We start from the raw sequence: 288,358 nt of genomic DNA, 5'->3' as shown, positions 1-288,358 counted from the left end.
GCCCTACAAAGTGGATAGCATCTCCATTTTGGAGGAGAATCCTGAGGCTTAGAAATATGAAACTACTTTCCCAAGGTCACAGTCAGGGAGTGGCAGGTTCTGGCTGATTCTACAGTCCAGGTCCTTCACGTGGCCCTCTTTTTATTCTGCAGGCTTTGGTACCTTGTGGGACACACTTAAAAGGCCAAGGAGTCCCCGGGTTTGGGGCGGTGTGGGGTAGATACAGCCCTGTTGGCTGCTGCTTTGTCTTGGGGCTGGAGATGGGGTGGATTAGGGCAGGAGACAGCAAAAGGGAAAACTAGCAAAACTAGAGATTTGCTAGTTAATGATGTTTTCTTGCAATTTTTTTTTTGGTGGGGGGGGGGGCACAAAAAACATGTCTTGTGGCTCTTGTACTCAGAAGGCTGGAGGTAAGAGTTTGCTGGCTCTTGGCCAGGTGTGGTGGCTCACATGTATAATCCCAGCACTTTGGGAGGCCAAGGTAGGTGGATCACTTGAGGCCAGGAATTTGAGAAAAGCCTGGCCAACATGGCAAAACCCCATCTTTACTAAAATTACAAAAAATAGCCAGGCATGGTGGTACACGCCTGTAGTCCCAGCTACTTGGGAAGCTGAGGCATGAGAATTGCTCTAACCCAGGAGGTGGAGGCTGCAGTGAGCTGAGATCGTGCCATTGCACTCCAGCCTGGGCAATAAAGTGACTCTGCCAAAAAAAAAAAAGTTCCCTGGCCCTCAATTTCCCTGAGGCTTCTTTGGAGAGAAGTGAGACTTACTCTCTGTCCCTTTAATAGTGAAATGTCTTGGTGTGTTGGTCCCAGACTACCGTAGAAGTCTGAATAACTTCTCCACAGTTTCTTCCTTACTAGGTCAGTAACTCTGAATGGGCTTTCAGAGTTATTCTGAAAGATCACCACTAGGAGATGCACAAGATTCAAAGAAGTTAGAAAGAGCAGTGCTTGGTGATTTTTCTTTCACGTTTATCTGAGCTTTGCAGGTTTCTTTTGTTCTAAATTCATTGAGAATTGAGGGGGAAAATGTCAGTTTCTCAGATCCTATTAATTCTCCGAAGTGAAAAAAATCTACACTTGCCCGTAGTCACATCTAGTGAAACAGGCTGAAGGAACTGACAAACCAGATGCCATGTGTTAAGGATAATAATATGCATAGCGCCTGATTCCTTTCAGGGAGATGTCAACACTGTTTTGTCACTTTGGTAGAGGACAGTGATGATGGCAGTGCAAATGGTTAACATTTATTGTGATTTCACTTCGCACCAGGCACCGTGCTAATGCCTTTACGTTCTCTTACCACATTTAACCCTCCTGTACACTGTCTCAATTCATGGACACAACAGTTTTGTTACCCTCATTTTGCAGAAGAGGAAATTGAAGCATAGGGAGGTCGAGAAACTTATCCAAGGTTACCCACCTAGGAAGCAGCTGAGCTGCCATTTAGACTCAAGTTCTCTGGCTCCAGAGCTGCTCACTTAACCAGTTAAGTATTCTGCTTCCTGGTTTTTATCCCAATGTGACAGATGAGGAGCCATTTGATAGAGGTCAGAGTAGGTAAGGAATTTGTTCTGGTTCTCAGCTGATTAGGGAAGAAGCTTAGACTAGGTGTTCCTTCTCCTGGTCAAGAGCGTTTCCCTTCTTTGTCTTGTAGGCGCAGTGTCTGCTAGAGGCCACAAGAAAGAAAGAGGAAAGGTGGGGGCTCATTGGTGGGGCTGAGTCAAGGGGATAAGGGGATCTCAGCACAGAGGAAACAGTGGAAGGTTGCTGGGTGGCGGATTCTGCTACCACTGGGCCCTTGTGGGCTGCAGCCACCTTAACCCTGGCTTAGATCATGGGCTGATTGGATATGGCCTATCTCTGGATGCTGGGTAGAATAAGCTGAAGTGGATGGAGCAGCTTGAACAAAAACACTCTGCAACCCTCTTTGAGTCTTCCTGGCTTTGGAACTCCCTGGTTAGCTCTGTCAACATGGGGTGGCAGCCATCCCTTCCTGGAGGGGAGAGGTGCTTTGAGGTCCTTTCTTCCATCTTTGCTTAGCTCCATGACAGTGTTGGAACACAAAGCTGAATGATCTTACAATCTTTTCCTGTGCTTGTATGGATGTATGGGTTTGCTTTTTTTTTTTTCCCCTCTAGTCCAGATTTCTATCGCTTAGACACTTGTCTTCAAGAGAGGCTCACAGTTGTCACTCATGCAACCTTTATACTTATTCACACCCCACTCTATTCTGCTGATCATCAGCAGCTTCCTTTTCTTGGAGACTTCACCCTTGCAATGATCCAGGACTTCAAAGCTTGGCATGGCAGTGGAGGCCTTCTCCTGCTGTGGGTTAAGACACTGTCCCCAGGAGTCCCTTTGTACAATACACAGTGCTGAACGACATGGAAGGATGGCACAGTTACCTCTCCAGAAGAGAGTGAGGCACCAGACCAGCTAGTTGAAATCCTTGGAAATTATGGATGAATGAATGTAATAGAATGTGATTTGATAGAGTGGAGAGGGTGGTTCTGGGAGGTGGAGGGGAACACTTCCCAGCATTGCTATCCAAATGACATACTATAAATCAGGGGCCTCCAATCCTTGGACCATGAAATGATACTGATCTGTGGCCTGTTAGGAACTGGGCCACACAGCAGGAGGTGAGTGGCAGGTGAGTGAGGATTACCACCTGAGCTCCACTTCCTGTCAGATCAGTGGCGGCATTAGATTCTCACAGGAGGGGGAACCTTATCGTGAACTGCGCATGCAAGGGACCTAGATTGTGTGCTCTGTATGAGAATCCAATGCCTGATGATCTGAGATGGAACAGTTTCATCCCAAAACCATACCCACCCTCCCTTTGTGGAAAAATTGTCTTCTACAAAACCAGTCCCTGGGGCCGAAAAGGTTGGGGACCACTGCTATAAATGATGAATGAGAAAACCAGGCTTTAAGTCTTTCCCTCTCTCCCTTCCTTCTTTCTTCCTTTGTTTTTTTTTTTTTTTTCTTTTTCTGTTTTCTGACGGGCTTGTGAGCCCACAGGTATGTGCTTCAGTGGCAGTCAACAGTTTTGCTGATTTCTTATTGTAACCTAGGCTAAAAAAATATTGGACAGTGAGTTGATAGTTGACAGCTGATTAAAAGTAATGGCAAAGACTGCAATTAATTTTGCACCAACCTAATAGAATTCTAATAAAGCTGGCTTAACTGGTGAGTATAAACTTTGCTGATGCTAGTTTCCTCTTCTAAAAATTAGAGATTTGGATAAGAAGAGTTTTTGGAAGTTTTGAGAGTCTCATTCATTCTAATATTTTATTTTTGGGAAAAAATGGGGATTTCAAACTGGTATTTTGAGCAAGACAATGATACAAATCTTTAAAAACACGATGTGGATAAGGGTGTTGGGGTGGGTTCTTAGTCTCCAGGGTTGTTACGGATGCAAAGAGTGAGACCCTTGCCAAGGCCACCTATGTGGTGTGACCCACCATACAGTTTTTAAATGGTATCCACATAGAATACTCTTTAGGTTTGCGTGGTTATTGCACAAAGCTGACCATTGATAGCCTGCCGGGGTTTGCTTGTGTGTCTTAAACACTCTTAAGACAAATAAATTGTCCAGTGGTCTATATTTGGTGCTCTTTTTTTTTCATCCCTGTGTACAGAGCTGAACTGAGCTGGCTGCTTGCTCTTGGTCCAAATATAATGGCCCAATTGTCCCCTTATGTCAGAGGGTCGGGCTATGGAGCACACCCAGCGCCCTGTGGGAACCCACAGAAGGGAGGTGGCTATTTGGACATATAGTCTGTAGTGGAGACAAGTTAACGACCCTGCCTGGGGCATTCCAGAGTTTATTTAATGATAAAACTGGCCCCAGATTCTCCACTGGGGCTTGTAAGCCCTGTGCAGCACACGATGGGGTGAGAATGCAGTTAAACACACATCCTAAAGGCATTTTAGCTTGTGAGGAAATGGTAAATCCCCTCTGTGATTTGAAAATACCATTTAAAAAATTGTGCCAAGAGTTTTTTTTTCTTCCCTAACCCAGCTCTTATAAAGCAGAAAAACAGAATGGTAATTTAATCTATGACTATATGTGTCAAAGCAACTGATTGAAGAGTAGAAAGAATTCATCACTAGTGTCATGTTAATAAAAAAAATGCAGTTATCTGATTGAATTATCTGTACATATACTATTCTGAATCCAGTCAAATTGATTCATATTGATGTGGTCTAAATGTGCCATTGGCCTGAAACTCACAGTCAGTAAATTGGATATGAAAGTCTTTAATAAAGCAATAAGCATTCCCCAGATATCAGCTTCTTAACATTATGACTCTGGCAGGTACTGAGTTTCTACTTTTGTTGGAGTTGGTGACAAACCTGAGTCAAGGTGTTGCCAAGGGAATGGGTCATTGCTAGGAGGACGTCTCTGAGCCTGAGGATAGACTCCTGGGGTGTCAATAGCATGGGTGACAGGGACATTGAGAAGAATGGGAATGTCAACTTCTGAAGACAGGACCACCACTAACACCTTGCCTTGATGGGCCTTTCATTCCAAACCTAGTGGGTTTTGCAGATGTTCTCTCATTAACTGATTTGTTAAGCTACTTAAGGAGGGTCTGGGAAGGAAGGAAGGTGGGGGTCACAGGCTCTTGATATGCATTGTATTTTCTGTTCCTTTGGTCCGACCAGGACAGGAGTGATAGTGAATGAGTGCTGAGAGAGAGCACCTTTTGGGAATGGTTGAGAAAAGCAGTGGATTTTGCTCTCCCCGTGGATTCTTCCCTCTCCTAGACATGTGCAAAAACACATGTAGGCTGGACGAATCCCAGGGGGTTTTTCAGAGGGGAGACTCACTCTAAGAGGGAAGACAGTATTGGTCCAGCCAGGAAGACTTGTGTTAAATGTACATATGGGGACTTAACTATTTAAAAATGTGGAGGCTGGCCATGGTCAATCATGCCTGTAATCCCAGCACTTTCGGAGGCTGAGGTGGGAAGATCTCCTGAGTCCAGAAGTTTGAGACCAGCCTGGGCAATGTAGTAATAACCCATCTCTACAAAATAAATAAATTAAATAAATAAATAAATAAAAAATAAAAAAAATTAATAAATACAAACATTAGCCAGGTGTGATGGCATGCCACTGTAGTCCCAGCTACTCAGGAGGCTGAAGTGGGAGAACTGCTTGAGCTCAGAGGTCGAGGTTGCAGTGAGGTAGGATTGTGTCACTGCATTTCAACCTGGGTGACAGAGTGAGACTATGTCTCTAAAATAATAAATTTTAAAAATGTGGAGATTGGTTTGAAAACATAGATTTTACTTTGAAGCTAGGGAGGAATAATGCAAAGGCGCTAATGACGCGGATATAGCTCCGGGCAAATGATGCAGCAAGGCAGGACGATCCAATAAAAGCAGGGTTAGTACAGGAAGTAGAGAGATCCATGGAAAGAATGGACAAGAAAAAGATGAGTCAAGAAAGAACAACACAAACACTGAGCCCTAATGTAAACTATGGGCTTTAGTTAATAATAATACATCAATATTGGCTCATCAGTTATAAGAGATGGACTACACTAATCTAAGAAGTTAAGGATTGGAGAAACTGGGAAGCCAGATTCAGGAGATATATGGAAACTCTGTACTTTCTGCTCAAGTTTTCTGTAAGCCTAAAACTGCCTCCCTGAAATAAAGTTTATTAATTTAAAAAAATTAAAAAAATAGGTGAGAGAATGTTGTGGGAAGGCTGAGCAAAGAGCTCTAGTCCTAAAGCTAACCCTCTAGTTGAATTAAAGGTAGAAAGAAAAAGAGAGAAATTTCAGAATGCATTGAAGAGAGAGTAGGACCTACCCTTAAAGTAAGGGGAAAAATTGCAACATGTCAGAATTTCCTCTGGATGAAGGAAGGTGGGAGTGCCACAATGTCAGTGTACTTAGAGATGAGAACTTGAACATGGCATGGGGAAGGACCGTAATACTCCGTAATGAGATGGGAGCTAAACCCAGGGAGAAGACTAAGGGGTAGGCGTGGGAAGGTCCAGTTAATAGCAATAATGACACTAATAACCATCACTCATAATAAGCAGTTACTCTATCAGGCATTGTGCCAAATAAACTGTTTACAGGCATTATTTTATTTACTCTTCATAACAACCACTATAGCAAGCACCAATTTTTTTATTTTTATTTTATTTTATTATTCTTTAAGTTTTAGGGTACATGTGCACAATATGCAGGTTAGTTACATATGTATACATGTGCCATGTTGGTGTGCTGCACCCATTAACTCGTCATTTAGCATTAGGTATATCTCCAAATCCTATCCCTCCCCCCTCCCCCCACCTCACAACAGTCCCCGGAGTGTGATGTTCCCTTTCCTGTGTCCATGTGTTCTCATTGTTCAGTTCCCACCTATGAGTGAGAACATGCAGTGTTTGGTTTTTTGTCCTTGAGATAGTTTGCTGAGAATGATGGTTTCCAGTTTCATCCATGTCCCTACAAAGGACATGAACTCATCGTTTTTTATGGCTGCATAGTATTCCATGGTGTATATGTGCCACATTTTCTTAATCCAGTCTATCGTTGTTGGACATTTGGGTTGGTTCCAAGTCTTTGCTATTGGGAATAGTGCCGCAATAAACATATGTGTGCATGTGTCTTTATAGCAGCATGATTTATAATCCTTTGGGTATATACCCAGTAATGGGATGGCTGGGTCAAATAGTATTTCTAATTCTAGATCCCAGAGGAATCGCCACACTGACTTCCACAATGGTTGAACTAGTTTACAGTCCCACCAACAGTGTAAAAGTGTTCCTATTTCTCCACATCCTCTCCAGCACCTGTTGTTTTCTGACTTTTTAATGATTGCCATTCTAACTGGTGTGAGATGGTATCTCATTGTGGTTTTGATTTGCATTTCTCTGATGGCCAGTGATGACGAGCATTTTTTCATGTGTCTCTTGGCTGCATAAATGTCTTCTTTTGAGAAGTGTCTGTTTATATCCTTCGCCCACTTTTTGATGGGGTTGTTTGTTTTTTTCTTGTAAATTTGTTTGAGTTCATTGTAGATTCTGGATATTAGCCCTTTGTCAGATGAGTAGGTTGCGAAAATTTTCTCCCATTCTGTAGGTTGCCTGTTCACTCTGATGGTAGTTTCTTTTGCTGTGCAGAAGCTCTTTAGTTTAATTAAATCCCATTTGTCAATTTTGTCTTTTGTTGCCATTGCTTTTGGTGTTTTAGACATGAAGTCCTTGCCCATGCCTATGTCCTGAATGGTATTGCCTAGGTTTTCTTCTAGGGTTTTTATGGTTTTAGGTCTAACATGTGAGTCTTTAATCCATCTTGAATTAATTTTTGTATAAGGCGTAAGGAAGGGATCCAGTTTCAGCTTTCTACATATGGCTAGCCAGTTTTCCCAGCACCATTTATTAAATAGGGAATCCTTTCCTCATTGAGCAAGCACCGATTTTATCTCCACTTCTGAGATGAAGAAGCTGAGACTCAGGGAGGTTAAGTAACTCGTCCAGGGTCACACAGTTCACAAGTGTCAGGGCCAGGATTTGTAATCAAAATGGCTAATGCCATAGGCTGGCGCTTAACCATTGATCTTTATTCCTTGGGAGTTGCTCTCTGAATAATTTCTTGCTTCAGAAATAGTACTTTAAAACTCTTGGTTAAGATGACTAAATGTCATGCAGTTTTATTGTAAATATTTTGCCTCTGTTTCTACCACACCACACATCCCCTTGCTCTATACAAACTTGTACAATGACATTTGTTTGCTGGACTGGAGAGAAACAGAGGCAGAGCTGTGCTTTCAGAGAAGGCCCTGAGTCAGAGAAAGGCAGGGACAATGACTTTCTTTTTTTTTCCCTTTAGTAAAAAATTAATCCCTGTTTATTGTAACTAATTTAGAAATGGTAAGCACAAAGAAAATGCACACGGTTATTTTGCCTAATTTTAAAGGGGGAACAAGAATCCTTCTGAGAGCTACGTGCAGGTCAGTGTAGTGCGACAGATTTACTGAGCAATGCCATGTGTTAGACACCACACCAGGCTCTGGGGAGGGAAAAGATAAATCAGACCCGATCCCTATTCTAAATCACGGCATATGAGAAAACAAAGAGCCCCACCTTGTATGATAAATAAATTTGAAACTCTGTTCAGTACACACATTCCATCCAGACCACATCACCTCTGACTCCAGAGAACTCCCAAGGCTGGAGGTAATGCCTCTTCTAGAACAGGGGTCCCCAAGCCCTGGGCTGTGGACTGGTACTGATCAGTTTCCTGTTAGGAACTGGGCTACACAGCATTACCACCTGAGCTCTGCTTCCAGTCAGATCAGCTATGGCATTCGATTCTCAGAAGCAGAAATCCTATTGTGAACTGTCCATGTGACGGATCTGAGTTGTGTGCTCCTTAGGAGAATCCAACTAATGCCTGATGGTCTGAGGTGGAACAGTTTCATCTGGAAATCATCCTTCCACCCCACAACCCCCAGGCCGCCATCCGTGGTTTTGTCTTCCACAAAACCGGTCCCTGATGCCAAAAAGTTTGGGGACCACTGCTCTGGGAGACATTGTAATGATGAATCTCAGCTGCTGAGTCTTCAGTCTGAGCCAATATCCCGTTGGTGTTAACACGCTGTGTGAAGATGGCCCAGATGAGGAAATCAAAGCTGCATGTGAAACCAAACCCACACACGCTCCCAGCAACACGCAAAGCTTTCACCACATTCATGGCTGCCTCCAGTCTTGGTGAGACATGGAGAAAGCAAACATTAGCCAGGTGTGATGGCATGTGCCTGTAGTCCCAGCTACTCAGGAGGCTGAAGTGGGAGAATTGCTTCGGTTCAGGGGGTTGAGGTTGCAGTGAGCTAGGATTGTGTCACTGCATTCCAGCCTGGGTGACAGAGTGAGACTCTGTCTCTAAAATAATAAATAAATTAAAAAAAATGTGGAGATTGGTTTGAAAACATAGATTTTACTTTGAAGCTAGCAAGGAATTATGAATTTTACTTTATGAACTTTACTTTGAAGCTAGGGAGGATAGATAAATTGAATCTATCAATTACTTATAGATTCAACAATTAACTCTGACCCCAGAGACCCTGCTATGTGCCAGATATGAGGGTATCAGGCTGGGTCCCTGGGAACCAACAAGACTTGGCTCACCCAGCTGTGGAATTCCCAGATGAGCTGGGCTTGGCTTATCTCCTGTGCCGTTTACAGAGGCCCAAGTGCATTACCATAGACCCGTAGTGACTCAAGGAGTAGTGTACTTCACGAACTTTGAAAGTATAAAAGTAACTCCTCCTTCAGAGTTCACAGGTACCTCTGACTGGGCAGATTGGCTATGGGCAATGTATGATAATGCACTCAGCTGCCCGCCATGTGGATATGCACACAAGAAGACAATGTAGGTACACTGGATATGCATATTGGAAGACTTAGGTGGTTGCTAACTTCTCCCAAGTACCCACCTACAATTTTGGGTGTGCCGTTCATCTTGAATAATCCATTGGTTCACTCATTTAGCAAATATTATGTACCCAGTATGTGTCAGGCCCAGTTCTAGTAAATGGAGATAATAGCAATGAGCAAACATTTAAGGCCTGTTACTGAAATGCCAGGGATTTGGTCTCAGTTCTGTTGCTTGCTGCACAGAATGCCAGCCAGGGAGAATGGGAGATAAAATCTCAAATCCGTCTTCCTGACCCACTAAACTTGGGGGTGTTTATATAGCAGGGAAGGTGGGAAAAACAGGAATTGGGGAGGGGTAAGGGAGCAAAAATGATAGATGAGGGGTCTGGTGCCTCATCTGGATGTGGTGATCTTTTAAGTTTTAGTTCCTTGCCTGAGGGTTGGCTTCCAGAGGCAGGAACTCGGGTAAGACAAATGTAAGTTTCCAGTTTTAAGACCAGGGAGGGTCAATTTCAATGTTTATTCAAAAAACTGTAAATATTAGTTCTACGGGACAATTGGGCCGATTTCACCATCATGGAGCTTGCCTTCGTATGTGTGTGCATTTGTGTATGTAAGACAATAAATAAATTTAAAAAACAATAAATAAATGAATAAAATGTGTAGTATGTCAGATGATAAGGGTGATGGAGGAAATTAAGAGCAAGAGAGGAAGAGGACTGCTGGGACTTGGGAAAAAGTTACGATTTTCGGAGCACTCCTGGCAGAGAAAAGAGTGAAGTGCAAAGGCCTTGAGACAAGGCATATTTAGCACGTTCAAGAAACATCCAGGAGGGCACTGCCTAGGGGCAGAGTGGGGCAGGGGAGAGGGGGCAGTGGAGGGAGAGGAGGTCAGCGGTGATGCAAGGCCAGATTGGCCTTAGCTTTTGTTCTGAAGGAGAAAGGGAGCAACCACAGGTTTGGTCAGGGGAAAGGCATGATCTGACTTTTGTTTTAAGAGTATAATTCTTGCTGCTCCACTGAGAAAAGACTCTAGCAGGACGAGGTATGAAGTAAGGAGATCAATTAGAGGCTATTGCAACAGCCGGGATGATAGATGACGATGGCTGGGGCTAAGGTGATATCAGTGGTGTTATTGGCGTTGAATCCGTATCCATATGGGCCTGCAGCAATCTCAGTTCTTGCCTCCTGAGCAGAAAGAATTGGACTGAGCAGCATAAGGCAGAAGGAGAGACTGAGGCAAGTTTTAGAGCAGGAGTGAAAGTTTATTAAAAAGCTTTAGAACAGGAATGAAAGGAAGTAAAGTACACTTGGAAGAGGGTCAAGTGGGCGACTTGAGTGATCAAGTGCACGGTTTGACCTTCTGACTTGGGATTTTGTACATTGGCATACTTCTGGGGTCTTGCGTTACTTCTCCCCTGATTCTTCCCTTGGGGTGGGCTGTCCGCACGTGCAATGGCCTACTAGCGCTTGGGGGAGGAGTGTGTGCAGTGTGTTTACCAGAGTTGTATGCGTGCTCACTTAAGGCATTCTTCCTTTACCAGTCTAGCATTCCTAGAGGAAGGTCATATAACAGTTAAACTCCGCCATTTTGCCTCTTAATGCGCATGCTGTAGCCCATTCGCCCAACCCCTGAGATCATATTGGGAAGCTGCTAACCAGTTTCAGGTGTTTTCTATCTACTAGGAGCCTGCCTTTCCCTCGCACTGGCTGTGACCAATTATTATTTTAGAGAGACCCTTAATAACTGCCTGACCATCACCTGATGGTCCTGGTGTGTGTGTTGGGGGAGCCCTCTCCTGCCCCACTCATGCCTGACTAGCTACCTACTGTCACAGTGGAGGTGGTGACAATTGAATTCTGGCTGGGCGCAGTGGCTCACGCCTGTAATCCCAGCACTTTGGGAGGCCAAGGAGGGCAGATCACAAGGTCAGGAGTTCAAGACCAGCCTGGCCAACATGGTGAAACTAAAAATACAAAAATTAGCTGGGCATGGTGGTGCGCACCTGTAATCCCAGCTACTCGGGATGCTGAGGCAGGAGAATTGCTTGAACTGAGACCCAGGAGGCGGAGGTTGCAGTGAGCTGAGATTGTGCTGTTGCACTCCAGGCTGGGGTACAGAGCGAGACTCCATCTCAAAAAAAAAAAGTTGAATTATGGATGCATGTCATTAAGTAGTGTCAAAGGGATTTCACAAGAGATTGGATGCAGGATATTACAGAAAGAGAGGAGTCCAGCATCTGAGCTACAGGAAGGGTGCAGTTGCCGTTAACTGAGATGGGGAAGAATGGGGAGGAACAGATTTGAGGGCAAGTATCAGAAGCTTAGTTTAAGACATGTAAGTTTGAGATGGTTATTAGACATCCAAGTGGAGATGGCTATTTATACAAGCCTGGAATTCAGGGGACAGGTCTGGGCTAGAGATAAATTACGCTTTGCCAGCGATAGGGGCTATTTACAGTCACCAACTTGGGTGAGATCACCGAGGCAGTGAGTGTAAAGAGAGAGAAGAGGCCAGAGCAGGGTGCTGGGCTCTCTCTTCACTGCAGTCAATGGAGGCATGTGAGTGGATATATACGTATATAGGTATATGTGTAGTTGTTCACAGGAGTAAGTCCAGCTTTTATTATCTACTTGAAAGAATGGATATTTCAGCACATAATGTCAGAATTGGCTGGGACATTAGAGATCATTTCAAGTGGGATCACCTTGTTTTAGAGCTGAGAAAAGAAGAGAAAGGAATTGTTTCCTGCAGATGAGCTGCTTTGTGGCTCCTAGCTGTAGAAGGGTGTGTATGTGTGTGTGTGTTTGTGTGTGTGTGTTGTGGTAGAGATGGAGGTGCTACTCACACATTGGGTGCCATTTCTCATTTACTAAGCCAACAAGTGTCCCTGCCTTTTCTCAGATGTGGACCTTTCCAGAGCCATAGGATCTGAAGATGGAGGTTAGAATGGAGCTGAGATGTAATCAAACCATACAATTTGTTTTCATCCCTTCTCCTCCTTCCTTTGAGCTTCTAGTGCTCTTAGTTTCAATTCAAGTTTCCCTTCAGGGATTAGATCTTATATCTTAAACACTCTAGTGTGAAATTATTGTATTTTCTATGTCGGCTCTCCCAATGAGTATTTGCACTTGAGGCCTTATATCTTCCATAGTAGGATGAAAGGCTTTGTGATGGTGGGGCTGCAGTGAGAGTGGGGGAGGTAGAGCTGTAAAAAGCAGTCAGCTCATGATCTTCCCCCATGCTTCTCTGAAATATAGAAGGCACAGAAGCATGAGAATTGGGGGTCTTCTTAAGCACAGCCTGAACCAGACTACAGAGATTCTGGGGACCCAGGACTGGAAGGTGGGAGCTTGAGTCAAGAAAAACAATGATAACACTTGTGATCAAGACTACATATTTTTAATATACATGAACGCATTTAAACTTTGTAACAGTCCATGGAAGAAGGCACATTATCTTTATTTTACAGATAGGGACATTGCGGTTCCGAAGACAAGTAACTAAAAGGAGAAGCAGCAGGCTTTGAACATTGGTCTCTAAGACTTCAAAGCCACACTGAAGAACAGTTTTAAAGGGATTAAATCTACTAGATACCATGGAAATTAGGAGCACGGGCTTTGGAAACAAAATAATTGATTTTAAATCCTGGATCTGCCATTTACTAGCTGTGAAACCTTGTTCAAATTGTATAAACTTGAACCTGTGTTTCCTGGGAAGGATTGCTGAGAAGATTAAATGAAGTAATGTATTTTAAAGACACAGCACAGTGCCTGGTGAATTATTGTGATTAATTAATGGTAAAAATTACTCAGGTTCTAGCTGCTGAGAGGCTGGCATGCAACACTATAGACACACTATAGTTGAGAGGTGGCATCTGTTGTGACTGATTGTCTCATGCTGTACCAGTTGTTGAATATTCTGACTGTCTCTCCTGATCTGGGGGACCAGGGAACACTCCTAAATCCATATAGGGCAGGTCATAAGAGCTGAAAGCCCAACCAACTGCTGAGGGCAGGGGATTCAGAGTTAGAGTGAGACCAGCAGTAAGAGGATGCCATGCCAAGGCAAAGATCAGGACACTATCCAATCTGTATGCCACAATGGGTATGTAAACCAAAAATAAATTCTAAGACCCTCATCCATCTGAATGAACCCATCCTCTTGGCAAAGGGCATTCCAAAATTAACCAGAAAAACTGGTCCAGGCCATGATGAGAAGTGGAGCTCAGACATGCCTCATTATACCCTCCTCCCTTTTGGAATTACTGTTAGTCATAGAACAGACTCTTTAAGTCTGATAAGAAACATTTACCATCTATTCTTTCTAAAACCTGGTCTCTAGAGGCTTCACCAGCATGAGAAAACCTTAGTCTCTAGTACTTGTTATCTTAACCCAGACATTCCTTTCTAAGTCTTTAGACAATAACTCTTTAAACCAATTGCCAATCAGAAAGTCTTTGAATCTTTGACCTGGAAGCCCCCACTTTTAGTTGTCCTACCTTTCCAGACTGAACCAATGTACATTCTACATGTCTGGGTTGATATCCTATGTCTCTCTGAAATGTATAAAACCAAGTTGTGGCCCAACCACCTTGGGCATATGTTCTCAGGTCTCCTGAGGGCTCTATCATAGGCCATTGTTCACTCATATTTGGCTCAGAATAAATGTCTTCAAATATTTCATGAAGTTTGACTCTTTTCATCAACAGGTGCTTGGACTATAACAACCTGGAGGGTTCTTCAAGTCAGGCTTCTTGAATTTGGCCAGGGCTATGTCTATTTTTCAAGCATGAAATGAGACTGAATCCAGAGGTGCACCAGAGATAAAGAAGGTGCATCTGGATGAGTTAGAAGGCGCATCTGGATGAGTTAGAGGGCTGAAGGCATGGGAGTACAGGCCACCTCTACCTCCTGTTTCTGACTATTGGTCAGCACTGAGGGTGAAATGTTCATCCAGGAGCCCACATAACACATCTAGAGATTAAGGAGCCCAGGGTCCTCAATATTCCTCAAATATGGAACATTGGTATGTTTATTTATTTATTTATTTATTTTTGAGACAGGGTCTCACTCTGTCACCCAGACTGGAGTGCAGTGGCATGATCTCAGCTCACTGCAACCTCTGCCTCCCAGGCTCAAGCAATTCTCCTGCTTCAGCCTCCTGAGTATCTGGGATTACAGGCGTGTACCACTACCGCCCAGCTAATTTTTGTATTTTTTAGTGGAGATGGAGTTTCACCATGTTGGCTAGGCTGGTCTTGAACCCCTGACCTCAAATGATCCACCCGCCTCAGCATCCTATGTTGATTATTTTAAACTGAAGTTCACTGAAGGTCAGCAGATGCTGGAAGACGCTTTACTCTGATAAATCTTATCTACCTTAAGACTTGAGCCACCAGAGAGAACACCATTGCCTTCCACCCTCTCCCTTAAATCTCATTTTCTATACCAGAACAGAAGACTGAGGAATGTAATCACACCTGGATGGACTTTTTCACAAGATAATGTTTCCCTCTCCTGTGCATTCAAATTCCAAAAAGAATCATTTACAAACCATCATCTGGTCTTTGGTTACATTTACAGCACCCCTACTTCCCTCTTCCCAATAAAGAAGGTATTTACGTGTCAACCATCTGATCTTTCTTTGAGTTTTCTTTTTTTTTTTAAATTTGTTTCTTAACATTAACAAATTTATTAGCTCTTCTCATATTAACCTGTCTTTTGCTATAGGGGTATCAGCTGTGACCCTTATGATGGGGAGGAAAAAGATCACTCCCTTTTTGTCCCTATAATAGCAAGAAATTAGAGCAAAGAACATTGAATTTATTAAGGAGCATGTCCTTCGGGCTATATCACTGTCAATCTCTATAACAAACACGGGTTCTTTACAAGAAAATGAACCCTGTCCTCTTTGTCAGGGTTCTCTTAATGTTAGTGAATCCACTTAAATTTTTTTTTTTATTTGCATAGGTTATGGGGAACAGGTGGTGTTTGGTTACATGAGTAAGTTATTTAGTGGTGATTTGTGAGATTTTGGTGCACCCATCACCCGAGCAGTATACACTGCACCCTATTTGTAGTCTTTTATCCCTCACCCTTTTCCCACCCTTTCCCCCTGAGTTCCCAAAGTCCATCGTGTCATTCTTATGCCTTTGCATCCTCATAGCTTAGCTCCCACTTATGAGTGAGAACGTATGATGTTTGGTTTTCCACTCCTGAGCTACTTCACTTAGACTAATAGTCTCCAATCTCATCCAGGTCACTGCAAATGCCATTAATTCATTCCTTTTTATGGCTGAGTAGTATTCCATTATATATATACACCACAGTTTCTTTATCCACTCGTTGATTGATGGGCATTTGGGTTGGTTCCATGTTTTTGCTATCGCGAATTGTGCTGCTATAAACATGCGTGTGGAAGTATCTTTTTTTGTATAATGACTTCTTTTCCTCTGGATAGATCCCAAGAAGTGGGATCGCTGGATCAAATGGTAGTTCTACTTTTAATTCTTTAAGGAATCTCCACACTGTTTTCCATAGTGGTTGTACTAGTTTACATTTCCACCAGCAGTGTAGAAGTGTTCCCTGTTCACTGCATCCACTCCAACATTTAATATTTTTTGATTTTTTTGATTATGGCCATTCTTGCAGGAGTAAGGTATCCTATTGTGGTTTTGATTTGCATTTCCCTGATCATTAGTGATGTTGACCATTTTTTCATATGTTTATTGGCCATTTGTATATCTTCTTTTGAGAATTGTCTATTCATGTCTTTAGCCCACTTTTTGATGGGATTGTTTGTTTTTATCTTGCTGATTTGTTTGAGTTTGTTGTAGATTCTGGATATTAGTCCTTTGTCAGATGTATAGATTGTCAAGATTTTCTCCCAATTGTGTTGTCTTTTTACTCTGCTGACTCTTCCTTTTGCCATGCAAAAGCTCTTTAGTTTAATTAAGTCCTAGCTATTTATCTTTGTTTTTATTGCATTTGCTTTTGGGTTCTTGGTCATGAAATCCTTGTGTAATCCAATGTCCAGAGGGGTTTTTCCAATGTTATTATCTTCCAGAAATTTTATAGTTTCAGGTCTTAGATTTAAGTCCTTGATCCATCTTTTTTTTCTTTTTTATTTATTTATTTATTTATTTTTGATGGAGTTTTGCTCTTATTGCCCAGGCTGGAGTGCAATGGTGTAATCTCAGCTCACTGCAGCCTTCACCTCCTGGGTTCAAGTGAGTCTCCTGCCTCAGCTTCCCGACTAGCTGGGATTACAGGCTCCCGCTACCATGCCCAGCTAACTTTTTTTTTATTTTTAGTAGAGACAGGGTTTTGCCATGTTGGCCAGGCTGGTCTCAAGTTCCTGGCCTCAGATGATCCGCCTGCCTTGGCCTCCCAAAGTGCTGGGATTACAGGCGTGAGCCACTGTGCCCAGCCCCCTTGATCCATCTTGAGTTGATTTTTATATAAGGTGAGAGATGAGGATCCAGTTTCATTCTCCTGCATGTGGCTACCCAGTTATCCCAGCACCATTTGTTGAAAAGGGTGTCCTTTCTCCACTTGATGTTTTTGTTTGCTTTGTCAAAGATCAGTTATTTAGGTTTATTTCTGGGTACTCTATTCTGTTCTATTGGTCTATGTGCCTATTTTTATACAAGTATCATGCTGTTTTGGTGACTATGGCCTTATGTATAGGTTGAAATCAGGTACTGTGATGCCTCCAGATTTGTTCTTTTTGCTTAGTCTTGCTTTGGCTATGCAGGCTCTTCTTTAGTTCCACATGAACTTTAGGATTGGTTTTTCTAATTCTGTGAAGAATGATGGTGGTACTTTGATGGGAATTGCATTGAATTTGTAGGTTGCTTTTGGCAGTATTGTCATTTTCACAATATTGATTCTGCCCAGGCAAGAGCATGGAATGTATTTCCATTTGTTTATGTCATCTATGATTTCTTTCAGTAGTATTTTTCAGCTTTTCTTGTAGAGGTCTTCTACCTCCTTGATTACGCATATTCATAAGTATTTTTTTTTTTGCATCTATTGTAAAAGGGGTTGAGTTCTTGATTTTATTCTCAGCTTGGTCACTGTTGGTGTATAGAAAAGCTACTAATTTGTGTACATTAATTTTGTATCTGGAAACTTTGCTGAATTCTTTTATCAGTTCTAGGAGCTTTCTGGAGGAGTCTTTAGGGTTTTCTGGGTAAACAATTATATCATCAGCAAACAGCAATGGTTTGACTGCCTCTTTACTGATTTGGCTGCCCTTTATTTCCTTCTCTTGTCTGATTGCTCTGGATAGGACTTCCAGTACTATGTTGAAGTGGAGTGGTGAGAGTGGGCATCCTTGTCTTGTTCCAGTTCTCAGAGGGAATGCTTTCAACAGTTCTCCATTATGTTGGCTGTGGGTTTCTCATAAATAGCTTTTATTATGCTGAGGTATGTACTTTGTAGGCCGATTTTGCTGAGAGTTTTAATCATAAAGGGATGAATTTTTTTCTGCATCTATTGAGAGGATCATGTGATTTTTGTTTTTAATTCTGTTTATGTGGTGTATCACATTTATTGACTTGTGTATGTTAAAACATCCCTGCATCCCTGGTTTGAAACTCACTTGATCATGGTGGATTATCTTTTTGATATGTTGTTGGATTCGGTTAGCTAGTATTTTAAGGATTTTAGCATTTATGTTCATCAGGGATATCGGTCTGTAGTTTTCTTTTTTGGTTATATCTTTCCCTGGTTTTGGTATTAGGGTGATACTGGCTTCATAGAATGATTTAGGGAGGGTTCCCTCTTTCTCTATCTTGTGGAATAGTGTCAATAGGATTGGTACCAATTCTTCTTGGAATGTCTGGTAGAATTTTGCTGTGTATCTGTCTGGTCCTGGGCTTTTTTTGTTGGTAATTTTTAAATTACCATTTCAATCTCACTGCTTGTTATTGGTCTGTTCAGGGTATCTAATTTTCCTGATTTAAGCTCGGAGGATTATATCTTTCCAGGAATATATCCATCTCTTCTAGGTTTTCTAGTTTACGTGTGTAAAGGTATTCACAGTAGCCTTGAATGATCTTTTGTATTTCTGTGGTGTCAGTTGTAATATCCCCTGTTTCATTTCTAATTGAGCTTATTTGATTTTCTCTATTCTTTTCTTGGTTAATCTTGCGAATGGTCTATCAATTTTATTTATCTTTTCAAAGAACCAGCTTTTTGTTTTATTTATCTTTTGTATTTTTTTTTTTTTCAATTTCATTTAGTTCTGCTCTGATCTTGGTTATTTCCTTTCTTCTGCTGGGTTTGGGTTTGGTTTGTTCTTATTTCTCTAGTTCTTTGACTTGTGACCTTAGATTGTCTGTGCTCTTTCAGACTTTTCAGTGTAGGCATTTAGGGCTATGAACTTTCCTCTTAGCATAGCACTGCCTTTGCTATATTCCAGAGGTTTTGATAGGTTATGTCACTATTGTCGTTCAGTTTGAAGAATTGTTTAATTTCCATCTTGATTTCATTTTTGACCCAATACTCGTTCAGGAGCAGGTTATTTAATTTCCATTGTATATGCATGGTTTTAAAGGTTCCTTTTGGAGTTGATTTCCAGTTTTATTCCACTGTGGTCTGAGAGAGTGCTTGATATAATTTCAATTTTCTTAAATTTATTGAGGCTCGTTTTCTGGCCTATCATATGGTCAGTCTTGGAGAAAGTTACATGAACTGTTGAATAGAATGTGTATTCTGCAGTTGTTGGAATGTTCTGTATATATCTGTTAAGTCCATTTGTTGCAGGGTATAGTTTAAATCTAGTGTTTCTTTGTTGACTTTCTGCCTTGATGATCTGTCTAGTGCTGTCAGTGGAGTATTGAAGTCCCCCACCATTATTGTGTTACTGTCTATCTCATTTCTTAGGTCTATTAGTAATTGTTTTATAAATTTGGGACCTCCAGTGTTAGGCACATATATGTTTAGGATTGTGATATTTTCCTGTTGGACATGCCTTTTGTCATTTCATAATGTCCTTCTTTGTCTTTTTTACTGCTGTTGCTTTAAAGTTTGTTTTGTCTGATAAGAATAGCTATTCCTGCTTGCTTTTGGTGTCCATTTGCATGAAATGTCTTTTTCTACCCCATTACCTTAAGTTTATGTAAGTCCTTATGCATTAGGTAAGTCCCTTGAAGGCAGCAGATAGTCGTTTGGTGAATTCTTATCCATTCTGCAATTGTGTATCTTTTAAGTGGAGCATTTAGGTCACTTATATTCAATGTTAGTATTGAGATGTGAGGTACCATTCTATTCATCATGCTGTTTGTTGCCTGTATACCTTGACTTTTTGTTTTTGTTTTTTAAATTGTATTTTTGTTTTGTAGGTCCTGTGAGATTTATGCTTTAAAGAGGTTCTGATTTGATGTGTTTCCAGTATTTGTTTCAAGACTTAGAGCTCCTTTTAGCAGTTCTTGTAGTGGTAGCTTGGTAGTGGTGAATTCTCTCAGCACTTGTTTTTGGAAAAAGACTGTATCTTTCCTTTATATACGAAGCTTAGTTTTGCTGGATACAAAATTCTTTGCTGATAATTGTTTTGTTTGAGGAGGCTGAAGATAGGGCCCCAATCCCTTCTAGCTTATAGTGTTTCTGCTGAGAAATCTACTGTTAATATGGTAGGTTTTCCTTTTTAGGTTACCTGGTGCTTTTGTCTCACAGCTCTGAAGATTCTTTCCTTATTAACTAATTAGAGCCTATTAACTTTAGATAACCTGATGACAATGTGCCTAGGCAGTGATCTTTTTGTGATGAATTTCCCAGGTGTTCTTTGTGCTTCTTGTATTTGGATATCTAGGTCTCTAGCAAGGCTGGGGAAGTTTTCCTTGATTGTTCCCCCAAATATTTTTCCAAGCTTTTAGAATTGTCTTCTTCCTCAGGAACATTGATTATTCTTAGGATTGGTCATTTAACATAATCCCAGACTTCTTGGAGGCTTTGTTTATATTTTCTTATTCTTTTTTCTTTGTCTTTGTTGGGTTGGGTTAATTTGAAGACCTTGTCTTCAAATTCTGAGTTTGTTTCTTCTACTTGTTTGATTCTATTGCTGAGACTTTCCATAGCATTTTGCATTTCTGTAAGTGTGTTCGTTGTTTCCTGAAGTTTTGATTGTTTTTTTATTTATGCTATTTATTTCATTGAATATTTCTCCCTTCACTTCTTGTATCATTTTTTTGATTTCCTTACATTGGACTTCACCTTTCTCTGGTGCCTCCCTGATTAGCTTAATAACCAGTCTCCTGAATTCCTTTTCAGGTAAATCAGGGATTTCTTCTTGGGTTGGATCAATTTCTGGTAAGCTAGTGTGACTTTTGGGGGTGTTAAAGAACACTGCTTAGTCATATTACCAGAGTTAGTTTTCTAGTTCCCTCTCATTTGGGTAGCTGTATCAGAGGAAAGGTCCAGAGCTGAAGGCTGTTGTTCAGATTCTTTTGTCCCACGAGGTGTTCTCTTGATGTAATACTCTCCCCCTTTTCCTGTGGATACGGCTTCCTGAGAGTCAAGCTGTAGTGATTATTCTCTCTTCTGGATCTAGCCACCCAGCAAGTCTACCAGGCTCTAGGCTGGTACTGGGGGTTGTCTGCACACAGTCCTGTGATGTGAACCATCTGTGGGTCTCTCAGCTGTGGATATCAGCACAGTATTTGGGGTGTCTCCCGGGTCTGGCAGGTGCAATCTGCTTCCTTCAGATGGTATGTGGGTCCTCTTGGGTTTCCTGATTTATTCCTGCAGTCATTCTGGAGCAAAAATTCACGATGTGAGCCTCCACGTGCTGCTCTGTCTGTCCCAGTTGGAGCTGCAATCTAGTCCTGCCTCCATCTGCCATGATCCCTTCTGCCTCTAACCCCTGTCCTGAGGGAATGTGTGACTCCACTTTGGTTCTGACTAGTTTTACGTCACCTCGACAAGTTCATATTTGTATGCTGGAGGTATTCTGTCTGGGTAACTGGCATTGGCCATTAAGAATCAGAGCTCCCTTTCTCTTGGGAAGGAGACCTGCTGAGAAATTAACTCTATACAGGAAACTCCTGCTGTTATCAAATATAATGTTGGGCAAAATGTAATAACCATTTAAAAATTACTTTTAGACTCGATAACATTTGAGAGCTAACCTATACTCTTTCCTGAGAGTCATGGAAGATTTAATCAGTTTATTTGCTACCCATCTCTTACAGTAAATTATCAGTGGTCAAGATTCATAGTCAAATATCCACATAGTATCAAAACAAGTAGAGTAGACAAAAAGCCACATAAAAGCTCCATGAAAGGGAAGGGAATTGTAGGCTAGAGGAATCTGGAGGGTTCAGGAAAGACATGCGTCTTTTTAAATGTTTATTTTATATTTTTACATTTTAATTTTATATTTTTTATATGGAACACTTCACAAATTTGTGCATCATCGTTGTGCAAGGCCATGCTAATCGCTGTATCATTCCAATTTTAGTGTACGTGCTGCTGAAGCATAATGAAGCACATTATGGGTAGAATTTTTTTACTGATTCTGAGAAACCCACAAAAAAATCCTCTAAAAATTCATTCACTTCTTAGCAATTTATTTTGAAAAATGCATATTAACAAGAAAATGAATTAGATATTTCTTGTTTAAACTAATTAGCTATCTTTTATGATGAATCTTTAAATAGAAAATTATCCCAGCACTTTGGGAGGCTGAGGTGGGTGGATCATTTGAGCCTAGGAGTTTGAGACCAGCCTGGGCAACATGGCGAAACACTGTCTCTACAAAAAAAAAAAATACAAAAAAAGAAAAAAGAAAAAATTAGCCAGGCATGGTTGTGCACACCTGTAGTCCCAGCTATTTGGGAGGCTGAGATGGGAGGATTGGTCATACCTTGGAGATAGAGGCTGTAGTGAGCCGTGATTGCACCACTGCACTCCAGCCTGGGCAACAGAGCAAGACCCTGTCTCAAAAAAAAAAAAAAAAAGAAAAGAAAATATTCACCTCACATTTTAAACAGAAGCTTTAAAAGTGTGAGCCATTAATTTATTTCTGACTTTCACTTACAGGATTTCAGGAAAAGAGAACTTTGCTTGATGTATTTTTCTATATAGCATTAGTTCAGGAATAAAAATGGCTTTTGACCTTTTTACTGGTCTCTTTAGAATTTCTGGCTCAGAAATTTTTCATGAGGAATTTATTTCCCCAATTTTATCAATCAGTTGTAAAACAAAAATATTTAAGTAGTGAAAGAGTTCCTGAACCCAGTAAACCCATCATGCTGATAGTGCTATGACCACGACATCGGAGTTCAATATATCAAAACTGTTGCAACACAAAGTGAATTTTATCCTCTGGAAAGCTCACATCTGGTTTATTTTGAGCTTACTAAGATTTCAAACATTCTGGTGAAGTCAATTGCAATCTCCTTTATTTATTTGCTAAGTGTACATGCTCTGTGTTTGTCTTTGTGGTTGTCGTTAGTGCTAAGACTCATAGTTTATCCCTCAGCCGACATCACTGGAAGCTTTAGTTCTTTTTCTTTGGGGTAAGTCAATAGCTGAGTGCACATTTGCAATGTTAATGGACAAAACACACCAATTAAGAGGGAGGAATGGTCAGAATGGGTAAAAGTTGCTAGACCCAACTACATATGACTAGGAGAGAAATGTAGAGATACAGATAGCTTGAAAATAAATTGATGGAACAAATTATGTTAAAAAATAGCAATATGAAGGCTGAAGTAGGCTAAATTAACATCAGAGAAAACAGACTTGAAGAAAAAGAGTATTGCCAGAGATAAAAAGGAATGACAAAAATTATTAATTCTTCAGAAGACAAAACAAACATAAATGTGTATGGGCCTAAAACAGAGCCTCAAAATATATGAAACAAAAATGACAGAATTAGAGGGAAAAAATTCCAGAATTTTAGTGGAATATTTTTATTCACTGTTTCTCAGGATTTGAGAGGACAACTAGCCAAAAATCAGTGTAAGACAGAGGATTCGAACACATTATCAACTGTCTTGATCTAAGTAATAATTATGGATGGCTCATTCAACCACTGAAAAATGAATACCTTTTTGTGTAATACACATTTGTTTTAGTGAATATGGTATGTTCACCAATGTACAACATATTTTGGGCCATAAAATAAACCTTAATATAGTTACCAGATTGTAATAGTATAGACTGTGTTCTCTGATCACAATGAAATTAATTAGAAACCAACATCATTAATATTTAGGTAAATCCCAAATATTTGGCAATTAAAAAGCATTTTAAAATATTGATAGGCCAAAGGAGAAGACACACATAAATTATATTTTTAACTCAATGATGGTAAAAATATTTCAAAATTTGTGGGATTTAGCTGAAGAGATGCTTAGGGAGAAGTTTGTAGCTTAAATGCCTATTTAGAACAGAACAAAGAAAAGTGATGTAAGGTACCACCTCAGGACACTAGAAAAAGAAGAGCAAAGTAAATCCGAAGTAATTGGAAGGAAGGAAATCATAAAGACAAGAGAAAATATCACTAAAACAGACACAAATGAAAAAGGACATAAATCAGCAATATTGGGAAAAAAGAAGGCTTATCACTACAGATCCTACAGAAATTAAAATAACAGATAATATTGTGAGCAAATGTATGCCAAAAATGAGAAAACGTTGATGAAATAGACAACTTTCTAGAAAAATACAACTAAAATTGATGTAGGATGAAACAGAAAATCTGAATAGCCTTCTGTCTAATAATGAGACTGGTCTGGGCAACATGGCAAAACCCCATCTGTATCAGTCAATTTTCATGCTGCTGATAAAGACATACCTGAGTCCGGGAAGAAAAACAGGTTTAATCGACTTACAGTTCCACATGGGTGGGGAAGCCTCACAATCATGGCAGAAGGCAAAAGGCACTTCTTACATGGCAGCGGCAAGAAAGAACGAGAGAGAAGCAAAAGCGGAAACCCCTTATAAAACCATCAGCTCTCATGAGACTTATTCACTACAGTATGGGGGAAACTGCCTCCATGATTCAATTGTCTCCCACCAGTTCCCTCCCACAACACGTGGGAATTATGGGAGTACAGTTCAAGATGAGATCTGTGTGGGGACACAGAGCCAAATGATATCACCATCGCTACAAAAAATACAAAACTTGGCTGGGTGTGGTGGTGTGCATCTGTAGTCCCAGTTACTCAGGAGGCTGCGGTAGGAGGATCCCTTGAGCCCAGGAGGTTGAGGTTGCAGTGAAACATGATTGTGCCACTGCACTCCAGCCTGGGTGACAGAGTGAGACATTGTCTCAAAGAAAAAAAAAAAATTGAAAAGCTTAGTCTCAAATTTACACAGAATGCAAATGACCTAAGATAGCCAAGAAATTTTTAAAAAGAACCAAGTTCAAGAACTTACATTACTTGGCTTTATAACTTACCATAAAGTTAGAGTAATTAAGACTGTAATATTTGTGAAAAGATAGGCATACAGATCAATGCAAGTAATATAGATCAATAGAAGAGAGAATAGAGTTCATAAATAATTTCATATGTATTATATACGTACATACATGTGTTCAATTGATTTTCAACAAATGGTGCTAGAATAACGAGGTATTCACATGAAAAAAGAAAACAGCCTGTATCTTACTCTGTACAGAAAGTTAACACAAAATTAATTATAAACTTAAATATAATAGCCAATATTATAAAAATTTTAAAAGAAAACATGGGAGAAAATTTTGTAGCTTTGTGTGGTTATCTTAGATATGACACATTAGGCACAAACCACAAAAGAAAAAAGATAAATTGAATTTTATTAAAATTTAAAACTTCTTATCCAGAGACACCATTAAGAATATAAAAAGGTAAGCCACAGAATAGGGAAAAATATTTGTAATGCATATATCTGATGCCTATAAAGGACTCAATTTCAGAAAATATACAGAATTCTTCTTATAACTAATGAGACACACAACTCAGTTTTAAAAATGGGCAAAAGATTTGCACATATAAATGTAAATGTTTCTATTTTGGAAGAGTGTGGCAGTTTCTTTAAAAATTAAACACATGCTTAATACACAAACCAGAATACCTCTTCTAGGTATTCACTAAAGAAGATTGAAAACTTATATCCACAAAAATATTTGTACACAAATGTTTTTAGTATAATTATTCATGATAGCCCAAAGCTGCAAATAACCCAAATGTCCATCAATATTTGCTGAAATGACAAATAAAATCTGATTATATATCAGTATAATGAAAAATTACTCAGTAATTAAAATGAAAGAACCACTGACAGATGTAGTAACATGCAAGGATTTCAAAAACCATTATGTTGAGTGAAAGAAACCAGACACGAAAGAGTGCATACTGCATGATTCCATCTATATCAAATTCTAGAAAACGCAAACAAATCTATAGTGATGAAAAGTACATTAGTGGAGGCTGAGTCTGAGGTGGAGGAAACAAATAATCTTTTGGGAGGTGATGGAAATGTTTAGTATTTTGATTGTAGTGGTGTTTTCATGTGTGTTGTCAAAAGTCATCAATCTTACATTTTAGAAGATGCAGTTTGTTATATTTTCATTATGCTTCAACAAGGCTAATTTAAAAAAGAACTTCTTAAAAGCAAGAAAAAAGGTATTGACAAGAAGTATAAATGGTATTTTAATTAATTTATAAAAGAGTAAATGGATGAGTCTTTGTAATGGCCTTTTAAATAATAATTCAATTCCACTTACTACCATTCATACTACAAAGTACTGTGTTGCAACAGTCTATTAAAGTAATGAATCACCATTTCTGCCAATATTATAATAGAAACCTCAGCATTAATTTAAAAACTCTAGTATTAAAAAATGTTGACAATTATAACCAGTTGACTTTCTGTATATTTGGGATAAAGGTTAAAAACCCTGCAATGGATTATTTGCTGAGAAATGTTTGTAAATAGTTGAAAATCTTCTCTTAAAAAGAAAAGAAAAGAAAATCTTCTCTTTTATGTGTTTTAAAAACAAAACATAAAATCATCAATATAAATTCTTTAATTTTTATTTATTTTTATTTTTATTATACTTTAAGTTTTAGTGTACATGTGCACAACGTGCAGGTTTGTTACACATGCCATGTGCCATGTTGGTGTGCTGCCCCCTTTAACTCATCATTTACATTAGGTATATCTCCTAATGCTATCCCTCCCCCCCTCCCCCCACCCCACAACAGGCTCCAGTGTGTGATGTTCCCCTTCTTGTGTCCAAGTGTTCTCATTGTTTAATTCCCACCTATGAGTGAGAACATGTGGTGTTTGTTTTTTTGTTCTTGTGATAGTTGCTGAGAACGATGGTTTCCAGCTTCATCCATGTCCCTACAAAGGACATGAACTCATCATTTTTTATGGCTGCATAGTATTCCATGGTGTATATGTGCCACATTTTCTTAATCCAGTCTATCATTGTTTGACATTTGGGTTGGTTCCAAGTCTTTGCTATTGTGAATAGTGCCGCAATAAACATACGTGTGCATGTGTCTTTATAGCAGCATGATTTATAATTCTTTGGGTATATACCCAGTAATGGGATGACTGGGTCAAATGGTGTTTCTAATTCTTTAATTTTTAAAAAACCTAAAATATAAGACTCTTAAATGTTGAGTCACAATTGTGTGTGTATGTGTGTGTGTGTGTGTGTGTGTGTGTGTGTGTGTGTTTATGCCGGGACACATAGTTAAATTTAGTCAATAGTTTCATAAAGACTTAGACTCTAATTCACACATGATATATCTCATTAAAAAAATGGATTTGCTGGGAAATCATATGTTATGTAGTTAAAATAAATTAAGCATTTAATGTTATTTGTTAAGTAGTGAACAGATGGATGTTTTCTTTCATTGAAAATATTAAATATGGTAATAAAATAATTTATTTAATACAACTTCAGTAATAAGCTGTTCTAAATGAAATATGTGTAATAAATAATTTGGTTGGCCTTTGTTCCTGGTTCCTGGGAGGTAACCTCTAAACCTCTGGGATTTCCTGAGTGACAAGTGCGTCTTTCTTATTCATGGTGTGTCCCTCAGATCACAACTAGTAGTTTATGCTAATGAGGTGACTCAAGATGGGAGCATGCCACTCCAGAAAGACCAACCACATGATTAGAGGGGGTTGGGGCTTTCAGCCACCTGATATCAGTCCAACTCCATATCAGTCCAGCTTCTAGGGAGGGAGGAGTTTGGATATTGAGTCACATGGACAATGGTTCACCAATCATGCTTATGTAATGAAACCTCAATAAAAACTCTGGACATGGAAGTGTGAGTAAGATTCTTTGATTCGCATGATTCTTTTTCTTCTTCTTTTTTTTCTGAGATGAGGTCTCACTCTGTCACCTGGGCTAGTGTGCAGTGGCATGATCTCTGTTCACTGCAACCTCTGCCTCCTGGGTTCAAGCGAACCTTCCACCTCAGCCTTCCAAATAGCTGCAACTACAGGCATGCATCACCATGCCCGGCTAACTTTTTTATTTTTGTAGAGAAGGGGTTTCATCATGTTGCCCAGGCTGCTCTTAAACTCCTGAGCTCAAGTGATTTGCCTGCCTCAACCTCCCAAAGTGCTGGGATTGCAGGTGTGAGCCACCATGCCCAGCCGGCGTTACTCTTTGGTTTTTGTAACTCTTTGATGCCAGGAGAGTAATACATCTTTGAGGATGACAGAAACTTCCTACACTTATCCCTCCACATCTCTTCCTCTGGCTGGTTCTAGTTTGTCTCATTTTGCTATAATAAAACTATAAACATTGCACTTCCTGAATTCAGTGCATCATTCTAGTGAATTATTTAAACCTGAAGGAGTCTGTGGAGATACTCAAAATTGTAGCCAGCTGGTCTGAAATGATTGTGGCCATGGGGATCCCCCAACTTGAGACTGGTGTCTTAAATGAGGGCAGTCTTGTGGAGGATTGTGCCCTAAGACTTTGCAATTTAGAATACTCATTGCGAATGTCTCAGTTTAAAATCTTTAACATAAAGTATAAAAATCATAAAATGATTATTATTTTTTTTCTTTTTTTTGTTATACTTTAAGTTTTAGGGTACATGTGCACATTGTGCAGGTTAGTTACATATATATACATGTGCCATGCTGGTGTGCTGCACCCACTAACTCGTCATCTAGCATTAGGTATATCTCCCAATGCTATCCCTCCCCCCTCCCCCCACCCCACCACAGTCCCCAGAGTGTGATATTCCCCTTCCTGTGTCCATGTGATCTCATTGTTCAGTTCCCACCTATGAGTGAGAATATGCGGTGTTTGGTTTTTTGTCCTTGAGATAGTTTGCTGAGAATGATGGTTTCCAGTTTCATCCATGTCCCTACAAAGGACATGAACTCATCATTTTTTATGGCTGCATAGTATTCCATGGTGTATATGTGCCACATTTTCTTAATCCAGTCTATCATTGTTGGACATTTGGGTTGGTTCCAAGTCTTTGCTATTGTGAATAATGCCACAATAAACATACGTGTGCATGTATCTTTATAGCAGCATGATTTATAGTCATTTGGGTATGTACCCAGTAATGGGATGGCTGGGTCAAATGGTATTTCTAGTTGTAGATCCCTGAGGAATCGCCACACTGACTTCCACAATGGTTGAACTAGTTTACGGTCCCACCAACAGTGTAAAAGTGTTCCTATTTATCCACATCCTCTCCAGCACCTGTTGTTTCCTGACTTTTTAATGATTGCCATTCTAACTGGTGTGAGATGGTATCTCATTGTGGTTTTGATTTGCATTTCTCTGATGGCTAGTGATGATGAGCATTTTTTCATGTGTTTTTTGGCTGCATAAATGTCTTCTTTTGAGAAGTGTCTGTTCATGTCCTTTGCCCACTTTTTGATGGGGTTGTTTGTTTTTTTCTTGTAAATTTGTTTGAGTTCATTGTAGATTCTGGATATTAGCCCTTTGTCAGATGAGTAGGTTGCGAAAATTTTCTCCCATTTTGTAGGTTGCCTGTTCACTCTGATGGTAGTTTCTTTTGCTGTGCAGAAGCTCTTTAGTTTAATTAGATCCCATTTGTCAATTTTGTCTTTTGTTGCCATTGCTTTTGGTGTTTTGGACGTGAAGTCCTTGCCCATGCCTATGTCCTGAATGGTAATGCCTAGGTTTTCTTCTAGGGTTTTTATGGTTTTAGGTCTAACGTTTAAATCTTTAATCCATCTTGAATTGATTTTTGTATAAGGTGTAAGGAAGGGATCCAGTTTCAGCTTTCTACATATGGCTAGCCAGTTTTCCCAGCACCATTTATTAAATAGGGAATCCTTTCCCCATTGCTTGTTTTTCTCAGGTTTGTCAAAGATCAGATAGTTGTAGGTAAGCGGCGTTATTTCTGAGGGCTCTGTTCTGTTCCATTGATCTATATCTCTGTTTTGGTACCAGTACCATGCTGTGTTGGTTACTGTAGCCTTGTAGTATAGTTTGAAGTCAGGTAGTGTGATGCCTCCAGCTTTGTTCTTTTGGCTTAGGATTGACTTGGTGATGTGGGCTCTTTTTTGGTTCCATATGAACTTTAAAGTAGTTTTTTCCAATTCTGTGAAGAAAGATATTGGTAGCTTGATGGGGATGGCATTGAATCTGTAAATTACCTTGGGCAGTATGGCCATTTTCACGATATTGATTCTTCCTACCCATGAGCATAGAATGTTCTTCCATTTTTTGTATCCTCTTTTATTTCCTTGAGCAGTGGTTTGTAGTTCTCCTTGAAGAGGTCCTTCACATCCCTTGTAAGTTGGATTCCTAGGTATTTTATTCTCTTTGAAGCAATTGTGAATGGGAGTTCACTCATGATTTGGCTCTCTGTTTGTCTGTTGTTGGTGTATAAGAATGCTTGTGATTTTTGCACATTGATTTTGTATCCTGAGACTTTGCTGAAGTTGCTTATCAGCTTAAGGAGATTTTGGGCTGAGACAATGGGGTTTTCTAGATATACAATCATGTCGTCTGCAAACAGGGACAATTTGACTTCCTCTTTTCCTAAGTGAATACCCTTTATTTCCTTCTCCTGCCTAATTGCCCTGGCCAGAACTTCCAACACTATGTTGAATAGGAGTGGTGAGAGAGGGCATTCCTGTCTTGTGCCAGTTTTCAAAGGGAATGCTTCCAGTTTTTGCCCATTCAGTATGATATTGGCTGTGGGTTTGTCATAGATAGCTCTTATTATTTTGAAATACATCCCATCAGTACCTAATTTATTGAGAGTTTTTAGCATGAAGGGTTGTTGAATTTTGTCAAAGGCTTTTTCTGCATCTATTGAGATAATCATGTGGTTTTTGTCTTTGGCTCTGTTTATATGCTGGATTACATTTATTGATTTGCGTATATTGAACCAGCCTTGCATCCCAGGGATGAAGCCCACTTGATCATGGTGGATAAGCTTTTTGATGTGCTGCTGGATTCGGTTTGCCAGTATTTTATTGAGGATTTTTGCATCAATGTTCATCAAGGATATTGGTCTAAAATTCTCTTTTTTGGTTGTGTCTCTGCCTGGCTTTGGTATCAGAATGATGCTGGCCTCATAAAATGAGTTAGGGAGGAATCCCTCTTTTTCTATTGATTGGAATAATTTCAGAAGGAATGGTACTAGTTCTTCCTTGTACCTCTGGTAGAATTCGGCTGTGAATCCATCTGGTCCTGGACTCTTTTTGGTTGGTAAACTATTGATTATTGCCACAATTTCAGCTCCTGTTATTGGTCTATTCAGAGATTCAACTTCTTCCTGGTTTAGTCTTGGGAGAGTGTATGTGTCGAGGAATGTATCCATTTCTTCTAGATTTTCTAGTTTATTTGCATAGAGGTGTTTGTAGTATTCTCTGATGGTAGTTTGTATTTCTGTGGGATCGGTGGTGATATCCCCTTTATCATTTTTTATTGTGTCTATTTGATTCTTCTCTCTTTTTTTCTTTATTAGTCTTGCTAGCGGTCTATCAATTTTGTTGATCCTTTCAAAAAACCAGCTCCCGGATTCATTGATTTTTTGAAGGGTTTTTTGTGTCTCTATCTGTTTCAGTTCTGCTCTGATTTTAGTTATTTCTTGCCTTCTGCTAGCTTTTGAATGTGTTTGCTCTTGCTTGTCTAGTTCTTTTAATTGTGATGTTAGGGTGTCAATTTTGGATCTTTCCTGCTTTCTCTTGTGGGCATTTAGTGCTATAAATTTCCCTCTACACACTGCTTTGAATGCATCCCAGAGATTCTGGTATGTTGTGTCTTTGTTCTTGGTGGTTTCAAAGAACATCTTTATTTCTGCCTTCATCTCGTTATGTACCCAGTAGTCATTCAGGAGCAGGTTGTTCAGTTTCCATGTAGTTGAGTGGCTTTGAGTGAGATTCTTAATCCTGAGTTCTAGTTTGATTGCACTGTGGTCTGAGAGATAGTTTGTTATAATTTCTGTTCTTTTACATTTGCTGAGGAGGGCTTTACTTCCAACTATGTGGTCAATTTTGGAATAGGTGTGGTGTGGTGCTGAAAAAAATGTATATTCTGTTGATTTGGGGTGTAGAGTTCTGTAGATGTCCATTAGGTCTGCTTGGTGCAGAGCTGAGTTCAGTTCCTGGGTATCCTTGTTGACTTTCTGTCTCGTTGATCTGTCTAATGTTGACAGTGGGGTGTTAAAGTCTCCCATTATTAATGTTTGGGAGTCTAAGTCTCTTTGTAGGTCACTCAGGACTTGCTTTATGAATCTGGGTGCTCCTGTATTGGGTGCATATATATTTAGGATAGTTAGCTCTTCTTGTTGAATTGATCCCTTTACCATTATGTAATGGCCTTCTTTGTCTCTTTTGATCTTTGTTGGTTTAAAGTCTGTTTTATCAGAGACTGGGATTGCAACCCCTGCCTTTTTTTGTTTTCCATTTGCTTGGTAGATCTTCCTCCATCCTTTTATTTTGAGCCTATGTGTGTCTCTGCACGTGAGATGGGTTTCCTGAATACAGCACACTGATGGGTCTTGACTCTTTATCCAATTTGCCAGTCTGTGTCTTTTAATTGGAGAATTTAGTCCATTTACATTTAAAGTTAATATTGTTATGTGTGAATTTGATCCTGTCATTATGATGTTAGCTGGTGATTTTGCTCGTTAGTTGATGCAGTTTCTTCCTAGTCTCGATGGTCTTTACGTTTTGGCATGATTTTGCAGTGGCTGGTACTGGTTGTTCCTTTCCATGTTTAGCGCTTCCTTCAGGAGCTCTTTTAGGGCAGCCCTGGTGGTGACAAAATCTCTCAGCATTTGCTTGTTTGTAAAGTATTTTATTTCTCCTTCACTTATGAAGCTTAGTTTGGCTGGATATGATATTCTGGGTTGAAAATTCTTTTCTTTAAGAATGTTGAATATTGGCCCCCACTCTCTTCTGGCTTGTAGGGTTTCTGCCAAGAGATCCGCTGTTAGTCTGATGGGCTTCCCTTTGAGGGTAACCTGACCTTTCTCTCTGGCTGCCCTTAACATTTTTTCCTTCATTTCAACTTTGGTGAATCTGACAATTATGTGTCTTGGAGTTGCTCTTCTCGAGGAGTATCTTTGTGGCGTTCTCTGTATTTCCTGAATCTGAACGTTGGCCTGCCTTGCTAGATTGGGGAAGTTCTCCTGGATAATATCCTGCAGAGTGTTTTCCAACTTGGTTCCATTCTCCCCATCACTTTCAGGTACACCAATCAGACGTAGATTTGGTCTTTTCACATAGTCCCATATTTCTTGGAGGCTTTGCTCATTTCTTTTTATTCTTTTTTCTCTAAACTTCCCTTCTCGCTTCATTTCATTCATTTCATCTTCCATTGCTGATACCCTTTCTTCCAGTTGATCGCATCGGCTCCTGAGGCTTCTGCATTCTTCACGTAGTTCTCGAGCCTTGGTTTTCAGCTCCATCAGCTCCTTTAAGCACTTCTCTGTATTGATTATTCTAGTTATACATTCTTCTAAATTTTTTTCAAAGTTTTCAACTTCTTTGCCTTTGGTTTGAATGTCCTCCCGTAGCTCAGAGTAATTTGATCATCTGAAGCCTTCTTCTCTCAGCTCGTCAAAGTCATTCTCCATCCAGCTTTGTTCCGTTGCTGGTGAGGAACTGCGTTCCTTTGGAGGAGAGGCACTCTGCGTTTTAGAGTTTCCAGTTTTTCTGTTCTGTTTTTTCTCCATCTTTGTGGTTTTATCTACTTTTGGTCTTTGATGATGGTGATGTACAGATGGGTTTTCAGTGTGGATGTCCTTTCTGTTAGTTTTTATTCTAACAGACAGGACCCTCAGCTGCAGGTCTGTTGGAGTACCCTGCCGTGTGAGGTGTCAGTGTGCCCCTGCTGGGGGGTGCCTCCCAGTTAGGCTGATCGGGGGTCGGGGGTCAGGGGTCAGGGACCCACTTGAGGAGGCAGTCTGCCGGTTCTCAGATCTCCAGCTGCGTGCTGGGAGAACCACTGCTCTCTTCAAAGCTGTCAGACAGGGACATTTAAGTCTGCAGAGGTTACTGCTGTCTTTTTGTTTGTCTGTGCCCTGCCCCCAGAGGTGGAGCATACAGAGGCATGCAGGCCTCTTTGAGCTGTGGTGGGCTCCACCCAGTTCGAGCTTCCTGGCTGCTTTGTTTACCTAAGCAAGCCTGGGCAATGGGGGGCGCCCCTCCTCCAGCCTTGCTGCCGCCTTGCAGTTTGATCTCAGACTGCTGTGCTAGCAATCAGTGAGATTCCGTGGGCATAGGACCCTCCGATCCAGGTGTGGGATATAGTCTCGTGGTGCGCCATTTTTTAAGCAGGTCTGAAAAGCGCAATATTCGGGTGGGAGTGACCCGATTTTACAGGTGCGTCGTCACCCCTTTCTTTGACTCGGAAAGGGAACTCCCTGACCCCTTGCGCTTCCCAGGTGAGGCAATACCTCGCCCTGCTTCGGCTCGCCCACGGTGTACGCACCCATTGGCCTGCGCCCACTGTCTGGCACTCCCTAGTGAGATGAACCCGGTACCTCAGATGGAAATGCAGAAATCACCCGTCTTCTGCGTCGCTCACGCTGGGAGCTGTAGACCGGAGCTGTTCCTATTCGGCCATCTTGGCTCCTCCCCCCCCATAAAATGATTTTTGAAAATTCTTGGGGTGGGAGATCTCTTAGTAATGTACTGTGAAAAGGGTTTAAAAGTGAAAAACTTTGTGCAATGGGCAAGTGTAACCACCACTTAGGGAAGAGCAGATTCTCAGCAATGTAACCCAAATGTGCAGCTACAGCATCTAGATGGCTGTTTTTTGGTAGACATTCATATTATTTCATGACTGTGCTGACCATTTGCTATTTTAGCTTATTTCTCCCTTCTTTTTTTGTAGTAGACTCTGATTTGTGTTTAGAATTTGCCCCTCTGCACTTTCCAAGCCTCCCATCCCATATATACTTCTGTTTCTTGAGCAGAAGACTACAACCAACTTTAAATCCAGTAATTATTTTGGTTTAAGCCCAATCAGCACATTTATTTCCTTTATCCACAGTGGTTGACTTATGTGGCCCATTTTGGTTCAATGAGCTATGGAGAGATATTTTCTAAGGGTTTCCGGGAAAGAGATTTTCTTGAAATTGCAAAAAGCCTGTCTGACAAGACACTCACTTTCTGCTGGATATTAGGGAGAAAATATGTAGTTACAGAAACCCTTGGTAGCCATCTTCCAAACACAAGATAAAACCTTAAGATGAAGAAGACGCTGCAGACGGCAGTTTGTGGTATCAATGTTGAACAGCTTATTTGAGCCAGCCCTGAGGCTTATATGTCCTCTGAAATTTTCATGTACATGGGTAAATGCATTCCCTTTACTGTTCCAGTCAGTTTGGATCAGTGCTTTCTGATTCTTGTATCCAATACCGTTCTGAGACAGTAACTTTAATAAGAAATATGAGGATGGTTTTGATAGGGAGTAAAAATCAAGTGTAAAATAACATTCTTACAAGAGAAAAAAGGTGTGGTGCATTGGATCTATGTGTTGGTTTAGGCACATTTGACCACCTCTGGCCTTCTTCTAAATCCCTTGAAATAAAAGAAAATATATTTGTCAAAACTAGACCCACTACTTTCATGGAAAACAAGAAAGAGCAACATCAACATATCAGAAATGGTGGGAAATTTCCTGGATGATGGAAAGTAATGGGATTGACCTGATAAGGGTTGAAAAAAACACACAGAGAAAACAGCTAGGTAGATAAGAGCAGATTCTGAGAAATTTCAAGGGAACAAAGAACAGAAAGGGTCATGTGACAATAGATGGGCCATTGGTACTGAACAGGGGCCAGTTAGGTTCATAAACCCTCTCACACTGAGCCACAGGTCACAGAGATGAGGGGTGGGTGAGTGTCCAGGTGAAGACACCAAGATTTGCACACTAGACAGTCAACTGCTGCCTCAGCAGGGTTTCTGGTTAGGAAGTGGAAGCTTCTAGAGAGCACACTGTCAGCCCCCCTCAATTCACACCATTTGGGGTGGGAGTGAGGAAAGACCTTTGTAACTGCAAAGCTAACTAAATAAAGCTTCCCAGGTCTTCATTCATAGAAATAAATGGGAATTCTTAAAGCTTCCCAGGTCTTCATTCACAGAGATAAGTGGGAATAAATCTTCCCAGGTCTTCATTCATAGAGATAAGTGGGAATTCTAAGAATCTCAGATGCCATGTAGAAAACCAGTAGCTAGAAAGAGAAGGATCAAGCTGAATGAACAGATCACTGGACCACAGAAAGAGAATATTGACAACAAAAAAGGTTACAAAAGAAGTTTATTTTCTGTCTTTGGATATAAACAACAACATTCAAAGAATCTATTCATAAAATAAGAATTGGCAGCTATAAAAAAGTAACTCAGAGTACAGAAGGGTTTTTGAAAATAAAAAATATGATTGTCAAAATAAAAAAGTCTAATGGAAAGAATAAGTAATGGAATGAACTGAACTCAAGACTGCAATAGTGATAGGACTAAGAATAGGATTAGGTAGGCAGGAGGGATTTTTCATTTTATTCTATATTTTTCTATGTTGTTTGAATTTTTTTAAAGTAGTTGAGTAAAAAAGAAAAATTTAAAAATGGAATCGACTCAATAATTCTACTTTTGATAACTACTTTTTAACATTAATTCTAAGGAAATCAACCCATATGCAGACAAAAATATATGTGCCACATATTTAATACATCTTTCATATTTATAATGCCAAAACATTGCAAATAATCTAAATATTAAACAGAAAAGTGACAATAAATTATTGAGTACACATGTTATAGTACTTTATGCTACCATTAAAAATCATGTTTCAAAAAATATATCTAAATGTGAGGAAAACATACAAGATATATTAAGTGATAAAACAGAATCAAAACTATACTTCGTATATTCAAAATAGAAAGTATGTAGAACCAAGTATTCATTGTGATTATCTCTGAATGATAATGGTTTTTACTTCTGTATTGTATAAACTGTTTAAAATCTATCACTAATTTACTTAGAAAATGCTCCTAGGAAAGAAAAAGGAAAGACTGTGATAGCAAGCAGAACATAGATGGAGTCCACATGGTCCCTTTCTGTATCTCTCTCGCTGAGGTGTATATTTCACTGAGTCGGTGAATCAGGCTGGAGAGAAACTCTAGATGAAGATTCAATTGCTTTCTGGAACAGAAGGTGTGCCTACTGTTTTGTAGTTTTGCTGATTTTGTTTTGTTTTCATTCAGAACAACATTGACATGAACCCACTCAAATAAATCATATTTATTTTAACCAACTGGTGTGGTGGGAACAAAATCTTTATATATTCATGTATGGCATGACACATACAACCCCTACACACAAATACACACCCCCAAATCTACTCATGTGTTTCTTGGCCAAAAACTCTTGGGAGGTGTTATGCTTTTTTCCCAGTTTTTTAGCCTATATCTGGCAGATTGAAAAAGTATGAGTATGTACGTACAAGAGAATTTTGCAAAAATATGGCAATCTTTCTTTGCTCTAAATTTATAAAATTTTAATGAATTTGTGCCTTCTTACATTCTAGGTATTTTCAGGAATTAAAGGAGATTATCCATTTATTAAAGAGGCATTTTATGTGTTTTTTAAATGAGTTACTATTTGATGTTTGCAATGCCCTGGCAACACATAGGCATTGTACTATTTCCCGCCCAAAGTTACTTGATTAGAATAATAATATTGTTTTTCCTCATAGTAGCTGTCTTCTGTCATTCTTCTTTGTAATCAATAACTAGATCACAGTAGAGAAAAAATGCTTTGAAACAGAACATTGATTTGGAACCTGTTTTTAATGTGAGAATTCAGGGTCATTTAACACAGCTAGGCAGTTTTATTTTCTTTGTAAATCCATTTGATAAATTGCCACTTTATGCTTAAATAGAGAAGCTTTTGTCCACTCTTCTTTGGTTTTTATGAAATCAGTTTAATGTAGTGAAAAAAAATCAGGGGCTTTGGGTTCATACGGGCTTCAGCTGGAATTCTAGCTGTACTGTTTCCAAACTGCATGATTTGCGGAAGGTTACTTTTCTGAGTCTCAATTTATTTATCTGTACAATCAGAATAATATCAAGGATGAAGGGAATGACATTTGTAAAAGAAAATGACAAACTAGTATAGAGCTTGAATCTGAGTTGGTTAAATGTTTCTAATAATGTATACTATGCTATAACCATTGTTGTTTTCCTGTACTAGGGGCTTAGTATTCCTCTGGACTGAATTAGAAGCCAGGAGGCTTAGAGTCCAGCCTAAGTTTGGCTGTTACCTGGCTGACATGATCCTGAGCCTGTTCATCCTCATCTGTAACATGAGGAGGTTAGAGGAGATGACTAAGGCTTCTTCCAGCTCTGAATGGGGATTTTGAGTAAAAATCTTACTTCGCACCGTCAGACGTGTGGCAGGTGTTATGGCCATGTCAGAGCTGAGACTGGGTTGGAATTAGCAACGCCCTCCTTAAAGAGTCTCTGTGTTTGAGGCTGATCAGTCTTCTGTCCTAGGAAGCTGGCAGAGTGCAGGGGCTGGGGGAGGCACTTTTTTTTCAGAAGTAATTTATAAGTTGATACATAATAATTATACATATTTATGGGGGTACATATGATATTTTGATACATATATACCATGTGTAATGACCAAGTCAGGGTGATTAGGATATTTGTCACCTCGAACATTTACTATTTCTTTGTGCTAGGGACACTCCAAATCTTCTAGCTATTTCAAAATATACAATAATAGTCACCCTACTGTGCTATTGAGCTCTAGAACATATTCCTTTTATTTAATTGTATTTTTGTACCCATTAACTAACCTGTTTTCATCTCACCCTCTCTCCTACCCTTCCCAGCCCCTGGTATTTATCATTCTACTCCCTACCTCCATGAGATCAACTTTTTTTTAGCTTTAACGTATGAGTGAAAACACCTGATATTTGTCTTTCTGTGCCTGCCTTATTTTACTTAACATAATGACCTTCAGTTCTATCCATGTTATTGCAAATGACAGGAGTTCATTCTTTTTTAGGTGGCTGAATAATATTCAGTTGTATACATATACCATGTTTTATTTATCCATTTATTCATTGATGGACACAGGTTGGTTTTGTTTCTTAGCTATCGTGAATAGTGCTGTAATAAACATAGAAGGCAGATATGTCTTCCATATCTTGATCTCCTTTCTTTTGGATAGATACCTGGCAGTGGGATGGCTGGAAAATATGGTAGACCTGTTTTTAATTTCTTGAGGAACCTTTGTACCGTGTTCCATAATGGCTGTACTAATTTGCAATCCCACCAATCAGGTACGAGCATTCCCTTTCTCTACATCCTTGCCAGCACTTGTTATTTTCTGTCTTTTTCATAATAGCTATTTTAACTGCAATGAGATGACATCTCATTGTGGTTTTGATTTGCCTTCTCCTGTGAGTAGTGATGTTGAGCATTTGCTCATATATATCTGTTGGGTATTTGTATGTCTTCTTTTGAGAAATGTCTATTCAGATCATTTGCTCATTTTAAAATCGGATTATTTTGGGTTTTTTTTTTGCAACTGAATTTTTCTTAACATCTCAACTATCAGGGAATGAGACTTAACCAAATTTTCTGCTTTGCTTGGAGCCCAAGAGTCTTGTGGGAAAAACAAGAGAACTCTGTCCATTTTTGGAATTTTAATATGTACTGCACTTTCTGAGGTACTTGTGGGGCGGTGGGGTGGGGGGGGGGTGGGAGGGTGGTGGGGGGGTCTAAAGGAAGCCAGAATGAAGACAGAGACAAAACATTTATTTTAAAAAAAATCTCTTTTTGTGAGGAAGAATTTTGGCAGGTTGAGCCGAACTGAGCAGCAGGGGCTAAATATTAGAGTTCAGATAGGACGTGAGGCTGTGCTTATCAACCCAACATGGCCTTTAGTCCCCAAATCCCCTTGCACAACCACCAGGCCCCCTTCCCAGCTCTGCAATGCCTGCCCACTCTATCCACTCTATGGGGAATGGGGCTGTGTACAGAGGAGAGAACCAGAGGGGTTCAGCAGCTCTGCTGTGGCAGGCTCTTCTGCAGGAGTTCTGATGAGAGGCAGCAGGTGTTGTCCAACTGGCTAGAGACGGAGAGCAGCCGAGCTGCATAGCTTAGAGGAGAGTACTTGGCCTGGAGGGGTTAGTGGCCTGTGGGTGATGGAGTAAAAATGGTCAACAGGGCAGGGAGCAGAAGGCAGGTGGAGACCATATCGTATATGTGACAATCTCCACCTTTCTTTATGACTTCTAGGGGAATTGATCCAAAGACCCACCAACTGGTGGACATTTGGGTTACAGCCCTGAAAATTCTTTGACCTGGTTGGGAAAGGAAATTCAAAAAGGTACTGGACTTGCAGCTAATAAGTAGGTGTGTGGGTATGGGTGGAGGAGGATGCCAGGGCTGGGGGTGGTTTTGTATTGACTATTTAGATCTGGGATCTTATTTGTAACCTCTCTATACTTATTGGCTACTCTCACTTGGAATGTACTGGTTGTCCCCAGTATTTAGAATCATGACTTGCTGCTGTTACCTTATAGTTTAGCTTGTCTTATGGCAAGTGCTTGATGCCTGCTGTGTGCAAAAGCCTGCACTAAGTGCTGTGGAGGACGTTGTCCTGCTACTCACTGTCCACACAGTCTGGCCTCATGATCCTTCCTCTTCATGAGGAAAAGTGCTTCCTCCATCCTTGGATATTTCTCTGCAGATAACACAAGTGGTAGACTAGAACATTTCCAAAATATTATTTTTTATGGTAAAATATCATTTTATATGAGAAAAGTTAAAATTTTCATTTTAACTTTTATATGAGAAAATATAAAATATCATTTTATATGAGAAAAGAAAACACTTCCTCTCAGAGATCATCACTGTCAATTTGATATAAATTCTTAGAGTCTCCTTTTAATGCATATTTATCTTTCAACAAACATTGAGTCAATTGCATTTACAAAATGAATCACTCTGTATATATGGTTTTGGAACTTACTTTTTCATGCAACGATACATTGTGAATAGTTTTCCAAGGATAGACAGAAAATCATTCCTCAGCTGGGTCTTGCAAATGACCTGGAGCTTTTATTTTTGTGGATGCTCTCTTTAATTAAAACTTGAGTTCCTTCCATCCCTAAATTTGCATATTCCAAGAAGCCCATTTGTTAAAAATTATGAACGGAAGGATTGAAAGAAGAGAAATCTTTCTTTCCATTTAAGAACCACATAAAAATGCTCTGAATGTATATTTGACATTATCATCTGCTTCACAGATTTCTTTGGCTGGTATCCATTTAAATTGTTTTACTCTGTGCCACATGGGCTCTGTGAAGCTATCAGCTGGTCTTCACTGGGGAGATGTGGCAGAAGAGAACTGAGAGGTGGTAGAAGGTGGGAGTGGGGGGCAAGGAGAATCATTGAGAGTAACCAACACTTGTTCCTGATCCAGGGCCTGGGGTTCACGGAAATGTCAGCATCACTCTAGTGAGGACTCATGCACTGAGAAGATTTTCTTTGGAGGCAAATTTGCCTTTATCTTCAAACCAAACAAAATCGAAATGGCCAAATGCAGGCTTTTCTTTTCTGGGGGCAATGTTTTCTGCAGAATATTAATAGGCATTAGGAACAAAAAAAGGGTTCTGTGGTAAAGCAAATTTGGAAAATGCTGTATTTTACATAAACCTGTTTCTTCAATGCAGGACTTCTCAAATACTTTAGCATGCTAATATGCACTCTGACCAAGAGAAGGAATCTATCAACTTTCCCCAAACTCACACACTCTCATTCTTTTGATTTTGAGTATCTGTATATTAACAACTTTGGAAAATGCCAGTCCTGGAAGTATAGTCTTCTATTGATACTGAAGTCAGGAAAAACAAAAGTGGTTCCGTTTTGTATTTAGGGTTGAGATGTTAGCCTGTAACTTGTCCTTCTTGGGGGTACTTCAGTCAAAAGCTACCTTCTAATGGGAGGTGGGTGTGACAGAAGTCGTTCTTGGGGATTTTAAGTAACAAATGCTAAGCTGAAATGCTTTTCCGAGAAATCTTTGAGCAGAGCTGGTTCTTTCCTTAGACTGCTTACAAAGTTTGCAAAATAACAGGTGTTGGCTGAGAGATGAAAAGTGTGTTTATAGGTCTCAGTATTTTCCTTCTTATATCCCTCAAACCTTTCACCTTTATAAGGGCTGTCATCCTGGAATGAGACCCAGGCAGCCTTCCTTCCTAGACGCCAGCTGAAGCATCTCTAGTTGCCATCCACGCCCCGCCTCCCCTTCTTGGAGCTGGTGATTTACTGCTGTAGTCTGAACGTTGGAGAATGTTCTTAATGAGCCTTACGACTGGGGGCTGTGCTTGGAGCTGCTTCTAACCACAACTATTCTTAGTAAAAAAAAAAAAAAAAAAAAAAAAAAAAAATTACCAGAAAACTAAGACCCCAGAAGAGGACCTCTGATGGGATGGTGGGTGTTTGAAAAAAAGAGGCAGTGTAGCATTCCTGGTTATCCATAAATTAAAACAAACAAGGGCATATCACATCCAACTGTAGTCAATTGCTCCTGTAAGAGAAGGAGTGTAATTCAAAGAGGTTTATGTATTTTGGCGGAGGATGGAGTGTGTGTGGGAGTTTGAAAGCATAGAATAACATGACCAGGAACTAGCTCCAGTGGCTGGGCAGCTCGTGCTTGCTCACTGCATCCGGCTAATGTACCTGGAGCCAATCTTTTTTTGCCTCCTTTATCCCTATTTGATCTCTTCCATGTCTGAGGCACCAAGGGGTATTGGAAGAAAGGCTGCATGTTTCTGAGATAACATCTTATGTTTTCACAATTAGGAACCATTTTAAAGCATAGTTGAATATTGTACTCTTACTCTCTCTCTCTTTTTTTTTTTTTTTTTTTGGACAGGGTCTCACTCTTGACCAGGCTAGAGGGCTGCGACACGATCATAGCTCTCCGCAGCCTCAAACTCCTAAGCTCAGGCAATCCTCCTCAGTAGTTGGGTCTACAGGTGCATGCCACTGTGCTTGGCTATTTATTTTTTGTAGAGATGCTATGTTGTCCAGGCTAGTCTCAAACTCTTCAGCTCAAGTAATCCTCCTGCCTTGACCTCCCACAGTGTTGAGGTCATACATGTGAGCCATGGTGCCTAGTTCTATCTTATTCTTATACCAAGCCTGTGAGCAAACATGGGATTTATCTCCAATATATATATATAAGACAGTAAAACATAGAGACGTTAAGATCTTATGCCTGAAATTATAAAGCAAGTTAATGGCAGAGCCAGAGGGGACTTGGCTTTCCAGTTAGGGGGCCCAGGCTTTTCTAATCTAGGACTCTCTGGGTTGCTACACTAACTTCCTGTGCTTTAACATTTCAAATGAAAAAGGACTGAGTTTTGGTCACAATGATCCACTCACTACAAGTTGAATCAAAATCATTAAATGTGTTTATTAGAACACTTTTTTTGAGTCACCTTTCAGCTGCAGGGCTTAGTTTAGGATTGTGAAAATAAATGAAGACCCCTCAAATTAGAACAAGCAAAGGCTACTTACACATAACTCGCTCTCACGAGGGAGTCAGTCACCATCACTCATATTTGGCAGAGACTCCAAGGCAGGCAGAGGAGCAGGAAAGTTTCATGGTAGAACAAGGAGAAGACCTTAAGTACACCTTGATGAGGCTATTAGCATGGGGAAGTTAGAGGTGGGCTAACTGAAGTGGGCATCCCATGTGATTAGTTAAGGGTGCTTATTTGGTTTTCTCCAGCTGGTCCTAAATTGGAAGTGGGAACAAAAATGAGGGAAGCAGTGAGTATCAAGTGTCGAGTCCTGGCCCTTTTGGATCAATTGCTATAGGGATTATTGTCTGGCTTTCTGGAGTGGTTACTACAAAGAGTAGGTTGGCTTCCTGCACTGGTTGCTGCAGGTTATGGGTTACAGTTTTGTTGTTGTTGTGGTGGTTGCTTTTTGAGACACAGTCCCACTCTGTTGCCCAGGCTGGAGTGCAGTGGCTCGATCTCGGCTCATTGCAACCTCTGCCACCCTGGTTGAAGGGATTCTTCTGTCTCAGCCTCCTGAGTAGCTGGGATTACAGGCTCCTGCCACCTTGCCTGGCTAATTTTTGTATTTTTAGTAGACGTGGGGTTTTACCATCTTGGCCAGGCTGATCTTGAACTCCTGACCTCGTGATCCACCTGCCTCGGCCTTCCAAAGTGCTGGGATTACAGGCGTGAGCCACTGCGCCGGTCTACGGTTTTATTTATATATATATTCTAGCCATTGTCCCTTTGTATATTCAGCTTCTCAGGATTGAGAGGGAGTGAAGGAATAGGGAGGGGATCTGGGAAGTGCATGGAAGTGAGGGTTCTGGCACCACCTGGGGGTTAACACTTTGCCCCTACTTTTTTGGTCAGGCACTGTTGGCGGTTATCAGGAGATAGAAGGGGTTGAGAACTACTCCTGTAGTCTTAATATCCTCTCTCTTGCTTAATTTCATTTCATTTGACATTATTAGTTTCTGTTGTTTGACTTTTTTTTTTTTTCCAAAGCGATGCGGTCTTGTTATGTTGCCCAGGCTAGTCTCCAACTCCTAGGCTCAAGCTACCCTCCCGCCTTAGCCTCACAAGTAACTGGGGCTACAGGCGCATACCACCATGTCTGACTGAGAATGACTTTAATGCAGTAGACTATTGCTTATCATTTCCAAAGCAGTGAACTTTCAGATGCTATTAGCAAATGTGGACCGAGACCTCTGCCACCTGGTCCTGGATACGCTGGGTATTTCTCAATTCTGGTTCCTTGAAGAGATTCTACTTTGCAGGAATTGGAGAAGGTTTCTAAAAGGAAGGGACATAAGAAAGAAATTTTGAAGAATGGATAGCTTTTGGGGCAAATTAAAAATGTGCTGGAAAGTGGAAAAGGCAGAAAAATAGGAGCAGTATGGGCAAGTGTATGAAGTAGAAATATGTGTTCACAGAATGGCAGATAGCCTGGTATAGGAATGCGATTGGTTTGGGGTGAGACTGGAGGGACCTTGAATGTCATTCCTAGGAGCTTGGGTTTTATATGTGTTGGAAGCCTTAATGTTTTGAATAGGATCTGAAATCCAGCCCATTTCTACAAAATACAAAAAAATTTAGCCGGGTATGGTGGCGCACCTGTAGTCCCAACTACTCAGGAGGTTGAAGCGAGAGAGAGTTGATTGTGCCCAGGAGTTTGAGGCTGCAGGGAGCCGTGAACACACCACTGCATTCCAGCCTGGGTAACACAGCAAGACCCTGTCTCCAAAAAGAAAAAAAAAAAAAAAAGATCAAAGTTGCATATTTAGGACGATTACCATGGCAAAAGAGTGTATGTTGACTTTGAAGAACAAGACGAGGTTGCAAGTGGTGGAAACTGATCTTAACTGCTTTCCATAATGAATAAGTAAGTTTTAACAGAAATTAACACGTCTTTTGAAAGGCAGCTGTCAATATACTTCCAATTGAATGTTTTGGGGACATCCAGCTTTCAAATGGGTATAAATCATGAACCCACCCCAGATCCCACATGGAAATTCTGAAGCTATTCCTCAGGCTCAGCTGTGAGCCTGGGTGGAGGCATCAGTAGTCAATTTTAAAATGTTGCTGATAACAGGAAAGGCTAAGGGGGAGGAGCTATGAGGAGTGAAGGCAGGAAGTACAGGGAGCCAAGAAAGACAACTTGGTTTGTGTGGCAAATGGTAGCAGGGTATAGAATAAATGATTATACGGCAAAACAAGAGGAGAAACTTCAAATTATTCTGTTATAACGTGTCCTCACAAACCTTGGATTCTTTCTTTTTTTTTTTTTTTGTGATGGAGTCTCACTGTTGTCATCCAGTCTGGAGTGCAATGGTGCAATCCCAGCTCACTGCAACCTCCACCTCCTGGGTTCAAGCCATTCTTCTGCCTCAGCCTCCCGTGTAGCTGGGACTACAGATGCGCGCCACCACGCCCTGCTAACTTTTGTATCTTTTTTTTTTTTTTTTAGTAGAGATGGGGTTTTGCCATGTTGGCCAGGCTGGTCTCGAACTCCTAACCTCAGGTGATCCGCCCACCTTGGCCTCCCAAAGGGCTGTGATTACAGGCTTGAGCCACTGCACCCGGCCTAAATTCTTATTTAAAAAAATTTTAAATTATGTCAAAATTTGACTAAATCTGTATTGACCAAAAATCTAGCTTTTTGGAACAAATGCTTAATATTAGATTATTTACTTGTAAATGTTCTAAAAGGCTTCAAATAAGTGCATAATCTTTGACGTGATGCATGAATTAATCTTACTGAAACAATCAGATGAGTTTTCAAAGAAGTGTACATGAAGATGCTTATTATTTATAATGGTGAAAAAATGGACACAGCAGGAAAATAATTAAATACATTATGATATGTTTAAGCAATGGCATGCAATGCAGCCTTTAAGATGATATGACTATATGTTGACTTGGAAAGACATCCATGGCATGCTAAGTTTTTTTTTTTTTTTATACTTTAAGTTTTAGGGTACATGTGCACAATGTGTAGGTTAGTTACATATGTATACATGTGCCATGCTAGTGTGCTGCACCCATTAACTTGTCATTTAGCATTAGGTATATCTCCTAATGCTATCCCTCCCCCCTCCCCGCACCCCACAACAGTCCTCAGAGTGTGATGTTCCCCTTCCTGTGTCCATGTGTTCTCATTCATGGCATGCTAAGTTTTAAAGAAAGGAGGTATCCAAACTTTGGATATAATATGTTCCCATTTTTGTACTTTAAGTATGTAAATATTCTTATATATAAACATCTGGAAGGCTACATAGCAAATGCTAACAGTGGTTTGATCTAAGCTATTTGACACAGGCTTCTCTATTTTCTTCTTTAAATTTCCCCTTATTTTCTGAAAAAAAAAGTTTTTGCCATGAGAAAATAGAAATTCATTTTACAAGTTTACTTCTGTTAAAAGAAATAAAGTGGTTAATTCTCTTGCAATATCTTTGGAATAAAAAGAGTGTTTCCTCTTTAATAAACATATCTACATATTTATAAATATACAAATATTTGTAAATTATATAAGTGTATATGTAGTATATGTGCATTTGGGTTCCAGTGGCTAAATATACATGTCTATTTATATAAAGGCTATATATGCATAGTCTAGGAAACCTAGAAAATATGCTTTTTTGATGTGGTCAAATTTTCTTTTGTAAAAAGATTAAGTGACTCTGCATAATGGTGTGTTTTTTCCCTTAGAAATTATAGTCCTTTCCAGGTGGGAAAAATCACTGCCTCAGCTCTGGATCTTTCAACCAAGGCTTGGAGAGTGGTTGCATAGCAACTACTGTTGGCATAAATGACCAGCCTTGGTTCTCTGGGGGATGATATTGACTTGCACAATAAGATGATGCATTCAGATACTTTGCCAGCTATAATAGGATAAAAGAGCTAGGACCTTTTAGGAGCCATTTGAAAAAAGACTTGGTAAAATGGAGAGCTTCAGTTTGTTCCATTGGAAATGATGAATCGAATACAGGACAGCTTTGAACAATGAAATTCAACAATGCAAATTCCTCAAGAAAGGAATCATTTCCCTTCTTTTCATCAACATTCATTAAGTTCCTACCAGGTACCAAGCTCTGTACTAGTTGCTAGGGATATAGTAATGATAACAAGCAGTCTCTACCATTTGGGAGCTTACAGGACAGTAGGAACAACACAAAAGCTAATAACTCTAATACCTGATGCCAAGCGATCAAAGTATATGGGAGGATGTTATGGGACACAGAGAAAGCATATCCAGTGCTACCTTGGGATTGTTCAATAAGCCTTTCTTGAGCAGTGACTGTGTGTTTTGACATGGGGCTACAAAGATGAATGAGACTTGGCGCCTGGCCATAAGGATTTAAAACTTGACAGAAGAGACATATAAACAATTCAATCTAATACAATGTGGTAAATGCTCAGCTAGCAGAGGGATTAAAGTATGAGAGCACAGAGGTGGAGATTAATGAATGATTTAATGCCTACTTAATACTCTATTGTTTGCAAAACCCTTAAACATACGTGATCTCATTTGATGTTTATGAACAGGTAGGATTTATCTCTCTCTTATTGATGAAGAAACTCAGGCTCAAAGATGTTGTGATTTGTCTAAGGTTGGTGTCATAGTCTGCTTGAACTGTTGTGATAAAATAAGACAGACTGGGTTACTTAAACAATAAAAATGTATTTTTTTTACAGTTCTGGAGGCCAAAAGTCCCAGATCAAGGTCATATGGAGCTGGTTCCAGGTAAGGGTTCTCTTCCTGGCTTGCAGATGGCTACCTTCTGTCTGTGTCCTCACATGGTGGAGAAGGAGAGAGAGTGAGCAAGCTCTCTAGTATCTCTTCTTATAGGGACATTAATCCTATGTGACCAGAGCCCCACCTTTTTGATCTTATTTAACTTTACTTCCAGGGAGGCCCCATGTCCAAATAGAGCCATGCTGAGAGGTTAGGGCTTCAAAATAGGAATTTTTGGGGAACACAGACACTCAACGCATAAGAGTTGGGCTATGTACTTGGGGCTTCGGCCAATAAATCGTGTGTGTGTGTGTGTGTGTGTGTGCTTGTGTGCTTGTGTATTTCCTTCACCATATTAGATCTATGAGGTATTTTCTCCCAGTGTGATGAATCTGTGACTCCCTCTTAACACTGAAGACATAAACAGGTCTGACATTTTGGGTCTCTGGCTACTCTTCCTTTCCCAGCTTATCTTTAGGACTTGCTGACATGCAATCCTTTCTACAGTGCTCTCCTTGGGCTTATGCACAGTCCATCCGTACCCATTTAGGTCTTGTCACTTGGAATCTTCAGTTGTAAGGAGATCATGACCTGGAAGCTAGTTCTGTTTAAAAAGAATTGGGTGCCTGGGGCAGGTCCCCATTGCCCTATCCAGGATGAGACTGCAGCCTGCTCCAGGACCATTTAGAGAAGTAGGAAGGAGGTGGTAGAGGTAGCCAAGGCGGCAGCCAGGACTTACAGGGCTGGGAAGGGTATTTTGCCCAACAGCAGCAGCTGCTGTTACATGTTGGGCTTCCTGTCTTCTTACCCTCCCAATCAAGGAGCACAGCAAATGCTTCTTCCTGCCTGTGTGGGGCTGATGTGCCCACTTCCTGGCTTCCTCCAGCCTTGTGATCTTCAATCTTTGCTGCACATTCAAATTACTAGGGGGACATTTAAATACTATTAATGCTCACCTTATCCCCAGAGATTCTGATTTAACTGGAGTGGGACTTAGGGTCTCTAGTTTTTGAAAGCTCCTCAGGCGATCTCAACATGTTGCCAGGATGAAAATTGGACACATTCCCTCTGCCCCGTTTTCAAGGAGGTGGGGCATATGCTGTGATTCCCAGGCTTCTACAGCCTCATCCAATTTGATTCTCTCAAGACCTGTGGGATAGAAGGTATCATGACCTTAGAGATGAAAGCCTGAGACTGCATTTGGCCTCTGAGTTGGGAGGGGTCTGTTAGTAGGCAGAAGGTTTAGGTAGAAACAAAGGCCAGACTTGCTATAAGGAAATCAGGAAGGAATGATATTGTTTTCTTGCTTTTTAAGGCAGACAGGATTTCATTCATTTGTTCATTGAACAATATTTATTGAACAGCTCCTCCATGCCAAGTGCTGCACCAGGGGATGGGTTAAGAGGTAGCCCTTGACACGTGACACCCTCTGGGGCTCAGCCTTGGGTAGCGATTCTTTGGAGAAGTGTGCATTGTCAGAGCATTGTGGAACTGGAAAAGACACTGCCAGGGACAGTTTTCTTCACCTACGTGACTTATATACTGAAAGAATGAAACTAATTTGTTCTTCCATTTAAAATTAAGCCTAGTCAGAATTTGTAATCTTGCTGGGATGTAAGTTTACAAGCCATAGCAAGGGATAATTATGGCAAATTTGAACTATGGCTTGATGACCAGGAAGAGAGAACATATCGTGCTAGACCCACGAATTCCACTGATGGCTCTGACACCCACGAAGTCCATCCATCTCTGTGCAGGGACATTCCACTAAACAAAGCCAATTGATATCTCACATTCTGAAGATTTTTCAAATATTATTACTAAGGCATTTTCCCTTGTTTTGTTTTAATTCAAGTGGGTTTTTATTTGAGACTTAGAGGTCATAAATTTTATATCCTCAGGCTCGATTTAAAACCTGGCCACAACAGATAGTAAACAGCGGTCTCATTTTCTTGTAACAATAGTTCATGACATTGTGGTAAGAAACTACACTTGGCAGCTGAACATAACAAAAAACGCATGGTCTTTGGAGTTGAACTGGCCCAAATACGAATCCTGTTCTGTCATTTACTTTGTTGGGATCCAGGGCAAGTTACTTAAGCATTTTAAGCCTCTGTTTCATTTTTTAAATGGGTATAGCAATGTGAAAGAGTATATATATGCCTTAAACAATGGATAGTATGTAATTGGCTTTTGAAAAGTATTCCTTTCTCCATTTGTAATGACATGACACATGGCACATCTCAGGACCCTGGTTTAAGGAGATGTGAAGCACATAGAAGGTCTTAGTTGAAATTTTGCATTGGAAAAGGAGATCTTATAATCTCCACCATGAATTATAAATATCTAAAGAAGAGAAACAGTGTGTTTCTTATGCTTGCAAATTGCCTTTAATCTTGTATGCTTGTGAATAGTTGAATGGCAGGCAGACACAACGGCTTTACGTTCAAGTGACAAGACAAACAATAATACCTGTCAATAGAGACTTACCTCTGTGCCATACACTTTACATATCTTATTATTATTTTTTAAAGACAGAGTCTTGCTCTGTTGCCCAGGCTGGAGTGCAGTGACATGTTCACAGCTCACTGCAGTCCTGACCTCCTGGTCTCAAGCAATCCTCCCACCTCAGCCTTCTGAGTAGCTGGAACCACAGGCAAGCGCCACCACGCCCAGCTGATTTATTTTTATTTTTGTAGAGATGAGGTGTCACTATGTTGCCCAGGCTGGTCTCAAATTCCTGGGCTCAAGTGATCCTCCTGCCTCAGCCTCCCAAAGTGCTATTTTATCCTCATAATAACTTTTAAGAGAGGTGTTATCTCTATTTGCAAATAAGGAAACTAAACAGTAGTCAGGTTAATTGTCTTTCCCAAAGTTACACAACCAGTGGTAGAGGTGGGATTTTAAGCCAAAAATTGTCAGTAAATCATTGGAGATGGTGGCTATCATATTAAGAAGTCTATTTCTTGACTAAGCTCAGTCATGAGATTAGCATTCCAGTACCAACATGCTGGACACTTGCTGAATAGATGAACACATAGAATCAGTGCCTGCAAGCAGGGTGTGCCTAGTTATCCAGCAGGATGATTTCCTGGATGAGGGTTCGAGCCAAGTGAATGGGTTAATGGCCCCTAACAAACCCAGGGCCCTTGGGTCAGTGGCATCTACAATGCAATGATTACATGCTAATAATTTCAGTATTTGCATTATAGTTCAGGAAATAGAAGAACAAGTCTTTTCTTATTGCTTTGCCTTTGTTGGACATTTTGGTTGAGTACAATTTTTCCTTATCACCTTCTGAATACTTTCTGAAATACTTTCAACTGCAATTCGACTTTCAGTCTTTGCAAGTGTATCCATTGGGTGATATGTATGGTGTTATGACATTTATGTTCTAATGACACATAAGGGCTTCCAGATTTGTAGTAAGTCTAGAATTCATCTTCAGTGACTACACTGAGCAAAAACAGAATATGCACTTTGTAATGATAAAAATTCTTAGTAATGGTTCTGTAATTAGCCTAATGATTTCAACAACTGATCTTTAATATGCATGAGCTTAATTCCTGTTAAGAGCAGAAATCTCAGATTCCTCTCAAGGTCTCCCTTCATACTTATCTTCAATAATTTAATAAATGTGTATGAGTCTATAGTTGCTCATGTTTTCTCCATTTATATGCATTTATCTGGGTCAACATGTGGTTAGAGTGATGACATACAAAGGAAATTCAGGCCTCTTGTCTCAGAGCCAGAGGCCTGTATAAACATTCCTGTGTCTGAGATTTGGGGGTTGGAGAAGGTCTCTGGACCTGTCCCCTCAAAATGTCAGGAGCTTACTGCATCTCCCAAAAGGATAGTGTCTAGAAAATGTAGAGTTTGTTGATAAAAAATACATAGTGATCATTACATTGACATTTGAAGTATCTGGTTCTTTTCAGATTAGGCAGATGATAGTAAAAGGTCATTGGTGGTGTTGATGAAGGAGAGAGTGGTTGATGAGTAGGATATTAATAATGGCCCTTTACTGAGGCAAGCAAACAGAACCCAACAGACAATATATGGGCAAATACTGTTAAAAACACGGCAACACAGAAACTCACAGGGCTCCACAGAAATACAAGCAAAAACAACTCCAGACCTCTTGGCTTAACATAATTCCAGAAAAGACCCAGTAAGGGTCTGGATAAAGTGTCCATGGCCAAGAGGAACTGAAAAAGTCAGATTCCAGGGGTCCTCACATTTCTGGTTTCCCATTAGATTTTATCTCCCATCTCAAGCAGTAGGATCTGGCAAGAGGGATACAAAAGACTCTGCAATTCAACTTTCAGAAGAGCTGGGGGAAGAAGCAAGGCCATGCCTCTCTGTTAGTAATCCTCTGTGCTTTAGACCACAGTGTGAGAATTTGGAGGCGAGAGGGCAAAAGGAGGTTGCAGCAGGAATCTTGGCCTGGGATCAGTTTGAGGGAGTTTTGCATAAAGGTATTTACTTTGGGAAGATAATATTAGCTCAATTATTTCCCATGGAAACTGGAAAATAAACTCCCACTTTAAACTAAACACATGCACATACTTAGTTTCTGTTTGCACTCTTTCCCTGACTAGTGAGTGAGAAAGGTCTGTGCGTGTGTCTGTGTGTGTGTGTGTGTGAGAGTGTGTATGCTTCTTTGTGGCCCTATTTTTGCTTTGCTTCAACTTATTTCGTCATTTCATGCTTGCTGCCTAGCAGACATGGATGGGTGGATTTTGATCAGAGTTAAAGGCAGTTTGCCCACTATCTGCCATGGTGGGACTTACGCCTGCCAGTCGGTAGGCCTCCCTGAAGTTCATCTTGTCTTGTCAAAATGCTTATGCATCAAGATTGATGTGTTTTGAGTAGGAATTATTTTTCAAAGCCTTGTTTGGGCCAGTTCTGGTCTGGTGCCATGTCTTACATAATGTATATCATGAATCTTCACTGAGAAAGAAACAAGCCTGTGTTTCTGAAGTGTCCTTCAGCTTAGGTTTGCCCATACACTTTTGGTAAAATTCCTTTTCCAGGAGCCTCAGAGTGAGTCCAGGATACAGAAAAAGAGGAGTGTATCATGCTTGTGGGTTTAACAGTTTATCTGTCACCACCTCCTCCCCACCCCATGAAAAGGCCAAGCTGTCTCACTGGGGATAATTTAATGCCACTCTTCTAGGATAACAGAGAGTCTCTTAATGCATGTATTTAGTCAGTCTTTGAAGTAAAGGAAGGTGTGTCGATTTCTGTGTAGAAGCGGTGTGCCCAAAGGAGTGGAGTGGTTCTACTCCTCCTCCTTCACCTCCTCCTTCCATTGATTTTGAGCACTGCATAAAGCATGGTATTATTGAGGATGTTGCTGGGGATGTTGTTCCATTTATTTTTACTACATATCAAATCACTCCATAGTTTTTGTAGGTTAGAAATTTGTGAAGGGCTGTGATGAGTGGTTCTGGAAGGGTGTGTCTTCTGCAGGAACCTATAGGAGCTTGGGTCTGGCTGGGCATCTCTCTCTCTCTCCATGTAGTCTCAGGGTATCTCCATGTGATCTTTCCATTTGGGATAATTTGGGCTTCCTCACAACATGGTGGCTTTGGGGAGGTAGACTGTTAAATGATAAATCAGGGCTTCAGTGCTAGTGCACCAGTGAACTAGGGGGAGGCATCAACTTTCCTAACAGCCTTGGAAATCATGTAGTATTACGTCTGTTGCATTCTGTTGGTTGTAAGCAAGTCAGTGTACTCAGAGATAAGGAAAATGGATACTGACCCTGCTTTTTGATGGGAGGAGTATCAAGGTAATATTGTAGAATAGCATGTGCCATCTTTGGGGGATACAATTTGTCATAGGAATAGCCCTATTCAAGAAAAAATAATCACAGTAAAGGCAGTCCAACTGGAAATAGTCCTTTCGGGAAGTTCTGTGATCTCAAAATGTTGCATGCCAGTTTGAATGGTAAAATATACACTGACCTTTATGTGAAATCATTTTTTTTTTACTTTAAAATGTTATATTGTGGTATACTTTACATTCAATAAAATGAACACATCTCAAATATACAGTTTAATAAATTTTGGTAAATGTGTGCACTCATGTGACAACCACCCCAGTCAAAACACAGAATACTTCATCACCCCCAAAATTCCCTTGTGCTCTTATGGAGTAAACCCTTGCTGTCTTTGGTCTCAGGCAATTTCTGTGTTGTTTTCTGTTACTATTGATCAATTTTACCTGTTTTAGATTTTCACGGAATCTGACAGCATATACTCTTTTGTCGGCATAATAGTTTTGAGATTCACTCATTTTGTTGTATGTAATGTAAATCAACATTATTTCTGAGTAATATGCCATAGAATAAATATACTGTAATTTGTTTATCCATTCTCCAGTTGATAGACATTTGGGTTGTTTATTGTTTTTGGCTATTATGAATAAAGCTAGTATGAATATTCATGTACAAATGCTTATGTAGACATACCCTTTCATTTCTCCTGGATTAATACTAAGGAGTGGAATTGCTGGGCCATATGGGAAATTTATGTTGAACTTTATGAGAAATTATCATTCTGTTTTCCACAGTGGTTGTTCCATTTTACATTCTCACCAACAACATAAGAAAGTTTCTGTAACTTTACATCCTCACTGTACTTGGGTATGTCAGTCTTCAATTTTAGATAATCCAGTGTGTAGTGGTTTAAATATACATTTTCATGATGATCAAGATGTTGAGCATATTTTCATTCATTTATTAGACATTTATATTTCTCCTTTTGTAAACTATCTGTTCAAATCTTCTGCCCATTAAGCATTTTAAAACATATTTTTCCTGTTGGATTATAGTTCTTTAAATAGTCTCATTACAAGACCTTCAGTAGGTATGTATATGGTGAATATTTTTTTTTCCCAGTCTGTGGATTGCCTGTTTATTCTTTTATGATATCTTTGGACTAGAAGTCATTAATTTTGATAATGTTTCATTTATACTTTTTCATTTTATGGTTTGTTCTTTTTATCTGTTATGTCTAAAAAAATCTTTCCTACCCCATAGTCACAAAGATTTTCTTCTGCATATTTTTCTAGAAGTCTTACAGTTTTAGCTTCAATTTCTATGATCAATTTTTGCTTATAGTGTGAGGTAAGGGTCAAGGTTTATTTGTTAAAATATGGGATCTGGTTTTTCAAGAACTGTGTTGAAAACACTGTCCTTTACTTATTGAATTATCTCGACATCCTTTTTAAAAATCAATTTACCATTGGGTAGTTATATTTTTTGACTGCCTATTGTGTTCCATTTATTTATATGTCTATCCTTATGTAAATATCACACTGTCTCCATTTCTATAGCTTTATAGAAAGTCTCAAATTCCTTTCTAAAATTGCTTTTACCAATCTTGGTTCTTTGCATTATATCAGCATAAATTTCAAAAACACCCTGTCAATTTCTTTTAAAAAGCTTCCTGGGATTTTTATTAGAATTCCATTGAATCTATAGATCACTTCAGGGAAATTTATCGATTTATAATGTTGAATCTTTTGATTCATGAACATGGTATATCTCTTCCTTTATTTAGGATTTTAAAAATTTATCTCTTACACAGTTTTTTTAGATTTATGCTTATTTTATGTTTTGATCCTATTGTAAATAACATTTTTTAAGTTTCATTTTGAAATTATTCATTGTGCTAGTATACAGAGGTAAAAATGGTTTTTATATTAATCCTGTATCTTGCAACCTTGCTGTATTCATCCATTAGTTGTAATAGTTTTTATTATGGATTCTTTAGGGGTTTCAATATGTACAATCATGTCATCTGTGAATAAAGGAAGTTTCATATTTTCCTTTCTAATCTGTATGCTTTTTATTGTCTTTTTCTTGCCTTATTGTATTGGTCAGGACCTCCAATACAACTTTGAATGGAAGCGATAAGAGCATGCATCCTTGCCTTCTTTCTAATATTAGAGGGAAAACATTCAATCTGACATTAAGTGTGATGTTAGCTGTAGATTTTTTTTTTGGTAGATGCCTTTTATTGGGTTGAGGAAATTCCCTTTTACTCTTAGTTTGCTGAGGGATTTAAAAATAATTATGCCTCGTTTTTGAATTTCCCAGTGCTTTTTATGTATCTATGGGAATGGTTATAGAGTTTTTCTGGTTGATTCTATTGATATAGTGTATTGCATTAATTATTCTCTAATGGCAAACCAACGTGCATTCCTGAGACAACTCCCATTTGGTCATGATGTATTATCTTGTTGCAGTGTCTATCAATGGAGTGTCTATCTTGAGGTCGCAGTAAAGATATTGGCTAGGATTGAAGTTATCTGAAGCTTTGTCTGGTTGAAAGTTTCTGCTTCTAGGAAACTTCTTGCTAAAAGTCACATGACTGTGTTTGGCAGCAGATCTTTCTTTACCGATGAACCTGTTTTCTCAATGTGACAGCTAGATTCCCCCAGAGTGAGTGATTGGGTATGTTGTCAGGGAGGGAGGAGAGAAGAGAAAAACAGCCAGAGTGAGAGTGAGAGAGACTGAAAGAGACTTTTATTTTTCTGTTTTCTATTTCATTGACTTCTGCTTTTATTATTTTCTTCCTTGTATTCATTTAGTGCTCACTTTTGGTCTTCTTTTTTAGCTTCTTGAGTAGGAATATTAGATTGTTGATTTTTAAAATGTATTCTTTGTCATGTAAGCATTTAAGAGTACAGATTTCTCTTTAAGCCTGCTTGAGTTGCATCTTATACATTCTGATGTGCTGGGTATTTGCCATCATTTAAAATACTTAAAAGTTTCTCTTGAAATTTCTTCTTTGGTGTATGGCTTATGGACTATTTAAAAGTGTTTTTACTTAATTTCAAAAAAGTAAGGATCCTGCAGTTATATTTTTGTTATCCATTTCTAATTTATTTCCATTGTGATAAGTGAATATCCTATGCATAATTTCAATTTTAAAAATGTATTTCTACCTCTTTTATGACCCAGCATAGGTCTACCACAGTGAATGTTTTATTTGTACTTGAAAAGAATGTGTATTTGTCCATGTTACATGTAGTGTTTTAAAAATATCAATTAAGTCATTTTGGTTGGTTGAGTTTTCCATGTCTTCTGTATCTTTACTGATTTTTTAAAAATCTACTTGTTCTATTAGTTACTGGTAGAGGAGTGTTGAAATTTTCATTTCTCTGTTGGTTTGTTTATTTTTCCCTTCTGTTCTATCAGTTTTTCTTCATGTATCTTGAAGTCCTATAATTGAATGAATACACATTTAGGATTGTTATGTCTTCAGGAATATTTATCCTTTTTATCAATAAGAGACTATATCTCTTTCTGTCTGTTAATCTTTCTTATCTTGATAGGTACTTTATTCAAACTTTATATACTCTCCAACTTTTTATGATTAGTGTCCAAATGGTATGTATTTTTCTATCCTTTTATAACAGTTATCTTCTCTGTTTCAAAATGTTTGAAGTGCATTTCTCCCAGACAGTATATAATGGGTCTTGTTTTTTGAAAATCTGACAATCTCTGTGAGTGTTTTTTTTGTGTGACAATTTCTGTTCAAATTATAGTGCTTAGGCTGTTTGTGGTTAATGTAGTATCAGTATGCTTAAATTTAAGTTTATCATCTTGCTACTTACTTTCTATTTATTGCATACTTCATTTTCTCAGTTTTTCTCTTTTCCTGATTTATTTTGTATTGAGTATTTTAGCATTTTGTTTTATTTCTAATATTGGCTAATCTTTATACTTTTTAATTCATGGTTATTATAGTGTTTAAAATATGCATCTTAAGTCATCACAGTCTACCTTCAAGTAACATACTACCATTTCATGTATAATATAAGAATATTAACATTATACAATTCCATTTCTCTGCTCTCATTCTTTGTGCTATTATCATACCTTTTACTTATGCATGAATTATAAATTTCATAATACATTGTTCTAATTTTTGTTTTAAGCCATAATTATGTTTTAAATAAGCTTAAAATGAAAAAAATTCTTTTGTATTTGTTGCTCACATACTTGCCATTTCTGGAGCTCTTTGTTACTGTTGAAGATCTGAGGTTTCATCTGTTATTTTCCTTCAGCTTGAAGAACTTCCTTTTACACTTATTGTAGTACAGGTTAGATGACCATGAATTATCCCAGCTTTTGTTTATGTGAAAATGTCTCCATTTTGTTTTTATTTTTAACAATATATTTGATGGATATAAAAGTCTAGGTTTACTTTTTGTCCCCTTTTGGTACTTTAAAACATATCATTCAATTATCTTTTGGCTGACTTTTTTCTGATAAGAAGTCATTGGTTTTCTCACCTTTGTTTTTTTTGTAACAAATATGTTTCCCCCTGCCTTTGGCTACTTTTTCTCTCTATTTCTAGTTTTCAGCAATTTTAATATGGTGTGCCCTAATGTGTTTTTCTTTGTGTTAATACTATGTGAGTTGTATTAATACTCTTGGATCTGTAGGTTTATGCTTTTTATAAAAATTTGAAAAATTTAGCCATTATTTCATGTTTCTATTCCTATGTCTTTGAGTTCACTGATCCTCTCTTTTCCAGTGTATACACTGCTATTGATCTCAGTCAACAAAATTTTCACTTCAGATGTTATGCTTTTTAGCTCCGTAAGTTTCATTTGGTTCTCTTTTATGTCTTCAATTTATCTATTTCTTTTAAATCTTTGAAAATATGTAAATATCACTTTAAAAATCTTTGTCTGTGAATTGTCATCTGTGTCATTTCTGTGTATGTTTCTATTGACTGATCTTTCTCTTCTGGCCACAGGTCCCGTTTTACTGCTTTTTTTCAGGGTTACTCTTTTTTGATAGGATACTGGCCATTGTAAATATCACTTTGCGTTGAGTAGACTTTGGAATCTTCTTTTACAGATATTTGGATTTTATTTTGGCAGACGGTTTAGCTACTTTTAGACCAACTTGATTCTTTTGAGGTTTGTTTTTAGCACTGGTCTGCAATAGCCTCAGTCTAGCCCTAATACTTCTGGGATCTTTTCTGAGTGCCCTGCTTGTTCTGAGATTTCTACACCACAATTAGTAAGAACTTGGATGACTCCCAGGCTTGTTTGAGTTATGGGAATTGTTCAGCTTACAGCTCCATGTTAGTTCTTTCACTCATAGTTTCTTTTTTTTTTTGCCTGGTTTCGTGGTGTCTTACCACATATATGCAGAACAGGGTATGTTGCTGAAGACTCAAGGGACCACCTATGCAGCTTTCTGAAGCTCTTTCTTTGTGTGATTTTCTTCCCTTTGGAACTCTGCCTTGCAAATTCCAGCTGCCCAAGCCTCTTCTAACTCCAATATTGTATCTTTAACTCCATGAGATTTATGTGGGCTCCACTTTTCTTTTCATTAATTAATTAATTTATTCTTGAGACAGAGTCTTGCTCTGTCACCCAGGCTGGAGCGCAGTGGTACAATTTCGGCTCACCATAACCTCCGCCTCCTGGGTTCAAACAATTCTCCTGCCTCAGCCTCCCAAGTAGCTGGAACTACAGGTGCGTGCCACCATGCCCAGCTAATTTTTATATTTTTAGTAGAGACAGGGTTTCACCATATTAGCCAGGCTAGTCTTGAACTCCTGACTTCGGGTGACCCACCTGCCTCTGCCTCCCAAAGTGCTGGGATTACAGGCATGAGCCGCCGTGCCTGGCTGGGTGCTTTTAAATGCTCTAGTCTCCGGGTAGAAAGCTGGGACAGTTTTAGGGCTTACCTTGTTTGTTTCCTTTCCTTTGGGGATCAATTTCTGTGCAGTCTGCAGCTTATGTTTGAAAAGAGTTGTTTCATAAATGCTTTCCTTTTGAAAAAATAGTTTATAGTGGGCAAGTAAGTCTAGTACCAGTTACTGTATCATATACTGTGACTAAAAGTTATAAAATCACATTTTAAGTCAAAGTGGAACAATCTTTTTTCATTACTCTTTGTAGGCATATATAATTTTATCTGATGACTGGTTAACTGAAAAAAAAAATCCCTTTAGTACAATACTGAGAAATTAAGAATTTCCAGTAAGAGAACTAGACTCTTAGAGTTGAGTTAATTTGATGTGTCTTTTGCCCATTGGACAGGGCTCCAAAATGATTTGGGAGAGAACTTGGCTGTAGTCTCTCTTAACAAATATCAAAGTATCCTTCATTTTCTCACTCACTCTACTTTTGTCTACAGAAAGTGAATTCAAAAAAGCTGGAGAGGAGACGCATCAGGTCAGAAGGGATTTGCTGCTCTGAACTGCCAGTTACACTGCACAAAAGTATGTCACATACCTTTTTGCAGAGCCACTAGTGCGGCATACAAAGAAAGGGTTCTTATTGCTATCTTGGCTGCCGTTGTGGTTTTATGTTCCCATGGTTTGGAAGCCATGACTTAGAAAGAGCCATGGTACCTGGCTGACAAACCAGCCGACATAAATGTGCTAACCATTTTCTGGCAGGTGGCCTGGTCTGCTAGCTGGCTTCTGAGAAATGATACACATGGAGGCCTCACAGACAGATCACCACTATCTCCAGCCTCTGAAAGTTCTGGAATCTGAATCTGGAATGAGTTTATTGCCCTCTATTTTCACTGGAAATAGACCAAAGAAACTGCCAAATGCTCTTTCTGTGTCAAACATCCAACGTACAATGCGACTGTGTTTGTTAAGGCATTGGGTTCTTCAAATGGCTGAGCCTAGGAAGAGTTAAATCAGTCTGTCTGTCTATCTGTCTATCCATCCATCCATCCATCCATCATGTATCTACCTATCTAAATATACATGCTATAGCTGTATATATTATATTTCTAGTTTACATGTTGTTTTAATACATAGATGAAACTAATGCAGGCTAGTTTCTCAATCCCTCATCTGCAGTAAAAGAATAATATTAATTTGTACTGCATAGGATAGGGAGATACAATAAATTTATATGTGTAAATAACTTAATACCTAGTACATAGTGCCTTAGCTCAATACATCTTCACTACTGTTATTATTGTTTTACATTATAGATGGAAGGTAGTGCTTCTTGGTTACTCCAAGACTTATTCTATAGAGTATGCTTGAGCTTGGCTCCTCTATGGCCCTGTTTCAGCTTTTTGGTGATGTTAATCTATATGCTCTTTTTAACATATACTTTAGGAAACACATTCCCTGCCCTGCCCTGCCCTCCCTTCCCTCCCCTCCCCTTCTCTTCCTGTCATCCGCTTTCCTTCCCTTCTTTCTTTCTTCTTTCAATGGATAGAGTCTTTCTAATAAGAATAGTCCTATTAGACAGACTATAAATAATGATATTCATAGATTTATTTGGTTATGACCTTGGCTTTGGATCTACTTCAGTGTTGGGCTTTATCTGCCAAAACCAAGAAGAGAACTGAGATAAGAAAATTCAAGTTAAATTGTGGTAATTCATAGATGTTGTGTGAAGAAGCAGACTTTTCATTTTTCAGGCATGGTTCTCCTGTCTGAGACTTGGATTTGGGTGTGACAGACAAGAATGTAATTTTAAAGTATTAAGATAGCAGTACAATTCGCAATTGCAAAAATGTGGAACCAACCCAAATGCCCATCAATCAAGTGGATAGAGAAACTGTGATATATATATATATATATGATGGAATACTACTCTGCCATAAAAAAGGAATGAATTAATAACATTTGCAGCAACCTGGATGAGATTGGAGACTATTATTCTAAGTGAAGTAACTAAGGAATGGAAAACCAAACGCAGTATGTTGTCACTTAAGTGGGAGCTAAGCTATGAGGATGCAAAGGCATAAGAATGACACAACAATGGACTTTAGGGACTCAGGGGGAAAGTGTGGGAAGGGGGGGTGTGGGATAAAAGACTACAAATAGGGTTCAGTGTATACTGCTTGGGTGATGAGTGCACCAAAATCTCACAAATCACCACTAAAGAACTTACTCATGTAACCAAACACCACCTGTTCCCCAATAACCTATGGAAATTAAAAATTAAGAAAAAAAATAAAGTACTAACAGTCTAGTTATAGAATGTTAAAAGGTATCGTAGATGCCACCAGGCCTGTTTTAAACAGAAAGACACTGAGAAACATACCACAATCTGTGCTGATAGTTTGCCTATTGACTCTCAGCCCCAAGACCACAATTGTATACTCTGCTCTGTGGTGCTAGGTTTAGAGCTCCGCCAATCACATATTCCAGACTGTTTTTGCCAGATGACTTCCTACTGGGTTCTGCTAATTTCTGTCATTGGAAGAAGACTGGAAGGTAGGAGCTTCCTTCCTATTTCTCGTTGGTCTTGTCAGTGAAAGTTTACTCTTCTCTTTGTCTTCTTTTAGCATTGCCAGAACTAGCTTCATCTTACCCGCTCAGGGATATTGTTGGGAGCCAGGTGTTCATTCTTTCTCAGGTATCTGAGCCCCAGCTCAATGGGGTGGGTCCTCTGAGATTCTGAGATTCTATCAGCAGCTGGGAAGTACTGTACTATCTCCTCAGAGGGCTAAGCCCTAGGTTAGCGGATATCCCTCTTTTGAGCTTCTAGGTTTTGATAATCCCAACCACTTGTCTTTTATTTACCTAGTCCTAAGGGTTGTAGATTCTTATCTCTGGGTTATTTTAATGCTTTCCTTTTGTTCTTTCATTTTTCTAACTCCTGTGAAAACAATTTCCTATACAGTAGTCCTCCCTTATCCATGGTTTCGCTTTCTGTGGTTTCAGTTATCCATGGTCAGCTGTGGTCTGAAAATATTAAATGGAAATTCCAGAAATAAACAACTCACACATTTTAAAGTGTGCACCATTCTCAGTAGTGTGATGAAATGTGTGCTATCCCTCTGGGTCCCACTCTGGACTGCCTGGGACGGGAATCATCCCTTTGTCCGGCATATCCACACTGGAGATGCTACCTTCCTGTTAGTCACTTAGCAGCTTTAGATTGAAAAAACATAGTATACATACGGTTCAGTCCTATTTGCTGTTTCACGTCTCCACTGGGGGTCTTGGAACACACGCCCATGGATGAGGGGAGATTACTGTATTAAATCTTTTTAATTTAAATATTTGGTATAATTCTTTCTTCCCTTCCCTTCCTTTCCCTTCCCTTCCTTTCCCTTCCCTTCCCTTCCCTTCCCTTCCCTTCTCTTTCCTTCCCTTCCTCTCTTCTCTCTTCCTCTTTCCTTCCCTTCTTTCTTTCTTCTTTCAATGGATAGAATTTTTCTAATAAGAATAGTCCTATTGGACAGACGATACATGATGATATTTGCGGATTGATTTGGTTATGACCTTGGCTTTGAATGCAACCCTGGGCTCCTTTCCAAAGGAAAAATGGGATACTCTTAGTCCATGGTATGCAGTGGCATAATAATTAAATTATCAACTATGGTCACTTAGGATAAAGTTTCTGTTAAATTTCCTGATAAATTAAGTTTCTTGGGGTACCAAATGACTACTGCATCTGACTCTTATGTAGAGTTAATGGCTACAAGGACTGTGGCATGAGATGGCTTTTTTTTTTTTTGTCTGTACTGGAGGAATAGTAAAAAGAAAATAACAAGTTTGGGGTTTTAAATTCTCAGCTTAAGTGTCAGTCAGAAAGTCAGAGAACTTCTGTGGTTACCCTATAAAAGACCATTATATTTCCTGTAGCTGTGGAATAAATATCACTGAAAGCCAAACTCCAAATCTGTGTGGATTGCAGAATTATAATCTAAACTGAAATCACAGACTCACCAAATTCTTATGTGTAAGTTAGAGAACTGATTGGGAAGAAGTGGGACCTTGATATTTGAAATGAGGGCATTCTGAAGGGACTCAGAAAAATCCAAAAATTTAAAACTTTGCAAGCATCCCTAAACTTTCCTTGTTAGTAGAACAAGCTTCTTCTTCCATATCTGAGGTTAATCTCTTCCTTGGTTGAAAACTCTTAATTTCATCTTATGCTGTTGTCTTGTGAGAGTGTTTTATTCTCCTACCTCCGTCAAGACCCATTCTTCATTGCCTCAAGGCTTGTATGTCAAGTCAGATATCCTCAGGTACAGGAAAGAAATAGCATAGACTCCCAGAGAATTGCATGGTTTACTTAACAGCAAACATCTGAGTAGTACGGAGTATTGTGAGAATAAATTCTAAGTGTATTAGACCAAGGAGAATAGAATATAATATGAGGTCAGCCTGAATTTATTGATATGGGTGCACTTAACAGAGATTCTGGATTTACTGTGTCAGCATAACTAACTGGAGGTGGTCCTGACAGTTTGGTTAGTTGACTGAAACTTGGGCTAAATGATGGCCTACATTCCGAGGCTGAGATGTCACAACTTCTGTGGCATAATGTAGAGTATGAGTCAACAAATTATGGTCCATGGGTCAAGTCTGTGAGCTAGGAACAGTTTTCATAATTTAAAGAAGAAAGAGGAGAGAAGGAGGAAGAGGAAGAGAAGGAGAAAGGAGACAGAAAGCCTATATGGTCCACAAAGCCTAAAATATGTAGTCTCTGGACATTTACAGAAACAGTTTGAGGACCTTTTGTATAGAGAAAGAAATCCAAAGGTTTAGGGGTGGGTATAAATAATGGAATAGATTTATCCTGTGCAAACTCTCCTTTTCTCTATGTCTTCCAAGTGTGTTTACAGCCATGGCTCAGGCTCATGTGTGCTCAGGCCGAGCATCATTGGGGAGAAGGTGTCTCTTCTCCTGCCTCACTGTTTGCACTGAAGGGAGAATAATGACATTCAGAGAGTCCTCCTTGTCTTATCTCTGTTCCCCTCTGGTACCCCTTGGGAGAGTTAAAAAACAAAACAAAACAATGAGCCTTTGAGTAAGGACAGATTATCTGTTGGTTTTTTTCTTCCTTTAATTAAGGTGGTTTCCTGAGAAGCTAAGGGAAGAGAAGACTTAGACATTACTAGAACCCATTCCTCAAGACACTGTATTCAGACAGAGGTAAAGTATCTGTGCATAACTCCACATACCTCCTTAATCGATACTGTGGCTGATAAGGTGATTGCTGATTAGGTGTTTCGCTTTCATAGTTACCACAAATTCTTTTTTGGGGAGAAATTCTTTTCTTTTTCCAGCTTACCTTTTCCAACTCACATGCTTTTAAAAGCAATGTTTGCAGTTTCTGCCACTCCAATGTCAACGAGAATTTATTTTAAAATGTGTATGAACTGGCAGCTTCTCAGAAAAAAAAAGCATTGTTTTGGGAATGAAGTCATCTGTTTGGAGAGCAAAGCCTCAAGTATCATGCAAGGGGCGGAAACCCAGTGCCCTCTGCCTGCTCAACCCTTTGGCACACACAGCCATTGTCAAAACCTGTTTCCAGAGCAACTGAATTCTCTCTTGAAATTACTTGGCAGTTGACAACCTCCTCTCCCTAAGGGTCTGGAGTAACTCCTTTCAAGGGTCTTATTTTAATGTAGCTTGTCCCTGATGGAGACCAAGATCATTGCCAGCTGAAGAATTTACCAGTACTTTCAAGTTGGCTCACCTGATAAATTTTTATAGTAGAGATCAAGGTGTGTGTTTGGGATTTGGACTCTATTTGATGTCTTCATCGTCTTAGAAACATGTACGTCCTAAAGTCAAAACAATAGCTGGCTTTTTGGGTTATCTGCAGGATAATATTGTATCTGGGTACACAATGTTGGCAGTCTTTGAGAGGTATTGCTCCCATGCATTTTTCCAAACTGTGTGTGGAGTAAATAGCCATTCAGTATTACAGACTCTGTTTTCTGACCATGGCACAGCGGGGTCTGGGGAAAGGAGAAGACTGGGCCTTCCTTTGACTTTGTAAGTCTTTGCTTTAAAAAAAATCATCTAAAAAAACTCAATAAAAGCTTAATTTAAAAACGGATGTCCAGGATGAATTGCTAGATCAAAACTAACAAAAGTGGAATTTAATATAAGTGTAAAAATCCTGTGATTAAGTTAAAAAATCAGCTTCCTAAATAACTACCAGGTGGGGAAGTTCTTGATTTTACAGTCACAGTGAATCTTTTTCTATTAAGGGAGGCCAACTTGCATGACTTCTTCAACCAGCCCCCCAGAAAAACCTCTCCTGGGCCATGTGCAAACAAAGAATAATTTAAATCTCATTAGAGAAAAAAAGATTAAACAGAACTCTTCATTGTTGAATGGTATCCATTAATTAAGGGCAAAAGAGTAAAAGCATTTTAACTATACAGCTGAACTAACAGAATTTGATATTTAGGCTATTAAACCTAAAATCCAGGTCAATCATTGAAAATAAAATTGGACACATATAGAAAGTAAAAACATAACTGAGAAAATACAAATGGATACACAGAGAAAAGGAGAAGGCATTGGGGTCCCATGCACAATCTTCCTGAGCTAAGTATGTTGGGGAAATGTAGGTCCCTTGATTAAACCCAGGTTGGTTTTGGCATTTCTGGGGGACCAAAGAGGGAAATGGGTTCCATTAAGTTACTTGATGATGGCTGCAGCCAATCAAAAGTAAGGCCCATTAGAAAGGCCCTGCATAGCTCATGTAGGACAGGCCTTTCACATGCCATGGTGCATTACACTTTCAAGGCACCTTCACTTTCATGATCTCTTTTGCTCCTCCTGTCTTACAGATGTGATCATTGAAGGACGGAGAGCAGAAATATCTAAATTCCCAGAGCCAGTTAGCAGCAGGGCTAGGTCTGGTCCCCTTGGCCCCTGCTTTTTTGTATTGATTACCTCTGTTAGAAGATTGCATCTTACAAAAGGTTATTACCTTATCTAGGAAATGTTCACCTTAATTCCTACCTTGAATTAAAATTGGTTGGGGAGTTGGGGTGGGGAGTGAGGATAAGACTTAAGCACCTGCCTCCCAAGCTCTCTTCCCTGGGATAGTCTGAGCCACTTCTTGTCTTCTGGGTCCCAGTTTCTTATTTCCTTTCAGTGGGGTCTTCAGATGGACTGGGAGTTGGCAAAATCAGCTGGTGCTTTGGGATTGATGATGCTTGCTTGCCTCTTCTTGAGCCAGTAGAGCCTGGGGTACCTTTTATATGATGCAATGGGATTCACAGAAGCTACACTCAGTGCAAATGCCTTTGTCTTTTCAGAGAGCAGAAATTCTGGTGGGTACTCAGTTGGAGATTATCTCTGCTGTTTTATCTCCTTCCTGTTCTTTCCTCTTACATTTTACCCCTTTTCCCATCAATGTTCACATTTCTGGCTTATCTAGAATATTATGTCTTTGTATATGTGGAACATTGGCTCAATAATGAGCACCCGTGCTTTTCAGATGGGTTTGGGGATTGTCAGCCACATAACCTCATCGCTGGTCTTATGTAGATTCCCATGATATCATCTCTGGGTCCTGTGCGGGTAAATTTCAACTTATCAAACCAGTCTTGCTGGGTCACAGGCTCATTTACTTCATTACTCACTTCAACGCCCTTCTTTTGCTCTCATCTCTCCCCACTTTGGCCGTATGTCATTCCATATCTCTGTGTTTCAGAAACTTAATTGCAAACTGAAATTGCATGGATTGGGTTTACTCAGTTTTATTATTACAATACTAAAAAGTATTTATTAAGTGCTTAATTGTGCATGGTGATATATAAAAGGGGCTGACTTAATGATGTGCAAATAATAATAATCTCTTATATTTTATTACAGCTAATGCTATTATGTCCATTATCTCCTTTAGTATACCAACCCCAGCTATTTGTGCCTTATACATTTGTCTAAGGAGGTGTGGGATACTCTTGGCACACTCAGAATACTGCTTGCCAGTAAGTCCGATCCCTAAGTCTTACGGCCAAAGGGGCTGTGCAAAGGAACTTGGGATCAATTTTAAGGCTTTTAACATTTCTCTGCCTCTGATTATTAGTTCAAACATGCATCATAGGGAATCAGATTGGCGGGAAGGGGCAATAGACATCCCCCCACAGTTTAGGACCGTGAGAAGTTGAATTGGAGGCAGGGGAAAAACTGTGGCCTTATTAAAGGTGTTGTTTAATATTCCAAGTTTGGGATCTGTGTCAAGTAGCCTCCAGTTAGACTCTTACTGAACTCAAAAAGGGTTTCACTCACTAAAACTCTTTAGTGAGGTATTAATAAGTATGACACCACAAAAGGGATCCGTGTCCAAAGAATTTAGAAAATGAGCCTTTCTCAACACCCATTAGCATATTGATGGCTTGGAGAAATCCTTCGGCAAAGGAAACATTTTAAACCTGCGTTAACTCAGAGTTTCCTAAAAGTACTGGATCATGGAACCATTTGGAGGAGGAGCACCTGTGAACATCTGTGTATCCCAAGTTCTGGGAAGTGCTGAATTTGACTAAGTTTTGTAAGGGAGGAGATGTAATAATGAAAGAAACACACAGCCTTAGGGGTGGTTAAGGAGGAAATGAAGCAGTCAGGAGAAGGCAGAGGGACCCAACTGCAGGTGGTGGCTGAGGCCCTGCCCATTGTTTTTGCCATGGGGAGGCATCTACTGTTCTGAGGTCTCCAGCCCTCGCTGTCTCACTGTGCATTGCCTTTTGGGAAGCATGGATTATTCTTTCTCCTGTCAAAACACACCTTCCATTTAGAAAGAAAGTCAGAAGTTTCTAGGATTGGGTCCTGGTAGATTCTGAATCTAGGATGAATGGCTTCAAACTTGAACTCCTGATTTTTTAGCTGCGCATGTGACCAGAAAGCAAGGTGTTTGCTAGAACTTACATTGCTGACCCTTCACCTACTTTTAGAAACCCTTTTTTTGCATGTTTTTCCCTGGAGGTTTGCTATCAGGCTGCTGCAAACTCATCAGATGACAGGTACCCAGAGCTGCTATTTCTGGAAGCTCTTGGCCATGTAAAAATACCAAAAATATTTTTTTCCTTGTTAAAATATAGGAACTAGTCTTAGTGAGATTTAAATCATACGTTGATTTTGCTTGGAAAACCCCCAATCTTTGGTCTGTGTTTTAGGATGGACTTTGAGGTTCAATTCCAGGGCTTTAGAATATGTTCTTTAGCAAATAACTTGATGTATTTGAATGGTGCTTCTAAATTTCTGAAACAGCACTAAAGGATGTTATTTTTTGGTGTGGCTGGGAATAAAAATACCCTGTTAAACTTTTGAACCATACATCCCTCTGCCTCAATAGCTGGGCAGATGTGGAGAGAAACTACTGCTTTTTTTTTTTTAAGATTTGGAAGGCGGTATGTACCAAGTAAAGTTCCCTCCCAACATAGTTTTGCTTTATTTGAAGAAGTTTATTAGACAAGATTAGTCTTCAGGCAATAATAGAGATTCTTCAGGAACCAAATATTTACATTTTGAACTAGCTGTAGAAATGTTTAGTGATTCTTGTGAATTTAGCTTAGACACTGCTACCTATTGTATTGAATTCATGCTTTCCTCTTGGGAACGAAGTTTGAGGTAATCTATGAAATGTATACATAATTAAGGTAATGGAAGATATTTTGAAACTTAAAAATTATGGAGTGATTTTTCCATTGACCAAGGTTTAGGAATGGTGTAGAAGAAATCTGAGGCTGGCTTTAAACTTCAGAATGCATTTTTGAGGAAAGAAGGACTCTTTGTTTTTATAAATATGTTTTAATTTAGTCATCTCTGGGACTCTGTGTTAGGTCTTCCAGGAAGGGGGATGAAACATTTTGTAGCTAAGGTCTATTCTGATTATCTTTGATTTGAATTCATTGCTTTTAATTTGTCTTTTCCCCCCATTATTTTTACATGGGTAAATGGAGAGTATTCTGGCTGTCAGTGCTTTGACATTTTTATTAGATAAATTTGAAAGGCATTTATTCAGGCCAATTCCGTATTCTCCAAAGCTTCAAATGAAAGAGTGCAGTATCCCAGTCATGAAACACCTCAAGAAGGACTTATGTTTATCTTCTAAAATGAGGTTTCACTTGGTATATGTTTGGCTGACATATTGCAGTTCTAAAACTTGAGCAGACAAGCATTTTGAAGAGATTATTTCACCAATTTAAAAGTGGTTATGTAACATCTGTGAACTCAGTGTGCATTTCAGGAAAAATGCTGTTGGCTTTGTCTTCATCCTCAAGTCATACATTAAGCCTTGAAACTCAGAAGTGTCCTCTGAGCTGTCATTAGTGACTCTTCAACTGTCCCTTCTCTTTTTTGTGTTTCAGCATAATGATTGCATATGAATGAAATTAGAATTTCATGTAGTATAGGTTTCAGTGAAAAACAATCCAATAACAGTATTCTAATCTCTCTCTTTTTGTTCAAGGACTAGTTTCTTTTGTTGTGTTCCTTCAAATCCAGAATTCTCAAATCTCCAGTACAAATGGCTATTATGCCTATAAAAAAGCAAGCTGATCTCAGATTCATGCAGACGATAGGCTTACTCTGGACAATTTTGTAAATGGTCTCATATTGTGTTATTTCCATGTGATGATTTCCAGATATAGTGGTAATTTGGTGGGATTTCAGGGTTTATAGACCGCTGTTTCACTCTAAGTCATTAAAACAACAAACAGGTTATGCTGGAGATAATTGGAAGATATTCCTAGTTAGCTTTTGGGGTGATCAAATGTTAAGCAGAAGTGTATTTCTGGTCCTCCTTTTTGTTGAAGCGATGAATGGATGGATGATAAACCAATCAAAAGACTCCCTGTCTACCAGAGCCAAGCTGTAGAGAAGCTTACTTAATAAATCTGCTGATAATAAATTTGTATATACCAGTACTGCTAATTGGTCATGTACCATATATTTCTGTGTCTCAGATGTCCTTGCACTATTCCTGCTGCCTCATCTTAATCCAGACCCTCATTGTCTTATACCAAAGATAACTATAATAACTTTCTTGCTAGTCTCTAGCCTCCAACCTCTGGCTTCTTCCAGTTCACAGTGGGTCTAGCACTAGCTGAAAAATCTCCCCAAATGTCCTGTTAATCCTTTTGCAAGGACCTGCAATGGCTCCCCATTGTCGGCCTTATCATGTCGAAACGTCTTATTCTATGTAGTGATGTGAGCATACTTGTTCTACTTCAGCCCAACTGAGTGTGGCCCTGCACTTATTTATTTATTTATTTCTATTCATTTATGTTTTGAGATAGGGTCTTTCTCCTTCTCCCCAGCTGGAGTGCATTGGTGCTATCTTGGCTCACTGCAACCTCTGCCTCCTGAGTTCAAGTGATTCTTGTACCTCAGCCTCCTGAGTAGCTGGGACTACAGGCACCTAGTTGACTAATTTTTATATTTTTAGTAGAGACGGGGTTTCGCCATGTTGGCCAGCTTGGTCTCGAACTCCAGGTCTCGAGTGATTTGCCTGCCTCAGCCTCCCAAAGTGCTGGGATTACAGGAATGCGCCACTGTGCCTGGCCCAGCCCTGAACTTTTATTTACACTCTTTTTTTTTTTTGGATCAAGGTTTATCCATCAAACAATTTGACAATATGTAGTGGGTCTTAAAATTTCTCCTATTCCTGGGGAAATAATTCTTAATATAGAAAGAAGTTCAGTGTATAAAGATGGTCATTGCAGTTATTTATAAAATTAAAAGTCACAAACAACCTAAATATTCAGCCAAGGAGAGTTAAGTGTGGCATAGCTTATAAAACTTAGACATTAAAAATGATGTGTACAATAAGTTGTTAGCATAGGAAGTACATTCACGCATCACTTAATGAAGGAGATATGTTCTGAGAAATGCATCATTAGGTGATTTCATTGATGTGTGAACATCATAGAGTGTACTTACACAAACCTAGATGTTACAGCCTACTATAAAGGTACACAACTCTATAGTACTCCCTATTGCTCGTAGGCTACAAACCTGTACAGCATATTACTGTACTCAGTTCTCTTGGTAACACAATGGTATGTATTTGTGTATCTAAACATAGAAAAGGTACAGTAAAAATAAGATATAAAAGATAAAAAAATGGCATACGTATATTGCACTTACCATGAATGGAGCTTTCTGGACTAGAGGTTGCTCTGAGTGAGTCAGTGAGTGAGTGGTGAGTGAAAATGAGGGCCTAGAATATTACTGTACACTACTGTAGACTTTATAAGTACCACACACTTAGGCTACACTAAATTTAAGTATTTTTCTTTCTTTAATAATAAATTAACCTTAGCTTACTGTAACTTTTTAACTTTATAAACTTAAAAAATTTTAAACTTTTGACTCTTATAATAACAGTTTAAAACAGAAACATGTTGTATAGTTATACAAAACTATTTTCTTTTTTTATATTCTTCTTCTTTTTTTTTTTTTTTTAAGAGGCAGGGTCTCACTTTGTTGCCCAGGCTGGAGTGTGCAGTAGTGCAATCATAGCTCACTGCTGAGCTTGAATTCCTGGACTCAAGTGATCGTCCTGTCTCACCTTCCTGAGTAGCTGGGACTACAGGTGCATGCCACCACACCTGGCTAATTTAAATTTTTTTTTTTTTTATTTGTAGAGACAGGGTCTTGCTATGTTGCTCAGGCTGGTCTCAAACTTCTGGCCTCAACTTATCTTCCCACCTTGGCTCACCAAATTTTTGGGATTACAGGTGTGAGCCACTATGCCCAGCCTTTATATCCTCACTCTATAAGCTTTTTCTTATTTTAAAAATGTATTATTTTTAATTTTTTTTACTTTTTAAACTTTTTTTTGTTAAAAATGAAGACAGAAATACATATGTTAGCCTAGGCCTACACAGGGTCAGGATGACCAATATCACTGTCTTCCACCTCCACATCTTGTCCCACTAAGAAGGGCTTTAGGGACAGAAACATGCATGGAGCTGTCATCTTCTAAGATAACAATGCCTTCTTCTGGTATACTTCCTGAAGGACCCACCTGAGACTGTCTTCCAGTTAACTGTTTTTTTCAATAAGTAGAAGGAGTACACTCTAAAATAATGATAAAATGTATAGTAAATACATAAGCTAGTAACATAGTTGTTTATTATCATTATTAAGTGTTATATACTGTACATGATTGTATGTGCTTTGTTTGTTTACACCAGCATCACCATAAACATGTGAGTAATGTGTTGCACTAGGATGTTATGGCAGCTACAGTGTCACTAGGTGACAGGAATTTTCTGACTCCATTATAGTCTTATAGGATCACCATATATATGTGGTCCATCATTGACCAAAACATCATTATGTGGCTCATGACTTTATTTATGTTTCAAGAAGAGAGGAAAAATACTAAACTCTATATACAGTATTGAAGGTAGCAGTGGCCTGCCTGGAGCAGCTGTTGCCAAGATGCTGACTGCAGCGGGGGAGGCACAGCTGGGCTGCATGCACCACGGAGCTGGCGGGAACCAGGAGCAGGCAGGAGTCCTGTCCTCCTGGGTGCAGGTGCAGCCTCCCTTGCTGCAGCTGTGACCTGGGCATCTCTGTACTCCCTGCCCCTGTAGGCTTGGAGGTGTCTGCTCCCACTGCCTGGCTTCTCCCCATTCCTGGCACCCACTCCAATCTGGGAGAGAGGTTGGGGCTGAGCCCAGGTGCTGTCGCAGATTTGCTGGGTATGCGCATGCTTGGGGCAGCACTGACACACCAGCCCCCTACCACCTTGGCCCCCTCAGGACTTTGGGTGTCCATAAGCATGGGAGGGAGGCCAAGGTGGGGCTGAGGGCAGCTTGGCACTGGCCTGTAGGCACCCCTTGGCACAAACAGCCTGGGTGCCATGAATAGTCACAAGAGGCAGACAGACTCTTGGGTGGAAGGAGGTCCCTGGTGAAGCCCTGCCTTCAAGCTGGGGAGGGCCTGAAGCCTGGGGCCCAGGCTGCTGGTCCTGCAGACTGGAGTGGGAACCTGTGGTGTTTTTTGTGGGCTCACCCATGGCTGCCCATGGAGCAATCAGCACACACTTCCTTCCCTCTGAGGCCCATAAAAAACCTTGGACTCAGCCAGACTCAAAGAGAGATGATTGGACGAACATCTGCAGAGAGCAGCTACCCACCCCAGGGTCTCCTCTTTGCTGAGAGCTGAAGAGAGATACGGGACGACCAGCTGTGGAGAGGAGCTACCCACTCCAGGGTCTCCTCTCTGCTGAGAGCTTAACACTTGTTGGGACACCCTGCCTGTGGAGAGGAGCTACCCAGTGGAGGTCTGCTCTGAGCTGTTCTGTTGCTCAATAAATCTCCTCTTCACCTTACTCACCCTCCACTTGTCCATGTACCTCATTCTTCCTGGACACACGACAAGAAGCCCCACTGAATGGTGGGGCTGAAACAGCTATAACAAAGACAAGGCTGAAACATGCCCCTTGCTTGCCACGTTGCAGGTGACAAGAAGCAGAGAAGAGAGAAGGAGAGCAGAGCTGTGGTCTTTCAAGGGGCTCAGACATAGGAGCTCCCCAGGCCAGGGCTGTGACTCCCTCTTTGGGGCTCAGTGGTTCCTGATGTCTCCAAGCTTCCAGGTGCCACTGCATTCCTTGGTGCCAGCCATGGAAACTGCTTGCAGTACACCTGGTCCAGCTGCAGCCTTGCAGGGAGCTGGTGCCCGTGCCAGCCCCTGGAGCTGCCTGCCCCATTGTGGCAGGTATGCTGGCTGTGTGCAGTGGCTGGACTCCATGCTTGCTCACACACCCCTTGCTGCTCTGCACCTGGCTCACTCTTGGCAGGCATGGGATCGAGGCTGGTAGCGTGAGCTGAGCACAGCCTGTCAGGCTGAGTGGGTAGAAAGAGCCCAGTGGGCCAGAGAAAAATTCAGGCAAAGTCGCCACTGGCCACAGAGGTTTCCAGCTGGCAAAGTGACACCCCAAGAATCCTGTGACAGTATTAGCTGAACCATTAAAAAAACAGAGAGAAAAGAACCCTAGAAATTCATATTCTAAAACAAAAGTTATCCATGGGTAGTAGGATTATGGGCTACTTTTAGTTTTTTTTTTACACTTTTTAGTGTTGTTGATATTTTTTATATGATCATGCCTTACTTTTGTAAACAGAAAAACTTTTCTTCTGATTTTTTTCTATCTTTATTGCCCTTTCTAATAATAAAGATAATCTATACCCATTGTTAAAATTTTAGACTGTAGAAATGTATGAAAAACTTTAAAAAGTAAAAGTCATCCATAATTTCAATTTAAAAAGTCACCTAGTGATAGCCACTGTATTTCTCAAGTTTGCTCTGGTAACAAAATGACACACAATCACGGTGACTTGCAACAGCAAACATTCATTTATCATTCCTTCGTGTTACCAGAGGGCTTGGCTGTGGATGTTCTGCAGGTCCTGGGATCCGCTCCTCATAGCTTCTCATTCTGGATCTCAGGCTAAAGGAAGGGCCCTGCTCTGGGACATTCCTCTACTCACAGGAAGGGAAGAGGAGAGGCTGAAGCAAACCACCCATCACATTTAAAACATTAGCGTGGGTCAGTATAGGACACACCTGTGTATGTTGCATTGCCAAAGCAAGTCACATGGCCAAGCCCAACATGACTGGGTCAGGGCAGTACACCTGCTTGGCAGGAGAGGAGAGTTATCTATCATAACCACCAGTAGCATTTTGGTGTACATATCCTTACAGACTTTTCAATATGCAAGAGCATGCGTACATATACACATGCATACTTTTAAAAAATGGGATGACACACGCTGTAAAATTACTTTTTTTCTTTTGAGATAATGTCTCTGTCACCCAGGCTGCAGTGCTGTGGCATGATCAAAGCTCACAGCAGCCTCAACCTCCCAGGTCAGGCGATCCTCCCACTTCAGCCTCCTGAGTAGGTGGGAGCACAGGTGTGCAACACCATGCCTGGCTAATTTTTGTATTTTTTGTAGAGAAGAGGGTTTCATCCTGTTGTCCAAGCTGGTCTTGAACTCCTGGGTTCAAGCTATCTGCCTGCGTTGGCCTCCCAAAGTGCTGGGATTACAGGCACATGAGCCACCACACCCAGCCAAAATTACTTCCTTAAAATTTTTTGGTAGACATTTTTCTAGGGCAATATCTTTATTCTTAACTGTTCATTTAGAATTCTTACATTTTCATTTGAATACATAACATTCCACTTTATAGATACATCACAATTTCTCTAACCTGTCCCTGTATTTATGGATATGTAGGCTGTTCTCTTTCTTTCTTTCTATTATAAATAGTCCTGCCATGAACATCTTTGTTCATATATCACTGAATACATCATTAAGATAAATTACTAGAAATAAAATCAGTGGAGCATTCAGAATGCACTTTTTTTTGAGACAAGGTCTCACTTGGTCACCCATGCTTGGGTGCAGTGGTGCAATCAAGGCTCACTGAAGCCTCAACCTCTCAGGCTCAGTGATCCTCCCATCTCAGCCTCCTGAGTAGCTAGGACTACAATACCTGGCTAATTTTTAAAAAATATTTTTTGTAGAGATGGGGTTGCACCATGTTGCCCAGTTTGGTCACCAACTCTCGGGCTCAAGCAATCTGCCCCCTCGGACTCCCAGAGTGCTGGGATTACAGGTGTGAACCACCATGTCCAGCCAGAATGCACATTTTCAAGGCTTTTGGTAAATGTTGCAGATTGCCTTCTTGAAATCTAATTTACACCCCTGCCAAGAGTGACGATTTGTACTTAAAAATAAAAATCTATTTACTCTTCAAGTCCGAGTTTAAATTAAACTTTCCATAACTTGTTTTCCTAGTAACTCCAGCCAGAATTGATTCTGAACATGGTACTTGAATTTCATAAGTATATGTATTTATTGTCATCTCAATTGTAAGTTTCTGGAGGGCAGGGACCCTTCCTTGAACTGCTTTATTTTCCCAGAAGGGATTTGCACACTCTCCTGATTCATGCATGCCTGGATAATATTTTGAGTGCTTAACTGTTTTTTGCCTCCTAGTGTTTTTCCCTTTCCTATCACTGTACTTTCCTGTCCCTCTGTTTTCTGATCCTCCATTAGGCAGATCTGTAGTTCACATGACCTCAGGGGAGGTACAAGGGGAGAAGACAGGGATGATTGTGCGCAGGCAGTAGCAGAATGCCAGTCTTATTGGGTTTTGTTTTTAAAAGATGAAAGCCCAGAGTTGGGAGAGAATTCTCAGGCATAGAAGCAGCAAGAGAGAACATGGGACTTCTTTCCAGTTTTAGGACTGAGTCCCCCAGAATGGGGAGGGAGACAGGGGGCTGCCTGGGAGATTGCACCCTGCTTCCAGGCAGAGCAAAACAAATGCTTCTACAGGCACTTCTTCCTGAGACCAGAAAGCATTGTCTGTAGGAGCATTCAAGCTTGAGCCTCACTCTGGCAGCCACTGGCAGGAATGGCACTCAGCCTTTGTTTTTTACACTACTTAGTTGTTGTTCCTTCTCCTTCTCCTTCTTCTTCCACCTCCTCCTCCTCCTCCTCCATATTCCTTCTCCTCCTTATTCCTCCTTCCTCCTCCTCCTTCTTCCCTCCTCCTCCTTCTTCTTGAAATCTCCATCATTTGAAACTCAAGAGATTTCACATACAAATCCAAATACCTATCTTCTCTTGAAAAAACCTGGAAGATTCGGTATTGCCAGCCACACTCCTGCATGGAAACCCTCACAGGGAGTAAATAGTTGCTGTTCCCTTCAGATGAGCGGGGCACCAGTGCACCTGATTCCCACAGTCCCCTTCGCTATAGACGTCCTTCCCCATCTGGCCTTGCTCATGTATAGCCTTGAAGCCTGGTCTGAGCAGCCTCTCAGAAAACTCCTGTGCCCTAGGTATGGATCAGCAACAGCGGAGCTCCAACCATGTAGCTCACCAGAACTTGTGTGGACAGTTAGGATGAGGATTGGGCGTCCACTCCCAATGCTTAAATGCCTGAAAGTCTTTCAGACTTGAGACAACTTTTGGGATAGAGATAGAGGCCTGAAAATGACTGAGGTTAAGTTTCCTCTCATCACTTTGGGATAAGGCTCAAAATAGAAATGAAATTGTCTATGGAAACAAGAGCTCTTCTATTTCTTGTACAGTTGAGCTTGTGATTTAAGAGTCATACCCTGTTCATACTTTAAAAATTCATGAAATATTTACCGAGTGTTTACCATGAGCAGGCACTGTTCCAGGCACTTGGGATACAGCTATGAATAAGACAAAACTTCTCTCCTTATGGCGATTACACTCCATTAGCCCCACTGGAAAGACAGTCCTCCTTTAACTTATCTGAAGAATTTGGTAGAGTTAATGGCCTCCTCTTTGTTAGGACACTTTATTCATTTGGCTTCCAGGATACACACATTCCTGTTTTCCTCCTCCTCAGTGACTGCTCTTGTCTTTGCTGGTTCCTTTTATTCTTCCTAACCCTTTAACGTTGGAGGTCCCAAGATTTGGTCCTGTATGCATCTCTCCTCTTCTCTTATTATACTCACTCTCTTTGGGCTATCATTTATTCTCCCAAATTTAAATAGCATCTATATGCTTAATGACTTTCAAATTTGTATGTCCAGTCCAGATGACTTCACTGAAGTCAGGACCCCAACTGCTTACTCAGCCTTATCACCTGGATGTCTTGTAGGCATTCCAGACTTGATGTGACCCCCAAACTTCTCTAAAAGGCCTGCCCACTCTCTAGCCTTTTCCATCTCAGTTGGTGGCACTTTATCTTTTCAGTTGCTCAGGCCAAGCAACTTGGAGTCATTCTTGAGGACTCTCTTATACACACCATATCCAGCCTGTCTGCAAAAATGTTTTGACTCTACTTTTAAGATATATCCAGAATCCAACCACATTCAACACATCCCTTTGTACCACTGAGGTCCAAGCCACCATTCACTCTCACCTAAATTACTGCAGTAACCTCCTTACTGGTCTTTCTGTTTTTGCCCTTGTCCTCTATAGCCTATTCTTCATACAGTACTCAGAGTGATGCTGTTAACACACCCACTATGTCATGTCTCAATCTCTAAAATCTCACTGCCTTCTCGGTTGCCTTAGGGTAAGACCCTGGTAAGGAACTATGTAAGTTCACTATGTCTCTGGGCTCATGGCTGGTCTCTCTCTCTCCTTCCCTCAATCTGCTGTAACCATATGACCTCCTTGCCCTTCCCCAGGGACCTTGTGTTTTTTGTCCTTTGCCTGAAATCCTCTCCCTTCTGACATCAGAGCTTCTCAGTGAAGGCTTCCCTGACTACTATATTATGATTGGACTAACTCATTCCACAAAACTATCTATGCCCCTTCCTTGATTGATTTTCCTCCCATAGCACTTACTAGCACCTAACATATCATGCATTTTACTTATTTATGTTTAAATTTTTATCTTTTTAGAGAAGGGGTCTCACTCCATTACCCAGTGGAGTGCAGTGGTGCAATCCTAGCTCACTGGAGCCCCAAATCACTGGGCTCAGGTGATTCTCCCACCTTAGCCTCCTGAGTAGCAGGGATTACTGAAATGCACCATCATACCTGGCTAATTTTTAAAAATTTTTGTAGAGAAAGGGTCTTGCTATGTTGCCTAGGTTGGTTTTGAAATCCTGGCCTAAGGTGATCCTCCTGCCTTGGGCTGCCTCAGCGCTGGGATTATAGGCAGGAGCCATTGCACCCAGCCTTATTTATTTTATTAATCTCCTGACTCCCTCCACTAAAATATAAGTTCCCTGAGGGCAGGGTTGTTGTTGTTGTTGTTACTGCTGAGTCCCCAGTGCCTATGTTGTTGCTCCATAAATATTTGTTGAATGAATGAATAAATAAATGGATGAATCTTAGAGGAAATCTACCTGAATTGTCAATGGGTTACAGGGAGGAGGTTTGCTTGTCTGTTCTGTACTCATTTATTGTGAACTGACTACGTGTTGGGCCATGTGGTCATTTCTGAGAAAAAAAGAAAAAATAAGACTGTTCCCTCTCCATTTTTCAAGTTCATGTGGTGACATAGCCCTGCTTACCCAGAATCTGCCTGGAGGTCAAGGCTGGTTTACCTAAGCAGCACTACTTAGGGAGCTGTGGGGCAAGGGTGTCCTTTTTTTTTTTTTTTTCCTGAAAATCTAACACATTACGTTGTGTGCTTCTGAAAACCTTTTTTAGAAATTATATTTTGGCTGGGCGCGGTGGCTCATGCCTGTAATCCCAGCACTTAGGTGGGCGGATCATGAGGTCAAGAGATCGAGACCATCCTGGCCAACATGGTGAAACCCCATCTCTACTAAAAATACAAAAATTAGCTGGGTGTTTGTGGCATGTGCCTGTAATCCCAGCTACTCAGGAGGCTGAGGCAGGAGAATCGCTTGAACCCGGGAGGCGGAGTTTGCAGTGAGCTGAGAGCGTGACTGCACTCCAGCCTGGGTGACAGAGGGAGACTCTGTCTCAAAAAAAAAAAAAAAAAAAAAAAAGAAATGAGAAAGAGATAAACTTCTAATTAAGCCAATTTTACTATTAGAATATCATGTAACTGTTTTGGCGGTTAGGCTTAAGAAAATGAGGTTTTAGCATTACTTTTTAACTTATATCTTTATGAGCTTTTTTCTCTTTTTCAGGGATAATAGAGATGTGACTGAATTGTACTTTTTGTAAGGAGCAGGCCAGCCAATATTCAAATTTGAATTTTAAAAGGAATCTCTTCCTGTCACTACAGCTGTGGATCAAAGGCAGTGTGGAGTAGCAGTAAAATGGTTGATTAAAGATTATTTTACATTGAAATATGTTTTTTCCAAATGTTATTGTAAAGGAACTGAGGAAAACCCCACAGTCTGTTGAGTGAAAGTAGGACACTTGTTAAGCATTCACATGGGACTCTGTAATAGGTGAAGTCAAGGTTCTTAGACAAAAATTGTCAATGTGGGAGGCCCTTATAGTTATAAAAATGATATGGGGTCCTCAACATCCTTCTCGAACATTGAGAGGATCTTGGTCATACATCGTAGGGTGCTCAGAGCATTGTCTGCTAGTAGAGGGGTTGGAATGGGGAACTGTGCAGAGAGACTGCTATTGCTGGAGAATCAATAGGCACAATGGGAGATAAGTACGTCTTCTATACTAAGGAATTCTAGATACTAATGATTTTGCAATAACATGATAAACAAATCAGAAACAAACAGAAAAGAAAATTCTCTCTCTCTCTGGGAAAACCACCGCATTAGCCTTTTTCCCCATGACTTTCCATGATTATATATGAAAGATTCTCTAGTATTTAATGGGAAAAAAGAAAACTTCTGGAGACCCAGGAAGAGATTTGGTGGAAAAGACTAACAGAGGTTTTAATCTCGAGCTCTGGGAGGTGTCTCGCCTCTTTAAGTAGAAGCAGATTTGATATCATTCCTTTAATTAAAACCATCTGATGCACAAAATCCCTTCTCACTTGCCCTAGATAACTTATTTTCCAACTCCACCTTCAAATGGTTTGTCTTCCAATGAAGTGTGTTATCGTTTATTCAAATGACTGATAACCCAAGAGTCGTGAATAATGGAAAAATGACAAAACTTGCTATACATAATCAGTTGGCAAAGGAAGGAGAAATAACAGCTGCTTAACTGTTATAACATATATTTTTAAACTGAGCTTGTAAGTCAGTGTAACTGCCAAGTCACAGATTTTTTTCAGTAATCTCAAGATGGCTTAAAGCCATACAGATATGAGTTTGTTGGTGGTTTTTTTCTACCCCGAGCTCTTGTCTTTGGAAATATTGGGCAGGGAGAAAGGGTGCTTTTAGAACCGAGCTGTTCAGGGTCCCAGATCCTCTAATGTAATGCCAGCTGAACCCAGACAGTGACTTCCACCTCCATGAATGCAGGTAGGCACTGATACAGGAAAAAATTCAATGTTCTCCTGAAAAGTTGATTGGCAGTCAAATTAAGGTAAATTAAAATAAATACTCAATGCAATAATGGAGCTCGATCTTTATAGAACTCTATGAATAATCATTTTGCAAGATCCGGATTTCTTGGAGAAGCATGCTGATTCAAGTGACTTAAGCTGGAATTCCAGCTCTACCCCTTATGGCTTTGTGAATGTTGTTAAGGGATATAACCTTAAGGAATCTGTCTTCTCACCTATAAAATTAACATGTATTAATAAAATCTTATTGGGGAGGTTCTATTAAAATGAGTTAATGAATATGTAAGTGATTTGCTTATTAATTTTTAAAACTTATAAAACTGAAAAATATGGAGAATAATTTAACAGGTACCCAGTGACCAACCACTATATTTAAAAGTAACACCTGCCTTATTCTTCCCTTTTCTTTTTCTAGAAATCAAATATTACAATACAGCTGACTGTTTCTCATCCCATCCTTTTTCCTTCTTTCACAGATTTAACCACTATTCTGAAGTTGTATCTTTACCAACCATATTTTTGTTTTTATTTATTTATTCATTTTCGAGATGGAATTTTACTCTTTTGCCCAGGCTGGAGTGCAGTGGCATGATCTCTGCTCACTGCGACCTCCACCTCCCAGGATCAAGCAAGTCTCCTGCCTCAGCCTCCTGAGTAGCTGGGATTACAGGCGCCTGCCACCACGTCAGGCTAATTTTTGTATTTTTAGTAAAATTTTAAAAAGACAAAATTTTAGTAAATTTTGTATTTTTAGTAAATACAAAAAAAGACAGGCTAATTTTTGTATTTTTAGTAAAGTATTTTCACCATGTTGGCCAGGCTGGTCTCGAACTCCTGACCTCAAGTGATCCACCTGCCTCGGCCTCCCAAAGTGCTGGGATTTACAGGCGTGAACCACCACACCCGGCCGCATCCCTATTTTTGTATGTGTATGTATCCCTAAACATTATATAGCAGTGTTTTGTAAGTTTTACATGTTTACATAAATGGAATAGTTCCAAATCTTTTTGCAATTGTCTTTCATATAACACTGATTTTGAGATTTAGCCGTGTTGCTCCATTAAGAAGTAGTATATTCATTTAAACTACTATCTAGTATCTCATTATATGTAATTATTTATTTCACCAGTAAAAAAGCTTGAGCTTTAAAAATTTTTTTTCTATTCATACAAGGTTGCAATGAATAGGCTTTGCATTTAAGAGTAAAATTATGGGCCACAGGGATGTATCTCTTCAGTTTTGCTAGATATTGGCAAATTACTCATCGAAGTATTTTTAGTAGCCATATAAGAGAGTTTCAATTTCCCCATATCTGCCTCAACAATTTGTATTTTAGATATCTTCCTTTTCTGAAGTGGTATCTCACATTAACTTCATTTTAGCTAGTGAGGCTGAGACATTTTTAGGTGTTCCAGTTTTCTCTTGTGTAAATTGTCAGTTCATATCCTTTGCCTGTTTTATTATTGTATTCTTTGTATTTTTCTTATGGATTATATTAATTTATTTTAAAATATATTTATAAGGGATACTATACCTTTTTCAGTTACATGTGTGACACATAGCTTATACAAAGTATAGAGTTTGCATTTTAACTTAGTTTGTGTCATCTTATATAATTTTTAATTTTAATATAACATTCTATTATAATCAAAAATGCAAATCAACCATTTCCTTTATGATTTGTGCCCCTGACTTCTCTTTTAGGAAATAATTCACTTCTCCATTATCACAAAAATATTATTTTCCCATTCTTTCAAAATTCTAATATATACACTTAGGATTTAATGTGTCCATGGAGTGAGGTTGGGATCAGTTGTACCTTTTTTTTTTTTTTTTTGCGTATGGACAACCTTAGTTGCAGTGACATGTATTATGTAGTCCATTCTTTCCCACTGACTTCTGATGACATCTTGTATTCATGTGATTTAAAAAAAATTTTTTTTACCCTGAGCATTCTCTTCTATTTTACTGGTTTATTTTCTCTTTCTTTGGACAAATATTATTTTTTACAAGTTTTTTAAAACTTTTGTTTTAAAGTTTAAAACTCCTGTTTTAAGTTCAGGGGCACACATGCAAGTTTGTTATATAGGTAAACTTGTGTTATGAGAGTTTGTTGTACTGATAATTTCATTACCCAGTATTAGACCAAGTGCCCACTAGTTATTTTTCCTGATCCTTTCCCTCTTCCCATCCTCCAACCTTTGGTAGGCCCTAGTGTCTGTTGTTACCCTCTATGTGTCCATGTGTTCTCATCATTGAGCTCCTACTTATAAGTGGGAACATGTGGTATTTGGTTTTCTGTATATGTGTTAGTTTGCTAAGGGTAATGGCCTCCAGCTCCATCCATGTTCCTCCAAACGACATTATCTCCTTTTTATGGCTGCATAGTATTTCAAGGTATATATGTATCATGTTTTCTTTATCCAGTCTACCATTGATGGACATTGAGGTTGATTCCATGTCTTTGCTATTGTGAATACTGCTGCAATGAACATACATGTGCATGTGTCTTTATGACAGAACAATTTATATTCTTTTGGGTATATACTCAGTAATGGGATTGCTAAGTCAAATGGTAGTTCTGTTTTTAAGTCTTTGAGGAATCACTACACTGATTTCCACAATGGTTGAACTAATTTTACACTACCACCAACAGCGCATAAGGGTTCCTTTTTCTCTGCAACCTCAGTAGCATCTGTTATTTTTTGACTTTTTAATCATAGCCATTCTGACTGGTGTGGGATGGTATCTTATTGTGGTTTTGATTTGCAATTCTCTAATGATCAGTGATGTTGAACTATTTGTCATATGCTTGATAGCCACATTTATGTGTTCTTTCGAAAAATATTTGTTCATGTCTTTGCCCACTTTTTAATGGGGTTATTAGTTATTTGTTTAAGGTCCTTATAGGTTCTGGGTATTAGTCCTTTGTCAGATGCATAGTTTGTGAATATTTTCCCCCGTTTTGTAGGTTGTTTATTCTGTTGATAGTTTCTTTTGCTGTGTAGAAGCTCTTTAGTTTAATTAGGTTCCACTTGTCAATTTTTATTTTTGTTGCAATTGCTTTTGAGGGCTTAGTCATAAATTCTTTGCCTAGGCTGATGTCCAGAAGGGTATTTCCTAGCTTTTCTTCTAGGATTTTTATAGTTTGAGGTTATACATTTGTATTTAATCCATCTTGAGTTAATTTTTGTATATGATGATAGGTAGGGGTCCAGTTTCTGGTTAGCCAGTTTTCCCAGCACCATTTATTGAATAGGGAGTCCTTTCTCTGTTGCTTATTTTGTTGACTTTGTCAAAGATCAGTTGGTTGGAGGTGTGCAGCTGTATCTCTAGGTTCTCTATTCTCTTCCAGTGGTCTACATGTCTATTTTTGTACTAGTACCATGCTGTTTTGGTTGCTGTAGCCTTGTAGTATAGTTTGAAGTCAGGTAATGTGATACCTTTGGCTTTGTTCTTTTTGCTTAGGATTGGCTTGGCTGTTCATACTCTTTTTTGGTTCTAATGAATTTTAGAATTTTTTTCTAATTTGGTGAAAAATGACATTTTGATATGAATAGCACTTGATGTGAATAGCATTGAATATCATAATTTGATATGAATAGCACTGAATCTGTAGATTGCTTTGGGCAGTATGGCCATTTTAATGATATTAATTCTTCCAATCTATGAGCATGAAATCCTTTTCCATTTGGTTGTGTCATCTCTGATTTCTTTTAGCAATGTTTTGTAGCTCTCCTTGTGGAGATCTTTCACCTTCCTGGTTAAATGTATTCCTAGATATTTTATTCTTTTTGGGATATTGTAAATGGGATTGTGTTTTTGATTTAGGTCACAGCTTGATTATCATTGGTAAAAAGAAATGCTAATTTTTGTTTATGGATTTTGTAACCTAAAACTTTACTAAAGTTGTTTATCAGGTCTATGAGCCTTTTGTTGGACTCTTTAGGGTTTCCTAGGTGTAGAATCATGTAATTAGTGAAGACAGATAATTTGACTTCCTCTTTTCCTATTTAGATACATTTTATTCCTTTCTCTGGCCTGATTGCTCTGGCTAGGACTTCCAGTACTATGTTGAATAGGAGTGGTGAGAGTGGACTTCCATCCTTGTCGTGTTTCAATTCTTAAGGAGAATGCTTCCAGCTTTTGCCCATTCAGTATGATGTTGTCTGTGGGTTTTGTTATACATGGCTCTTATTATTTTAAGGTAACTTCCTTTGATGCCTAGTTTCTTGAGGGTATTTATCATGAAGGGATGTTGGATTTTAACAAAAAGCTTTTTCTGTGTATATTCAGCTGATCATATGGTTTTTGTTTTTAATTATGTTTATGTGTTGAATCACATGTATTGATTTGTGTATGTTGAACCAACCTTGCATCCCAGGAATGAAGCATACTTGATCATGGTGAATTAACTTTTTCAAGTGCTGCTGTATTCAGTTTGCTAGTATTTTGTTGAGAATTTTTGTATCTATGTTCATCAGGGATACTGGCCTGTAGTTTCCTTTATTTGTTGTTCTTTTGCCAGATTTTGGTATCAGGATGATACTAGTTTCAAAGAATGAGTTAGGAAGGAGTCCCTCCTTTATTTTTTGGAATAGTTTCAGTAGGATTGGTACTAGATGTTCCTTGTACATAGGGTAGAATTCGGCTGTGAATCAATCTGGTTGAGGGCTTTTTATTGGTTGGTAGTTTTAAAAAAATATTATAATTCAATTTCAGAACTCATTATTGGTTCAAAGTTTTGGGAGTTTGTATGATTTCAGGAATTTGTCCATTTCCGCTATATTTTTTAGTTTGTGTGCATAGAAGTATTCATAATAGTCTCTGAGGATCTTTTGTATTTTTGTGGGGTTGGTTGTAATGTCACCTTTGTCATTTCCAGTTGTGCTTATTTGGATCTTCTTTCTTTTTTTCCTTTTTAAGTTGTGCTTATTTGGATCTTCTTTCTTTTTTTCCTTTTTAATCTAGCTAGCAGTCCATCACTCTTGTTTATCCTTTCAAAGAATCAATTTTTCATTTTATTGATCCTGTTTGGTTCTTTGGATCTCAATTTCGCTTGGTTCTTCTCTGATTTTAGTTATTTATTTTCTTCTGCTGGCTTAAATAAAAACTTAAGTGACTGTTTCTTGGGGGGGTTATCCATCACCTCATGTATTTATTCTTTGTGGTAGAAACAATCCAAATATACTCTTTTAGTTATTCAAAAATGTACAATTAAAATCTTTTTGACTATAGTCACCTTATTAGGTCTTATTCATTCTTTCTAACTATTTTTTTTGTACATAGTAACCATCTCCACATTTTCCTCAGGCCTCTACTACTCTTACCAGCCTCTGGTAACCATCCTTCTATTTTCTATCTCCATGAGTTCAATTGTTTTAATTTTTAGCTCCCATAAGTAAGTGAGAACATGTGAAATTTGTCTTTCTACGTCTGGCTTATTTCACTTAACACCATGACCTCCAGTTCTATCCATGTTATTGCAAATGACAGGATCTTGTTCTTTTTTATGGCCAAATACTACTCCATTGTGTATATGTACCACATTTTCTTCATTCATTCATCTGTTGATTAATACTTAGGTTGCTTCCAAATCTTGGCTATTGTGAATAGTGGGGCAATAAACATGGGAGTGCAGATATCTCTTTGATACACTGATTTCCTTTCTTTTGGGTAGTTCCTAGGAATGGGATTGCTGGATTATGTGGTAGCTCTATTTTTAGTTTTTTGAGGAAACTTCTCCAAATTGTTTTCTATAGTGGTTGTACTAATTTACCTTCCCACCAACAGTATATGAGGGTTCCTTTTTCTCCTCATCTTCTGCTAGCTTTGGGATTAGTTTGTTCTTGTTTTTCTAATTTTTTTAGGTGTAATGTTAGACTGTTAATTTGAGATATTTCTATCTTGTTGATCCAGCATTTAGCGCTATAACCTTTCCCCTTGACACTGCTTTTGCTGCATCCCAGAGACATTAGTATGTTGTATCTCTGTTTTCATTCGTTTTAAAGATTTTTTTGATTTCTGCCTTAATTTTGCTGTTTACCCAAAAGTCATTCAGGAGCAAGTTGATTAGTTTCCACAGCATCGTGTGGTTTTGAGAGTTCCTCTTGGTATTGATTTCTATTTTTATTCCACTGTAGGCTGAGGATATGCTTGGTATGATTTTGATTTTTCTGAATTTATTAAAACTTATTTTGTGACCAAACATATGGTCAGTCTTAGAGTGTGTTCTATATGTAGATGAGAAGAATATATATTTTGTGCTTATTGGCTGGAATATTCTGTAGATGTTTATTAGGTTCAATTGGTTGAATGTTGAATTTAAGTCTAGAATTTCTTCATTAGTTTTCTGCCTCAGTGATCTGGCTAATGCTCTCAGTGGGGGATTGATGTCCTGTGCTATTATTGTGCGGTTGTTTGTCTTTTCATAGGTGAAAAACTTTCACTCTATTTCTGACTGTGAACTATGTAGAAAATATGAATTATCTGCTATTTAAAGGTTTGATAAAGTTTGCTTTAAAGCCTTTGGGGCATTTTTCTTGTGGCTGGATCTTTACTGATCAATTTGAAACTTTATATAGGATTTTACTGGCTTTCTATTTTTTCATTAGCCAGTGTTGGCAATTTATAGTTTTCTAGAATTTTCATTTAAGTTTCACCTTTATTGACATAAAGTTTTATACAATATACTAATGTTTTTAAAAAATCCCCATTCTATCTATAGTTATATCCCTTTTTTTGTTCTTAGTATTGTCTATATATTCCTTTTTTCCTTAATCAATTTTCTGGGGATGTGTATTTCCTTTGTGTGTTTTTTCTCCAAAGAATCAGTTTTTTGTTTTGCTGATTGATTCTGTCTTTGTTTTCTCTTCTGCTTTTATATTTATTTATTTATTTTTATTTTAGTTTAGTTTTTTTTTTAGAAGTGGACGTCTCACTATATTGCCCAGGCTGGTCCTGAACTCCTGGCCTCAAGCAATCCTCCCACTTAGCCTCCTGAGTAGCTGGGATTACAGGTGGATGCCATCATTTCCAGCTTACTTTCTATTTAACATTTCCTTTAAACTTACTTACACTGTTGTTCTTCTCACTTCTTGAGTTCCTGGGCTTGTTAATTTTCTGTCTTTTTTTCCTCCAACACATGCATTTAAAGGTATACATTATTTTGTCTTAAAGCATACTTACACTAGGTCTTACACATTTTATGTTATGTTTTCGTTCTTATTTATTTGCAAGTATTAAACATTTCCATTATTATTTCTTCATAAACTGCAAATGATGTAGAGTCATGTTTGTGTATTTCCAAATGCATATTTTGACCTTGTAGTTGTTGGTTTTTAATTTTATTGCATTTTATAATCAGTTTAATGCTGTTATTTTGACTGTTAGATTTCCCTTTCTTTTTTTTTTTTTTATCTACTTCTAGTTCCTAATTGAGCCTGTTGTCATGTCTGTTGGTTTTGTTTTGTTGCAAATAATTTCTAAGCATTGGCTGTATTTTTGATTGTGAGCTCATCTTCAGTTTGACATTTTGCATGGGCCTTCTATGAGGTTTGAACATTTCTCTTTAGGGTATTTTGCATTTATTTCTACCAGAAGCCCCAGGGTTTCCATAGTGCAAGACCTATTTTTATGTTAATTTCTCAGTTTATTATTTATCATACAGGTAGTATAAATCTGACCCCCTACATTTACCTGTCATGGGTTTGAGAATTTTATTTCTTTTCACATGAACTTTCTCTCCTTCCCAGAGCCCTTATAGATTACAAGATCTCCTACTGCTTGCCTGGACTGGTGAGAGGTTACCTTTCTGGAGTCCTAGTTTTGCAGGAAATTCAATTCTAGCTTCTTTCCTCTCAGCCTCTCAGGGGATCAGAAAAGTGCCTTACGTTCCTGGGAAGATGCTGAAATTCCAGCCCCAACCGGGATACCCCCTGGGTGATTGAGACCTCTGCTTACATGCTTGCTACTCTAGTTTTGAATAACTGTTCATTTCTGTAATTCCCCTTTGAGATCGGCCATATATTAAGAATGGTTTTGGTTATATTATAAAATTTCTAATTTTTCAAGAGAAGGAAAGGATGTACTGTCTGATCAGGCAAACTTATTGGTATTACCAGTGTAGAATTTTATAAATGTAATTTAGAGAAAGTTCTTATCTTGTGCTGTAAACTATCATTTAAAAAATAATTATTCTTGTAAATAACTTTTTATGTATTGGGTTTTCTTAAAGTAGGCTAGACATAATTATTTTGAATTGAGTTCACTTAGAGAGAGACATCTAAGTATGAATTATGGCTCTATTCTAAGGTTGTCGTAGAGTCTTGGAAAAAAGGAAGAGTCTTGGCTTCAAGGAAATAATATAATTTCATTTACTGCTGATTTATGGGAGTATTGAGATTTACATTACTATTAATTCTCTGGACCAAGATCAACTGGAGCCTGTTGGGCAGTGTAAGCCCAAGAAGCTCAAAGTGACGTGTGCAGTGTTGTATGTCTAAAATGATGGGTTTTGACATTTTGATAGATTGACAAGCTTTTTCACTGAGTTCTAAATATAGAAATGGGCTTCTTTCCCCACATAGAAAATAATAAGAATTTATTTCCTAAAGAACACATTTTTTTTTTCCACTCTAGGCTTGATTCTCTTTGACAGGATGAAGATTTTCTTGGGAATAGATGAGATTTATTTTGGTTGGCCAGAGTGCCTGTCTACTGAAGGCCCCAAATACTAGCTGATACACTCAAGTTAATATGGATCCCCTCTCCTTTGTTTTTAATATTTATTACTCATACATTTTTATTTTGCATTAATATAGAAACTCATTTCAAAAAGTATGGGGCAGTTAGTAAACTCAGATAATTTCATACCAGAACTGCTTTTTTTTTTGTTGTGAGAATAGTTTGACAGCTTAGGAAAAATTAGTAACTTGATTATGTGAGCTGATACTTGAAGATGTTACCTGAGTTTAGGAACTGACTATGACCAGGAACCTACTAACAAGTGAGAATTCACGCATGTTAGTGCATTTAAAATATAGGGCTAATTTAAACAATTGGTAAAAGAAATATAAACAGGATTCTAACTAATAAATATCTGATTTTCTTCACAGCTTTCGAAATTGTCAAACATTTAGTCCTTAAAAAAAAGAGTGACCATTGGGCTTACCTTCTGTTAAAACTTCTTTGTCTGGCTGAACCCAAAAACTTTAGGGGAGATTGAAGTAAAGCTGGAGGGAAGGCAAGTCAACCATCACTGTGGCCAGATGTACTCTCATTTCCTTATGTGGTCTACATGAGGCCAGCCCCAAAGCACCATCAGATCATCTTAACATAAACTTTGGGATGAGTAGGCAAGTACTGCATTCAAGAGATGAACAATCTAACAATTGAGTCATATTGAGTCTTCTTGACACTTTGCTTATTTCAACTCTTTACAGTTGACACTTTGCTTATTTCAACTCTTTACGGTAACTATTTAATACATCAAATTCATAGTGCATGACTAGTCAAATTTTTTTTGACACTCTACTTGCCAGGTGGTATAGGTAATTCCTATTTCTAAACTTAGAGAATTGCATTCTTTTTAGGATTTTATGGAAGTTATTTTGAAACACTCTCCCAAAGACAGCTAATGCAGTGATTAGGGATACTGTCTGTATTCAGATCCCAGCTCTGCCTTGTTGTGTGGTTACCTTTGGCAAAGTTGCTTCAGTGTCTCATTTTGGAGACAATAATAGCATCGCTCTCATTGAGTAGTTGGGAGAATTAGAAAATACATAAAAAGCATGTGCCTCCCATGTAGTAAGCGTTCAGTGTTAGCCATTGTAATTAAACATGCATATATTCTGCATGAAAACATACTCAAAGAACCTAAAGTATAGCTCTTACGAACATACTGATTTTTGAGACAGTTTCTATCATCCTTTTGGGAAAGGAAATTTATTTTTTCTCCTGAAAAAGTAAGCAATCTGTCTAAGTTGGTGATTCTACCAAAAAAAAAAAAAAAAAAAAGTCTTTCTTTTTGGATATTTCAATCTCTTTAGGAGTGAATCCTAGAAAACTAAGTTCAAATTTTAGCTCTAGCTGTGCTTGGCTAATAGCTCCTCTTTCTAATCCAGCATTTAGTGAAATAAATTTGATTTTCAAATTTGGGCAAGGGAAACTTAAATATCAATTGTTGTTTTATTCATACTGCCTTGTCTAATTCCTTTAATTGTCTTTGCAATGTCATTTTACTGTTCCTCTGCTCTCCATCCCTTCTTTTGCTGTTTAGAACAGAGACTTTTCCAGTTGGAACTATCCACTCTGACTTTTGAAATGCTAGATTTCCAGCTGGTAACAGAGTGTGTATCAACTGAAGAAAGCCTGTGCTTGTGAATTTCTGGTTTGCATTAGACCATCATGCTTTATTGTTCTAAAGGCTCTTGAAGGAGGGTTCAATTCCACGGTGCCATGCAACCTCTCCAGGATGGGGCATTTGTTTCAAACAGCTGTTCACTTGATGTTCTTGATTTTAGAAATCACTTGGGTAAATCTTTAGATACAGTTCATCACCATCATGTATCAAATGAGGATAATCTGAATCCCTTGAAAGCATGCATAAAATATGTAATTGCCCTTGAAAATAAGCACAAATAATTTACTGGTAAATATTTGTTTCACCAGACCACATCCCACTTCTCCAAGCTGCAGTCTGGACTCCACAGATGCTGGTAAAACCCACATTAAAATAATTGGTTCATTATGGTCCTAAGTCAATGGCTACTTCTAAAGTTTTTTTCTTTTTTTTTCTGAGTCAAAAAGTAGTAAGAGACAGAGTAAAGGACCTTTAGTTTATTCCACCGTTGACTTCCCTGACAGCAATTTTCATTACAACCCAGGCTGGTATGCTGCTGCTCATTAGATTTCATTTAAACACTTGGAAAATCAAGACCCTCCACACCTGAATTTCTTACACTTCCCTCTCTGGTCATCCTAGAAATGTGTTTTCTCTGCAGCTAGGTGTGTAAGGACAGCCCTGGTGTTAGCCTCACACTTTGTCTGATTCTCTTCTTCCTTCCAGCTCAACACTGTCATCTGTAGCTCTCTTCTGACATCCACATCTAAAAATTTCGTTTGACTTGACTGGCCATTCTCCTCTGAACCCCCTACAAGAAGTTGTCATGTCCATTTCCACTGACCTAAGACATCCTTGAGTTTAGAAATCAATCTGTGCACACAATGAACAGTCTCATATATTGTCTTGAATTTCTAGCAATCCCAGTCTAATTACTGGTTGTCTTCTCCTATCTCCAACTCCAAGAGGGATTGTAGAGACAGAGATAGGCTTTTATTTCTTTGACATCACAAGAAAAAGTACTGTACTGTCCATGCCTGTTTATGTATTTTGTTCATTGTCTCATCTGTGTCTAGTGTGCCTTTGTTTTCAAATGAATATTATAGTGCATATTAAGCATTTTATTATTAATAATGGTGTCCAAAATGAATTTTCAGGTGTACTATTTAAATATAGCATAAGCAATATATTGTCTATGCCTTGCTTGACTTGTCATATCTTGCCTTCCTATTATCTAAAATCAGAGAGGGCAAGTTGGACAAAGACAGCAGGAGAAAATGGAGAGATTGTAAAAACTTACCTTGAGAAAGTCAAGGATGGGCTGGGAGGATATGTGGAAGACACTAAAAGGGATAAAAGGTTCTTCTAACTACATGATATATACATATTTGCTTCTTTATCTTTGTCCCAGAGTGTCTTTTGGCTCATCAAATAAAATCATCAGAAGAAAAACAAGGTTGGTGGTATTTTGTTTAGGAAGGAACCTTATTATGTTTTTTGGTTTATGTTTATGGTTATATCAATTCAGTTTTCCTGGGTCTCAACCTTATAAGATCAGAGTTCTGGAAAGGGTTAATGAGTTAATTTGACTGCAGTGTGTCTGCTTAGTCTGCTAATGTATAGTAATTTATGAATATTGCAATTATGCATAGCTATTTAAGATGGAGAATATTCCAAGCATGCTTAACAAATCCATTATCCGTGAAAAACTGTATGTATTTAGATGATTCCTAGGGTAATAGCATTCTCCATTCCACATGTTTTAAGATGTTTTCTTGAGAGCTTCAGTCCGTCACAGAATCTCTGCCTGCTGACCCCAGGGATGTCTATTCACCACTGCGAGGAGGTTCTTTGTACCCAAAATGGACCTTCTTAACTTTACTGTGCTTGAGATTAGGAATAAAAGGAATAACAGAGCTAGAATATATTTACCTGTCTTTCTTGGGGGACTGAGGTTTGAGGTGAGACATGAAGGAGGTGGTGGTACTCAAGCCCAATGCAGATGTGGGTGGGTAAAGAGACAGGAAGAGGAGGTGTAATGGTTAATTTTCTGAGCCAACTTGGTAGGCAATGGTGCCCAGTTGTTTGGTCAAACACCAATCTAGATGTTGTAGGTTTTTCATTTGTTTAGATGTGATTAACATTTAAATCAGTAGGCTGGGCGCAGGGGCTCACACCTGTAATCCCAGCACTTTGGGAGGCTGAGGCGGGCGAATCACAAGGTCAGGAGTTTGAGACTAGTCTGGCCAACATGGTGAAACCTTGTCTCTACTAAAAATACAAAAAAAAATAAATAAATAAATAAATAAAAAATAGCCGGGCGTGATGGCAGGCACCTGTAATCCCAGCTATTTGGAAGGCTGAGGCAGGAGAACTGCTTGAACCCAGGAGGCAGAGGTTGCAGTGAGCTGAGATCGTGCCACTGCACTCTAGCCTGGGTGACAGAGCAAGACTCTGTCTCGGAAAAAAACCAGAAACCAAAAAATATTTAAATCAGTAGACTTTGAGTAAAGCAGATTAACCTCCATAATGTGGGTCAACTCCATGCAATCAAGTGAAGGCCTTGAGAACAAAGACTGAGGTTCCCTCCTCACCCCCCAAAGAGAAAGGAACTCGAATTCACCTCAAGACTGCAGCACAGAAATTCTGCTTGAGTTTCCAGCCTTTGCTTCAGACTCAAGACTGGAATATCAACTCTTGCTGGCATTTCCAGCCTGCCTTGTGGATTTGTAGCTTGCCAGCCCGTACAATTTTCTTAAAATAAATCTCCTCTTTCTCTCTCTTCCTCTCTCTTCCTCATCCCTCCCTCCCCTCTCTCTCCGTAGGTAGACAGATAGAGAAAGCCAGAGAGATATAGATGTATCTATATCCCCCATTGATTCTATTTTTCTGGAGAACCTTAACTAATACAGGAGGGGAAGAAGATGTTAGCAGAAGGAACCATATAGGAACCATACATGCAAAGTTGCAAAGTCCTTGAGGCAGGAGGGAGCTGGTGTTTGAGAAAATAAAAACAGGCTTATATTGCTGAAGCGCGGAAAGCTAGTGTCTGGAGGAATAGCCAGGCTGGATTTTGTGTTGCGAAGTTTTTAGGCAGAGCTGGGACTTTAGACACAGCTGCAAACATTAATTCTTTGAATTTGAATAGGACTCCTTTAAATCCACTCAATCTTCCAATTTTTTTTGTTATGAAGTGTTTATGTATTATGAATTCTTATAGTTTTCTTACTACCATGTAAGATTTCTACAAATCACTTTCATACACTAAAATGTTCATTCTTTTCTCTCCTTTCGTTTCTCCCTTCATCTTTCTTTACAGTGTGCTGCCTCTCTAGGCATTTTCTCTTTTGACCTTCAAATTCCTCTTGCACTTGATTGGCCTTCAGATTCCTTGTACACTTGAGCGTTTTTGCACTCTGGGTCTTTAGGCCCCACTTCATGCTTTGGTTCCACAGTTTATGCATTTTCAATCAATTGGCTCCCCATATCCTTTGCTGTGATATATTAGTCCCAGGTCCTGATTTTTTTTTTTGAGAAGTATTTTTCTCTCATTCTGCATTGTCTTGGGTGTCTGTCCATAAAGGTGCCTTGCTTTTCGTAAGATAAAGTGTGGGATGTGGAATTCCTATCCTTGAACAGTATAGAGAATGATAGGACATGATTCATCTCATGGTGTCTTTCCGAAGAGATGTCCAGCTGTTCCTGTTAAGTCCTCAGCTCTGCCCTAGTTTCTATCCTTTCAAAGAACAGGTTTTTCAGTTTTGCCTCCAATGCTGTAAGCTACCCCATCTACTCCCAGTAAATCCCTTCTCTGCTGAAGTTAGCTAGAGCTAGTTTCTGTGGCTTACAACAGAAGGAGTCTACTCATCCAGCACGAATGGAGAAAGGCGAAGAATTCGGTGTGGCTGGAGGGAATGGTATGTGTGGGAACAGTGAGGATAAGGCAGTTTGGGGCCAGGTTTTAAAGGGCGGCAGGAAAAGAACTGGGGAATAAAGATGTTCACCGGGAGGACGTAGATGGAATGTGTTCAGCTAACTGAGAGAGTAAAGCAAAAGCCAGGTGGGCCCATCAGGGAGTTTGTTACTGAAGAGTTTAGGAATTCCCAGAATTCCAAGGGATATGCAATCTCAGGGAGGTGACGTGGATTCTGTGCAAAACATGGGAACTCGATCCACTGTTTTGGCCAACAGAAGAGAACTGGTCAGCCTGGATTGTAGAAAATAGAAGACCAATGAATTGGTGTCATGAGAGAGCATTCCTTGTATCTGCTGCATGTACCTGTTCATCACAGCCCAAACCATGATTCTCAAGGCCCCAAATGGCCAAACAACTAACTCTCCTTGAGCTAATTCTGTGGCCGTAAAGAATCTTATTTTAAAGGGGTTACTCATGTAACTTTTTCTGGAGGAGGAATATGAGTCTCAGGCCAAGATGAGGATTAGGACTTGTTTAGCAGGTATGTTTCCATGAAAATTAATATGTTGACAATTTTGGTTCTTATATAACTTTTGCAGGCTTAGATTATGTGGGTCCGCTGCTGTGATACTGATTGAATTTCGAGCCTATGAATCTGAGGACAAGACTGTAGACTGCAGTGAATTCACTCATTCAAGTAGCATTATGCAGCCCGAACTTTTTTGCACTTTCCATGAAGCCATGCTTTTTTTTTTCTTTTATCTTATAGGCAAAGGATGCCTATCGAGGAAGGTTTTTAAGGTAGTAAATGAAGAGATCAGTTTAGAAGGAATCATGATTGCAAGGCAGAGAGACTCTGGCAGAAGAGAGGAGGGAGGAAGGTACTGTAAGAACCCCGAGGAAAGCTTAAGAGATCTGGATTAAGGTCACAGCAGTGAGAGGGGGTGGAGATGGCAGCTGCTGGATTGAACTAGGATCTTCTAGATCTTGATGACCTGCTGGATAGGAAGGGTGAGGGCTAGGCTGTAATCAAAGGTACCAAAAGAGTGTCTTCTTTGTCACTTTTCTTTCATTAAATAACCGTATCTGAATTTCCACAAACAATGCTGCAATAGTTAAAATTGTGACAGTATGAAAACAGAATCTGAATTAAATTAGTGCTATGTCAGCCCATTGCACTAAACCACGAATTCCCTAAGAGGTTTAGAAACATATTGGATAAAGTGAAATTAATCCTTGAGAGCCACAAGTTGACATATGTATACGCTATGAATCCATAAACTATACTGTGTGCAGTGGAAAAGGAAGCTAAAAAATCCATGTGAACACACATCTATATACTGTCCTGTGAATAAAGCCTACTTGACATTGCCATTTTCTTTTGCAGTGTTGAACCAGGAGGAGGCTCTGAAATGTTAACATTGTTGACCTTTACAGTCCGACGTGTTGTTGATTGCACCCCCAGACAAACTTGATGAGGCTTTGCAATCAGGTCACCGTTTAATATGACTCACTATCCTATATTTAGAAAAGGCTGTGATTCTAATAGCAAGTGACAAAAACCAGAGAATTTCAAGCTCTTGTCAGCTGCTCTGGGTTACATTCCCCTCCAGGCAAAGTCAGAGCTGCCAGCCTCGTTAATGAAAATTATGAGCCTGTTAGGAGAAGAATAACCAAGAGGTGCTGCCGATAAGAAGTGAGAGAATTAAAATGCTCCTTAACTTTTGGCTTCAGACTTAAAATAGTTCCTTTGGTTTTAAATATTTTTAAAAGCAAGACCTGAAAGTGAGTTTTGTGACTTTTCACTAGCTTGCATGGAATAAGGAGTTGTGTGGTTATGTGATGAATTCAGGATCATTACCGCAACCCTTCTTGATGCTGGAGAGCAGACTTTCTGCTTGAGTGTAAAAGCAGTTTCAGATTTACCCCTAAATTATAAAATACAGCAGTTCATATTTGACTCTGGAGGCCTAGCCATGGACATTTTGAAATTGGGATCTCACCGAAGCCCAAACAAACCAGAAACCTTCATCATCTGACTCTTTCAGGCTTATCAATATTTCACACAAAGAAGGGGCACAAAGAAGGCTTTGTGCTGCTGAGCTGAGAGGCTCTGCTGGGGGAATGCGGTTGGCAGAGAATATGCCACAAACTTAAAGAGAAAAGAAAATAGAAAGCCAGTGTAGACACTGTCAAAATGAGGTGCCATGCTTTTATTCACTGTCTGGGTGTGCATCTTTATGTCGAGCAGATCCAGGGACATCAACATGCTGGCTTTATATTTTACATAAACATTCCCCTTTCATTTATCTTCTCTTCTGATTAGCAATCCTATGTTTAACATGATTCAAATGCTAATATGCTTGATTTTTATGAGAAAACAGCACAGGCTTTTCAACTTGGGGTATTACAAGTGATATTTAGTCTCTGTTTTAACATAATTGGGTAAAGATAGGATTCATGGGAGCCCAGATTTTCTAAATTCTAATCCCTAGCTCAGGTTCTTCAAACATTTTTTGTATTCAGTGCAGATATTTGAATACTCGACATTTTGATAGCAAACCCCCAAACACACTGGGCAGCTAAAACATCAATGTAACTACTCCTATGGTAAGATCATATTTGCAGTGTTCCTTAAACCATGCGCAGTTATTGCTATAGTCACTGTCTCCCTTCAGCATGGTGTTGCTATTTCAGTAGATTTACTGTCCTGCCCACATTCTCTTATATACGCATGAGGCGAGCATATCACATTTCTAGTAAACATACTATCTTTCTTTGAGTACGCTGCTTCTTAACACATTCTAAATTTGTTATACCCTGTGCTGTACCCGACCCCACAAACCCACATTCCATCTGGCACACATTGCTGGAATGGTGTGTTTTACTCTGTTGTAGTAAAAATAAACTTTATACATAGATGAAAACTTGGCAGCATACTTACATGGTTCTTGAGAACGCCTTGGCACACTGCCTTTGCACAATATTGACATCTCAGATAATCTCAGGCAAGTCACAGAAATTTTGCGCCTCAATTTCCCCTTCTGCAAAATCAGAGTAAATTCAGTTGCTATAGAAATAATGATGAAAGCATTGTGAGCTCTCCAAAGGTAATTGGTATGTAATCTTGCTGCAGGCTTGGATTCTCCAGAAAGCTGATTCTGAGATGGTGATCAGCTCACAGGAAGGGTACCAGAGAGTATTCTTTGAATCAACAAGTGTGGAAGGCATGGGACAATGAGGACATGGCAGGTGAAGGATTGGCTGTGCTTCCATGTAATAAAGGCTCAGCCACCCCATGGGGAGCTCTGAGGCTCCTTTAGAGTTGTACCAACTTGGAGTTAGGGGCAAGTTCTTTATCCAGTCATTGAATACAGGCTGCCTTCAGCTGGGGCAGTTCCTGGAGAGGGCCCTCTGCAGAGGGCTGTCATCTTACAATCTTCCCAGCAGGTGGAAAGCAATTCTTCATTCCTGAAGTGGGGATCTGGGAAGCACATCACAACATACATTACCAAAACCAAGCTAGGAGCAGCAAACGTGAACAAGTTTGCTTTCTTCTATGGTTGGTGGCTTCAACGAAGTCAGAATTATGGCCTGGATGAGTACGGTGAGAATTCCTTTTCTTTACTTCCGGCCCACTACACAAAGTTCCAATACACTCTGATGCTGCAGTCTAGCTTGAGGGATTCTAGCAGGGAAATTGCTAAAGGGTCCCTTCTAGGATCTGGTTATCTTCCTGCCTTCAATGAGCCTGTCTTCTTTGTACACTCAGTACTATATAATCTGGTTACATTTTCTCTCTAGTATTGAATTCTCTAATATTCAAAGTGAAACATTTATATCACTGTCTTTCAAGTCTTGGTTCTATATGCAAAAATGATCAGCTGCCTAAAGAAGAGAGCTTACATGTACTTGACATATCTCCTAAGTTTTGTAAGGTAGAGCAGTACTCCTAATCTCTCCCTTTTTATGACATTGATGTTCTGAAAATATCAGGTCAGTTATCTCATAGAGCATTTCTTATTCTGGATGTGCCTGATTGTTCCTGCATACTGTTGTTCAACTTGTTCCTCTTCAGGGTAGGAAATTAGGTAGATCTAAAGGCTTGATAAGATTCAGGTTAAACATTTGGGTAAGAATACTTGGTTATATCCATTTTGGAAAACAAAAAGTTACAAAACACATTCTGGAACTTCAAAATACATGAAGTAAAATTTGACATAAGTAAGGGAAAAATGGGTGATTCTAAAATTATACTTCAAAATACATGAAGTAAAAATTGAAATAAGTAAGGAAAAATAGGTAATCCTAAATTATAGTTGAAGGTTTAAAACCCCACTCTTGAGGGAGGATTGTTTCAGTCCAGGAGTTGGAGGCTACAGTGAGCTATGATTGTGCCACTGCACTCCATCCTGGGTGACAGAGCATGATCCTTTCTCTAAAACAAACAAACAAACAAACAAACAAAAAACACCTCTCTTTCAATAATTAAAAAACACTGCAAAATATCAGTAAAGGTATAGGGAATCTAAACAAGACTATCAAGCATCTTGATCTGATTGATATTTATAAAACATTATACCTCAATACTGATTAGTAAACATTCTTTTCAAGTGTACAAGTTATGTTCATCAGCATACAACACATGGTGAACCATAAAACAAGCCTCAATAATTTAAAAAAGATTGAAATTATATACAGTGTATTCTCTGATCATAATGGCATTTACTTGTAAATTAATAACAATAAAGTATCTAGGAAACCATCAACAGATTGGATTAAATACATCTAAATAATTTATGGATGAAATAAATCACAAAATAAATTAGAAAATATTTTAAATTAAAAGCAAATAAAAATACAATATATCAAAATTTGCAGGAAGCAGCTAAGGCGATGCTCAGAGGGAAATTCATAGCTTTAAATGCTTATATTAAAAATGAAAAGCCTAAAATCAATAGCTGAGGATACACTTCAGGAAGCTAGGAAGAGTGAAGGAAACCCAAAGTAAAGTAGAAGAAAGGAATTTAAAAAGATAAGAGCAGAAATAATAGTAGTAAAAAAAGGAAACACAGCAATTGGAAACCTCATACATTGTTGGTAAAAGTGTAAATGGTATATTCACTCTGGAAAAAGGTCTGGAAGTTTCTCATAAAATGAAATATATACCTACCCTAGGACCCAGCAATTCCTCTTCTGGGTATTTATCCAAAAGAAATGAAAATATATACTGTTGACCCTTTAACAACATGAGTTTAAACTGTGCAGGTCCACTTACAGGTGAATTTTTTTCAATTAAAGTTATGCCAAGTATTCCTACCTTCCTTCTACCTCTCCATCTTTTTCACCTCTGTCAGTTCTGAGACAGCAAGACCAGCCCCTTCTCTTCCTCCTCCTCCTCAGCCTACTCAATGTAAAGACGATGAGGATGAAGACCTTCGTGATGATCCACTTCCACTTAATGAATAGTAAATGTATTTTTTCTTCCTTATAATTTTCTTAATAACATTTTCTTTTCTCTAGCTTACTTTATGGTGAGAATATAGTATATGACTCATATGACATGCAAAATATGTGTTAATAGAATGTATATGTTATCAGTAAGGCTTCCAGTCAACAGTAGGCTATTAGTAGTTAAGTTTTTAGAGAGTCAAAAGTTATATGCAAATTTTCAACTGCATGGTGGGGTGGACACCTCTAACCCCCAAGATGTTCAAGGGTCAACTGTGTTGGCAAAAAACATTTGTACAGGAATTTTCATGAATGTTTCATTCATAATAACCAAAGCCTAGAAACAATCCAGGTGTCCATTATTAAGAGAATGGAAAAACAAGTTGTGGTATTTTCATAAAACGGAATACTCCTCATCAATGAAAGGTATGAACTATATTTAACAATAGGCTGATTCTCAAAAGCATTATTTTGAGTGGCAGAAGCCAAGACCAAAAGAGTATATATTGTGTAATTCTATACATATGAGGTTCTAGAATAGGTGAAATTAATCTATGGTGAAAAAATCAGAATAGTGCTTTCCTCTTGAGGGTGTGGAGTGGGAGAGGGGATTGACTGGGGTGGGTCATGAAATAACTTACTGGTAATGTTCTGTTTCTTGATATGAACTTGGGTTACACAGATATATATATTTGTTAAAACTTAACAAGTATAATTTAAAATTTTTGCATCTCATTGTATGTAAATTTTCCATCAAAAGAAAAAATTGTAAAGAAATATTGAATTCTAATGATTTGCATACAAAATATTTAAGGGAAACTGTACTGTTGTACTTTCCTTTGAGATATACCAAAAAATAAGACAGATTGATGAATAAAGTGTATATATGAATAGATGTAAAGGCATGACCAGGCTCAGTGGCTTTTGCCTGTAATCCCAGCACTTTGGGAGGCCAAGGTGAGTGGATCACTTGAGGCCAAAAGTTTGAGACCAGCCTGAGCAACATGGTGAAAACCTGGCTGCACTAAAAATACAAAAATTAGCTGGGCATGGTGGTGTGTGCTTATAGTTCCAGCTACTCAGGAGGCTGAGGTATGAGAATCACTGGAACCCAGGAGGTGGAGATTGCAATGAGCTGAGGTTGCACCACTGCACTGCAGCCTGGGCAACAGAGTGAGACTCTGTCAAAAAAATAATAATAATAAAAAAAGTGTAAACACATGTAGCAAAACAAGCATAGTAAAAAATTAACAATATTGTCTGGGTGGTGGGTACATGAATGTGTACTGTAAAATGCTTTCAACCTTGTTCTTTGAAAATTGTCCCAGTAAAATGTTGGGGTAAAAACATTTTGGGGACTACTGGGAGAAGTTCAATAAGGACTAGATATTATGTGATATTTGAGAATTATTTTTATCAGTTTTCTTTGGTGTTTTAATAGTATTATGGTTATTATGTGACAGCTTATTCTTAGAAGAAAGGAGTTAAAATATTTAGTAGTGTGTCATGATGTCTGCAACTCACTTGAAAATAGCTCAACAAAAATTTACATAATAGGGCAAATAATATGTTACAATTGTTGAATCTGGACCATGGTTACTAGGGTGTTTACGGTCCTTTTCTTTTATTATAAAGTATTGAAAAAGTAAGCAGTAGAGGTAATTAAATATTATGTCAAAGGGCAGTGACTATAAAGTCTGGAAATGCTGTACCTGAGATATTTATAATTTACAGAATTCCTTTAAAAGGATCAACTTTGGGTTGGTAGCTGCAGGGGACTACTGCTAGACCTGGTTCAGAAGGCCAAGTCATGAGCACCCTCTTCTTGCCTTCTGTCTTATTTTACTTCTCAAGAGAGTTCCTGTTTCAGAGTTTAAATGTGAACTTCTTTTCTTTTTCTTTTTCTTTCTTTCTTTCTTTCTTTTTTTTGAGACAGCGTGTCTCTCTTTTGCCCAGGCTGGAGTGCAGTGGCACCATCTTGGTTCACTGCAACCTCTGTCTCCCAGGTTCAAGGGATCTTGTGCCTCAGCCTCCCGAGTAGCTGGGACTATAGGTGCATGCCACCACGCTTGGCTCATTTTTGTATTTTTTAGCGGAGAGAGGGTTTCACCATGTTGGCCAGGCTGGTCTTGAACTCCTGACCTCAAGTGATCCTTGGCCTTTCAAAGTGCTGGGATTACAGGCATGAGCCACCGTGTCCGTCCCCTGAATGTGAACTTCTGAGTTCATGATCTTGACTTTTTGTCTGATTCTGAACTACATTGTTGGTGAATCTGATGCTATATCTTTTTTCACCACAGATTGAGATGTGAGTTTTTAGTGTCATCCTAGTCATTGAACCTTAATGCCTGCACATTGCTTCACTAGAGATTCACTAGACGCTTAACAACAAATTTACTGCCAAAAATAAATACAGGTGGAACAGCAGATACAACAAGCCATCTCTTATTGTTCAGGCCTTAGCTTCTGTTGTGTGCAGTACCCTGTAAAGTGACATAGAAACAGACAGTCCGCATGACTCTCTGGGCCCAGGGATGATGTCGAAGGGGACAGATGGACTCACAAAGACCAAGCAATATGGTCACAGTGCTGTGAATGTATTTGGAAAGCAGTATTTGGTCTCATTTGATGTTTGTGTCTGTGTCTGGGTACACTTATGGCTATGTGGGTTTGCTCCAGGAACTGGAAGTCCTTCCTTGGAAGAATTATGCTTTGCTTCATTTCATTGAAAATTCCCTGGCTAACATAATTTTCGATTATGGAATCTAACTCCCAGAGGATTTCTGTGGGTAAAAATGGATAAATTTCTTGATAAAAATGTAAAGATAGTGAATCTCAGAGTATTTCAAGCTGCTTTCTTTTCACCACTCTGATTCCTGATGAAAAGTTGGGTGCCTTCACAATGGACACTCTAGATAAGTTGGCCCCAAACCTGGCTGTCCCCAGGATTTCCTGGAGAGCTAGTTAAAAATGTAGATTCCTGGGTCCACCCAAAATCCACAGAATCATGGTCTCTGGGGAATGGGCCCTTGGAATCTCTGTTTTTTAAAAAGCTGTATGAGTTACTCAGATGGTAAGCAAGTTTGTAGAACTTTAGACAAGTGGTTCTCAAATTTTACTGTGTATATGTGTATTAGTCCATTCTCACATTGCTATAAAGAACTACCTGAGACTGGGTAATTTATAAAGACAAGAGATTTAATTGACTTACAGTTCTGCAGGCTGTACAGGAAGCATGGTTGGGGAGGCCTCAGGAAACTTACAATCATAGTGGAAGGTGAAGGGGAAGCAGGGACGTCTTACACGGCCAGAGAAGGAGGAAGAGAGAGAAGGGGGAGGTGCTATATATTTATTTTATTTTATTTTATTTTATTTATTTATTTATTTTATTATTGTTATACTTTAAGTTTTAGGATACATGTGCACAACGTGCAGGTTTGTTACATATGTATACATGTGCCATGTTGGTGTGCTGCACCCATTAACTCGTCATTTAGCATTAGGTATATCTCCTAATGCTATCCCTCCCCCCTCCCCCCACCCCACAACAGTCCCCCATGTGTGATGTTCCCCTTCCTGTGTCCAAGTGTTCTCATTGTTCAGTTCCCACCTATGAGTGAGAACATGCAGTGTTTGGTTTTTTGTCCTTGCGATAGTTTGCTGAGAATGATGGGTTCCAGCTTCATCCATGTCCCTACAAAGGACATGAACTCATCATTTTTTATGGCTGCATAGTGTTCCATGGTGTATATGTGCCACATTTTCTTAATCCAGTCTATCATTGATGGACATTTGGATTGGTTCCAAGTCTTTGCTATTGTGAATAGTGCCACAATAAACATACCTGTGCATGTGTCTTTATAGCAGTATAATTTATAATCTTTGGGTATATACCCAGTAATGGGATGGCTGGGTCGAATGGTATTTCTAGTTCTAGATCCCTGAGGAATCACCACACCAACTTCCACAATGGTTGAACTAGTTTACAGTCCCACCAACAGTGTAAAAGTGTTCCTATTTCTCCACATCCTCTCCAGCACCTGTTGTTTCCTGACTTTTTAATGATCGCCATTCTAACTGGTGTGAGATGGTATCTCATTGTGGTTTTGATTTGCATTTCTCTGATGGCCAGTGATGATGAGCATTTTTCATGGTGTTTTGGCTGCATAAATGTCTTCTTTTGAGAAGTGTCTGTTCATATCCTTCGCCCACTTTTTGATGGGGTTGTTTGTTTTTTTCTTGTAAATTTGTTTGAGTTCATAAACAACCAGATCTCATGAGAACTCACTCACTATCACGAGAAGAGCAAGGTGGAAGTCTACACCCATGATCCAATGCCTCCCACCAGGCCCGTTCTCCAACATTGAGGATTACAATTTGACTTGAGATTTGGGAGGGGACACGAATTCAAAGCATATGAGTAGGAATCACTGGGGTGTCTTGTTAAAATGCAGATTCTGATTCAGTAGCTCTGAGGTAGGTTCAAAATCCTGCATCTTAAACAAGCTCCCTGGTACTGCTGCTGGTCTGCAGACCATATGATGAGTGGTGAGGAACTTGATCAGGCCCTGAAATATTTTCCCTAAAATGGGAGTCGCGTCTTCCTTTGTAGAGAGCCTGTTTGGCCAGTGTTCAGCATGTGACAAACTATTCTCACCTCCTTGCTTGATATCTCTTTGCTTCAAAATATTTTGCTTGAACAGCTGATGACTCAGACTTGTGACTATTCACTTTGGTTTGCCCAGCAGGTCCTAGTTTATACCTATTGTTGTGGCATATTAATAATAATAATAGTTATTATTATTATTTCTTGAGACAGGGTGTCTATTGCCCAGGCTCAAGCAATCCTCGCACCTCAGCCTCACAAACAGCTGGGACTACAGGCATGTGCCACCATGTTTGGCTAATCTTTAAAATTTTTTGTAGAGATCAGGTCTCACTATATTGCCCAGGTTGGTCTTAAACTCCTGGGCTCAAGTGATCCTCGAATCTTGGCCTCCAAAAGTGCTGGGATTACAGGTGTGAGCCACTGTGCCCAGCTCTGGCGTAATTATTAAAGGGTTCTCTGCAACTTGTACTCTTAGCAGTGTCTCCAGCTGGAAGATAAATTATAAAGTCATCCTTTCTAAATTCAGAGATGTTGAGAAGTGATATGATATAATGTACAGAACATAGGTTATATACCCAAAATCCTGTATAGCTTCATATCCTGGTTTCATTAGCCCATACTACATGTACAACCTTGAGCAAGTCAAGCCTCAATAATCTCATGTGTAACACAGAAGTGGCTTATCATGAGAATTTATAGAAATGATATAGAAAGTTTCTATTAATAGCACAATGGCTGGCATGTAGTAGGCACCTATTTATTTAGATCCCTGTCTCTTTATGGGTCAATGAAGTGAACATCTACTCTGCTTTGAAATAGCAAAAGTAGAACGCCGCTATCAACTTAGGATCAGAAGCAGCTGCAATATTAAAAGGATGGATTTGCTGCACTTGTAGTTCACTGAAACCCTCATGAGCCTAATATGGAATCTATCTCTGAACCCAGTAGTCCTATGAGATTTCTATCTTATCATGTGTACTTCAGCTATGTTAATAGACCTAAATCTTGAATTAGAGAAATAAAGGTATTAGTATTTATTGAGTTTCAACTGTGTAGTAGACGGAGTTAGTTCCAAATTGGACCAGGTCACTATCATAGTTGAAGGACAAGATATAAACAAGTTCAATCCACTTATAAACAGAAATAATTAACAGACTTCCTGGGGGAACATCTGTATCCAGTATTTTAGATCTAATCACCTCATAAAAGGATTTTGATATGACTACGAACAAGAGGATATGGATGGGAAAAGATAAAACTTGGTTATAGTTTTATTGCAATAAAGTACCCATGAAAACACACCCAACAATGAAGCAAATTTGAACAAGATACAATCAATGATTGGCTCCTTGAATACGCCCCACCTAGCTATGCAGACTTGCCTGGGTGATTTCCTTAAACTTGCAGTAATTTTTTAAAAGAATTAGAATATTTGGGATACCATTTGAGTGTTACGGCAATGCTCTAATTTATTAGGAGCCTACTGGGCAGGTGTTCTTATTGAATATCCAAAATAACTTAATGGAATAAGTTGTACTAATATCTTCATTTTACACATGAGGAAACTGAGACACAAAAAAATTAGTTTCATGCGAGGTCACTTTGAAAGTGAGAGAGAGAACTGAGATTCACACTTGGATGTTTAACTCTGAGATCTTATTCTTAATCATCACTTATCATTTCTCTGTGTTAATTAATATTTTCCATATTTTCAAAACAGCATTTTATTACACCATAATCTCATGTGGTCAAACTTGGGAACTTGGCCCAGGAGCATGGGCTATGTGAGATACATAGCCCATGTATTTAGGGCAAGTAGAAAAAATTATATTAATTCATTTAACAATTTTACTGAAGTATAATTGAAGTACAGTGTTTTAATGTATAATTTTATCAGTTTTGACAAATGTATACACCCATGAAACCATCACCATAACCAAGTTAATAATTATTTCTCTCTCCTAAAATTTTTTCCCAACTCCTTTATAAATACACCCCTCCCTCTGCCAAGATTCACAGGCAACTACTGATCTGCTTTCTGTCACTATAGGTTCGCTTACATTTTTAAGAATTTCATATAAATAGAATAATATAGTATATGCTCCTTGGGGCCATGCTTCTTTCAGTCAGCATAATAATTCTGAGATTCTTCTGAAATCGTAATTTGTTGAGCATATTGGTAGTTTGTTCCTTTTTATTGCTGAGTAGTTTTGCATTATATGGATGTACCACAAATTGTGTTAATGGACATTGAAGCTGTTTTCAGTTTTTGGCGATAACAAATAAAGTTGCTATGAACATTTGTGTGTAAGTCTTAGTGTGGTCATATGCTTTCATTTCCCTTGGGTAAAAACCTAGGAATATATATCCTATGATATATTTTATATAAATTTTATATATTTTATATTTTAAAGAACTTGCCAAACCATTTTCCAAAATAGTTGTGCTTTACATTCTCAGCAGCAATTGTCTACATCCTCATCAACACTTGGTATTGCCAGTTTAAAATGTATATGTGTAAGATATATATTCTAGAATATAGAATATTCTTATGTATTCTAGAATATAGAATATTCTAATGTATTCTAGAATATTAGAATATATATAATAATCTAGAACATTAGAATATTAGCATATATATTCTAGAATATATTAGAATGTATAATATACATTCTAGAATATTCTGATATATTCTAGAATATTCTAACATATAGAATATTAGAATATATGTAGGATATATCTTCTAGAATATTCTAACATGTAGAATATTAAAATATGTAGGATATATTCTAGAATATTAGAATATTCTAATAATAGAATATATATTCTAGAATATTAGAATATTCTAATAATAGAATATATATTCTAGAATATTAGAATATTCTAATAATAGAATATATATTCTAGAATATTCTAATATATAGAATATTAAATATATAGGATATATATTCTAGAATATATATCATATATATAGAATAATAGATGGATAGTAGTGTCTCATTGTAGTTTTAATTTACACTTCTGATGACTAACAATATGAGCTCTTTTCATATGCTTCTGAGCCAACTATAGGTCCTTTTAGGTAAAGTGAATAAATGTTTTACTTATTTTAAAAATTGGATTGTTTGTCTTCTTACTGTTGAGTGATAAAATTTTCAAATATATTCTCTGTGCAAGAACTTGTCTGATATATGTTTAGTAAATATTTTCCCAGGTCTGTGGCTTGCTGTTTTGTTTTCTTAGTGGTGTCTTTCAGATAGTAAAACACTTAAAATTTGGTCGAAGATCAGTTATTTTTTTTCTTTTATAGCTCATGCTTTTTGTGTTCTAGCCAAGAAATGTTTGCCTACCCCAAGATGTAATTCTCCTGCGCTTTTTGTAAAAAATTTTAGAGTTTTATGTTTCAAATTTAGGACTATGATTACTTTGAGTTAATTTTTGTGGATGGTGTGAGGTAAAGGTCCATATTAATTTTTTTTTCTGAACAATGTGTCCAGGATCATTTGTTGAAAATACTTTCCTTTCCCCATCGAATTGCCTTAGTATTTTTGTAAAAAAAACAAAAAACAACAAATCGACCATATGTATGTGGTTTATTTCTGTATTCTCTATTCTTTTCTATAAATTTATATGTCTGTCTTTTCACCAGCATCATACTGTCTTTTATTTTATATTATTTTATTTATTATTTATTTATTTTTAGAGACAAAGTCTCACTCTGTCACCCAGGCTGGAGTGCAGTGGTGCAATCATAGCTCATTGTAACCTTGAACTCCTGGGCTCAAGTTATCCTCCTCCTTTAGTCTCCTGAGTAGCTAGGAATACTGGCATGTACCACCTTGCTTGGCTAATTTAAAACAAAATTTTTTTTTCTGTAAAGACAGGGTCTTGCTATGTTGCCCAGCATGGTGTCAAACTCTTGGCCTCAAGTTATCCTCCTGCCTTGGCCTCCCAAAGTGCTGGAATTATAGGCATAAGCCACTGCACCCAGCCCATATTGCTTTTATTATCAGAGTTTTATAAAATATTTTTTGAAATCAGGTAAGTGTCCCAACCTTGTTCTTCTTTTAACAGAATGCTTGGGTCTTTTGTGTTTTTATATATATATATATATATGTATGTGTGTGTGTGTGTGTGTGTGTGTTTTCATATACATACATATATATATGTATTAGAATCAGCATTTCAATTCCTAAAAAATTGATAGTGCATTGAAACTATAGATCACCTTGGGGAAAATCATCATCTTAATGATATTGAATGTGATAGTTATTTTTGTTTCAGCTTGACTGGTTTAAGGGATGCCCAGATAGCTGGTAAACAACATCATTTCTAGATGTATTTGTGATGGTGTTTCTGGAAGGGATTAGTGTTTGAAACAGTAGACTGAGTATAGAAGATCCACCCTACCAACACTGGTAGGCATCATGCAATCCATTGAGGGAGCGAATAGAACCAAAAGGTGGAGGAAGGTGAATTCTCTCTTTCCTTGAGCTAGGATACCCATTTTCTTTGGCCCTTGGATATTGAAGCTTGGGTTCTTGCACTTTTGGATTCTGGGACTTATACCAGGGCCATCACCCTTCCTCTGGTTCTCAGACCTTCAGGCTCAGACTGAATTACACCAACGATTTTCCTGGTTTTTCAGCTTGTAGACAGCATATCATGAGAATTCTCAGCCTCCATACTTAAGTGAGCCAATTCCCATGGTAAATCTCCTCTTATATATGTCCTCTGGAGAATGCTGACTAATACACTGAGTCTTTAAATCTATGAATATGGTCTATCTTCCCTTTTATTTAGGTTTTCTTTACTTTCTCTCAGCAGTATTCCATCGTTTTTGGTGTAGACATATTTGACTTGCTTAAAACAATTTTTTTATTGCTATTGTAAATGGAATTTTTTTAAAGTTCAGTTTTGAATTGTTGCTGCTTATATACTGGAATACAATGGCTTAAAAATATCATCCATGTACCTTACTAAACTTATTTATTAGTTCTAGTAATTATTTTGTGGATTCCCTGAGATTTCCTACATAAATAATTCTATTGCCTGTAAATATTATTTTGCTTTCTTATTGATCTTTATTCTTTTTATTTCTTTCCCATCTTTTTCATTTTACTTCCCTCTCCCTCTTTTAAAAAATATTACAGTGGTTTAGACTCCCAGTATAATATTGAATAGAAGCAGTGAAAGTAGGTCCCCTTGAATTGTTACCAATCTTAGGGTGCTAATGTCAAATATGATGTTAGCTGTAGGTTTTGCATGGATGACTATTGTCAATTTGAGAAAATTTCCAAATATTTTTAGTTTGCTGAGAGTTTAAAAAAAAATCACAAATGAGTGCTGAATTTTGTCAAATGTCTTTTCCCCATCTATTAAAATGATAATATGAATATTCTCCTTTAATCTGTTAATGAGTGAATTATGTTTGATTGGTGTTCAAATGCTAAAACCAACATTAGTTCCTTGGAATAAATTCTACACAGTTATGATGTATTGTCTGTATATTGTTAAACTCAATGTAATAATATTTTGTTAAGGATTCTTGAATCTACCTTTCCCCTTACTTTCCTTCTATATTTTTGTTTTTGAGAGGTTTTAGTTTATTCAGTGGGAGGGATGCCCTGGAATGGGCCTTTGGTGCTACATAGTGGAAGCAAAATGTGTACTGTTTTAAAAAAGTAAAATATTTAAAAATGAGTCCGTAGGTAAATGTGGGTTGCTTATTGGCCAATGTTGCCCGCTAATTCCCTTAAATATTGAGGGAGAATAAACTTTTTACAAAATGTAATATAAAATTTTTCATTTATATATCTAGTAGGATTCCAGTAGGACCATCCACTTCCCTTTATAGGTGTTTAGAACAAAAGACTTGTGCAATCAGATTGTAGTATGCTTTAGGAAGGCAGACCTTTTTGTTGCTAGTTCATTATTTTATGACTAAGGAATTTTGAGATATATAAACTCTTCAACTTCCCAATTTGGGCTGTATTCTTATAAGGTATCAATTCCAGATTAGCACAGAAACTTCGTCTGCAATGAAAATTTGCTAAGCAAGTTGAAGTTCATTCAGTGCTAGCATGCTTGAGGAATTATGAAACATCAGACTGTGTTGCTACTGGAGATGGGGGTGGGGTTGTCTGAAGATTTTACTTAAGGTTAAATGAAGTTTTTGGACTTTCAGATAATTATTCGAATCAGAGATAAAGATATCAGCTAGAGAACCTTGTGTGCCTCCTTGTACACTGTTGAAAGAGAAGTCTGAAGAAATGTGAGCGTTTCGGCTAAGGTGCCAAAGCCTAGTCAAGGAAATCAGGAAGTGTAGGGGAAAATGCATGGACTTTTGAATCAGATGAATGTGGATGGTATTACTGGGCTTTATCCCTTACAGGCCATGTTTTCATTTTGGAGACTTCAACTTTTGAGCCTCAGTGTTCTTAATATCTACTTACAAAGATCTTTGTGAAAACGAAATAAAAATATATGGAAAGCCCTTTGCATATAGTAGCAATGAAATAGATGCTAATTCCTTTTTTTATAGGTCAGTATTTAAAATATTGAAACAGTATATTCACCGTTTTTTGAAAATTACTTTTAAAAAGCCAGTTTTTTTTGACAGATCATTTTTCTTCTATGTATGTTGTTATTTAAGCAGCATTCTTAGTCTCTCTCTCTCTAGACTGGAAGCTCCAGGAAGACAACAAACTTGTTTATCCGGCTTATGGTTGTATTCCCAGATATTAGCAGAGAAATTGGTACATCATAAGCAATGATGTTTATTCCCTGAGTGATGAAATGTTGTTTGCAAGTCGTTCCTATACAACTGTTGGTCTCTGGAAAGCTTCTTAATTGCTTATTTTTCCCCAAGAGAGTCCAAGATACCAGAGTGCATTGCAATCAGCAAAGGCTACAAAAATGAAAAAACACACAGATGGCCAGAGGTGGTCCAACTCATTCTTCTTTACTCCAAAGAAATAACTCCCCAAATAGAATATTTTCAAAATTTAGGGATAGGGATATTTTGCCTTGTGGGGTGGCTAATAGTTAAGCCAAAAAAAAAAAAAAAAAAGTCTTGGTTATGAATGTTGTGGCTATCAGCTTTTTTTTTTATTTGCTTGACAAAGAATTCCTTTCTTTACTATAAATTTCTTGAGGTTAGTGTCTGTTTAACATTATAAAAATACCTGATGTACAATACAATTAAAGCTAAAGCCCCTTCTGAAAAGTTGATAGCTATTGAGATTCTGACTATTTAAAACATTCAAAAGAGGCTTTAAGTGATCACATGTAAATTAGATCTCTACAGAGGTGACACGAGAGTAAAAAACTGCTTATGTACAGTGATTGAAACCCAGCAGTCTCCTTTGAGAGGCACAGAGAGATGATGATGGTGGTTAGTGTAGCTAGCTGGTTTCTTGACTAGCATGTTAAGCCAATTAATAAAGGTACATCTGGCATCTGAGTATTTTCCTTTCCATTTTTTTCTTTCGAGAACAAGTATGTTTAAGAAAGCTAGAAAGAAAGAAAAAAAAAGGGAAAGGAAAAGCAAGGCAGCTCATTTTATTTTATTTTTTTCATGATTTGTTCTTAAAGTTTTCTTTTTAGAAAATAGATGCAAGAATGTTTTTGGAACCATCTGAAAAATGTGTGTTTCTATTTCCAGTAGGACTTGAACCAGGTCTGAGATAATTTTAAGTTTAACTGAGAGCTCTTACGCAGAAATGCTAAACCTTCAAATCCTCAGTCCTCTCTGCAACTGGAGTTTTCTTTAAGATTGTCAAATAAATATGTTTGGGGAAGATGGTAATTAAGTGTGAACAGATGGTTGTTTTTAGCTGAGATATTAAGTCTCGGTGTTTAATAGAATGATTTGCCCTGTTGGAATCAGTGGGTGTGATGTAGTTTACTGGTTGGCAAGACATCAAGTTTGTCAAAGCTAATTGGGAACCATGATAGAGATTCAAATTCCTTATATGGTTTTTAGGACTGGGGAAGTGTTAGAGGAAGATTACGACATTGCTACTCCATGCCAAAACGTTACACTACGGCTCTGCAGACTGAAGATTGCCTCACAAGCAGAAATATACTCTTTCCAACAAACACTGGTGGAATGAAAAGGACATTGGATTCCTGCTTCCAGTTACTGCTTGCCCTTCCCTGACTTTGTGACCTGAGGCAAGTCCCCAAATCCCTCTGGGCCCCAGTATCCTCATTTTTCAAATGGAGGAGGGTTAGAATTAAGATGCAATCATGCATCCAGTTGTTTTCCAAAGCATTGTCCAGCTAGGGAAGTGGTAGCACGTGGTGACTGAGAGCTTCCCCGATCCTTTTAGATCAAAGAACACTTCTATGCCTTTGTGCGACTGGTGTGCTGTGGGTACAGGTACTTTTACATCCTCTAGTTAGTGAGTGCAAAGTACTCTTGGAAGCTCCCAAGCCCTCAAGGTTTCAGTCTGCATTCTTCTCCTCTATATGCACTTTATATTTCAGGTTTTATAGTTTGAGGATTTGAAAGGTAAGAAAAGTGTGAGCTACAGATTTTGGAAGAATCCAGGAGCTGAGCTCATAGCTAAGAACATGTCAGGGGTGTTAAGCAGCTCTGAGGTATGTAACAAAGGCCATTTAGGTCGCAGGAGGCTGCCACCAGAACACTACCCGCCCCTCTAGCCCATGCCAGCCAGGTGGGGGACAGGTGGAAAGATGGAGATGTGGGCAGCATCAGAGATTTTTCAGCTTTCATATGCCACATACTCATGCTATGTTTATGCACACACACACATACACATGCACACACACGATTTAAATAAAGGTTTTCACTGAAAATCTTGTGGTTAGATTGTGCCTTAAAGTTTTTGGTTAGCCCAAGGGATAGATGCTGTTATGAGGGAAATTTCACAGCAAAGAAAATATTTAATGAAACTCCTTACCTGGGGAGCCCATAGAAAGAAGGGGATATGACCTCAACACTCTAAAATATAAAACTTTACTCTTCAGAAACAATGATCTAATTTCACTGAAGGAGAAGGCAGGCCATGTCTTCACAAGCCCAGGGTTTGCCAAGTGGATAAATTCCCTGGGAAAATGGTGCTTCTGATCATTTTTGTCCCCAGTGTCTAAGGCTCATTATTGTGAAGTATACATTCCCGGCAAGCATTGTCAGGAGCTAGGTCTGTTGTTTAATAAATGAACACTCATGGACTTGGAAGCAGATGGCAGCTCCCCTGAGAGGAAGTGGGAGATTTGGGAGAGGACAGCAGCAGAGCCTCACTCACAATCCCTTATTTTGGCGGAGGAAAGTAAGGGCTCTTCAGGGTATGTTTCTACCTTCTCATGGCTGAAATCCGATGAGGCATTGGACCTCCTCATGCAGAGTCTTTGGATGCTTCTGTCTGAGCCTGAGCAGTGGGCCAGATGGACTATCGGTCTGCCTCAGGTGGTGTTTCTTATGGTTTCAATTAGACCTGAATCTATCAAGTGCATTGCAAATGCCCAGAATGGGGCAAGGACAAGCCGCCTTTCCAGGAGGCATTTTCTGTCCTCATAATCAATGTCAAAACACTTCTTGCCTTGTATACAATCCATCTGGCTAGTAACTCAGCTCAAAACTTAGAAGTTCCTCTTAGTTTACTTTAGAGCAAGATTTCTCCCTTCTACACCCTGTTAGCCTGTCCATGGGGCTGCATGGTAGCTTAGGTTATGGGAGGGATTGCAAAGATTTTCCATTTGGAAATCTGAGATGATTGGAAAAATGAATGGAAAAAAATCAGGCTTCCAGAATTTCGTTTCTACCAAACAATCATCTATGTAAATTATTCCCTGTGACTACGTGTCCAATGTATCAAAAGCATCCAGATATGGTATGGAAACAGGATTGACAATCTTACCAGTTAAAAATAGATATAGATAAAATGTATGTTTTATCTGTATATCTCATGATGTGCTCTTTTATTGAGATTATCTTAAATAATTACATATTGTAATGACTAAACAACAAAACCAAAAGCTGGGTGTGGCAGAAAGCACCTATAGTCCCAGCTATTTGGGAGACTGAAGCGGGAGGATTGTTTGAGTTCAGGAGCTTGAGACCAGCCTGAGCAATATAGCAAGACTTCCATCTAAAGGTAAATAAATAAAATGAAATAAAAGAAAATAAAATAATAAATTTAAAAATTAAAAAAACAATTAAAACTTTAGTTTGAAACATACACAGGTCCACTGTCATCTTTACTCATGGTTGCTGATGTTCTAATTTTCACATATATTCCATGACTGCATCCTTTGTGTCTTTCAATCTCATATCAAATGTCCCTCCTCAGAGGTCTTTCTGACTACTTTAACAAAACCCCCAGCTAAAAAATCTTCACCTCTAGTCCAGAGAACAACTGGACAATTACGGCAGAAGACCACAGTGTGTGTCTTTTATTCCTTTATTCTTAAAATAACAGAATGCTCCAATTTGTAGCCAGATACCCAACTGCTCAAATAGATACTACACTTCCCAGATGGCCTTGTAATTGTTGTGGTCACGTGACTAAGTTTGGGCCAATGGGAAGTGAGAGGAATGAAAACACAACACTTATAGTCATCTTCTTATTGATGCACCGTGTGTCCTGGTCATCCTTTCTTGCTTTCCCACAGGCTGGAATGTAGACATGGTGCATGTGAATTGCTCCAGATGAGTGCACTGGATGAGTATACCACTCTGGGAGATGAACAGGGAGATGGATAGCACCTTGGTCCTTGGGGACCCCTGTAGATGCAGCACCTTCCACCCCTGGACAGGTCACCTTTAGGAGCAAAAAAAAATACACTTTTATCTTCTTTAAGCACCATATTTTCAATCTCTCTGTTACTGAAATTCAGGTGTACCCTAAACAATACATTCTCTATCACATCTATTTCATTTTCTTCATAATAGTTACCCCTATATTTATTTCTCTCATTGATCTGTTTATTTGTTTATTGGCTATCATCTTTCACTGAAATAGATTCCACTAGGACAGAAATTTTGTGTTAACTTCTGCATCCCCAACAGCTAGAACAGTGCCTGACACATAATAGGTGCTCAATAAGTAGTTATGAATTAATGAAGGACTTAGTAATTAGGTAAGGTATATCTGTTATGGGTTATGAGAGAGCCCATGAGACTTCTTGGAGTAGATTCTCAGCAGCTTTATTAACCATGGGAGTTTTATTAACCTCTGGGAGGCCACAGAGGAGCAGGATGCCATGGTAACTCTTATTTACTCATCACGCCTGTTCTGGGAGCTTTTTATATTCTAATGGTTGACCTGGTCATTATTTTATTTTTATCTGGTTTGTTCTAAGAACTACCTCTAATGTTTATGTGGTGAGATACCAGAGCAGTGGTATCCCGCTGGTCATTCATTCCACACATATTTATCGAGGGCCTGTTATCTGCCAGGTGAACTGGTTGGGAGAGGTGTGCCATTTTATTCTAACATCAGGATCAATGTCAACACGTTAAATGTACGAAAAGAGGGTTCATATTAGTTCACACTTGACAAATCACAGAGTCATACGAATGAGGAACTTAGCCAAGAATGATATTTACAACTAAATCTGTAACGAGGGGAGTCCACAGAGGAGCAGGATGCCATGGTAACTCTTATTTACCCATCACGCCTGTTCTGGGAGCTTTTTATATTCTAGGGAGAGATGCATTCTTTCTCACAATGAATCAGGGACACGATCTGACTCCTATAAGGGCCATATTCAAAAAGTGGTGAGATATTTTATATCTGGACTTTACTGACTAGTGAAAGTAAAATCTTTTAAACTGAGTTTCAGCATAATTGGTAATGGGAATAATTAAGCAGGCGAGAGTTTATTCAACTCTGGTTTTTTTTTTGGTTTTTTTTTTTGAGATAGGCTCTCCAGGCTTGAATGTAGTGGCGTGATCATTGCACTGCTCACTGCAGCCTCGACGCCCCCAAACTCAGGTGATCCTTCCACCTCAGCCTCCTGAGTAGCTGGGATACAGGTGCACACCACCAAGCCCAGGTCATTTTTGTATTTTTTGTAGAGATGGGGTTTCACCATGTTGCCCAGGCTGGTCTTGAACTGCTGGGCTCAAGGAATCCACCTGTCTTGGCCTCCCAAAGTGCTGGGATTACAGGCATGAGCCACCAACTTTGAATAAAAAATATTGCTGGGAGAAAATTAGGAAAGGCAGACTGAGGTTTTTGGTTGAGGAAAATTCCACTTGATTTTAGGGGAAATGATTCATTTTAGAGTAGGTTCTAGATTATAGTGGTCCTCAAATCTTGCTATGCGTAAGAATGTGCTTAACTCTAGAAAGTAATAATTGCATCATAGGCATGTATTTTTTTAAACTTAAAAGCCTAGAATTTTCCTAGGAAGAAAATAGGAGACATTTCAGGGTAATTTGGTGTGGGTGTATCTACTCTCAACAGAAAACCAGTGTTTGTGAATATCATGCCTCAGCACCGTCACTTTAAAACCCTGTCCAGATGTCACTATAAACTTGGAAATGCACAGTTCTGAGTTTCCATGTTTGAAATGTAAAATGTAAACTTTGGTCAATATCCAGGCTTGTTTTCTAGTATTCTAATAATGAGAGAAGTAATGGCAAGGCCTGTACTTTCAGGAAAGGATAGAACTACAGGTTAACAACTAGAAAGTCTTGATATCTTTAGCCGAAAGTTTACTTTTGAATGAAAGTCTTTACACTGACTGGTTGTGTTTGGTTTATTTAGTTAGCTTTATATGGTGTGCGTATGTTAGGTTGAGGGGTTGTTAACCACCTCCTTAATGGTCTGCTTTTACTCCATGTGTCTCCTGTCACAGGTAATGGAAAACAAGTAGAATAGGTGACCTCTTAATTTTGAATTTTTTCATGAGAAATGTTTGCAGAGTTATTACCTCAGTTTATAACCTACCTGGTCATTATTTTATTTTTATCTGGTTTGTTCTAAGAACTGCCTCCAATGTTTATATATTCATGCTTAAACACACTGAGAGTGAGACACCATAAAAGTTGGTCAAATTTTTGCAGAGTCCTTATTTTATGTGTTTTATGCACCTCTACTTTAGGTAATTATAGGGATTGCATTTACAGAGTCTGGTATGATACCATGAAAACAGGCTTATTTCAAACACTAGCTATGTCAGTTGGAAAGCCAGCATCATTTGCCTTGAAAAAGCTTTTTGACAACACATAGGCATTCTTTTAAAACCAGACCGAGGCATTTTGTTTCAGACACTTATGTTGTGTTTTGCGTTTCTGAAATCTAGCACCTCTGCGTATTTGAAAATAATGGGACATCTTTTATTGGATATTGGAAAATTGTTCCCCATGGGATTCCAACCTCACTACCAAATGAGTAAAAGCTTGGTTAAGGACTCTTCCATATATTATCCTCCTTTAGAAGAGATCAGATGGTGATGAGAAGGACAGAAAGGACTATTTTAAAATCGGACTGAAGGAGAAAAAACCAAGTTTGTTAGTTTCATTCCCCATTCCAGTTATTAGAGCCAAGTTAAACCCCCACAATCTTAAAGAAAATCCTTCAAGGTTTTAATTAAATATTTTACACATTTAAAGTCTTGTAATGGTACTTTAAGTGTCACTGTAGCATGTGAAAGGCTTTGTATAGACAGGTAAAATTTCCATTTCTGAGTGATGAAATGTGATATCACCCCTTCATCTTTAACTTGAAGTTAAAACTGTTAGATTTTTTTTTTTTTTATAATTTAAGGAAGGTAAAGTTAGGGGACTAGAAGACTTCTAAATTGTCTTCTACAGAGCCAAGGATTTCAATGTAACTAGTTTGTTGTGATTTTACAGTTAAAATTATATTTGTGTGTATATATAACTTATCTGTAAAGTGTAATAAATACATTTGCAATTAAAAAAAAAAAGAATGTGCTTAAAATGCAGATGTTTGCACTCACCCCTGGAGAACAGATTTAGTGAGTTCAGGGCTGGGGGTAGAAAACTGCTTTTAAATAAGCTTCCCAAGTGATCTCTGAGCAAGTCATTCTTGGATTACACCTCGAGAAACACTGTCTTAGAAAAACCACCCCATTAGCTGGAAGCCTCTGATGGGACTGCAGAGACCCATGGCAGGGTTTTAGAAGCTCCCTGGCACAAGCTTTCAGAGGACAAGCAGCTGCTTTAGTTTTCCATCCCTCATTAATAGAATCTGGAGCCTACAGTAGCTGGCATGCGATTTAGAACTATTTTAAACAAAAGAAAACAAATGATGTGCAGCTGGAAACTGCTACCTTGCAACATAAATTCTGCTGCAATTTGTTTTCAATTTCTTGCAGATGTGGCACAGCAATGTGATTGCACTTTCTAAAGTCCATAGTGCTAGAGTGGCGACCTACAAGAATCTGACAAGGCCAACCTGCTCTGGGGAATATGTGACCACATAATTTTTTTCTTAAAGTTATGACCATGTAAATATTCAACATGACCAAAGCTGAGTGTTTCAGCATTTATTTCAGTAGAGCCTTTATATTTCTCTGACTGTAGGACAAAATAATCCCTGAATAGACTGTCTATGTGTTTTTAATTTCTCTTCATAGACAATATTATAGCCACCATGTTGTATTAAAATTACATGATAGCAGCTTTACCTTTCTGACACTTGTTTGCTATACAGTGACACAAGCATGTGCAGAAATCTGCAGAGAATGGCTATGGCTGATTTGTAAAGCCTTTGGAGCCTCCAATCTTTCCCTTTGCTTTACTTGTGGAGCTGCTGAATATACCCCTGTGGACATATTTATGGAGTGTTTCCTCAAAATTCATAGACTACATCATAATTCCTTGGGTGGTGGTATGGATTGAATATTTGTGTCCCTCCAAAATTCATGTTGAAACCTAATCCCCATTGTGGTGGTAATAAAAGGTGGGTCTTAGGAGGTGATTAGGTCATGAGGGCTCTGCCCTCATGGATGGGATTAATACCCTTATAAAAGAGGATTGAGGAGGCCTGCTTGCCCCTTCTGCTATGTGAGGACACATATAAGTTGCCATCTATGAGAAATGGGCTTCACTAGACATTACATTTGCTGATAACTTGATTTTGGACTTGCCAGCCTTCAGAACTGTGAGCAATAAATTTCTATTGTTTTTCAATTGCCTAAAGTATTTTGTTACAGCAACCTGAACGAACTAAGGCAGGCTGTGTTTATTTGTAGTGCAGCTTTCTGAGTTTCAAAATGCAGACATTTTGTTTCAGGCCTAGAGTAGGGTTAAAGAATGAGCATGTTAGCTGGGCATGGTGGCTCATGTCTGTAATCCCAGCACTTTGGGAGGCCGAGGTGGGTGGATCACCTGAGGTCAGGAGTTCAAGACCAGCCTGAACAATATGGTGAAACCCTGTCTCTACTTAAAAAAAAAAAAATACAACAATTAGCCAGGCATGGTGGTGTGCACCTGTAGTCCCAGCTACTGGGGAGGCTGAGACACCAGAATTGCTTCATCTGGGAGGCGGAGGTTGCAGTGAGCTGAGATTGTGCCACTGCACTCCAGCCTGGGTAACAGAGTGAGACTCTATCTCCAAAAAAAAAAAAAAAAAAAAAGAATGAGCTTGTTAAACAAGGCCCCATAGATGATTCTGAGACAAATAGTCCACGGATCCCACTTTGAGTTGACTACTGGATTAGCGCAATAGGGAAATGCAAAGACGTAGGAATTGTAGTCTCTGCAATTGACACACACAAACAGAGGCAAGAAGGGAAAGACATTCATTACATGCAAGTGATCGAAGAACCCCTAATAATGGCTAACATCACTGGATGCATGCATTAACTGATTTAATCCTTAGAGCTAGGTTCTGTTACTATCTCCATTTATAATGCAGGCATTGAGGCAGAGAGATGTTAATTATCTTGCATAGAATCACAGAGCTATTAAGTAATAGGGTTACATTTGTTTAGGCAGGTCTGCCCCCAAAGTACTTATTCTAACTCTGACACCATACAGCTTCCAGCTAGTGTGCTTTGCTTTCAAAATCCAGATGTGTCAAGTATATACATTGGTGCTTGTTTAGTATATGTGTGTATATGTATGTATGATAATTCATGTGGCAAAAGCATTTTCTCAGTTTTCCTTTAAAAAATGAATTATTTTTTAATCCAGAGAATCAATTTATAATAATGCACTTGTATTTTAAAAAGCAAACATATGCTATAGTAAATTCCAGCCAGGTACTATACTTAAGCACTGGGAATATAGAGATAAAGACCCGTGGGGAGCTTACAGTGTAATGGGAAAGAGAGAGCTGATCACAGTCCAGGACAATAGACTGGGCAGTCTACAGTTTGGTATTGGTGACTAGTATGGTGGAGAGCAGCTCAGCTTTAGTAGAAGTGCAGGGCAGTGGCTGGAGGTGTGTGGGGGGAAGGGGTCACGAAGCCCAACCACGACTGGACTCAGATTAAAATGATTTAGGGGACTTCACGGAAGAAGTAAGACCCATGGGGCCTTTGAAGAATATATTAGAGAGTCCATGAAAATCGAAGTGGCTGCCATGTGCTCCATCCTCCTTGGATGGCACTTAGATTTCCACACAGCCTTTCCATGCTTCATGCCACGTGACTTTGTAACCCTGGCCACAACTGCCTAGACCAGGGATTACTGCCAAACTCAAAGGCAACTGTTTAGAAAGAAGGTGAAAACCAATCCATTTGTTTGGGGAGTATGAGTGGAAGATGTACCTTGGAAGCAATAGCCAACTGTGTTTGAGGCAGCAAGATGTTAAGGGCACTGCTGTCCCAAGCATGATCCATGAGTCTGGGCCAAACTAGGAACTATTTGTTACAGGTATTTGAAAAGGCAAGTACTGAAACAGAAATTAAGAGTTTAGAAATTTTTGTAGTGATTGAGCATTGTCAGAACATCCAAGCACATGGCTAATAGCTATATTAGGGATCTGTTGATGCAAAAGAATTTATCCCGAAACGTAGTGGCTTTAAACAACAATAAACTTATGATTTCACACAATCTCTGTAGTTCAGGAATTCAGGATCTGCTTAGTTGGTTGTTTCTGGCTAAGGATCTCTTCTGAGATTTCAGTCAAGTCGCTGGCTGGGGCTGCAGCCATCTGAAGGGTAGGTTGAGGTGAGGGGCTGGGGCAGAGGCGATGTTCACTTTCAAGGTGACTCATTCAGATGCCACCTTGAGGTGGGAGACCTCAGTGCTTTTCTACATAGACCCTTCCATTAAGGTGCATGAGTATTCTTACAATATGATGGCTGACTTTTCCAGAGTGAGTAATCCGAGAGAGAGAGAGAGAAAGAGAGGACAAGAAAGAGGCTACAGTGCTTTTTTTTTTTTTTTTTTTTTTTTTTCTGAGACGGAGTCTTGCTCTGTCGCCCAGGCTGGAGTGCAGTGGCGCAACCTCAGCTCACTGCAAACTCCGCCTCCCGGGTTCATGCCATTCTCCTGCCTCACTAGCCTCAGAAGTCATGCACAGTGGCTTCTGTCATATTCCATTTGTTAGAAGCAAGGAACTAAGTGCAGTCGCCACTCAAGGGGAAGGAAGTTTGTCTCCACGTTTTGAAGAGAGGAGTGTCAAAAAAATTGTGGACGTATTTTAATGCCAACACAAAATATTTGTTTTGTTGAGCAAGGTCTAGACAAATTCGTGTGTTGTGGAACTTGCACAATGAGACACGTGGTGTGACTATGAAGTAGTCATGGGTATATGGACCACTTATTACTCTACAAGAGTTGAGAAAATTTAAGAAGTGGTCCCTAAAAAAACAAAAACAAATGAAAAAAAGAGAAGTGTCCTTCATCAGGGAGTGGTTTAGAAGCACTAGCCTTGAATGCTTAAGCCATAGTCTCCTACAGTTTTACTCCGAAACCAAAAGAATTTTGAAAATCTACGCACCCTCCCTTACACATTTTAAAGTTAACATCAGAAAAATTGTACTATAAGTTGAAAACATATTAAAGAATATATTTCTGATATATAACAAATACTGACATTTGAAAGCAAATGATTACACTTCTCTTTTAAATGTATTCAATGGAATCTAAGTAACACAATTATTTGATATTCATTATCTCCAGTTAAAAACACATGAATAAGCCTTTTTAACTTTTGGTAATTGTATCTTTTTTCTCTTTAACTTAGTTTTCCACTTCACCCAGAAAATATTATCTTATTAAAAACTATTTTTTACTGAAAACCTTTTCCCCATAACCCTATCATAGTTCTCTGCCAGAAAAATATGTATATAAATTGAAATCATAGGATTACTTTTATTTTCTGTAGTTGAAAGCTCTCCATGTTAAAATTTTGGTCTGAATTCAGTTATAACAAGTATTATTAGTATACAATTGATCAAAATATTATGAACATAAATACTGATAAATAACTACTCAAGAAAAAGCAAAGTTTTATTGGAATTGCATATGTAAATGAGATGAGTAGTGCTTTTACTCTTTTTAGCCTGTGACTTCATTGGATGAAAATGACTTACTGCCAGAGTTTTGCATTAATTTTGTACCTATTTTTCATTTTTATGAATGTCTGTGCTAAGAAATCTTGTTCTTATAAACAGGTAGGTGTTAATATAAGTTTTCTTATTGTAATATCATCCAAATCTTTTGACTGCTTCTGGCTTATATAACCAAAATTATATAAGGATACATCCCCATGTATCTATAAAATTAAAAATTGTTTTTAATGATCTAGTAGCCGATAACTCAGGTTTAATTTTGTTGAAAGCAAAAAATTTAAAACAACCCTGTCTATCAAAGGGATGTGTTATGCAGTCAGTAGAATTATTCATTTTTTGGTTTCTGGGAAAATATTAAAAAATCATGCTTATCCTTGAAGTCTTCATCTAGTATGAAATGACTATTAATTTTATCTGGTACTCTTAAAGGCATTCCTTTTAATCCAATGTGTTTAGAAAGTATTGGAAAATACAAATATTGTTCATTTCAATACAATTTTACCAATATAGTATTTTTTCAAATGCTTTTGACTTCTCACATGTTTTAGAAATATAGAATGAAAACATTTAGTTTATTCAATTTATGAAACACATCTTCCATTTGCCCTAATTGCCAAAGCTAGTTCCCTTTGTTAAATAAATTAACCAATTTGGACTTACTTTATGTTATAAAAAGTTATATTTCATTTTTATTACAATACAGTGATCAATTTATTGTATTTCATATTTTATAAAATATACCAAACAATAAATTATATATTTATCATGTAGATGACAAATATCATGTCAAGATTAAACTGCTGTAGGTCACTACAGTTTCTATCTTATAAGAAAAAGATAAATCAATATTCTGTTTCACGTTAATTTATTATAAAGCAAGATAATGTTTAGCCAAATTTATTACATTTTTAAGGAAGTAATAAATATGATAGAAGGCAGGCAATTCCTTCTGTGTATGGATATGTATTGAAGCTTTTTCTCATTATATTTTTAATTCCCTCTTATTTTTTAAAATATTAAAACCATATTTATATGTTGTATTATAATTCTACTAGGTAATGAATTTGCATATCTCATCCTGTTTTATTTTTCTCTGACTCTTACTGATGGTGTCTTACTTCTATTTCTGTTTTGTGATTTTTTATTGTAAGCTCATATTGGCTGTAATTCTATCAGTGGGAAATTTTTGAGGCTGAATTTGGGCATACATTCTTCTAGGAAGGATTTTTGTTGCTTCTGCAATATTCCTTATTGTCTGCTTGTGCATGAAGGGGTCTTCCACCTTGTTCCACCTTTCTCTGAAGGCATATTTCTTCCTGGGTCTCACTTTTTGTATATAGTAATCTTACTTATGGCGCCTCTTCCTGCCCTGTTTGAAGGCTGTTTTTTTTTTTTCAGCGCCCTCTACAGGCCAAAGACCTAATTCCTCTGGATTCACACACGTACCCAGACTGCCCATAGTTTCAATTCTCAATTGTCTATCTGGTCTGTTCCTGATCTTAGTGAATTTTCCTTTCATTCTTACAGATTTGTGTAACAATTTGGAATAAACTTAAAAAAATTATTCTATAGAAAATATATATTATCTAGCACCCTTGTATGTCAGGATCCCTACTATGCCGTATTGCCAGAACCAGAAATCTTAGATGTAAATTTTGTCCATGTTTAGACAGTAGCAAGTGTTACCATGAATAGTTTGACTCGTGGATTTTATTTTGCATTTTTAGATTTTTATGTACAACTTTCCTCAATAACCTGGTTAAAATATCCTTAGGAAGAAAATAGAAAAATTAAAAGATTCCTGGAAGTACAAAATGATGCGTTGAAAACTTTCTGATTTGGACTTAGGCCAATTATTTTAGTCCTAACTTCCTATCTGCAGTGAATGGTCCAGGGATGGGGATGTGATTTAAGCAGGCCAAGCCGAGTCCTTCTGTGGGATTTTAGAAAGAACACTAGGAAAGAGAAAAATATTCTCCTTTTCTTGCATCTTGAACTGCAAGGATGGGCTTTTCAATCTGCAGGTGATTGCATCCTTTGAAAGCCTGTTTGCATAGCAGACAATGAAGCTGAGCAGAGAAAAACAAGATGAGAGACAGATGGAGTAGGAGACCTGAGAAGATGGCTTGAGTCCATGAATTCTGGTGTTCCCTAGGCCACATTTGCCCCCATCCTTCCCAGGTATGTGAATCAATAACAACTTCCTCCATTTATTTGTTTATAATTTTTTTTTGCTTAAGCTGTTTTGAATTGAATTTCTGTGACTTGTAATAAAAAAGCCCTAACCAGTAGAGCTCACAGTCAAAATATAGAAAGGGGCATCTGCCTGTAGTCCCAGCTACTTGGGAGGCTGAGGTGGGAGGATTGGCTGAGTTTGGGAGGTCGAGGCTGCAGTGAGCTATGATTGCACTACTGCACTCCAGCCTGAGCAACAGAGTGAGACCCTGTCTTTATAAAAATCACCAAAAAGAAAAAAAAAAAAAGAGAACCAGATAGAGTGATATGCAATGGTGGGTTAAGTGCTAACAGAGGTATTGGGAAAGGCCTGTGGAAACAACTAGCCAGACGAGAGATTGGGGCTGATGATACCATTTGATATAGTCTTGAAAGAAGACTCAGAGAGCTCCATACAGAATGTGAGGGCAGACTCTGAAGGCAGAGAAAACAATTGAGACAAGGGACTCAAAATGTAGAATGGTATGATATATAAAAGATAGCACTGGTGGAGCATGGAATATTTAGTATTTAGATTAGTTGAAAAATCAGAACTTTTGATATCAAACAATTGCTATTAGGAGAACCCAAAGTTGTCCTGAAGTATAAAGAGTTTTCTCCACTCTGCTTCACGTTCTTTAAGGGGAGTATTTTTGGCAGTAAAACAACTATGCTGAGTTGGTGCTAGGAGCTGTACAGATGCTGTTTCAAACTGTAGGTGTTCGGGGCCTCGTTTAAGAGTATCTTGGAACACAATAGATATCTAGTTGATTTCAAGAATTGTACAGGGGAAAATGAATTATCATGGAGCCACTTGGAATTGGTCCTCATCAGCCTTAGTATTTTCCTATACTCTCCTTGAAATATCAAAGCAAAACAAGATGTGGCTTTATAACTGGTTGATTGAGAAATCGCCCCTCAGTGGAATATAAATACAAAATGATTTTGTTCTGGCACTGACTTCATCCATACTCCACTGGATTTCTTTTCCCATCATTTGATGATATCTTAGGCAAATTCTGTAACTTTCCAGTTATATTTTGTAAAAGCTCCAATCTCAGTCCTGTGAAAGTCTCCCCTCGCTGCCTCCTCCCAGTGCAGGCTTTGCCCATGGTTCCTAGGGCTGGCCTGGGTATGGGGCCATGCTCTGCTCACTCCCTCCTCGTGGCATTCCAGCATTGGCCCGATCTCTGTCAGGGCCACCTCCTCTGCCTTCCTCTTCTACGCTACAATAGCTCAGCTCTTATGTGAAGAGGGAAGACTACAATAAAAGGGAAAATGTTGTTTTTCTTTTCCCCTGGATAGTGTGGATACCATCTTTTCTCTGGTGGTTTTGCTTTTTATAAGTGGAACTTGTTCCAAAGCTGGTTTTCCGTGGAGATCATGGCTGGGGCCCCCACAATCACTATTTCTTGAAAGGGGGATCCAGCTTTTGCTTGAGCTTTTAAGTCTTCCTCAGCCCACTTGGTTGTATTCCCCAAAGCCTCTTTGGTGTCTCTTTGCCTCTCTGAAGTCCTTGAGAAGAAGGGGTGAGGGAGGCTTGGTAGTGGACGCTTATATTTGGTAACTGTAGAACGGGGGACTCTTGTTTTCAGTTATGAGTTCCAGTCTCCACTTTTAGCACAACACAACAAAAAGTCCAGCTAAACATACTTTCAACTGTTTTATTTCAGAGCATATTGTCCTTGGGTTATGTGAATGGGATTCTCCAATTCAACTGGGTTGTTGTTGTCAGTTCTGGTGCCGTGTTTTAAAGGCGATATTAAAAAGGTCTAATCCCCCAACCCAATAAAATTAGAGAAACTAGTTAGGGTTGCTAGATAAACTAATGATAAGATTAGAAGCTTCATCATGGATGACACATTTAGTAAAGTATTGAATATGCTTAGCCTGGAGAATGAAAGATTCAAATGTATGATGCATTTTTAGGTAGCATAAGGATTAGAATTTGTTTCCTGGTGTTACGGTTTGGCTGTGTCCCCACCCAAATCTTATCTTTAATTATAGCTCCCATAATTCCCAGGTGTCATGGGAGGGACTCGGTGGGAGGTAATTAGATCGTGGGGGTGGGTTTTCCCCATGCTGTTCTCCTGATAGGGAATAACTGTCTCAATAACTGATGGTTTTATAAAAGGGCAGCTCCCATGCACACGCTCTCTTGCTGGCCACCGTGTAAGACATGACTTTGCTCCTCACTTGCCTTCTGCCATGATTGTGAGACCTCCCCAGTCATGTGGCACTGTGAGTCAATTAAACCTCTTTCCTTTATAAATTACCCAGTGTCAGGTATGTCTTCATTAGCAGTGCGAGAACAGACTAATACACCAGGGAAGTTACAGGACATTAATTTTGTTCTATGTAAGAATTTCTAAAAATCAGAGCTTTCTAAAATGAACAATCTCAGGAGGTAGTGAGCTTTCTATTATTATATTAAGCATTATCTAAATACCACTTGATAGGGATGTTGTCGAGGAGTTTCAATGATAGGATGGATTGTAAATCATGAGTTGAACTTTAAATATCTTTTTCAATCTTTTTGTTCTTTTACTCCAGAGAATAACACAGAATAGCTAACTACTTTAGGCCATACTTAAAATTTGGAAGGTTGGTGGGATCAACACTGATTAAGGTTCTGATTCTCAGCTTATTATGGAGTCTCACTGTGTCGCCAGGCTGGAGTGCAGTGGCATGATCTCGGCTCGCTGCAACCTCCACCTCCTGGGTTCAAGTGATTCTCTTACCTCAGCCTCCTGAGTAGCTGGGATTACAGGTGCTTGCCACCACATCCAGCTAATTTTTGTATTTTTAGTAGAGACGAGGTTTCACCATGTTGGCCAGGATGGTCTCGATCTCTTGACCTCGTGATCTGCCTGCCTCAGACTCCCAAAGTGCTGGGGTTACAGGTGTGACCCACCATGCCCAGCCGATTCTCAGCTTTTTATCTTTTCAGTTAAGAAAAAACAATATTTGCTGTTTTTCTTATTTGGTAAAAAGCCTTACAATATTTTGATTAGCTAGAATGTATATGTATTTATTTTTAATAGGCAATACTTTTTTTCAGGAAGTACGCTCACTTAGGTCTACTTTTTAGAGCATCATTTTACTAACATCAAGGCATTCTGGAAACTAGTTCATAGTCAAAAGTTTTTATTGGACAAAGCCTCAAAACCAAGGTAATTTGATGGTTTCAGGAAGAACACTGAGAATTATTTTTCTTCCAATATATACTATTGGTATTTCAATACTAATTCTTATGAAGCAGAGTATGATTAATATTCCATTTGGATTTTTTGAACCTGAAAAGTTATTTCAAAGGTTAATTGGAATAATGAACTAGAGACAATAAACAAACTTTTTGAAAATGGAGAGTTTATAGCCCTATTTATTTTATTAAAATTCTCTAATAATGAAAACAGCATAAGGCCAGTATAAAGTAAATTGAAAGATGGACAGGAAAGAATAGCTAGCTCCCTTTTGTCTGTTATGCAAAAGAACTGAATATATTCTTAAGGAAACATCACAAATCATAAAGGAGAAGAGGACTTATTTGTAAATGCTACTTGCATACACCTACTACATTGCTAAAAATACAAGAAAGTAGAAAAAAAAGATTCAGATCTGCATTTTATACCATGTCTCAAAATACAGCCTATGTGAATTCATTATTACTTTAAAAACTGTAACAAATCTAGACTAGAATATTTTAAATCTGAGGATTAGGAAAGCTTTTAAATTAAAAAGTCATAGAAGAGATAACATAGGAAAAGAAAAATGTTTTCATTATGTAGAAATATAAAACATAAACAGCTTATGCAATTAAGAGGAAAAACTGGTAAAAATAATTGGCAATATGTGTGACAAATAAGTGCTTAATTCCTTTACCAAATAGAGGTCATTTAAATTCATAAGAAAAATTGCTAAAACTAAATAGACAGAAGGCATAAACACACAATTTGCAAAAGAGAAAAATCAAATGGCAAATAAACATGGAAAAATGTTCAGCCTCATTAAGTGATAAGAATTAAAATGAGGTATAATTTTACCTTCCAAATTATCAAAGATTTAATCATTTTGAAGACTAATGATACCGATGAGAGAGAAAGCAGAGGAAAGCAGTTTGGTAATATTTGTCAGGAGCTTTAAAATGTCAGTATCCGTTGGCCCTGTAATTTGATTTCCAGAAATTATCCTGAGAAAATAATACAAAGCAAGCAAATGTTTTGCATTTTTTGCAGAATATTGGCAATCATAAAAAAATTACAAACGGCTAAGAAATTAGGCAATAGTTGAATAAGTTATAGCGTCTCTACATGAAGGAATATTATGCCAATACGATTCTTTCTGTGAGCAGTTTTTAATAATATGAGAAAATGCTTATATTGTAAGGCTAAGCAAAAGGATAATATTATGTAAGTATTTGCAATATGCTTTACAAAAAAGACTAGAGGGAGAGTCATCAAAATATTATCAAAAAATTGTCATCAGTGCCAGAGACAATATCGCTCTACTTTGGACCATGTTGGATAAACGCAGCCAAATCCTTATTCTCTGGCTCTGTTTTCTCTCGACACCATGTGGCTTGCCACCCTTCTGTTAACTCATAATTTCCTCCCTCAGATGATAACAAATTTAATTTGATCACCTCTTTCTTTCCATTAGTGATATCAGCAGGTAACCTTGATTATGTGTGAGACATTTTGGCTTCTTAATCAGTTTTGAGACTCTCTTTAGATTTTTTTAAAAAAACACATTTGCAAACTCTATTTGGATGAAGTTCTTCAGCAGATGACATTTTATTTTTAAGTTGGTTCTACTAGCTTTAGTTTTACAGACTATCACCCTCTCGATTGTTCCCCAAATTCTGGGGTTGTATTTATTTGGAGAAAATATATTGCTTTGTGCTGACTACACCACCTGTTATCTCTTGTTCCCCCTACTCACCCACACAAGCTTGATTTTTCCTTGTATTGGCTATTGTGTTGAATTTGGCTATTTGGAGGGCTACAAGTGTGGGAGGAAATTTTCAAGCAATATGACCTAGTTTAGAAATCTGACTTTCCAATCAGAAAGGCAGGTGGGAAGATGCCCTTGCTGTTTGCTCATGACATGCCATGGAATACATCACTTATCTTTTCCAAGACATTTCCTCTCCTAAGTGACATAGGTAGGGATCATGGATACATAAGACCTGCCTCTATTTCCCTGATCCTAATAGGAAAGAGGTTAGTTTGGCATGTCTTTTTCTTCGGAAACTCGTGCTGACTTCTGGCACTGTGTCCTTTCCGAGTGCTCATAAACTTCTGTTTATGGATCCTGTTTACTAACATTTACCAGGTTAGTTACTAAGATGCAACAGTACTTTTTCCTTGTTTTTGAAAGTCAGGACATCTGCTCATCTTCGGTTTTGTTCTTCATGTCTTACTCTTCAGGATTTCTCAGGGTTATCAAAATCACACCTGAGTGTTATTTTAGCCTACTGAAATGGAATTAACCTGGGTGTAGAAAACTGAATCCATTTAGCATGATTAGGTGCTTCCTTTCAAATTTACCTTGCATCTAGGTCTTCAGTTCCCTACTAATTATGTTTGTTCGCTCTGTCAGATGGAAGATCATTCTTGATGGAAAAGATAAAGCCAAAGTGAATGAAGTAGTTGTCTTCTTACGTAATCTGTTTACATTGAAATATATTCTCTAGTAGATTGAAGACCTATTATCTTCTTCTTAATCTAAACATAGTTTGACATTTTCTAGAACTCTTAGCTACTTAATGCTTCTCAGAGATTTGTGACAACTTTTTTCTGTGACCTTAGACAATTTACTTAACCTTGATTTTCTTATCTTTAAGAAGGAAATAATAATAGTGTTTTACATAATCAAGTGATTATGAAGAATGAATGAGTCAGTATTTGTGAAAGGCTTTGAGAGTAAGCACCACCTATTTGTTAAATGATTATTCTTAAAAAAATAATATCTGTGTTCCTTAGAGAACCCTTGTCTCCATTTTGTATATGCCATCTCTTATGTTCAGTCATTATAATTATCATAATGGAATGATCAGAATTTATTTCTTCATTAGTGAATGCTATAGAGTAGCCTCAGGTGTTTATGAAGCACATAAAATGTATTTAATCGTTTGGTGCATTCCTCAGTAAACTCTTTAAATTGTTTAATCACTTTAATTGTAGCTCACTAAATCCTCAATGGTGTTTATGAATTATAACTTTTGAAAATGTTTTTATAATCTTCATTTGGTCTGGCTTTTGAATACATTGTCTTAAATTTTTTTTTAAATAAGTGATACCATTCTCATTCTTAGAGAAAACAATAATGTTTAGTATAAGACTTTTAAAAATCTTCCCCACTGATATATATTTGAATTGTAACAGAATGATTTCACTTTTATTCCCTAGGTTGTATATGATTTATAGCCCTTATTTACAAAGTGATTAGTAAGTTTATGTGCTAGAAAGTTCTGATTTTTTCTGATTAAGTAATATCAATCAATTTCAACTTTTATGTGAAGCATATTTCTTGTCTGACTTTCAGAAACTGTTTATGTGTTCCAAACTTTCATTCTTCTATGCTAGTTTTCCAACCCTGATTAAATAACTTTATTTAATAACCAGCTTTGGTCCCTTTATTATCAACTTAGAAAAATGAGCTAAAATGTATATATTTAGCATTTGTATATTTATAATGTAATACCTACATGTCTAAATACAGAAATACACATTTTGTCTCTTTTTCCTTTACAGGATATGTAAAACTCAATGCTTGTTCTATAGAAGAATGCATAAAATTTTTAGTGATTTAGAAAATGTATGTTTTCTTGAAGCCCTTCAGGTAGAATTTGGCCAAATAAAGAATAGAGTATCACATAAACTACTTAGGAAATGAATCATTCGGCTCTATAAAAGTAAGGGAGATATGTCTAATTCTAGTCAGGATGATGACATGGGGCAAAATGTGCCTCTTTCTGCTGGCATTTCAAACCCATCCGAGTGAGCCAGAAAGGGAAGTGTTAACCACACTTAATACTTAACGCTGACTGCATGCTCATGGCCTCTATGGAGAATTCGTGCAAAAGCGATCCAGGAGCACATTTAAAGGCCTCCTTTTCTTGCTCTATTCTATCTCTCTAGTCTTATGTTCTGAGACCTCCCTGCAGGGGCCTGACATTTTGGCTAAATTATTTCCTACTTTCTAAATCTATTCCCATGCCTGCTGCTATCCATAACTTAATCAACAATGAAGCTTTACTAACTAGCACACTAATGTCAAAATTTTTTTTTAATTGGTGAAACTGGTGACTTGTTAATTAGCATAACAAATGATGGAAAAGGGGGCTTACTGGTGAAATTAAAAGTATTCACTATATGTAGATTGGCTAAAATACTTTAAAGACACTGTCTCTACCCTTGCATGAATAGAGTTTCAGAATCTGGCAAGGTTTGTCCTGTCCCCTTTGAGATGGTGCCAAAGGCTTGCTCCATAATTGTTTCTGTATCCAGCCATTGGTTTCAGATAGGGTTTCTCAACCTCAGCACTACTGACATTTTGGGCAAGATAATAGTTTGTTGCAAGGGTGTTGTCCTGTGCCTTGTAGGATGTTTAACAGCATTTCTGGCCTCTACCCACTAGACACCAGTAGCATACTGCCTTTTTCTCCCCATGACAATGAAAAATGTTTCCAGACATTGCCAAATATCCCCTGGGAGCAAAGTCACCCCAGTTGAAAACCACTTGTTTAAGAGGATTTCTGCTTGAATAATCCTGACTAGAAGAAATAGAATCCTGCCTAGGGTGTGTGGCCATCTTCCTGCAGGAATGTGTCACACAGGGATGGAGAACCTAAAGGATAGCTGTCACTTCCCAAGTTGCAGAGTAGGTCATCTGATTAGTTTGTGCCTGCTATATTTATGGATTCTTATGTAGACCATCTCTGTCTGGCATACTAGATCTGAGCCTTGATTTAATTATAACCTACTAGTGAGGTTGATGGTAGCTAGCCAACCCTCTCCACCACAGACTTCTTTGGTGGCTTCTGTGATTTACCATAAAAAAAAAAAAATCTAAGAGTGTTGACCAAATTGGCTTTGGCTGATTCACCAAAGACTCAATATTCACACAAGAAGTAGACAAGCACTACTTTATTGGAAAGAAATCTTAGTGGAGGTATGCTGGGCCATGGAGAGCCAATCCATGATGTGTTGAGATTTAGTAAACCCCATTCTCACCCACAAGAAGTAAAGGCAGTACAAGGGGACTCCCAGTGGTTCCCTCCAGACCAGGGACTGCACCAATCCAAACTTCGTAGATTCTGCAGATTTGGTAACTTTCCAACTGTATTAGTCCATTTTCATGCTGCTGATAAAGACATACCCCAGCCTGGAAAATTTACAAAAGAAAGAGGTTTATTGGACTTACAATTCCATGTGGCTGAGACGGCCTCACAATCATGGTGGAATGTGAAAGGCACATCTCACATGGTAGCAGACAAGTGAAAAGAGAGCTTGTGTAGGGGAACTCCTCTTTTTTTTTTTTTTTTTTTTTTTTTTTTGAGACAGAGTCTTGCTCTGTCGCCCAGGCTGGAGTGCAGCGGCACGATCTCAGCTCACTGCAAGCTTCGTGGGAACTCCTCTTTTTAAAACCATCAGATCTCTTGAGACTTATTCACTGTCATGAGAGTAGCATGGGAAAGACTTGCCTCCATGATTCAATTACCTCCCATTGGTTCCTTCCCACAACATGTGGGAATTCAAGATGAGATTTGGGTGGGGACACAGCCAAACCATAACATTCCACCCCTGGCCTCTCCCAAATCTCATGTCCTCACATTTTAAAACCAATCATGCCTTCCCAACAGTCCCCCAAATTCTTAACTCATTTTAGTATTAACTCAAAAGTCCACAGTTCAAAGTCTCATCCGAGACAAGGCAAGTCCCTTCCACCTATGAGTCTGTTAAATCAAATGCAAGTTAGTTACTTCCTAGATACAATGGGGGTATGGGCATTGGATAAATACAGCCATTCTAAATAGGAGACATTGGCCAAAACAAAGGGGCACAGGCCCCATGCAAGTCTGAAATCCAGCAGGACAGTCAAACCTTAAAGCCCCAAAATGATGTCGTTTGACTCCATGTCTCACATCCAGGTTAAGCTGGTGCAAGAGGTGGGTTCCCATGGTCTTGGGCAGCTCCACTCCTGTGGCTTTGCAGGGTACAGCCTCCCTCCCTGCTGCTTTCTTGGGCTGGCATTGAGTGTCTGCGGCTTTTCCTGGCACATGGTGCAAGCTGTCAGTGGATCTACCATTCTGGGGTCTGGAGGACAGTGGCCCACTTCTCACAGCTCCACTAGGTGGTGCCCCAGTAGGGACTCTGTATGGGAGCTCCAAGCTGACATTTCCCTTCTGTACTGCCCTAGCAGAGGTTCTCCATGACAGCCTTGCCCCTGCAGCAAACTTCTGCCTGGGCATCCAGGTGTTTCCATACATCTTCTGAAATCTAGGTGGAGGTTCTCAAACCTCAGTTCTTGACTTCTGTGTACCTGCAGGCTCAACACCACATGGAAGCTGCCAATGCTTGGGGCTTCCACCCTCTGAAGCAACAGCCCAAGTTGTACCTTGGGCCGTTTTAGCCATAACTGGGGTGGCTGGGATGCAGGGCATCAAGTCCCTAGACTACACAAAACAGAAGGACCCTGGGCCTGGCCCATGAAACCATATTTTCCTCCTAAACCTCCAGGCCTGTGATGGGAGGGGCTGCCGCAAAGGTCTCCGACATGGCTTGGAGGCCTTTTTCCCATTGTCTCGGTGATTAACATTCAGCTCCTTGTTACTTATGCAAATTTCTGCAGCTGGCTTGAATTTCTCCTCAGAAAATGGGATTTTCTTTTCTATTGCATTGTCAGGCTGCAAATTTTCCAAACTTTTATGCTGTGTTTCCCTTTTAAAACTGAATGCCCTCAACAGCACCTAAGTCACCTCTTGAGTGCTTTGCTCCTTTGTAGGGACATAGATGAAATTGGAAATCATCATTCTCAGTAAACTATCGCAAGAACAAAAAACCAAACACCGCATATTCTCACTCATAGGTGGGAATTGAACAATGAGATCACATGGACACAGGAAGGGGAATATCACACTCTGGGGACTGTTGTGGGGTGGGGGGAGGGGGGAGGGATAGCATCGGGAGATATACCTAATGCTAGATGAGGAGTTAGTGGGTGCAGCGCACCAGCATGGCACATGTATACATATGTAACTAACCTGCACAATGTGCACATGTACCCTAAAACTTAAAGTATAATAAAAAAATAAAAAGAAATTTCTTCCACTAGATACCCTAAATCATCTCTCTCAAGTTCATAAGTTCCACAAATCTCTAGGGCGGAGCAAAACGCCACCAGTCTCTTTGCTAAAACATAACAATAGTCACTTTTGCTCCAGTTCCTAATAAGTTCCTCATCTCTATCTGAGGCCACCTCAGCCTGAACCTTATTGTTCATATCACTATCAGCATTTTTGTCAAAGCTGTTCAATGAGTCTCTAGGAAGTTCCAAACTTTCCCACATTTTCCTGTCTTCTGAGCCCTCCAAACTGTTCCAGTCTCTGCCTGTTACCCAGTTCCAAAGTCGCTCCCACATTTTTGGGCATCTTTTCAGCAGTGCCCCACTCTACTGGTACCAATTTACCATTTTAGTCCCTTTTCATGCGCTGATAAAGACATTCCCAAGACTGGCAATTTACAAAAGAAGGAGATTTATTGGACTTATGATTCCATGTGGCTGGGAAGGCCTCACAGTCATGGTGGAAGGTGAAAGACACGTTTCACATGGCAGCAGACAAGAGAAAAGAGAGCTTGTGCAGAGGAACTCCTCTTTTTAAAACCATCAGATCTCATGAGACTTATTCACTATCATGAGAATAGCATGGGAAAGGCTTGCCCCCATGATTCAATTACCTCCCACCAAGTCTGTCCCACAACACGTGGGAATTCAAGATGAGATTTGGGTGGGGACACAGCCAAACCATATCACCAATACTAGTTAATGGAAAGGACCTGTGTCTTTGAACAGGGCAAAGGGTTCTGGGAGCCAGTTGGCTGAGATTTGTAACCAGGAACAAGAGGAAAAGAATCCAAGGGAGAAGAGCTGGTGGGGCAGCAACAGAGAACTGAGCCCAGCTGAGAAAGGAAAAAATGCCAGAGTCCTCCTGTGCCTCCCCTCTAATTCTCCTCTGCCACACTTGGGATGGGCTCAGTATCTCCAAGTTCAGTGCTCAAGCAGACTGAGATGCCAGTTTCCAGTTCTGGCAGGTTCTCCCAGTCCAAACCCCCATCACATTTCCTGGGTGATGAAGGTTGAAGGACAAGGGAGGGGACAGCCTCAGCACTTCCCCCAAGCCATCTGCCACTTGCTCGAGCTTCTCTCATTATCTGCTGGGTAGAGATGAGGGGCAAACTGAGGTGGGGCCGGTCTGCCTCTCTGTATACCCTAGAGGATGAATCTGGACCTTCAAAGTTGATTGTTCTCTGTAGAAAGTAAGGTCGTTAGCACTTCTTGGTACTTACTCAGCTTTAGGCCTAAGTTATGGATTTTAAAATAGCAGTTACATCCCATTCAACATCCTATTACAAAAATATCAAAGCAAAAGCTGAAATTCTCCTTCTTCACACACACTCCCCAATCTTACCTCCTTTACTTAACTTTCTTTTCTAAAAAGCTTTGAAAGAACTAAACAATGCAGAAAGTAACATAGCAGGCACTGGTGTACCAATTACCCACTACTACTCAGAATGACCAAATGTAGCATATTTTCCCATTTTCTCCCAATTTTCAAAATAAAAGGAATATAACGTTATAGAGAAAGTTGAAATCTCTTTGTTCATCCCAAACCACGTCATATACCTCTTCCTGAAGGTAATTACTGTCATGAAGTTGCTATGTATCCTTTATTTTTTTAACTATGCATTAATTAACCAGCAAACCATACATATTATTTATTTATATAAGTTATATGCTATGTGTTTTGTTCTGCAAATTTATTTTTACTCATTGCCATGCTTTTGAGATCTTTGTTAATTAAAAAACCTCATTCATTTTAACTTCTATGTAGTAATCTATTGTATTAATATTCCAAATTTTGTTTAAGCGTTCCCTATTGATGGACAATTAGATTATTTGTAATTGTCATTGTTACTGTTATAAGCAAAGGTACAGTGAACATATTTATCTACGTGACCCTGAACACACATGTGAGATTTCCTCTAGGACATACAGCTAAAAGAGAAATTATTTGGCCAGATACATGGCCAATTGATTTCTATATTTCAGTAGAAAACTTGTCTTGAATAGGAGTTGTGTGTGTGTGTGTCCTATTTCCACATGACCCATCTGGGTCCCCTGTGGTGAATAAGGTCTCCCACTGGTGACTTGAGGTTCTCCTGCAGATCCTATTTGTGAGCCATTGGGCATCTTAGCTCAATTCATGGTGGGCTGACTGGGTGTCAGCTTCTTGGAAGAAAATTCCAGAGAAAAGAGAGGAATGCTCAAAAGAAATGCATCACCAATGCTCTTGATAGCATGAAGAACAGAAATACACAGAAAAATTATAAACTTTAATGATTCTGAGTTGAAAAATATAAGACTTTGAATGTAGATATGTAGAATTCTCTATTTAGTGTATGTTTTATGCATGCACAAGACTGACATATGCTAAAAGTCTATTCTAAATAAGCCCAAAAGAGCTTTAAGTAATATGAAAACATTGAGGCTATCAAAATATTATCCCAAACTTGGAAATAGACAAGAGAGATTTATTTTTAGTGCAGTGCTAGGTTTGATTTTCTATTTGGCTATTTTATAATTTTACAGAGGTAGAGTTTAGATTGTAGATTTAGTCCAGTAGTAATGCAAATCATTTCTATCCCATGAAATGGATAAGCCCAATGATATGGCTATAGCTTTGTCTGATATTAATCAGATTTTTGCTTTGTTTTCTTCAAATTTAACCCAACAATCTAGTAAATCACCTATATATACACCCAGCTTCTCAAATCCTATTTGGACTCGTTTAATATTATGCTTGTTCTCTCAATAATTAGCAAGTTGAATAAAATCTTTGATGTGCTTACTTTAAATTTGCATGAGAGTTTTCTTCTTCCTTTAACAAATCATAGGACACTTGGCAGCGTTTCTTTAGTGATACAGAAAATAATGGCATGACTTGCAATTGATGGCATGCTAAGTTCGATGGATTACGGTATTGCTGCTGCCTCAATTTCTATTTCATCAGCAAGCTAGTGAAAAGGAAATTAGGGTGACCAAATCACAAATGTTGTAGGCATGACATCTCAAAATGTTTTGATGAAGCTTTAGTCTGGAAACACTCTGCAATAGGCATATGTCATTATTTTGCCTGCTCAGCATCAGAAATGCATTCCTTTGTTTGGGGAATTTCCTATCTGTGATATCTTGTGGCACATTGAGATGCTTTCCCACTGCTGAAGCTAACCGTGGCAGATACTTGCTTCCCCAGGCTCCTTTGAAGCTGAGACATAGATATGTTTACACCATCCTGGACTATAAATTAGGAACTGGTGCCTCAGTCAAGCACGTTCTTCAGGGAATCCTCTCTAGGGGTGGCACTAGCTGTCACAGACAGAGTTCTTAGGGTGGCCATCGCTGAAGCGGGAGCACTGGGCAAGTGCCTAGGGTGGGTAGTGGAGGCAGCATCAGTTTTTGGCCTGAGTTGATCTGAGTCCTCTGAGGTTGTGTGGCTTCTCAATTTGCTTCTCCAGCTACCTTGTAAATGCTGTGAGCCACTCAATCTCCTTTAATAGCTTCTCAATCTTCTTTAATCAGTGAGAGTCATTTGCATGAAACAGCGAACACCAATGGAACAGATTTTGAGACTCGGAGAGTCCACAGGAAGCAGTGCTTCATGAGTAAATTTGGTTTTCTACCTGCCCAGTTGTTTTGATGACTCACACTAATTGTATTTGAGATGACAGATATTTTAAAATTTAATGTAGATAAAGGAGCCCAAAGACCTAGAGAGATAGGAATGTTGTAGAGAATTTATCATGGCAACCTGTTTTGCTATTCCCCAACTATGGCCCTCAAGCTGGCCTGCAAGGCACTCCCTTTGCCAAAGCTTTGAGGGCCATCCTAGCACCTTTAAAAAACACTGCAGTGGGGGAATCAGAGATAGCTAATGTAGCCTGGTTGGGGCTAAAGACAGTGAAAAAACACTGGTTTCCTAGAGTTTTCTCCTGGTTCTCTAACTCTTCCTCTCCTTGATGATTGCTCTCTGGAGGCTGGTGATACAGGTGAAAGATGCTGTCTTTGAAATGGCTTCTTGGTCTCAAAAGGGATATCAGGATCCCCATGGTTCTGGCCTTGACCTAACGGATGATTCCTGGGGACTTGGAATGCTGCGTACTTCCCTTAGTCAAGGAGTAAGGATTTCTTTGGTTGTGTAATAAATGGAATTTTTAGTCAAGTGCACCCCATGGTAGGCACAGGGGAGGGGAGAAGGGGAGAGTCTAGTTCTTTAGGGTATAACTGGATTAGGAGTAGTCAACATCTGGCAGAATTTCTACATCAGCTCCCTGACCTATGGTAAGAGCCACTATTGTAGGAAGGGCCAATGAAAAACCTCTGAAACTCCTCCACAGAAAAATTATAAATCAAAAGGGATATTGGACCCCTAGGGAAATGGCATGAGTTTACGTGGTTGTCCAGCCTTCCCGACAATTCTTAAGCTGCCCGGTATCCTTTTTAAAAATTCTTGTTCTGCTGAAATCCTCTGAAGCCAGTTTCATTTGCAGTGCCCTGATACTGCTATGTGATTATTTTGCCAATGAATTGTGTAATTAAACTTAAACATAAGAAAAAAAGAAGTTTTACTCTTGGCAGTTGTTATATCAAAGTTAGGTAACTGCACTTTGAACAGAGAAAACTAGCTCCTGTGATAAAATAGTCATGAGCTTCTGCAGGCACTTAGCAGTTTAAGAAGTAGCCAAGAGACGGATTGGACACCACCAACATATTTTACTTATTTGAACAATATGTGTGCACACCCACTTATTGGACCACAGGCAAAAGCCCTGAGGTTTGGTCAAAATCAGAATGCTACATTATGATGGAACAAGAATCTGGGGAAACATAAACAAATCCAAAATCTCTAGGATTGCCCGACTACAAACAAATACTCGAGCTTTACTCTGCCATTCCTGGAAAAATAATAACTGGCTTCTAATAAGCAAATAGTTCTAGGAAGAACAGACATTTGGAAGACACAATTTGCAGAGAGACCAGCAGGCATATATTTAGGGAACCATAAAAGCCTCTGTATAATAAATGCATCTTAATTTTTTCAAAAGGCAAAATCAAATTATGCTAAAAGAATTAAGATAAAGTCTCTTGCTGCAGAAAAGACACTGTTTATCTTTGCTTGTATGATATTAATTTATATATTCCTGGGCAAAAGCAAAAATTGAGCTACAGAGGTTTTTTGTTGGTTTCTTTGGCTTGTTCGTTTGTTTTAAATCAGTCACCAGCAATTATAGATTCTTTCATATTCACACATTTGTTCATCCAACAGTTTTTTTCAGTGCCTGTCTGTGCTGGGCTCAGGGAAAGTGTGGGATAGGCTGGCATATGAGAAAAACATGGTAAATTTGGGCAACTAAAAGCAGCCGTTGGAGCACAGGAAACATAAAGGGCTACAGATAAGCAAGGATCAGATGATAAAATCCTTTGAGATGGCATTAGAGAAACCTGACATTATACAGTGCACAATGGAAAGACATTAAAATCCTTTAATTAAGACATGGATGCAATCAGGTTTGGCTTTTAGAAAGATCACAGCTGCCACATGGAGAATGCCACATGGAGAACTAGAGGGTTCAAGAGTAGGTGCACCCGTGTTGCAGGAGCTTAGGAGAAGGAATGGAGGCAATAATTGGAAGGATTCAAGAGAAATGTAGGCAGTGAAATTAACAGGAATTTATTAAGTAAGTATGTGTGTATCGGGGGAGGTATGAGGCCAAATTCTGACTTGAGAAATAAGATTGTTGGTACCAATCTCAATTATAAATTACACAAGAAAAACAGAGTTGGGAGTGGTGTAAATGATGAGTTCAGTGTGTTTTATTCCAAGTGCTTGTGGCACATGAACGTTGAAATATCCAAAAGGCTGCTGGATACATAAATCACAAAGAAGAGGTCTGAGCTGAAGACATGGCCTCTGAAATCATCAGCATCATCCCACTAGTGGCTGAAACCAAGGGTTGATGGGAGAACAGCAAAGCACATAGAAGAGGAGCTTGAGGAACAGTAAACATAAGGGCTGTGGCTAGAAAGAGGAGACCATAAAGATGACTGAGAATCAGTCAGAACCAGAGATGTCATGGAGGCCGAGGAAAGAGACTTGCAGGAAGGGGTGGGTAACAAGTAAGTTACAGACTGAGAAGTAGCCAATGAATCGAGCAATTAGGCTCTTTTCTGTGAGTTTTTTCTGGGGAAGAGAGTTATGCTGCCTATCGTAACAAGGCAGTGTTTCTTCTCCTTTTCTTTCTCCTCTACCATCTCTTCTTTCTCCTTCATCTTTTTCTTCCTCTTCGTTCCCTTCTCCTCCTAACCCTCCCCTCCTCCTTACTCTGCTTCGCAGACCCCCCAAATTCTTAAGACCAATGGGAAGTTTAAAAATTCAACTATGTAATTCACATCCTATAGTTGCTTTTGGTGGAAACACTTTCTCTAATATATTCAAGACAGACTTTCTCATCTAAGATAATTTGCCCTATCATCTGTAGGTGATTATTTGTTCTAGGGACAGAAGAGCTCCTGAATAACAGGAGTATTGGTAGGGAAAGAAAGAAGTCTGTTGCAGTGTTCTAAATGTGGGAGTTGGGGGGGATTCAGACATCAGGTTTCGGGAATAAAGAGTATTTGAGTGTTGATCTGAGAAAGAAGAGGTGAGAGGAAATAGAGGAGATGAGATTAAGAGCCAGGCAACTGAACACATGCAAAAGGAGGGTGAATGTGAAGAAGTCTAGATCTTGAGAGCAGGGGAGGAAGTTAAGTTTTGAGGTTGCTAGAGCAGAAACACTTGAGCAATAGATGCCAGGCTGGTGGCCATGGTTGGGTAGAAACCAAAGACCCATGGGCTTTTGCTCCCTGAGGGCACTGACTAAAACTTCTCTCCTCTCACCTAGTTTCTCTTTGATCTTTGCTGTTTGGACTATCCACTACCTCATTTTCAATTTGTTTATTCACTTATTTATTCAAAAAATGCTTGTTGAACATTTATACACATTAAGAAGTGGTTGTTGAACATTCACTACGCGTTAAGTAGCAGATATACAGATGGAAACACAGCATCCTTGGCCTCAAGCTATGGTGTTTAAAGTAGAAATTGGAAGACCCATGAACAAGCCTTCCCTCTGACTGTGAAAAGTGGTATAGGGGAATTCAGCATAAGTTCTGTGGAGATCCTCAACAGGAGGACACCTATGTCTTTCTGGGCCATCAGAGAAGCCTTCAGAGAGGAATGAACTTCTGTGGATCCTTCTTCACAGTTTCAGGTGCCTCTTACTTTGAGTAGCGTCTGGGATGCCCTTGCCTGGAGAAATGATCTCTCCTGTCTGCTGCTTTCTTTGTCTTACTGAGGCTTTAGGGATTATGTCTCTTGGAATTTTTATGTTGATTTTTTGACCTCTCATTCAGATCTCTCATTTTGGTATTTTGTTCTAGTTCTCTATTAGCAGGTTGCAAGTTTTGGATTAGATGATGTCTGCTCTACACCTACTTCTTGGGTTATTCCATCTCAGGAACTCATTACCTCACAACCAGAGAATGAATATTTCATCGTTTTAAGTTTGTTTCATACTCGTGGTGGTGGTGGGGAATTCTAACCTCCTTGTCTCTGGCCAAACCTAATGACATTGATGATAAAGGGCTTGGAAATAATAAATGAAATACGGTCACTCTGTGGACCAGGATAATGTTCTCCTAGGAGTGTCTTCCTCAGTTACACACAACAAGAATCTGGCTCTTAGAACTTCAAAATTAAACATCCAAGTCTATTGATAATGGAGCATTTTAAGTTAGAGGAAATAGTATTCTTGGAAACTAACCAAAATAGTTAGAAAATAAAATGGGTTTAGTAGGTGCTTTCAAAGGGTGTACTACAGACATTAGTATAAATGAGCTTGGACAAAAATCCGCTGTATCTGGTATATGTATGTCACTCCACACTATCCCTTTCTTTCTCGACAAGGAGATTTTGTTATAGAATCTGCCTAATGAGAAAATCAGAAAAAGAAAAGGTGATGTTCTCATTTCAAAACAAAGCTTAAAAATTATATCAATGCGTTAGACAGAAAGATATGTTAGTGTACTTTAATAGATTTTATGTGATTCATTCACAGCTATGATTTTATTGTGAAACTGATTTCTTCATAAACTGGGTTCCTATGCAGTTTTTCCCAGGAAAATGAAAATGGATGATCAAAATGATAAATACTGTAAATTAGTGACAGCCTTCTGGGTAATCAAAAGATTATTTTAAACGTGTAGAAAATGCTAAAATGGGTCTTTTCATCTCTCAATTTCAAGTGAGGCAACAGTATGATAGACATTAGACACCAAAGTGGGTGTGAAACAGATTGTCATATGCAGACTTTACAAAAGGAATGCTCAAAGAACAGTTTCATAACTTTGAAACTCTTGAGTGCTTAATTTACTTTGAGAATATAAAAGTGTAAAGAAAGAGGAGACAGGCGGGGACATTATCAGCTGATTTTCTGGGGAGAGAATTATGGCTGTCTGTGAGTTTCCACCTCTCTTCCCTACAGGAAAAGAGGGGTGTGGAGGGGCTGTCTTCTAACGTCAGGTTGCAGGAGAGGGAATTTCACGAGGTCATTTGGCAAGTTTTCTGTATACTCCCTTGCAGGGAACTGCAGTTGGAGGGGTCAGGGACTGGTGCCTGGGAAAGCTAAGGAGGCCAGTGGCAGCTAGAAGGAGGTGGTCACTTTGTCTCAGCATTTGTCAGTAGGCGGTAAACACAAATGTTTCCTGTGGACCAGATGTAGAGAGAGATGAGTCCAAACTGTTTTAAGTCTGTGATAGGCAGCTTTCAAAAATGGCCTACCATGATTCCTGTCTTCTGTTATTCATGCCCTTGTGCAATCTCCTCCCTTGGAGTGTACGCTGGACCTAGTGGCTTCTTTCTAATCAAGAGAATATGATAAAAGTGATGGGATGTCTCTTTCATGGTTAGGTTACAAAAGACTGTGATTTCTGTCTTGCTGGGCACTCTATTCCCTTCTCAGCTTGCATGCTTTGGTGAAGCAAGCTGCCATGTTGGAGAGGACTACCTGGCAAAGAACTGAGGGTGACCTCCAGCCAAAAGCCAGGAGGAGCTAAGGCCCTCTGTCCAGAAGTCTGTGAGGAGCTGAATCCTGATATTAACTATGTGAGTGAACTGGGAAGCAGCTCCTTTTCAGTTCAGCCTTGTGATGACTGTGGCCCCAGCTTTGTAAGAGACCCTGAAGCGGAGGACGTATCTAAGCCAGGCCTAGATTCTTGGCCTATAGAAACTATGAGATAATAAGTGTGGATTGTTTTATTTAATTAATTAATTTATTTGTTTATTGAGACATGGTCTTGCCCTGTCACTCAAACTGGAGTGCAGTGGCACAATCATGGCTCACTATAGCCTTGATCTCCCAGGCTCAAGTGATCCTCCCACCTCAGCCTACTGAGTAGCTGGGACTATAGGCATGTACCACCATACCCAGCTAATTTTAATGTTTTTAAAATATAGTACTAGAAATGAGACCCTGATCTGTTGCCCAGGCTGGTCTCAAACTCCCAGGCTCAAGAGATCCTCCTGCCTTGGCCTTCCAAAGTGTTGGGGTTACAGGGATGAGCCACTGGGCCTGGCTGATTGTTTTAAGCCTTAAGTATTAATAGTATGGTAATTTGTTATCCAGCCATAGCTAACGAATACAAATTCCTATCCAAAAGGACACCCTGGGGAATGAGGAAGCTTTAACAGTAAGAGTCTGTGTAGAGTGGACAACTCAATAACCAGTACAGAGTGGGAAACAGCAGCGAGGGGGACAGAACATGTCACTCATGTCAAGGAAGCCCAGCAGAGGAGCCTCTGATGAGCTCTTAGAGGCACCCATGAGAGAAATGATGGACTGTAACATGTATCAGGCCCAAAAAGAGCAAAGCCATCAGCAAAGAAGACTTCCCTTGGCCCTCTTTTCCTTCCTTCATCCCTCATACCACTCTCAGAGGGGCTGAGGCCCTGGTCAGCAAAGAAGAAACAAAGAGGAAGTGAGTAGGTGGCAACCACACCCCTGGGCCCTTCTACAAGAGGTCTGCTTAAAGCAGCTCCCAGATGAGGAAGGAAAGAAGATTTTGCTCTAACTTCAGTTTAGATATTAATATTTGGGGCTAGCCAATTTCTGCTTGTGAATTGAGCTTGGCTTTTGTGACTTAAAATGACCAGAAAAGCCAGCGCTTTCTTTCAGGTACTGAGGAAAATCATCCCCACTGAGGATATATTTAAAGTTGTGTTTTGATATATCAGTAACTGTGTTGTTTGACATGCTGGTTACAAATACATTTTAAGTCTTTGAAAATTGGTAGATTAGTTATGCTGTCTATAGCAATGTTCCTAACTATGTCATTCCATTTTCCAATAATTTTAGGCAATAATTTACTGTATTATTCTTTATTTTGTTTCTGTACCAGGAACATACCAGAATTCTTTAAAGTTCAGGATACAATCTCTTGGGATTTTTAACATAATGTTTACAAATTAAAATCTGGATGAATGTGTGCACAGAGGTTGTTTAAAGCAGTGAAACTTCTCTGTATGATGCTATAATGATGGATACAAGTAATTATGAATTTTTCAAAACCCACAAGCTGTACAATACCAAGAGTGAACCCCAGTGAAAATTATGGGCTTTGGGTGATAATTGATGCAGGTCTATCAGTTGTAATAAATGTACCACTCTGGTGTAGGGTTTTGATAGGCTGTGCATGTGTGGGGGCAGGGAGTATATGTGGACTCTCTGTGCTTTGTGCTCAGTTTTGCTGTAAACCTAAAACTGCTCTAAAAAATAAAGCCATAGCTGAGCATAGTGGCTCAAGCCTGTAATACCAGCACTTTGGGAGGCTGACATGGGTGGGTCGCTTGAGCCTAGGAGTTCCAGACCAGCTTCAGCAACATGGTGAATCCCTGTCTCTACAAAAAATTAAAAAAAATTAGCGAGGCATGGTGGCTTGTGCCTGTAGTCCCAGCTACTCAGGAGGCTGAGGTGGGAGGATCTCTTGAGTCTGGGAGTTTGAGGCTGCAGTGAGCCACGATCACACCACTGTACTCCAGCCTGGGTGATAGAGCGAAACCTTGTCTCAAAACAAAATTAAAATATAAAATAAAATAAAACCATAAAAATAAATTAAGATCGCTCCCTTCTTGGCTGTATATGGGATGTTATTAAATATGTAATAAATTTGTAATATCCCTAGAGAACAAAGAGAAAGAAGCTTATCTTACTATTGAGTTTATTTGGATTCAGCAATGAAAGTAAAGAGAATTGAAATCTCTGAGGGGGAGTACTTAGGAAAAAGTAAACAGAACATAACTAGCCTGACAAAATAGAGGAGAAAAGAGAAAACATTTACACAGTTACAGATGGCATCTTTTAATTAGGTGAGGTGGTAAGCCAGCCCAATGCATTCTCCGTCCTCCTCTGCTCTGTGCCCCAAGAGACTGGCCTCACTGTACTCTATTGCCAAGATCCCTTGCACTTTGGTTTGCAGTTGGATTTGGCTAGTGGAGGAAGGTCACATGGCCACTTGTTGTCACACCCCCTTGCCCTGGCACTGTCTTAAGAGCAGCCATGTTCCTCTATGGTCACAGAGTCTGGTGGGCTTTCTTCTATGGTGGCTGCTCTTACCAAGCTCTGATAATATTATTTCCTGTCCCCTGCCTCTTTAGGCCTAGTGATAGTAGTGGCTTCTTGCCGCTGGTAGTTTTCGGGTTCCTCAACATCCGCCGTGGTTCCCTTAATCCTGCCCACACCTCTGTGAAGGATCCCACCACTAAAAATGTCCTTCAAAATCCCAGCTGAATGTGCTGTTTCTTTCCTGCCAGGATCCTCATTGACACAGGAAGGAGCCAATTACGTTACTGAAAGATCCAGAAACTGCAATGAAATAACCTAATCTGGTTAATAGTTTTATTATGTAGAAAGTATTTGCTTTCTACATCTATCCACATCTTGGAATTATACGACCTGCTTACTTTTGCTTTTTGTATTATTTGACAGCAAGTGCTCCCGTAACCTTCTTTCAAGACCTTTTGATTAGAGGAGATTATTTTCAGTTTTTTTGCCAGAGTGGACTCTGAACCATTCTTTCCTTATTGGACTCTTGTTGAGCTGACACTTGCTGTACACATTCCACAAAAGCCTTGAACCTGGCCTCTGACCTCCTGAGATCCTTGGCAGTGGCTACTTTTGTTCCACATGCGCCTAACCATGCCATGTTGGGGGGATTTTATGCTTTGAAGTCTGGATTCAGCAACTCTAAGCTGGCTGTAGGAAATTAATTATATGGAAATAAAGTTGAAACCACAAAATCACCTGCTAACCAAAATTTGCTAAAATGAAATTTCCTTAAAACACCAGTGTTAATTCATTCCTCAGATGAATGCCAGGTGTAACAAATGAATCCTCTATGTTGTGGAGGTTGACAGATTCAGACTTTATGCAAAGAGGAACTATAGCCAATCCCAAACCTGGGTCCTTTCCAGAAAAGAAAGCTGTGCCTTCTGGCACAAGACCAAATTACCCAACCTGGGATCTGTTTGTAGGGTTTTGTCTTATTAATTTTTATGGCATTTTGCCTAAAACGAAGGGCACACACAAAAAATCTGTATTTGGTTGATGTTTCAGATGAATGGAAGTTTAAATTAATAGATTAAAATCCATCCTTAGAATTCTAACACCGTAAAGATGTGGCTGGTTAATAGCTAATTTAATGTAGCTAAAAGAATAAAACTTGTTTAAAAACAGGAGGCTCTACTTTCCAAAACAAATTTTGGTGGTCACTAGTGTTTGTTATGAATTTTATCTCTCTTCTTCAGGATTGCACTTCCTGCCTCTTTGAGATTAGGCATGGCCACATGGCTTGCTTTGGCCAATGAAATGTGAGAGAAAGTGTCAGGTGTCAGTCCTGGGTGAAAACTTTATGCATGAGTGTGCTATGAGTCACACTTTCTTTCTTTCTTTCTGCTGTTATATCCAGAAAGGCTTGTGATAGTGGCTACTGCATTGGCCTGAATCCCTGAGTAAGGGCCAGGGAAGTAGAGTCCCTGTCAACCCGAGGTGATCATGTAGCATGAATGAGCAATATAGCTTTGTTGTTTGAGGCCAGTGAAATTCTGGGATTATTTTTCCCCCATGTAACTGAGCCCATGCAGGAGTGACAAGTTCCTGATAACCTCATGCTAAAACACAAAAAGAATAGTCTCACAAAAACATGAGGAATACAGTAGTCCCCCCTCATCTCTGGGGGATACATTCCAAGACCCCCTGTGAATGCTTGAAACATGGATAGTACCCAACCCTGTATATGCTATGTTTTTTTCCTATACATACCTACCTATGATAAAGTTTAATTTATAAGTTAGGCACAGAGATGAAAAACTAATAAAATAGAACAATTATAACAATATGCTACCATAATCACTCTTGTGCTTTGGGGCCATTATTGAGTAAAATAAGGGTTCCTCAAAGACAAGCACTGCAATACAGTGACAGTTGATCTGATAATCTAGATGGCTACAAAGTGACTAATGGGTGGGGAGGCAGACAGCACGGATCCCCTGAACAAAGGGATGATTCACATCCTTGGTGGGACGGAGCAGGAAGGCTGGAGATTTCATCAAGCTACTCACAGCAGCATGCCATTTAAAATTCATGAATTATTTATTTCTGGAATTTTCTGTTTAATATTTTTGGACCACAATTGACCTCAGGTAACTGAAACTATGGGTAAGGGGGCCTACTATATTATATTTGGGAGTTGCATTTCTGATCAAGGACTAAGCAGCAAATAAACCTAACAATCATACATATGACCTGTAGGTGTTATAGAGAAACAATTTTACTTTAGAATAGATATATTTATAAAATAGAAATTCAACAGCTATAAAATTTCTTTATAATTTAAAAGTCTTTTTTATTTTTTTGAGACAGAGTCTCACTTTGTAACCCAGGCTGGAGTGCAGTGGTACGATCTCAGCTCACTGCAACCTCCACCTCCTGGGTTCAAGTGATTCTCCTGCCTCAGCCTCCTGAGTACCTGGGGTTACAGGCATGCGCCATCACAACCAGCTAACTTTTGTATTTTTAGTAGAGATGGGGTTTCACTATGTTGGCCAGGCTGTTCTCGAACTGCTGACCTCAAGTGATCCAGCCACCTCGGCCTCCCAAAGTGCTGGGATTACAGGTATGAGCCACCATGTCAGGACATAATTTAAAATAGTCTTATGCGATGCACACTGATTCTGTAAGAAACCCCAACTATGCTGTGTCATTAGTTTTACCTTCCATAAATAATAGAATTTTAGAAACTTGATTTTGTTGTTGTTGTTTCTTTTTGTTGTTTGCCTTGCTTTCCTGAGCTTTGAGGAGCTCTGGTGGAGAGCAGGGAATCGAGGTGGCAGGAGGGGAAATGAGTTGATGCCTTTTTTATCTTATGACAAATATTCCTGCTAGGTTCTAAAATCATTCAAACTACTCTCAAAATTGCATTTGTCTGTTTCAAGAAGTCATGGCATCCAACTAGTTGAAGACCTCTTTGAGTATTTTCATTCTGCACACTTGTAGGGCGGGGATTCTTGAGTTGGATTTGTCTGGTCCACTTTCTTAGCAGGTTTGTTTTCCTCTTTCTTCTTCCCATTAAACAACAGTGGGTTACATTTAAGGTAAAGAAATTGGATCACAGAGTGTCCGAGGGCTGTGGGAAGGAGGGAGATAGTGGCCTTTGCACCTCTGCTTTGAGGATAATTTTGTGTATTTTTCGAAATACCATTCCGTTTATTTTTTAGCACTAGGCGGTAAAGACTTAGCTCCCACAAGCCTCCCTGAGTTGGTTCCTAGTTCTGGCAGCAGTGGCCTCTCAGGAAGTTACTAGAAACTTCAAAACAGCCAAAAGAGAGTCCTGAGTGTTCTTCAGTGAAGTACTAGGTTTAATTTTCCATGGGTTGCCTATTTTAAAACTATGCAGACAAGATTAACTTGTGGATTTTTTCCAAAAGAAGATGCAAAAAATTTCTGTCTCATGGAAGAATCATCCCTGAAAAGTTTATTGCCTGGTAAGACATGGACCAGTTATTTTTTTTAAATAGATACCCAGATTCTCAAAATTTTTTTAAAAAATGAGTCCTAACATCTTACTGTTTACCTTATTAATTAGTAAGTTAAATAAAATATATGAGTATTCTTTTTATATTTATCTGAGAGTCATGATTGCAGCAAAGGCAGGCAGGGAAACTGCATTGTCCATCTTCATGCTGGACCATGGCAGAAATTTAAAGCCAACAAAGCCAAATTAAAAGCTGAATTTAAAGCCAACATCGATACATAATTCACATACCATAAACTTTACCTGTCTTCAGTCTTTTAGGACTGGAAGTAGTTTTCAAATGATCGAAAAACATTCTAGGAAGAGAAAAACTAAGCTATTCGAGGGCAGTTTTGCTCAGTGTCTCAGGACGGTAACACCACCCCTAGGTTTCTGATGGTTGTTGGATTAAGGAAGGTGTTTGTGAATCTTTGTTTCCCATAAATGTCATCAGGACTCTGCTTCACACAGGGGTTGTATCCAACCAGAGCATTCTGTTTTATTTGGTCTGAGTTTGCTGATGTTCTGTGACAACCAGCTCCGGATGTTTTATAAACAATTAACCTGACAGTCTGATGGATGAGGGTAACATTTGGGTATCATCTGCACTACAATGAAAGACAGATGATTATTTTTGACAGAAACGATCACCACTCACAATGTGGAAATGGTGAAGCCAGATCCCCGAGGCTCACACTGTCTATAGAATTAGGGCCAGATCAAAACCCACTTGAGAGTAGGCCCAATAGCCTGGGTGACGGACCCGATTTGGGCATTGGATGTGAGCTGCAAAGGCACACAATGTATTTTAGAAAAGCCTATGTTTGCAGTTCCAAATGTGAGTGAAACAAAGAGAAAGAAAGGCAAGTCCAGCTCTGGCAACACTAAAATCAACAGGCCAGCATTGGCCCTGGGATTCATTTTAATTCACAACGTAGTTTTTAATGTTCTTTAAGTTTTGTGTCCTATTTTATTCCTTAATCAATTTTTTAAAATTGGCATATAATTCACATACCATAAACTTCATCTGTTAAAATGTACAATTCAGTGGTTTTTAGTATTTTCGTGGATATGTGCAACCATCACTCTCTTTCCAGAATATCCTTTCCATCACCCCAAAAGGAAAGCCTGTACTCATTAACAGTCATTTTCCCCCAAACCCTGGCAACATGAATCTACTTTCTATCTCTATGGATTTGCCTATTCTGGAGTTTCATGTAAATGGAATTATCTAATATTGGTATTTTGTGTTTGGCTTGATTGACATAGAATAATGTTTTTGAGGTTCATCCATGTTACCACGTGTATCAATATTTTATTCCTTTTTATGGCCAAATAATATTCCATCATATGGATAGACCCTATTTTGTTTATCCATTCATCACCTGATGGACATTGGGCTTGTTTCTAGTTTTTGGCTCTTATGAGTAATGCTGCTACAATTATTCATGCACAAGTTTTTGTGTGAGCATATGTTTTTCCATTCTCCTGGGTATATGCCTGGAAGAGAAATTGCAGTATAAATGGTAACTCTATGTTTAACTTTTGAAGGAACTATCCATTAGATTTTTAAATAAATCAGGTGAGTATCAGTGTGTCTTCTCATCTCTGTAAAAAATCTGAATTCTTTGGGAAGAAGATGGTGATAGTAGAAAAATGTATAGACCAAGTGGTTTGTGGAATGCAGTGAGTGGGAACTGTCCCTGCAGGTGTCTGAGTCTATGACAGCAGCAGAGATACTGGTTTCTTTTTGGGAGGGAAGCATATCCATGTTGTAGCCAAGGAGCAGGCACATCTGCCACTAGCCAGTGGGGATGGGTGGGATGACTGATTTTTTCCTTTTTTTTTTTTTTTTTGACGGAGTCTTGCTCTTTCAAACAGGCTAGGGTACAGTGGCACAATCTTGGCTCACTGCAACTTCCACCTCCCAGGTTCAAGCAATTCTCCTGCCTCAGCCTCCCAAGTAGCTGGGATTACAGGCATGAGCCACCATGCCTGGTTAATTTTTGTATTTTTAGTAGAGATGGGTTTTACCATGTTGGCCAGGCTGGTCTCAAACCCTTGACCTCAGGTGATCTGCCCGCCTTGGCCTCCCAAACTGCTGGGATTACAGGCGTGAGCCACTATGCCCAGTCAATATTCCCATTTTTAAAAATAAAACATCAGCCAATCCAGAGAAATACATTTTGTACCTACTATGTATGTTGCACACCGTGCGATTGCTCTGAAGGGTACTAAGAAGTATAACACAATGACCTTGGCTCTCTAGGACTGGATGGCTTAGCCCTGGGAACCAGATACACATGTCCTGCAAAAATGTCTTAACCAAATATCAAGTCGTATAGTATAGATTATAGGTTTTCTAGGGAACAGAGCATTCAGTGTGGGCTGTGAGTATATGTGGGGGTCCCATATTCATAGTTTCCTCCAGGAAAGGGTAATGTGAAACTAAACTGGGTCTAATTGTACATATGTGATTCATCTTGGAATGGAAGAAGCATCTACTTTGCTTCCTTTTCCTCCCCCAGGCACTGTCTGTCCCCAAATTCATAAGACCAATGAACCCTGCTGGGACAACGATAGGATTTGTTTTGATCACATGGTAATTTTGAGCAAGAGGGCCTGGAAGACATATGGGCCTTGTTCCAATGTTCTATGAAGAGCAGTGTGTCCCCTGGGCGAGTCACCCAACCTTCTAGACTCTGGCCATAGAAAAAAGTGGGCTTTTCTGGACACCAGATGCCTCCATGATTTGATTTCTTTTTGGTATATGACTCACATGGAATGATTTTAAAAATTGCTGTGGACCAAGTAGTGTTTCTGTCCTTTTCTGCAGCTGAATCTGGGCACATGAAGATGAAGCTGAATCAGTATTTTTTCTACACTTAATTCAATTCAGCACAGCAGGATCTGGATGAGGCAGGAAATGAGGAAGCAGAGGAACCCAGGGTGAATGTGAGAGATGAAAGTTCTGGTTCAGCTTAAAGTTAAACCAACACAAGGGTTAGATGGGGCATTGTGTAAATCAGCATTTTGTTTCTGAATCAGAGACAGAGACATTTTGGGTAACAGAGATAGGAGACATTTGAGCTGCTTAGGGGAGTTTTGTTCTAAGTTCATACTTGAATTTCTTAGAAATCAGAGTTCCTATCATTTTCCCAAAGAACACAGTGAGGATTTGGCCTCCTAGTCATTACTGATCAATTTAATACCATGTTAACAGTAGTACAGCAGTTTTGCAAAAAAAGGAAGAAAAATCCTAGAGTTCTTTGGATTTAATAACATATAGTAATTTAGAGCAGATACATTTAATACCAGTGTTCAAGACTAGCTACATATGGCATGGAAAATATGTTTTAAGTTGGTCAAATCCAACACATTGGAAAATAAGTTAATCAGCTATAAATCTCTGAGAAAGGCAAAGCCATAGGGATGGACCTCCAGTTTGTTGGAGGTTTCACATGGAGTGGCCCCCAAGTCATTAGAGTTTGAGGTTCCTTTTGCATGTCTGGAAAGGCCTTTGAAAATCAAGCATGAGAACTATTTTATGAGAGCTTACTATGTGAGCCAGGCACCATTTTGAGTATTTTCCATGTATTAATTCCTTTAATCCTCAAAACAATTCTATAAGCATGGTGGATGCAAGTTACTCTCAAATCATTCAGAAAAATAATTTAAAAAACAGAGAGAGGGAAAGAAAGAGAAGGAGAAGGCAAGTGGGGAAAATGCTACACAGGAGGAATGTGAATAAAGAGTAAATAGGGCTGGGTGCATTGGCTCGCACCTGCAATCCCAACACTTTGGGAAGGTGATGCGCAGGTGGGTCACTTGAGCCTGGAAGTTTGAGACTAGTCTGGACAAATGGTGAAAGCCCAACTCTACAAAAAATACAAAAATTAGCTGGATGTGGTGGCATGTGCCTGTGGTCCCAGCTACTCTGGATGCTGAGGTGGGAGGATTGCTTGAGCCCCAAATGTCGAGGCTTCAGTGAGCCAAGATCGTACCACTACTCTCCAACCTGGGCAACAGAGTGAGACCCTGTCTCCAAAAAAAAATTAAAGAATAAAAATGAGGAAATAGGATTTCTTTGTACTAATCTAGCTCTAAGTTTGAAACTATATCAAAATAAACACTTAACAAAAGTACCCCTATGAAGAAGATGTTATTCTCATTTTAGAGATGAAAAAACTGAGGCACAGAGAAGTTAAGTAACTTGCTTTTGGCCCCCTGATACCAAGTGGTGGAGCTGGGATTCTAGATCATGGTTCAGGGAGGTTGATAGGGAAAGAAACACAGATATAGAAATACTATTAGTTGTTCAAGGGGTTATTTTGATCTTTGTTGACAACTTCATACTACAGACTGAATATTTGTGTCACCACCCCAACCCCAAATTTACAGATTAAAATTCTCACCCCCAATATGATGGTATTTGGAGCCCTTGGAGGTGATTAGTTCATGAAGGTGAAACCCTCTTGAATGGAATTAGAGACCCCTCACTTCTTCCACCATGTGAGAACACAGTGAGATGACGGCCATCTGTGAACTAGGAAGAAGCTCCTCATCAGATGGCAAATCCTCTGGCATCCTGATCTTGGACTTCTCAGCCTCTAGAACTGTGAGAAATATATTTGTTGTTTATAGGTAACCCAATATACAGTATGTTGTAAAAGAAGCTCTAACAGACAAAGTCACCCCGGAAGCATAATTTTGGTCTTGTCACCAAGCTTAGCATTTGGGTGCTTGGGCAAATCTAGTGGAGAGGCAGGCAGGCTACAGGAAGTGGAAACTATGAGAGCCAGGAGGTGCCTAAGATATCATCTCATTGATTGCTCTGCGAAGTGTGGTCCTTGCACTGCTGCTGGCCCAGACACTGTTACCTTTTTATGGCCAGATAAGTGCAGAAAGTATGGGTAAGCATTTAGAATTCTTATAGAAATTTGACATTGCTGCACCTTCCAAACATCATTCTTCTGGTAATTCATTTTTTTATTGTATTTCACAAAAACACAGTCTAGAATAGATTGGGGTGGGGGGAAGAAAGGAAAAATGTATTCCTTCATTACACATTTAGTTTGAGAAGCAGTGGTCTAGTCATATTCTATTTACGGGTGAGACAACCAAGGCTTGGAGAAGGATTCTGAGAGCTGTCTCAAGGTCTCATAATTATACAGTGGGAGAAGAGGATCTAGAACTGGGTCTTCTGCTTCTAGTTCTGGTGCCTAGCAATCTTTAAGGGATGCCATTCCTACTGAGCCATCACATTCTAGGCAGCCATAAGGGCAGCCTAGGATCCATCTCTCCTTTATCTGCAAGTTGCCCCTGGGTACCAAAATAGGAGCCAGAGCTCTGGCTAAAGACTGCCCATATCAGTCTTTGTTGGATTCAAGCTCTGGGGTTAGGGAGAGAGGACATCTCTCTGGGAACATTGCTACTGACATCTCATTGTTCCCTGCCTTTACTGCTCACTTGCTAGTTATTACTTGGAAAAGAGTGATCACTGGTGAGAAGAAATAGGAATTCAGGTTATTAGGAACGTTTCCCAAGGATATAGCACCTTTTTAATCCCACAGAAGTTTATAAATTTTCCAGCTGTGCCAGAGGCACATGGTTGCAGAGCGTGAAAGCCAACTGGCACTCTAAATGGAACAAGTGGAAAATTCTGCCTGTGAAAGCCAAAAGGAATTCTTCACCTTAATTAAGAAAAAGCTCTGCAATATTGAAAGTCTAGGTAGAGAAGACAAGACTTGGCATCTGACTTCTTTAAAATGAACTCTGCTTAATTAGGACTTAGTTAACATAAATTGGAAAAGATCAAGACCAAAGCCCATTGAATTGGGTCCAGTTTAGGAATTAAAACTGTACAGTTCAACTCCTGCCCTTGACAGCAGTTCTGCCTTCTTAGTTTTATAGGTAACAAACTTGATCCCCTTCCTAAGGGAATGTGCGTAAGCTATCTGCTTCTCTAGGGGAAATGAACTCTAGTGATTTTGAGAGATTACATTTAAAGGGCAATTTTCATTTACAGTTATCTGATTCAATAAGTGTGGAGCTTTGCATCAACCAAGAACTTGTTTAGGGCCACTCTTGGTGTCTGGCTGCTTGCAAAAGTCAAATCAGTAAGCTATGTAGGACAAAATGTTACTCAGGTTGAATCACTTCATATTAATGAAATGTAAATAAAACCAGAGAAAGGGAAATTTTAGAAATCCAAATAAACACCCTTAATGTGATTTGTCTTCCCAAACAGTTCCTTGGATTCTCTTTTCTGTGTGGTCATGTCTCAAATGCCTTTTAGTGATAACCCTGAATACTCCACATTTCAACAAGATACAAACATTTCTCTCTTGTGTTCTTATTTGCTGTTTCTGTTAGAAACATGAAAACCACATCAACTAGATGGAAATCCTAGAGGAATTTAAGAAGAAAAGATCAATTGTTTGACAATAAACGTGGTAAATCCCATGTGATCAAATAAATGCTTATACATGAAAGCAAGAATATTGTACTTTGAACTCTTAACTATAAAGTTGGGCTAAAAATGATTGGGCAGACCTGTTGGTAGGGGAAGCTGTATTTCAACACAAAATCTAAAAAGTCTTAGATGATGAGGCAAAGATCAGTGGACATGTGAGAGCTGACATTTTCTACTACTGAGGTTGTTTTGTTCTTGGTTTAAGAAAATGGATCTGGGATAATCTAGTTTTTATGAACTCCTGCAAATGAAGTGGCTTTAGTTACGTTGCAGTTGTTGAAAAGGACTGACCCTTCCCTGTAGCTTGGATGTGCACTGTGAATTTGGCAAAGGGAACTTAAGTTTGCCTTTCAGTGCTGAATGGCACCATTACCGAGGCTCATGTATCTGTCAGAAAAATCACTTCTCTCCTGGTAAAGCCCCTTCTGTCTCAGGATCATGTGAGATTCACCACACAACACTCACTAAACATGGTATCATTTTTACGTAATGAGGGAGTGAGAACTGGAATCTGATTTCATATTTTTTCCCACAGATTTTACTTTCTACTCTTGTCAGTCATATCTGCAAGGCTGACAGTTACCAGGGGCTGTGGCCAGGCATGAGGGAGAATGTGTCATTGCTGGCTGCGTTGGTCATAGCAACGTGTCTGCCTCAGAACAGATCCAGCATGGATGAGCAAACAGAAAAATGTGTAAGAAGGCTTGTGACTGAAACAGACCAAGGGTGAGTGCTGGGACTGTCCATCAGAAACTTTCAATGATCAATAACAGGATATTCACACAGTCATTTTACTTTTCAATAACTTATCAAGTTGCCAAGCAAATAATTAATAATGGTTTGTCACTGGTCGGCAACTTCTAAAAAAGTCTATGGCTGAGAAGGACACTCATTTCTCATAACCTCAGCCAGTACTGAATTACAATGTCAATCAGCAAATGTATCAAACGCCAGAACACTGTTAGCAGCAGCTGAGGCATCAATATGAGTGAGACATATTTCTTATTCACAACAGAAGCTCAGAGTCAGTGGAAGAAAAATATGTAAACACATTTTTCTAACGCAATAAGATGAGGGCTATAATAAATGTATGAAAAAAAGTGCTACAGGAACACAGATGGAGGGTTGATTGATTCTGCTTGGGAAAGTCTGAGAACGCATCACAGGGAAAGAGAATTTAGCTTCTTCGAAAGATGAGTAGAATTTATTAAAAAGGAGGTTATTTTAAGCAAAGAAGTGCATCATATGCGAAGGATGATGTCAAGGACGTGCTTGTCATTTTCAGGGTGTAAGCGTAGAGCAGTTTCATTGTCATTATCTCTGTGTGTTCAAGAGGTACATTCTCCCAATAAATCTAATTTTCAGGACTATTGTCTTACTTTGGACTCAAAATCTAATTTGCAATGCAAATCTGAGCAATGACTTCCTTGTTTCAACGGTCTCAGACTGCCCCTAGAAATGATGAATGCATGGGTCCCATAGGTGAATGCATTGGTCCACAGGCAGAGAGAATGGAGTTCCAAGTCAGTCAGGCCAAGGTTCAACACAAGGAGGTGGGAACTTCAGACTGGAAGCTGAAGCAGTTTCTATGGTCATTAGCGGCAGAGGCCAGCCCAGAAGACCAGGGAGCCTTCACTCCAGTAGAGGCCAGAAGAAGATTCCCACTATCGGCTTCAGATTCCTCTTTTGTAAAATGAGCTAGTTTGACTAGATCTGTTGCTGGCAAACTTTGTTTCCTAGGCCCCAGGGTTCCATGAAGGTTCTTCTGTGGCTGGTGATGAGAAAGAGTAAGGCCAACTTGGGAAGGCTAAACCTCCTCCACCCCTTCACTTCACTAGAGTATTCTGATTTCATTTGTTTTCATATTGGCAATCCACATAAGATAAGTTTGAAAATGGTATATTTTACAGTTCAGACAAAAAGGAAAACCTTGGAATAGAGAATTAAGTGCTGGTTCTCTGTGATTCCAAGACTCCTTTACTTCCTCTGAAATCCCATAGTACTTGATTTATGCCTCTTTATAACACTCAATTTTACCCTGTGTTATTTTTTATGTTTCAAAGACGTGCACTTGTTTTTTCTCTTATGGATGTTTTTGCTCAATGAAGGCAAGTACATGGTGGCTAAACCTTCCCAGACACACTGGCCTTCTTCCTGTTCCTCAGATTCACTAAACTCATACTCTAGTGTCTTTGCATTTGTGATTTTTCTCTGTCCAGAATATGTTTTCCCAGATCTCCATGTATTTTCTCCTTCACCTATTTTAGGGATCTTCTCAAATGTGACCTTATCTGATGAAATTTCCTAAACACCTTACATATATATAAAATGTAATTCCTATTCTCCTTACACACTCTGTCACACACACACACACACACGTCTCTTTATTCTGTTTTAGTTTTTCCATAGCACTTAACATCACTTCACATATTTTATATTTCATTATTTGTTTCACGTCTGTCTCATCCACTAGAATGTAAATTCCAGGGGCCAGAGACCTTTCTGTGTTGGTCACTGATCTATCCTGGACACCTGGAACAGCGTCTGACATGGAGTTACCACCCAGTCACTGGAAGTATTTAAGACTCAGTTCCTGTCCAGCCAAGACCTCCTATTAGATAAAAATAAGATCCCTCTTGCAGTGACTGACAGTTCAGCCATGTTTTCTCATTGTCTATAACGTCCAAACCAGTGTGCCAACACAAACCACCTCCTCTAGTACAGTCTGAATAGAATTGTAAAGAGAGAGCATGGGATTTGGAGATGGAAGATTTGGATTTGAGTCTTAACTGTCACATACTAGTGAGGTGCTTTTAGGCAAGTGACTTAATCTCTCCAAGCTTTAATTTCCCCTCCTGTAAAAATGAGGTAATAATTGACCTGTCGTATAAGGTTGCTATGAGGATTATCACAAGTAAAATGTGTGAAAAGCGGTTTGCAATTTGCAAAAGACCACGTTAGATGTGGCTTCTGGAAAATGAAGCAGTAGAGAAACAGGACTCTAAGGTGCCCTTAAGCCAATACTAGTACTTCTGGCAACTACCTAATTCCTCTGGAAATGGAGATAAGGATACCCCTTTCTGTTTGAAGGTGGAGAAGTGAATCAGATGATCTAACTGAAATTCCTTCCAGCTTTATGATTCATTATTTTATGTTTGTGATGAAATCAGTAAGAAAATATTGAGCACAGAAAGTATTTTTACTGATACTACAAGGTTTTCAAATGAGTAGTCCCCCTAAACAGTCTCTTTTAGCCCTGTAGAATCATCTGTTACCATATGTAATGGAAAGGCAACTTTATTTCAAGATTTATGCTAATTTCTGTTTCCTCATATTTATACTATGTGCCTTAGCCCCATAGATTCAGAAAATAAATTATATATCTATGGAATGCATTTGGCACTTAGCTTAAATTGCCTTTCCCACTAAACTATTTTTTGTTTATTACCATTGATATAAAATGCTCGAACGCTCAGAAGGCAGTGTGTTCAGAGGCAATGAACACTTAAAAAGGAGTTAAGAATTTAAGTTCTTGTCATGGTTCTGTCACTAGCCAGTTAAGCAGCCTCAGGCAAGTTGCCATCTCTCTGGGCCTCAGTTTCCGTATGCATGAGTATGTGTGCGTACATATTACATATATATTTATATATGCTGTATGTAATGGGGAGGGGAGAAGTCACATGAAGTACCAACTGCAGACTCAGGAAGAGAACTGCCTTTGCTTCAGAACACACCTTATATGGGCATGTTTGGTTATGAAAATGAGACCTACTGACCATAGCTTGACTGGGCTAGGACTGAAACAAAAAGGAATATGTTTCTCTACGTTATAGAAGAAAAAGATACTGATGAGGTGACCCGGGAAGAGAGAGATGCTGGAGAAGGGGCTATGAGCAGGAGGAGACAGGGGAGGCAAGGCCCAGTAAAAAATAACTAGAGGCTGGGACTCGAATGAAGAAATAAATAGACACTGAGAAGCTCTGAGTGATGGGAAAGCTCTGAGTGAGGGGATAAAGCAAGTGGGGAAAATGCTACACAGGAGGAATGTGAATAAAGAATAAATAGGGCTGGGCGCATTGGCTCGCACCTGCAACCCAAACACTTTGGGAAGGTGACGTGCAAGTGGGTCATTTGAGCCTGGGAGTTTGAGACTAGTCTGGACAAATGGTGAAACACCGACTCTACAAAAAATACAAAAATTAGCTGGATGTGGTGGCAAGTGCCTGTGGTCCCAGCTACTCTGGATGCTGAGGCAGGGGAATTGCTTGAACCCGGGAGACAGAGGTTGCAGTGAGCCGAGATCACGCCATTGCACTCCAGCCTAGTGACAGAGCAAGACTCCGTCCCAAAACAGGGACAACTGATGTCTGGTGAGGCGACATTTTCCTGATGGACTGGGAGCAGATCCACTGGACTAACAGATGTATTTGTGCTGGATTTGTGTTCTCTTCCTAACACACTTTGTCTCCCTCTTCTAGGCCCTGCTCTCCGCTAGATTTTCTCTTTCCTTAGTGTCCTCATGGCTATGCTTGGGGTGCCAAGTCCTTGGCTTTCCAGTTGCAATTGCAGTTGCTTTTTTTTTTTTTTTTTTTTTTTTTTGAGACGGAGTCTTGCTCTGTTACTAGGCTGGAGTGCAGTGGCGTAATCTCGGCTCACTGCAACCTCCGCCTCCCGGGTTCAAGCGATTCTCCTGCCTCAGCCTCCCAAGTAGCTGGGATTACAGGTATGTGCCACCACGCCCAGCTAATTTTTGTATTTTTAGTAGAGACAGGGTTTCACCATGTTGGCCAGGATGGTCTTGATCTCCTGACCTCGTGATCCACCCAGCTCGGCCTCCCAGTGGAAATTGCATTTTTAAGAACAACTCTTTTCAGAGGAGCAGTGGATGACGTTGGTGCTCCCAGTCAGACCTCCCAGGATCTTTTTTCTTTTTGAGGTGGAGTCTCCCTCTGTCACCTAGGCTGGTGTGCAGTGGCGCCATCTCAGCTCACTGCAACCTCTGCCTCCTGGGTTTGAGTGATTCTCCTGCCTCAGCCTCCTGAGTAGCTGGGATTACAGGCATGCGCCACCACTCCTAGATGAGTTTTGTATTTTTAGTAGAGATGGAGTTTCACCATGTTGGTCAGGCTGGTCTCGAACTCCTGACCTCGTGATCCACCTGTCTCGGCCTCCCAAAGTGTTGGGATTACAGGCATAAGCCACTGTGCCCGGGTGATCTTTTTTTCTTTACCATTTTCGTGTACACTCATATACCCCTTTGCTGTGCATTTGCTTCTAACTCACGGCTTCTGAAGCTCTTTCGAGAACTGCTTTCAGGTTGCCAGGGCCTGTGCAGAGAGCCCCTCCAGCCACAGCACCTGGGCATTTATTCTCTCCACCCCGCTTGTGGCCTTGATGAATGGCCTACAAGTGAGGTAGGTATGAAAGCCCAGTGCTCTTGCTTTTCTTGCCTCTGGTACAAATTGGAGGCATAACTTACACTCCAGAGGTCCCCTGCAGGATCAGGCCAAGACTACCCTCTGTAGGACTTGCCTGCAACGACACCCTTGTTTGGCTTCCTCCCCTTCCTGCTGTCCTCCCTGACTTAAATTTTTATTTTAGGTTTGGGGGTACATGTGAAAGTTTGTTACATAGATAAATGGGTGTCAAAGGGGTTTGTTGTACATACTATTTCATCACTCAGATATTAAGCTCAGTACCCAATAGTTATCTTTTCTGCTCCTCTCCCTCCTCCCACCCTCCCCTCTCCGGTAGACTCCAGTTTCTGTTGTTTCCTTCTTTGTGTTCATAAGTTCTTATCATTTAGCTCCTGCTTGTAAGTGAGAACATGCAGTATTTGGTTTTCTGTTCCTGTGTTAGTTTGCTAAGGATGACAGGCTCCAGCTCCATCCATATTCCCACAGAAGACATGATCTTGTTCTTTTTTATGGCTGCATAATATTCCATGGTGTATATGTACTGCATTTTCTTTATCCAGTCTGTCATTGATTGGCATTTAGGTTGCTTCCATGTCTTTGCTAGTGTGAAGAGTGCTGCAATGAACATTTCTGTGCATGTGTCTTTATGGTGGAATGCTTTATATTCTTCTGGGTATATACTCAGTAATGAGATTGCTGGGTCGAATGGCAGTCCTGAGAAGCAGTCTTAAATCACTCGCTCACAAACCCCGAATCCACATCTCAGGTAGCCCAACCTAAAATCACCCTCTATCTCCGGAAGTGGAGGCTTTTAACCCTTTTTAGGTCATAGATACCTTTAAGTATCTGATAAAAGGTCTCAGCAGTTTTCCTCTTTTTTAAAAATAAGTACTGCTAGTCACAGTGGCTCATGCCTGTAATTCCAGCACTTTGGGAGGCTGAGGCTGGAGGATCACTTGAGCCCAGGAGTTTAAGGCTGCAGTGAGTTATGATTGTGCCACTCCACTCCAGCCTGGGCAACACAGTGAGACCCTGTCTCAAAAAACAGCAACAAAAAAGTGCACATGCCTGTAATTGGTTTGCATTTGTTCTACAGTCTTGGAAATATAAGACAAGCCTCATCCTTGATTTTTGCCAGTCGTATCTGACTCAGCCTTCCACCCACCACGTGGTTGAGAAATCCAAGGAGGGCCTTTCTTATTCTTCCTCACTCTTCACTTGGGATCATACAGGAAACCTGGTCCAGAAATGCTGGGAAGGGCAGCAGGATTTCATTCCATGCTCTCGGGATTTTGTTCTTCACTCAGGGGTACTTTTGATGATGTGTGGTTCTGCTCAGGGATCTGTGCTCAGGCCCTCACACTGCAGCACTAGTGTTCAGACTCTCCAGGTGCATAGCAGGAAGCACACAATCAACTTAGATGAGGACTTAATACCTCTGCTGTACTCTGTGTGAGCCCCACCACCAGATCTTACATGGACAGCACCTCTCGCCTCAGTCTCTACCCCAGATCTGTTTTCAGGAACCACCCTGTAGTAGCTTCATGAAGCTACCTCACCCCTACAAACCAGCCATATTCCCTTTGTCTTCCCTCTTCTAGGGCAATTCCATGTCTGCCCTCTGCCTCCAGCAAAGAAATGGATAGAGGTAGTCTCCTGGGCAGAAATGAGTCCAAGGAGCACTGAAAAGTGAAGAACGGCTATCTCTCTAGAAGGAGGAAGGGAAAAGTGCCCTTTTATTCCTCTACAGACAAAAACTAAATAAGGCAGACATTAATGACTCAATAAAATATCCCATCCCCATACAATATTGTATATGACCCTAGGAAGTTCAGTGTTCTCAGTACTCCAGGTTGTAAATACCTGACCTAAAGGAAAGGAAGTAAGAAAGAAAGCTGTCCCCTATCCTACCTGTACCAGCCAGTGACCAGGATGCTCAACTTTAGAATTAAAATGTCTCTCCTTGATCTAGAATCTCTCTATCTTATGTCCGTGGCTTCCCCCTTATCCAATACCAAAGCTGTTTTAGTTGAAAGAGAAAGTGAGGCAAGTCTACTAGAACCTTTGGTTTTACCAAAGTACCTAATTAACAAGCAAGGACGTGATGTTGGTACCATTTTTTACCATTGTTGGCGTCATGTTGCAATTATGACAACACTTGTTGAATCTGTTAAAAACAATGCCATTCAGAGGCTTGTCTCATGAGTTGGTGATAGGCCTTGGGCAAAGTATTTTGGCCAGGTGATACCAGTGGTAAACATTCCCAATAGTCAGATGGTGGCCAGAGACCATCAGCTTCTCATGAATAGGAAACATGTATTATTCATCTTTATATACCTAGCAAATAGCATAATACCTAATATTATTACTATTACATAGTAATACTAACATTATTAATAAGTAAGTGTTAGGTGGACCTAATTCATCTTAAGTGAATTTTATTTGCTGGTTAGCATGAAGGATTAGGTTAAAAATCTTTATAAATATCTCCTTTTGGAATAGGAAGATATCTTTATATTTGCACTTGCTGTGTACTTCACCATCTTGAAGATAATAAGGTCACATCTCTTTAAATATTTAAATTAAAAGGACCCTGAGTCCTATTCCACTATTGCACAAACATTGTTCATTACCAGAGTGTTTCCTCCTATAAAAGAACCCTAAATACTTAATCCAGCCACAAGGTGGTTGCTCCAATCTCATGCTTTTATTGGAGTGGGAACCCAGAAACTTCTCTTTGAGGCTAGAGGACTCAGTCTGGGGGACCACATATTTCAGAAGTATCCACCATGTGACTGTTGCTGCCACCATGGCTGGAGGCCTGTTATTGCGGTAGAAACCAGGCAGCTGCTGCCACAGCACAGTGTTCCCACCCGAGTTACTCTTCTTGCTCCTAACTCCTTGCCAGCATAAGAACTTAGATGCACCCTCTTGGGCTGGAGGACCCCATTACCACCACTAGAAAATAGTTATCCCATGTCAAAATTGCCTCATATGCTCACAATGGTGTAGCTATTTAAATTCACCCACGTCTTAGTCTGTTTGGGCTGCTACAACAAAATATCACAGACTGGGTAATTTATAAACAACAGAAATTTATTTATCACATTTCTGGAGGCTGGGATGTCCAAGATTAAGGTGCTGGCAGGTTCAGTGTTTGGTGAGGGTCCATTCCTCATAGATGGAGTCGTCTTGCTGGGTCTTCACATGGCAAAAGGGGAAAAGCTTCCTCAGTCCTCTTTATAAGGGTGCTAATCCCATTCATTACGACTCCACCCTCATGACCTGGTCACCTCCCAAAGGCCTACCTTTTAATGCCAACACAGTGGGAATTATATTTCAACTCATGAATTTTAGAGGGACATAAACATTCAGCCCATGCAACCCATGTGCCCACTTCCCCACAGCTAAGCCCCTGTGCCAGGGAGCTGGGTCAGACGTGATGCAGCATTGTGCCTGGACTTAGCTGGGCCTCTGCATTGCTCATCTCCATGGGGCCCCATGCAGACAGAACACATGCTGACTGACATGTCTCTGGAATTTCCTATGCCTGTCTTCACCTATCTAATTTTTTCATCTATTTCCAGTGCCAATGCCATACTCAAACTGCCAGTATTATACAATAAATAATGCTAAGATAGCACTTTGTTCTACGAAACTTTTATGTTTACATAGTGCTGACATATCTGTCATCTTATTTGATCATCTCTTCCTCACACCAGCCTTCTGATGTATGGGGACCTGTGTTTATAGTCAACCCCATCTTATAAGGAGGAACTTGAGAGTAGACCACGTTAACTAACTTGTCCAAGTCTTGTAAGTGGCAGGCCTGGATTTTGAACCTAAGTCTTTGTGACCGCTATATTCATTCAAGGAGTTTTAAAAGGTTTTGGTGTCAGAACCTTCCTTTAAGGTGAAATTGAAAGCATAATCCCATATATTGAACAGAAAAATATGGAGCTGTTATCATTGGAGAAGGAGTATGGGATCCCTGTCCTCCCTAGCAACCCCATGTAATATGGTTTGGCTCTGTGTCCCCACCCAAATCTTATCTTGTAGCTCCTATAATTCCCACGTATTGTGGGAGGAACCCAGTGGGAGAGAACTGAATCATGGGCGCGGGTCTTTCCTGTGCTGTCCTCATGATAGTGAATAAGTTTCACAAGATCTGATGGTTTAAAAAAAATGGGAGTTTCCCTGCACAAGCTCTCTCTCTCTTTGTCTGCTGCCATCCACATAAGATGTGACTTGCTCCTCCTTGCCTTCCACCATGATTGTGAGGCCTCCCCAGCCATGTGGAGCTGTAAGTCCAATAAACCTCTTTTTTGTGTGTGAATTTCCCAGTCTCCAGTAGGTCTTTATCAGCAGTGTGAAAATGGACTAGCCACATAGTTGCTAAAAGCCATTCCAAGTCCATCCAAAAGTCTATGATTCTTAACTAATTTCATGTGTGCAACTGGTGTTGTATTTTATTACCTCAATTTTACAGAAAAGAAAACTGTGATTTGGAGGTGTTAAAATGCCTTTGTTTACTTTCCCTCTTCATCTGCCTGGTTGATATTTGAAAATAAAACTCAGCCTTGGCATGACAGGAGGGAGGAAGAGAATGTGTTCCCATTTGGTTTGTACGTTTGTGACTGTTTTCATAATGTGAAGTTAGTTCACACTAGGCAGGTGAACCAAGTTTTCACACATTGTCCTTTGCCTTTCTTATGCCTGTGATGTTGAGGTTTTAGTGGAAGTCACTCTTCAGCAAGTGGAAGAAATGCCTGCTATAAAACAGCTTTTATTCATTTGGTCACCAGAAAGGAAGAATACTTACTAATATTCCAGTGGAAACTTACAAAATATTAAATGATAACAGTGATGGCTGCAAAGAGAAATCTTGTTGGTCTCAGCATCACATTTATGATTATAGAGGATTCTTTAGGATTTTATAGAAAAAATATTTAAACTAAAGTCTATTTTTAAATATCTGATTCTAATTTTTATAAAATAGAAATTTGTTCATTGCTCATGCTCTTCAAACATTTGGACCATGTAAGAAAGTGGTTGTAATACTGGTCAAGTGTCCTGCCATCAGCTGAAGCACAATCAGAGATCAAGCCTGAATTCCTCCACGACCATGTCCATTTAATTGTGCTGTGACATCCACTTAAATAGTCACATCGATGGAAAACCTTTAACATCGTGCAAGTGAAATGTTACCTTGAAGAAAATTCCTGACATTTGTTTCATTTGGTTTGCTAGTGTCATTTCTCTTGAAAGACTTACTCATTTACCCTACACCTTTTCAAAATGGATCAAGTGGTTCAAACAGTAAAAAACAAACCGTTAACAAAGACTGAAGAAATCAAACCCATGCAAATGAATCAGTAACACATATGTTAGCCAAGAGGGCAAAACCAATTATTGTAATTAAACATTTATTTTTGTCCCGGGATTTCTGGTATCCAGGGCAAAAATGGTGGCATAAGAGGTGACAAAATTCTTATCTACTTGTATAAAGCATGCCAGTTCTTCAGGAAGGACAGCCTTTTTTCTAGTAATAAATTTAAAAAGGAATCTATGGTATTGGTGTGACTCAGGCTGATACTGGTCCTCTAAACAAAATTTTAAAATCTTTAAATGAGATTAAATACATTTTAGAAGTTCATGTTTTCTGCGTTAATCAGAACAGACTGAGTCTTGCTGTGGTAACAGATCTTCACATCTCAGTGGCTCAACCCAGGAAATTTTTATTTGTTGCTCACATCATAGCGTGATGCTGGTAACATGAATTTCCTGAGTCACTCTCATTTAAATAGAAACTCGGGGATCTGTTCTCCTTCCACCTTGTAACTGTAATTCTGCCAACTGGTAATCCGTCTTTTCCAGCATACAGATAAGGGAGAGAGAGGATGAGGGGGTGGGGAGGATTGCACGAGACACTTTAGAGACCAGGCCTGGAAGAGAGACGTATTATTTCTACCCACATACCATTGGCCAGAATGCAATCGCATCCCTCTAATATTGTCCACAAGGGTAATGGGAATATATGGTATTCCTCTGTTCCTGGAAGGAAGAAAGGGGATGAATGGGCATCTGGGCAACTTCTGCCGTGTCTAGTATTCACCTTAGCGCTTTCCCTCCTCTCATCTTTAACTCTGTTTCAAAACACTTTGGTCCCTGAGGGTTCCCTGGGACAAGGAATTATGTCCACCAATTATACAAATACAAAGTAAAATTATATTAGTATAATTTATAATAAAAAAATTTCTTTGTACCAGTCAACTGAATACTAAATATTGGGGCAATTTTTGAGCATGTTTCTATAAGTGATGAACCTTTATGAACTTAAAATGAGTCTATATATATATATATATATATATTCAATAAAATGAAATGACTGTTCTCTTCGTCACCATCTGGAGCAGCTCTGATTTTAATTGATTCTATATTGGAGGGCCCAGGTAAGATTCTTTCATGTAAGAATTCCTCTTCTGAAAAAAAGGTTTGAGAAGCGTCGGATTCACATAGCATGCTCCCTTGGCTCAGGCGAAAGTACCCTCAAGGATCAGAACCATCTTCCACTAAAGCCGGGAGCTAGACAGGATATTGTCACAAAATCCAAAGAGAGAGCATCATGGACCTCAGGGAGGAGCAAACCTATTACAGAAAAGGGAGCGTTTTCATCACATCTGTATTATTCTTCGTTTGAGCCCTGAGTCAGCACCAAACGAAGCTTCAGTTGACCTGAAACACTGTGATTGGAGGAGTTTTGGAAAATTAATCAGCTTACATTCAAGAACACTTACATCCCTACACGTTCATTTTATAACGTTTCACACCCATACATTTGGCTTTGAGGTCTGCTTCGTTCAGATACATATTGGAAAGGCCTGAATTCCTATCACAGCCAGGATTTTCTTCAGCTCCAGGGATTTGTTTGGTTTTGTGCCATTTTATCCCGAGTTTTATTCCTTCCATCTGATTCAAATATTTTATTACCCACTCATCGTTGTTCTTAACGGGGGGAAAAAGAGAAAAGAAGCTGCAAAACTGCACCTCTCTTCAAACAGGAAAACGTTCTGGTTTGAATTTCCTGTCAGATTTTGGGCAGGTTAGTTGGCAACTGGTGATTTGGACACATTTCAGATTTCTGAGTACATTTCACAGAGAGCTTTATTGGCTCCCTCTGGACCCCCGTTAGAGAATAGCGAGATGCAGGGCTCAGCTTAATCACCATGCTTTCATTAGCCAGCTGCTCTGTGCACATCACCAAGTGTGTGATCTTCATCATCACACGCTTTTTACTCTATCTGCGAGCTTGGAAAAGGGACTCATCACCATCAGCATTTTACAGTTGCGGGGAAATGGAGCTTGTGAAGAAAGCCTGATTGTCAAATGCAGTCCCCGTGATGTCAGCTACTACCTTTCTGTTGTTGTCCTAAGAAGCTTTTTAAAGAGAAGATTTTTAGGTATACAAAAAGGTTACAAAGATAGTGGAGAGAGTTTCTATATACCCGACTCCCAGTTTACCCTATTGTTAACATCTTACATCACTATAGTCCATTTTTCACTTTAATGAACCCATATTGACACATTATGATTATCTAAAGTTCATACTTTATCGGGAGTTCCTTAGTTGTAACTAATGTTCTTTTCTGTTCCAGGACATCTGATCCTGGGCCCCACATTACATTTAGGTCTGATATCTCCTTTCCTTAGTCTCTTCTGCCACTGTACTTTTGCTTTGGTGTGTGTGCATGCACGTGTGTGTGTGTGTTTGTACTAGCTTGTGATGTAATATGCAGGTCTTGGCCTGCCAAATGGAAAGCCAGTGGTATACAGGAAATTATAGTTAACCACTCATTAAGTTGGTAGCCATAATTGAAAAGAGAATATTAAGGAATATGCTAAATATTAGAAGTATTTTGGATGCTAGTTTGTTACAATTAAAAAATGGAGAGGAGACAGTTATATTTACAGAAAACTCAACAGCAAATACAAGATATCCTAGAGATGCAGAGAATTCAGGCCTAAATACCATTCAGATCTGTAGAGACCTATAGGGTTCCCAAAGCAAGCACTAATGTGTTTCTTCTAGTAATTGTTCATTTCTTTCAGGAATGCTGTTTGTCTTTTGTGACTCATAGCAGCCACTTTTACTGATTTTTTTTTTTTGGAATGTCAGATGTAGTGAGCTGCCTGGGCTAAAAAGAGTTTGGTACGTAGATTTGGGCTTCATTGGCTGTTTCCCGTGGGAAAGTTAGTTGATTAGATTAAAGATGAAAGACTGTCCCAGTCAGCTGTTTAGGCCATACACAGATGGAAGGAATCGGGGAAGGCAGGGTGTACACATTTGCCATGATACTCAGCCCAGATCATTTAATATGAATTTCCCCCCTTTGTTGGTGAGGGGTTGGGAGTGATAAGGTCGAAGGCGTAAGAAATCTTAAAGTATTTGTTAGTGCCGATGGTGTAACCTCTAATTCAACAAAGTACTGCACATAGGGTGTCCTTGTAGGCTTTGGGAAAATTTTAGAAGAGAAGGAAAGAGAGAGAGAGAGAGAAGAAAGAAGCAAAAAGAGAAGAGAGAGTGAGGGGAGAGAGAGAGAGAGAGAAAGAGAAAGGATTAAATGTTTCTGGCATGCTGAGAATGAAATCCCTATGGGGTAGACAAAATTTGACTGAGATAACCCATCTTTTATGTTTCAAGCAAAAGTGAACAGAGTCCATACACTTAGCAGGTGTCAGTAGAGAGGAATTAGGTCTGTGTTTTAATTTTAAAAATTAATTTTCTCACCTTAGAATCCAATGGTGGAAGGAATTTTCAAAAACTTTACATCTTTCTGCTTGCCTCCAAGCAGGCAACTCAGTCACACCCAGCTGTTCCTTTTTACTCACTGTCTTCTTGATTTCCTAGGTCTTTTTCATTTTTGCAATTAAAATGACATGATCACTTGGATAGATTAGTTGAAAAAATTAAAACAGGACAATGGTCATTCTAAATTGTACAATTGCTTGATTAAACATTGATTGAATAGTTTGTGGCTTATTCAATTCATTCATATTTATTCTCCCTGACTTTCTTCCCTGCCAACTTTTGACTATCTTATTGATTTATGAAAGTAGAGAGGGAAAAAGAAGAAAACAGGTGAATTCATTCTACTATTTGCTAAGTGATCCGGTAACTTTGGGGTAGGCAATGGTATTGAAAAGGTAGAATGATACGTTTGTATTCATTCTTTCTCAAAATCATGAGGAGAAGATTATTTCTAATTTGGGGATATCTGCCACCTCCTCCCCCAAGTGATAATAAACACACACACACACACAAACACACACACACACACACACACACACACACACACTCCTCAAATCTTCAGGTGGAACAGACTTGGCCCTAGTATCTCAGCACCTCTTTGGCTTTTCATATTTACTTTCAGCTTATAAAGACACATGTGCTGTTTCCAATCTGCTTAGGGTTGGTGTTTCTGTTGGGAAAGTAAATGGCAAAAGGACCACATGACTGCGAAGGGTAAACACTGCTGAAGGCCACAGCTGCTGCTTAAGGGGGAAGGCGTGGGCTGGCTGGAAAGTTAAGGCAACATGAGGAGGAGAGGTTAGAGATGGGGTGAGAGAAGAAAGACCTGCCCCCTTCCACCTGCCTCTGCTCAGTTCCTTCAGGAAGCAGACACCAAGATGGAATTAGGAATGCAAAACGTTGACTAGGGGGTGATGCCTGTGAAGGATAAAGGGAGAGGGAGCAGGAACAGGTGGGACAAGTCTCAGACCATGATGCAAGTCTCACATCTGTAAAGGGAGAGCAGGAAGGAAGAAGAATCAGCCAGGTAGAGTTTCAGCCTGCAGGGCAGCTCTGAGAAAGTCTTGGCTAGGCTGATAGGGACATCTGAAGCAGCAGTTTCCCAGTAGAGCAGGCATGCCCAGCCCTAGCAGACTCCTACCTCTGTCCCCTCTCCCCATGCTCAATCATTGGCTAGGAGCAGCTCTGGAGAATCGTGGCCCTGGTATGGATGCTGTAATGGATCCCACAGTTGTGACAGCTGTAGGCTGGCAGATAACTACACTTCTCGCTAAATATTATCTTTTTAAAAGTTGTTTATAGTTTTAAATTTATTGTTTATGTTTAAGGTGTACAACATGATATTTTGATATGCATATACACACTGAAATGATCACTACAGTCGAGCAGATTCTCTCTTAAAGGGAGATCTGAGCAGCACCTCCTCATGGATGCCACACCCATGAGTCTTATTATAATAGTAACGACACTTACAAAAGGCAAGAGAGGGCAGCATGCCTGGTCACATTGCTACCATTTACCCCCACATCGTATTGATCACAAGAGCCACAAAACTGAGTTATAGTTTCCTTTTAGCTCTTAAAATCCTAAGGCACCTTGCAAAAGTTAGCCTGACCCAGTTTAGTTTCTTCTAGCTATCACATGTGGTCCAAAAACCATCTAGAACGATTTGCAGCATGCTGACTCAACTTGTCAGAGCCGGAAGCCCCTTGGCAGACACGAGAACTATCTCATCTCTCAGATCTGTGTGGAAAGGGAAATTGATTCACTGTTTTCATTCCTTTTTCTTTTTCTGAGGTTGCTTCTAAGTGCTGGAGGGTGTTGGCTTTTCTATGACTCAGAAGTATAAATCTTTTCCTAAGGTGAAAGATTAATTTTCAGAATGGAGGAAAAAATCCTTCCTAGTTTTATACTTTAAGTATGAAAATTGGTTACACAGGGGCAGTTGATCCAGAATGTTACGTTGAAGCGGATAGGAGCATGATTGAACTATAAACCAAAAGGGGATTTCTAAACACCACTCCGCAGGTAAATTCAGCTTTGGAAAGAGCTTTTCAAAATCATGAGGCTATGATAGTTCAATTTAGCCTATCATAAAAATCATCTGCTTATTTACTTTGACCAACACATTCATATCCCCTCCTTGTTTTCTGCCTCTCTGAGTCCAGAGAATGAAATTATCTTCATGTGAGCAATAAATTGGAGACTGACAAGTCAAAGACACAAAGGGACATGAAATTCCACCTGTGGATTAACAATTGGCCTCTCCCAGAGTTTAAACTTTTCCAGATGCAAATTCCAGAGTGGGATGAGATATTCCACAGTCGACATTTGGGACAATAGCACTTGTAGACACTCAGGGAATAAACATTATGTAGTTGATGCAGTCAGGTCTATTTCATTTCAGTAAGGAAGGTGGCCAAGCTTCCATGGTGAACAGGGTGGTGAAAGTGGGTGTTGTGAAGATTGAAAACTATTCAGTTTTGCTGAAGACAGATTCGGTGTTTTAGATTTCCTGCTGTCTCACTAAGCTTTCCTGAGCTTCCTGGGGTGGGGGGCAGGGCAGAAAGCCTGTCAATAGAAAAGGAGACAGGACTTGTTAAATTTATTTCAAACCCATTGCTTCACTTCTCATAAGCTATTTTCTACCCCTGTTTTTTAAGATCAAGGTACAGTCGTGCAGGGAATTTGTTCCAAGGCTCCAGAAGATCCCAAAATCCTGGGATGCTCAAGTCCCTGGTAGAAAATGGCATAATATTTGCATACAACCTATGTACATCCTTCCACATATTTAAAATCATCTCTAGATTACTAATAATACCTAATACCATGTAAATGCTATGTAAATGGTTGTAAAATGTAGTGTATTGTTTTTGATTTGTGTTATTTTTTATTTTCCTTTCCTCCCCACACATATTTCTATGAACAGTTGATTGAATCAGCAGATGGGGAACCACTGATATTGAGGGCCTTGGGTATATGGTCCTATCCTTTGTTTGTCACTGATTCATTCTTTTGGTTTTGTTTTGTTTTTTTGAGACAGAATCTTGCTGTGTTACCTAGGCTGGAGTAGAGTGGTGCAATCATAGCTCATTACCGTCTTGACCTCCTGGGCTCAAGTGATGGCATCCACCTCAGCCTCCTGAGTAGCTAGGACTATAGCTACCACACCTGGCTAATTAAAAAAAATTTTTTTTTTGTAGAGATGGGGGTCTTGCTATGTTGCCCAGACTAGTAAAAAACTCCTGGCCTTGAGCGATCCTCCTGCCTCAGTCTCCCACAATGCTAGGATTACACATGTGAGTCACAGTGTCTGACCTGATTTCATTCTTAGTGATTGCATGGTGGATATCATGGCTTACAGTGGTTTTCATTTTTTTTTTTTTAAGTAGTGGAGCTCTTGCTTCATAGAAATATAAAAGATAGAAAAGTGAGGATGGAGAGTCTGACGCTCTGTCTTGCCAGTTTCTGCTTTAGGCATCTCCACAGACACCCAAGACTTTATGGGACATAGCTTGAAAGTTACTGTTAAAGTGAAAAAAGGTGTTGAATGTGAGTTTAGGCCTAGAACATAGAGTCTAGTTCTAGTTCTATTATTATTTAGTTTTTGTAACCTTGTGTACATAACAATAGCAATAACGGTAGTAATAGAGTACCCTGTAAATGCTTATGGTTATAAGAAAGGTCGTTATAATTAGTAACTAGATATGGGGTCACAGAACTGGTTTAGTGACTCACCAGCTAAGTGAGCCTGAGCAAGTCATTTATAAGGGAGTTACTTTTTAAATTGTGAAATGAGAAGGTTGGACTTGCTTCCCTCCAATCCGTTCTCCACTCTCTATCCAGAGTGATCTTTCTGAAATGTGAATCCGATCCACGTCCCTCCTTTGCATCCACCTGTTCGTTGGCTCTGCATGATGTCTAGGAGAAAGCCTCCCTCTTTAGCATGACATATGGTTGTCCTTGCTCACCTGTCTTGAGTGGCATTTTCTTTACTCTTTCCCTGCCCCCACCATACACACCGTATGCTTGGATGCATACTCACTGAATAGTGTGAAGCTGCTGTATGTGTTATGCTCTCTCTCACCTCTACATCTTTGCTCATGCTGTTCCTTATAACTGGAACAGACTTTTTCCTCCTTGTCTTGTTTTCGCCTGTCAGTTTCTTTCTCATCCAAACTGGATGTCACCCTCCAGAATGCTTTCTTTGATTCCCCCAAACTGACTTAAATGCTTCCTGTATGTTTCCCTTTAGCCTGTATGTTGTGTTGCATTAATAATTCCTGTCCTGTTCGGGTTTGCCCCAGTTGGCTCTAAGAAACTAGAAACTGTGCTTTAGTCATTGTCATATCCTGAGGCCTTAACACAAGCCCCCCTATAATGGATTCAAATATTTGTTAAATGAATTAAAGATTATTTGATTCTTCTCTGAACCTCAGCTTCCTCATTCCTTATATGAAACTAATATGTATCTCCCAGATTGTGATGAGGATTACAGGCACAAGATACGAGAAAAAGCTTGCTGACAGAAATCACTATACCTGTATGAGATAGGAGGGGAGGGCTTGCCTACTTTTTGGTCTGTAGTTTCCTCTATACAAGTGTTTAGTGAACTGTGACCTACAGGCCAAATCTAGACCACCTCCTGTTTTTGTACCACCCATGAGTTAAGAATGGCTTTTAGATTTTTAGGTAGTTGGATACAATCAAATGTACAAATGCAGATTGTATGAAATTCAAATTTCAGTGGCCATAGATTTATTGAGTAAGGATTAGTCATGCTCATTTTTTTGGTTATGGCTACTTTCGTATTACAGTGGCAGAGCTGAGTACCTGTGACAGGCTTTCTTACTCTAAACCAAAACTTCTTCTCTCCCCTCACTGTCCAACCCCTGCTTTGGGCCTTGGTTCTGCTTTGATTTCTAAGCCTTAGGAACACTTGATAATTTCTCATGCACCTAGAAAGAAACAGTAACTTCTTATTTATGCTAAAACAACCATATGGGTATATACACAGAACATAGGATACTTCTCCAAAGATATTTTGTATTTGGGCATGTATAATATGATGAATTTAGGAACAAAATTACTGGGTTCTCCTGCAAACTATCTCATTACGCAGGTTATTTGTTAAAGGAAGGGCTCCTTATGGTTTTCTCTGATGAATATTTGAGTGTGAAATTTGTTCAGATGGGTATGAATTTTTTCTCTGCATAAGGCTTTTAATTTCTTTTTTAAAAAATAATTAATGGAAAGAAACTAAAGGCAAAAGCCGTTCTCATTTTAAAAATGAGGTGTTGAAAGCATTAACATTAGAATAGATTCAGTTACAGAGTTGGAAGTGAAGAAAGAGAGAAAGAGAGAGGGAGTGAGAGAGAGAGAAGCAAAGAAGTGTAATGGTCATCTAATGAGAAGATGGGCCAGCTAGAAATACTGTTAGGAAGCTGTGCGGAGAATACCTCAGGGGTCAGCATAGCTCTGTAAGGGAGAGGCCCAAGGACATTTTTGTGGTAGTTTAATTGCTTCCTGCAGAATCCCTGTAACTGTTTGGCATCTGAACTTCTCCTGTTCTGTCTTCGCTGTCTGTGTGGTATAGCTGGGATTGTACGTGAAAGAAAACTTAATACCCCCTATCTACACAGAGGAACATGGTGTCCCGTCTCCCAGAAAAGAACCCAATGACCACTTGGACCCTAAGCTGCATTCCTGAGCTTCTCTGAGGATATAGTAAACAAGTTGTCAGGATCCAGAGATTCATGAAGAGAAGCTTCAACATTGTGAAATACTGTTGACATCTTGGTTGCTCTATTTGGCACCAAATCACACTATGAGAGAGAACAATGATTTTGACAATGTTATAGACTGGTCTAACCACAAAACCCACCAACTCCTCTCCTCTCCGCCTTCTAAAATTGCGCCAACAAGATATAAAACCCTAACAAATGCAATATTCTAAAATGATGGAAAACCAAATATTAAGGTCAGAGGGGATGGTATAAAGCACATATGTGAGCTTTCCGTCTGACCAAGTTCCTAACACATGTTCTGTGTATAAATTCACAATTTGAACTGATAAACTGAAGTTATGCTACTCTGAGTTGGTTTTGGAAAAATTCCATATACTTACATGTATCTGCTACAAAGGATTTAATTTTTTAACTCCTTAATTTGAGGGTTTCTCTTTGATTTTGAGGGTATGCTTAACCCACCTTGAATATTTCTAGTATTCCCCCACCTTTTTTTTTCCTTTTTGCAATGCTTTTAAAAATAAGTTTACATTATATCAACTAGAAACATGTGCTTCAATTTCATCTGCCTTGGTACTTCTCCTTACGTAGAACATAGTAAATTTTTGGTGCCAATAAACATTTTCCTTTTAGGGAAAGGGACTAGATTTGTGGTGCAGAATCCCATTAACCTATATTGAAACCAAGTATCTGGGAAATGCTTCTTATGTAGTGTATCTGTTCACTGGAAGAATGTCTTTGTTTTATGTGTCCAGTTACAATTTAGTTCATAATAAAATGATATTTTTCCAGATGCCAGCTTGCCAGAACCCATTGTTTTCTTTTTGCTAATGTAAACTAAGTAGATGTAGTTGACCGATTATTAACCAGCAGTTTTCAGATGTTGCTTCTTTTCCCTCCTAAATGAATCCCTATCTAAACGAGAAATGGGCAACAATTTTTCTATTGAAACCCAGAAAACCATAGAGGAAATATCAAATAAGAACACCCCCCTCTGAAAAATCAAGACAATAAAGAAAAAACTAGAAACTAGTTTATTAATGCATTTTAATGTAAACACACAGAAATATACAAAAAATAGCAAGCATCCATATTTTCAGTTCCCAATATTAAATATTTACCTTGATATATTCTTATGCTTAAAAAAAAAACTAGGCTGGGTGCAGTAGCTTACTTCTGTAATCCCAGTGCTTTGGAAGGCTGAAGCAGGAGGATTGCTTGAAGGCCAGGGGTTCTAGACCAGCCTAGGCAACATAGCAAGACCCCATATCTGCAAAATAATCTATTATTTTTGTGGAAACATGTGCTTATTATAACAAATTCAAAAGACAAAAAAAATCACTCTGAATCCTACTGCTTAGAAAAAATTCACTGTTACCATGAGAGGAACATGATTTTAGAGTCCATCTTTTTATGCATATATACTGTTTGACTCCTCCAAACCTCAAGTTGAAATTTGGTCCCTGGTGTTGGAGGTGGTGCTTAATGGGAGGTCTTTGGGTCTTGGGGACAGATCCCTCATAAATAGATTAGTGCCCTTCCTGGGAGAGAGTGAGAGAGTTCTCACTCTGTTAGTTCCTACAAGAGCTGGTTGTTAAAAAGAGCCTGGCTCCTCCCCCCATGCTCTCTTGCTTCCTCCCTCACCATGTCGTCTCTGCAAAATTACAATGATTCCCCTTCATCTTCCACCATGAGTAGAAGCAGCCTGAGGCCTTTACTAGAAGCAGATGCTCTTGCCATTCTTCTTGTATAGTTTGTAGAACCCTGAGCTAAATAAACCTCTGTTCTTTAAAAATTACCCAGTGTCTTTATATAAAGGTATATATATATATAGGTATTCCTTTATAGCAACACAAAACATTCTAACATATAACACACACACAGGCTAATTAGAAACACTTTTATTAAGACGGAGACTTATTACAGAAGACACTTTAATGCAAAAAGTATAATTTTACTTAAATTTAATAGAAGAAACTGAGAGAATTGTTGAGCTCTAAATAAATATTTCCTTAGAATAGACAAGATTGGCCAGATGCAGTGGCTCACGCCTGTAATCCCAGCACTTTGGGAGGCCGAAGCAGGTGGATCAGGAGGTCAGGAGGTCGAGACCAATCTGGCCAACATGGTAAAACCCCATCTCTACTAAAAATACAAAAAAATTAGCTGGGGGTGGTGGCACGAGCCTGTAGTCCCAGCTATTTGGGAGGCTGACGCAGGAGAATCGCTTGAACCTGGGAGGCAGAGGTTACCGTGAGCCTAGATCATGTCACTGCACTCCAGCCTGGGTGACAGAGCAAGACTCGGTCTCAAAGGAAAAAAAAAAAAAAAAAAAAAGAAAAGAAAAGATCTATTATTTCTTGAAAGTTTTCTTTCAGATTAAAAAAGAAATTTAAAAAACAATAATAATTCTTCAGCTACACATTTCAATCTTAGCATTCTCAAACTTTCTCCCACTGCTTCCCAAATTTTGTAAATATTTTCATATTATCTAAAAATGTAACTTTTATGTTGTTTTCTGTAACCAAAATTATCTTAGTTTGATTAGTTCAGTATTTAGCTCAATACATAAATGGATTGAATGCCTATCAGCTTTTTAAAACTTGGATGATTTTATTAATGTTCTCTCTATTTTGATTCATATTTTAATATTTTTCCCCAAGAGACGTTTATGAATGTTGTATTTCCTAAATTCTTTAATGTTTGAGAAAGTCTGCCTATTGTTCTCCTCTAGTCAAATGGCATTCTGGCTGGGTACGACGTCCTTGGATCACACCTTCTTTGCTTCAGAACATTGTGAGCATTCCTCGCTTGTCTTTGGCATTTACTGTCTTTATAAGGAAGCCTGATTTTTTCCCCAGTGTACATGATTTTCTTTTCTGGCTTATCACTTGAAGAATTATTTCTTTATCTTTGAATTTTAATAATGTTAACTTAGCTATGCTCAGAGTAGAGTGTTCTGTATCAAACTTTTCTGGAAACTACAGGAAAAAACAGCTGCATATGCAGGTGTTATTTTTTGTTTATTTATTTTTTGATTTTGCTCTGTCATCAGGCTGGAGTGCAGTGGCGCGATCTTGGTCCACTTAAACCTCTGCCTCCTGGGTTCAAGCAATTCTCCAGCTGCAGCCTCTTGAGTAGCTGGGACTACAGGCACACGCCACCACGCCCAGCTAATTTTTGTATTTTTAGTAGAGATGGGGTTTCATCATGTTGGCCAGGATGGTCTCTATCTCTTGACCTCATGATCTGCCTGCCTTGGCCTCCCAAAGTGCTGGGATTACAGGTGTGAGCCACCGCGCCTGGCCTTAAGTGTTATTTTTAACTCTTTGCTTCAGGAAAGGTCTCTTGCACCATGTGTTTGCCTTTATTTCTGTTTATTTGTTGGGTTTGTTACCTTGAAGACACCAATTATCCTTGTTTTAGATCACATTTTTCTCTCTACCGTATCTGTTACGTCATTCCTAAATGCTTTGATCTCTTTTTAAATGTTATTCACCATGATTAGTTCAAGTCTTCCTGCTGTGTCGGTAATTGTATTTACAGCAATAGCAACTGTGTTTCATATTGTTTCTAAAATATTAATTACTTTTATATGAGGTTGTTTGGGACCCCAATTGCTTCCTCAGGTGTGCAATCACTTTTTACATCTTGGTAGGTTGTTGTTATCATCAGGCCTTTGAGTCTTTGTTTTTTTTTGTTTTGTTTTGTTTGCCTTTGATATTTTAATTCTTTTTTAAAAAATACTTTAAGTTCTAGGGTATGTTTGATACATAGGTATCCAACGTGCAGGTTTGATACATAGGTATACATGTGCCATGTTGGTTTGCTGCACCCATCAACTTGTTATTTACATTAGGTATTTCTCCTAATGCTATCCCTCCCCCAGCCCCCTACCCCCAACAGGTCCCAGTGTGCGATGTTCCCCACCCTGTGTCCAAGTGTTCTCATTGTTCAGTTCCCACCTAAGAGTGAGAACATGTGGTGTTTGGTTTTCTGTCTTTGTGATAGTTTGCTGAGAATGATGGTTTCCAGCTTTATCTATGTCCCTGCAAAAGACATGAACTCATCCTTTTTTATGGTTGCATAGTATTTTGTGGTGTATATGTGCCATATTTTCTTAATCCAGTCTATCATTGCTGGATATTTGGATTGGTTCCAAGTCTTTGCTATTGTGAAATAGTGCCACAATAAACATACATGTGCATGTGTCTTTATAGTAGTATGATTTACAATCCTCTGGGTATATACCCAGTCATGGGATTGCTAGGCCAAATGATATTTCTAGTTCTAGATATTGAGGAATCGCCACACTATCTTCCAGAATGGTTGAACTAATTTATACTCCCACCAACAGTGTAAAAGCATTCCTATTTCTCCATATCCTCTCCAGCATCTGTTGTTTGCTGATTTTTTAATGATCGCCATTCTAACTGGCGTGAGATGGTATCTCATTGTGGTTTTGATTTGCATTTCTCTGATGACCACTGATGATGAGCATTTTTTCATGTGTCTGTTGGCTGCATAGATGTCTTCTTTTGAGAAACGTTTGTTCATATCCTTTGCCCACTTTTTGTTAGGGTTGTTTTTTTCTTGTAAATTTGTTTGAGTTCACTGTAGATTCTGGATATTAGCCCTTTGTCAGATGGGTAGATTGTAAAAATTTTCTCCCATTCTGTAGGTTGCCTGTTCACTCTGATGGTAGTTTCTTTTGCTATGCAGAAGCTTTTTAGTCTAATTAGATCCCATTTGTCAATTTTGGCTTTTGTTGCCATTGCTTTTGGTGTTTTAGTCATGAAGTCCTCGCCCATGCCTGTGTCCTAAATGTATCTCCTAGGTTTTCTTCTAGGGTGGTTTTAGGTCTAACATCTAAGTCTTTAATCCATGTTGAATTAATTCTAGTATAAGGTGTAAGGAAGGGATCCAGTTTCAGCTTTCTACATATGGCTAGCCAGTTTTCCCAGCACCATTTGTTAAATAGGGAACCCTTTACCCATTTCTTGTTTTTGTCAAAGATCATCTGTAGATGTGTGGTGTTATTTCTGAGGGCTCTGTTCTGTTCCATTGGTCTACATATCTGTTTTGGTAGCACAACCATGCTGTTTTGGTTACTGTAGCCTTGTAGTATAGTTTGAAGTCAGGTAGCATGATGCCTCCAGCTTTGTTCTATTGGCTTGGGATTGTCTTGGCAATGCAGGCTCTTTTTTGGTTTTACATGAACTTTAAAGTAGTTTTTTCCAATTCTGTGAAGAAAGTCATTGGTAGCTTGATGGGGATGACATTGAATCTATAAATTACCTTGGGCAGTATGGCCATTTTCACTATATTGATTCTTCATATCCATGAGCATGGAATGTTCTTTCATTTGTTTGTGTCCTCTTTTATTTCATTGAGCGGTGGTTTGTAGTTCTTGAAGAGGTCCTTCACACCCCTTATAAGTTGGATTCCTAGGTATTTTATTCTCTTTGTAGCACTTGTGAATGAGAGTTCCCTCATGATTTGGCTCTCTGCTTGTCTGTTATTGGTGTATAGGAATGCTTGTGATTTTTGCACATTGATTTTGTATCCTGAGACTTTGCTGAAGTTGCTTATCAGCTTAAGGAGATTTTGGGCTGAGATGATGGGGTTTTTAAAATATCCAATCATGTCATCTGCAAACAGGGACAATTTGACTTCCTCTTTTCCTAATTGAATACCCTTTATTTCTTTCTCTTGCCTGATTGCCGTGGCCAGAACTTCCAACACTATGTTGAATAGGAGTGGTGAGAGAGGGCATCCTTGTCTTGTGCCAGTTTTCAGAGGGAATGCTTCCAGTTTTTGCCCATTCAGTATAATATTGGCTGGGGGTTTGTCATAAATAGCTCTTATTATTTTGAGAAATGTTCCATCAATACCTAGTTTATTGAGAGTTTTTAGCATGAAGATCTGTTGAATTTTGTTGAAGGCCTTTTCTGCATCTATTGAGATAATCATATGGTTTTTGTCATTGGTTCTGTTTATGTGATGGATTATGTTTATTGATTTGCGTATGTTGAACCAGCCTTGCATCCCAGGGATGAAGCCGACTTCATCGTGGTGGATAAGCTTTTTGATCTGCTGCTGAATTTGGTTTGCCAGTATTTTATGGAGGATTTTTGCATTGATGTTCATCAGGGATATTGGTCTAAAATTCTCTTTTTTTGTTGTGTCTCTGCCAGGCTTTGGTATCAGGATGATGCTGGCCTCATAAAATCAGTTAGGGAGGATTCTCTCTTTTTCTGTTGATTGGAATAGTTTCAGAAGGAATGGTACCAACTCTTCTTTGTACCTCTGGTAGAATTCAGTTCTGAATCCATCTGGTCCTGGACTTTTTTTGATTGGTAGGCTATAATTATTGCCTCAATTTCAGAGCCTGTTATTGGTCTATTCAGAGATTCAACTTCTTCCTGGTTTAGTCTTGGGAGGGTGTATGTGTCCAGGAATTTATCCATTTCTTCTAAATTTTCTAGTTTATTTGCATAGAGGTGATTATAGTATTCTCTGATGGTAGTTTGTATTTCTGTGGGATTGGTGGTGATATCCCTTTTATCATTTTTTATTACATCTATTTGATTCTTCTGTCTTTTATTCTTTATTATTCTTCCTAGCAGTCTATTAATTTTGTTGATCTTTTCAAAAAACCAGCTCCTGGATTCATTGAATTTTTGAAGGGTTTTTTTGTGTCTCTATCTGTTTCAGTTCTGCTCTGATCTTAGTTATTTCTTGCCTTCTGGTAGCTTTTGAATTTGTTTGCTTTTGCTTCTCTAGTTCTTTTAATTGTGATGTTAGGGTGTGGATTTTAGATCGTTCCTGCTTTCTCTTGTGGGCATTTAGTGTATAAATTTCCCTCTACACATTGCTTTAAATATGTCCCAGATTCTGGTATGTTGTGTTTTTGTTCTCATTGGTTTCAGAGAACATCTTTATTTCTGCCTTCATTTCGTTATTTACCCAGTAGTCATTCAGGAGCAGGTTGTTCAGTTTCCATGTAGTTGTGCAGTTTTGAGTGAGTTTCTTAATCTTGAGTTCTAATTTGATTGCAGTGTGGTCTGAGAGACAGTTTGTTGTGATTTCTGTTCTTTTACATTTGCTGAGGAGTGTTTTACTTCCAATTATGTGGTCAATTTTAGAATAAGTGTGATGTGGTGCTGAGAAGAATGTATATTCTGTTGATTTGGGGTGGAGAGTTCTGTAGATATCTATTAAGTCTGCTTGGTGCAGAGCTGAGTTCAGTTCCTGGATATCCTTTTTAACCTTCGGCCTCATTGATCTGTCTAATATTGACAGTGGGGTGTTGAAGTCTCCCATTATTATTGTGTGGGAGTCTAAGTCTCTTTGTAGGTCTCTAAGGACTTGCTTTATGAATCTGGGTGCTCCTGTATTGGGTGCATATATATTTAGGATAGTTAGTTCTTCTTGTGGAATTGATCCATTTACCATTATGTAATGGCCTTCTTTGTCTCTTTTGATCTTTGTTGGTTTAAAGTCTGTTTTATCAGAGACTAGGATTGCAACCCCTGCTTTTTTTTTTTTTGCTTTCCATTTGCTTGGTAGATCTTCCTCCATCCCTTTATTTTGAGCCTATATGCATCTCTGCACATGAGATGGGTCTCCTGAATACAGCATACTGATGTGTCTTGACTCTTTATCCAATTTGCCAGTCTGTGTCTTTAACTGGAGCATTTATCCCATTTACATTTAAGGTTAATATTGTTATATGTGAATTTGATCCTGTCATTATGATGTTTGCTGGTTATTTTGCCCATTAATTGATGCAGTTTCTTTATAGCATTGATGGTCTTTACAATTTGGCATGTTTTTGCAGTGGCTGGTACTGGCTGTTCCTTTCCATGTTTAGTGCTTCCTTCAGGAGCTCTTGTAAGGCAAGCCTGGTGGTGACAAAATCTCTCAGCATTTGCTTGTCTGTAAAGGATTTTATTTCTCCTTCACTTATGAAGCTTAGTTTGGCTGGATATGAAATTCTGGGTTGAAAAGTCTTTTCTTTAAGAAGGTTGAATATTGGCCTCCACTCTATTTTGGCTTGTAGGGTTTCTGCTGAGAGGTCTGCTGTTAGTCTGATGGGCTTCCCTTTGTGGGTAACCCGACCTTTCTCTCTGTCTGCCCTTAACATTTTTTCCTTCATTTCAACTTTGGTGAATCTGACAATTATGTGTCTTGGGGTTGCTCTTCTCGAGGAGTATCTTTGTGGCGTTCTCTGTATTTCCTGAATTTGAATGTTGGCTTGCCTTTCTAGGTTGGGGAAGTTCTCCTGTTTAATATCCCGCAGAGAGTTTTCCAACTTGGTTCCATTCTCCCCATCACTTTCAGGTACACCAGTCAAACGTAGATTTGGTCTTTTCACATAGTCCCATATTTCTTGGAGGCTTTGTTCATTTCTTTTTACTCTTTTTTCTCTAACCTTGTCTTCTCACTTCATTTCATTAATTTGATCTTCAGTCACAGATACCCTTTCTTCCACTTGATCGAATCGGCTTTTGAAGCTTGTGCATGCATCACAAAGTTCTCGTGCCATGGTTTTCAGCTCCATCAGGTCATTTAAGGTCTTCTCTACACTGTTTATTCTAGTTAGCAATTCGTATAACCTTTTTTCAGGTTTTTAGCTTCCTTGCAATGGATTCGAACCTGCTCCTTTAGCTCGGAGAAGTTTGTTATTACCGACCTTCTGAGGCCTACTTAGGTGAACTCGTCAAAGTCATTCTCCATCCAGCTTTGTTCCATTGCTGGCAAGGAGCTGCAATCCTTTGCAGGAGAAGAGGTGCTCTAGGTTTTAGAATTTTCAGCTTTTCTGCTCTGGTTTCTCTCCATCTTTGTGGTTTTATCTACATTTGGTCTTTGATGTTGGGGACCTACAGATCAGGATTTGGTGTGGATGTCCTTTTTGTTGATGTTGATGCTATACCTTTCTGTTTGTTAGTTTTCCTTCTAACAGTCAGGTCCCTCAGCTGCAGGTCTGTTGGAATTTGCTAGAGGTCCACTCCAGACCCTGTTTGCCTGGGTATCACCAGTGGAGGCTGCAGAACAGCAAATATTGCAGAACAGAAAATATTGCTGGCCTGATCCTTCCTCTGGAAGCTTCATCCCAGAGGGGCACCCGCCTATATGAGGTATCTCTTGGCCCCTACTGGGAAGTGTCTCCCAGTTAGGCTACACGGGAGTCAGGGACCCACTTGAGGAGGCAGTTTGTCCATTCTCAGAGCTCAAACACCATCCTGGGAGAACCACTGCAGTCTTCAGAGCTGTCAGACAGGGGCATTTAAGTCTGTAGAAGTTGTCTGCTGCCTTTTGTTCAGCTATGCCCTGACCACAGAGGTGGAGTCTATAGAGGTATTAGGCCTTGCTGAGATGCGGTGGGCTCCACCCAGTTCAAGCTTCCTGGCTGCTTTGTTTACCTACTCAAGCCTCAGCAATGGCAGACGTCCCTTCCCCAGCCAGGCTGCCACCTCGCAGTTCAATCTCAGACTGCTGTGCTAGCAGTGGGGAAGGCTCCGTGGGCGTGGAACCTGCCGAGCCAGGCACAGTAGAGAATCACCTTGTCTGCCGGTTGCTAAGACCTTTGGAAAAGTGCAGTATTTGGGTGAGAGTGTCCCATTTTTCCAGGTACAGTCTGTCACGTCTTCCCTTGGCTAGGAAAGGGAAATCCCCTGACCCCTTACACTTTCCGGGAGGCAATGCCCCACTCTGCTTCAGCTCACCCTCCGTGGGCTGCACCCACCTTCCAACCAGTCTCAATGAGATGAACCAGGTACCTCAGTTGGAAATGCAGAAATCACCCGTCTTCTGCGTCAATCACGCTGAGAGCTGCAGACCAGAGCTGTTCCTATTTGGCCATCTTGGAACCGGTCTGAGTCTGTTTTAGCCAGATCAAGTACTTGGTAAGTTATTCTATAGTGTGAAGCAGTTTTCCTTTGGGTACTTGGTGTTTTATTATTATTTAGTTCTTTGTCCTTCCTTTTCTCTCTTTCTTCCTTATCACATAAAATGTATATAATTGCCTGCCACATCAATACTTCTTTTTTTAAAGTTTGGGTGGTTCTGTCTAGGCATTCTATTTGCTCTGATGTACAGAGGGTTATTTGTTGATTTTTTAAAACATTATATATGACAATTTTGTTTGCTCCTCAGAGCTATAGGTTGGTGCCTGAGTATCCTTGTGTTCTACTCATTCTTTTACACACCAAGAGAATAGTAACAGAAGGAGAAAGCTCAGCTGTGTTAGGTTATTTCCAGTCTTTGTTAAAGAATTGAGCCCTGCTCATTTTCTGGAACTTTGTTGATGGTCGTGTGTCAAGACCTACTTGAGGGATATTTTCCTTTCTTGTGGAATTGTAGCCTTGGCTCCTTAGACCATACAGCTGTGGAGCTTTCTTTTCTGTAGTGTCAGTCCCTATTTCATTCTCTTTTCCCCACCAGTATCTTCTCCCCCAGTTCCTCATTTGGAAGGAAAAAGATAATGACTCAGTTAATTTCTTTTGAGGTTTCAGTTCATCAATTCAGAAGTACAACTTCTGGGGGTTTGGGCACAAGTAAAAGCAAGGCTGTGCACCCTCTCTGTTTCATTTCACAGTCTTCAGTATCTTTCCTTATTTTCCAGTTTTTGGAGTTTATGCATTAAGCATCCCCCCTTTTCTTGTTTTGTGGCTGCTAGTGACTTCTCCTCTAGCTTTTAGGTTTTATAATTTTTAAAAATTCCCCTCTCTTCCATGTTGTTAGATACTGGAAAGGGAAATACTGTGACTCAGTTTTAATCTGCAATCTTAAAGTGAAGGCAGGATCTGCCAAAAATTATATTCAAGAAATACAACAGATAATTTATTTGTAAATTCCATATCATAACCAGTTAAAAGGGAGGGAGTTGGAAGGAGAAATATGATGAGAATTTGAGAGACTATAATAAAAAAATCAAGAGAATAAAAGAATAACAGAGAAGAGAGTGAAATAATTTAAAAAGAGGAAAATTCAGTTGGTTCTGATGATGCTTTGGTTGGTAGTATCATCTTTTTAGACTGAGGGCATTGGTGTTGGTAATGCATTATCACTGTGCTTTGAAAATCTGGTAGGCTTTTCAACTTTTGAAAAATGATCCTTCCTGTTCTGGGAAATAATTTGGTTGTTTTTATTCTAAAACTTTAAAGTTTATGTTTGAAATAAAGTCTTATTTTTCTATGTAACCTTGAAATCTTTACAGATGTTTGAAGCAATGACTTGGATTTTAAAATTTATTTTGTAATCTGAGATTCGTTGACCGATGTGCCAACTATTGTGAAAGTTCCTGCTCTCCTGTATCACAGACTGTAGCATTAGAGAGTACTAAGAAAGCAGTGAACAGCTAAACATTGGGAGGGAAGAAATGGTTAGGGTGGTAATGGAATCAGAATCAGGGAGAGAAGTGGGAGCAGATACTGGGTGCAGGCAAAAGGTGGGGTTGGGGACCCAAATGGCTTGAAAACATCTACTAAGGGATTTTATGGAAACTGCACAAAGAAGAAAGTCAAGTGTCTAGGTAAAAGTCAGCAGCCAGTAGAGCCACAGAGAACGAGAAAAATGTGGACTGAAAATCCGTGCCTATTAAGAAGGAGTGAAACCTGAGATGGCTTGTTTTCTGTCAACTTTATACTATCTTAACTATGGGAAGTATCAGCTGTGAGATAGGAAACTTTCAATAATAAGATATGATACTTCTGGTTGTGTGGATAGAGACAGAGAAACAGAGAGGGAAAGAGAGAGAAAGAGAATGCACATCTTATTCCTTTGATGTCACCAAACTGTCTGACATATTTCCCTTCTCTGACATGGTAGGTGTGTCTCAAGATGACATTCATTTTGAATCAGCATTTATGAATATTTGATTTTTAAAATTTTCTTTTTGAATTTAGTGTTTGAGATTGAATTTAAAGCTATATTGAGGTAAAACTTCCAAACAACCAATAAACTTTACTCATTTAAAAAATGCAATTTGATGAGTTTTGGCAAATGTGTATTCCTGTGAAACCAACACAATCAAGATACCATATGTTGCCATCAAGACATGGAACATTTCTACCTGCTTTGTAACTTATTTCTTTTTCTACATCCTTCTCAATGTATTTTTTAACTACTCCTAATATTGTGGTAACAAGATATGCCTGGGATTTGAAAAAAATGGACAAACATGTTTGGCAATTTAAACATATTAATCACAGTTGTTTTCACGTTTGTGCCTGATAATTTTAATATCTGAATTAGTTTTGTCTTTTTCCCTCTGGTTTTTCAGACACTAGTCTGATATTATGGTTTGTTTTGTAAATTTTGATTGAGTCCAGACATTATATGTGAGAAAATTAAAGTGACAAGTTGAAAGTGGAGGCTCACAATAAGGTTTCCTTCCTCCAGTGAGGGTTTAGAACAGAAAGTGATCAGCTTAATCCAGTTTGGCACCATTCTGATTTGAAGCAAGGTTTTGGTATTACTAAGGGCCAGTCTATTTCCAGTTTCACCTTTATTCCTAAGGTGAAGCCCTTCAGAGGTCTTTTCTGAAAGCTGGGCTTATTGATTTATCCAGGATCTTCCATCCTGGTGAGCTCTGAAGTTCTATTATTTGTCTCCCATTCTTTTGAAATTCTGAAAGTGCTATTTATCTTCTCAATGTCTCTACCAATGCTTATGAAATGACAAATGCCTTGGGTGAAAAGTATCACTGATTGTCTGGTTCACCTCAATATTCTTCTCTTCTTTTTAAAATCTTGGCCCTTCAAGTCCTGGCTGCCTTGGTAGCTCTCTGATTACTTCAAATACATACACACACACACACACACACACACACACACACACACACACGAACTGTTTTCTTTTTTTGTATTTTCTTAATATGTGCTTCATTATTTCATTATCAATCCAGTTATGCAAACTAGGAATCTGGGTGTCATCTTTCATTCCTCCTTCATTGTCTGTATACAAGTAATCACCAAATTCTATTTTACCATCTAAATATTTCTCTAATCTCTCCCCTCCCCTATATCTCTACTACTAGGTTACTATTTCAATTTGGAACTCAAAATTTACTTTCTTTGAGAAACAATGTTCTAAACAATTGGTAAATTCTCAGGCATGTCTACAAAAGTCATTACCTATTTGAAATGCTGTCACCGCATGAGCCATAAACTCTCCCAACTCCAAGTTCTGAGGGCTCTTGATCTCTGAGTCTCATATCTTTTCTAAGTCTAGAACTCTAAGATCCAGCCCAAATGTAAATACCATGAGCCAGTTGGATGAATGAATAAAGGGAAAGAAAGGGATAAGAACTTAATGTGAACACCGGTAATATGAAGGAAAATCTGGCTGAGGAAGCGCAAAATAACGCATGAGTACTCCAGCTTTCAGAAAGGGTTCTTGGCTAGGGTTGTCAGATAAAATACATGTAACATTTGGGACATACTTATAATAAAAATTATTCATTATTTATATGAAATGCAAATTTAACTGGGCATTCTTAATTCTGTTTGCTAGATCTGTCAATCCTATACTAAGCTGAAAAAGCAGGATTAAGACACTAAAGTGTGTAGAGAGTATATAGATAAGAACATAGATATAGATAGATAGTTGGCAAGTGAAGAATTTTTTTAATGCAGGAGCTTTATAGACTAACATGGTGCACAGATATGACCAAAACTGAGTCTTCAGTTGCCACATTGTAATTTTGAATGTATGGGGGCATCTTGGCATTTTTAAGAAATAATGCTGCAGGTGACATCAGCAAGATGGTAGAATGGGCATAGTCAATGGATGAGTAGTCAACCTTCATCCCTCCCACAGAAACACTAATTTTGCCAATCACCCACAGGCGAGAGAACCTTTGTGGGAGCGCAGAAGTCCAGCAGAGAGATCCTAGCACTTTATTTGGACCAAAAAATAAATAATAAATAGATAAATGAATAAATAAATAAATAAATCCAAGACTAGATGCATTAAAGAAGGTAAGAACAGTTTTACTTTACCTGTGTCACCCCTCCCCCAGTGTGGCACAGATCAGTGCCAAGAGAGACCGCTTCAGCCCAATTTCTTCCACAGGGGAAAATGAGAACAGTGAGTGCCTAATTTCCTCAGCTGTAGGATGCTGTAGAAGAGACCCACTTCTGCCTCACCCAGTTGAGAACCCTTAGGGAATCAGTATGGCTGAATAATCTGGGGGTAGCTAGGAGCAGGGAAAAGGGGCAGAACTCACAGCAACCTGAGTACGAAATTCAGCAAAGAGCCACAGTTTCTATTAACTACCTCCCAAATTCCATCAAGAGGGCCAGCCACAAACTACATAGGATGCATAATCTGCAGATCCCCTGACTAGCCCATGTGTGCTTCCAACCTTCTGCATGCCCTTCCCCCATGTAGCTGGCACTCTGAACGCACCCCCATGGATAGCATGTACAAGCTTCTGCAGATTGTGCATGAAAACATGAAGATAACTAACTTGATTCAGGATTGGAAGGAGGTGACTAATCTTGAATTTTTCAAGGCACTTCCTAGGGAAGATAAACAGGAGGCTTACACTGCACCTGGCCTGACTTTTGCAAGATCAAGAGAAGGAATATGCTGTAATTTGAATGAAAATTTAAAATTTATGTTGAAGCTGAATCCTCAATGCAATAGTACTAAGAAGTCTAACCTTTGGGAGGTGATTAAGTCATGATGACTCTTCTCACTTGAATGGGATGAGCACTCATAAAAGAGGTCAAGGTTTATGGGAGTTCTCTTTTGCCCTTCCATCCCTTCTGCCAGGTTAGACTTCTCCTATGGAGAATGCAGCAAGAAAATACCATCTTGAAGCAGACAGCAGCTCTCATCAGGCATCAGTCCTTCTGGAGCCTTGATCTTGGACCTCCCAGCTCCAAAATAATAAGTAATAAATTGTTATTGCTTATAAATTACACAGTCTCAGGTATTTTGTTATAGCACCACAGAATAAGACAACATATTAATATAATCTTGACACTTGTCTACCCCACTCAAGAGGGACCAAGGGAAGTGGAGCATATGCATCTATAGAAAAGTTCTGAGAGACCACCAGAATCCCTATTTAAGCTGACTAATGAAAGTCTTTCTCTTTTGAAAATAGTCAGTAAAGACTGGAAGAGGTAACTACTTTTTCAAATGCGAAGATAGTAGTGAAAGACTTCAAAGAATGCAAAAAATCAAGGACACATGACTTCACTAAAGGAACACAATAATATATCAGTAACCATCCCAAAGAAATGGAGATCTATAAATTGCCTGATGAAGGATTCAAAATAATTGTTCTAAGGAACCCCAGCAAACTACAAGAGAAAACAGACAACTCAGTGAACTCAGAAAAAATAAATGAACAAAATTAGAAGTTCAATAAAGTGATAGAAATTATAAAAAAGATACAAGCAGAAATTCTGGAACTGAATAATATAATTAAATGAAAAATTCAATAGAGAGCTTCAGCCGCAGACTTAAGCAGAAGAAAAAATCTGTGAGCACAGACAGATTAGATAAAATTATCCAGTTAAAGGAGAAAAAATAACAATCAAGAGTGAAGCTGATTAGATTTATCGGACTTCATCAAATAAATGAATTAATATATACATTATGAAAGAGAGATAGAAAAAAGGGGACAAAAGCTTACTTAAAGAAAAAATGGCTGAAAACTTCCCAAATCTTGAGAGGGATATGAACATCTTGGTTCATGAAGCTCAAAAATCCACAGACAGGAAAACCCAAAGAAGATTATAATGAGACACATCACATTATAACAAAATTATCAGAAGTCAAAGCCAGAATTTTGAAAGCAGCAAGAGAGAAGCAGATTGCAACATTCAAGGGAAACTCCACAAGGCTATGAGTAGATATCTCAGCAGAAACCCTGCAGGCCAGGAGAGAGTAGGATGAAATATTCAAAATGCTAAAGGTGGAAAAAAAAAAAACCCTGCCAATCAAGAATACTATACCTGGCAAAGCTGTCCTTCAGAACTGAAGGAGAGATAGACTTTCCCAAGCAAACAAAAGCTGGGCTTCCTCAGCTTTGCTACTACACTTGCCTCACAAGAAATGCGAAAAGGAGTTAAGTTTAAAGAAAAGGATGCTAATTAGTAACACAAAAACATAAAAGTGTTCATATGTTTACTCACTGGTTAAAGTAAGTTTATAGTCAAATTTAGAATGCTGTAAGATTGCAATGGTGGCATATAAATCACTTTTCTAGTATAAAAGAAGACAAAGTATTAAAAATTCAGTTGACCTATTGTCCGAAGAAATTGCTCTATAAAGAGGAAGTGCCTCCTTGTATTCAAACAAAATAAAACAAAAGCTTAGACAACTGTTCAGAAATATAGTCTGATAGAACAGAAAGTCTTAGACAGGGAGGCCTGGTTCTGTCTTTTTCCCCTGCTAGATACTGTTTTCCTATATTGGATGAGTTCTTTAACATTCCTTGTCTGTTTTCCCATGCATAAAAGAAAGGAAAAGATTCGGAAGATGGGTGCATTCTGGGGTCTTGTTAAAATGCAGGCTCTGACTCAGATGGTCTAGGGTGGGTCCCAGATTCTACATTGCCAATAAACTCCCAGGTGATGCTGGTCCATACTTACGTTAATACTACTACATATTAATCCCATTCCTAAAGGAGATTGATCATACACAAATCATGGCATCAATAATCCTGGCTGATAAAAAATTCTGGACAAAGAAAAGTTGTATTCATTCAATAAAGGCAATATTACAAAATGCAGTTGACCTTTGGAGAATGCAGAGGTTAAGGGCACTAACTCTTCCCCCATGTTGTCAAAAATTTGCATATAATTTTTGACTCCCCCAAAACTTAACTACTAATAGCCTACTGTTGACTGAAAGCTTTACTGATAAACAATTGATTAACACATATTTTATATTTTATGTGTATTATATACTGCATTCTTACAATAAAGTAAGCTAGAAAAAAGAAAATGTTAATAAGAAAATCATAAGAAAGAGAAACTATATTTACTATTCATTAAGTAAAAGTGTGTCAGCATAAATGTCTTTTCATCCTTGTTGTCTTCATGTTGAGTAGCCTGAGGAGGAGGAGGAAGAAGAGAGGTTGGTCTTGGTGTCTTAGAGGTGGGAGAGGAGAAAGAGGTGGAAGAGGCAGGCACACTTGGTGTTACTTTTATTGAAAAAAATCCTCATTTAAGTAGACCTATGCAGTTCAAAGTTGTGTTGTTCAAGGGGCAATTTTAACTATACAGCTATAATAGGTTAACAGATATACAATATAAAAAGATGGAAATTTTGATATCACTAACATAAAATAGGTGGGGTGGAGAAGTAAAAGTGTAGAGCTTTTGAATGCATTTGGAGTTTAAATTATCAGCTTAAAATAGACTTAAAACTATAAGATGTTTTATGTGAGCTTCATGGTGACCGCCTCCCCCCCCCCCACACACACACAGGCTCTAATATATACACAAAAGACAGAGAAAAAGGAATTAAAGCACACCTCTACAAAATATAATCAAAACAAAAAGGAAGAAAGCAAGAGAAGAAATAATTGAAGGAAAACAAAGAAATAATTAACTAAATGGCATTAGTAAGTCTTGTCTATCAATAATTATTTTAAGTGTAAACAAATTAAATTCTCCAATCAAAAGACATAGAGTGGCTACATAGATTTTTTTTTAAAAAAATCCAAGAATATGCTACCTACAAGCAACTCACTTTAGCTTTAAGAACACACATAGGCTGAAAATGAAGGAATGAAAAAGGTATTTCATGCAAAAGACAGCAGAGATGACTGTACTTATATTAGTCAAAGTAGACTTAAATCATAACTGTCGCAAGAGACAAAGGTTATTATTTAATATATAGTGATCAAAGGGTCAAGTTATAAAGAGGCTATAACAATTGTAAATATATATGTACCCAACATCAGAGCATGTTCTAAGTATATAAAGCAAACATTAACAGAACTGAAAGGTGATGTAGACAGCAATGTAATAATAGCAATTTCAATACTCCGTTTTCAACAACTTCCAAGCCTTATCAATACTGAATCATTAAGAAATAGAAATAGAAATAGAAAATCTGAACAGGCCAATAATGAGCAAGGATACTGAATCAGTAATTTAAAAAAAGTCTCCCAACAAAGGAAAGCACAGGACCAGATGGTTTCACAGATGAATTCTACCAAACATTTAAAGAAGACTTAAAACTAACCCTTCTCAAACTCTTCACAAAATGGAAGAGGAGGAAACACTTCCAAATTCATTTTATAAGGCCAGCATTACTCTGATACCAAAGCCAGAAAAGAATGCTACAAGAGAAGAAAATTACAGGCCAATGTCCCTGACGAACATAGATTCAAAAAATCTCAACAAAATATGAGCAAACCAATTCAGCATCATATTAAAAAAGCATACATACCATGATCAAGTGAGATTTATTCCTGGAATGCAAGGTTGGCCCAACATACAAAAATCAATCAATGTAATATAACACATTAACAGAATGAAGAATAAAAAACATATGATCATCTCAATAAAGGCAGAAAAAGCATTTGACAAAATTCAACATCCTTTCATGATAAAAACCCAACAAATTAGGTATAGAAGTAATGTACTTCAGCATAATAAAGGCCACATATGACAAGCCCACAGCTAAAATAATATGGATTAAAATCAATATGGATTAAAGACTTAAATATAAGACCTGAAACCATGAAACTACTAGAAGAAAATATAGGACCAAAGCTTCTTGACATTGGTCTGGGCAATAATTTTTTTTATATGACCCCAAATGCACAGGCAACAAAAGCAAAAATAGACAAGTGGGATTGCATCAAACTAAAAAGCTTCTGCGCAGCAAAGGAAACAATCAACAGAGTGAAGAGACAATCAATCTATGCAATGGTAGAAAACATTTGCAAACCACATATCTGGTAAAGCCTTAATATTCAAAATGTATAAGAAACACAAACAGTACTAAAAAAAAAACACCTAGATAACTTGGTTTTAAAAATGGGCAAAAGACCTTTATAGACATTTCTCATTCAAAGAGAAGCCAAGAGATGGAAACAACCTATGTGTATGTCAATGGATAAATTGATAAAGTATGGTGTGTGTATATAAATATATATATCCCATACTTTACATGGTGTGTGTGTGTATATATACACACATACATATATATATATATATACACACACACATATAAAATGGAATATTATTCAACCTTTAAAAAGAAGGAAATCCTGCCATTTGCTAAAACATGGATCAATCTGTAGGATATTATGCTAAGTGAAATAAGCCAGACACAGAAGGACAAATGCTGTATGATCTCACTTATATGGGGAATTTTTAAAAGTTGAACTAAGAAAAGCAGAGAGTAGAATGGTGGTTCCCAGGGTGTAAGGACAATGGCTGCATTGCAGTCAAGTATAGGCCGAGGTACACATCTGGCACAGCATGACACAGTGGGATTGGAGTGCAGACATGCAACTCCATGCGTTATATAATCATAGCTATGTAGCCATAACATGGGAAGGTTCATCACCTGGCTCTGAGCCACTGTTGTCTGCGAGGTGCATAAATGCAGCACCAACAGTGTCAGCGAGCTGCTGAATAAAGCCATGTCTCACCTACCTGTGGTCTCTCTAGTGTTCTTTCAGCTACCTGCCACCCCAGCGACTCCCCTCGGACCTCATCTTGGACTGGAACCTAATACAGGGGCTTTGGGGGTGGTGGTAGGGAGATGCTAGTCAAAGGGTACAGAGTTTCAGTTTTGCAGGATGAATAAGTTCTGGAGATGCGATGTGTAGCATGGTGACTATAGTTAATGGTGCATTGTATCCTTGAAATTTTCTAAGAGAACAGATCTTAAGTGTTCTCACTAAAAAAATGAAAAGGTAACTACATGAGGTGATAGACAAATTAGTTTGATTGTGGTAATTATTTCACAATATATACATATATCAAAACATCATGATGAACACATTAACTATATATAATTTTTTTTGCCAATTATACCTCAATAAAGCTGAAGGGAAAAAAGGATAAGCTGCCATCTAGTAAATTTTCTCCCAAGCAATCGGTTGCAGGTTTGTGCTAGGAAAATACGTCACTGTGAGTTCAAAAATCATGCAAGTGAATTGAACTCTGCTAGCATAATCTGATGAGTAAAATCCATTTTATTGCATTAAGAAACATTTGCGAAGGCGAATGAATGAATAACTTGGAGTAGGTTTTCCCTAGCAAAAGAAACGATCACCTGAATTGTTCTCTTAGTGTTGTCCATGTCTGTTTTTGTAACAGAGAGCTGGTCAAACAGCTGAGTGATGTCTGAAAGTGTTATCTCTCACCTCAGCTTTATGGACAGCAGAATTAATACAGGAACTCAGAGGGGAAGTGATCAGACCTTACAGTGAGAGCAAAGCAATGTCTTGAAAGATGCTTCTGCCACTGTCAAGGGCTGTAGAATCTTTTAAAGGGTCCAGCCTTAATTTATGAGTGAGTGCAAATCAGATATTATTTTTAAGTGTCCTGTCAAGAAAACTTGCCAGGAATTCCTTCATAAAATAGCGAATCCTCTTGTAAAGCAAACCACTCCAAATTTGGGAGAAGGCAATGCCAGAGAATTTCAACAGTCTGCCAAAATCAAGTTATTATCTGAATAACTTGGCCCTTTAGTGAGAAGACTAACTTGTTTTTAAAAAAATCTGTAGCCCTAATTAGAAACATTTACTAGAAGTCAGCTGGTCTCATAGCAGCAGCTAATTTCTGGCCTGGGCTAACTTTGTCATCACGCTTTAGGGAGGATAACTGAAGATCCCTGAGGATCCTGGAAATTGATCATCAGCAAACTGGTGGCTTCTAAAAGTGAAAAGAGTTGAGAGCAGTGATCTTCAAATGGTTGCTGTACATTACAATCACTTGTAAAATCTTTTAAAACATGATGTACAGGGACTTTTAAGGGTCATACCAATTAAAACAGAATATCTGAGGCTAGGACCCCAGGCAGCAGATCTGAAAATCCCCCAGGTGATTCCAGTGTGCAGCCAAGATTGAGAACCACTGGCTTTAATCAGAGCAGGGATTCTCATCCTAGCTACACGTTAGCATCACCTGGAGAAAATTCAAAGAACTACTGATGATCAGGATTCACTGAGAACAATGCAGGTAGAGTGTGCAAAGGCTCAGGAGGTGTTCAACTGATGGCTTAGTGAGCATAGGCAGTAGTTCTCAAAATGTGGTTCCAGAACCAGCAGCATCAGCATCAGCTGGGACCTTGTTGGCAATGCAAATTCTCAGACCCCGACCCTACACCTACTGAACCAGAATCTCCAGGGATGGGGCCCCAGTTTCGGCATTTTAACAAGGCTTTCAGGGGATTCTGATACAGGCTGAAGCTACATAACCACTAGGATAGTGAATAAGAACATGTCCCTGGAACTAGACTGCCTGGGTTCAAATCTTGCCTCTGTTACTTGCAGAGTAACATGGGCTACTAAGCTTTTCTGGGCCTCAATGTCTCCTTCTGCCAAATGGGGATAATAATGGTTGTCTCCACAGAAGGTTGTTAAAAGGGGCAAAAGAGTGACGTGAACAGGGCCTGGTATATGGGAAACACTACATAGTGCTTGTTAAATAAACATGTTGATGTGCTCTTGTTCTAAAGAGATGTGCGTCTTGGATGATATTCAGTAGGTGTTATTTTGTACTGCAGTGGACGCTTGAAGAAGCATCTTGTGATCTCCTGGCTGGTACCCTGAAGTCCTGTTATGCCAATGGACCAGCAACCCTCGCAGGTAGGAATTACTGCTAGAAAGACTATCCTCTCTGCAGGCAAATTTCTGGAAGGATACTATTTTATGGGGAAAAATGTGAACAACTGTAGGTAATTTCACAGTCTGTAGGGCTTGTCTCCTATTTGTAATTTCTTACATGTTTACTCATGGTGGAAATGTGGAGGTGGCTAAGTCAGGTCATAGGAAAAAGCAGGCCAGCTGTGTTTCAGTGGCTTTCAGAGAAGGTGGCAGGAAATAGTCTCTTCTCAGCAGCAGCTGAATCCCAGTGTTAGTAGACGGAGCCTTGTTTCTTGAAAGTACATTCCCAGGGATTCCCTTGAAGAATGTGAGAGATCAGCTGGAATGAAACTGGATGTTTTAGGGTCCTGAGGGAAATGTAAATCCAGCAGCTTATTCTCAAGATGTGGCTCCAGAACCAGCAGCATTGATTCTTCTAAAGAGTTGAGAGTGCATTTTAGCTGTGATATCTTTGTACTCTTAAGAAATCCTCCTCAACAAGACAAAACTTGACCAAGAGCATTCAGTTGTCTTCCAGAAGGCTCCCTTGAGGACTGGGACTCTTCCTGGATGCACCCAATTAATCTATTGAAACAAGGACTCGTGATGGCAGCCCCTCACCTGACAAACTGGATTTTCCCCAGAGATCATTTGTAATGTTTTTCCTGAATCTTACTTGTGTTTCCCTATTAGCAATGTTATGTATTTCTATATCGCAAATCCTAAGTGCCGCCTGTAGAACCTAACCTCCATTTATAGCATGGAACACGCAGCCCATCACGTATCCTTGCCCTGGCCTTCAGCCTCTGAATATTTTAATAAAAATCACTCTTTCCTCCTTAAGGACCATGTTCTTTAAAAGCTTAACACATAGTTCTTAATAATTGGTTGCTTTACTTGATGTTTCTCTGTTTATCTTGGCTGCCCAGAAGCTCAGACTTAAATGTAAGAGTCTACTTACAGTAACAACCTTGTTGCGGATACAATTAATTCTCCCTATCTTGTATGTGGTTTCCGTTGTCTTTATTTATTATCTTTATTTAAACCTTTAAAAGAGTATAGGATATCAATTTATGAAAAGAAAAATATTTTTTTAGTTCAACTGAAATCCCTGTTTTGTACCACACTATATTTAATGCCCCATATAGTTCTAAAACTCTGCATGATTTAAAGCAGGGGTTCTTATTCTGGCGTGTGTGTGTGTGTGTGTGTGTGTGTGTCTGTATGTACATACCTCAAGGGAGTCTATAATTTATATATATAATTTATATGTATATATACACACATATGCACACACACAGACACACACACATATATACTTTATATGTAACATATATTAAATATTATATATGTATATACATACTACACATATATATACACATAGTGTTTGTGTGTGTGTGTGTGTGTGCACTTTTGGAGAGAGAGCATCTCTAACTTTCATTAGTTTATCCAAAGAATTTATGACCCTTCTCTTGCCCCACCCCCAGACCCAAAGTTAAAAATTACTGGTTTAAAGGGACCTGGAAGTAAATATCCAAGAATAGGAATGCACACAGCTCCGCCTTCAATTCTTCCTCCCCAGTCAGTAAACATCATTGTCATTTATTTTTGGCCTCTTTTAGGAATGTTCTTCTGACCAAGCAAGTAGATGAATTGCTATATATGGAGCCAGTTCAAAGCAAGGCACAACTCGCTGGTTTTACATACCAAAGAAGTCCTACAGTTCAATTATGACCTGGGGGAGGTCAGAGCTCGGCAGGTGAATCTTGCTTCTGAATGAAGCTGAGGCAGAGGGAGCCGACTTGCTTCACCCTTTCCCTCACTGGTTTCCCCCAGGGAGGCCTGGGTAACAGGCAGGGTGCAGCTCCTAGGCACAAAGATGCCTACTGATTGTGCTGTGCCAGGCTGTGGATGGGAGTTGATGGGGCAGCAGGATGCTGGGCTAGAGGCAGCAGTGGGCACCCATGACACTCAGGAAGCTGGATGTCAAGCCACGAAAATGAAATCTACCAGAGTATCAATGAGTCACAGCTGCAGCATGTTCTGAGTCCATGCACAGTGCTGTTGCCAGGAGACCCAAGACAGTGTTTTCCAAAGATGCTTAAAGCAAGTCTCCTGAGCTGGCTAAGGATGCACCATAGGGTAAGGGGCACAGAGCACATGCGCCATCACTTTCCTCCTCCTCTCCAACCAGAGAAGTACAGCGATGATCTGCTTAATAGTAAGACGTGGCAGCAACAAGTACACACTAAGTCACTATTCCTCTTGTTTCCCTGTAAGAGGAACTTGGCAGTTTTTACATTTCTGTCCCCTCATTCCCTCCTCTCCAGAGGAGGAGTGGCTTCCCTGATTGGGGAACTTAGGAGCGATGCTTGAGAATGTGGGCTTAGTCTCCTCCTCTGCCCTCGAGCTTTGGGAACAGCCTGCCTCAGAGGCCATGTATTCTGGTCTGTTTGATTCCTTTGTACTGTAGTTTTCCCTGAGAGGACTCCTTCATAGGAGACTTCTAGCTGTCCAGCACTGCTGTGGATACGCTTAATTTGGGGATGTAATGCTGGCATGCTCATTTGGTCCTCACATCTAAGTCACAGCCTCCAGTAGCTTTACCAGTAATAATACTGACGTTTTGATCTCCACTTCTTTCTATTGGTTCTGAACATAGGCCAGTAAGGCAGGAATGCTTTGTATTGGTCTTTTAAAATTCCAACAATTTCTTCTGAAGAAAGGGCTCTCCTAGTTTGAAAAATCTTAAGACAATCTGATCTCAGGCCCTGTGGGTGGTTAACAATATTTAGGGTCATAAGAGCTGGTTAACATCAGCAGGCAAGAGATCTTGGAGAAATAAAGGGACAGAAGTGGAGCAGACAAGGAAAGGGTCACCCTACCCCAGCAGTCACAGAAGTCACCAAACTTCACCAACATGATCTTCCAGCTTGAGCTGCCTCTCCATGTCCTCTCTCCCCGGCCAGATCTGATTCAGAGAGGTGCTAACCAGAGAGTGCCTGGGCCAATGAACATCTAACTGATATATTGAACAAATAGAGTTTAATCTGGTATGATCATGAAGTCATGTTTTTCTCATCACTGCTCCAGCGAATGCCATCTTGGCTCCTTTCTGCTGACTCTTGCCTTTGAATGAAATCTCACAAAGACATCCTCGTTTTGGTTATTCTTAGACAATAATGGAAAAGTCCTCTAGTTACATCTAGCCACAAAAAATATATATCTTATTTGAAATTAAAATGTCCAGGCCCATATAATAGTCACATTTAGAGTAGAAACCCTGTTATCCTCCATGCAGGCTGGCTTTCTCCTAGAAACTTGTATGAAGTCAGGGAGGGGAGGCATACCTACTTTCTGTATTTCTACGGAGCATGTTTACCATTCTCCTTTACTTATTAGGTTGTCTTGGATGACCCAGGGCTGAGGCAGGGGAACAAGAAGAGATAGGGAAAGTTCTTGCTTGATGGTCTGGTGCTGGTCTCCTCTGGCTATGGGTCCTTAAGAGGTTCTTTTGCTGGGTCCCACTAACTACAGCTTCTAGCCTTTTCGGCTGAGGTCACTATACTATTTCCAGAAGGTACCCCTGAGTGGGGTCACCTTTTAAATGCCCCAAGTTGACAGTCCTACTATGAGTTACACATCTTGGAGTCACAAGCCAGTGGCCTGGCATTTAAATCAGAGGAGGCTTCAGCTAACATCCTCTTGCGACTAGTAGCAAAGGGTTGGTGGCCTGGGTGTGGCTGGCTGCTAGAGTGTGGAGCTGGCAGAGGTTTTGCTGGTGAGATGCTGCCGGGGTTTTGGAGGAGGAAGTGGGTGGAAATGTGGGCCTTGCCCTCTCTCAGCCTGTGACAGCCTCTCTCTTTCCTGCTCCCGTTCCTTGCTGTTGGTTGCCCACTTTTCCCTTGCATCTCTCAGGCCTTGCCTTCTTCTTTGCAGTCACAACATCCACGTCATCTTTTCCTTTTTTTATAGGATTTTTGGCTTTATAGAGAGGCTTGGTGGTACCAGCCTCTCTGTTATTTTTGTTCTAATCCAGCCACATCTTCCCCTTTCACTTGCTAGACTGAGAGTATTCTGGGTGACTTTGAATTGAGCAGAGGTTGCCTTGGCAATCTGTGTACCCAGGGATATTGATTGGGACTTCAGGAAGTTCATGTGAGCTGACATGCAGACATAAGAAAGGGTCTACTGGGCAGAAGGAGCCAGGGCAGGACAGAAGCTACCAAGAGGAAGGGAGAAGGGAGGAGCTGCCTTAGAGAAACACAGGATCTGCCTGCCAGGAGTTCACAGGGTTCAGCAAATGGCCCAATTGTGATAGACAAGAATTACACAGAGGGAGTAAGTTCTAAAGCATTTAAACATTCCAAGCAAAATAATAAGGGCTGTGAATATCGACTCAATAATCCTTCCTATTCTAGGATTTTGGAAAAACCCATTTTACGAATTCCCTACAAAAAGTTTTCAAATCACTCAGAGAATAGTGTATTTGCCTGAAAAACATCCAGACATTCCTTATCACCAGGCTTATGCCGCCAGCAGTGGTAACACTGTGCTTTCCCCTAAAGATGTGCAAGATTATGAGCCATGGAACAGATGTTTGCGGTTTATGACTACCTCTGCTTAAGCCTGATTTCTTAAACAAGTAGTATCTTTCAGGTGCCTTCTAACATGCACTGACTGCATTTGCTGGAGGCCTCTGTCTTAATACAGTCTCTTAATTCCCCTTCCTTTTGACTATGTGGTTCCAGGAATGCTTGGATTTTAGTAAAATCCTGTCCTTTGATTAGGGCTGAAACTGTGCCTACTGCCCTAATGGTACATGGCAAATTAAATATCCCCCAACTTGGGTTTTGATGTGTTTGCTCTGATGAACTTTTCTCATTATGGGTTGATATGGTTAGGCTTTGTGTCCTCACCCAAATCTCATCTTGAATTGTAATCCCCATAAGCCCCATGTGTCAAGGGAGAGACCAGGTGAAGGTAACTGTATCATGGGGGTGGTTTTCCCCATGCGGTTCTCGTGATGGTGAGTGAGTTCTTACGAGATCTGATGGTTTTATAAGGGACTCTTCCTCCTTTGCTAGGCACTTCTCCTTCTTGCCACCTTGTGAAGAAGGCGTCTTGCTTTCTCTTCGCTTTCTACCATGATTGTAAGTTTCCTGAAGGCTCCCCAGCCATGCTGAACGGTGAGTCAATTAAACCTCTTTCCTTTATAAAATTTCCCAGTCTCGGGCAGTTCTTTATAGCAGTGTGAGAACGGAATAATACGTGCATCGAAGGGCAATTCACGTCCTTTCTCTCCTGGGTGGGATTTCTGGAGCTAAACTCAGGTTTGCAGGAGTTAGCATTACTTCTTCACCATGGAAAAGAAAAACAAGGACAGGTGGTTGTATAAAGGCCCCAGTGATTAAATCGAAAGCACCTGTGAAAACTCAAAGTCAATATTTTCTTTAAAGGAAGGGAGTGTACACAATCATGGTTTAAGTTAGCTACCATAGCAGAAATGACCTGAATATCAATGATTGGCTTCAGCTGCTCAGCAAGTCCTTCGGGTCGAAAAGTTGGGCAGTGGCCTCTGCCAACTTGTTTTTAATGAGATATTCTAATATTTTGAACAACATTGCTATGCTTCTATTTCTACCTTAATGAAAACAATGATATCACTTATACTTCTTAAGCACTAGCCATGCATCCAGCACAGAACTAAATATTTATATGGATTATCTTGATTAAACTCCTCACAATAACCCTATGAAGTAGCTGCTATTTTCACGAATAGATGATAAAACAGAGGCTTAGAGACAATCTGCCCACAGTCATATAGTTTGTAATTGAGTCAACCCATGGCTGTTGTGACTCCAAAGTCCATGCTCTTACTTAGTATTGCCTGCCTGTCTTCATCAGTTGGGTAGAAGGTAACTTCTAAGTTTGTGTGTGTGTTGGTGGCAGGGGTTGGTGTTTTTTTTTTTTCCCCTTCCCAGGTGTTTGTTATCACAATGATTTTCACAATTCCACGTCCTGTTCCTGTGCTCTCTGTGGTGTTGACTGCATCAGTGGGAGCTTAGCTGGGGCACCTGAGTTCTCCTCCAGGTGTCCTCTGTGAGTGGTGTCTCATCCTCCAGGGCATCTCCACATGGCTTCTCTCCAGCAGAACAGCCTAGTCTTCCTCACAACATGGCAGCTGGGATCCAAGAGGGAGCTTAACCAAGAAAACAAACCCCTTTTCCAATTGCTTATATTAAGCCTCGCTTGCTAAAGTCTCATTGGCCAAATCAAGTCACATGATCAAGCCCAGATTCAACGCAGGAGAGAACTTTACCATGGGTAAATATTAGGAAGTGTCATTCATTGCCGAAGCCACAGTAGAACAGTCTATCTCATTAGTAATAACAGTAATGATATCTTTCGTATATTGAGCACTTACCATGTGCTAGTCAGTGTGTTATAGGCTTTACAAAATTATTTTAATCATCATAGTAACCCAACCTATCAGCTTGGTTTTATTCCCATGTTATAGGAGAGGAAACTGAAGCTCAGACTAACCTGATAAAATGACAGGAGTGAATTCAAACACTGATCATTCTAAGTTCCCGATCCAAGAGATAGAAATATGGTATACAGAAAATGAAAAAAAATTTTTTTTTTGTATAATGATAGCCCTTGGAATTCATAAGGAAAAAAATAAAGGTACTAGTCAATGATTTGAATGCTGAGTAGATAGCATGTTTAGGGGCCTTCCTGCCTCAAGACTAATTCTCTTGTATTTGCAGCCAGCCTTTCTAATTCTGGTATTTTGAATGGAGAACAGTCAGTAAACAAAATTGGGTATAATTAGGCTAATCAAAATGTGAAATAATATAGTGTAACTTTTCTTTTAATCAGCCTCTTGTTTTAATCTTTGGCTAAATGAGCTGGTCTTTCCTCTGGCTATGTTTTCAAAAAGTTCTGCTCCAAACCATTTGGGAAGCAGTGAGCTGGAGAAAGAACGAAGGGGAAGGATCTATACCCTATAATGATGCAGATTTCAAAACATAGCTTGGATTTTTGGAAAATCCCTTCATGAGCATGAAAAATACAACAACTATGTTCAGATGCTTTTGCCAGCTGAAAACCACCATGACACTTGAGATCAGTTGCAAACGTTCTCTCCTTCCCCACCAGCACCCAGGGCTGTGGTCCAGGCGGTGAACACAGTGTTTGGCCTGTCCCAGGCCTAAGGGTGTATGAAGTGTGGGCATTGTTGGGTGAGCTTGGCTGGGAGGGCAGTGCTTCAATGCAAGGGAATCATGTGGAAAGATTCATGGAAACTTATATTAAAATATGATACCTCCAAAAATAATTTCTTGCAAGCAGCAAGAATTAACGCATTGTGAAACAAACAGAGCTTTCACTATTAACTTCGGGGAAGAAAAAAAGGGAGGGTGGCTGGCTCCGTGGAAAATATCGGCTGTAAGCTGTGATTTTTTTTTTCTTGCCTTTTCCATGCTAGATGGCACTAATTGAAGAGCTCAGTTGTTTGGGGAGGGGGTTTTTGGAGGAATGTAACATATGATCACGTGATTTTTGGTGCATCGTGGGGTCCCTATTTTATTTTCACTGTTAATGCCACCATTGTTTTGGTCTTTGAGGTAATTTTAAATTTTAAGCTGATTGCATGATTTTTCTGGAAGTCAACACTCGGAGAAAAGGCTGATTTGGAGGGCCTGCAGAAGTGCTGGGGTGGGTGTTGACAGATCTGAGTGACATTTGCATGGTATTTCCCTGTGTCACCCCACCCCTGCCACCCTTAATCACCCTAGTGGCAGTGGTTTAATGACACAGAGATCCTGGAAAAGAGTGTTTCTCAACCAGTTTCTTTCAAAGGGAAGCCATGGAGGAAGGAGCCATTTTATCTGAGCAAACAGCAAATTCTTACAGGAGCTTGTAATGGCTGTCCATTCTCCCACTCCACCCCCCAAAATAGAACTTGTGGTGTGAAATGAGGACAGCAAATGATTCATATGTAGATGGGTTTATAATTCATTTTAGAAATAAAGCTGAGCCTGTAAATGACATTCCAGGAAAAATAAGAAAGAATGAGTGGCTTTAAGGGTACACCAGACTGCTTAGGCCAAAATTAAAATATTTGGTAGACTTAAAATAAGTATATTTATTTTTTTGAAAGGTAATATGTAATTAAAATTTCCTCTGTGGAATAGTCACTTAAAATAGGTTTGTAGTATTCATATTGTGAATTTATGGAGGGATTGTATGCTTTGATCTCATCAATGGTTCTATAAAGAAGCTTTGACATGTAATGTTGATAGTGACAGAACAGAGGCTCAGATTCTGTCACTTTCCAAAGGTCACACAGGTTGTAAGTGACTTAAACTTGGAAATTATGTCTCTAAAGCTCATTCTCTTTTCATTAAGTTATACAGCATCTCACTCTATAAGGCTGTGTAATGATGACAGTCATGGACCTGCTCACTCATGATCTGGGTGGTGAAGAGTTTTGGATTTAGAATTAGAAGAGGTAATTGGATTAGATTAGAGTCTCACCTGATGTTACTTAGCTGGGTGACTTGAAGCACATCACTAAAATTGTCTGAACCTCAATTTCATTATCTGTAAATTTGAAGGAGATATCATTTATTTATAGAGTTAAGACCAAAAATCGTAAGTGTAAAAGTTCTCTGAAGATGGTACAGTGCTCTACCATGATATACTATTTCTTAGGCACAAGCTATTATTTATTAGGCACAACAACAGACTAGGAGCTAGGAGAAATTCAGAAGTCTTTTTTATAGCCTGCCTGACAACCTCTTTAATTATTTTCCATCTGCTCAAGAAGCTCCAAGCCCTAGCCACACTGAACTTTTTAATTTATCCTTACACGATTTGCTCTCTCATATCTCTGTGCTCGTGCATAATACCCCTCTCCTATGATCTCTTATGCATCTTTCAGAGGCTCTTTTCAGCTCTATTGGTAGTTTTCCTCTTCTAGGTGCCTATGCATTTTGTTCGCAACCCTTATAGCATTTCCTACAGTGTGTTATAATTCATCTGTTTATATATATGCTTCTGCTCCTTCCTAAGCTATAAGCTTCTCAAGGAGACATGCTGCCATCTGTATTAAGTGTGCCTGGTACATAGTGGACATCCAAAGGCTTGCTCAATGAATGCATGACTAGAGGTGTAAGAATTACTGTCCTGACCCTCATACACATTACAACCTAATCAAGGATCATGACAAATAGACATGAAACACTAGCAAAATAAACAGGAAAAAGGATTCTGTGATGTAGGTGCAAACCCTTAGCATTGCATAAATTCAGAGGAGCAGGAGACCTTTGAAAGCTAAAGGAATCAGGGAAAGTTTCTGTATGTGGAATTGCTTAATGATAAGTGATGAATGGGGAAATCATTAAACCCACCAGAATTCCTTCAGGGAGAAAATCCTGTTAATTTGGAAGGTACACTGTGGTAGATGCTAAATACTCAAGGCATCTGCTTAGGGGCAAAGCTGTACCATAAGAGGAAGAGCATTTAGCTATTGTTCTAAGAGATAAGGATGAGGAAAGGGAGAATGGAGGTGGATTGAAGATGATGGCTGAAGACCACACACCCAGCAAATCTCAATGACATTGACTAAATCCTGAAGTGCTTGAACTGAATGGATTTTTTTAAAAGGAAACAATGAATGGACTCAAATTATCCATTCCATGTGAATATAGGAACGTGGAAACAAAGAGGGAACCAAGGCACAGCTATTCAGAGAATATGAGATGGCCTTCTCAGGGTTCAAAGAGATAGATTTGGGGTTTGGGCCAGGTTTAACCAAATCTCTCAGGATTGCAGCTGAGGAGCAAAGAAAAGGGGAAGCTGATATCTGGATGATAATACCCAAATGAGTTGCATCTCCAAAGCAGAGAATTGGCCATGGGTCTTAAGGAATCATCCAAGTTAAAGCAAAATAATACTTCAGCCCTCTATATAAACATTCCTGTAGCCACTGCCCCCTAGACCTATAGTTTATAAATGTCAGTCTACCCAGTATGCTGATGGAGGAAAAGCTTTCACCTAAACACTGACCATGTGAGTTGTTCATAATACTAAATTCATTTAACTTACAGAACTATATTTCAAAATGTTATTTTTCTGACATAATTGTTCATTTTTAAATGAATTGATGGCTTTTGATGTCTTTACATGGCAAAATTAAAATGTGTCAACTTCGTGTTCATTTTCTAAATTTCTTAGAGATTTTATTGGTCTATAAAATCCAAAATTTGAAGAATCACCTCTTTTAATATGACCCATAGTATCATTTCAGTTAGCTAATTTGCTCTGAATTAAATGGCAGATTTATTTTCAGTTCCTGAATTCATTACTGGTGGTCATGGTTGGCGTGGTTTATTAAGGAAATTCCTTTTCGAGTCAGATCATTCGTAGCCTCTTCAAATTAAAATTTGTGAACAGATGTACTGCCACAGGTACCCTGAAGGCTGTCTGCATATGAACAGGGTTTGGTTTTGTAGTCAATATGCCATTTAACAAGATGAACCCCACAGTTAGTAAAAACAATAGCTTGCATTGTATTATTACAAAGCAGTGTTTATGTAATGATTACATATTTTCACTTACATAATTATGAAATGCACAACTGTGACTGCTGCACAGTAATTAGTCACAAATGGCACACATTTCATGTAAATGGCTGCAATTCCTGTGACTCTTCCTATTGGGGCTAGCTTCATGAGCGTGTGACCTATCTAGTCCCACAGGGTCCCCTTGCTCAAGAGGGCCCCATGTTTGGTTTAATGTGCTGTGGCTGCTGTCTTGAAATTGTTCATAATTTTTGACACGGGGACCCACCCCACATTTCCCCTTTACACTGAGCCCTACAAATTATATGGCCATATCCAACTGCTATTGCAAAGATTCAAGCTGGGCTGGGAGGTAGAAATAGAAGGACCAGGTAGAGAGGCAGGGAGCAAGACTGAATCCTTTTAGTCATCTCAGGAGCCTCTGCCTCCAATCCAACAAGAAGGGCTTCTCCTGTTACTTAGAAAGTCTTGGCTCTTTTTATTCCACTGGAACAAGGAAGAAGAATTAGCTTTTCAGAAAATAAAAAGTTTTGGTTAGGTCACAGTAAGGGGGAGCTGGGGAGATGCTATGGTTTTGATATGTCCCCAGATTTCATGTGTTGGAAACTTAATCTCCAAATTTGTATGTTGATTGGAGATGGGGCCTTTTGGAAGTAATTAGGATTAGATAAGGTCATCAGGGTTGGAGTCCCCATGATGGGACTGGTAGCTTAATAGGAAGAGGAAGAGAGACCTGAGCTGGCATGCTCTTGCCCTCTCACCATGTAATGGTGAGAAATCAATGTCTTTTCTTTATAAATTACTCAGTCTGTGGTATTTTGTTATAGCAACAGAACATGAACTAAGACAGAGAATTGATACTGAGGAGATGGGCTATTGCTAGTAAGAAATACCTGAAAATGTGGAAGCAGCTTTGGAAGTGGGTAATACATAGAGGCTAGGCTCTGAGAATAACTCACAGTGGTCAAGTGGCCTAGGAGATGCCTTCAGGGAGACCAGAAGCACTTGATGGGATAAATAGTGGTCATAAGATAGGCAGTGTAAACTACCTCACTCTTCCCCACTCTTCCGTAGCATCTGCAGTGAAGATACTGTTTCTTATGGTTTTGTTAGTGGATTTCTTTGTGGAGCTCAAAGTTCTGAACCCAGGTTGATTCAACGTGAAAATAAACATTGATCGTGCAGGCTCAAGGAGCCAGAAGACAGGGGTAGGGGGATGGAAGGCGGGACAGTGGGCAATTGGGCTCAGAGTGATGTGTCCTCAGTGAGAATTCCAGTTTTGCCATAATCTTCTCTGTGAAGTTCTGAGAATGAGTGTACAATGCCATAATGTCCTGGACTATGGTGGGGATGGTGGGTGTTCCCCACACTTGAGCAGAACGAAGCCTGTGTAAGCTGTGAAACTGTCAGCTTTGGAGATTAGTCATCCTTGCTCAGACCCTATAAAGCTTTTGCATTAGTTAGGCTGATGTTTCACTTTTAACTCCTATAGTAGACTTCAGACGCTTGGAAATAGTGCTTTTATCATTAGGTATGTTGCCATTTTTATTTTTTCAAGTTTCTCGCTCTCTCTCTCACCACATAAGTACACTTAAAGCTTTACCCTTGCTATGAGGTTAACCTAAGGCAGAGGGTATGTTGCCAGCTGTAGGCCAAAACTCTGGGTAGGCATGCGAGAAAGAAATATTTTGGTAGCAATATAGCTTAGGAAGTCAATATTTTTTAACATAAGTGACAGCAAATATTTACAAATTCAGGCTACTGTGGGTGTTCAGATTCTGAGTGAAAAGCAATCTCATGCACTGATATTTACTTTGAATATGTTCTTCTTTTTTCAGCACCCATGACTAATTCCCCTTTTCACAGGGTGAAGAGCAAGTTGGCTCTTGATCTAGCCAGAAAAAAAAAAAAAGGTTTTCTTATACTTCTGGTAGTAGGCATATGGTTAGAATACAGGAGTAAGAAAACAAATGTGACTCTTAAAATTATAGTACAGATTAATAAACGAACTAAACATCTAAATGTTGCTAAAGTGACTGAATCACAGATCCACTATTTCTTACTCTGGTTTTTGCTAGAGGGGCAATGAACATGTAAATTCAGGGTATAATGCAGCAAATGAACTAAATTAGAGACTTTATTTGAGTATTGTTGATGCCGGGAGAGATGAGAAAAATAAGACAAACCTTGCCTTCAAGGAACTTATATTTGTGAGGAAAATATATCAACAATGCAAAGTCAAGTAATCATAAAAATATGAACGACACTTTAACAGTAGAAGGGAGGGAGAAAGCTGAGCATGGTTAATTTATACATGGAATGTATGAAGTTGTTTCAGAGAGGCAAGAAATTATTTGCCTCTCTGAGTCTTCCTGGAAGCAGTCTCCCTGGAGGAGGTAGATTTGAGTATTGAAAGGAGCATTCTAGGCAGGCAGAAGGCATGAGTGGAATCACAGAGGTGGTGAAAGATCCATGAGAGTGAGATGAGTAAGCCAGGCTGGCTGATGTGAGGTTTTGGGATGGTGAATAATTGGAGACTGTGCTGGAAATAGCTAGTGCATTGGACTCCAGAGGGTCTTAATTGGTGGGATAGGAGCTTCTGCATGCACCATGAAAGACCTGCTCTGACACAGTGAAAATCTCTGCATCTCCCTTTCCCACTGAGTCATCTTAGGCTTCCCTCTCTGCTTTTCCCTTGAAGCCAGGAGTCCATTCTCAATGGGCAGGCCCATCCTTCCTGAAATCCAGCACAAGATGAGGCCTGGTAGGTGAGTGTGCAGGGCCATGGTGCAGACTCCTCCAAGCTCATCATTACTCCAGCTTGGTCAGGGTCTGTTTGGAAAATGGAGTGGTGACATCCTCTTGCCTCAGGATGTGTGGAAGCTCCTTCCATATATACAGTAGAAACAGAGCATCTCTGATCCTTTATTACCCCCAGAACCCACTCTTCTGGCTCCTGGCCGAAGGGCCTAAGAAGCAGTTGTAAAATTGGGAGCTTGCCCAAAGGACCAGTACTATATAAAGATTCATTTCAAACCCTGAGCAAGGCGTTACGGATGCAGACCTGATAATGAGCCATTATGAGAAAATGAAAAGCACAGACTTTGTGGTGGTGCCCTCAGAGCTAAGTAATTCTGGAGAGTAATTATGAAGCAGAAGAATGATTATACAAACTGCAGACTAAACATTTAGGCCCTGTGTGTGAGGCCAGCTGACAAAGCAGAGGTAATTAATAGGCAGTTACAATGTGGAAGATTCTGGAAAGTAGAGTTCTGTTGTCTGAAATTTAGTCTGACAGAGGAATATTAGCAAGATAAATGTATTTGGACCAAGCACTCCCGAGAGGAAGGGCATGCTCAAATTGTTTCTGTAAAAAGTCTCTGGCGGTGTTTGGCTCCCTTCTGCGTCCTTCATGAAACAGTTCTCCTTGACTATTACGGTTGGCAAGCGTGTGGGTGGGGGAGATGTCACACGCACCTGCTCCAGCTGTACAAGCAAGCCACTGCGAGGATTAGATGCTTGTTAGTTATGAACTTAGGTGTCTGGTCTGTTTCTTTGCCTTTCAAAGGCACTTCCTGGCAGAGAGGTACAATGGTGCTTTGCAGGAAACCCTGTGCCCACAGCATCTGTTCTGCAGCTTGGCAGACCGCAGCTGGCCCTGAGCATGGCCTACTAATTTTCTGGGTCAGGTGTGGCTGTGGTGAGATGGATCTCAGCCAGGTAAGACCCTCTAATCTCTGTTTTCTTTCTCCTGCCATAGACACACTGATGATTGGAGGGTATGACAGGAATTCTTGCCTGCCTTTGGGTCGTGAGGGAAACATAGAGAGCGTAATGGGCTTTTTGGAGTGCCAGGAGCAGAGTCCCCAGAGTTCATTCTTAGAAAACTATGAAGCTGTTCTTTGAACTCCAACTTTTTCTCCTATATTCATTCAGGGCTCTTTCCTCTACAACCCCCTCATTCTTGCTGTTGATAGATGCCTCTTTCCTACTCTCTAAATGTCCAATTTTATCTTCCTTTGGAATGCCATCAAATTCTTCCTCCCTTTTTCTGTACCCCACCTCCAAAAATAATCCCAACACCCACCTCGTCAGAGCGTCCATTTATTTCCTCAGGGCTAATCCCAGAAGGAGCATACAAGTTGGTGAACTCATACTAATATGTGAATGATTGTTGCCCTTGGATGGTTAGAAAATCAAGGTAGTTGTCCACTGTAGAAGATTGTTTAAAGCCAAGTGGTTAAGAATATTCTATATCCTTCCTTTTGCATATATTATCTCGTTCATCCTTGTGAAGCAGATAATCTCACCATCTCAATGTACAGAAAAGGAAACTGAGGCTCAGAACATTTTGAGTAGCCTACTTAAATAGTCTAGGCAGAGACTGAACCCACATCTCTGGCCCCAAGAGGTCTTGATAATTCCCTCACAACTGCTGCCTAACAGCAGATAAAATATATTTGGATTCTTCTCACCTTTAAGAAAACCTAGTAAGTTAATCTCTAAAAATCAGCAATCTGCTCAGGGGATACAGGGAGAACTAGGACTATTGTCCCAAATGTGTAGTCATATTTATCTGCTTACCAAATGACCATGTGTTGAGTCCCTGAAAACCATGGGAGAAATACAAATTTAAAAAAAAATCAGAGTTCTGTGACTTCTTTTTTACTAGGTTTCCCTAAAATTATGTTTTACTACAAAACCCTGAGTATAGACCACATGCTACGAGATGATCCGTGATATCTCTTAGCCCAGTTATAACAACTTACAGTTTTCCTTTTCTTTCTAATTGAATACAATGTTCCCAATTATATTAGTTATAAAAGATAATTGCAAAAACCATGCCTGGTCATTTAAAGTCATCTTCTTGAACCAGTTGATTCCATCTGGTCTTCTGGATGAAAGAAGTGGAAGACATTGAGCTGAGTTCTGCCCTCCAGTGAGCTTTGTTCTCCAGAAGTTACTTTCTATGATGCCAAACCCACACATCTGGTGAGAAGCAGATGAGGAAGTTTCCCTTGGGATAACCCAACTGGAGGTGATTCACATCACTCAAGGGTGATGCCATAGTCAGAAAAGGAAACTTGACTTAGGCAGAAAAGTAATTGTTGTCTCTCATAACCAAACCATGGGAGCATAGGGTTGTGGCTGGACCTTAGGAATAATCTGGATGAGGAGTCAATGATCCTAAGCCTTTGTCTCCCCATCCCTGGCCTCTGCTTTTCTGTGCTTGTTGATTCCATTTTGTCTGACAGACATCCTCCTGACAGCTGAAAACAAGACCAGCAGAAGCAACCAACCCTCACTGCTCACAGCTTGGGCCCAGTGCTCAGCCCCAGGACCAGCTGACACTGATAGTAGCTGTTTTAAACCACAGGAATAAAATGGAGGAAAAATCATCTTCCAAAGACGAGAAATGCTGCTCACAAAAGAAAGGTGCTGTGTAGATTCCCAATAAACAATATTATCTATAAATGACTCTGGGAATCACTAATAAGTGATGATAAAGCTGATTATGCATTATATAAATGTTTAGATTTGAAAAAATTGATTTATAGCATATAAAATCCCATTATTTTATATTACTGAAATAGGAATATGAAGGAATGGAAACATTTTATTTTAAAAACATAAAGTTACACTAAGAAATTAGCTCCTTTGACTCACATATTTCAAAAACAATGATGGTTTTCAGTGGAAAATAATGCTAAGAAGTTCTGAAAATAACAGTAATAAGGAAGAATTTGAGTAATGAAACATTTATTCACTCATTTTCCTTCAAGTATGTACAATATAGCTATAAAATAATTAGACTAAAAAATGGCAGGCACAGCAGAACCTTAAACCAACAAATTTAAAGTATAGACATTTTGTTGGTATAATAATAGCATTAATATGTATTGAATGTTTACCAAGTGCAGGTAACTATTATAAAACCTTTATTGGCATGATCTGAATTAGTTCTCAAAACAAATAGTTGGCAAACTAAGGCCTGTGGGCCAAACTCGGCCCACCTTCTATTTTTGTACAGAGTTTTATTGGAACACAGCAACACTCATTCAGTTATGCATTGTCTATGGCTACTTTTATGCTACAGAATTGAGCTGTAGTGGCAGAGACTGTATGGACTACAGAGCCTGAAGAATTTGCCATCTGGCCCTTTACAGAAGAAGTTAGTTGATCCCTGCAAAACAATCCAATGGCGTAGGTACTGTTATTTCTGCTTTACCCCAAGGTCACAGAATGGTAATTGTCAGGGTAGTGACTCAAATCCTGAACTGTCTGACTATAAAGTCTATCATCTTTTTAGATAGATTTATAGCACAGAGCACAGGCCCTAGAGTCAGACTGTTTGGGTTCAGATCAGATTCTACCATCTAGTAACTGCATATTGGACAGTTTGCTTAACTGCCCTGTACCTCGGATTCCTCCATAACGCTTCCCATTGGTAATAGATGTGGCTGGTCATCCTTCGTGTCAGTACAGGCCTTGGACCCGGGGTGTCTGTCCTAGGCCCTGCATCTCAGGGCCTCCCATGCTTTGGAGTGCCTCCTTCAACATTCTCAAAGTTTCTCTGGGAACAGCTGGAGTAGCAGTGCCATCTGGGCAGGGTACCCTGAGCTGGGACCAGTAAGTATCCTAGTCCCCATTTCTGCCCTTTGGATTGCTCTTTGATCTCTACTTCCCAGCCCTCATGTGGGGCTGATCTGATGCCCCAAGGAGCTCCAGGACTCATATCTGTGGGTTTATTTTGGGATCCTTGACCTGGCCCTGATTCCGGGTGGGTGACCAGATGAGCCACTGCTCCCCAGAATAGCCCAGTTTTTCTTGTTGAGTCACCAGGCAAGTGCAGACATGTTGATCTTGATGACTCTCACTTACGTAAAACCCATACGTTCAGGGCTCTGAGGTTCTCATGGCCCACTGCTGGCCCTTGACTAGAGCCATATGTGGGGTCCATGTGTCAGGTCTCACCGCTCCATGTCTGAATAAATAGTGGCTTCCATTCTATAGCACCCCAAGGTAGTAAAGGTGGTATCACTTACCCTCTCCCCTGTACCCCTCCCATCACTAGCACCAGGAAAGTCAAACCCCATCGCTGAGCATTCTTCCAGAGCATTGTCTGTCCCCAAAGAACATTTGACACTTGTTCTGCAATGCTAGCAGACCCTTCTGCTTGAGGCCCTCCAATCAATGTGTTGCCTGTGTCAATGTGTTGACATGAACCCTCTGTGCTTAAGCCATGTTGGGGAGACGTGGACATTTCTTGCACAAATAGGACCACTCTTCTTTTTCTACCCATGGGTTCCCCCCACCTCCCCATGGTGAACGTGTGTGGAAGGCAAAGGTACTGTCAACATTGAAAGAAATCACATTCTAGGAATGCAGGAATTACCGTAGGGAGTTCAACAGAAGATATGGTCAGAAAATGTGCTCTTCTATATTTATGCTATAAAATTTCAAACAGTGAATTTAACATTCTCAGAAAATGAATTAACATTCACATTTTCCTGCATATTCTGGGCAAGACTTGACTTTGTGGTCATCATCTCCAAAACACAGTAACCGCCCTCCCTTGAGAGCATCAGTGGAAGCCAGGATTCATGGGTGGCAGCAGGGATGACACAACATCATGATTGTTGATATAACCAGCATTAAATAAATGATATTAAGGAAATCCAGAGGCTAGAAAAGCTGTTATTTCAATACAAACAAATGCTGAAGAGCCAGTGTTGTAATAACAGCATTGCAACCCTTTTCTCCCAGTGAGACATGTGGAATTAGCACATCTAACAATAAGAAACACAAAGAGGATTCTGGCATCTGCACAGAAAGTGATGGTGCCTAGACACTACGAAAAAATCTTCCCTTGCACTGATTGAACAATAAGCAAATACAAAAATACCCGTTCTTTACTCATTATTCTAAATCTTCATTGATAAATCATGACTCAGATAGGCCTACGAATTTTGTAAAACATTAAATCAAATTCTTTATACAGACAGGGACTTGGCAGAAAATATTTTCCAGGGACACATACCATAAAGATGCCCTGCTTGGTATTACCTCATTTTCTTTTCTATGAAGTCACTCTTGCTTTCACTTGCAGTTTCTCCTGTCTTTCTTCACATTGGTGCTTTCCCATGTTTTTTTTTTTTTTCTCGTTTAGGGTCTTCTTTCCTTCTTTTCAAAAATCACTTTATGCTTTGTAATATTTGTAGCCCTCAACTTCTTTCCAAGCAGGTAATTTTGCCTTTCTCTCTGTCTCTTTGGTCATCTGCCTGTCTTAGCCTTTCAGACATTCTCACACTGTAATACACACATGCACGTGCACACACACACTCTATACATATACACTATGCACATATCATATATACACACAACTGATAAACATTTTGTTTTAACGTACAAGCAGCATGTTTACACAGAATTTGTCCTTGGCTTTAGTAACTATACTCACCAAATAGAGGGCTACATATGTGATACAGGAGAGTCAGTCCAGGATTACTTGCTTTCATTCTCAATCTTGTCTGGATAATCAGGTTACAGTATGCTAAGGACATCAAGATGCCCAGAATGGCACAAGTGGAAATTCTTTTAGATGCCTTGTTGTGCGCTCTTGAGTGTCTGTGGTTAGAACTTGATTCTTTACTGGCCTATGGATCAAGTGTCCTGTGGTTTGTGATAGCTGCAGCATTGGATGAGATAACTGGGGGTGCCAGGCATAATTCATCCCCGTATGCCCACATTCTGACTATAGAAAGCTATTGACCTAAAATAACATTTTATATCATTTAAAAATATTTGGGTAGCCTAAGATCCATTTTTTGTTTTGGATCAGCAGGCACTACAGCCAATTTTTACATGTCGTACCTCTTTGTTTTCACAGATAATTTATATTTCTTTATCTCTGACACTATTTGGCTGTCCTAGAAATAGCTGATGACACCAATTAGGAGATATGCTCAGTCGCTGATGACGTCCTATCCTATTATGTGTTCATGCACAGCAGGGCAGGGTATCTGAAATGCATTTGCTTTAGCACATTTAGATAATGTGTGGGAAAGGTGACAGGTTTTTATTTTCTTTTTTGCCAATTTGTGCATTAGTGTCTCTTAAGTGGCAGATTAAAAATTTCTTAAAGCACTAACACTGATTAAAAATGTTTGTTTAGGCTTGTTCAGAACTCTTAAGTGCTTGCAGGATCCAAATCACATTCTCGTCCTTTAAGCAAACAACATTTTAAAAGCCTGTAATGCTGTATCTTATTGAAGCAAACGATAATAACTTTCTATAGGGCTATTTTCTTTTATAAGGTAAATAACTAAAACTTGTAAATATGGAAAAATAATCCAGATCCATAGACATATTTGTAAGTATATATTTCTTAAAAATGTTTCAGTCCTATTAGTCTCTATCATTTTAATACACTGGCAAAATGTATAGTACTTTGTTCTTTTCTCAAAACTCTTTTTCAGAATTTATGGCATTTCTTGTACCTGGTAAAGACTACTGATAAGCCATTTTTTGTGGACTAATAAAAAAATTAGTTTTTGGTAAGCATTAATTTTAGTCCCTGCTTTTTATCTGTTTATTCATTCTTTCATCCTTCATTCAACAACAGCTTCTGTGCTGGGCTGGGAGTCAGGTTGGAGGAATGTGCCCTCTCACCAGGAGGATGGACTTGATTGTATCACTGTGGGGGACCCACTGAATAATGGGACCTCTGCAAAGTGCAGTGCAGCCCAGGAGGAGAGAACAACTGATTCTAACACAGGCTTCACAGAGAAGGTGACAGAGGTTTTAACGGGTTAGTAAAAAAGGAGTTCATGCAAAGACAGAAAGGCTGAAAAGATGGGTATTTGGGGAGTTCTGCAATGGTAAATGAGGGGGAAGCTAAATGTGTGTGGCTGGTGGCATAAGTAACGTGGGATGTGTAGATTGAGGCCAGAAGGCGAAGGGACTTGAGTGCCATTTTCAAGACTTTGTTTGGACTTTGTCTCCTAGCTATGGAGACCTCATAAGGACCTTTAGTCAGGTGGTGACTTAAGAGTGGGCACTATTGGAATCAGAGGCTCTTGCAATAACTGTGAGAGGGAATAAGGACTTAAGGCAAAGACCTTCTTTGTGATTATAGACAAATTTATTATGCAATACAATAGATAAAAAAGATTAATGCATAAGTCTTCATAGCCCCTCTTCCTCTTCTTCCCCATACCCCCCAGGAAAATTCTAGCAGAGCTATGGATTATGAGTTGGATTTTCTTTGGAGTTCTTTAAGAGAAGAATATAAATATTCTAAATGCTTTAATTCTTCTTTGTTGCTACATCTTGATTTGTTTGTTTTTTCACTGTAACTGCACTGAGATCAGTCCCCATGGAGCTCTAGGTTATTAGGGCTACATAACATGTTTTTTTTTTTAGGAGAGCCAGTATAATGTTGGGTGACCCAAAGGTTAATGCCTACTTGGGGGCAGTTTGAAGACCTACTAGTTAGTCACATCTACAAAGATAAGATAGGCAAGATTTTAAAAACCCAAATCCTGTCTGGTTTCCTGCTACCACAGTAATTTCCTGAGGAATACTCCAGGATAAGAACATGCTATTTATTACCAGCTAGGGCTTTGTCCTTGACACCTCACAAAAGTGCCTATTCCAGGTCATGAACCTGTGTCAATCTGTGGGCAAGATGTAAGAACCCTTTGCCTCCTCTGAACTCGGAAGCAATTGAGATGACATCCATCTTTGGATGTTCTCTCCTGGACTCTACCTGGTTCCTGCTTGGTTTTCTAACAGAGGGAAAAAAGAGGATGCTGATTTCCAACCATAAGGAGGCCTCCATCCAATCTTATCCTATCAGCTGCTAGGAAGGGAAAAGAGAGAAGTGATCTCTGTTCTAAGAAAGTTGAATTTTAAAGGAAGAAGTTCTGAATGAAGTGCCCCAATCAGGAGCAAGGATACTTATCTTCTTTCCTCCTCTGATATGGTTTGGCTGTGTCCCTACCCAAATCTTATCTTGAATCCCATAATCCCCATGTGTCATGGGAGGGACCCAGTGGGAGGTAATCGAATCATGGTGGTGTTTACCTGCATGCTTTTCTCGTGATAGTACGTTCTCATGAGATCTGATGGTTTTATAGGGGCTTTTCCCCTCCTTCTCTCTGCACTTCTTCTTGCTGCCACCATGTGAAGAAGGGTGTGTTTGCTTCCATTTCTGCCGTGATTCTCTTTCCTGAGGCCTCCCCAGCCCTGCAGAAGTGTGAGTCAGTTAAACCTCTTTCCTGTATATTTAATCAACTATCTAGTCTCTGTTATGTCTTTATTAGCAGCATGAGAACAGACTAATACAGCTAACCCACTTTGCCCTTAGCAGCATAGATTCAATTCCACCTTCTTTGTGGAATTGAATTCCTAATTCATATTAGGGTGTTGGGCAGAATGAGTATTTGACTTTCATTTATTCATTGGATTTTACATCCAGGTTATGCCACTAGCACAAACAGTTCATGGAGGGCCTTGTATACCTGTTTAGGAATTTGGGCTTTGCATGGTAAAGGAGAGTTTCTGAAGGTTGTTAATTAGGGACTTTATGGGTTTAGATGTTCAGTTAGAGAAGCTTAAAATATTTTTTAAAATAAAGTATCTAAAAAATATTTTTAGAGGCCATCACTCAAAATTAAAAAGGAAAAACATTGGCAGGGGTCATTCTAAAGACAGTGAAATAGTTAGGAAGCTGTTGCTATATAATAGAAGCAAGGTATGATGAGGGCCTGAATGAAGTCAGTGGCAGTGGGATTGGAGAAAAGAGATTGGACATGAGAAATATTTAGGAGGCAAAAGAAGAAGGTTGTGTGGAAAAAGGAGTCATTTCCCGGGTTTTGTCCTGAGAAGCTGGCTGGATAGTATTGTCACTCACAAGCACAGGAGAAGGAGGATGGAAGCATATTTTTGTTGGTGGTGAACTTGATTTGAAATATGGTAAATTTGGGGTTCTGGCAGGCCAAATAAGCAGAGATGTCCAGGGCTCATCTGGATATTCAGGTCTGAAGCCCAGGAGTTGTATTTGGGCAGGAGATAGAGATGTGGGAGTCATCAGAAAATAGATGGCAGTTGAAGCTCTGAAACAAGACATCACCAAACAGAAGAATGAGAATGACCCTAGGGTGCGTGGTAGCAATGGGGTCAGTAGTCGAAGAAGAACCGGGAAGGATTCACAGTGGTGTAGTTGGTGGGAGAGAAGGAAAACCAGAGAGAAGGGAGTGAGAGGAGCAGCAGTGCCCTGGAGAGTCAAGTGCTGCAGAGAAGAAAGGGAGGTAGGGTGGGGAACATCTGTGACTTTAGGAAAGTGGTTCATTGGTGACTGCTGAGCGCAGCTTCAGTGAACGGTGGCAGTAGATCTGGAGGAAAGTGACTCAGTGAATGTGAGGTGAGCAAATGGAGACATTGGTGTAAACGCCCCTCTCGAGGTTGTGGAAGCAGCTCACGTTTTTGAGGCAGGGCTGTGTTTGTTTTTCAGAGGTAGGGACTTGAGCATATTCTCTGCAGAAGCCCCCAGTCAGTGAGACTGGAAAAGACTGTTGTCATGTAGTCAGAGGCAGAGTCTCAGTTCTACTCCTTCTCTTATCTCTGTCACACGGAATACTTTTGCTCTTTCTTAAATCACCAGTTGGCTCCTGGGGCTCCCAGGCCTTTCTGGGTTTGCTCTGGGTTTATTCACCTCTTGTGTCAGTCTGTTCTCATGCTGCTATGAAGCAATACCCGAGACTGGGTAATTTATAAAGGAAAGAGGTTTAATTGACTCACAGTTCTGCGGGACTGGGGTGGCCTCAGGAAACTTATGGTCATGGCAGAAGGGGAAGCAAACATGTCCTTCACATGGCAGCAGGAGAGAGAAGTGCAAAGGGGAAAACCCCTTATATAAAAACATCGGATCTTGTGAGAACTCACTATCATGAGAACAACATGAGGGTAACTGCCCCCATGATTCAACTATCTCCTGCTGGGTCCCTCCCATGACACGTGGGGATTACAGGAACTACATTCAAGATGAGATTTGGCTGGGGATGTAGCCAAACCACATCACCCCTGTTAGAGGTGGAGGATTTGCTGTGCCCCTCTCACTGCCACCCCCACTGCCACCAGGGCAGTCATGTCTCACATGGTGCAACATTTGGTATCCCCACTCCTTCACCCACTTGTGCCTTCAGAGAGGACTTGGAGCCCTCAGGAGAGCTACAGGGTAGTCCCGTAAATGGCCAGGGGCCAGTGAGATGATGTACTCTGAGGAGAGGCTTCCCACAATACAAACCTTAGGTGTCAAATGTGCTATGAGGACACTGAGGCATTGTACCCTCAGCACCTGTGGCAGGTAGGTGGGGCCCAGGCCAGCCACAACAGCCCTTTCATTTCCCCATGGTGCTGTCCCATGTCATAATTTTCCTTGTCATGATATGGGAAGCACTGCCTGATGGGGCCCCACCTCCAGCACATTGGCTGTCTCTCTGTCACTTGGCTTCCTGAATGGTATTTAAATGCTGCCCGCATCACTGTTGGGTCTCAGCAAACTCTCGGGCCTCTTCTTCAATTTGCCCTCTGCATACTGGGAAGGCCTATTTAACTTTGCCTGGCATCTGTGTGGAAGAAACACTTCTTAGGCAAAGAGCTCCTGGAAGACAATCTCCCTAGCAACAACGAAGCATCCTCTCTACAGTCTTTTCTGCTTCTCTTTTGTTGTTATCTGGATGACAGGGATTGGATCTGGCCTCTGCCCATATCAAATGCTGTCTGGGGCTGCAAACAAGCCTCAAAACATGTTTTAAATATTTTATTTCCCCCCATCTCCCCTAAGTCTGCCCACCATGCATACGCTTGATTAAAGTTATGCCCCAGTGATCAATTGTGAGTGACAGTGACCCTCCTAAAGGTAGTCTACTTAGCCTCTGGGCTCAGGCAACACACCTGTGTCTGATTAGACACTGTTACCCTGCTTGAACATGTGCCACATGAAAATAGCTTTCTCTTGTGCTCTCGTAGTGGGAGATGCTTTCTTGTAATGTTAATGCAGGGCTAGACTTTTCTCCTGCTGATCCTTTGCCTGGAATGTTCTCCTCTTCCTTGTCACCAGCCAGAGCACCACTAAATCAGTGTAAACTCCTTAAGGGAAGACTAAAGTCCTGGGAAGTGGGGTCATCCTGGCCTTATCTCCTTAAAGAACATAACTCTTCAAGGGGGTCTTCCCTGTTAACCCTCTGTATTAGTTGGCTAGGGCTGCAATTGCCAATACCATGAACTGTGTGACTTAAACAACAGAAACTAATTGTCTCACAGTTTTGGAGATCAAGATCAAGGTGCCAGCAGGTTTGGTTTCTCCTGAGACCTCTTTCTTTGGCTTGCAGATGGCCACCTTCTTGTTGTGTCCTCCCATGGCCTTTCGTCTGTGTGTGTGCATCCCTAATGTCTCTTCCCCTTTTTATAAGGACGTGAGTCCTATCCAATTAGGGTCCCACCCTTATGAGCTCATTCAGCCTTAATTACTTCTTCGAAGGCTTTAGCTCCAAATATAGTCACACTGAGGGTTAGGGCTTCAACATATGAATTTTAAGGGAACACACTTCGGTCCACCTCATTATCCTTAACGTTTTCCATTTTTCTGTATTCTCTCCAGTGCTTGGGTATTGCATCAGTTTCCTATAATTGCTTTAGCAAATTACTAAAAACTTCGTGGCTATAAACACAGAAATTTATTATCTCACAGTTCTAGAGGCCAGAAGTCTGAAATCGGTGTCACTGGGCCGAAATCAAGCTGTCAGCAAGGCTGTACTCCCTCCAGAGGCTCTAGGGGGAAATCCGTCCCTTGCCTTTTTCACTTTTTGGTGGCTGGCAGCATTCCTTGATTTCTGGATGCATCAATCCATCCTCTGTGGTCACATTGTCTACTCCTCTTCTGGTCAAATTTCCCTTTGCCTCTCTCTTATAGGGACAATCGTGATTGCATTTAGGGTCCACCCAGATAATCCAGAATAATGCCCCATCTCAAGATCCTTAACTTAATCATATCTGTAAGGTCCCTTATACCAAATAAGGTGACTTTTATAGGTTCCAGACATTAGAATCTCCTATCTTGGGGGCCATTATTCCACCAGCCACAGGAGTATTGTTCATAATATATCATTTGATGTTCAAACAAATGATGTATCATTTGATGTTTAACAGCTGACCTACAAGAAGAGCCCTTGTTGCAAGGGCAGGAGACACAAAGATGTTTTTGCTGGGTGTGTTCAGACAAGATCACACCCTTCATACCATAATCTAGACCCTTGGCTCTGTCCTCCCACATGACCTTCGCCTGAGGGGAGGGGCTAGGGACTAGGGAGCCAAGGAGTCTCCCTGGGGAGGTGAGGTTTCAGATGATCCAGGGGTTGGAAGAAGTTTCTCCCATGCATTTTTATCTCATGGCTGGTTAAGAGGGGTGGGCATCCCACTCCCAGAAGCCATTTCACTTTGAATACTTTGTTTACTTCTGGTTAGAAGAGTCTTCAGGAGTGTGGGCTCTGGTAAGAAGGTCCCATTTTCCCTGGTCTTATACAACCAGGTCTGCTTCTTGTATTTTGCTATCGTGACACTTTTACAATTTTTCCTCTCAATTACCTAAGGTACCTGATGAGTATTCAACATGTTTGTGAAATCCAGAGTGCCAGATGTATTGAAAATGAGCAATTTTAATCAACGGTGAACCTACCTCTTTTTTATATTTTTTTTTTTTAAAAAGAGGGCGATTACTGAAGCTTCACAAATAGTGCTTTATTTAGTCATAGGAGCCATGATCTGGTACTAGGATGGGAGGACTTTATTGGCTGCTAATCTAAGATTGTGTTTGTCTGTTCTTCCTTCTTGCCATTTATGGTGGAAAATCTTCCAGAGCACCACAGGTGTTTTGTTTCTTGCTTCTAGACCCATCCAAATTTCATTTTCATGCAATGGGAGTCAGGTTTGGAAGATAATTACCAATTTCCTTTTCCTACTTTTAACAATGCCCCTGCTTACCGTACAAAGTTGTGTCTGAACATTACTGCTTATTCTGAAAAACTCAATATGTAATTGTTAATGTCGTTTCAAGCCTTCTGAAGTTTCATCTGTTTCTGGGGCATTGCTAATGGTTTACCTTACAATGCAGAAAGAACTTATAAAGGAGATGTCAGGAGAAAATAATAATCTGCTCAATGCAATCATGTCATTAAGATGCTACTGTTAAGAGTGGGGGATGAGGCAGAGGAAAGACCAGACAGTGACTTAGAAACATGAGCATTTGGCATTGAAGGCATTACTGTCTTGAAGCCTTCTGGCCTGTAGGGTGTATGGAAACATGTCAGTTATGGAGAGTTTTATATTAATCTCCTGTACCATCTAATTTGGTTGATTCAAAATTAGGTGTAATTACAAGTACTCTTCTGGCACTAGGGAGACCGGCCAACAATAACCTTCATTATCTCTTCTGGTGAAGGCCACATTTGCTCTCAGGTAAATCTCTCAGAAAAGCTCATCACTGCCCATTTTTCTTTGGTCCCAGGCAAAATTATGCATTACACGAACTCACTCTTCATGCTTTTCCTGGTCTCTCTTGCTACCTGGTCCCAGGCCAGTTGCTAGAGACTTGTGCTCCCACCGTGGGCATCTGATAAGTGAGTTCACTTTTCACTGTTGGTGGCTTGCAGATGTTGTTACTCCTGGAATTATTCTAAGGGGACTCCATGCCTAATAGAAAAAGCCTCACCTAAAAAGGAACCCATCTCCAAGGGTAGATTTTTCTAGCCCTGGGGCAGCTGAGTGTAGAAGAAATTGTTTTAAGCAGTACTGTTTTTCTAGGGTCACACAAATTCTGCCTATTTCACTTGTAACAATGCTGCCCATGGGTATAAGGATGACATCCTTTGGAGTTTTAATGCACATTTCCTGGGACTTAAAGATGGGAATTTTCTATGGACACAGTACCTCAAAGGGTTTCTTTGTTGGGATTTTCGAGACCCAAATGTAATGAAAGAATCTTTTCACTACAGATGATCCTTGACTTATGATGGGGGTTACGTCCTGATAAGCCTATTGTAAGTTAAAAAATGTAAGTAGAAAATGTGTTTTCAATTAAGAACCATCCTAAGTCGGGAACCATCTGTACTTTTGTGGGTATTTGGGGTGCAAACGTTGGGGACCATGTGTTATGCTGATAATGACCATCTTGCTGATGTGCCTTGTAGGGTAAGGACTCACCCTGGGAGAGACTGTGAGTTTCCCTGAGGGGTGGACAGTCCACACATCACCTCTGGGAAGAGGCAGGTCCTCGGAAGTCTGGGGCTTCTGCTCCTCTCTGAGCCTCAGTTTTATGAGTCTGGACTTCAAGGAGTCTGAGAGAACTTCCAGGGCTGTTTGTTTCTACTCAATTGAATTGTTTTTCCTACTTTGTAAGCCAGAACTCCTGGCTCTCTTGGGTTCTAATGACCCAGGAGACTCTTCAATGACATTTGGATTCTGTTTCCTGGGGAGCTTTCTTCCTTAATCCTGGGGATACTCAAAGTGTAAGCCAGCCTGGGAAAAGATGGATTGAAAGAAGTTCCGAGGCGGGAGGATCACGAGTTCAGGAGATCAAGACCATCCTGGCTAACAAGGTGAAACCCTGTCTTTACTAAAAATACACAAAAAAATTAGCTGGGCGTGGTGGTGGGCACCTGTAGTCCCAGTTACTAGGGAGGCTGAGGCAGGAGAATGGCGTGAACCTGGGAGGCGGAGCTTGCAGTGAATCGAGATGGCACCACTGCACTCCAGCCTGGGTGACAGAGCGAGATTGTCTCAAAAAAAAAAAAAAAAAAAAGTCCCTGGGGCTGGGCACAGTGGCTCATGCCTGTAATCCCAGCACTTTGGGAGGCCAAGGTGAGTGGATCATTTGAGGTCAGGAGTTTGAGACCAGCCTGGCCAACATGGTGAAACCCTACCTCTACTAAATACAAAAATTAGCCAGGCATGATGGTGAGCACCTGTAGTCCCAGCTACTTGGGAAGCTGAGGTAGGAGAATCGGTTGAAACCAGGAGGTGGAGGTTGCAGTGAGCCGAGATTGCGCTACTGCACTCCAGCCTGGGTGACAGTGAGACTCTGTCTCAAAGAAAAAGTTCCTGGGGATATAGCTGGTGGGACAACTGCCCAGTGTGTTCAGCCCAGGGACTGCAATACCAGCTTGCTTCATCTGGAGTTGTTTCAGGAGACACTTAGCCCCTCTCACTTCCTTCACCTTCCTAAATGACTTTCCCTGAGCACCTCACATCAGCCTCACTATTGAGGTGTCCCTACTCTGGCCTTCAGGTCTCTGAATGGGCACTATAGACTGGGCATGAGCTTTCACAAAATGCTGGCTAATTTTATATAAATATCTATCCTGGGAACCACCTGTTCAGCAGTCTGATTCTAGAATCTTCTTCTACTGGAGTCTTCCCAGGAGTGGATCCCAATCTTGCAGACCTAGAAGTGGGCATTTTTTACTCCAATCCCTGTTTCTGGACTGTTTTGAATAGAAGCACTACTAGGATGTGAGTGTATCCTTTGGTTAGCTCATCATATTCTTTCCCTTCCAAGAATGCCCCCTCTCCCTAAAATGATATCAGCAGACCCTCAAGGTACCTTTTGGGTCCTTCTCTTCCACAAAACTGCCCCAGGTCTCTCCCTCCCCAGAACTCAAAGCTCTTTTTTCCCCCAGTGATCCTTTTGGCAATGAATCACGTGCATATTTTGTGACACACTCCAATAATCACTTCATGGTGAGCATAATACCCACTTCACTGACTCAGCTTTGCTCATTTTGATGTATGGCAGACATCTCTGTCTGCGTGATGAGTCTCTGGAATATTAACTCTATTCTGCACGATGGCTTTGCTTTGGGCAGATGTTTTTATCTATTACCCGTGTCGATCTGTTTTCCATGAGGGAAATTTGGCTGACCTTCAGAGGATGGATTACTGACCTCCCGGGAGCCAATGGAAGTGACATCATTAACGGATTTTTTTTTTAACAGCAAAAATGGAAGATAATTAAATGCAGCACAGTAGTTGTAAAACAGATTTCATTGTGTTATACATCACTTCATAAAGTAAGCATAGTTCCCATTCTTCCACATGATGCTTTCTGCAGCATTGTACCACAGAATAATGACTCCCTAATAACTCAGCTGAAAAATATTTAGATCTACTTGCTCTAAGAATAAGGTCAACATTAAACATTCTCAGATGAAAAGCTTGCTGGATGAAATAGTGCACCATCAGAATAAAGCATGCAATATATTTACAGTCAGATGAAACAAGTGTGTCCATAAATCAACCAAAAGACCATCTCCTCCTTTAGGAAATACATGTATTGCTTAGCCAGTACCAATAAGTTAATGTCGTGTGAATACTTTTGGGTATTCCGGCCTTCCTGAATCTCATACAGCCAAACCAACCAGAAGGCTTCCCCTCTGGGTTGATGGTGGCTTATCATTTGGCATCTGGAAACTTCTCTTATTTTGCTGGATATGGCTGTCTAGTGGGTGGCTTACTGACTTGCCTAAGAAAAAATAAGTCAATCATTCAGATTAATCTGGGAGGCTAATTCTAAAATCGGATTTTATGAGAATTGCTAGATTTGGGGCTAGGTTAACCTCATTTCCAAAAGAAAAACTCTTACTGGAGAGAAACCATCATGTTGGCTCATTCTATTGTGTTTATATATTTCACAGTAAAATGATTCAGTCTTGCCAGGTTCCATATTAGAAGGAGGATTAGAACTACATCACTCAATATTTTCTTTTGTCTGTTCTAAAATATTTATCAAGTTAATTTATGGACTTAGGGATTTTTTCCATTCCAGGACTTCATTTGCGGGGAGCCTTCAGAAAAAACAGGTCACTTGCAGTAATATAGAAGGACTAAACTGTGATTCTGGAGACCCGGGTTTCTCTTTGCTGTTCAACCAGTGTAGTCTTTTGTGTGTGCTGTTAACAGTGATTTCTGGCTCAGTGAAATGTGATAATGACTTCATATTTGTGAAGAGCTAAGTATCCTGATATTTTGATCTTTTCAAGCAGATAATTTCAGGCAGAAATAATATAGCTTGTCTTTTGTTAGGTCTCACTAGGGGAAAAAATCGCTCACAAGAGCCTTGCCTACCTCAACAAGAAGTGTCTCTACTTATACAAATGGCATGGTTTCTTTTCTGGTTATTGGGTCACAGGTGGCTCGCCATTTGCTTTGAGTTTGCAAATAAAGTACATCTTGGGTTTCCTTATCTTTAAACAAGTAAAGATAAATTAGGTTAAAGTGGGAGAAGGTTCACAGGATGAGAACATCAATTCAGCTCACAGCAGGTACGGGTCTAAAGTGCCTCTCTGCAGGAAAGAAAGCCACCACCAGCAGTCCACCTGCTCTCAGGGGAAGGGACCAGGCATTGGAAAGGCTGCCTCGGGAGAAGTGACTCAACAAAATCATAAGCCGGATGTAGCTTTGTTTCCTCTTTCTAATACGGGCATATTTATTGCCATCTCAATTATACCTAATTCAATTAATGGAAGAAAATGTACATGAAAGAACTCCCAGAAACTAAAATGGCTAACTGTAGGCAGGATGTGTGATTAATATTTAGAATCTATCAAACCCAGTACTGGCAGGGCTGTTCTCTCCCCAGTACTTACCAGAGAGGGAGTAGAGCTAATGCACAGCCATACTCCTCCCCTTTTCATGAAATAGTTTCATCTTTACCTTGAGGTCACGCTACAGATGAAGAGTAAAATGAAAGACTGAATATGATCAATACTAATTAAAATGGGGGGGAGGTATTGAAAAGAGTCTAAAATTGGCTACAAATAATGAGATACATTGGACTCTTCGTCATTAACAAGATTTAGAATAGGCTGGGAAATTTCTATTTGGAACTGTGAACTGTGATGGGTGTGGTCCAACAGAAAAAACACTGGAGAGTCATGGATAACGAAATACAACTGAGAAGTTAAGGAAAGCACGCAATGCCCTAGGGCAAGCTTGTCCAACCTGTGGCCCGCATGAAGTCCAACACAAATTTTTAAACTTTCTTAAAACAGTCTGAGATTTTTTTTTTTTTTTGCAATTTTCTATTTTTATTTTTTTAAGCTCATCAACTATGGTTAGTGTTAGTGTATTTTACATGTAGCCCAAGAAAATTCTTCCAGTGCGGTCCAGGGAAGCTAAAATATTGGACGCCCCTGCCTAGGGGAACTTGTTTCGTCTACTTGGTTAGTTGTCCTAATTGCATTTTACCTGTAGTCCAAAGGTTATTTTAGATGATGGAATTGCAAGAACCCCAAACCCAAAGAAAGAATTGTTGAAGAGGTTGGGAGAGGAGGTCATTTCTGAGATACATTTCCAGGAGAAATACAAGTTTGAGAGAAGGAGCTGGTAGTTACTGTGTGCAAGTGTTTTTCTTTGATGGGGAAGGGGTGGTTGCCAAAGGGACAGGAATCTATGTGTACATTTCCTGCTCCTGTTTCCTTAACCACCATCCTCAGGGCATCTCTGGCACCTTGGGGTCAGGTAAGTGCTCTCTACTTCCCTCGTTTTAGCTGCCTTTATCTTGTCTATATGGCACTTTCTGCGTGAAAAGACATTTGCCTTACAGGGATGAAACTGGACTTGCAAGAGTTTGCTGTAGAAGGTGTTCAAGTCAGGAAGATGCTCAGAAATGACCACTGAGAGGGTGGCATCAGTGTTGACTTAAAAAAAAAAAAATCTGACCTCACATGTTCATTTTTCCTAAAGTAGAGAGGCTCAGTTTCTAGCCTCTCAAACCATAAGGAAGTAATCAAAATGAGAGTAGATGGAAATCATCTCTTACCTTAAGGGCTCATGTACATTTCAGAGAAGCAATTTCTCTAGCTATACTTATTCTCTTATGGTCTTGTTTATTACTATAAACAAGCAAGTTCACTTTATCATTTACTTTTTATTGTGTTGTTTGAAGTACCTATGTAATGCAAGTATACTGTACTAAAATACCTATATTTCCAAATAACATATGTGGTGTAGCCCACAGTCTCTGCAGAAGCATCATGAGTAACCTGTGCCTTTACACTTTACAATCCGTTATTGGTTGCTGTTAAAAGTATGATAACAGATGAAGAAAAAAAAAAACTAAGTATGAATACACTTTTCCAAACACACACATACACAGCTTACAATGGAATCCCAATGGAAATAAGTGACAACATCTGATGTAGAATCTATAAAATGTAGACTCTGCAATAAAAAGCCAAAGGCACGTAAAAATATATTTTAACTTTAAAAATAACTTAGTTACAGTAATACTTTGCCTGTGTCTTACCAACATGTAGCTGACAGTCAAAATTTTGCAATATAGATATAATATATAGGGATATATAAGAACTACAAGAAAATCCCCAAAACCCATAAAGTTCAAATGTGAAAACAGAAAAGTTTTAACACTGGAGAATTCGCTATGGTGAGCCCAAGCAATATATAGAAAAGAGTCTACAAAAAGGCTTAGGTGTTAAATAAATTTTGACTTCCTCTTGCTCAGAAAATGTCGGAGTGCTATAAAGTTCCGTGAAGTTCCTTAATGTGACTCGCTCAGCCCTTCATAGCTAGTGCCAATCCTGGCCAAGCCAGATTTCTTGTGTGTCTGCAAACACTATGTGAGCCGAACATCACCAATGCCTCCTGAAAATGGGCTCTGACTCACTTCCTCTTTTTGCCAAGATAGGTTTTGCTTTGTTGTTTTTTTCTAAATTGTTTTTGCAAACAGGGCATGACAGGTAAAAAAATACTTTGTAAGAATATTATTTTAGAAAACCCAACACAAAACTGCAAATACAGCTCCGGAAGCCCTTCTCTTCAACTGTGGTTAGTTTGTTTTTGTACCTTTTACCCCAAAGGAAAGAAGTTGGCATCTTGTTACTTATTTTTATCCATTACATTCAGCACCTCATCCAAAAGTGAGGGCCCAAGATCAAGCTGCAGGGAGAGGAGGGAACCTGTAAGGTCAGAGAGGGACTCCTCTGACTTAGTCTTTCCCTTGATGAGCTCGCATGGGGTGGGATGGTCAAACATGTCCTCGGCTGGCCAGTCGGGGTACTGTTCGGACAGGCTGGAGGAGTGGCTGTCTCTGCCTTGGCTGGACTGAGATGCAGAACCGCTGGAGCCCCATGAGGTGTCTCCCTGGTGGACTGTCCCATTCTCCAACAGACTGCTTTTCTCCTGAGCTTTTTCCTCCATGACGGGCTCGCAGCTAAGCCTGGGCAGCTTTGCTGGCCCGAAGGACTCCTGTTTGGAATTAAATGTCACTGGTGACAGTAAGGGCAACATGAGAGCTTGGGATCCTCCAATGGTCGGGAGGGAGATGGCATTTTTGAGCACCGGGGAGGGCGTTTCTGTGAACACAGAGTCTGAGGTGCTGTTGGCCCGGAAGAACTCATTATGCCCAGGGAACTGGCCCAGGTGTGCTTTCTCCTGGTTTCCAGGTAAAAGCTCGTAGTTCCCTTGAAGAAAGGAAATATCTCCAAAGACATCGTGCTGGCCCTCTTTGCCAATGTGGATGGTGTGGCGAAAGTCTCCAAGCGGGGGACTGATCATATCAGGAGACAGAATGTCCCTCAGTTTAAATTTCTTTCCTTTCTTGTTATTGGCTGCTTTCAGGTAAATTGGGGTCTTGGCTGGCATTTTGGAATTTGAGAATGTCTATTTTGCAAGCGGGAAAAAGGGCCACTTTCTTCACAGATGGTATATGTTTCTGAATCCTTTTTGATAGGAACTGTCACATCATTTTTCTCAAGTGGCTTCAGAAGTGGCTTCGAAATGAGATGAGGTCAAAGAGAACCTTCCTGAGGTTACGGCCAAGTGAGGCTTCCTAGAGAGTCAGTTACATCATCCAGTCTTGACCACAACCAGGACAAACCTGCAGAAGAAACCAAAGCAGGTTATAAGCTAAAGACCCTTCTGGGTGCCCTAGGGCCTCCCTTTTCACAAGAGCCTGTAAATAATGGCAGGGCCAGTTTCAACTAATGCTGAACTTATTGTTTCCCTCCAGTAAGTGGATAAAAATTTTCATCTTAGAGAAAACAGGAAAGAGAAAGACCTAAAAACCCCATATCTATGACACCAGTACTTTTTAGACATAGCCATGGACACATCTTCTGGACATGTCTATGGTTTTAGTCATTTTCCTCTAAGAATTGCTGTAAGCATAGGATCAGTGATTTCAGCTCCTTAAATACAACTGGATTTGTTTGTTTTAAAATACAGTTTCCTTTTGCTTTGATGTGCATACTAGCAACACTAATATTTCATTGTTGAGTTCCATATGTACATAAGTTAATGCAGTAAAATGAACAGTCCTAAAGGAAAGGTGCTGGAATTATTTAATAAGTGACAATAACTATTATATGCTACTGTCCTACAAAATGTTAGTGGAATACATTCTTACAGATAAGAAAACGGAGATTCAGGATAAGCCCTTCTCCCAGAAAGTTACCTTTTCTCAATAACATAGAGCCAATAAATAAGAGAGCCAGAGTTGGAATCAGGTTGTGGCAAAGTATTGGGCTGTCGAGGATGTCAGGATTTGAAGTCATTCTGAGATGGGAGGAAATGAACAAAACTACTTCACTTCAAAGAGAAAACATTGTGAATCTCTATTACAGGCTGGGCCTTCACTTGGGAACACTTCTGAAACATTACTGATAAGGCTATATCCTCCCAGCAGTAGGCAGAATTTGAAGGGAGCCCCCATGATCTGCCTCCTGGTGTTAATGCCTTTGTGAGTAGAACCTGTGACTGGCTTCTAACCAAGGGAATATGGCAAAGGCAATAGGTCCCTGATTAGGTTACATTATAGGAGATTTCATCTGAGCTGACAAGGGAGAAGACTCCCTGACTCCCTTTGCTGGCTGTGGAGAGGTGAGCAGTTACACTGTGCAAGGGCCTATGGAAATGAAATCTGCCAACAATGTTGGGGAGCTTGGAAGTAAGTAGATCTTTTCCCCAGTTGAGCCTCTGATGAGACCACCACCCTGACCCACACTGAATCATAACTCAGGGAGATGCTGGAACTCAGCCCTGCCCAGATTCCTGACCCACAGAACCTGTGAAATGGTAAATGTTGTAAGCCCTCAAGTTTGTGGTCGTTTGTTACCAGTGTAGAAAGCAACATATCCTCCCTGCACATACTATATGATAAGATTAAGAGGGATGAGCTACAAGAAGGCATTGGGGTTGTAATGTCCTCTTTTGCCAATGAGATGCTCTTATCTTTTGAAAATAATCCTCCACCTCTGATGCTGACACAGAGAAGCTAAACCCTTTCCCACTGCAGGAACTTCCCAAATGGCTCTGCCATGACCTCTTCCCTCAGGCGCTCCTCCCACTGGCTGCAGAGCCTGCAAATAAATACTCCAAGGGCTGGGTGGGTTAGCTGGTGTTTTGAAGGGAGCCACATTTGCTTGTAGCAGCTGGCGGCTGTCTGCATCTGCCCCATATTTCTTTCCTTTCAGCAAGAGTTTTAAATTCATTTACCAGTGGCAGGTGACAAGAACTGTGCTCCACCACCCACTGGCTCAGTAACAGCTAACTCAATTTGGGAAGCAGCTAGCTCAGCGTGTCAGCATGCTGGCCAGCAACCCAGGCCGGAGAAGGCTGGGAACAATGCACTGGAGAGAGCCAGCCCCACTCTGGCTTTGGGTATGGGGAGGACACAGAGAAAGTATGAGGAGGTTTGCATTCATGCAGAGTGGGCTGACCATGGGGCTGCCAGCAATGACATGATCGTGGGTCCTGACACTCGTTCTCATAGTTTTAGCTCTAATTTGGGTCTTGTTGTGGTAACAAAAGTTGAAGCCCATGTTCTTCCTGTCAAAACATCAGAATTTCCTTCCTGTATGAGTGTACAATGCCTAGTCCTGGCCTAGGGCCCCTTGCTGTTCAGAGGTGGCCTCCCTGCCCTTTGGGCACAGTGTGGCTAACTGCCTGCGGGAGCAGCTGGGTGGCCTGAGGAACAGCTGCCCACAGGAGTGGTGTCCTCAGCACACATGGCCAGGAAGGCAGCTGCCATGGAAAGATACAGTGTGTCCATCACAACTCAAGGGCATGCCAGGGCTGCCTGGGGTCAGCTGATGGAGGCAGGGTTATGCAAGGCCAGGTCCCAGGGCAGGGTGTTCCAATTATTAAAAAAAAAAAAAAAAAAAAAAAAAATCGATCACTTAAGGCTTGGAGTTTGAGGTCAGCCTGGGCAACACAGCAAGACCCTGTCTCTATGAAAAAAAAATTAGCTGGGCATGGGGGCACCCGCAGGTAGTCCCAGCTACTCAGGAGGCTGAAGCAGGAGGACTGACTGAATCCAGGAGTTTGAAACCAGCCTGGGCAACATAATGGGACCTCATCTCTACAAAAACTTTCTTAAAAAATTAGCTGAGAATGGTAGCACACACGTGTAGTCTTAGCTACTTGGGAGGCTGAGGTGGGAGGACTGGTTGAGCCCAGGAATTCAAGGCTGTGGAGAGCTATGATTGTACCACTGCACTACAGCCTAGCAAGGCCTTGTCTCAAAAAAAAAAAAAAAAAAAAAAAAAAAAAAATCCCATGAAAATGTAGCCAGAGAGCAGTTCCCTGCCACTCTGACTGGATCATTCACATACACCCTTGAATTAAACAAGGATTTGGGACAGTGAGGAGGAAGAGCAAAGGGGGAGAAAGTGCCTGCTGCTGAGGGTGCAGGGGAGGGAGGGCCCAGTCCGTAAGCTGGTGGGGGCTGGGCACCCACCAGGGAGGAAGATGCTGGTCAAGCCCCAGCCTTTGGTCAGTCCTTGCCCAGCCACAGGCACCAGCACCAGGGGCCTCCAACCAGAGGCTCACTCGTCCTGCTTGAAGTTGGGCTTCATGTCGGTGGCATGGAGGCAAAGGTTGGAGGGAAGCAGCAAAAAAAAAGGCAAGAAAAGGGTTGGTGGGGAGGCTACCTAAGCTGTAGTGAGATTCTGGTGAGTAGGAGATACTAGAGAAGATACCTTCAGAGGCATTTTGCTTTCTTTCTACAAATATTTACATCATATTTACTGCATGATGGGGCATAGGCTTCTAGGACTATAGAAAAAAATAATTTGAATTGAATCTGAATTGCCAATCCTAACAGCTCCCAAATACCCTGAAAGTTAAAGAATTTTGGGCAAAATGTCAGTTTTACAACTCTAGATAAATTGACGTTTGTGCTGCTGGGAAAGTATCTGGCAGCTCTGATCTAGTCCTTCTATTGCATCTGTTCTCTTTCCTCCCCAGCTCAGGGCCAACCATGATTGATCCCAGGAGAGTCAATCCAACGCTGATAATCCAATGCCCATAATTTCTCGAACTGACCACTTCCTCCTCTCCTTTCTGAACATTCTGGGCTAAGTCCATGCAGCTTGATCAGTTTCCCCTTCTGCTTCCTGGGCTCACTGCTCTTTCAAAATCTTTGCCAATTACTTACTTAGGCAGAAACCTAATGGGATAGTTTCTTCCCTAGCAAGAAGTAGCTGCTCCTGGAGACGGTATGAGCATCTCCTGGGTACCAGCAGCACTTGCTACAAGTCAATATTTGTTGAGGGCTTCTCTATGTACCGAGCATTGTTCCAACCCTTGACATGGACTAGCTGAGGAAGCCATGGGGCTGTTACTGTGACTATTCTCATTTTACAAATGGATCACTACTGACGAACTGATATCCAGCCACTCTGCCAAGGCTGCATGGCTACCAAGCACGAAGCCACATGGCTGGGCTCTGAGCTTTGAGGTCTTGACATGATATTTAATGAGCACCCTCCCTGGGAATTCTGTCTGCTCCCTAATTATGAAAGGGGTGCATTCCAAAGCCTGTTTAAAACACAAATGTGTGGCAATGTGCTGGGCTGATGAGGATGGGAAACAGGCCCTGCATAGACTGACAGTTGAAGTACGAACAGGTCCAAACTCAGTAGAGGCAGTGGGGCAATATCTATCAAAACTGCAAATCATATGCCCTCTGACCTCAGATTGCACTTACAGGGATTTACCCAACTCACATAGAAATAACAAGGCTGTTCAAACCAGCACAGTTTATAACAGTCAAGAGTTGGAAACAACCTAATTGTCCACCTATGGAGGACTGGTTCAATTAAGCGTATCCTTACACATGAATACTACTCAGATCTAACAAAGAAGTGCTTAATATGCTCATCCGAGAAGAGCCCAAAGATGTACATCATCAAAGGAAAAAAAAGAGGTGCAAATGCGTGTATTTATATTTGTACTGGCTTATCTATAGAGTATTTCTGGAAACACACAAGTAATAATAGTGACTGTCCACAGAGAGAGGAAGGAGATGGAAAGGGAAGTAGATGGAAGGGGAACAGGGTGGCAAAGAAATTTCCCTATCCTTTTATGATTTTGGATTTTCAAATCATGTTAATGAACTGGCTATTTTTTTTTTAAATCACAAATATATAAATGTGTATGCAGGGCTCAGATTAGGCTTTCCTGGAGAGCCAATTTTATACATGGCTGTTAGGTCCTGAAAAGCCTACTATGAGTTACTAATCATAACACAAACATCAGGAAAATGTGTCTAAAAGCAGCATCTGCAATGACAGTGTGTGGGTATATGAAGACTTCACAAAAGGCCTGAGCCACATCTCCCCTGACCCTGGCTATGGGACAGATCACTTTTTGCTTCTGCGATCAGGCCTTCACCAAAGAGGCAGCATGGATCTCTACTTTATAAAAGGGAAGAGATCTCAGAAGAGAAACATTTGTAGTCGGAAAGGAAAGTGAGAAAATTCAACAGGTGGGAGAGGATGCAGGAGGAGCTGCCGGCCAGGGCATGAGCGAGGAGGGAAGTGCAGGCAGGTGGAATCGCCTGGGCCCGTGAGGACAGCTCCTTGTGCAAGGGTGACTAGTGACACACACACATAACCTTTGATGATGGAATGGGCCTATATGCCATGACTTGAAATCCCATCCCTCCTCATCATTTTAAGAAGACACCTGGGGCCGGGCACGGTGGCTCAAGCCTGTAATCCCAGCACTTTGGGAGGCCGAGGCGGGCAGATCACAAGATCAGGAGATAAAGACCATCCTGGCTAACACGGTGAAACCCCGTCTCTACTAAAAATACAAAAAATTAGCCGGGCCTGGTGGCGGGCGCCTGTAGTCCCAGCTACTCGGGAGGCTGAGGCAGGACAATGGCGTGAACCCGGGAGGCGGAGCTTGCAGTGGGCCAAGATCGCGCCACTGCACTCCAGCCTGGGCGACAGAGCAAGACTCCCTCTCAAAAAAAAAAAAGAAAAGAAAATAGAAGACAACTGGGTTCCAGGAGACCGCTGGTGGATGACCAACACATCAGAACAGTCAGCATGAGTCAGGGGAACCCCAGGGCTTTGCGTTCTGCCCAGAAGGAAGAAGGATCTGCTTGGAGGAAGGGATGCTGGGAAAAGAGAAAAGGAGGAGCTAAACAGGAGAGGCTTACAGGCCGGAAGCGAATTACTAGACTACAACTAGGGAGCGGGCCCTCCTGGGTGTTCCACAACCCAGATGAGAGAATTTTAGCTTTCTGTCTCAGTCAAAACTCTTAACACCAGCATTAACCTGTGGGCACTGAGCCATCCGAGGGTGCTGAGCACATTCACACGTGTCTGTCCTTTCCTCGTCTTGAACCCCTTTCCTGCAACCAAGGGTCAAGTCATGTGGTCACCCAGGCTGGAGTGCAGTGGCATGATCACAGCTCACTGCAGCATCGAACCCCTGGGCTCAAGCCATCCTCCTGCCCCAGCATCCTGAGTAGCTGAGACTACAGGTGCACAACACCATTCCCAGCTAATTAAAAACAATTTTTATTTTTTTAGAACAAGGGGTCTTGCCATGTTGCCCAGGCTGGTCTTGAACTCCTGGCCTCAAGTGATCCTCCTGCCTCAGCTTCCCGAGCAGCTAGGCTTACAGATGAGCCTCACCATGCCTGGCTCTCTAGTTTTCTTGCATTTCTCTACTCCCACTATCTTACCTAAATCTTAAAAGACAGACAAAGGTTCTTATAGTTAGCCCTTTCTCAAAAACCTTGACCCTGAAATTTGAACTTTCCACAATTATTCCTGGTTTCTTTCTAGTTCCACAAACTTTCTCCTAGTTCTTGGATCATGGTTTGTTCCTCTTTCCCTTCGTAGATAACACTGGAGATAATATTCATCTCAGAAGTTAGATTCCTTTAAAAACAAATGCTCTAGTTCCTGGGGCACTAGAGAGAGAAGATTTGCCAACAAAAGGGTCCAGCTTGCCAGTCAGTCATGTGGCAGGTCAGAGAGAACACATGTGGCAGGCAGACAGGTGGGCACAGTGCTGCTGAGAACGGACATGCTCCCTTACAGGTTGTGTGAGAAATCCAAGAGTTTCAATACACAAAAGGACCAGAGAGGAAGCTACGGCCATGGTTTTTGTAAGGAAGGAAGAGAGCCGGGTTGCACTAGGCTAGACAATTCTAGTTTCTTGTGACTGACTGAAGCGTAAATGACAGTGATAATAATAGAAATAATCACAGCAGTAATAAATAATTTGGTTAAGAAAAAAACTGAAGCGGTGCTTTGCTTCATTTCTTACCATCTTTTTGGCAAACAGAATGATGCTGAAAATATCAAAACAGGGCAGCAGCCAGGAGGAAGGGAAAATCAAGGGGTTTTAAAAAATGACTGACAGACGGAAAAATCAGCTCCTAAGTTACTTAGAGTTGATGCACTGGCAACTTACAGGACTCTGAAAAGAACCAAGGAGTTGGGATATTTTTAAAATTCCATTTATTTTAAAGGAATGTTTGGTTTGCCTACTAATTGTTTTTAGATTAATTCTCAGTGGAGAGAAAAAGTAAAAAAGAAAAATTTGCATCCTGCAAAACAGGTTGCAGCGTTAATTTAAAACACACATGTATAAAAATGGGCAGGTGGGTTGAGGGGTGCTACTGCCCCCAGGGACCTGTGGCTCTGTTCTTTTCTCCTCCTTGCAGGAACTGAGCCTGCATCTGACTTCCCCTTTCTGGCTCGGTTGTCACATCCTTCAAGGACATTCCAGCTTCTCATCACTTTTCGCTTTGCCTCAGCACAGTCGCACGATGCGGCCAGTCACGGCACCACTGCACTACTGCACCATCTGAGCCCCATGCCAGAGTATCCAGCGACTCCTCCTGCATGTTGGAACCAACAGTCCTAGGGGAGGATGATGACTCGGCCAAGTACCCTCCGCCGCCTCCCTACCCCCAACCATCTGTGGGCTATGTCTCTCTGCTGCCAACCAGAAGATAATAATTCCACTGTGCCAAGCGCCCAGAACATGATCCTGGGCTCCACATTTAGAAGGGATAAAGGCTACCTGGAACATGTCCCCGCATGTTCAGAGGGAGGCAAATGGGAGGAAGTGAAGGAGCTCGGTCAGGACATGTGAGAAGAGGCTGAAGGAATAGAGCAGCTTAAAGAGAACTCATAGAAAGAGAAAACTAATCTTAAGGGATCTGAAGGATTCATTTAATTGTAATAAAAAGGAATTAACTTGTTCTGGGAGGCCCTAGACCTACCAAGCAGAAACTACAAGGAAAGATTTTGGCTCCTCCAAGTAACAACTCAGGTTTCTCAAAAGATGGAATGGGCTGGGGTGGGGAGGGGACAGCAAGTATGGCCATGGGATGAAGCTCTCACAGAGGGGAGGGCGGTTACCCTGCGCCTCCCTGACAGTGCGTGAAGGGAGGTGTTCACGTTCCCATTTATTCTGAGTTTCCTGTATGGGAACACGATCACTGCCAATTTCCTTATAGTCCCATGTCACTTTCCCGTAGAAAAACGCACACAGACTTTCCCTTGAAGAAGCTTTCTCTTTGAACACGGCAGTCTTCTTACTAATATAGAAATGACCAGCCCATCTTTGGGATCAGAAACACTAAAATATTACTACAATGTGGGCGCTCATGTCAATCCTTTTACAAACCTCTGTAGGAGTGCTTCTCTGAATACTTTTAAAATTGAAGGGGAAAAAAAACCCCATAGTGTTAGATTTTCATTTAAGTTCAATGCTGAATTTCTAAGGCGGAAATCAGCGTAACCAGAAGCACCCAGTAACCCGAAGGGGATGCTTTTCATATTTTCAGTCTGTTTAACTCCACCCATTTGAGAAGATAAGAAGATGCCTTTTCTATTTTTAGATTCTTACCCTCTCCCCATATCATCTAAACTGAGGACATAGCTCTAAGCTTCAAGACTATGAAACTCTATTAGCTGGCTCCCCAGCTGCTGAGCTCTGTTATGCAAATGAACTTAGCCAGAATGAGCAGACGGTATTTTAAAGACCCATTCAAAGTCTGATACATCTCACCTTCCATTATTTTAAAGGACTTTCATTTGTGATTCAGCTACAGCTTGAATTTATTGTTCTTTTACAACCCTGATTATATACAGACCCACAAATACCATATGTGAGACTCAGTGCTAATTTGTGTACACGTCTCATTTTTATGGGATCTAATTTGAAAGATCTCTTAGAAGCAAAATTGGAAGACAGAAGGTCCACCTCACATAGCACCAAGTCTGCACTTTTGAACAGAGGCCATTAGGGCCTTTTTTCCTATAAAAATGAGTTACTGGGGAAGACTCAATGTGGACACAGATCTCTGGCAGTTACAACAAGGCAGGAGGAGGGCAAGTCCTCTCATGCCTGGTTCATTTATCAGGACGTGTTGTACATGGCACCAGGGCTGGTCAGAAGCACCCAGGCAGGCACTCTAGTTTCATGGATGTGAATCTCTGATAAGGCCATTGCTGTGAACTGCTCACGTGTTTCCACAACTAATGGATCTGACTTGGTCTGTGATGCTGCAAGGACAATATCAATACAGGAAGAGAACTTGACTCTGAAGTTTTCAGCAGTATTCAGCCAGGATAGTCATTCTAATCTCTGCTCAAAAGCAAGGAACTTGCTCTCAGTTGCTCACAAAATATTAATATTTAAGTCAGCAATTATTCTATGCAGTACTCCAGTTCTGGTAATGGTAATTTCAAATGATCCCAAATAATTAGCTGACACTGTCCAGAAATTCAGATTATGGTCATTTAACCCATACTACCTTGGAGGGCAAAGTTCCTAGCCATTTGCCTTTAGGCCACATTCTCAAGTTCTCTGATGGGGTAAAGGGACAAATACAGGACTTCCATGCTATTCTGCCACCCTGCTAGGGCTGTCTACAATAATCCATGTTCCTTGGATGGGCTGAAACATGGCTTTTCTGTATGATACCAGCACTGGCTATATGTGGAATCTGGTAGTCGTCATTCTACTCTCAATCTACTTCCACTGCCAACATCCTTGCGTTATTTGTATATGTGTTAGTACAAATATATTTGTTGAATGATTTCCCTCTAACTAGGCTGAAAGTTCTTCTGTGGGCATGAGCTTATTCATCTTTTGCCTCCCACAACACATGGCCCACAGTGAACTTCAAATTCACAAGTGTTAAATCCATAACCCCTGCCAGACTTTCCATCATGAGAGCCAGGTTGACTTGCTCCCAGGGGCCAAACCCTAGAGCAAGTCTACAGAGGCTCTCTGGAAAGTGACAAATCTGAAATACTTTGTTCTCTAAATAATTTACACCTGTGAAGAGTACTAGCTAGCATGAGTGCTTTCTGTGGGCCAGGCAGGCATGTAATGCTCAGAGCATACCTCTTGGGAAGCAGTCTTAGATGAAGCCTGTGTCTCCAGTCAATCACCCAAAATGTGGAGGAGCTAGGATTGCAGCCATAGCTGCATTCTGTAGCCACTGCCGATTTGATAACTCAAGGACTGCCAACCTGAAGACTATGTATCTTGAAGTCTGACAGCACCAAGAGGAAATGACACACCAAGAGCGCAACACTGATGAGAGGTGGAGATGCTAACCTGACCTTGTCAGAAGCCAAAAATGAGAAGAAGGGTCCTAGACACTGGTCCCTCCATCTCTAACTCACTAGGACTTTTCAGTATTTTTGCTATTGTCAAAAAGAATCTCAAAAGGGATTTGACTTTGTGGTAAACGTCAAAAGATTTGAATTGTAAAGTAACAAAGGCCCCCTCATCCTCGAGGAGAAAAACAAACATCCTGTTCTTAGAAAATCGTGTTAAGTGCTGTTCATTCTTTTCCCAGAGGAAGCCCATTGCATGCGACAGTGAACAATCACAGGCTTTCACTGGGGACAATAGCTCCCTAGCTTCCTAACTGACACTTCATTTCCCTCCTAACCTGAAACTAAGAACCTTGTGTTCCCTACATGGAAAGCTCTCCCACCTTCTTACCATCAGCCTCTATTCACAACATCCTCTGAGACCTGCTCCAGACTCACTTCCTTCCTGGAGGAAGTCTACTCGAATGCACCTCACGTAATCCAGCCTTGCTACTGCTTTGCTTAGGGGTTTTCTTAGGGGTTGTGGAGGGCTTGTATTATGTGATTTGTTGTTTCCTGTTTTGTGGTTTTAATGCCTGATATTTCCAGGTGGCTGGTGAGCTCAAGAAGAATAAGGTAAGCAAAAGGGCTATACATGAGTGTTACTGTTGAGAAAACTCTCTTCCTTTTTATGCTGAATCACTTACAGAGCCTCCTCTTGAGCTGGGGACACAGAAGGCCCTCAAATCTTACTGAATAAGCTCTTCTAGTTTTCTTTCTGACCATCCCTTAAGTCAAGGGTCTACAAGCTACAGGCGGGCCAAATCCGGCCCCCTGCCTGTTTTTATAGATAAAGTTTTATTAGAACACACCTATGCCTATTCATTTATGTACTGTCTACAGCTCAGTGGGGTTCTCAACTGAGGGTGATATTTGTTCCCTACGCGATATTTGGCAATGTCTGGGAATATTGTTGATTTTCATGACTGCGGGTGGTGTGCTCCTGGCATCTAGTGGGTAGAAGCCAGGAATGCTACTAAACATCCTACAGTGCACAGGACAACTCCCCAAAGGAAAGAATTATCTGGCCTCAAATCTCAGTAGTGCTGAAGTTGAGAAATCCCAGTAAAGGTGCTTTTGCTCTATCAGGTCAGAGTTGAGTAGCCTGTGACAGAGACTGTATGTGGCTCTCAAAGCCCAAAGTATTAACTGAGCCCTTACAGAAGAAGTCTGAACCCCTGTCTTAAATGTTGGCATTTTCATAGGGTTGGATGGCTGCTGCCCATCCCCCGCTCCTCAACAATTCCCCCGGCAATCACATACCACCTCTTGGGATAACTTCCAAGTCACTACCGTCAACCCACATGCATCTACTTAAGTCCAGACCAGTGCTACTCAAAGTGGGTTCACACAGTCCATGATGAGATAAGAACAGAAGTTGAAAGCAAGATCTTTTTGACATTGCCATAACATCAAGCATGTGACCAACAGATTTTTTTCTTACTGAACAGGCTATTGACAAGTTTGGGAGCTGTATGCTGTTGAGCTTGCATGGGGGTTGTGTGTGGCCCAAGCTCCATATTCCTTGTGCACAGTAGTATTGTACAATGCATTGGAACTGGAAACAAACAAAAAGACAGTGGCCCTTCCCAGAGAGTTTGAAAAGCATTGATTGGCCTTTCCCTTCCCTTATATTCCAGACTTCTCTACTTTGCTTCCCTTGTCCCATATAATACTCATAAACCTTGTCCCAAATGGGATTTGCCATCTTTCTTCCCCCTGCCTGCCTTAGGCATCTGCCTTCCAAACTATGCTTTCCTGGTAAATGGCAGAAGTCACTCAATTCCAAAACCTAGCTATCATCCCAACACTTCTCCCCGCCTCCATCTCTACATCAAGTCCTACAGTCCTATCAGTCTGTCTGGACTGTCTCTCCTCATTCATCCCTGCTCCATCAGCCTTACTCCTGGCCCCCATGATCTTTCTCCTGCACAAGGACATTTGCCTTTCACCTACCTCCCTGCCTCCCCGGTCCTTCCACCTTATCTTCCAATCTACACCAGAGTGAGGTACCTAGAATCCTCATGTAACCTTATCACTCTCTGCTTTAAAACCTTTCAAGGGTTTTAAGGCTACAGCTTGCAGATAAGATAAAATAGCTTGTGAAGCCCACTTCAGCAATCTGGGGGGCCTGCCACACTTGCAACTGAATCTCCTGCCAGTTCCCCATGGCATCCTAAGCTCCCATAGCGTCCTGTGTACACCTCAAACCTAGCAACTATCACACTGGATTATTATCACTACTTATTTAACTCTTCCCCAATTAGGCTATACTCTGGGAGAGAGAACGGAGATCTTATTCATAGCAGGTATTGAAAAAAATGTTGAATGGATAAACAAATGAGAAAGCTTGAAAGACATTGCTGTGCCTCTTCCTCTTTAACCCTGCCTGCTCTATTGAAAATGCAAGATGGAATCTATGATTCTTACAGAAGAAAACAAACATGTAACAAGAAGCTGTCTCCTCTTTTCTTGTGGTAAAGGCTTTCATTTTTCCATCTGTAAGCCATTTGAACCTTCCCCTATCCATGCAGGGTAATAATTTAACAGTGTATCAATGCAAGCCAGAGTAATTCTACAGGACCATACAGATCTTTGGCAAATATACAGATAAAAAATATAGATCTTAAGGCAAATATTTGTGGATATGCTGTTTGAAAGAGATACGACTCTTATCCCTGAATGCAATGTGCAAATAGTGTCTTAGGTAAGACTCAAAAAAAATTTGACAATACAGTCCTCTGAATTCAAACTCAGTGATTCTACTTAAATCAAACTTAAAGAATGAGGCCCTGGAGAAACAATGAACTTGCTCTTTTCTGTTTTCAAAAGGAAATGTGTTAAGGGAGAACTTGGCTCATTTGGCCTAAAATGTACAAGGAAGCCTCAAGAAACTACAATGGACAGTCTATAGAAAAGGGTTGTTTGGAAGATCAATGTGTGACTGGCACAGATCAGATACGTGGGGAAAAATAAACCTATCAAAACATTTGCCAAACCAAACCAAATGAAACACCGACTGTACGGGCCAACGAAACTGCTGTCTCACTGCTGTTCCTGGCCTGAGCGGGGAAAGAGCTGGACCAAAACCATGAGCCATCCCTGTAAGACGCAGAAGCCCTGATACACTGGGTACCAGTTACCTTCATGTAAAATGGAGATAATCATCCCAAACTTTATAATAACCACAGGTGTTAGAGCTGAGTGTTAAAATCTACAGTGCTATGTAAACACAAGGCATTATCTTTTCCCCAAATGAGACCAGACTATCCACTGAAATACAGAGTGGAGGGGAAACTATTCTCATTGCCAAAATAAACACTTCTATTTTCTCCTTAAATTTCGCCTGTATCACTCATTAATAAAATTGTTGCAGATGAGGCTAAAATGGTTCCTATTGATCCTGTGGACAGTCTCCACAGCTGGAAGGGATTCCTACCACCAGCTTGATTAGAAGTTAATTCCCCTGTCAATGGGACATAGGGCTGGGGCTATCTTCTCATTCACATCTACACGCATCGGTTATCTTCAGTTGGGGCTCTTCCAGCCTTAGGAACAAATGAAACGTCCCTGAGTTGGGAAAATTACAACAACTGCTATATAGGTCAGATAAAAGTGGTGTTTTCATACCAACTTGGGATCTCTTACAGTAGCCCCTGACCTTAAGACATAAATAAATACAAACAATCTAACATTTTTTTTCTCCTAAATTCTGTTGACCCACTTACTTTATCTTATGGATGATTTTAAGAGGAAAATCCTTTTACTTCCATTTAAAGTTCATTTTAAGTTACTTTGGTTTTACTTTTGTTCATTTGGTTTTACTTTTTAAGGAAAAAGGAAGCTGAGACCAAAGGGGAATGTTACCTTCTCTGATTTATTCAACTTCTATTTTGCCTCTACCTTAAGGTTAAAAAAAAAAAAAAAAGTAAATGGAATGAACCTCAAAGTGGCAGACCTGGAAATGATGGGATCTGGAGGGTGTAGGGTTAGGGAGTGGGCACAACTAACCCTGTCAAAGGGAAATGGAAGGCCAGAGTGGAGCAGTAATCATTGGAAGGGACTTCATACCATATGGGAGTCCAGATTTCCAGGCTTGATGAGTAAGGAAGAGCCTAAGGTCCTGAAATCACTTGTCTCCTTTTGATCATGAAACCATTTATGAAAACCTTGTGAAAAACTATAGGGAGTAGTATGTATGTATGTATATGTATGTATACTATATATAGTGTGTGTGTACAGTGTGTGTGTGTGTTATATATATAGTGTGTGTATATATATATACACACACAGGCAAATGATTTGATTTTCCAAAAAGAAGAGACAATTACTTGTGATTACTATCACATGTATCTTCAGTAAAGGTCTGGGTTTTGAACACTTAGGGGATATATGCTCAGTAGGCACTGATAAAAAGTTCACTGGCACCTCACTTGCTTACATACATGACACAGTTGCTAGATGGGTCAATTACTTGTAATCTGCCAATTTTAGCCAAGCCTTAAAGGGATCTTATTAATAGGGCAAGTGACTTGGAAGACACAGGAGATGCACTTATCAAATCTGAAGATAAACAGGAGACATAGAGGGAGCTTCATTGTGCCAGTGGCTAACTGGGGTTCAGAATTACCTGGACCGAGAGCTGGGGCTGGATGAAGCCCACAGGAATGAACTGAATGATGATGAATAGAAGTCCTGCTTTTGGGTTAAAATTAATTACATAATCCCATTTGCGCACAGTGGTGCAGGCTCTGGCTGCTGGCGCTTATAAACCGGACGGCAAGGCTACCAGGAGCTGACAGCACGAGGAGGTGGCTGAAAAAGTCATAGCCATCTGAGGGTCTCTGGACAGACCCCACGAGAATTAGTGATGTATGAGAGAAGAGAAAAAACAAAAGGGCATATTGTTATTTTCTTAAATACTTGATAAGTAGGGCCAATCTCTCTCCTTTTTAACCAAAGAAATTATGTTATTATCTGCTTATATGTCAGGCTTAAGATTTTCTTTTCCTTGGCTTAAAAAAAAGTTTGACAGAGCTGGGCCTAGGAGGAAGATTCATGCTCTGTGTCACTTAAACACTTAAGGCCTTGGTTATATCATGTCAGAACGAGACTGGGGCTGAGATAAGGTCCTTCCATCTGTCAGATGGTAGGGCTCTGTGATTCTATTTGCAGAAACATCTAGCGTCTAGGAAGTTTCCAAAAAAGAAAAAAAAAAAAAAAGTAATGTTTTTAAGGAAAGTAAGACTAGCCTTAGAATCAAAATACTTTTTACCAGCGAATACAATTTTCATCACCCTTTCCCATCCTTCCTGGTATTAAGTTAATGGTCCTGAGCCATGTAGTGACTCCCTTTGGGAGCTTCAGTTTCCCCATCCGTGAAGTGCAAATGGCAAAGGTGGGAGTCTTCTTAGGTAACAACGAGCATAAAGTGCTTGGCAAAGCACCTGGCAGGCAATGAGCCCAAATCAATGGAAGGGGTAATGTTCATTATAAATTACCCCAAAAAGCTGGAGCTGCATAAGGAAGAAGATGAGCTGGAAGCTCATGGTGAGGATTCCTTCTAACCTTACTCCTTTTAGACCTTGGGATCTGGCTGCCTAAACTGATTGTTTTAAATATAGTGTGAAAAACTCCCAAATGTTCTGGGTTCAACAGTCTAATTCCCCATTCTGAAAAAAGAACGGAATTTGAAAGAAGTCCCTGCTTTACTCCCTGCACCACCCTGAGAGACCTCTCTCTGAACCTCACTCCCCCAGGCTGGCAAGTAAAGCACCACCATCCCAGGGTGAGCCCACAGGGAATACAAAACAAATCCCCATCACCAGCATAAACTTACACTAAACTTAACAGAAGGCCAAAAATCAACACTCTTTTGGAAGACATTTCATTCTGAAGCCGTCTGAGAGCAAGAAAACAGGCTCTAGTTGGTGATGCGACATGCACAGAGTGAGCCATGTGCCTCTCGCCAGTTCAACCCATGGGAAGCCAGCTTTAGAAAGCCTTTCACGGTCAGGTGCGGTGGCTCACACCTGTAATCCCAGCACTTTGGGAGGCCGAGGCGGGCGGATCACCTGAGGTTAGGAGTTCGTGACCAGTCTGGCCAACACGGTGAAAGCCAGTCTCTACTAAAGATACAAAAATTAGCTGGGTGTGGTGGCGGGTGCCTATAATCCCAGCTACTCACGAGGCTGAGGCAGGAGAATCTCTTGAACCCGGGAGGCAGAGGTTGTAGTAAGCCAAGACTGTGCCACTGCACTCCGGCCTGGGCAACTGAGTGAGTGAAACTCGGTCTCAAAAACAAAACAAAAAAAACCAACCAACCTTCCATGTGCCTCCCCAGCCCCTGGCTGGTCCCTCATGTATTCAACAACAAACATCCATGGAGGGCCTACTAAGTGCCAGGCACTATTCTAGAAGTTGAGGCCGCAGCAATGATGCACTCCACTGTGGAGACTGACGCTAATATAACAAATAAATAAATGGCTCATGTTTATTTATTCGTTAATGGCTGGCGAGAGGTCTAGGCAGCACTAGGAAATACAAGGACCCTTACTCTGTGCTCTAAGTGGACACATGGGTGCCAAGTTGCCTCAGTCACTCCCAGGGCACGAGAAAGCATTGGTGGGGGTTGCCAATCTCTCCGCGGAGATCTTGAGAAGGTTCCAGCAGGGGCTTGACCTATTTCCACAGGGCCCGCAGATGATCTCTATCACCACAACCAAATGACTGGGGTGACTCCCCTTGCATTTGAATGTTCTGTAGCCTGGGAAGGAGTAACTTTACTACAGCAGGACTTAAAAATAAGCTAGTGTGATGGTTAATACTGAGTGTGAACTTGATGGAAGGATGCAAAGTATTGTTCCTGGGTGTGTCTGTGAGGGTGTTGCCAAAGGAGATTAACATTTGAGTCGGTGAATTGGGAGACACAGACCCATCCTCAATCTGGGTAGGCACCATCTAATCAGCTGCCAGCGTGGCTAGGATAAAAGCAGGCAGAGGAGGCCGGGCGCGGTGGCTCATGCCTGTAATCCCAGCACTTTGGGAGGCCGAGGCGGGCAGATCATGAGATCAGGAGATTGAAACCATCCTGGCTAAGGCGGTGAAGCCCCGTCTCTATTAAACATACAAAAAATTAGCCGGTCGTTGTGGAGGGTGCCTGTAGTCCCAGCTACTTGGGAGGCTGAGGCAGGAGAATGGCGTGAACCTGGGAGGCGGAGCTTGCAGTGAGCCGAGACTGCGCCACTGCACTCCAGCCTGGGCGACAGAGTGAGACTCCATCTCAAAACAAAACAAAACAAAAAAAGCAGGCAGAGGAACGTGGAAGGACTAGACTTTCTGAGTCTTCTGGCCTTCATTTTTCTCCCGTGCTGGATGCTTCCTGCCCTCACACATCAGACCCCAAGTTCTTCAGTTTTTGGACCTGGACTTAAACCAGTGGTTTGCCAGAAGGCTCTCAGGCCTTTGGTCACAGACTGAAGGCTGCATTGTTGGCTTCCCTATTTTTGAGGTTTTGGGACTTGGACTAACTTCCTTGTTCCTCAGCTTGCAGACAGCCTATTATGGGATTTCACCTTATGATCATGTGAGTCAACACTCCTTAATAAACTCCCCTTTATATATACATCTATCCCGTTAGTCTTGTCCCTCTAGAGAACCCTAATACAGCAAGGAAGTGACAAAGATTTCTGACCTGACAACAACTGAGGAGATATGCTACAGAAAGAATCAGATAGTATAGCAAGGGCTATACTGCCCACTTTGTCATTAAGTCCTACTGCAGCAAAGATGAATGACAAGATAAATGAGATTCAGTCCCTATCCTTGAGGAGCCAGTAGTCTAATTAGGCAGTCACTTGCGTCAATCAGGAACACGGATGGAGTTGGAGGCCATTAGTCTTAGCAAACTGACGCAGGAGGAGAAAACCAAATACCGCATGTGCTCACTTATAAGTGGGAGCTAAATGAGAACAAATGGACACAAAGAGGGAAACAACAGACACTGGGGCCTAATTGAGGGGGAAGGGCGGGAGGAGGGAGAGGATCAGAAAGAATAATGATCAGGTACTATGCTTAGTACCTAGGTGATGAAATAATCTGTACATCAAAACCCCGTGACATGAGTTTACCTACGTAACAAACCTGCACATGTAGCCCCGAACCTAAAAGTTAGGCCTATTACTGGATTTCACCTTATGATCATGTGAGTCAACACTCCTTAATAAACTCCCCTTTATATATATATAAAGATAATTTAAAGGTAATAAGTGTTACAATAGGAGAAGATACAAGACACTATGGAAATGCCTCTGATACAAGAAAAAAGAGGAAGAGAATCACAGTTTAGGGCCAGGAGAGGGCCTGGAGAACATCCACACACTTCTCTGGCCTCCCTTCCCATCCCCACCCTCCCACTCTGCCATTTTTTTTCACAGGTGATGGGATGGAGCCTGCCCAGAGAAGGGGAAGGATTTGTTTTCTGACTAGCTGGTCAGCCAAAGGCTTAGAGCCTCATCTCCCGCTGTGTTAAAATCAATGTTTTAAGTCTGAACTGACCCTTGGCAAAACGAAAGTTTAAAAAATAAATAAAAAGGTTGAGAAATCAAACACATTCTGAATGGCAAAGCCACATTTCACCAAAAATGCCTCTGCTTGTTTTAAAAAATGTATGTAGCCTAAATGATTATGATGTATTTGGACAGAAAAGCTCTTTTTCAACTAAACTCATGACAACGATCTATCATTGGCATGATGTGTCTACAAATAGGACCTTCAGGTTGTCACCAGAACATGACGGATTCCCAAATGTGGAAGCTGTCTAAATAGAGGCCTGACTTTGAAGTTCCCTGCCTTCCACGCTTGCTCAGGCTGCCCTGCCAGAGATCTGCACGGGTCTGTTTTTCAACCCAGAGTCTTACATTATTAGTAGTAAGATAGCTATGCTAATAGGTGCCACTGATCCTGGCTCACTGATTCTGGAGCCAGAGATTATCTGAGATCATCTCTCACCAAATGCTACGTTTTAGGGATGAGAACAAGAAAACGCCAAGAGGTCAAGGTTATACAATTTGGGTCAGAGCTAAGACCAGAATTGGTATTTTTTTAATCTCTATTTCTACACACAGACACCCCTTTTGATTGCCCTCACTTAATTCTCCATTAGTTTTATCAGCGTTTGCCAGGATCTCCTGGTACATCCTCATGGCTCTCTTCCTGTAACGCCTGTGGTTCTCTAACTAAAATGTCTCTGGGTTGCTTCGGCTCTGTAGGACATACTGCGGTTATGTAGCTTCTGTTCTGTGTTTCCCAGAGTATGTTTCCTGCCAGGCTGGTCCTGCAGCTGCTCAGTGGGCAAAACCATTTGAGAAACTCTGGACACCACCTCCCTGTGGAGATTCACTGTATACACTGGCTTTTTAAATGTTCTGAAAAGTCCTGCAGAAAGGGACCTTCATCAAACTGGGGTCCCACAGAATACTTTTGTGACATTCATGGCTCGAGGTACACTTTAGGTGGTACCCTGTTACCTAATTGCAGGTGTGTGATCTCTGCAACATGGTTTAACAAAGGGCCAAAGGCTAGAAGGCTAATAATAACTTTATCCAATATGGAAATAAAACCCAATCCACTGAAAATCCTTTTTAAAAAGTTTTAAATTGGGGATTCTAGAATTCTATTAATTCATGACTTAGGCAAGTGGTAAGGACTAAGCAAACACTAGTTTGGAACTCATCAGCTTTCACACAGTTTACTTGGCTATTTAGAAATAGTAATCTTTTAAATCTCAGCATCATGCTTTGTATTATAAAACTGTATGGTTAAAATTTGAAAACTGCTTTTCTACCAGAGGTACTGTCAAATTCAGTCCATCATCATGTGACTCTGATGAAACTTGGCACTGAAGTATATCAAGGAGAAAGCTTTTTTTTTTTTTTTTTTTAAGGAAAGAAACGCACCTGACTATTGCTTTAGAACTACATGGCTACTTATTCTGGTTTGTGGGGTATTGTTTTGTTTTGTAGCCTTTAAGAGGTGGGGACAGGAGAAGATTTCAAATGGAATTGGACAGCTCCAAGACTGTAACCATTGGCTTTGAGGCTACCTGAGTTACTTCGGACTGTCCTTTCCAGAACCCTGTTTCCATCTGAGAAGTCTCTGGAGCTGATCCCCACAGCTAATCACAAACCCAGAGCATCAAAGCAGTGGAGGCCAAGGCAGGCCCTGTGGGTTTTCCGGGGCAAGCAGTAAGGACTAGGTTTCAAAGGTTTCCTTGTTCTGTGTTTCTTATCTAGCAGGGCCCAGGGGATATGCCGAACTGTAACAGGGCTTGACTTCTGCCATGGACACAGCCCAGTGCCTTTCTGTTCACTTTACCTGTAGCTCCTCTTCTGCTGAGTTCTTGCAGCAACATCATCAACAAACATGGACTAAAACGTCCACTGAGTGCCGGGACTGAAGGCCCAGGTAGTGTGGTTCCTGCCTTCAAGGAGGGGATTGTCCACAGGTGGTTACTGGACTCTGCAACCCCGGGCTCCCCAGAATTTTGAAGCGGGCACAGAGTCTATGCTAGAGCTTCACTTCATCCCCAGCCACCAGAAGTCCTTGTCCCTGGCTGTGGCTTGGCTTGCTTTCTCACCATAGAGTCCCACATTTTCACCTAGTAAATCTCTTCGTCTATGGCATAAATTAAACTGCTTATGTTAACCCTAGCAGTGTTCATGCTAGATCCACTCTCATGCCACATATGTGGGATTGAATCATCTTTAATAATAAAATAATTTACATAGTGTTCCTCAAGGCTGGCAATTACTGTCATCTTCAACTGTGAGATACAGGGTGATATGAAATTATTTCCTTGCCAGAGGCCAAAAGTCATAACAAAAATCAGATTTAACAACTTCTCTGCCCCTCCTCCCCATTGGTGGGGGTGTGGTATTTAGTATAAGGTCAAAAAGACCTGAGTTCAAACCCTGCTTCTGCTATTTAGCTGTGTGACCTTGGCCACGTTACTAAACCTTTCTGAGCCTGTGTTCTCATCTGGAAAAGAAGAGCAATATAATAGTCTGCCTTATCCTCCACGGATATGTTCCAAGACCCCTAGTGGGTGCCTGAACCTTGGACAGTACTGAACCCCATATATACTATGTTGTTTTTTATACATACATACCTGTTATAAAGTTTAATTTGTAAAGTAGGCACAGTAAGAGATTAACAATAGAATAATTATAACAATGTAATAAAAATTACATGAATATGGTCTCTTTCTCTCTTAAAATGCCCCATATTCACCTATTTTCAGACCATGGTTGACTATGGGTAACTGAAACCCTGGAAAAGAAAACCACGGGTAATTGGGGACCACTGTACTATCTCTCTCAAAGAATAGTTATGAATATTACATGACAGAACCAGTATTAAGTACCTAGGAAAAAAACAAAAGCAACACTGAAAACCTCAACCTTTTATTGTGGCTACTCTGGGCCAGGCACTGTTCTGAGTACATAATCTTTTTTAACTCCTTTAATCCTCAGGGAAATAATATTATCTCCATTTTACAAAGGATAAACTGAGGTAAAGGTGAGGTAACTTGCCCAAAGTCACACAGGTGTTAAGTGCCAGAACTAGGACACGTGCCCAGGCAGCCTGACTCGGAGGCTTCAGAAGTTCAGTTTTTTTTTCCCATCCCCTTAACCCAAAGAGCTGCTGACTTTCACATAGGATTAGCCACTCATGCCTGCACATATTGTGTTGTTAAACTGCACACGCATGTTTAGGTTTTGCTTACTGCACAACTTTGGGTAAGTTATATAACTGGTCTATCCTCAGTCTCTACACCAGCAAAATGGGGATACAACGGTTCTTTCATTAGATGATTGCTAGAAACAAGTAAGAGAATCAAGACAAAAGGCTGAGAAGAGTGCTTGACACATAGGACGGGCTCCACTTAGGAAGTGCTTTTAACATCCAAAGTAATGAACAATGCAATATATTAGGAAAATTCTTGGTCTTCTATGGCTTGGTGAGGCACACAAGATTGTGTGGCTGGCTGAATCCAGTATTTTCAAATGGCTATCCTTGTTCTCTGGCAAACATACTGCATTTAAAAATAGATTTCTTATTCAATCAATGAAAAGAAAAACAGGTTCACAGGATTCTGGTTAGTAAGAAATGAGACAGGGCCTAGATAAAATCAGACTGAAAGCAAGAATCTGAATAACAATAATAATAATAATAATACGATCAGAGCAGTCTTCTTGGAGGTTTTTAGGTTATGAATTATATTCCACCCACTGGATAAATGTTACAGTTAATGGTCAAAGAATTTGTGAAAAATCTATGGCCTGGCTAAAAAAAAAAAAACAAAAAACTTTGGGTGATACAGGTGAAAGCAATTTTATCCCCAACACTGTTGAATACCAGGAACTTTATACATGAAAAAAGCACAGCTTTTGTGAGCATGTTGGACATAAAACAAAACACCACATTAAAGGAAAGGCTGGAGCGCAGACAGGGCAAATGAACTCATGTGAGCCCTTCTGCAATCATTGTTACGGCTTTGTATTTATTCATCTTGCACCACACTTAAATGTGCAATAAAAAGCAAAAAGTGTGCAACACTTATTACTCTAGCTGCTTTTACTTGTTCCATAGAGATACGCGAAACAATTTCACTGCTCAGATTGAGGGAAAGAGGAGCTCATCTCATTTCAAGCCTGTAGCTGCTGCCACAGCCTCAGCACCATGTTCTAATCATAGAATTCATCATGTAAATCTCTAGCAGATGATGCCATTGGAAAACAGAAACTGCCATGGATCCAGAAATGCTTCCAAATTTCTCCTCTAAAGTTCTTATCTGTGAGCCCAGAGGCTGGTGCTGTTTTATTCAAATGGGTGAGGCCCATTGGGAAACCCGCATTCTTTGGGAGACTTTATGAAGAATTTCAACCATTCCTTGACTATAGAAAGGGCCTTTATCATTTATTTCACATATGAAAATGCTAAATATTTCACAACTACTCCAACTTATTTCTGAGTGTCTAAATCTATTCTGAAAAGGGTATGCATCACACACATACCTGTGTAGCTTATTAACTACCAATAAGAGCTCACACAAATTGCAGGGGGTATGAAAGAATAGACTTCTGGAACTGTCCAGAAAAGAAGAGAAGGTACATTTCCTGGTTTTAAGATGAAAGAGCTTGTGTAAATTAGAACATTACAGGAGCCTTTTAAATTGTCTTAGGGATACCTTTGGGGCATCATCGCTGGTTCCTGGTGAGTCTTTTTTCTCCCTGTGATGTTAAGAGGAAGTCCCTAAAACTGGCTTTGCTATTAAAATACAGACATCTGCTGCTCTCCTAATTTTTGTTCCTTTTAAAAGGCAGTACTCCCAAGAAACTCTTGGATATTGTGAGAACTAAGAGCTGGGAGATGGGGATGGAATCTTTGTCTCCCTAACACATTCATCAGTTCCCTCCCTAGAGCCCCCCTACACCCTCAGCACACAGCAGCAGCCCACTCCTCCAAATACGCCAGGGCTGGAAAGATTCATGTTGCAATACCCTCCTGACATTCCTCATTTTAATTCGCTCAATTTTTTTTTTTTTTTTTTAAACAAAATGTAATTACTTGACTGTCAGCCTGGGCTGCACTCTGGGGCTTTTACTCCTTTCAACACAGCTGCGCTCCCGGCTTTGATGCTGCTGTCCACGCAGCTTGTCCCAGCCACAGCCTGGCTCTCAGTAATGTAACATTCAAGTGCATATTTATTTTTAAACTGACCTCTCCTAGACTGCACAGTATAAAGGAGATCCTGCCAAAAAATATGCTACTTTCTATTTATAAGATGAAACACATGCCTCCCAAAGTCGAGAGAGGGATAGAGTATAATAATTCATAACGAAAAAATGGCCAGATCCATTCATCCTCACATGTCTGATACTTGTCTGTGTCAAGCCACTTCGTTTCAAGGAGAAAGGGAAGAAAACAAAAAACAAAAAACCTTGTAAACGTCTCAGCTGTTCACCGTCAAAAATAAAAAAGTCAATATCCCGATCTGCAGGTTGGCGCCCCACTAACAATGTCCTCCATTAAGAAAGAGGAGGGCACCGGGCAGGCGATGCCACGGCAGAGCTGTGCGATGCACCCATGTGCGGCCCTGGTACCAATCCATGATGCGAGGGGCGCGGTAGCCAAGTGCGGCTTGTTCTCAGATGGAAAAATGCTATACGCGCCCAGAATGGCTCTGCCAATAGCTCGTAGGGTGCAATGTGGCCGCGCAGCCCCACCCTGAAAAGTAGTGGGCACAAATGGTGGAGCTCTGAGTCCTGGTAGTGCCGCCCGACCCCCTCCTGGCTTGCTTTATGTCCCCTTCGTTCCGTTGGACACTAGATGGGAAAGCGATGCCCTGGGTATCCCGATTCCCTGCTGGTTTCCCAGCCTAACACCAGCGCACGCCGGAAGCGGCCACGGCCGCGGGCGGGACAGACTCACAGACAGGTAGAGAGGAAGGAGCCCTGGGCTGCCCCGACTCACCGGCCGCCGCTGAGGATCCCAGCCGCTGCCCCGGGCCTCCCGCGGGCGCACGCAATCCCTGCCGCTGTGCGCAGATCCAGCCGAGTCTGCCGGCGCGGTGCCTGCTCACCGCATTATCCGCTCCGAGACGGCGTGAAGGCGCCCCAGGCCGGTGGCCGGGTCTCCGGGCTAGCCCCGCGCTGCGGTCCCCCGGCCGCGAGAGAAGGTGCGCGCGACTGAGCGCGGGGCGGCCGGACGCGAGGACTGAACCTGCGGAGGGCGGGGCGGCGCGGGGCGGGGCCGGCGGCGCGGGGACTCACTGGGGCGGGGCGGAGGGCGCGAGCAGCGGGACCGACCCTCCCAGCCGCGGTACCTGTGCCCTGGCCCGGGGCCAACCGGTGGCCGGGCGCGCGCGCAGGGGGGGGTCACCGTTGGACCCTCGGAGGACAATGGGCGCCCATTGTTACCTCCCCAGCGCCACCCCCCAGTAGGCGACTTCTCTCGGAGAAGATGCCGCTTTCGACTCCCTAAGCACAAAGAAAGGTCGCCGGACGCTCGGTTTAAAGAGGGACCCGGAGGTGCTGCCGCCCGGGGGCACGGGGACAATAGGACTCCGCCCGCACCCCTGACTCCCGCACTAAAACTCGTGCGCCCACCTCTCCCGATCCCAACAGGCCGACCTAGCTGTGCGAGGTTCCGGCGTGGCGGGCGGTGACCCGCAGGGAAGCGAGGCCACCTGAGTGCGCCGCCCCGGCCAGGCCGCAGCTCCCCAGGTCCCTCTCAGCCCGGGCTCCGGTGGGCGCGGAGGGGGAGGGTCGCGTTCTGTCAGTTTCTAGCTCGCTCCCCTCAGAGCTGCAGCCAAAACCCGGAGAGTGGACTTCGCGCCCTGAAGATGCCGGAGCTCCCGGCTGAGCAACTGGACACGCGACGAACAGCAGACGCTACAGGTTCTCCTACCCAGAGGGAGGCGTTTCTTCTCCCTCAGGGTCTTTCAAAAGGATTTGCCTAAAGCTGGGGCAAGCCGGTGGCGGCTGCCCCAGACGCGCGACGAGGCGCAAGTGGCGCAGCTGCCGGCCCGAGAGAGTAAAATTCAGCCCGCGGTGGCACCTGCGCCCGCCGGTCACCCGGCCACCGCCAGCGCCGCCGCCCGGCGCGCCCCTCCCCTCCGCCGGGGCCCGAGCGTGAACCGGGTTAATGAATGCTAATTTTCTTAATCGGCCTCCGTCTCTTCCTCCTCCGCGAGTCGTTGGCCTGGGGAAGGAGTAGGCGACAGGAAAGGGCGGTGTTTTCCGGCTGGGAGGTCCCAGCCCGCTTGGTCAGCCAGGGGAGGGGGCTGGGACCCCTGGGAGTCGGACGCTGGGGGCCTGGCCTCTGCCCTGAGACTCTCGGGTTGGATGGAAATCCTGGCACAACGCGGAGAACCTCCCGGGCACCTTGGCTTTGCCGAGAGGTATCAGCTTCAGGTCATCGCCGCGGTGCCCTGGGTCTGTCTGAAACCTTAGAGGGTGCGCCTTAAGCCGATGTTGTAAACCCAGGCTGACTTTAAGGTGAAGTGAAAAGGAAACGCACACAATCTGGAAAGCAAAATACTTGGGTGGGGTGTTAAAAGCCTCAAAGAAAAATAATAGTTGGCAGGTCAAATGGCCATGAGGTTGGAAGTCAAATACGAAACTCGGCTGAAGTGATGTTAGAAGTTTGACAAGCAAAACAGTCCGTGAAGATAAGAGACCCAGCATTGTTTCCCTTCTTCAAAAGACAACTCGTCCAAAGTTTCCTTTGGCAGATACCTGGATTCTACTCCAGATTCCTGAGCATTTTACTTGGGTTTCATATTTCAAAATATATGTTCCATTTGGCACTAATGTATATATTTTATATATTAATTTATTGAAAAATATTAAATGTTCCTGGCCTACTTAGAAAAAGGTATTTTTATAAATATTTATGCATAGTTTTCATTACATAGGGTATTTTATAAGTCCAAATAATATGTGCATATATATAAAATACCACATGAAAAATTCCTTTTGAACACATAAAGACATTCCTGACACACATGTCTTGTATGTAATTTTTTTCACGTGATCTATTGTTAGCTGCTGTTAAAAGCACTGTATTTCTACATGGCCAAATAAATAACTTCTTTTACAGGTTTTGCAAATATAGAGTGGCAGTTTGTCTGAAACGGCATTTTTATTCTAAAACCTATTTTTACTTTTCTACATTATCCCTTGCCTTTTAGAGGCTTTCTCTCCCTCTGCCGTTTTTAAATGAGACTTCACTGCTGGACTCTAAACAGTTATCCAGGACCTGCTCATTCAAGGGCCTGGTGGTTTGATTTATCTTGGCTCCTTTGGCCTCGCCTCCGCACCCCTCCCCTGCCCTCCCCTCCCCACCCCTCCGCTTCCCTCCCCTCCCCTTCCCTTCCTTTCCTTTTTTTTTTTTCCCCCAGGGTCTCAAAACTCCTGGCCTCAAGTGATCCTTCTGCGTCAGCCTCCGAAAGTGCTGGGATTACAGGCATGAGCCACCATGCCCTGTGCCTCACGTTATTTCTTTGTACTGAGCATCTTCAGTGAGTAACTGATCCCTCATATAGTGAATTATTCTTCCAAATGAGTGCATTTCCTGTGCTAACTATGATAGCTTGTAGAGTTGATGGATTTAGGTTTCAACATGTTATGGGACTCTACTACCGGAAGAGAGGAAAAAGCTTTGCTTCAGGAAGATTTTAGGAGTTTTGAGATTCTGCTGTGAATTTTGGAAAGGTTTAGCCTTAAACATTTGGTGGTAACCTTAGAAGCCTGGTATCTGTAGACCACCTGTCAGGCCCAACAGTGGGCTGTTTTTCTATTAGTCCCTACTTGGGAGAAAAGACAAGTAGTATTGTCAGTGCCCTTGCTGTCCAGAAACCTGTGATTTACCTAAGTGCAGAGAGCACCTTGCCAGGGTACACAAGCAAATGCTGACCACATTCTAGTCTCTTGCTACCAAGTGTGGTCCCAGGACCAGCAGCACCAAGCCTCACTCCAGGGCTACCAAGTTGGAATCTTCAGTCTAATGAAATGTGGATAGTTTGCGTGCAGATTTAATGTTTGAGAAGCACCGTCCATGAGTGCCTGGTGGTTCTCCACCTTTCAAAGCTACAAACTCATTTGAAAATCTCATGGGATTTATGAGCACCCTTGGAAAAGCATATTGATTGATACACAAAATTTTTCATATGCAGTTTCAGAGTTCCTGTAAATAATTTACTGATGCCAGGGAAGTCCTAGGTTAAGACCCCCTAGTCACAAAGAAGATTGACTCAGTGTCAGCTGGAGGAGTTAAGAGAAGGTTCTCACAGGGGGCAGAGCTTAAATTAAACCTGGGGAATTTGATAGGAAGAGGAGTAAAGAAGAGCATTTCAAGCTGTTGAAATGCAAAGGTCCTGAGAGGGAAAAAGAGAATGTCCTTTTTTGTATGTGTTCATGTGAAACTTAATGAGGAGATTGTTGTTTGACAGCAGGCTTTCCTTGCAATTCCTTATCATCACTTGAACGTCCAGAAAATGAAGCCAGACTGTGGACTCAGTAGTCATTCCACTTTGGGTGTGCAAGAACCCTATGACATGGGGGTTTCACATAAGATCTCATTTCCTACTAGTTTGCTCACCTCTCACTCTGCCCCAGCCACATTGGCCTTCAGGCTGTTCCAGGCACTCCCGACAACAGAGCCTGGCCTACTCTTGTCTGCGTGGGGATTCTTCCCCAAATCAGCAAAAGGCTCCTTAAGATCTTTATTCAAATGAGACTTCAAGGGAGAGGCTTTCTTTCTAAAATAGCAGCCCCTCCCACACTCCCTTTCCCTAAATAAAACAGGAAGAACAATTGCTTCACTACTTGCGTTATATTTATTTACAAATTCATTTATGGCCTATTTCCTTAAATGTATGAACTTTATTTGCTGCTGTATCTCCTGTGCCTAGAATAGGGCCTGGCATATAGTAGGTACTCAATAAATGTTTATTGAATAAATGATCTTTTAACTACAACCAGTAATGAGTGTAAAAGCCATGTTTACAACTCTATAGCTACGAAATCATAATATATGAAACATTCTTGGAATATACCACATGTTTGCTGAGACTGAATTTTCAACCACTTCTCTTTAGTCTAATGAAACAAGAAACACTAAACACATGGAACATTTTAAGTTTGAAAATTCAAACATTTTAAAGTAAGACTTACAAAAAATGTCTGTATAGTCCGTGTATAATGCATAACTATTTTTCTTCTGGCAAAGCTGAGACACATTCATGTGTACTCAGCTGGGGTTTTCTTCCAAAATGCCACATCCAGGCTGAATTCATGTCTGTATGGTCTGGATTATCCCCCTAAGTTAGATTTAAGGAAAATGTAGGAGAAGCTGGAAGGTTAGAACATTTTGAATGAGAATTTCCTTAAAGCTTGAGTATTCTCCTCCTTACTACCCAATTAAAATTTCACCAGTCCTGGAAATATGTCAACCTCTGCTAATGAACTTGATTGACTAATTGCCAAGGCTAAGGAATTTTCTAACCAGTGATTTCCTTGTAAATAAAGAAATTTAGGTCACATCTTGGTTGGGAGATTTCAGCTTTGCCTAATCAAATGCAGCAGGAAATGGTATACTATGAGATATACTATGAGAGGCTATGTTTGCATGAGGACTACAGGCCTAGGGTACAGTTCTAAGCAGGTTACACGGTCACTCACCATAACCACCAAATACATTTTTGGCATTTGTATTAGCTCTTGAACTTGGGCCAGCACCAATTTAATTTGTGCGTAAGACCTTCAAATATAGATGCATACTTGATCCTGTTAGTGCAAACCAGTGACTAATAAAGAGCATTACTGTATATTTATATAGCCTTCTATACTTCTAAAAACACTTTTTCATTTCATCTTCATTTTAGGTCGTTCTGTTCTTGCTGGGTAGGTAAGGCATTTATGGTTGATTTACACATTTCTTCTTTCCAGAAGGGATTTGAGGCAAAGTAGAAGGCTTTTGTATAGAATGAGTCATTCCCTTTTTTTCCAGCTTTACTGAGGTATAATTGATTGAGTCATGCCTATTGTACTCTTTGTTATGTGTTCTTTCCCCACATACCTGTATGTCTCCCTCCTTAGCTTTCTTCCCATGTCTGCTTAAATCTGAACTCCCAGAGGCCTGCCTTCCAAGACATCCTAGATAAAGTGTCACCCATGGCCTTCCTTATCCCAGTACCCCCTTTATTCTTCTACATAGCACTTAACACCTGACATGTTGATTGTATATTTATTTGTTTATTGCCTCCCTGCTCCCCATACCACTAGAATATAAACTCCATGAGGGGCAGAAATATTGCCTATTTTATTCATGGCTGTATCCCAACCCCGTGATCAGTGCTTGGCACATAGTAGAGATTTAATAAATATTTGTTGAATGAATGAATGAATGAAGCCCCAGTGCTTAGGGCAGGCGCCTGTCATGTGATAAATATTTGTTGAATTAAACAAAGCTTTAATGAATGAGCTAGAGAAAGGTCTGTGATTCATTCAAGGTTATGCAGACTGTGATAACTTACTTTATCTAGATGCGAATCCCCGCTAATTCTTTCTCCAAGCCTTCTTCATTTGTATACCTCGTAGCAAATCCAGCCTGTTGTAATGTCAAAATGTCTTTGTTCATCCTTTTTGGTACCTGACAAAAATTGAACATTATAGAGCTTTGATAGTGATTACAGGATGAGCAAGAAAAAATGACTATTTCAGTTAATGCTCTGGGTTAGTGAGACACCATAAAAAAGACAGAGGTCGGTTGGGCGCGGTGGCTCATACCTGTAATCCCAGCACTTTGGGAGGCGGAGGCAGGTAGATCACAAGGCCAAGGTGGTGCAACCCTGTCCCTACCAAAAATACAAAAAAATTAGCCAGGTGCAGTGGCAGTCACCTGTAATCACAGCTACTCGGGAGGCTGAGGCAGAGAATTGCTTGAACCCAGGAGGCAGAGGTTGCAGTGAGCCAAGATCGTGCCACTGCACTCCAGCCTGGGTGACAGAGCGAGCCTCCATCTCAAAAAAAAAAAAAAAAAAAAGAGAGGTCTGCAATGATACCGCCCCCCACTTCTGCTTCCCTGCATGCATTCATGCACATGGATAGAAGAACACATACTCCTATACCATCCCCCAAAACACACACCTACACCTAGCAGTGTGCACCAAGGACAGATCATCTTCTGAGGGTTAATTACAGATCACTTCATTTGGACTCCCATAAAGGGAACCAGGAAATGTGCAGTAGAGGACACCCAGGATTGTTCTTGCATTTACTTCACAAACAGCAACCCACAGGGATATTTGTAAACCGCATCAGACAATTGTCTCTTCCTCCTTTTAGGGCCCCAAGGTGGCTTGCACTTAGGGACAGCATCCTTCCCTGTGGCTCATGTTTCTGATGTGCTGGGCTCTTCAGCATGCCTCTTCAACCTGGTACTGTGGATGCTCTGAAGGCCCCTTCTTGGCCATGCCTGATTTTCAGAAATGTTCACCTGGTCGTCAACTCTGCAGAAACAATGGTCGTGGTGTCTTCCTCAACAAAGATAACAGATAGATGCGGGGCCTTGAGAGTACTTGGAACTCCCTGGCTACTGACTGAACAGGTTGGAGCCAGAGGGGAGGGGAGCCATTTTACACATTTAACGCGTGTTTATTGGGTGTCTACTTTGTGCCAAGGAATTGGGCCAACAGTGCTGGCACTCTCCTTGGGCTGACCTATATTCCTCTTATTTTTCAAACCAGTGGACTCGATGTGGAAACTATGTTGTCGAAACCCTCCATCTGAATATTCCAGAGACATCTAGATGCCCCTGACTGTAATCAGATCACTTGTCTGAGCATCAGGACATGCACACATACAAGAGTCAACACTTGGTAATCCCGTGCTTTGCACTTTTGTCTGGAAATGCTATTAGACTGACACAAGTGAGCACTGAATGCTGAGCTGCTTCTTCCAAGGTAGTCATCTCCTCTGTGGCACTATATTAAAATCTTTGTGCCTAAGAGTGGTCTAGGACTTCCTTTTTGGTTTGTAAAGTCTTATCTTTAAATTGTTTCTAATTATGGATTTGCCTAGAAAACAAAGGTAAGAATTTGCACGTTCATGCCATTATATTATAGCCCTTAGAACCCGCTGCACAGCTCTGTTTGCTAGTGAATATGACCTAACACTCTTATTGTCATTCAACTTATATTTATTGAACACCAGAGTGTAAGGCATTGTGACAGGTACTCTAAAAGGTACAAAGATGAATATGCTCCCTACACCTAAGTAGGTTAAACTTGTACAGATGATAAAACGAGCACCCAAGTCACTATAATACCAGATAATATATGATAAATAATAAATGTTATCAATTCCATGTTTTCCAAATGCCAAATAGGGACGCATATTCTGATACGTTATCTGACAATGGGACAATATGTATTGCAATTGGGATTATCTGGGATGTGTGGCCCACTAATACTGATATTTCACTATACACTGGTGGTTTTGAAGTTTTCTCCCTTTTGAATGGAATTGTAAGCAAGACCTCAATGCTTATTACAGGTGAACGTGCAGCTGCTCTGGTTGAGCTATAATGAGTGAGAAGTCCTTCTCTCTTCGTCCCCCACCCCCATTCTCTCACCAAGGGGTTCTTGAAACTCCTTCTTGATTCTCACTGGCTCTCTTATGGGCTGAATATTTGTATCTCCCTAAAGTTCCTATGTTGAAATCCTAACCCCTGAAGTGATGGTATTAGGAGGAGAGGCCTTCAGCAAGTGATTAGGTTGGAGCACTCATGAACAGGATTGGTGCCCTTATAAAAGAGACCTTAGAGAGTTCCCTTGCTGTTTCTGCCAGGTGAGGACATAGCAAGAAGGGTTACCTAGGAACCAGGAAGCAGACCCTCATCTGACACCAATCTTGGCCTTGATCCTGGACTTCCCAGCCTCCAGAACTGTGAGATAAATATTTGTTCTTTAAGCCACCCAGTTTATGGTGTTTTTGTTGAACTAGCTTAAACAAACTAAGACTCCAAGAAACAGCTGAAACCACAGAGAGATGATCAGTAAATAGAATACTTCTGGTTAGAGTAACCAGGATGGCCTGATTAACATGGGCTGATTACTGGGCTTTCCATTGTATAGGGCTGGGGCATGTGGTCTGAGTGCACCTGTTTGTGGTACAGATCTTTATGACTCAGGTAAATGGCCTCCATAGAGGATGTCAGTGAGGATCCAGGACTTGACTGGCGAGTTTCACGGCCTGTGTGGTTTTCAGGTAAAGTGGTGAAGGATCCGAGGCTCATTTCCAGCCTCCTGTGCCTTCCTCTTCCTGAGTCCTCCTCTTTCTTCTCTCCACTATAGATGGCTTCCCGCCATCTGTTTCTCAGCCCAAAGCCCTGGCTCCTCTGGATATTTGTCTTTTGCCAGCAGCAGTACTCATAGTGGAGCCTAACATTTCTTCCTTTAGCAATGGATCCCAGAAGTACACACCCTGGGCAATGCAATGTTGGATGAATAGTGCCATCCCCAAGGAGGCAACGCTTGGTTTGCTTCCAAAGAGGGCTGGCTTGGGAGGCATGAACTCCGCAGCCATAGACCAATAAACTAGAACCCTAGTCCTTTAGTGTAGCATTCTGGCTAATCAAAGTTTTATACCATCTTGGAGCAGAGTTAACAAGCTTCACACATTGCTTGGGAGGGAGGCTGCGTACTTTGAGGTTCATGCTGTCCTGAAATCTCCAAATGTTGGGATTATGATGGAGGCATGATGAAGTCTTAGACACCATTCTCTTTTTTAATTGATTTATTATTCCTTGTCAATGACCTAGCTCACTATAAAGGAAAGCAGGGCTTATGGAAACCCCAAAGATGGAAGCCATACCCATATTTTTAAAAATATGAGGGCTGTGCAGAAAATTCAATTAAAAATTGTATTTTTGAGGGATTTCCTTTTAAGTAAACTATATTTTTTTTAGAGCAGTTTTAGAGTCATGGCAAAATTAAGCAGAAAGAACAGAGAGTTTCCATAATCTTCCCACTCACACATATGCACACCCTCCCCGCTATAAAGTCCTACAACAGGGTGGTACCTTTGTTACAACTGATGAATCTACATTAACACATCATTATCCCCCAAAGTCCATCACTTCCATTAGGTTTCATTCGTTATGTTGTGCATTCTATGCATTTTGTCAAATGTAAAATCATATGTATCCACCATTGTAGTGTCAGAACAATTCTATTGTCCCGAAAATCCTCTGTGCTCCATTTATTCATTCCTCCCTTCCTTCCCCAATTCCACCCCAGTGACCCTGGCAATCACTCATGTTTTTTACTGTCTCCATAGTTTTGACTTTTCCAGTATGTCATATAGTTGGAATCATACAGTATGTAGCCTTTTCAGATTGGTTTCTTTTACTTAACAATATGCACTTAAGGTTCCTCCATATCTTTTCATGGTTTGATAACTCATTTCTTTTTAGCATTGAATAATTTCTTTTTAGCATTGAATAATATCCATCCATTGTATGGAGGTACCACAGTTTTTTATTTGTTCAAGTATTGAATATTTGTTAAGTTCTTACTCCGAATGAGGTATTAAACTATATGCCATTGGGAGACATAATAATATAAGACACTATTTATAAAACAAGGCATTGTTCTGTCATACAAGGAACTTATACACCTCTAGGCCTTTGTTAAGTGGTGGAGTGGAGAAATGGGGTCTTAAGGAAGGAGAAATTCCAGCTGGCTGAGTTTCATGCTTCCTGAAGGGAAGTGCATCTGAGGAGGGATGTGGATGGGTAGGATTCCAACACTGCATGGGCTGTGTCTCCCCCAGCAAATTCATATGTTGAAGTCCTAACTACCAGTACCTTAAAATGACTGTATTTGGAGATACGGCCTTTAAAGAGATTCAAGGTTAAATGAGGTCAGATAGGTGGACCGTGATCCAATGTGACTGGTGTCCTTACAAGAAGAGGAGATTTGGACACACACACACAGACTCCAGGGGTATGTGTGAGGCGCACAGCGAGAAGATGGTTGTCTACAAGCAAGGAGAGAAGACCCAGGAGAAGCCAGTGCTGCTGGCATTTTGATCTTGGACTTCCAGCCTCCAGAACTATGAGGAAAGAAATTGCTGCTGTTTAAGCAACCCAGCGAAATAGCTAGTGGTATTTCATTTTTTCTTTCTTTTTCCTAATTGTAGATTCATAGCAAATAGTGATATTTTGTTAGGGCAGCCCTAGCAAATGAATTAAATTGTGAAGACAAGGAGGAGAATGATGCAACAGTGAGAAGGGCATGAAGAATGTTCAGAGGCTGGAACACATGCCTGTGTTCAACATGGAGCCTGGGTTGGCTGGTAGTTTGGGACTATTTCACCAGGCTGTTGTTGGCCTTGGGGAGGGCAGCAGAGGGGAGTCCATGAGGGTGCTGGGATGGAATGACCTCTAGGATTGCCCTTGTGAGTTCGGTTAGCCTTGGAAGTGGTGGCTTGGTAACAGGAGATGTTTGTATTTTGCATGTTTTCAAGTCAATGAAAGTCAGTCTTTAAAATGCCTTGGCTCGCTTCTGTTTTATTCCTGGTGTCAGCATACAATGGTTTTAGTACGGTAAGTTTGCAACACTAAAGGACATATTTTGTCAGAGAAACCAGCTAAAAATATTTCAAGATGTTTCTCAGCACCAAGTGAGCTCCTTGCCATCCTTGGCTTTCCTTCTCCTGTATTCCTGAACCTCAAAGCAAAATGGTTATTTAAAATAGAGGTGCAGATGTATCTGATCAATTAAAAGAATGTCAGTGCTTAGTGAGATCTTAGAGGTCATCTAGTCCTGCCTTCTCATTTTACAGCAGAGGAAACAGAGACTAAAGAAAATTAGTGATTTTCTCAAGATCATCTGATCATTAGTTAGCAGTAGAGGCTCCTAGTGTAGACAGGTTGTTTGGCTAAATAATTTTGTTTCTATATAAAAAAGGAGGTTCATCCTTGCAAGCGTTAGGATGGGAAAGTGCTCTGAGTTATGTCTGCGGGAGGCTCATGGAATCCAAATGAAAAGTACATGCTCTGGTGTCAGGCACCCGGATTCAGACCCCTGCTCTCCATCAGCTAGCCCTGTGATCTTGGGTCATTACTTAAGCTCACTAAACCTGAGTTCTTATTTGTAAGAATGGTGGTAGTATGGGCAGGTTGTCACAGAACCCACCTTAAGTGTGATGTGAAGATTAAGTGAAACTGAAACAATTCTTACCGATGTGACTGACACATTATCAGGCCTCAAAACATATGCTCTTATCTATTCTTCCCACCACACAAGGATACCATATTTCTCTCTGTCCCAGGGCCCTGGCACAATTCCTGTTCCAGTCTGTGTGCGACAAATATGTGTTAGATGACTGAAGCATCAGGAGTGGCCTAGAGGGAAGGATAGCACACGACACTGGGAATGAAAAAGGAAGCAGAATACAAGATGATATACGGATAAGGGAGATGTGTAAATATTTAGATTCTCAGGCAAGTGGAAAGATGTGAGAAGTGTTAAAGAGCAATGAAAGTAAAAGATGAATTCTCCACCTCCAGGGGGTGGTCACAGGGGGTCAGACAACAGGTGTACTTGACATGCTTTGCAAACATGAAGTGTCAAACAGGTGTATAGTAGCCATCAATATCAGAAGCAAACACACCTTACTAAAATTTCAAGAAGACAATGTTGCCTCAAGCATCTGGAGAAGCTTATACTGCTCAGATCTCAGGAACCAGGGAGGTCACGGGGGAAAAGACCAAGGACAGTCGCAGGCAGCTTCAGCAAAAGTAGACCCAACAATAAAAATGATGTAAGAAGTGTATTAAGTATGTCTTTTTATTCTGATTCTTCAACATCCTGGAGTCTAGCTGACATTGAAAGGAACTGCCCCTCCCAGGGTTATGAAATTCCTAGAGATAGCAACTTGCCTGGGAGCCTATCTTTCATATGCAAACCAGCCAATCCAAAGCCCACACTTCTACCGCCTCCTTTATCTGGCTCTTATGTGCAGACCCACTATCCCACTGTCCTAATCACCCTAGGCCAGGACAGGATACCAGATGACTAGAGACAGCCCCTATGCCCCAGATCCTGCTGAAATTATTCAAACTAGCCAATCCTAAACCTGCTTACTCTGCCTTTCCCTTCTCAGTAAAGGTTCTTGTCCACGATCCCCCCTCACTCCTTCTTTCTCTTGACTCACCCTTCTCCATGTGGCCCTACCTAGGGTGCTCCTGTTATTAGGTATCTGTAAGTATAAAAACTTATTCCTTCATAACTGTCTTTTCTGCATGTCTTACCATACCTGATTAAAACAAATCCCAGGTACTCTTATATTAATAAAAAGGAGCCATCAGGGTTTCTAGGATCATCTCCTCTATCCAGATGACAGCCCTCTCTTCTCTTTTTGGACATGTTTTTCATTTTGGTTTGGAAAGGATAATGTCTTCTGTGTTCTGAGAAGTTACTTTTTGCATTTCTCTCCTCTCTTTCTCATTTATTTTATGTAAAGCATTATTAGCTCCCACAACTTTGTTTGCTCTCTCACTTGATAATGGAGAACATAAGAGCTAAAGTCAAGTGGAGGAAACAAGTTGGTGGTTTCTACATCCTGCTTCTTATAGGACCCGGAAGAGGAGCACCTCTTCTATAGCCTGAGCTATCTCAACATTGTTCTCTATGGCTCATGCTGGTGACTCAGATTTCTTGTTTAGTTTTTAAGTTTTACTCCCCACTCCTGACAAACTTTTAATATTTTTAAAAGCGGTCAAACAACAATGAGGTACTATTATACACCTATAAGGATGGCTAAAATCCGAAAACAACTGACAATACCATTTGCTGGCAAGGATCAACAGAACTTTGTGGAACAACAGGAGTCTCATTCATTGCTGGTGTGAATTTAAAATGGTTACAGCCACTTTGGAAAACAGTTTGGCAGTTTCTTAGAGTTAAACATAGCCTCATCATAGGACCCAGCAATCATGTTCATAAGTATTTACTTAACTGAGTTGAGAACTTATGTCTACACAAAAATCAGCATGAGAATTTTATAGCAGTTTTATTTATAACTACCAAAAACTAGAAGTAAACTTTAGTAGGTGAATGGCTAAATAAACTGTGGCACATCCACACAATGGAATGAGCTGTCAAACCACAGGAAGACATAGATGAATCTTAAATGCATGCTGCAAAGTGAAAAAAGCCAGTCTTAAAAGGCTACATAATGTATAGTTCCATTTAAGTGATATCCTGGAAAAGGCAAAACTCTTATGGAGATGGCAGATAGACCAGTGGTTTCAGAAACTCTTGGTGAAAGGAATTGAATAGGTCAACCACTAGGGATTTTTTAAAGGGTGGTAAAACTATCTTTTTATGATATCGTGATAATACTAGATACATGACACTATGCACTTGTCAAAACCCATAGAACTTCACGGCATAAAGAGAGAAACTTAATTATACAAAATTTAAAAAATATTTAGAAGGTTGGAGGATTCCAGGATGAAATGTAAAATATGGCAAAATAATCTAACTGTATTACAAATGCATGAAATAAGCTTATTGAAGGGGATGTGAGAGAAAATGCTTACGTAAGTAAGTTTGGAAATGAATCGAGTCTGTAAGATTAAAGGCAAAAAGAGCTCTATATAAGCACTCAAACTTATAAAGTTATTTCTATGTGGGTATGGCTTAACAATTATGGAAGTACTATACAGGAGACTGGAATTGAACAGTGAAATAAATGAATGGCTGATGGCAGAAGTCAGGTTCTTCATTGCAGGAGGGAGAGGAAACAAGCAAGGGGGAGAAGGTTAGAATTATCTACGTGCTACTGGGTTGGGATTGGAGACATCAGTATCAACTCATATTTAGCTTAATATAGATACAGATAGTTACAAAGAGAAGGATTTATAGATATATGTGTATAGACATGGGTTAATTTACACACATATATGTTATTTCTCTGTCAGCTTAGCCTAGAAGCAATAACACCTCTGCAACAAGGAGCATGTCCAGGTCTTGATTTCTAATACCATTCTCCAATAAAAGAACCAAGCTCCTTGGAGACATGGACTCTAGGATGGAGCAGGAAATATACAAGACGAACCTAGAGCATTTTGTAGCTCCTGAAAGTAGGAAAGTGCTCAACCAAATCCAATAATGACAGGGCTATGTTACAGGGACACAGGAGCCAACTGAATGTATTCTCCATGGCCAGGGCTGGAACAACTTGAGCAACAAAGTAAAATAGTATTGAAAGTGCAAAATAGATATCCATGAGACCATAATGATACAAACAAATGATTGAATAAGTAAATCAATGGGGGACAATAGACAAATCTCCTGGGCAGAAGAAGTTCAAATAATTTCTGTAGATATTTTGCCATCAAAGAGTGGAGTATAAATCGCTGCTTCTTAATTGTGTGCTATGCATTGTGGCTTCCTTCCAGAGTATAATATAAAAATGTGGGGAGGTACAGTGGGGGAGAAGGGCTGTAATCCTAGCGCTTGTGGAAGTCGAGGTGGGAGGATCACTTGAACCCAGGAGTTCAAGGTTGCAGTAAGCTATGATCACACCACTGCCCTCTAGCCTGGGTGACAGAGTGAGAGTCTGTCTCTAAAATAATAACAAATAAACATATAATAACAATAATATAAAATACAAATAAAAGATGAGAGGAGTAACTTTACAGTAGAGAAAACTAACAAACACCACCCCAAGCAGGTGATTAAGGTCAATATCAGCAGTCATAAATCTTGCTGATAGTACACAGCCTTGATATATGATGAGAATGACATTTTACCTCTGTGGTCTTCATCTCATAAATCCATAACTCCAGCCTAATCACGAGAAAGCCATCATATAATTCCCAATTAGGGGACATTCTACAAAATATGTGAGGAGAAATGACAGGAGAACTCCTCAAAACTGTCAAGGTCATAAAAAGCAAGGGAAGTCTTAACAGTCATGGCAAACAAGGGCCTAAAGAGACATGACAACTAAATTTAATGAGTTATGTTGGATGGGATCCTGGAACAGAAAAAGAATATTAGCTAAAAACTAAGGAAATCTTAATACATGATAGACTTTAATTAAAAACTATATATCAATATTGGTTCATTACTTATCACAAATGGACAATATTAATGTAAGATGTTAATAAGTGAGAATGGGTATAGGGTATATGGGACTCTGTATTATCTTTGCAATTTTTCTGTTAAGTCTAGAAATATTTTAAAATAAAATACTTCTTTTATAAAAAATGCTGGGAAGAGGATATGCCCTTAGTTATTTTGCTTAAAACTGATTTCTGTCTTTAACTAATCATCCTATAATTTATGGTTAGAAATTTAACTTTTAAAAAAAAATTAATAAAATGATTACATTTTAACTCAGCATAAAGAGCTAAAACATCTTACATAAATAATAAACAAAGAGCAGAAAGCTGAAAATAAATGAATAAACCAGTAAGAACATGGGTTAGGACTAAGATAATTTCTTCTATACTGATGATGAGGGTTGATCATAGCACTGTTGTGGTTTGCATTACTGAAATGAAAACATGAAAGTTCATGACAAAGACAGACATTTCATTCAGCTAGTCTATATTGCAAGATAGCTTTCATATACAAAATACTGCTGGTCTTGGAACATGTTTGCAAATGGATGACTTTAGAGAATCCTGGTGACCCTGAACCCTTAGATATCAATAAATAGGTAAGTGGGTATCTCGAAACTTTGGCAAGAAGGTCCTGTTGATTTTGGCCCTGCCACTGACAAACATGTAGCTCTTGTGGATGACTGACTCATAAATTCAGATCTTTTTCTAATGTCTGGCAGTCTACTTTAGAATCTTCTAGAAATTATATAGACTCTAGTACCCACCATCTCCAAAAAGATGGTCAGCAGGGATGTTATGAAACTTTCTTTAAAGGTCTCTGGTAGGCTGTAAATGTCTTGTGGATGTGCAGTATGGCAGAATGAGTAATCTCTCTGCAAAGGAGGGAGTTGAAGGGCTTTCTCTTGGTTTAAATACTGACTCTGGCACCACCCCCCCCCACAAATTCTGTGTTAATATTTATTCAATATATATTTATAGCATCGTTGATATGTGCAAGATCTGTGTTAGAAAGTGTGAGCAGCACAAACATGAATTAGACACAGGTCTCTCTGATCTTCCTTCAAGGACCTGATGATTGAATAGGGGCAATAAAATTTACATAAATAATGAAAAAAGGTACCGAGTAGTCGTTGGAGAATAATATTACTGATAGGAGAATTATTCTACTTTCTTCTCCTGCCTAGTGAAACCTATGGGATCACATGAGGCCATTTATTTGTCAGTTATATCTTTGGTCGAGGCTGTCATCATATCTCACCTGGTTCCTTTACACCTTCTCCCCAGATCCCATTAGTCACCAAGTCAAATAGATTGGACCACCGCATGTGGCTTCTCATAGCCATCAGGATAAAATACAAAGTACTCAGCTGACTACAAAAATATTCTGTCATTCCCTGGCTGTGCCTACCTCTCTAACCTCATCTTCTACCATCCCCAGTGTCTTACTCCATTTTCACGCTGTTAATAAAGACAAACCTGAGACCAGGTAATTTATAAAGGAAAGAGGTTTAACTGACTCACAGTTCAGCATGCCTGGGGAGGCCTCAGGAAACTTACAATCATGGTGGAAGGGGAAGCAAACACGTCCTTCTTCACACGGTGGCAGCAAGGAGAAGTGCTGAGCAAAAGGGGGAAAAGCCCGTTATAAAGCCATCAGATCTCGTGAGAACTCACTCACTATCACGAGAACAGCATGAGGTTAACCACCCCCATGATTCGATTACTTCCCACTGGGTCCCTCCCATGACACACAGGGATTATGGGAACTACAAGATGAGATTTGGACGGGGACAGCCAAACCATATCACATGGCATCCCACACTGCTATGTTCTTTCACCTCACTCTGTGCAGTGCTGCCTCCTCTTTCTAGAATGCCCTTCCCCTGCTCTCCATCTGACTATCTGCTACCTCCATATCCTCCAAGTCTCAATAGAAGCATCACTTCCTCTGTGAAGTGCTCTGGGGTCCTTTTTACTGGGTGATTTTTCCCTCCTTGCCCATGACTCTGTTCCATTTCATATCTCTTGGGATGTACACCCCAGCCCCTTCCTTCATATATTCTCACTCATCCTTTAAGATTCCCCCTGGTCAACCCCCTTTCCTTAGTCAGAGTTAATTATCCTCTGCTCTGGCCAATAATTAATACTTTGTTTATTCCTCCATTATAGTACTGAGTTGCATCTGACTTGGGATAGTTGCTAGCATGCTTTGTCTGGCGTTTTCACCTGATCACAAACAATTTTAGAATAGGCACTTACCTTCATCTTTTGTTTTAGGACAATGCCTGGCATAACACCTGTTGATTAAATTAATTACCTTTTCTGTGGTTTCTTGGGCCTCTAATCAACCAGACATCGCAAACCAGACACAGAGACTGCCCCAGTTAGCCTCATTTCTGAACATTCTAACAGGCAGGCTATGCCAGTCTGTATAGGACTTAGAGAGCCTCAAACACCCAAGAAATTGAATTTACAGCATGTTTATTTCTTCTCTCTAGATATGTATTCTGCAATCATGACCAAACAGAAGGACTAAATCTGGATCAGAATCTGAAATGTAAAAAGGCTACTTGTCAACCACGCCATTGTTTTCTGTTGGAGCTAGCAGAGCAGCCTCGGCTGCACATTCCTGGGACGTGAATAATATCGGTTGTGATTACACTTCAGTATCTCATCCATTACCAGCCCTGTGAACACTGAATATAACCTAATTAGGAAATGTGAAGGGCCCTTTGCTAGGGATGAGTGCTGGGGCAGCAGAGGTCCACATGCCTTCCCGACACAGGGATTCACCAGGTTTCACATACAGGTTTGGATCCTGCAGGGCTCAAGGACAGACTTTACTGGTCTAGTCCACATTCCTTGTATAATCACCAGTAAGCTGAGAATGTGACACCTTGGATTCCATCCTATGTTACACTCCTCTTTAAATGCATTGCAAAGGAGATATGCCAGGACTGATAAGTCAGTCAATTTCAAATAGGTATTAAAGTATTAATGAAGTGATTAACTCTCTCTGACTAAAACATTTTTTTGTTTACTGGTTTCTGCTGGCCTTGAATAGGAATTTCGAATTTGTTGTTGACAATTGGCTTCTCATCTTTCACTGAATTCTTCTAAGCTTGTTTGTCTTTTCCTACACAGCTCTTAAAATGCTTTCAGAGGACTGAATTCTATCTTCCAAAGTGCAGAGAACAGAGCACTAAGGATGTCTGCAGGCTTAATTACAAAGGATGTGATTCTATTCTTATTGTTCCATAACTTTTCTTTGTAGTAAAAGCTGCTGCATTCATTTATTCAATCCTCTGTCCCTGCATTCATCTGACACTTGCTGAGCACCTGCTATAGCACAGATTCACGTCATGCCCATGGCTGGCATCCAGCATTTATAGGGTAACTGGCAGGAGAAAAGAAGAGGCCTGTGGCCATGAGGCAGTGAGATGGAGTCACCTGCTCTGGGAGTCAGCACCCCGCCACTCACACAGAGCCCAGCCAACTGAGCTAACTGATAAGTCAACCTTAATTCTGCTCTAAAATATTTTTCATCAAACCACCCTCTGCTGAATCAATGTACATTCCTATAACCCGTATCTTGCCCTAGTAATGTGTGACCTTCAATGTCATGGTCCAAGGTTTTGCTGCTGGGACATGTGGTCTCGGGATGATCATCAGAATCCTTCACTACATGCTCTAAACCATCATTAGATGCTCTACAGTTTGTCACTTGTTTCCAAGTGTCCTATGTCCACCTCATTTTATAGAACTGGGCTTCACTTGAGTTCTCATTCTGGGTACCTAGTATATTTCCCTGCAATTCTAATTGCTGGGTTCTCTCCCCAGGGAATGGAGCCTGGCTTTGGCATAGATCTCCATGAAGTACTGGGATTTCAGATGGCACCCACTCAATTTTGTTCACCCAGCTCTGACCATGAACGAACCATTCTGCTACTTCTGCTTTCTAACCTGGTGTTTACCTGCATTTTATCTGGACATTGCTCAATTGTCTTGGTTGCTATGTCCCACCTGCTTGTCTGAATTTCTGTTGTTACTCCAGTCCCTGCCTGTCCCTGCAACTTCACACCCACTCCCACCCCCATTTGTCTTGATGTCAATGCCTTACTGAAAAATCTTGAAATTTGATAGGGAGGATAGTGGTGGCATTATTATTATGACTACTGCCTTACTGTTTAGAAAACTGAGGCTCAGAGGATTAAGTGACCTGGCCAATTACATGTCTAATAAATAGCAGAATACTGCCCAAGGTAATTTATAGATTCAGTGCCATCCCCATCAAGCTACCAATGACTTTCTTCACAGAATTGGAAAAAACTACTTTAAAGTTCATATGGAACCAAAAAAGAGTGCACATTGCCAAGTCAATCCTAAGCCAAAAGAACAAAGCTGGAGGCATCACACTACCTGACTTAAAACTATACTACAAGGCTACAGTCACCAAAACAGCATGGTACTGATACCAAAACAGAGTTATAGACCAATGGAACAGAACAGAGCCCTCAGAAATAATGCCGCATATCTACAACCATCTGATCTTTGACAAACCTGACAAAAACAAGAAATGGGGAAAGGATTCCCTATTTAATAAATGGTGCTGGGAAAACTGGCTAGCCATATGCAGAAAGCTGAAACTGGATCCCTTCCTTACACCTTATACAAAAATTAATTCAAGATGGATTAAAGACTTAAATGTTAGACCTAAAACCATAAAAACCCTAGAAGAAAACCTAGGCAACACCATACAGGACATAGGCATGGGCAAGGACTTCATGTCTAAAACACCAAAAGCAATGGCAACGAAAGCCAAAATTGATAAATGGGATCTAATGAAACTAAAGAGCTTCTGCACAGCAAAAGAAACTACCATCAGAGTGAACAGGCAACCTACAGAATGGGAGAAATTTTTTGCAATCTACTCATCTGACAAAGGGCTAATATCCAGAATCTACAATGAACTCAAACAAATTTACAAAAAAAAAAAAAAAAACCCCATCAACAAGTGGGCAAAGGATATGAACAGACACTTCTCAAAAGAAGACATTTATGCAGCCAAAAGACACATGAAAAAATGCTCATCATCACTGGCAATCAGAGAAATGCAAATCAAAACCACAGTGAGATGTCATCTCACACCAGTTAGAATGGCGATCATTAAAAAGTCAGGAAACAACAGGTGCTGGAGAGGATGTGGAGAAATAGGAACACTTTTACACTGTTGGTGGGACTGTAAACTAGTTCAACCATTGTGGAAGTCGTGTGGCGATTCCTCAGGGATCTAGAACTAGAAATACCATTTGACCCAGCCATCCCATTACTAGGTATATTCCCAAAGGATTATAAATCATGCTGCTATAAAGACACATGCACACGGATGTTTATTGCGGCACTTTTAACAATAGCAAAGACTTGGAACCAACCCAAATGTCCAACAATGATAGACTGGATTAAGAAAATGTGGCACATATACACCATGAAATATTATGCAGCCATAAAAAATGATGAGTTCATGTCCTTTGTAGGGACGTGGATGAAGCTGGAAACCATCATTCTCAGCAAACTATCGTAAGGACAAAAAACCAAACACTGCATGTTCTCACTCATAGGTGGGAATTGAACAATGAGACCACATGGACACAGGAAGGGGAACATCACACACCAGGGCCTGTTGTGGGGTGGGGGAATGGGGGAGGGATAGCATTTGGAGATAGACCTAATGTTAAATGACGAGTTACTGGGTTCAGCACACCAACATGGCACATGTATACATATGTAACAAACCTGCACGTTGTGCACACGTACCCTAAAACTTAAAGTATAACAAAAAAAATTAAAAAAATAAATAAATAAATAGCAGACCCCTGTCTCTAATAGTTTGCTCTTTGCCCAAATCCATGCTGTTTGCTCTGAAAAGTCTTACGAGTAGTTTTGAAAATGAGATGCTTTACAGAGGTAAAAATATACAGGATATAAAGGTTTTATTGTTATTATGAGCAGCAAGTGGGCTTTCTCCAGTATGTAGCAACGCATTTCTTCTGTTGCTAACCAGGTCTTTGAAACAAAAAGGCTTCTGCTTCATTCTCAGCTGAAGTTTGCACGTGGGTGGGAAATTACGACAATGTCTACAGGTGCCAGTGTGAACAAGTCTAAAACTTCATTTGTGGTTATTTAGAATGGGAGCCTCATTTCTAAACAGATAATGCTATAAATGGTGGTTAGATTCTTGGGCTAGCCCACAAAAGCAGTTTAATAATGCAGCTGGAATACATTTCTAATTCATAAGATAGCTGAAGTAATGTATATGTTATGCTCTTGCAACATAATAATCAAGGCTCTGATTAATTAAGGAATGTGTATTTGGAGTCCTGGTCTCTGTAGACCTGTCTCCTGACAGCAGTAGTGATTTCACCACTATTGGCTCCAGAGTGCTTATGGGTTGCTGGGAAATTTTCCTGAAGTTTCATAGCCCAGAGAGCTAGTTTGTTAGGTGGGAAGTCAGAAGTTACTCTAAAGAGAAGTCAAGAGTTTTTGGAAAAAAAAAAATGTGTAGATGAGGAGTAGCAAGAGGGCAAGAGAAGAGGAATACTGGGGGAAAATGGTGTAAACAGAGGAGTTGGAGAAAAGGAGAGAGAAAAAATTGGTAGGGTCACAGCCAGCTGAGGATGACAAGTAAACTCTGACAAGGAACTGGGAACTAATAAAGGGACTTAGACAATGTGGAGTTAGAAGATTAGGAATTTAAAACGCAAGAGATAAAAGATGATTTTGGCAGGAGATGATCTTGGATGACTTTGAATAGAGAAAGATCGGTTTTAGAAAGATGTTTTAAATAAAATGCTATACTAGTAAAGTTTATAGAACTTTAATTAGGTGTAATGAGCTGCCAGATTAACCAGGGATTCTCACTGATAGGGGACAGGATGCAACCCAGGAAGAGCATAAGACCTGAGGACCCATGGGAGAGATAGACTTGCAGGGAAGCCAAGTATTCCTCCACGCCCAGCAAAATAGAAAAACGGCAGTCCTGCAGAGAAGGAACAGATAGATTTGGTGAAATATGTACCCTTATGTCTGTCTTTGCTCTCTTACAAGACTAGGATGGGAAGAAGTCTTGAATAGAATAGGATTTGGTCTAAAGGAAAGAAAAGCTAAGAATGGCAATCAAGCGAATGGCACTGATGTTTTCAAAGATACTGTAAGGGGCTTCTTGGTTGGTTGGTTTACATAAGGAAAGGACTGGACAAGGTCTGGAAACAGAAGAATAGGAAAAAGGAATCGAAGTCTCTTTGCCAGTAATTTTAAAATGCTATTTTCATTGTGACCTCAGGCAAGTTCTGCAGATAATGTTTCTCTCTTTTGTATTTGTAGACGGATTTTTTACTACACTTGTTCTAGAGAGGTGAGTATGTATTGTTTCACTGAAGGTCCATAGTGTTGTCCCAGATTGAACAACTCAGTCTTTGGGGAGACACTGTAATGAGCTATGTCTCATGGCTGTCCTAGCAGGGACTGGGCGATTGTGTTTTAGGACAGAACCAACCCCCTTAAGTAGGGGAATAAAGTTTTCTAGAGGAAGGTAGGAGCTTGCGACATGATGGATTTAAGAATATTCTTTCTCGGCTGGGCACGGTGGCTCATGCCTGTAATCCCAGCGCTTTGGGAGGCCTAGGCGGGCAGACTACGAGGTCAAGAATTCGAGACCAGCCTGGCCAACATGGTGAAACCCTGTCTCTACTTAAAAATACAAAAAATTAGCTGGGCATGGTGGCAGATTCCTGTAATCCCAGCTACTCGAGAGGCTGAGGCAGGAGAATTGCTTGAACCCAGGAGGCGGAGGTTGCAGTGAGCCGAGACTGTGCCACTGCACTCTAGCCTGGGCAACAGAGTGAGACTGTCTAAAAAAAAAAAAAAGAAAGAAAATTCTTTCTCAGCTGGGGCAACATGGAGAAAACCAATCTCTATAGACAATACAAAAAGTATCTGGGTGTGGTGGTGCAAACCTGTAGTCCCAGCTACTTGGGAGGCTGAGGTGGGAGGATTGCTTAGCCTGGGAGATTGAGGCTGCAATAAGCTGAGATTGTGCCACGGCACTTCAGCCTAGGTGACAGAGTGAGACACTAAAAAAAAAAAAAAAAAAAAAAAAAGTTCTTTTTATATTTCTGAAGAAGGGCAGGAGAGCAAGGCTAGGAGAAGGGGGTAACTCTTGAGAGCATCTATGCAAAGGATTTAACTTGCTAGTTGATTTTTTCATAGATCCTGGGAACACAGTCATTTTCAGGGTCATTAGTGATGATTAAGGTTAAATGAATATTAACATTTTAATATTAAAAATTATAATTACATGTATCTCCAAACCCTTAGTTAAGTCCAACAGCCTTGTGTTATTGACAGACTGGGGTGAATGAAGGAATGTGACAATAGAGGAGGTGTCACCTTTTGCTGAGGTCAGTGTGACAGCAGCAGAGTTCTATGGAGGGGACAGTACCCTGGAGGTCCAGGGGGTGAACTAGCAATGAGGAGCCAGAGGCTAAAGGCAGAGCTGGGAGAAGCAAGCTATAGTGCTGGACTACTTCAAAAGCACATGAATTGGAATACACAAATGAAACAATGGAGACTTTTCTGCCTACTCTTCCATTAATATGTTGGAAAGGCAGATTTCTCAGGATCCCACATAACTGAGTACATGTTTGTTTGAGGCTGTCTCAGGAACTCTATGCATGGATTCTAGAAGGGTTGGAGATGCATGGAGAAGGTGAGAGCCAGGAGGGACCCATCAGAAGCCAGTGGGGAAGCCAAGCCAGAAAGTCATTCTACCTCATCAGTCACTATAGTGTGGTGGAAAAATGCATTTATAAAGATGTAGGATTTTGGCAGGATTAGGAATTGCTTTTTCCATTCCCCATTTACTGATACTATTTATTATGTGTTGCTTCCTGTTAATTAAACTTCTATTAAAATAATCTTGTAGTGAGAGTGTTGGCAAGAGAAATACCTGATCTTTATTTCAGATATTACTAGGCAAGTTGGGGCTGCTGGCAGAATATTCCAGCAAAAGCAATATTTTATGAAACTAAGTATCTAGCGAACTTGTGGACGGGTTTGCTATAGCGGTGTTACACTTAGATGAGGAATTTTTTAGTAGCTGTGGAGGTCTCAGAGGATTTATTTTTGAGATGATATGGCTACAGAAGTGGGAGTTAGCAGTTTGGGATGTGCAAAAAGGAAACAGCCTGAGATAGTGTTGTTGCTGCAAAATTAAAACAAAGCTTTGCCAATGCTTCCAACCATATTGTAGAATTAGGCTGGAGATTTGGTGAGGGGAAACATTGGGAATTTGGCCTTAATTGTATTGCGATTTTGCTAATTCTTCTACTACATAACGTTCTACAGATTAACCTAACTCACGTCTTCATTACCCCTAATTACGATTTTATTTTTTAAACAAAATTTACATTTTATTTAGACTGAAATAAAACTATGCAAAATTGATTTTCTTCACCGAAAATAACAGCAATATTTTCCATATTATTTCTAGATAAACTACAAAACACTAATTTTTGTAGGTTTTCCAGGTTTTGCTTATAAATCAAGCTGAGATAGTAGATACAGTAATGGAAAAAGACAGAAAAAACAGACACATCAACTGTCAGTATCCATGGCCTCTGATTCTGTCTTAACCATGAAGCAGAAGTAAAAACTAGATAATTTTTATGTTTTGTCTTAACTTTATGTGTTACATTCTATCGTCAGCAGTTAACTGAATCTTCTTCAAATATCATTTTCCAGTTTCATCCACATACCCTGTCTCTGACTTCAGTTAATTCATTCATTGAGCTTTTGTTGTCAACATTTAATTGCTTACCACTTTATGCCAGCATAGTCACTTGGAAATAAAGAAACACAACATCCTGTATCAATACATTTCTGTAATGGAAGTTAGCTTACATATGAGTGGTAAATAGAAGAATGATACCAGAATAATGCAAAAGTATTGGTTTCTTTGTTTCTCATATGTTAACATTTTGTGCCACTAAGTAATAGGATTGAACACTTTACAATGGCTTTTCATGTCTTTTGCCCATTTTCTAATTGAATTTTTTTTAACCATTGGGTAATGAGAGTCCTTTATATATTCTAGATTCTAGCACTTTTGACATATATGTGGTTTGCAAATATTTTATCCCTTCCTATACTTTGTCTTTTCATCCTCTCAACAGTCTTTTACAAAGCAAACATTTTTAATTTTAGTGAAGTCTAATTAATCATTTTTTAAATGAATTGTGTATTTGGAGTCAAGTCTGAGAACTCTTTTCCTAGCCCTAGATCCCACAGATTTTCTATTTTTTTAAGCAAAAGTTTTATAATTTTATATTTGACATTTAAGTCTGTGATCCATTTTGAGTTAATTTTTGTATAGGGTATAAGTTTATGTCAAGTATTAATTTTTTGTCCTTAGATGTCCAATTGCTCCAGCACCACTTGTTGAAAAGGCTAGCCTTCCTTCATTGACATGTTTTTGTACCTTTGTCAAAAACCAGTTGGGTGTATTTGTGTGAGTCTATTTCTGGGCTCTCTACTCTGTTCCATTGATCTATGTGTCTATTCTTCTATAAATACCACACAGTTGTGATTACATACCTTGAAACTGGGGAGACTGATTCATCCCATTTTATTCTTCTTTTTCAAAATTGTTTTAGCTTTTTTAGTTACTTTGCTTTTCCATATAATTTTAGAGTAATGTTGTCTACATCTAAAACAAAAACTTGCTGAGATTTTGATAGAAATTGTGTTAAACCTATTTATTAACTTGGGGAGAACTGACCTCTTTACTACATTGCATCTTCCCATCTATGAACACAGTGTATCTCTCCATTTATTTAGATTTTCTTTGATTTCTTTTATTAGCATTTTGTAGTTTCCAGCATACATGTGCTTTACACATTTTGTCATATTTATACCAAAGTATTCCAGTTTTTGAGCAATTGTAAGTGGTATTGTATTTTCAATTTCTGTGTTTCTAGACTTTCCCTTTCTTGGTTCTTTGGCTAAAAGGAGCAGGCATTTTGGGGGGGGCCTTTCTGTCTGTACCCGTCAATGTTTCTAGGATTGCTGGCTTCTTCAGTCTGACATATATGAAGTAAAAAGAAAACCCAGGGTGCTTATCACTTCTCATTCCTTGGGTCTCAGTGTCCTTAGCTAGCTGCCTAATTCCCATTACATCTTTGTGCATAATTTTTGCAAACCTCAGCGTTTTCAGCTGTGTCTGTATTGCATTATGGCAGAAATACCCATACAGTAAACCTGAAATCTGCCCTTCAAGAGCTTATAGTTTGGAAGGCTCTACATTTCTCCCATATCTAACCTAATATTTCATGGTATATTAGCTGAAACAGAGGCAAGTTTCTTGGTTGCTAAATATTTCCTCCATCTGCCTGTCATTGTCCGTAAAGCTTCACTATTTGTATTGCATTCTAGTGATTTTCTTTTCTTTTTTTTTGTTTTTTGAGATGGAGTCTTGCTCTGTCGCCCAGGCTGGAGTGCAGTGATGCGATCTCGGCTCACTGCGAGCTCCGCCTCCCAGGTTCACGCCATTCTCCCACCTCAGCCTCCAGAGTAGCTGGGACTACAGGCGCCAGCCACCATGCCCAGCTAATTTTTTTTTGTATTTTTTTAGTAAAGATGGGGTTTCACCGTGTTAGCCAGGATGGTCTCGATCTCCTCACCTCGCGATCCACCCACGTCGGCCTCCCAAAGTGCTGGGATTACAGGCGTAAGCCAGTGCACCCGGCCTGAACTTTGTTATTTTTACCAATAAAATATAATTACTACAATGTCTCAGAAGTGTTCAAACAAATATGCCCATCCAGGCGAAGAAGGGAGGAAAGCATCGATTTGGAGACTCCCTATCACACTTGGCCCTAAAGACCAATTTCAGCTTCATAGATGTATTTTATGCAGGTCCTGCATACTGACAACCTGTTCTGCTCTGTTTCAGATTGGTCATTCAGTCAAGTGGATGGGCTTGCTGTTTTTTTCAATAGAGTTTTTATCTTTTTTTTTTTTTTTCCCATTTCATTTCTTGAAACTGAAATGCTATTTTCCTTCTTGTTAAGTGATTCATGTCCACAAAGTCTTTACATTAAAAACAAACCTCACCTTATCTAGCTGTTTCTGATTAAATTGACCCAGTTCTGACCATTCTTTTTTTCTCCAGTTTCTCTAGAAATTTAGGTATTTGGTTTGTGTTTTAGTAATTTACATTTGCTGAAAGGTTTTCAAAAACTATGTATTGCCAAACACTGCACATGTACATTGTAAATTCCACTGTGTTCCCAGATTGTAAATTCCAATGGGACACAGGCAGTCCTAGTTTTGCCTCTTCTCAGATCACCTATATCAGTTATTTTCCATAAGCCAGACACTGTAGTTCACATGCGAGAGTGCTTCTGAGTGAAACTGAATTTGAGGCATTTCAAAAAGTTACAGCATATCTAAACAGCAGAGAGGTCAAGAATGCTAGATGAATAAGATATAAATATTTAGTAGGTATTCTGTTGCTGAATGAGTAAGAGTAAATGAATGCCTGCATACATGAAGACTACTGGGGCTTGGCAAATCCATTTTCAGTGGAAATTATTTTGGTGCATCAAATATTTATTAAGTACCTAATATGTTCCTCCTGTCACTTTGCTAGAGCCACAGATGCAAGTGTAAAAAATTTTAAAAATTCAGTCTGTGGCTCCCAGGAAAATAGACACAGGGTGAAATATACACATACTCACATGGATAACACAAGCCAAAAGTAGGATGCTGGGAGCACTCAGGGAGATTGCAGAGCTTGGCAGGATAGCTCAGGAAATGATTCCTGGGTAGGATGACACCACTCAAAGCTTAGTGTGTAAGAGTCAACCAGTCAAAGAATGAGCTAGAGTGGGAAAGGGCATTGCAGACCAAAGGAAGGCACAGGAGCATTTTTAGCATGATTACTGCAGTGATGGACAAGTTGTTTAGTATTATTAAAGTATAAAGTGGATAGTAGCAATTTGAGAGAGTTAGGACTGGAGAGGTAGGTAGAGACAGATAATGAAGGGCCCGTTTTTCCCAAGAAGGGGCTCAGCCAGGCTTGGAAGAGTCATTGGATTACCACAGGCAGAGGAGAAAAGGAGAAAAGGTCAACTCTGTGTTAGAGCAATTCCTTTGGCAGCCAGGTGGAGGATGGATTTCCTGAGTAAATTAAAAGCAGGAAAAGAGTGTGATAATCTAGGCAGGAGATAATTGAGGCCTTGAACTGGACCATGATAATAGAAACACAGAGAAGGAATGGATTAGAGGACTATTTAGCAGGAAAAATTGTCAGACTTGGTGGTGATAGAATATGGAAGATGAAAAAGAAAGATGAGTCTAGGTTGACCGCCAGATACCTGCTTTGGGAGACTGGGTAACTTTTGCGTCATTGTGTCATGGAGGTGGGGGAAGAGAATGGATAATGTTGTGAAGACGACAAGTACAATTTTGTACTTGTTGAGTTGGAGGTA

At 40.2% G+C, this 288,358-nt stretch overlaps 1 protein-coding gene, 1 long non-coding RNA gene and 1 other non-coding gene across 6 annotated transcripts; 1 reads left to right on the top strand and 2 right to left on the bottom strand.

Moving 5' to 3' along the window:
- Positions 1-21,803: 21,803 nt before the first annotated feature.
- LOC112208230 (U6 spliceosomal RNA) lies at positions 21,804-21,912 on the bottom strand. The gene has a single exon (XR_002942650.1). It is a non-coding gene; the product is annotated as a U6 spliceosomal RNA (small nuclear RNA).
- A 59,739-nt stretch (positions 21,913-81,651) lies between these two features.
- On the top strand, positions 81,652-250,778 carry LOC134807821 (uncharacterized). 2 transcript variants are annotated; one of them, XR_010149148.1, is made up of 4 exons: positions 81,652-81,763; positions 126,621-126,777; positions 200,428-200,509; positions 242,144-250,778. It is a non-coding gene; the product is annotated as an uncharacterized LOC134807821 (long non-coding RNA). The 2 variants fall into 2 exon arrangements; XR_010149149.1 differs by lacking the exon at positions 242,144-250,778 and adding an exon at positions 205,594-205,736.
- Positions 230,181-263,483, bottom strand: CDC42EP3 (CDC42 effector protein 3). 3 transcript variants are annotated; one of them, XM_016943174.4, is made up of 2 exons: positions 260,270-263,483; positions 230,181-235,051 (listed from the first exon to the last, which is right to left on the bottom strand). In XM_016943174.4, the coding sequence occupies exon 2, from the start codon at positions 234,814-234,816 to the stop codon at positions 234,052-234,054; it is 765 nt and encodes a 254-aa protein (XP_016798663.1). In that variant the 5' UTR covers positions 234,817-235,051; positions 260,270-263,483; the 3' UTR covers positions 230,181-234,051.
- Positions 263,484-288,358: the final 24,875 nt, after the last annotated feature.

This window comes from Pan troglodytes, chromosome 12, assembly GCF_028858775.2.
Source record: "Pan troglodytes isolate AG18354 chromosome 12, NHGRI_mPanTro3-v2.0_pri, whole genome shotgun sequence".
NCBI lineage: Eukaryota > Metazoa > Chordata > Mammalia > Primates > Hominidae > Pan > Pan troglodytes.
This window is presented reverse-complemented; position numbering and strand designations above follow the sequence as displayed.

Excerpts from the sequence above, each read along its gene's own strand:
- CDC42EP3 (XM_016943174.4), bottom strand. The coding sequence starts at position 234,816 with ATGCCAGCCAAGACCCCAATTTACCTGAAAGCAGCCAATAACAAGAAA.